Genomic DNA, 288,358 nt, shown 5'->3' with positions numbered 1-288,358 from the left:
CTTTCTTGCAGAAAATGGCCATAAAGTCTCCAAAAAGAAGTTACAGTTCTGCCAGCCACAAGTGACTTACCTAGGCCATCTCCTGTCCAAAGAAGGGAGGAAACTTACACCCGACCGAATCCAAACCATCCTAGACACCCCCATCCCAAAAACACAAAAGCAGGTCCGCTCTTTGGTTGGCCTAACCTCTTTTTGCAGACAGTGGTTGCCTAATTACAGCCTCATTGTGAAACCATTACTTGCCCTGCTGACCAAAGATGTCCCCTCCCCGCTTCCTTGGACCACTGAGTGTCAAGCCTCCTTTAAGGAATTACGGGATGCACTCTGCTCAGCGCCTGTCCTAGGAACCCCGGATTACTCCAAACCCTTCTCCCTCTTCACTCACGAAAGGGAGGGGTGTGCATTGTCTGTCCTAACTCAATCAATGGGTCCTAAGCAGCGCCCTTGTGCCTACTTCTCCGCCACTCTTGATCCTGTAGCCAGAGCCTTACCTGCCTGCCTTCGAGCGGTAGCTGCCGCTGCTGTCTCTATCCGCCAGAGCGAAGGAATTGTACTTTCAAACTCCCTCACTGTGCTAGTACCCCATGCAGTCGACACCCTCTTGAACCAGACAAAGACCCAACACCTGACTAGCGCACGACTGACAGGGTACGAGTTGACTCTGCTTGCACCCCACATCACACGACTGATGCACGACTTTGAATCCTGCCACATTGTTACCCCTGCCTGAAAATGACCCCGACATTCCTCCCATCCACGACTGTGTGACCCTCACGGACGAACAAACTAGGAGTAGGGTTGACCTCCGAGACACTGCTTTTACTGACCCCGATGGAGAGCTATGGGTAGACGGCTCATGCATCAAACTCCCAGATGGCACCACTTCAGCCGCCTATGCAGTAACGACAGCCCGAACAGTAGTTGAGACAGCCTGCATCACACAACGATCTGCCCAGGCAGCAGAGCTGATAGCCCTCACCCGAGCATGCATCATAGCCGCAGGGACCACCGCGAACGTATATACGGACAGCCAGTATGCCTTCGGAGTGGTCCACCATTTTGGGCTCCTGTGGAGGGAGAGGGGATTCCTGACGTCCCACGGCACCCCGATCCTCCACGGAGATCTAGTCTCCGCTCTGATTGAAGCAGTTCTCCTCCCCAAACGATTAGCGGTGATCAAATGTCAGGCACACAAAAGGGTGACAGACTTAGTCGGACAAGGGAATGCTTTGGCCGACATCACTGCACGAACCACAGCTGAGAATAGGACGGTGACACGCATGTACATGACCAGGTCACAAGCAGAAACATGGAGTGACACAAGGATAATGATCAGAGACATACAGTCGGCCAGCACCCCTCACGAGCTGACTAAGTGGGCAAGGGTGGGTTTGAAGGATGAGGAGGGCTGCTGGCGAACGAAGGATGCAAACAAATGGTTGCTGCCCGACTCATATCTGATCCCCATACTGACGATGGCACATTCCCCCGCACACATAGGATCTGCACCCATGATCGAACTCATTTCCAAAGTCTGGCACAACGACAAAATCCCTGACTCAGCCAGACGCCTAGTTCAGCAGTGCCTTATCTGTCTGCAACACAACCCCGGGAAAGGAACTGTAGTACCCCGGGGAGGGTTTGGGACCCCCAATCACCCCTTTGAGGTCCTTCAGATGGACTACATCCAACTAGAGAGATGCCAAAACCTGAAGTATGTACTAGTCATCGTATGTGCCTTCAGCAAATGGGTGGAGGCCTATCCAACCCGTGACAACACTGCCATGACTACTGCCAAAGTACTACTGAAGGAATTCTTCCCTCGCTATGGCCTTTGTCGAATTTTATGGAGCGACAATGGCCCCCACTTCATAGCTGAGGTTATCCAACTAATCCTAAAGGGGTTGGGGGTGAAGCAACGGTTTCATGCGGTCTTCCACCCCCAATCCGCCGGTCTAGTGGAACGCCATAATGCCACACTGAAGCTGAAACTGGCAAAAATAGTGGCCACCACTGGACTTAACTGTCCGGATGCCCTCCCACTGGCTTTGTTATCGATGCGCTCCACTCCCACCAAGCACCATTTGACCCCCTACGAGGTCGTGTTTGGGCGACCGATGAATCTCTGGACTGCTCCCAAACCGACCTCCATTCATGACGTCCCAGACGTCCTACTATCTGATTATTTGTGCAAGTTAACTAAAACGTTGTCTGTCATTCATCAACAGGTGCAGCAGGCCATCCCCGATGCTTCCAGGGGCCCCGGCCATGACATCCAACCGGGAGATTTCGTGTTGATACGAAATTTCCAGCGAACCAAGAGTCTGGAACCTCGGTGGACGGGCCCCTGGCAAGTGCTGATCACCACCCGAACGGCACTCCGAGTGGAGGGGAAGAAGCACTGGCTGCACGCGCATCATTGCCGGAAGGTCTCTGCAAACCTGGCCACGACAGAAAACGTCAGCGCCCAAGAAGAGCTCCTGAGCAAAGACCGACCGATATTGGACTGTTATCCCGATACTGAGGCACTCGAACTTGCAAAATTCTCTGATCCCACTGTGCCATCCAGAGAAGGGTATTTCCTGCGTCGAAAGGAGGGAGTTTCGGCTAAGTAGGCCACGGACTAAGTTAAATCTCAGAACGGTGACCTGAACACAATCAAGGGTTACCAGGAGAGAAGCTAAACGAAGTCTGTGGTTCTGCCCACTACCGAGCCCCTTGAAGGTGATGGAAGCGCCAGATAAGAAGATGATGGAAGCGCCAGATAAGAAGATGATGGAAGCAACAGGAAATACCCAGTATAGAAATCCAAAGACTGACAACCTGCACAAATCAAAGACAATCGCACTCTTCATTGTCTTCCTCTTCTGCCTCCTCCTCATGACCTCCTTCTGGATTCTGGAGGAAAGCACACCGGCTCATGAGGCATTGCTACCTACCGCACAGCCAACACCCCTGAAAGAGCATCACCTAATCTCTCTGTCGCCTCAGCTCCGAGAAAGGCGCAGGGAATTCTGGAACAATTCCTTCGTGCAACTGTTGCACCAACACAACCTTGCTGCAAATGCTACGAACTGCTGGATCTGCGGGTTGCTCCCGCATGCCACAGGACACTCCATCCCCTTCATCCCTTCTCCTTTCTCAGTTCACGGCTCCTGCCTCGCCTGGTTGATCCTCATGCAAGAGAGCCACAAGGACAACGCCACCTCCAGCCGGACAGTGTCACACTTCTACTCTGGGTTCTGGCTGAACAAAACCGGAAAGGCCCCTGCTGCCCTGTGTCCTGCGCTCACGCCTCGCAGGCGCCACCTTCCTCAAAGACATTCCAGCCAAAGAACGAGTCGAAGTACAGGTACTCCACAATCCAGCCAGAACCACCTTCTCTCATCTGCAAAAACAAACTACCGCCACCCTGACTGTGGCTCTGTCTGTTATCAATGTCACCGGTTTTGTGTGCCTAGAAGGCCAGGGAACGCAACTGGTGGGTCACAGCTCCTGCCGGATCACCAGAACATTGGACTCAGTTGACCCCCCTTCCTTTGTTGCTTCTCCGAACATGTACTTTGTGTGTGGCACCAAAGCTTACACCTGGCTCCCGAAAGGTTGGAAGGGTATCTGTTACATTGCCTTCGTTCTTCCACCCACATATGTAGCCCCTGCCAACCACCACCGGCAGAGGCGTGCAGACGACATTGGACAAGCCGACTCCACCGGAGCACAGTTCCTTGATGCAGCAAAGGGACTTGTTCCCCTGTGGGGCCCAATGGCAAACAGCCGTGCTATCCGACACCTGACCCAGGCAGTGGAAACAACGATCAAAATCACGGCTGGCATCCTCGCCAACAACACTGCGGAACTTCAGGCGGTCCGCCTTGTGACCCTTCAAAAATCGTCTTGTCCTAGACGTGGTCCTAGCCGACCGAGGAGGAGCATGCCGCATCATCGGATCCAGCTGCTGCACCTACGTGCCAGACAACTCGCCTTCAGTCTACAAAGCCATTGAGCACCTCCACAGACTTTCTTCGGAGGTTCACCAAGAACAAGAAGGATGGTCGCTCGGGAGCTGGTTTTGGGACACTTTGAAGAATTGGGGTTGGAAGTTGTTTTCCTTCGTGCTGATACCTGTTGTGATATTATGTGGGTGTTGCTAAGGTATCCAATGTCTGCCACCTTTGTGCGGCCTTGTTTCTAACTGTATGTGCCCAAAGACTTTGGACTTCCGAAATGAGCACATGAGCCCCCTCTATGAAGTAGAAATACGTGGCCTTATGGGGATAAATCCAAACTGACAAGTTGGCGAGACATGTTAAAAGGGAGGACTGTGGAATTTTAGTTTGCGATCTGAACATCATCTGCGCCAGCTTGTCACCTATGTACTACGTGCACGGCAGCCATTTTAGGTCACCTATGTACTGCGTGCACGGCAGCCATTTTAGATATCATGGTCTCCCTGTCCACGATCAATCGCCAGCGCGCCCCTCTGACCCAGCAAGCATCCCCCGCGCACCCTGGCTCCCCCTCCCTCCCCCTCATGAGCATGACCCTTCTGCATGACCCTGTCCTTGGGAGTCACGCCAGCGCCTGACCAACACCTCCTCTCCTCCCATGAATGCCCCTCTGTTGATAAACCTTCCCTCCGCACTGGTCTGTCCACACGGCATGAATACCACTCCTTTTATGACCCCTCACCCCGTGTCCAGCTGTCCACTCAGGTCCGAGGCCATTGCCTAAGCCGGGAGATATCATTTACTGCCCCTTATTGTATGAGGTCGCTCTCCTTCAAAGGACCCTCTATTGATCCAGGCCTCCCCACCCCCTGTGATATGATCAGGCGCACACATCCTAAGACTCGACGGAACACTTAGCTGCGTGATGACCCCCTCCTCTTATCAGCAGGTTGAGGACCTCTATTGTGAAGGTATATGGGGGTGGGATTGACACGAGGATTACGGGGATGTCTTTTCCTTAATGCCACAATGTTCTGATTGTAATAAAGAAAGGTCACATGCCATAAACCAGTGTATAAGAGGCCAGGCCTCCGAGAGGCTGTTAGAGCACCTCGAGACGATACCTTGTTGTCTGATCTGATGTGTTCTGCTCCGTCGGAATAAACTTCTGTTTTCCTGCCTTCTGGTCTCCGGCGCCTGCCTCATTGCTTGGTAATTTGAATGGTACAAGGGCGGTTAGCACCGGGCAAATCTTGAGAAAGGTCCTAGCCCTACCTTTTTCCACAGTTATTGACAGACTGCAGTGGAAACAAAAAGCTCAAAACACTGAAACTTCCCTGGACTTAACCCCTTTTCCTATTACATGTTTCCTGCCGGCTACCTGCAGTACCACATTACTGTAAAAAAGACGTCAAATCTATGTCAGGACGAAGGCTCCGATTATGCTTATCTCAATTTCTTTACTGAAACACAGCAGCCAATCAAAACTCAGTAAAGAAAAACAAAACTACATTACCCAAAAACCCTGGGTAACCATAGAGTACATAGATAGTATATAAACAGTCATAGAGGTCCCAACTTCCTCTTTCTTTGCTGCTCCGCAGCCAGTTAAGTGTTTTTCCTTACTATTGCATTATTGTGCCTTTCTACTTTGTTATATTTGAGCGCGCTTTGTTTATAACTGTTTGGGCTTTGTTTAGAACGGCTTGCGCTATTGTTATATGCTAATTGGAACACTCCGGTTCCTTTGCTCGCGCGGCTGCTTACCGGCTGTTTTTTTTAACGCCGCTTGGTTGTCGGGGGCGTGTGCTCACCCCCCGTTGCAGGCTTGCTATCTGCGCCTGTAGGTATTTTGGTGGAGCGGGAGCGGGGCTGAGAGACGCGCGTCCTTCTTGAGCGTCTCCCATTTTCGGCAAGGTACACTCCGCACATGCGCAGTTTCACCGGTTGTACTGCCTCAGAGGCTGGCGGTGGAACTGCGTGTTAGTCCTTGTGTTGCCAGATTCTGACAGGACTTTGCGAGCGCTTCGAGCATACTCCGTGTGGAGATAAGTGAATTTGGCTGTCAGCCTTGCCCTTTTGCCTGCCGTTAGACCCCTGATGCCCTGGTTTATTATAGAACTGGGGTTGTAATAATTTTGAATAAGGCTTTGCCTAGAGTGTTTTAGCAAGCCCTCCCTCCACACTTTAAGCAATTTGTCAGGTTAGTTCCTGCTACTTTTCGGCTTGCTTTGGGGTATACACTCCCCCTGAATTGCCCTTTGGGTGTCAATATATATTTACTTCTCCTCATTGGGCATATTTTCCTTTACAAAAGGTCATAATGGGTGACTATTATGAGGACGAGGAGGATTACTATTACGCTGAGCAAGAGCCGGCAGGCTCTGAGGGTGCTGAATATATGGATCAGGCCTTGTACCAAGCTATCGCCCCTCTGAAACGGCATTTGTCAGAGTGTGCCACTCAGCAGGGCTGGCTTCCTAAGTCAGGACGCTCAAAAAAATCACCTAAAAATCCTCACATGGCGGATTTTGTTAAATTGGCCAAGAATCTGTCTTCTTCAAAATCTTCCAAACAATCATCCACATATGTGAAGGCGCAACAGGTTTCTCCCATTCTTGATGATTCTTCTTCCACTGACACTTCTTCAGAACCTGTGGTTCCACCTCCTAAGAAGAAAGCTCGCAAAGAGCATTTCGTAGATGCTCCTTCCACTCCCCAAGTGTTGACATTTGATCCGGATGACATTATCCATCCCAATTCTTCTGCCTCGCTTCCCTCCCCTGAGGTAGCGGACTATGTACAATTACACATTCGTAGGCCTTTTGAAAAGGATGTTCGCGTACGCTTGCGCTCTGAGTGTCCCCGACTGGATCTAGCTGACAAGTTGGCGGATACTCCAGAAGTTGATCCGACTATGGTTACCTACATGTGCAAGTATTCCAAGGATCCGAAAAACGGTCTGGACAGATCTTGGAGGTTCTGCCAGGACAAATTATTGGATCTTTTGGGTCCCCTGACTAAGATTTTAGATTTGGCATATTGTGCAAAAAATTCCAACTCTATGATTGATCCTGAGAAATTAGTGGGATGGTCTCAGAGGGCCATCTGCATTCTGGGCAATGCAAATTGTGCCCTTTCCTGCGAGCGTCGCCGTTCCATTCTGATGAAGTTGGATCCTAAGTTGACGGATCTCGCCCCTTCCGAGTCAGGTTCAATGGCGCAAGGCTTTCTCTTTGGTCCTCCCTTTTTGAAAGAATTGACAAACTTTATGGCAATGTTCAGTGGCCTCGACAAGGCGCAAACCAATTTGCGTCGTGCCTTTCGTCCGGTTTTCGGACAGGCCGGACGAAGGGGACGTTCGTCCGGCCGGGGAGGTAACCAACCTAACCAACGAGGTGGTCAGTCCCACAGAGGAAACGGCCAAGACAATTATGGATCTGGCAAATCCAGATTCTACCCTTCACGCAAATGCAGAGGCAACTACAACAAAGGCGGCTATGGAGGAGCCCAAGGAGGACGTCAAGATTTCTCCAACTCAGGTGAGCTTGATTCTAGCTTCCGAGGTTGTTTTGGGGGGCAGAGTGAAATTTTTTCTCCACAATTGGCGGCTAATCTCCAGCGATGCCTGGGTGTTGGAGACGGTGCAAGGCTTCAAACTAGAGTTTTACGAACGCCCTCTCCAACACCGCCTTCCTTTTCCCCTTGTTTTTTCCCAACTAAATCAGGACTTCATCTCCGAAGAAGTCGACTCTCTTCTGGCGAAAGGGGCCATCGTTCATTCTTCCCGTCATCCCGACGGCTTTGTCAGCAACATTTTTCTAGTAGAGAAAAAAGGAGGTGGTTCCCGTCTGGTCCTCAACCTCAAAGATTTCAATGGCGGAGTTGTATACCGTCATTTCTAGATGGAGGGTATCCATCTTCCTCGAGAATTTCTTCAAGAAGGGGACTGGATGGCCCGCCTGGACCTGAAAGACACCTACCTGTCTGTGCCGATCTATGTTCCTCACCGTCGCTTCCTTCAGTTTCAGTGGCTGGGGAAATGGTTCGAATACACTGTCCTCCCTTTTGGTCTTTCTACCGCTCCATGGTGCTTTACGAAGCTCATGTGTCCAGTGATGGAATCTTTGCGAGCCCGTGGGTCCGTTTGATTGTCTATCTCGACGACATTGTTTTGATGGCTCATTGCCCTCTTCTTCTACAGCTTCATTTACAATGGTCCATAGAACTCTTACAATCTCTGGGTTTTCTGGTCAATCCTCTGCAGTCAGACTTTCAACCCTCGCAGAAGATGGACTTTCTCGGGTTCTGCATCGATTCGGTAGCCTGTCAGCTCCTTCTTCCTGGTCAGAAGATCAGAGCGATCAAACGGGAGTTGCGCATAGTCTTGTCCAAGCAGGTGGTCTCTTTGCGGTCCGTGGCTCGGATAGTGGGTCTGTTGTCCTCTTCAATCCAAGCCATTTTTCCGTGTCCCTTACACTATCGCGCTCTTCAGCGCCTCAAGATCAAACATCTTCAGAAGAGCCTTTGTTACTCCGATCTCATCCCTCTTTCGGAGGATGCTCGTTGGGAGATGTTGTGGTGGTTGGACCACATGGAGTCTTGGAACGGTCGTGCGCTGTTCAGGAAGACTCCACATGTGGTTATCGAGTCAGATGCGAGTCTTTGGGGATGGGGAGCCCGATGCGGTTCTCTGACAACGGGGGCCGTTGGTCCCAGGAGGAATTATCCCTCCACATCAATTGTCTAGAGCTTCTTGCGGGCTCGTTCGCGATCCGTTGTCTTTCCCCTCAGGCAAAGAATTGTTGCATTCGCCTCCGCATGGACAACATCTCAGCGGTGAGGTATGTCAACAAGCTCGGGGGCACGAAGTCCAAACTCCTGTCGGAGATCACGAAGGACTTTTGGCATCTATGCTTGCAGCACCAGATCACGATTATTGCCGAGTACCTTCCTGGTCGCGACAATCGTATTGCGGATTGGAACTCTCGCCATCTGCGGGATTACAGCGACTGGCGTCTTCACCCTCGGGTGTTTCGGACTTTGGCCCGGACTTGGGGACGATGCCACATGGATCTCTTTGCCTCTCGCCTGAACAGACAGCTTCCCCTGTTTTACAGCTGGCATCCAGATCCGGAGGCTCTCGCCACGGATGCCTGTCTTCAGTCTTGGCCGACTCTCCTGTGCTATGCGTTTCCTCCCTTCATGTTGATTCCCAGGGTTCTGGCCTGCACGAGGCGTTTTCTCTCGGAGATCATTCTCATCACTCCACTTTGGAGGGCTCAGGCGTGGTTTCCAGTTCTTCTGGAGATGAGTTGCTCCCCGCCGCTTCTTCTCCCCAACAGGTGGAACCTGTTGCTGGACCCTCTTCTGCAGCCCCGGCCCCTCATTCTTTCGGGACATCTCCGTCTTGTGGCGTGGTGGATTTTGGGGGACGCTGGCAAGTCTCAGGCCTTTCTAGATGCTGCCCGATTTATCGGTGAAGCTTGGGCCCCCAACACACACAAACGTTATGCGTCAGCTTGGAAACGGTGGTGTGATTGGTGTACACAACGGTCAGTGGATCCCTCTTCTGCAGATGTCACTTTAGTTCAGAATTTTCTTGCTTCTCTTGCTTCTCCTGGTTTGGCATACAGAACGGTAAATAACTTTCGTTCTGCTATTTCTGCTGGTCATATTCCTGTGGATAGTAAACCTATTGGGGAGCATCCTTTGGTTTCTAAATTACTCAGAGGCATTCGGATGGTAAAACCTCCTTGCCCTAAGTATGCCGCATTATGGGATGTCTCTGTGGTTTTGAATTTCTTGAATTCCTGGCCTGCTAATTCCTTGCTTTCTCGTAAGCAATTGTCGGCTAAATTGACTATGTTGCTATGCCGGTTATCTTGCAAGCGCGTGTCAGATGTTCGAGCTCTGGATCTTGTCGGACACATTTTTTCTCCGGAAGGTGTTTCATTTACCATTTCTCGCCGTTCTAAATGCAACACGTCTTCTGTGTCTTATCCTTCTTTTCCACACAGTCCGAAGCTGTGTGTGGTACAATGCATTAAGGATTACGAGGTGAGTACTACACCTTTTCGACATGATTTGCATGGTCAACTGCTTATAGCTTTGCAAAAGCCTTTTAAGCCTGTCTCTCCCGCTACCTTGGCACGTTGGGTGCGCTGGCTCATGTCAGAGGCGGGCATTGACGTTTCCGTCTTTGGGGCCCATTCTGCTCGGGGAGCCATGGCTTCTAAGGCTTTTTCCTTGGGGGTTGGCCTCCAAGATATCATGAACGCCGCGGATTGGTCTTCAGAGTCTGTATTTAAAACATTTTATTTCAAACCTATTGTTGATGTTGCTTCTGTTGTGGTGGCTAAGCTTTGAACAAGCATAATCGGAGCCCCCGTCCTGACATAGAATTTAAAATTTGCTAACATTCGTGCCAAGAATTTTCAATTCTATTAAGGACAGGAGGCGAGGATTATCCCACCCTTATTTACAGTCTTTGTATTGTACTGATATATGCTTTATTGCTATACCATTGTGTTACTTATTCTATGATTTTTCTCCCGCCCTGTTTGAACTTTGTACTTCTTCCTTTTGGAATGGCCTTTACGGCTCTGTTTTTTATTTCCTCCAGGCTCCAACCTTAAATGAGATGTGTTGCGAGTTTCTCCTTTTCGTTGGTCTACTGTTGTTCCTGTGGCTATGGGAGGTTCCTTCGTCCCTTCATCCGGATGATGACTTCTCCGTGGGACGTCCTTAATGGATTGCTGGACTTACCGTTGTTCTTCCTGTATGGTTCTGGACAAAGAAAGAGGAAGTTGGGACCTCTATGACTGTTTATATACTATTTATGTACTCTATGGTTACCCAGGTTTTTGGGTAATGTAGTTTTGTTTTTCTTTACTGAGTTTTGATTGGCTGCTGTGTGTCAGTAAAGAAATTGAGATAAGCATAATCCTTGCCTCCTGTCCTTAATAGAATTGAAAATTCTTGGCACGAATGTTAGCAAATATTACATTTATCCTTATAAGGAAAATGCGACCATTTCCAAACGTTTTTACACGGCCCGATTGAAACATGAACTGTAAACCGTTAGCATTCTCTTTAAAGCTGCGAATCATAACCTTTACGTTCTTTCCTGAGGTAAAGGAAATGTCCAGAAAATGTATTATAAGCATTTAAACAATTACCATGCAAATAATAGGCATTTTCGCTTAAGAGGTGCCCACCAACGACCGAGTTGTATCAGCTGTCCGAGTGAGGTCACATTTTTCATTCTTTTTTTGTGGTGATCCACGCAGTTTTGTGCCAGAAAAAAATAATTGTTTCTCTAGCGTAAATACAGAGACACAATGACAAGGTGAACATTGATATTTGGTGCCACAAAACCCCACTGAGCATCACAATAAATTAATTGAATGTAACAAAGACACTGTTTGAAATTAACACCATATTTTTAGGTATGGTACGCGTGTGCTTGTTTGCTAAATTTTATGGAGTGGTCAGCGCTGTTTTGCATCAGCAAAAGACAAGTCTCATACTTTAAATGCATAGGCAAAGCATGAAATGAATAAGAAAATTAAACAATGTTCATTTTTTGTTTACGGATACAAAAGGCTGACATTGATAATCCCGGCCGCAAAATAGTACTGACAGCTGGGGAAAAAAATGGAGCAAAATATTATTATGAATCCGTAATACATTATTAATATAGTGATAAGTCCCCTCTCTCAGAGTACGTAATAAAGTCACCGGGTCACGCATTTTAAAAGTTTTGCTTTATCTTTCCGATGATATTTCGCACTTAAAAATACCCTTTTTCGAAGCTGCGATAAGTTTTCCTGAAACAAGATGCAGATCTGTGAAACCTGCATGACAAAAGCTGGACGTTACCCAGACACTAATCCTGCGCGGTAAATCATTTATGAACATGAGGTTATCGGGTTCGGCATTCTGCTCAACAGGTAGTATTGCATACACAGCCGCCATTTTAGCCCCGGGTGAGACTTCAAAGGGATATAATAGCATACAATTGAAAGGGATAAAATTGGTTAAAAAAGCACACAGAATGTAGCATTGAGGCTTTTTTTCCTTTCAGGTAATCTGTAGCTTGAATATCGAAGAGGAAAAGCATGACACAGGGAGAGAGGCAGAGTTAAGGTTTGTATTGTACTTCATTTGTAACACTGTTGACTTTGTCCCATCACTTTAGTGTATTGTGCTGAAATGTCGCTTTTGAATTACTTTACTCCACCTTTTAGGGGATTGTGAAGAGGTCAATAAGAAATATGGAAATGAGGGCTCAAAAGTAGAGTGGTGAAATCCGTTTTCTGACAGATAATGCTTTCCAGTCATATATTACCTATAGTTATTAAAAAAGATCAATTTCCTATTAAATTCATTTTTAGGGTCAATGTAGCTGTCTACGATATTCATCCTTAGCAATTCTTTAAAATAATGAAGAATGGGCTTTGATTCATGCCAATATGAGTAACTCTCTCTCATCTCATGCTATTGGTTGGTCGGTGTATCATCCCACCACCTTCTGAGTGCCAGCATTGCATTGCAAAAGGGAGTATTATTGTACATCTCAAATCAACATTGCTGAATATAATAAAAAAAAATATTTAAGGACTTCAAACCAAAGTTCTTTTTTAAATCACATACAGCCAAAAAACTATGGGGCAGATTTACAAGCCCCTTGCGCCTCTTTTAAGCTGCCGTTGCGTCACTTGTGTGACGCCGCGGCGGCGCAAAGCCAGCGCCATGCTGCGGGGTATTCACAACGTGATGTATCTGGGAGATGCATCACGTTGTAAAGCCCTGCTCCACATGTAGGTGTTCCGGAGCAGGGGGAGGGGGGGCGTTCCGGCGCAGGAACGCTTCCTAAATGTGGCTGATTTCACTCAGTCACTTTTAAGGCCATGCTGCGTCAAAACCCTGCGCCTGCTTGAAGCAGGCATAAGGATTTACGCAGCGTGTTAGGGATATGGCACCCCTCAGCCTTGCTGGAGTGCATCGCGCTTGCAACGCAACTCCAGCAACGCGCCGCCTCTCCGACGGGGGATGCGACACGCATCTTTCCATCCATGCGCCACGGTGCGACGCATTGTAAATGCGGTGCATCAGTGGTGGCGCACAGGTGGGCAGATGCATCGCAACTCTGCTGGTGCATCCCTTCTGATTGGCCGAGATGCTCCAGAAGTAGTAAATCTGCCGCATGAGCTTTTTTTTAAGGTGATTTTGATTGAGTAACCTATGGTTGGAGAAAATAATATTTACTTGGAAATTGAGGGGTAATACTAATGTAATATTCAAAGCAGTGGACAAAGGGGAGGCTCAATATTCAAGGCTAAAAGTAAATGTGATCAAATATTAATTAAACGTTTATTAGGTGAAACCACTTATTGGAAGTTACCTGAAGACCACAAGAGAGAGTATATGGACATTATTTGATGAAAGATAACAGTAGTAATTACAACAAGCATCCGTAATGCAATAGGCTTGGCTTTTTGAAAGTTTGAGCTACTGCTGTTGCAAATAATAATGCAACCACAATAGCTCAACTTTCATTAATGCGAGACCTATTGCATTGTACTTGTATTGGTAATTCTTAATTCTAGAACATCTTTTGTCGAACATTGTTTGCGTTTGCATCTGACAAAGTGTAAAAAAAGACTTGTGATTAAGTATAAAGGTCCTCTTTCACTCAAAAGGCAACATATGTAAAAGACAGCACATGCAGTTACTGCATTTTTGTGCCCTCCTCTCCCGGCCCTGCCCCAGAAGGCCCTTTTAGGATCGGCTGCCAGCAGTGCACAGGCCTGCTGGGATACAGTGCCCACACCCTCCTCCATAGGACTCACAGGACCTCCAGTCCAACATCATTTACACATCTAACTCAGCATATGGACTGAGACAGTATTTACAGTAAGGTGGCACATTCCATCATACCTCCGAAGAACTTTTAAGAAACCTGCATTGCTGTCGCCCGCTAGCATTTATATAATAAAATAATAGCGTCGGGAAGAACCTAAATAATAGGATATATTGTAGCTGGCAAGGTGATCCTAGGACCACGCTTCTATTTCTTCTCCCAGGCACGCGACGTCCGACTAACTTAAAGCCCTGAAGAAGTCCCAGTTTGGGACGAAACGCGTTGGCTGTTTATGTTTGACTAAATGTTTTGAAAATAAAGGATTTGAAGAAGAACTCCAACATCTTCAAGATTGATCATTATTATTACAACTGTTACAATTTTTGTGGTGCACCTTTGCTGTTGTTTGAATTCTAAAAAATTCCTTAGGGAAAAGGCACAGTGATGATGGGTGCCACTCAGTGTGCACACAGTCCCCTTGTTTGAACTTAAGGGTTAAAATATTGCATGGGGGAAAGATACTCAGGTGCTTAGTCTAGAAAGGGTCCATCATCTTTGTAGTTTCTGCATTTTTGTGGGTGCTCTCCTTAGGAACAGAACAACCTGTGCAAGTGACTTTGGGCCCCATTTACGATCCGTTTCAGTGGTCGCAAATGGAGAAACAGGCTGTTTGCGACAGCTAAAGAGCCTTTTGACAAGTACTAATCCTATTTTGTGAGTCGGTAACCTATTACCGACTTGCAAAATAGGGTTTGCTAGTCGGTATTAGGAAAGGGCGTTTGAGGGCGTCCCTCAAGACACCCCTTCCTAATAATATCACAGGCCAAAGATCTATTGGAAAGAGAAGAACTACAAAATTACAAAGTCTAATAATGATTTTGTACAACTATGTTTATTAAAATGTACAAAGAATACATTGTTCTTGCTGAAACATTGGCAAATTTGTGATCAAAGTAAGTTTTTAATCCTATTAAAGTGGAACATAGGATGGCTAAATGATCACAATAAATAATAATAAAGAAATACACATGTATTTATTTATGAATCATGACAAGTGAAATTATGATGTAAAAAAGGTGCCATATATATATTCCATATACAGGCCAAAAATCAAATTGCGTAAATGGGGAACATGTAATGCAACACATTACTTATACTTTATCCATTGCCCATCCAGAATTTACTATGTTTTTATAGCATAAGCATGAAGGTAAACTTTGTTACACAGAAAATAGCAGTAATATCTTGACACAAAATAAGTAAACTTTAGAGTAAATATTTTCATGGCATTAGTCTAATATTATTTCAAATACTACATATTATCATTAATGAATCATAGTGAGGAGGCTACCCAAGGGTGCACTTCAAACAAAGCGAGACTAAATGGATTGAGTTATTGGACACATCACACCTTTCATGACTGTTTTGCATTACTTTCAGTTTAAGAGGCTTGCTCCTTTCAAATTAAGGCCAGGCGTTCATAATTGGTACTGCCATATTGTTGACTAGACACATTGTAAGTGGCATTCCAGGGCGTTCCCTGATGTCACCGCAGTTCTTTAACAGTTATATAAGATCATTGGTCAAGGTAATTTAAAAGCACCAACTTTTATTCCAAAGGTAAGCAGACCATTCTTGTCTCACATCTACCTGGAAGGAAAGGAGGAAAATTACTTTTCCAGAACCTGTGACCTGCACCAGACATCGGCAGGGGTCACTTAATTCACTTAACTATCTTGTAACCAAAGGAAATTAGCTCCTTTCACCTAGCTCTGAAACTGCTGTGTTGACTCCCAGTGTGAACGCAATCAACTCAATTGCTCATGAAGAATTTAGAGGCCATGCCACAATGCCTTTCAAATGTTTGCAAGTCACTTTACCAGTGTTTCCCAGTGTTTGCAGCCAATCACCCAGACCAGATTCAATAAGTAAAAGTCTGCAGGTAGAAGAACAAGCGTGCTTAGTATATAAATCTGGAAGTCGGGGCGTGGTTTGCGCGCCAAGGAGAGAGGACGGTGGCCCAGTGAGCTCCGTGAAGGACTAATCCCGCGGATGCCGTGAAAACCTCATTCCTCACCTATTTTCACGGACTTTCGATCTGCAGTTGCGGCGGAATGTGTCCAGATCAAAATGTGCTTGCTGCAGCATGATTTCCTGCCGAACTGCACCTTTTATGGATAGTGGTAATTTTCTCTACATATAGTCGCGGGCGGTCGCCATTTTGGGCCGCTGAGCCCGCGGCTCTGCTTTCTTCTACATTGCTTTATACCGCTCCGTTTTTTACCGCTTCCTTCCTCACATAGTTGCACTGTGATGCTGTTCACCCACTATGTGGCTTATTCTGCAATGTTTCCTCAAGGATGGCTGACTTTTTTTTCTTCAGTTTTCTGCCTCATTACCCTTACTAGCGCCATGAAACCGCTGGGTATGCGAGCGCTGTATAAATGTTTTTAAATTCAAATTCAAATTCTTGTGTGACGAATTTCGGCTGCCATTTTAGGGGTGCAATGCTTGCAGAGGAGGCTTGTTCTGCTTCTTTTTCACGTCTTTTTTCATCTCCAAGGTGAAGTGCAGCATGTTTTCTTTTTTTACCTGTAATTGCCCTGGTTCATGAAGGTGGCTCTTTCATTTCTGGATGGTTCTGGCTCCCTCTCACCTGAGTATTTCTACGTGTATTCAAGTTCTTTTAGTTCCTGTAACGTCTTGTGCCGACCGGTTTGAGACTGTGTAACACTAATACTGTATTATTTTGCTCTGAGTCCACGTAGGCTACGCCAGCATTGTAGTTTGCGTCAGCGGTGAAGTTAAACCAGCAGTGAAGGTTAAACTAGTAGTACAGGACTTTGGAGTTGGTTGTAATGCTAGCCTAGCAATACCTCCTATTATATTGCTTTTTCGCACATTTTCTCTTCGAAATTATGGCTAATGACTCACCTAATCCGAAACTGTCACATACTGGAGCCAAACCTAAAAGACCCAAAAATGACCCACCTTCTCCCATTCAGTCCTCCACAAATCCTGTACTTGACTCCATTTTGGAGGAAGTTCGTGGCCTCCAACCGTTTATGACTGCCACCAACGAAAAGCTTAAACAAATTGAGGAGCGCTGCATGGTTATGGAGGGCAAGATTTTGAACTTGGAACAACGGGTGAGTGATATTCAGGATGCCTCTGCTAAAATTCCCTTGCTGGAACAGGAGATACATAAATTGAAACTACACTCTGAGGACCTTGAAAACTGTAATCGTAGGAACAATCTACGCGTTTATGGTGTTCCGAAAAATGTGGAGGGCGCGGACATGGTGTCTTTCCTGCGGAAATTCCTACTCGACCTATTGGACCTTCAATCTGCGTCTAATCCTCTCAACATTCAGAGAGCCCATCGTCTGGGTCGTTTAAACTCCAATGCCACTAAGCCTCGTGGCATTATTATGCTGTTCCTTGAATTCACTGAGTTAATGACTGTCCTGAAGGCTGCACGGCTTAAACGACGTCTTCAATGGTCTGGTCACAATATCTTCATTTCCCATGATCTATCGACCGCCACTAATGCCCGACGCAAGGAATTCTTGAATCTTCGTCCACTGATGAGGCAGTTGAATATTCAATATGGTATTCTGCATCCTTGTTTCTGCAAGATCACGCATAATGGGCGTACTCGTTCATTTGATGACCCTCAAAAGCTTCAATTGTATTTACAGAGTGTCTCCTCCTCCGGCATGGACAGAAATAATTAATGTTTCTCTTCTTCTTTTCCTCCATTGCTGTATTTCCTGTCTTCATTTTGGTTTCTTTTGATTGTTTCTTCTACTCTTTGTTTCTGTCCTTGAGGTTTTCTCTTTTACTCCCTTGTTTAGATTTATGTTCTTTCTTTGGATGCTCGAGGGGTATTCTCCCCTCTTTGGTGTATCTACGCTCCTGCTCTATTGGTTGTTCTCCTCTTCTCAGGTCAGGCTCTTCGGCCTTGGTCTGTCTCTTCTTCTCTCTACCTTTTTCACTTGTTCCCTTTCTTCTTTCCCTCTCTCTTGCTCCTTCCTTATTTGGCTTTCATGCTTGTTTTCTCTGGTCCCATGTTACTCTGTCCCTGAATGGTCTCTCTTTCTTCATTCTTTTTTCATGTTTTTCCTCTGTGTGTATCTAGGTGCAGTTTGCATCAGTTTTATGAATTTGTTGGGTGTTTTCTCCACATGTAACTCACTTGTTTGTTGTATCCCTTTTTGTAGTTATCTCCTTGAAGTGTGTCCACTCCATTTGTTGCCCATCCATCCCTCCTTCCATCCTGTGTAATCTTGTCTCGTGGACTGTCCGAGGTCTTGGTCATCCTGTCAAGCGTCAAAAGGTATTGTCCCATTTATCTAAACTGAACTCACAAGTTGTTTTTCTTCAAGAAACGCACTGTTCTGATGTTGAATCTATTAAGTTGAAAATACAGTGGGTGGGCCAAGTAGTGTTTTCTCCTGCTGTCAATAAAAAAGGAGGGTTGCAATTTTATTTCATAAGGCATTAAATGTTCAAATTGTCTCTTCTCAGAATGACAATGAAGGGCGTTGGGCAATGGCTAAGGTTATAATCCAAGATAAGACATTGGTTTTGCTAAATATTTATGGCCCGGTAAGACCCGATCCCAACTCTTGGAAGGATATTAAAGTCCTTATTTCTTCCATTGACTGTCCTGATTTCGTTATAGCCCGCGATTTTAACCAATGGTTAGACCCTTTCTCTGATAGACTTTCCTCTAGTAAATTCCAACCAGACAAATCTAATAAGAGTTTCCAATCTGCCATTGCCTCGCGTTCCTTGTACGATTCTTGGAAAATATGTAATCCTGAGTTACTAGGGTATACTTTTTTCTCTAATGTTCACCATACCCGCTCGAGGATTGGTTACATTATGGTCAGTAAGTCATTACTCCCTTCTATCCAAAAGTCTGTTACTGGTTCCATATTTATCTCTGACCATGCCCCTGTGTACACTTCTCTCAACCTTTCCCTCATTTCCTCTAAATTTAGATGTTGGAAATTTAATACATTTCTCTTGTCCGATACTGTTTTCATGAAAGAAATCGTTGTTTTTTTTAATTAATTTTTTACATTTAACAAACCTTCAGATACCTCTATCCCTAATAATTGGGATGCTTTTAAAGCTGCCCTTCAGGCCTTTACTATATCCTATGTCTCTAAGAAAAAAGAAACTTAACAAACAGAAATATGAAGACCAACTCCAGAAAATTAAGCGGCTCGAACACTTTTATTTCACATCTAAATCCACCTCTGCCTTCAAGACTTAATCCTTGCAAAGACAGATCTTAATAAAATTATCACCAATGAAGCCTGTAACACCCTTCTTAAAATCAAATCCAAATTCCATGGAGGTCAAAATAAAGCAGGAAAAATGTTGGCAAATTATTTAAAAATCAAGTAAGAACGCAAAGCTGTGGGCCCTACATTTAATGACTCTATTAATAAGCTTGTCTCATCCGATGAAGATATTGCTGCAGTGTTTCATACTTATTACCAATCATTACACACGGATGATAGGCACCCATCTGATGATAATTTGTCCTCTTTCTTTGATGGCCTTCCCTCACCACCATCATTGCCTGATGAATTAGCTCAATTGGAAGAAGACATTACACTTCAGGAAGTTACCCGGGCTATTAACTCCCTCAAAAATTCGAAAGCGCCTGGTCCTGATGGATTGCCTGTTGAATTTTATTCGGCTTTTCATAACATTTTTGCACCAACTCCTTTATTGCTGATGCTAGGGCTTCTGGGTCCTTTTTGGATGCACTAATTATAATAATCCCTAAACCCGACGAGGATCATACACAATGTAAAAACCTCCGCCCTATTTCATTAATTAATTATATTTGCAAAATTTTTCAAAAATTCTGGCTTCCCGTCTTGATTCCGTTATCCCCCGTTTAATTACACGGATCAAGTGGGGTTTGTGAAGGGTAGACTTGCTGCTGACAATGTCCGATTGTTCTCTAATGTTATTGCTCACAGTAAGAATCTTAAGGCCCCGATGGCAGCTCTGTCATTAGATGCTGAAAAAGCGTTTGACCGCATCAATTGGCAGTTTATGTTTCGTACCCTCCAGTGGTTTGGTTTTTGTCCTTCTTTTATCTCCTTGGTTAAGCTCCTGTACTCCTCCCCCAGGGCCAGTATTTTTGTTAATAACCAATTTTCTAGATTATTTTCACTTTCAAGAGGTACACGTCAAGGTTGCCCTCTTTCCCCTTTATTATTTATTTTGTGTCTTGAGCCCTTTTTGGAACGGATCTGCTCTAACCCAGAGATTGCTGGTTTCAAACTATCTTCTACAGAAACTAAATTGTCTGCCTATGCAGATGATGTCCTAGTTTATATGGCTAACCCTACTTCTTCCCTTCCACATTTTATGGATGAGGTATGGTTATATTCATCTGTATCGGGCTACAAACTCAATTTATCCAAAACGGAAGTCCTACCCCTTAACTCAGTGTGTTACCAATATATGTTTAACAATACTGAATTTGCATGGTGCCCTTCCAAACTTAAATATCTAGGTATATGGTTCTCGTCATCCCTAAAGAATACTCTTAAATTTACTTTTGACTCCCTAATGAAGAAGCTCCAATCCCTTCTTCAACAATGGTCTCCCTTATTTCTATCCTCGTGGGGTAGACTAGACACGATTAAAATGATGATTACTCCACATGTTCTATATACTGTCTCTATGCTCCCTTTTCAAATGTCCAATTCTTATTTTTCCCGCATAAATTCTATTTGTACCAAGTTCCTGTGGAATGATAAACACCCTTGTATTGCATTACATAAACTGATTCGTCCTAAATATGAGGGGGGTGTTCGTTTCCCCAATTTTAAAACTTACCACTCATCTTTCTCAATCAAGCAATCCTTCTCATTAGCTTAAGATTTTTTGGATAATCCTGTGCCTAGTTGGGTTCTTCTTGAACGCTCCCTCTTAAAGGATTTCTCGTTTCAACATATTGGGCCTCATTAGGATGGAAAATTTTCCGCATCCTCCGGGCCGGCGGAAGCCACCGCCGGCCTGGAGGATGCGGAAAATCCTCTGCGGACCCACCAAGACCCACCGCCACATTAGGATGGCTGGTGGGTCCTGGTTTCCGTCCGCAGCTTTTCCTCTGCGGTTGGCTTACAACCGCGGCGGAAAAGCACTAATATGGTGACGGTGTCTCTCAGACACCGTCAGCCAGATTAGGATGTGCATGGAAACATGCTTTTCTGCGGCGGCTTTTCCGCCGAGGAAAAGCATGTGTAACTTCACTGCGGGGGCCCGTTGCAGGCTCCCTAGGTGAAGGGGGGTGAGGGGTGCACATGGGGGGTACCTATGGTACCCCCCTGCATTTGTATGCAGTAAGCGGCAGCACCGCGCGGTACCTGCCACTTTCTACATACAAATGCAATGCGTGTGTTTTTAACATTACTGCAGGTGCAGCTTGAAGCTCCACCCGCAGCAATGTTAAAAATAGAGGATGTGACCGCAACCCTTGCGGTCACATCCTAATTGCACAGGAGGGAACTCCGCATGCCATGCGGAGGTTCCCTCCTGCTCTGGGGTCGCGGACGGACGCAAGTCCGTCCGCGATCCTAATGACCCACATTGTTTTTATGTCAAATTGTTCTTTTTTGACCAAATACCCTATTTTAAAATATTCCCAAACACTGCTTCATACTGTTTTTACTTCTAATTTCTCTCCTCTCCAATGTTTTTTGTCTTCTGTTGTGTGGTATAACAAATTCCTTAAATATAAAGGCAAGCCGTTTTATTTTAAATATTGGAAAGAAAAGGATATTTTGTTTGTTCATCAGTTTTTTGAGGATACTTCTATTATTCCTTTTCCAATGTTACAAAGTAGATATCATTTGCCTTCCTCGTATCTTACCGGATACAACATTATAACGTCTGCCATTCAGTCACACTTATCCTCTTTTTCACTGCCTGATGTTTTCCCTTCCTTCTTTCCATCCACTAAACTTTACCCATTATTTTCTTCGCAACAACCTAAGGCTGCTCTTGTCTATTCAATTTTATTGTCAAGTGTTGGGGATCGTCCTAAATCAACTGTAGAGAATGCTTGGGAAACTGACCTTGCTATTTCCCTTTCTGTTTCTTTGTGGGATCGATTATGGTCCAAACTGTTTAAAGTATCCATTGCTGCACAAATTACTCAATCGTTGTTCTTTATATATCATAGAGTTATAATTACTCCTGTTAATGTTCATAAGTTTTCTCCGACAACTTCTCCATTATGTTGGTCTTGTTCCAAAGAAAATGGAACGCTTAAACATCAGTTATACGAATGCTCCTCTGTTTTATAATTTTGGAATGATGTTTGGAATATTTGCATGCCAATGTTTTGCTGTTCCACTCCGTTATCTCTCTTGAATGTTTTTCTAGGTTCGTTGTCAACTGATATTGATATTGTATCCTCCTCTGCTAGATTGTTGGACCTGTTCATTGCTCTTGCATTCAAAGTAATTTTGTCATGTTGGAAGGATAATTCTAAACTCTCTGTACATACATGGTGGAATTATATCTGTGAAGAGCACAGAATTGCTGTCACTACTTCATCCTCTGTTCCCCTAAAAATGAAATCCGATCTTCTTTGGCTTCCCTTCTCTACCTATCTTTCTTCCAAATCTCCTGGTTGATTGCTTTGCTTTTACACCCACGCATTTTCTTTCTTCCTATTTTCTCCTCTTCTTTTCTCTCTTCTATCCCCCTTTCTTTTTTATCTTCCCTGTTCTTTTATCTTTATCTCTTTCTTCCCCTCTTCCCCTCTTGTTTCCCTTTTACCTTCTCTTAACCATATTCTCTCCATATACATATGTTTTATCCTCCATATGATTTTGTAATTCATGCCAATATATATTACATATGTATTGTTTCCTTCTTTCAAAAAGATCAATAAAAAAATTTCTTAAACAAAAAAAAAAAATCTGGACTGTCAAGTAGCATTTCAGAAAGAATCAACTCAGTCTGGCAGCTTTTAAAATAGCTGTGGTGATGAGCTTCTTCAAAGAGATTTGTACTGTATTTCAAGACAAACATTGGAACAACCCCCATTCAAAAATGGATTGGGTTACTCTTACAGGTGTATGCAAACCACCCACTTAGGTAACTGCCCAAAGTTTGAAAATTAGTTCACCCAGTTAACATGCTGCACCTTTCACCCTTCATGATAAGAAACCCTTTGAAGAATTCAACTACTTACCAAATTCCATGACAATGATGTGAGTAAAAGCAGTTAGACAACACTACAGCAACAAAAAAAGAAAAATAGGACTGGTGCTTCACATTTATGTAAATTCTACTGTGTGCCTCTTTAGCAGTGCTTCATTTGTAAAATATTAAGTACAGGTGCTCATATTTTTTTATGAGGCCATACCCACTCCCCAGCCCCACCCACTCCCTCCACTTGCTCCGCCCACTTACTCTATTGGTTCCACCCACATCCGCAACTGGCACTGAAAGCCAGATGTAATACTCAATCTGAATTTCACCAAAACACGTTGTTATTAAAATCAAGGCAAACCTACAAAAGAGACTGGATGTCATAACTTTTGGAATCGCAGATAATGAACTTTTTCTGACCATGAAAGGCCTGACTCTAAAGTAATGCTGAAATTATTATCTACTTCTGTTGTGTTTTGTTTCTCCCCGGGCTTGATTTTCAAATAACACCCTAAACTGCCTGGAACATTTTATTAGTAGAAGATAGTACCACACCTTACACACTTCTCAATTCTTTTGCTCTAATAATTTGGAGAATTTGCATTTCACTGATACATGTACATCTTGTTACCAAAAATATACGGTATTATAGAGCTGAGAGGTACGAGTCCACTATGAAGGCATCTATTAAATGAAGAATATTGAACTCTGCTGGATGCACAGTATGCACCTCTCTGGCATATGCCCTGCCTGTAACTGATTCATGCACATCAATCAGTCCTGTAATATGCCCAATATGGACATCTAAAATCTCGTAATATATGCATATATCAGGTTTCTGAATTTTGCACATAGCAAATGCTTATGTAAAATGTAATATCACAGATATGCCTATAGTATTCAATGCAAACCCTTTGTATATGCACAGTATGTGATGCTGTAGTATGCTATCTGAAAATTACACTTTTCAGATGTGCAGTTGACTTAAGCTTTACAGTGCATATAGTGGAGGTCTCCAAATGTTACATACCCAAGTCAGAAATGTCCACTTGTGCAGACTTCTGTTTAATTGGTCTATTATATATGGTAAGTTGTGAAAGACTATGTACATCAAATGGCAGTTGATATTTGCCCACTACCACATGCCTCTGGCATATTCATATTAAATGGCCTGCTGATATTAGCCCAGTGCTTCAAACCTTTGTCAAATACATTTTTTGTGGACAATGAGTGCCCAGTGGTGCGGTCATCAGGTGTAGGCACGTTATGTGATCAAAGAAAATCGTCCACATTTTAAATGTGTTTATATCTAATATTCAGGGGATTATGAGTCTGTTTTCAGTATTTAACACAGCAGCAGCACACTAATATTGCTGCAAATAATCTCTGTTACGCCCTCCCATTTCTCATTTGAGAGGTGCTGTTTTAGTCTAAAAGAAACTTTTTTTATAGAAGTTACATAACACATAAAAACAGCATGTCTGTGCAAAATGTACACAATATACTCTCACATATAACCCACTTTAAAAAAGAAAACAGTATTTAATTTTTTTTTTAAATAGTCAAGATAATCAGGGCAAGTCTCTCTGCAGAACAGAGCTAGCTTTAACAGCCCCGCCCAAAAGGCTGGGGCCCAAGGCCAGGGCCCTCTTGGCCCATGCCTTAACACGTCTCCACTGCTGGGTAGGCCAAGGGTTTCTGACTCTGTAGGTGTAGTGCTGTTGAAAGATCCTCAACACCATGTGCACCAGAAAGCTTACCTGAGCGTACAACTAATGTAAGAGGATACACCGATGTGTACTGCAAACAAAAAAGCAAAACACCAAGCTAAATGGAGGGAGGCAAACTGAATCAAAGAGAGTCAGAAAGGGATGGAATGAAAAAAGGAGACAGAATGAGTGGATACCAATGAGATGGAAGCATAGAATGCGAATAGAGATAGAGAACAAGTGAGAGAGAGGAAGACATAGTCTGGAAGAGAGAGGCAAACATGAGGAAGAGAAATAAATCAAAATAATGAGATGGATGAAGAAAGAGCGAGTGCTATGAAGTAAGGAAGCAAAAGAGAGAGACAGAGACATATGGGAGATAGAGGAAGAGGATCTAAAAGGAGGGAAATGGAGTACATCTGTTGGAAAAATGAAAGTTTGGGGAAAGTTGAGCTGGCAAAGAAAGACATATAGACAAGAGTGGATGGACAGGCAAAGTAAAGAAGGGGCGGATACACAGGAACAGAGGTGGAAAGTTAGTTTGCCAATAACAACATTTTTTGTAAAGAATATTGATGCCCTTTTTGCTCCGGTGGAATTTTGGTTAAAAAAACACAATGATGCTTATGACGTGGTGCGCTCTGGTTTTGTATGGAGCAAAAGTTGATGTTCAGATCAATTGATGGTGTGTCTTAACCTCAGGAAAAAATCACCTATGGAAACCAAGATACCTTACTGGTGTAGCTAAAAATCCATCTAAAGGGACGCTGTTGTGCATTTACTTGATGGCTCTACGTCATTAGGGAAAGGCTAATCCTGTCATGTTCTTTTGTTTTCAGTAAACTATGTAATCTCATTTTAGTACAATGGGTATAATTAAAGAGTACAGATCCCAGAAAGCAATGGGATATCAAAGAAAATCCAAGGTGAGAGTCCTGTCTCACAAGTTACAAGGGCAACCAAATCCCCTATACATGGACCACGTTTTGAACTGTATGAATGAACACCTTAGCCATGCCCCTGAGCACCATACGTGGTGGGCATCGTGGAAAAAAGCTGGCTTATTCGATCAGATGTTCGTGATCAACCCAGCTGCCCACCTTTCCAAAATGTAGAACTGGTTAAAAAGCCACGAGAATAGTTTGGGGAACACTTTTAACATAGTTACCATTGTTGGGGAAACCACTTCCTTGGTAACTATACTACACCTGACACTGTGAAGCCAGAGTTTTTTTCATTCTGAAGCCAATGTCCTAGTCACAAAGTGGGCGTTATTGAGCATAAAATATATTACCTTTGCCTTGTAATGAGCTGCAATTTAATTTAACTGATTCCAAGACACATTTTGACATATCAATTGCACTCACGTCTACCAAATGTGTGTATTGTTTAATACATTATGATATAACTCTTTTATGGACATTGTTAGATCTGACATCATTGGCTTGAGTCTCTCCTCCATTTTTTCTGTTTGCCTCCACTGTTTTACGATGTTTTGCTGGTATATGCTTTGGGCGCTGTGCCACTGCTGATCAGAGCCATAGCGCAAGTGCTCCCTATGTTAAATTGATGTATCTATTGTATCCATGTTTGGCTTATTTGATTTACTGTCAGTCCCTAGTCTAGTGCCCCAGGAGTGCCGGGGCTTGTAAATACAAATGCCGCTCGTGGGCTTGCAGCACGTGTTGTGCCACCCACAGGAGCGGCCTCATAAAAGAATGTCTACGGGTCGGTCATTGCGAGACCCACGTGCAGCCTAGTGCTGTCACGCAGGCTGTGCAAGTATACCTACTTGCCAGCCCCTCAAACCTTCCCTTGACTTCATGTTAGTCACCCCTATGGTAGGCCCACGGGCAGGGTGCATTGTAAGTATAAGGTAGGACACGCCTGACCAAGTTGGCATGTCCTAATAGTGAATTACAGCCATCTTCGTTCTTCACTATTGCGAGGTAACCTGCTCTCCGTTAGTTAGAAGGGGCCGCCGGGATTATTAATGCTATGATCCTAGCTGGCTCGGGGAGCATGGTGCAATGTCGAGTTTGGTATCCCTGAACTCGGGGTTTAATTACGCATCCGTTGGTGTGGATGGTTTTTGGACTCTGGGTTTGAAAATAGCACTTTTAGAAGGTGTCTATTTTCTTGTCTAACCATTTCTGGTTTCTGCTGGTCTTGCGTGTGTGTGACAGGAGCTGGGTGGCTCCACAGGTCTGGATGAGTCAGTGTGGGATGAGTGGGACATTTGCGTTGAGAGTAGGGGGAGAGTAGTTGCTGATAGCCTGCCCTGCCTGATACAATGTTGGCTCCACCTCCTGCCAAGCGGCTGATGGCTCTGTGCCTGCCATGGACGATCCTAGCCCCACCTCCTGCCAGGAGGCAGATAGCTCTGCTCCTGGCCGTGACAATGCTGGCTCCACCTCCTGCTGGGCGTCTGAGGACCCAGCCCTGCTCAGTGAATAAGCCAGGTGCTTCTGCCTGGCTCCACCCACAACAGACCCAGGATGTTGGGAAATTCCCCTGCATGGACAAAGGGATCAAAGCCGAAAAGGGGTATAAGAGAAGGACCCCTGAACCAAGACTGTAGATCACTTCTGACAAGGAACCCTGTAACCAAGGACAAGAGGCCTGCTGATCTGAGGACTTGCCTACCTCTTCTGCCAGTGTGCTGTTTGCTGGGGGGAATCCTGCAGTGCTTCTTTATTTTTGCCAAGGAACCAGGAGAGAGGAACTGTGTGTGTACTCTCACGCTTGCTAAGAAAATCTCCAAGGACTGGAAGAGTGCCAGTCTCCTGCTGAAGTCACAGGGCTAAAGGACTTCATCTGCTTAAAGTGCTATTTGCTGGAACCTGTGAATCCAGCACCTCTGAAAGAACCAGCCATCTCGACGCCGACGGACGTCGCCGAATCCAGCTCGACACCGTGAGTGACGGCTCCAGTGTCCCGCTTCCCCGACGCCGGCTGCCGGGCCCGATCGACGCCAGCAGCAACGCCAGTGAGTAGTGAGTTCGGCTCCAGCTCCAAGGTACCTCGTGTCTGCACCGCTGCTGATCGCATCGACTGTGTGCCCTCTCGACGCCGTGAGAGCAGCTCACACTTTGCAACATCATCATCGACATCGACGACGACGGCGGCCTGATCGACACCGAAGACGCGACGCCGGATTGCTCGACGCCGCTGATCATCGTGTGCTTCATTTTCCATGGTACTGTTTTGTTGGGGGTCCGTGTGACTCCGGGCTCGACGTAGCGCTCCTCGCGGTCGGCGCCGAACCTTTGGATTAACTTTGCCTCGACGTCGTGTAGCTCCCGTGTGGGTTACCTTGTTGCCAAGCACTGTGTTTCCAGGAAGAAGATTTGCTTTGAAAGACTTTGTGCTAAAGAAGAAACTACCTTTGAACTATTATTTTTCCCTTCCACAAGTATTTATTAAGATTGTGTACATTTTTGTCGTTATTTGGTCTTGTGCTAAGCCTTATATAAAAATCCTTATTTTTATAATACTACTGTGTCGTGTCCATTTGTAGTGTATTCACTTTATTACTGTATGTGGTCATAAATGCTTAACACACAGCCTCTGAGATAAGTCTGTCTGCTCTGCCAAGCTACCAAGGGGGTGAGCAGGGGTTATCGAAGGGTGTGATCCCCTTGCCCTGACTAGAAAAGGTGTGTCCCTATTTGTCAGAAGTGTATACCTCTGCCAACTAGAGACAGCCGGTTCTAACATTGGATGCAGAGGTGAGGATTTGAACCTTGCATTTATGACCCATGTGCAGTAATTAGTGTACGCTACGTAGTGAAAGCAGACCATAGGGCAGTCACAATCTAATTTGGAAGGATCCTATTTTTGGTTCTCCGCTTTTCTGAAGCTTGATTTTTTGAACACTGCCAGTTTCGACCATGAGTGACAACGGAGTCACTACCCCTGTTGTTGTTGTTGTGGAGGAGTTTTATAGGAAAAAGATGAAGAAATACAGGAAGAAGCAGCTGCAACACTTTTGCGAGCAGTTTAAAGTTCCTACAACAGGCCTCGAAAGGAAAGAGGATTTTCGCAAAGCTTTGGAGGCCTGGTTGGATTCCCGAGATCCCTCTGATGCGGTGGTGGTACCGCCAGGGGAAGGGGATGAGGAGGCGCCAGTGAATGGGCCTGAGTCCTCTCCCGTAAGCAGTGTTTCCTCCAAAGGTCTTTCCCCTGAAGAACGAGAAGAAAGGGCGAAGGAGCGTGCATACAACATGGAAATGGCAAGGCTAAAGATAAGAGGTAGAAGAGAAGCTGATTTGGAGACCAAAAGGTTAGATTTTGAAAGAGAGAAGTTAGCTTTGGAGCGTGATACCAAGTTGAGGGAGTTGGACATCCAAGCTAAGAAATTAGAATTGAATCCCTCTGGTGGCAGCATCCCATCTGGGCCTGCAGAAAGTAAGTTTTACTTTCCCAAAGATGTGATAAAAGATTATCATAGGAACGAAGATATTGGTCAGTGGTTTAAAGCATATGAGTTAGCATTGTTGGCCCACCAGGTCCCTGAGAAGAATTGGGGAGCGGGGTTGTGGGGTCGCTTTGTGAATGAGGGGAGAGATACCCTGTTAGACATGCCTGTTGAGGATAGGATGTCGTATACTCATATGAAAGATGCTTTAATGTTGCGTTATGGCCTAACCCCCGAGAAGTACAGACAAGCTTTTAGAGAATGTAAGAAGTTACCTGGTACGACGTGGGTTGAGTATGTGTCTTATTTTTGCAGAGCCATGGATGGTTGGGTGAAGGGCAGCAAAGTGGAAAGTTACGAAGCTCTTTATGATTTGTTTGCTTGGGAGCATTTGTCTAATAACTGTTTTCCAGAGCTGCGCCAGCACCTGATTGATAGCAAGATATCTAACCCTAGAAAACTTGCTGAGGAGGCGGACCACTGGGTCAGTACCAGGGTCCACAAGGGTCCAGTGGGAGACTCAGCCAAAGGTGGGCAGGGTCCCCAGCAGAAGAGTGGGGGGGACAAGGGTAAACAGAAGGAGTCTCAGAAAGGGCCCCAAAGTAATCCCCAAGGGAACCAAGGGAAAGGTTCCCAGCCTCCCCCGGAGAAGAAGCCAGGGGCCCCGACGGGTAAACCTGTTCATAGGGGCCCCCTAACCAGCTACGGTTGTGGGCAGGTGGGACACCGGTTTTATGACCCCCAGTGTCCCAAGAAGGATTCGAATGCACCGCCGCGTGCACCCCCCCGTCAGTTGGCGAGTGTAGCCCTGGGAGGGGAGGAGATGGTTGTCCCTGGTGGGAGGAGTCCCGCAGAATGTCCCTGGTCTCGCTAGGAGACATGGAAATGGTCCCTCCACCCCCTCTGCCTAGTAACATTAGTAAATATAGGCAGTGGGTGACCATTAATGGCCATAGAGTGGAAGCTCTCAGAGACACCGGAGCGAGTGTGACAGCTGTCAAGTGTCACTTGGTGTCCAGAGAGCAGGTGGTTCCCCACGCATTCTACCCTGTGATAGCTGCTGACAACTCCCAGAAAGAGTGTGAGGTAGCTCAGGTTTCCTTTGAATGGGGGGGAGTTTCAGGTACTCTTCAAGTTGCTATGAGACCTGCCATACCTGTCGATTGTATCCTGGGCAATGATTTAGAAGACTCCCCTTGGGCTAAGGTGGAGAGGGAGACACATTTGAGAATGTTGGGCGTGCCAGAGTGGGTGTGTGCAACCACTCGATCGATGACAGCGAGTAAGGGTGTCGATGGGGTCCCGGAGCCTGAAAGTACGGCCCAGGACCCAGCTGTGAAGAGAAGAGGCAGGAGGCACGGGAAACCGGCCCCCGTAGTTCCCGTGGTCCAGGAGGAGGTAGACCCTGAGGGGGATGCCCTGGAGCCCACAGGGGAACAAATTGCCGAACTGGGAGACCTGCCCGAGCTGACCCATTGGCAGCAGGATGGTGGTCCCTCCAGGGAGGAATTCTGTGCCGAACAGAAGGTATGCCCTTCTCTTGTGGGCATGAGGCAGCAGGCCTCAGCCCAATCCTCAGGTGATCAGTCAGGGTCACATTTTGTGTACTGGGAGAACGACCTCCTGTATAGCGAGCCTAAGGATGCTGAGCCTGGGTCAGCCCGTGTGCTGGTGGTACCCCAGCTCTTTAGAGCCTTCCTACTGGGTTTGGCTCATGACGTTCCGTTAGCTGGACATCTGGGGCAAGACAAGACCTATGACAGGCTTGTCACCCATTTTTATTGGCCCCAGATGCGAAGGGATGTAGACATCCATTGTAAGACTTGTCACACTTGCCAGGCAAGTGGGAAAAGCGGAAGGAAGCAAAAGGCTCCCCTCCAACCTTTTCCAGTGGTCAGTACCCCCTTTGACCGGGTGGGGATTGACATTGTTGGGCCCCTGGACCCCAAGACAGCCCTGGGCAACAGGTTCATCCTGGTCTTGGTGGACCATGCTACACGGTACCCGGAAGCCATCCCTCTCAGAACAGTGACGGCCCCCGTGGTGGGACGGGCACTGATGGGTGTTTTCTCCCGGATGGGGTTCCCCAGAGAGGTGGTGTCAGACCGGGGCACCAACTTCATTTCGAACTATATGAAGTCTCTGTGGAAGGAGTGTGGGGTAACCTACAAGTTCACCACTCCTTACCACCCTCAAGGAAATGGGCTGGTTGAGAGATTCAACCGGACCCTTAAAGGCATGATCATGGGTCTTGAAGAACCAATGAGGCGGAAATGGGACGTCCTCTTGCCATGCCTGTTGTTTGCTTACCGAGAGGTGCCGCAAAAGTCTCTAGGGTTCAGCCCCTTTGAGCTTTTGTCCGGTCACCCGGTAAGAGGGCCTTTGAGTCTGGTCAAGGAAGGCTGGGAGCAATCTCCCAGGAAACCTCCCCAGGATGTATACAGCTACATGCTGGCCTTTCGGAACCAGACTCGGCGCTTCAGAGAACTTGCTCAGGCAAATCTGGAGGCCAGCCAGGAGGAGATGAAGCGTTGGTACGACCGGAATGCCACTCTGGTAGAGCTTCAGCCTGGTCAAGAAGTGTGGGTCATGTCCCCTGTGGAACCTTGTGCGCTCAAGGACAGGTGGACTGGACCGTTTAAGGTTGTGGAGAAGAAGAGCGATGTCACCTACTTGGTGGACTTGAAATCTCCCAGGAACCCCTTGCGGGTCCTGCATGTCAACCGTTTGAAGCCCCACTTAGAAAGGTCCGAAGTGGGCATGCTCCTAGCTACAGATGTTGGAATGGAGGAGGAGAGTGAGCCTCTTCTTGACCTCCTGTGTGCTAAAGAGCAAGACGGGTCAGTGGATGGTGTGGTCCTCTCTGACACATTGACCCTTGAGCAGAAACAGGATTGTCGCCACCTGTTGGGACAATTCCCGGATCTGTTTTCCTTGGTTCCGGGTGTCACTCATTGGTGTGTCCATGACGTTGACACCGGAGACAGCCCTCCTGTGAAGCACAAGGCTTACAGGGTGACTGACAAGGTTCGAGCATACATTAAGGAGGAGGTCTCCAAAATGTTTGCGTTAGGGGTGGTTGAGTCCTCTAGCAGTCCTTGGGCCAGCCCAGTGGTCTTGGTCCCGAAGGCTGCAGCGCCTGGGGCTTCACCGGAACTCCGGTTCTGTGTGGATTACCGAGGACTCAATTCGGTCACGAAGACTGAGGCGCACCCCATCCCCAGAGCTGATGAGCTCATCGATCGGTTGGGGGCTGCCCGGTACCTTAGTACGTTTGATCTGGGTACTGGCAGATCGCCTTGACTGATGGGGCAAAGGAGAGGTCCGCATTCTCCACACCAGATGGGCTATACCAGTTCCGGGTAATGCCCTTTGGGATGAAGAATGCCCCTGCCACCTTCCAGAGGTTGGTCAACCAGGTCTTGGCTGGACTGGAGGATTTAAGTGCCGCCTATCTGGACGACATCGCAGTGTTCAGCGCCAGCTGGGAGGAACACTTGCGCCAACTCCAGGAAGTGTTGTTGGCCCTGCGCGGAGCAGGCCTCACAATCAAAGCCAGTAAGTGCCAGATTGGGCAGGGTTCTGTGGTGTACTTTGGGCACCAAGTAGGGAGCGGCAAGGTTGCCCCCCTGCAACCCAAGATCGATACCATCCTGGCTTGGGCGCCGCCCAAAACCCAAACTCAGGTGAGAGCCTTCTTAGGACTCACGGGTTACTACAGGAGGATTATGGTAACATTGTGCACCCCTTGACTTCGCTGACTTCCAGGAAGCAGCCACGAAACGTGATCTGGACTGATGCCTGTCAAACGGCCTTCGACACCCTGAAAACTGCAATGTGCACTGTACCTATACTCCAGGCACCCGACTTCTCGAAAGAATTTATTGTCCAGACGGACGCTTCAGAGCATGGCGTGGGGGCTGTTCTAGCTCAGGTGAATGAAGAGGGCCGAGACTTGCCTGTAGCCTTCATCAGTAGGAGGTTACTTCCCAGGGAAACGAGGTGGAGTGCGATAGAGAGAGAAGCATTTGCTGTGGTCTGGGCGCTGAAGAAGCTGAGACCCTACCTGTTTGGGACTCACTTCCGGGTTCAGATAGACCGCAGGCCCCTCAGATGGTTGATGCAGATGAGGGGTGAGAATCCGAAACTGTTGAGGTGGTCCATTTCCCTACAGGGGATGGACTTTACGGTGGAACACCGCCCTGGTACAGATCACGCCAATGCTGATGGTCTGTCCAGATTTTTCCGCCTTAGTGAAGAGGACTCCCTAGGTCAAGGGTAGTTCTCCCCACATTTCAGCTGGAGGGGACACGTGTTAGACCTGACATCATTGGCTTGAGTCTCTCCTCCATTTTTTCTGTTTGCCTCCACTGTTTTACGATGTTTTGCTGGTATATGCTTTGGGCGCTGTGCCACTGCTGATCAGTGCCATAGCGCAAGTGCTCCCTATGTTAAATTGATGTATCTATTGTATTCATGTTTGGCTTATTTGATTTACTGTCAGTCCCTAGTCTAGTGCACCAGGAGTGCCGGGGCTTGTAAATACAAATGCCGCTTGTGGGCTTGCAGCACGTGTTGTGCCACCCACAGGAGCGGCCTCGTAAATGAATGTCTACGGGTCGGTCATTGCGAGACCCACGTGCAGCCTAGTGCTGTCACGCAGGCTGCGCAAGTATACCTACTTGCCAGCCCCTCAAACGTTCCCTTGACTTCATGTTAGTCACCCCTATGGTAGGCCCACGGGCAGGGTGCATTGTAAGTATAAGGTAGGACACGCCTGACCAAGTTGGCATGTCCTAATAGTGAATTACAGCCATCTTCGTTCTTCACTATTGCGAGGTAACCTGCTCTCCGTTAGTTAGAAGGGGCCACCGGGATTATTAATGCTATGATCCTAGCTGGCTCGGGGAGCATGGTGCAATGTCGAGTTTGGTATCCCTGAACTCGGGGTTTAATTACGCATCCGTTGGTGTGGATGGTTTTTGGACTCTGGGTTTGAAAATAGCACTTTTAGAAGGTGTCTATTTTCTTGTCTATCCATTTCTGGTTTCTGCTGGTCTTGCGTGTGTGTGACAGGAGCTGGGTGGCTCCACAGGTCTGGATGAGTCAGTGTGGGATGAGTGGGACATTTGCGTTGAGAGTAGGGGGAGAGTAGTTGCTGATAGCCTGCCCTGCCTGATACAATGTTGGCTCCACCTCCTGCCAAGCGGCTGATGGCTCTGTGCCTGCCATGGAAGATCCTAGCCCCACCTCCTGCCAGGAGGCAGATAGCTCTGCTCCTGGCCGTGACAATGCTGGCTCCACCTCCTGCTGGGCGTCTGAGGACCCAGCCCTGCTCAGTGAATAAGCCAGGTGCTTCTGCCTGGCTCCACCCACAACAGACCCAGGATGTTGGGAAATTCCCCTGCATGGACAAAGGGATCAAAGCCGAAAAAGGGTATAAGAGAAGGACCCCTGAACCAAGACTGTAGATCACTTCTGACAAGGAACCCTGTAACCAAGGACAAGAGGCCTGCTGATCTGAGGACTTGCCTACCCCTTCTGCCAGTGTGCTGTTTGCTGGGGGGAATCCTGCAGTGCTTCTTTATTTTTGCCAAGGAACCAGGAGAGAGGAACTGTGTGTGTACTCTCACGCTTGCTAAGAAAATCTCCAAGGACTGGAAGAGTGCCAGTCTCCTGCTGAAGTCACAGGGCTAAAGGACTTCATCTGCTTAAAGTGCTATTTGCTGGAACCTGTGAATCCAGCACCTCTGAAAGAACCAGCCATCTCGATGCCGACGGACGTCGCTGAATCCAGCTCGACACCGTGAGTGACGGCTTCAGTGTCCCACATCCTCGACGCCGGCCGTCGGGCCCGATCGACGCCAGCAGCAACGCCAGTGAGTAGTGAGTTCGGCTCCAGCTCCAAGGGACCTCGTGTCTGCACCGCTGCTGATCGCATCGACTGTGTGCCCTCTCGACGCCGTGAGCGCTGCTCACACTTTGCAACATCATCATCGACATCGACGACGACGGAGGCCTGATCGACACCGAAGACGCGACGCTGGATTGCTCGACGCCGCTGATCATTGTGTGCTTCATTTTCCAAGGTACTGTGTTGTTGGGGGTCCGTGTGACTCCGGGCTCGACGTAGCGCTCCTCGCGGTCAACGCCGAACCTTTGGATTACCTTTGCCTCGACGTCGTGTAGCTCCCGTGTGGGTTACCTTGTTGCCAAGAACTGTGTTTCCAGGAAGAAGATTTGCTTTGAAAGACTTTGTGCTAAAGAAGAAACTACCTTTGAACTATTATTTTTCCCTTCCACGAGTATTTATTAAGATTGTGTACATTTTTGGCGTTATTTGGTCTTGTGCTAAGCCTTATATAAAAATCCTTATTTTTATAATACTACTGTGTCGTGTCCATTTGTAGTGTATTCACTTTATTACTGTATGTGGTCATAAATGCTTAACACACAGCCTCTGAGATAAGTCTGTCTGCTCTGCCAAGCTACCAAGGGGGTGAGCAGGGGTTATCGAAGGGTGTGATCCCCTTGCCCTGACTAGAAAAGGTGTGCCCCTATTTGTCAGAAGTGTATACCTCTGCCAACTAGAAACAGCCGGTTCTAACAGACATAGTTAAAATCTTAACTGCAATTATGACGGGGTTTATGATTTAGTGCTATAAATGCTTGTGTCACAAACAATGCAATCTCCAGCATCCTTGTTTCAAGCAAACTCATCCTCCTCATTCCCTACTACCATACCATTGGTTTCACTTTCTCCTCATATTTATGACGCCCTAGTTCTTGGCTCAGGTTGCTTTTTTCAGATCTCTGCAAAATACAGTAAGAAAGAACACAACACTGTGCGAATCAAGAAATGAAAGAGGGAAGGCAGCTGGAAACCTGGTTGCTGTAGAAACAATACGCAGACACATTATTTATCATCACTTGGATAGCCCTGTAATCAGGATTGTACGGCAGGTCATCTGCAGTAGAATTTGCAAATGAATTTACGCTACTTTTAAAACAAGCGCAAAAAATGAGAGGTTACCCTTGTCTGGGCACTTACCTCAACCATTAAACAAGACATACTTGCACATGTTATGAAAATTAAATCATTACCTACTGCCTTTTGGTTTTAAAACTTTTAATGATAGGGCTTCTGCTGCATGACACTCTGCTTGCTTCTTCAGATGACAGACTAGTGCTGCAGCTGCGCGCTGGGGTGGGTGAGAAGCAGAGACACTAATTAGTCCTAATCGGGTGGAAACACTTGCCGATACTCCAAGGAGGGACGGGTCTGGGCTAATAATCCCTTTAAGCAGTCATTGGTAGAGCACTAGCACTATGATTGCTGTTAGTTAGGTTGAGGAAAGGACCTCACCCAGGCAGTTTCTGGAGGTTTGTGCCTCAATATAAGGCTAGTGGCAGTGTCATCCAAATTCAAATATTTTACACGCAACTCCATGCCAAATTAGCCCACACCTGAAATCCAGGTATGGATTTACAGAGGGATATCCGCTCGTCACCAGGAAGACCGCGTGAACGTAGTGAGCTGATGTCACGCGTAGACCCTGCCCTAAAAAATAAGTGCCTATGCTAAGCACCTGGAAGCACCGGCACAAATTAAGCACTGCTCTTTAGCTATTAGAAGTTAAGCTGTCAACTTGGTCTGACAAATCATTGTTATACTGCACACTCAGCACCACTGAAATGTTAAAGTATTAGTAGAAACTCATGCTGCAAGCTACAAATGTCAAATACAATGCATGTTTAACTCACAGCAAAAGAGGCTGGGATAACAGCACATTCAACCTCCCTATAAGATAAAGAAACCTATTGCATGTTTCTTTAAAGCCGCCTTCTCATTATTTCTTTGATTAACAGCTGGTCATCGTCAGGTTGCATTATGCTTTTTAGGTCTTGCCTAGCGTTGCTGCACAGATGCGCAGCAACGCTTAGCGAGATTTATTGCAGAAGAGTACTTTTGCAAAAGGTCTTCAAGTCCCTCCCCTCATTTCCATTGGCTGGCGTCACCGTTTATGCTAAACGGTGGGCAGCCATTGGAAAAGAGTAGTGTGTGTTGCCTCCCTTTGGCTTTTTGTGCCGTCCCTCTGGGACTGGCTTGCCTGCTTTCTTTCCTTTTGTCGTAAAAGATTTCTTATCTTTATGGGGCCATGTGTTGAAAAACATGGCCCCATAAAGACAAGAGATCTTCTTTCACTTTCGTGATCGCGCCACGCTTGTTATTCCATGGCGCGAGCTGTAACTGCTGAATCTGGTACCAATGGAGCTCAGGGTTTCCCTAGCGTACCTCTCACTTCAACGCTTACAATTCTGCGTGTTTATCTCTCTCTCTCTCTCGCAGTTTCTTTTTCATCTCTGTTTTGCCCACTTGTCACAGTTCTTCTCAACTCTATCTTTCTCCTAATCGTACTTTCTCTCTCTCTCGCCTGCATTGGGTCGAAATCTGATAATGAAAAACATTCCCCAGAACGAGTTTCGTGCCCACCACCCGCGCAGGTGAAGAACTGGCTTCGCTGTGGCTGAAACGCGCCCCTTTCCCTGTGTCCGGTTTCTTGGCAGTGACCCGAGGTGGAAACTACAGCGCTTTTCTCCAAATAAGAAAATTAAATATGTTCGTGCTGTGGTTTTGCATAAGACACAATGCCCCTGGACTCAGTGGTGCTGGGGCACTTCTGAGTGTGGATCGTGCTGACCATTGGTAACAGCTCCCTAAACACAGGGGTTTGAGAAATGTCTACTCTTTAGCGAGTGAATAGGCAGAGGAGCCACACTACTCCCCTGTCGCAGACTGTTTCCAAAAGATAGATTGATGAAAACCTGGGCGCCCAGTGTGCATTTTGAAGCCTATTATCCTAACGATATTGGTAAAACTGCACTTGGGGATGTTGTACAGTTGTGTCTGGTCATTTGTGCAAATCCCACTTTCTTAGTACAGCAGCTCATGTCTGAGATGCCCTTGCTAAAATAAAATGTTCACCGTAAAGCACCCTGCTTCTCCTTCGAATTAAGCGTGTGCAGTGTCAAATGCCCGAAATGAATAAAGCATAACCGGATATGCACTGTGAAAGAATGTGGGCATTTCCGCATGAGATGGAAGCATACATCTGACATAGGACTCAACAGTGGTTTGTTGCAAACTGTTCCAGCCTCTGACTGCCTTTAAAAGTATGTCACTTGCTGCAAAAAAAATCCACAATAAATGCTTGTTTATTTCTCATTCTCCTGCCAAACTCTCTGCGAATTAATTGAGGGTGCTGCTGCACCTACCACACTCCTACTTCCGGCACTAGTGTCTGGCTTACGAGAAATCAGGATTCAGCCTGCCAGGTTCTGGGCACAGAAGAGACACTCTAGGGTGTGCCACAGGTAGAGGCAGTTAATACCCCGAGGGTTTCCGATGTGTAATCTTCATGACCCCTATTCACCTTTTTCTTCTGCCGAGAGCGTGCATCCCTCCTTACATGCATCTCTAATCTACTCATATTTTGTTTAGAAACATGGCTATTTCGTCCATCTAATTCGGATCCCACATTTCTCTTCACCCTGTATCTTGCTCCATTGGGGTAGCCATGCCTTTTTTTCTAGTACCAAAATTGAAGATCCCTCGTGTGGTTGAACGCCTGCCCTGTACGAGTTTTCTGTAAGCACAACTATCTAATGCCATGAACCCTGACATTCCCCTATTACTCCCACTCATTGCTCTGGCCTACCTACCTGCATGCAATACACATGTTTTACTGGATTATCTGTCTCCTGGGCATAGGCCTGCCCACTATAATGCTTGGCAGTTAAAATGCCACCCATAACTTCAAGCAGAGGCAAAGACGTGAGGAAACTGCTGTCTTCGCTGGTTTTGGGTCCAAGCAGGTCACTGTAGAAGTTTCCAGTGCTGCGAGGCACAGAAAAGTAAAGCACTATTTTGGAAAAAGAGGCTGGGCCTGTTTGGCTGTTACACCCATATAACTGGTGAGAACTAGAGGCAACTGGTGCTCAGGGTCCTGCTGCAGAAGACTGGTTCTACCAGAGCCCCAGGCAGCTGTGGGCGAAGCACACTGTGGAAGAGGCAGGTCACGGAGCTGAGGGACGTCTCAGGGAAATCGAAAGCACCCTGTAGAAGGACCCCAACCGGTGCAGCACACATAGAAAGAGCAAAGCATCTTTCAAGATTGTTTATGTGCAAGAAGATGTCCCTTCCTGCACTTAAATAATCATCCCTGCAGCTCAGGCACCTTTGCAACATGGCGCAAGGGTCCCTGCGCTGGCGCTAGGCAGCTTTATTAGCGTCTGCACTAGGGGAAACACAGGGGTGTGCCCTATTTTTATAAATACATCACATCTCTGTATTTTAAAAATGTCGGAGCACAGCAGTACCAATTTTGGTGTAACACTGCGCTCTGACATTTTGTTGTAAATATCCCCCCCGTCTGTCTTCAGCTTCACCACCTCACTGTCAGGCAAAGGAGACTGGGGAGCTTTAAGTCATAAGACGCAAACAAACTTTCTTAAACAGGATGCATTGAGTTAACTAATCAAACGATCCCAACCAAATTTAGGAGTGTTCAGGGGTGTTCTGTCCTTGAGAAAACTTTGAAGAAGCCCAGGTCCAAATGGTGCTTTTTACAGTACAAGTTTCACATACATTAGGTAAAAATTAAGAAAGAGGGCTAATTAAGTATTGCAGTACTTTGTAGTGGATTAGATTACTTTCCTTCCATAGGTGTGTTGGAGCTCATCCTCTTCAAGAAACATTTGATGTATTGGAGGCAATATAACAGATTTTCCAATGTAATAGCCCATACATTTTGGCTGAAGAAATTATGCGTTAGAGATATTTAAGAAAATCTTGTTATGGTAATATGACATATAATGTTTCAAAACGTACTTCACATCTTTCTTTGCTTTATTTTACTACCAAATGCCTTCCAAATAAATTCTTAGTCATGTGTTATGGCTGAGGTTCTACAAGGAAGGGGCAAGGTGAAGGTTATACAAATCTTACAATCACATTCCCAGAACAGCAGAGCTAGCCTAATCATACAGGTTCAAATGGCAAGGCTACTGCCCAACTACATGTATATTGCAAAATCAGAAGGCAAACATATTACACAATTTTCACATGCTTATAGCTCAGACAGCATTAGTCATATTATCATAGAAGGTTTCTCTGTATAAATTGCTCCACAAAAAACATGAAGCAACAGCCATATCAGGAAGTGCCCTATGGAGCCAAGGAACACAAATCTGTAGTAAGTCACAAACTTGATTACTCAAAAGACAATTTTAAGTATATGTCAAAAGCTTCTGTGCGAGGAGTGGGCAGTGAGGATGATACTATGACAATCTTGCACATTGATATTTCACTAAGGGTGTTAAGCAGCATCTCAAGTGCTGCAGCATTGATGGTGGTTGATGCTGGAACAGCATGTGTGGAGATGCCCAGCGCTGAGCTCTAATACGCCCATTCTGACATCACCCCCTCCTATCACCCAGGGACTCTGGAAGATGAAATCAAAACACCAGGTAAAGGAGAATCAACTGCTGACTGTAGTGTGAAATGTGCAGCATGTCTTGCTGCAGAATTGAGACACCTTCTTGTGTTACACACATATGCGTTGTCCTTGAGACACCAGCATGCATGTTACATAGAAAAAGAACACGCTGATGATCAACTAAACACATTGTTGTAGCACAAGCAATGGGCAGCACGACACACAAACCTCAGAAGCAGGTATGGTATTCAATACCACTGCAGTACCAGAGTGCCTTCTGAGGCAGTTTATAAATTACAGGTGAATTGGTCTAGCTGTCTGGGGTCTTCCTCTAAGTTGCAATTCCAAATCTGGTAGTTGGGATACGCACTCCTGGATTAATTTGAGTGTGCTGAAAAGGTTCTTCTTAGGTGGGTGGTGCCCGTGGGGTTGAACCCTCTGTACTTGGGTTGAAGAAGATCTGTGACGCACTATTTCTCGCGAGAAAAGTGTCTCCCCAGAGCACTCGCTGACAAATGTTCAATAAAGATTCAAAAGCGTGTCACTACTTTCAAAAAATCTTCTTTACTTATTCATTTCGATTCCATTTCATGATTCGTCTCATGATTTATAGTCCAACTAAGATACGCTGAAATCATTCTACCCGATTTATTCAAAGACGAGTGCGGGGAACTACACGTCAATACAGAATTTCACAGGGCCCCCGAAGAAGGGCTTAGCCCGAAATGCATTGGGCCAATGAGTTGAACATGTATAAATCATGAGACGAATCATGTAATGGAATCGAAATGAATAAGTAAAGAAGATTTTTTGAAAGTATTGACACGCTTTTGAATCTTTATTGAACATTTGTCAGCGAGTGCTCTGGGGAGACACTTTTCTCGCGAGAAATAGTGCGTCACAGGTCTTCCTCTAAGTCACATTTAAAAGGCTACCTCAGGAACTTTCCTATCTTTAGGGCAACCAAATTGAGAGGTGTAAATATAAAAGCAAGTCAGTCTTTATCCTTATACTTCCAACTGCATGTGGGAGTCGGTGCACTCTGTCCTCCAACATAAAGGGGCACCCATGAACACTGGCAGACAGCAGAAAAGTGTTAAGCTGAGCCCACCTGTCCCTTCTTTAATGCTATCTCAGGGGCTCTGAGATACCTGATGGTTTTGGGGCATCTGCTGATGAAGCAACTGTGGGGAGCTAAGCCCATAGGTTAAAGACTGATGAGGTACAAGTCTTGCAGTAGGGTGATTGCTGAGGGAGAAATATTAGTGGCAGGAGCTAGGGAGTAATCGTGTGCTTTAGCTGTTCACCTTGTGCTCAAAAGAGAGTCTTGTCTACAGCAGCCATCCGTTTGACCCAAGCTACACCTCCATTCAGTCTAGGAAATCTGAGCCATGGATTGTCCAACTTGCACATTGGACTTCTGTAGTATCACCCTCCCCACCTCCAGTTACACTAGAAATGTAGGAGAATTCTGCCAATTTACAGCGTGGAACAATGGATTTGTCAATGCTTGGTTTTATGCAGCATAATGAGCAATCGTCTTGGACTGCGCTAACTTTCACCCATTTGTTCAACTACATGTTAGACCTGTATCAATATACAGCACCGCGCTTTATGTATTTTTTCTCATGGTATGCGAATTTGTACAACAAAAAAAAACATGCCATGGCTTGACTGATCTTTAAGCAAGAGCTCTGCTGCCTTGTGTGTGCCAATGTATGGCAAGTGATTTACAGTGTGGAAATGTTGCACAATAGAAACATACAGTGCATGCACTCACTGCGGTTTAGGGTAAGCTGTCACTCTTTAGAAAAGATTTGATGTATCACCAAGGCAAACAGTAAACAGTTTGCACAGCATGTGCTAGAGTCCACCTCCAAGTGTATTCAACTAACTGAACGTTTACCTTGAAGGAACAGTTGTTTGAAATAACATTGTTTAATATTCAATTTACTTGAAAAAAAATAGGATTAAGGCTTATAGGAGTAGGGTTGCGTTTTAGGATGCCATAATAACACTAGGAAATTGGAGCATACCGGGCTTGTGTCCATCTGTGCTATGAAAAACATATTTTATTCCTAATGCGAGTTTAATTAAAACGCAGAAATCTGCGCATAGTAAATTTATAGCACAATCTTTTCAAAGATTTACGAGAATCCCAAAGGCGCATGCATGATAAAAATTTGCTCTGGTGCCACCTGCTCGCTGGTAGATCACAGCACCTTCCCCTCACTGGAAATACATTTTTTTTTTTGCATTGTGAACTGTTTCTTGATTTTATTATTCGTAGCACCCATTTGACACATAACTGCCTTCTGCTCCAGGCAACGTAACACATCTCACACTGACGATTTAGCTGGATAGATATTAACTGATGATGTCAATTAATCCAGCACTTGCTAATATGTATATTTGCTGAGCTAACCTGTCAGCCAGAGGAGTGATGTGCTTTAATCATGTCTGTTTTGAGATGTCGGCCTGTAAGATAGCTGCCTAGTCGTGCCATGTCAAGTGTGACACATTAAGCCATCCCTGGCTTTTTCCCAAACAGGGTTATGTACGCTGGGTTTTCTTAGCCAATAATCATAACTATAAAAGCAAAACTAATCTCCCCACCTTGCCAAGTGCTGTTCGCTGAAACATCAGAAGTAGCTCAAGATGTCAGATTTAACATGGGTCACCTGGTGGCTAATAAAATTAAAATGCCACTGACAAAAATAAATAATTCCTGAGATTTTTTTTAATAGCAACTCTAAGCGTTTCGCTATTTTTCAGGTTCAGGTGACATTGAAATGTTGGTCCCACCACTAAAACCCTGAATCTCTTCTCTGAAGATCGGTGTATGGTAGAATCCAGGTTGCAGATCTAACAGCAGTAGTATAGCTCACTGGGTTATGGAACTAGTTGCTGAGACTTCTGGCTTGCTTAAGTTTGCTAGATCCATTTCCAGTTTGGAAACTCAGAGATTTGAATGCATGCTGCAAATGTAAACGACAGTTCACTCTGTCTCCCGTACACTGGGATTTCTTAAATTCTACGGGCCTCATTTATGAGGCCGTGCGTCACTTTCACACCGCTGGTACGTCACTTTTTGTGACGCACCAGCAGCGTAAAAAATGTGCCTTGTTGCACCAAATATACAAAGTAACGCATCTAGGTAGATGCGTCACTTTGTAAACCGCTGCGCTACATTATACCTGCGCCAGGTATAATGTATGCAGGGGGGTGTTCTGACGCAAGAAAATGTCATAGAAGTGACGCAGTGAAAACTATCAGATTTCACTTCGCCACTTCTAGGACGCAAAGGCATAAATTTCTTACGCCTGCCTCACAGCAGGCGTAAGATTGACGGTGGCCCTTTCACATGGGGCTTGCCCCATGTGAAAGGACACATTGCTGGAGTTGTGTCACTTTTGTGACACACTCCAGCAATGAGTCACTTTTGCGCCATGCAGATACGTCAGAAATACTGACGTATCTGTAACTCCTTGCGCAATGATGCATCATATCATATTGTAAATAATTTAGACAATTTATTAATAAACTGCATGATTACCTAAAATCTTTACAGTATAAGGAAAAAAAAACAAAAAAAAAACTTGATGAGCGTCCCGTTCCCCCCCATCACGTGTCCCATCCACTCATAAAAGTAAATATCACTTTAAGTTAAAATACTAACATATTAGTACTGTTTAGTTGACCAAAACAGAGTTCTTTTAAAAGGAGTAGAGTGTAGGTTGCACCAATGTTTCCCAACTGATTAGGGGAGGGACATGAAAGTTCGGTAAAATCAATTTGCGCACCAAGGGCGGTTGACGATAGATGAATTCCTCGTGGAGCTTAAAACCAGCCCAGGTTAAATGACTGGGGCCGAAGGATTCCAGTTACTTTGCAGACACTACCGTTAATTGGGAGTCGAGTGCCATTTTTACCTGGTGTATGAATTTCCCAACTCTGGCTATCAAGCAGGTCGTGGAGACTGAGAGGCACCAGTCCGAGGCCTCTCTACAAGTTCTATAGTCCGTGTTCCGTAAAATCGGAAGCAACAAACAATGGCGGTCATTGGCCAACTTTGTGCAACAACACAAGTGTAGCCAGGATTCTCTGCGGTAGTTGCATAGACAACAGGCTATGGTGCCATCCGTACGGGCCCATTTGGGGTTGAAGTCCACGATCCTGAGGGCCAAAAGGCGAAAACACAGAATTTTCTTTCTCGCATAAGTGGATACTGGGTCCTGCAGGTAAGGTTTACTCTCTTAATTACTCTCTTAATTACTCTCTTAATTTCTATGCAGGTAAGTACTTAATCAATAATAACTCAATCAGAAGGAAAGAAAACAGAGTCCGTGGTGTTAGAGTTTCTAAGGGTTTTATTCCTCATAAAGGAATCAGGATATCATGTTCTGACCACCACAGGGGTGTCAGAAGGGATAGAGCGCTGAAGTTTATTATCAATACATAGCTTATATACTTGATTTATACATAGGAATCAATGTAAGAGGCGTTACAGCTGAGAGAAGACAAGATAACAGTATACACGTGGTACTAGTACATCATCAAGAGGCGTAAACTAGGCGTGAACTAGAGGTGTGTGCTAGAAACGTCACTGATAGGTGACGCAAGTGGGTGGCACCAAGGGGTGGTGCTAACAGAATGTTGCAATGTCAGCAGAAAATCGGAAGCTTGGATGCGCGCGCAGCTGCATGACGTGTGATTGACGGGGTGCAGGGGACTTGACATTTACACTGACGGAAAGAGACAGAAGTCTGGCATGTCAGATCAACTTGTACTTCTATCATATCTGATATCTGATGTTTAGGAACTATACTATCTGGGCGGAAAGGTCTCTAGGGCAGAAGCTACTCTATGCTAACTGTGGATGCGTGTATGAGCGCCTAAGTGTCTACATGTGAAGCGTGGGGGCACGGGGCCTTCCATGGAAGCATGGCAACGGAGGCTATGAATTACTTGCATTAAGACAGGTCGGCCCTTTGGCTCTGCAGCTGGAGAGGATGTTTACAGGATCTAGTAGGCAGGAATGTATTCTCGGGGAGCGGAACAGATAACTCGAAGGTTATAGTCAGTCTTGGCAGAAAGCAGGCTTGAGCTGAGCGCGAGGGGCCGCGCTGAAAGTAGGACAGAGTTCACGAGTACAGAAGTAGCCTGGGCAGAGCCAGGAGCCACAAAAGAGGTTCAGATGGCAGGAATTCAGGGCCTACTCTGGCTAGAGCAGGAAAAATACGAAAAGTGTACTACAAAAAGACGGTGGCATAGCATACTTAGGAACGGACTATATAATCCATTCATGGTGGATCTGAAAGAGGACAAGTTGACGGTGGACGCAAATGTATTTGCGTCTTCATAGCTGGCACAGGAGGGAAGTTACATGCACTTTAAGCTGGTACATGGAGTCGGTGGGGTACGCGCTAGGGAACACATCATGACTAAAATTTAATTTTCCTCATTCCCTCCTTGTTCCCTACGGACCCTTCATGAAATATCGATCCTCATGAATCGATCAGTCTGTTCTTGTAACATCATTTGTTCTTCTTTCTTTCGGTTACGTTTTAAATGAAAACTGGAATGTTCAATACAAGAGGTGGCACACAGTCCACAAATCGCTGGCCCACACTGCAGGCACAGGCAGCAACTGAATACTAGGACTAGGCCAATGCCTAGGAAGGATAGGATCTTCCATCCCCAAGCTGTTAACGTTGTCCAGAACCAACCGGACCAAGTCCAGGTGCCTGGAGTCTGATGTATCTGATTTGCAATCTTATGGAGACGGGTGATAGCTTGATATACAGATGGTGCATTTTGTGGAATGAAAACACAGCAGCTTGACCCGATGACCTTACAGGCTCCACCTCTATCTGCCAAGATGACGTCAATTACAAGACGATTCTGAAGGACAACAACCCGCATAGCGGACTGCTCTTCTGTTAAGTTACCTAGGGCGGAGGTAGTTTCGTTTACTACGGCTTCAAGTGTTCTAGTTAATCTGCGTATTAATTTACTATTCTGGACAGGGCCTAAAAAGAAAAAGAATCCTTTATTAAAATCAGTGTACTGTTCCCATGCCGTTTCTGTGTAGTCGACAAGGGGGGCATCTCTTCTGGGTCTATTCTTTACTAGATTGCTATTTCTATGGTAATCAGAAGGAGCTAGAAAAACAGGTGGTAGGAGGAATGCAATATAACAGGTACCATCCCAATCTGGAGGTAGACGAATGTATGCGGTATGACCACACACAAAATAAGAATGACTGATAGCTTTGAAAGATGATTTTCCATCATCACAGAATTCGACCACAGTAGTGCATTTACTATGACCTAAGTGTACTGAACCTTTCTTCTTGATACATAATTCGCCAGTGACTGGCAGCACTGACATAATGGGTAGAACTGGTGTGGCTTCGGATTCGACTGTAAGAATCATAAGGCTAATTGTATAATTACCTAATCCATATACTTCATTTTCTAGATCAGTTCCTATTCTAATGGGAAGTCCCTCCTTATCCGGGTAACAGACATCGAGCAGGACCAAGTTCAGGTTTCCCCAAACCCAACCCCCATCGAAAACAGCGATGTCGGGATCTAAAGAATTAATTATCTTAAACCATGCTCCGCAGGAGCCATTGTGAGTGAACGGATACGGAAAGAGAGGCAGGGCTCCCTTGTAATTCTGGTAGGGAGGGAGTCGGCCACATATCCAGCAATTTGTAGCATTGTTAGTTTGATGAGAATGATGTAACATACTAATGAATGTATTGTTGCGCAGCGCGAGTCTGTAGGAAAGCTCATGAGGAGGTAACTCACTAAAAGTGTGTTCAGCAGAGACATTGTAAGCAGATTGTTCACGCTTGAAAATAGGATAGTAGATAGGTAACACGATGCTAGCAACAATGATTAAAATACTGAGAATAAACATAATTATTAGTGTCACTATGCAGTGACTACGAAGTGATTTGCAATATGTTCTTTTCTTTTCTTCTCTCTCTCTAACTCGATCTAGGGGATACATGTCAGAAACTATTTAACCGATTCACCTAGGGGAGGACTTAAACAATTAAACTGTCTGACTTGCTAGATCGTAATTTCATGCGGTATTGTTCTTGAGGAGTCTTTTCTCTTTTGACTTCGGTAAAGTCTTTGTTATCACAGTCTTTGGTGGGGGTGGGTGTGTCTTGTTCCGGTTTCAGTCCTGGGAATGTTTTGATATGGCTTAGGTGGACCCACCCCTTTCTGCCTTCCAACTTGGCTGCGGTCTTTGTAGTAAGAAGAACGGTCTTCGGAGACTTCCAGCGGGGCTCCAATGGACTTTTCCTGTCGAAGTTACGGACGAGGACAACGTCCCCGGGGCGGACGTCATGCGGCTTCACATCGGTGTTGTCAGGGAAGGCTGCGGCAACCTGTGAACGACATGATTGGAGTGCAGACATCAAGGAGGCAAGGTAATCTGTCAACATATTAGAATCAACATCGGTTATCTTTTTAGGAATGGGCGTCCCCCACATATTCGGTGGTCTGCCAAAGACCACTTCGTACGGAGATAGCCCTGATCTCGAATGGGCGACCATTCTCATATAGAATAGTGCCACTGGCAGGGCGACTATCCAGTCGACCCCTTTTTCCTGACATATTTTGGCAAGGCGGATCTTTAATGTCTGATTATGCCTTTCTACAAGGCCTGCTGCTTCTGGATGTCGGACACAATGGAACTTCCACTGGTATCCCAATAACAAGGAAACTTCTTTCATTAGGGCAGACGAGAATGGCTGACCGTTATCCGAGTACACGACACGAGGCAAGCCGTACCGTGGGAAAAATTCACGAACCAACTGTTTGGCAGTGGTCGGAGCAGTGTAATCTGGGACTGGGTATGCTTCGGTCCAGCGGGACAGAGCACAGACAATTACGAGAACATATTTAAATCCTCGACAACGGTCCATCTGGATATAATCCATCTGGAGGACTTCAAAAGGGTGATCGGGAGGATGGAATCCACCTTGCTCTACAGGGACGCTTTTACCTGGATTGAACTGACAACAGATCATGCAAGTACGCACTTTCTGTTTTGCTGCTGCTCGTAAGTGTTTATTGTACCAGAGATTTTGCAAACTGTCTAGCATTGCTTTCTCTCCTAGGTGGGCCGGACTATGTGCTGTATTTATCATGACTTGAACCATAGAGTCAGGGAGAAACCATATAGATTTTCCCTTCGTCATCCAACCTTGATCTGTCTGGATCCCTCCTAGTTCAATCCATTTCTTTATTTCTTCTGGAGTAGCATGTGTCTGAATGTCAATAACATCTAGTGTGGGATCTCTGACTGTCATGCAGTTTGTCGGATCTGTTGTCTTTATCGTATCAGTTGTCTGAGTGTGAGTCAGTGCTGTATGTTTTGCTGTCTGATCTGCCAGGTCGTTACCCTGGGAAACAGAATCTGTGACTTTAGTATGTGCTTTGCACTTCATGACGGATATGCCTGAAGGCAGATGTATTGCTTCTAACAGTGCTTGAATGAGTGGACCATGTTGTATCTTTGTACCATGAGAGGTCAGAAAACCTCGTTCCTGCCAGAGCATGCCGAAGTCGTGTACGACTCCGAACGCATAACGGGAATCAGTGTATATGTTAACATTTCTGTTCTTGGCTAGTATACAGGCTCGGGTCAGAGCGATGAGCTCTGCCGCTTGAGCAGACAGTATATCAATACGATGTGTTTCTTTAACTTCGGTTTCAGTGGTCACGGCATATGCGGCCACTAACTCTCCTGTACTTGTTCTCATGCATGAACCATCCACATAAAGTGTCAGGTCTGGATTTGTCAAGGGAACATCTGTTAAATCTCGTCTGGGCTTTGTTACTGCATTAATGATTTCTATACAATCATGTGGAGCTGGATCTGTCATAACTGTAGGTAACAATGTCGCTGGGTTCAAGATACTGCAGCGTCTGATTTCTATGTGTGGCTGGAATAATGTCAATTCGTAACCTGTAAGTCGTGCTATAGTCAAGTGTTGAGTCTGGGTTCTGTTTAACAGAACCTCTACAGAATGTGGAACTTGTACTGTTAACTGATGACCTAGAACAATTGAGTCGCTCTGTCTGATTGCTAGTGCTGTTGCTGCTACTGACTTTAAGCATGCAGGGAGTGCCTGGGCTACTGAATCCAATGTACTTGAAAAATAAGCACAAGGCTTATGTGAACCTGCTTGATCTTGAGTGAGGACAGACAACGCTGTACCGTCACGTTCTGTAACAAAAAGTGTAAACGGTTTGCTGTAACATGGTGTCGCTAAAACTGGTGCTTGGCATAAAGCTTTCTTTAATTCCTCAAAGGCTTGTGTGTGTTCCTGAGTCCAAGGGAGGACAGTCGAAGTCGCTGCCTCCTGTGTCGTTAACTGAATGAGTGGTTTAGCTAGAAAGGCATATTGAGGAATCCATTGTCTGCAGTACGAGGTGAGGCCTATGAAGGCCCGCACTTCCTTTTGTGTCTGGGGTTGTGGCATGTTTACAATTAATTGAATGCGATCGGGAGTGAGCTGTCTCCCCACTTTGGACAGCAAGTGACCCAGGTACACAACTTGCTGAACACAGAATTGGAGCTTTGAAGGGGACACCTTGTGTCCCTTGTCGGCCAGGAAATGCAAAACTGTTAGTGATGCTTGTTCACATTCGGGCTCACTTCGTGCGGTGATCAGTAGATCATCGACGTACTGTAGTAAGGCGGTATTAACTGGCATTTGAATACAATCTAGTTGTCTTTTCAGTGCTTGACTATAGATGCTGGGGCTTTCTGTAAATCCTTGAGGTGCGCGGGAAAATTTGAAACTTCGTCCATTTAAACTGAATCCGAAGAGATATTGGCTCTCCGGGTCAATAGGTACACTGAAGAAAGCGTTCTTGAGATCGATTACAGTAAAGAACGTTGCTTCTGAATCAATAGCCGTCAATAGGGAGGAGATATCAGGGACCACAGGGTACTGTGGTACAATACATTTGTTCAGTTCTCGAAGGTCAATCACCAGCCGATATACTGGCGGTGCATTGCGGTCTGTACGTTTAAGAATTGGAATGATGGGTGAATTACAGATATTGGAGTCGGTCTCTACGACCACTCCTTGGGCAATAAGCTCTTCAATTATTTTCAGTAAAGCCACTACAGCATCGGGTGGTAACTTGTATTGTCTGATTCTGGGTAGAACAACTCCTGTCTTGAGTGTAACACGATATGGAGTGATATGCATACAACCTACATCAGCTGGGCCTTTTGCCCATAAGTGATCTGGTACATTTTTCAATCTGACATCAAAGTCACGTAAAACGTAATGACCCTTGAAATCCCGTAGAAAGAGTCTGACTCCTTCCGGGGAACAGCATATGATAGCTCCTAGAGCCTTCAGTGTTTTAATTCCTAACAGATTTTCTGGACATGATTTCGTAAGTAACAAATCTGTAACTCGAGATAATGGACCCACAGCTAGTGGTACTGGTTCTGACACTTCATTTACAATAGGCTGTCCTGAAAAACCAAGGGAAACATTCTGTGAGCCTGAGAGGGGTGCCCCTGGAACTTCATTATGACTTATAGTAGTGCGACTTGCCCCTGTGTCAATTAAAAACTTTCTGTCTTTTCCTAATACGTGACTATGTACATAAGGACCTTCTTGATCTACAGGAATTTCAATAAGAGGCAAATCACCTTCCCTCTCTAGGCTGTTTCATGTATATCGCTGATAATCTGGATATGCCGACTGGGCATACTGGTACATCTGTTGTGAAACTTGCCGGGTTGCGGCAGCGGGCTGTGTCTGAGCATGCTGTGGCTGTGGTACCGCTACTGTCTGTACTGTATGGGACTGATCATGCATAGGCTGTGTATTCTGCATTGGCTGTTCGTTCTGTGAGGTCTGTTGATGACCCTGTTCATGTCTAGGCGGACGCGGTCTTTCTTTAGTTTTACCTGTCTCGATGTTATGTTTCAGGACTGGACATTCATGTACGTAGTGACCTGGCTGCTTGCAATAATTACATGTCCCTTTAACGGGAGCGGCAGAATGATTGGTCTGGGCCCCACCTTTTCTATGACCCTCGGCTGGAATTGTCTGAGCTACTAACATTTTCATTTTCGTGTCTTTCATACGTTTCTGTTCCTGATCTTGTTCTTCCCTAATTCTGTTCTGGTGATATTGTAACATTTGTAACATCTGTGATGGCGTATTTGCCTGCCAAGTACTTTCAACCTTGTACACTCTATTTTTAACTAGTGGTAGGGCGTTCTCTACTAATTTTGTTACAAAAAGGTGTGGATATGACTCGCTACTAGTTTTTAGACCACTATTTATGATGAAACATTTCTCGAATCGTGAATAAAAGTCACTAGTATCTTCATCTTGTTTCTGTTTACAGGACGAGATTGCGTCCCAATCTTCCTTTCTAGTTGTCAATAATCTTGGCAAAACCTGTACGATTAGACCTGGTAATGCTTTAGTCAGATCCCCAAGGCCTAACCCTGGGACTCGTTTGCTTTCTTCGTCTTCTATTTCCGCCCATGCTATCTTTGACTCTCCCACCTCCCAATCCTTTTCCTTTAATTTCTCGTAAATGCCCGTGGGCAACAGTACTTTCAACATTTTCGTAATATCATCATACGTGTAATCTCCCATTAGTAACATGTCTTTGAGCTCTCTGTGAAAACCTGCAGGGTCTTTATCATGGCACGGAACTAATTTCTTCATTTCTAACAGTTCTAACTTAGTCAGTGGTGTGTGAACATACACACGCTTCAAGCGTTGGTCCGTACCCATAACTGGGTGTACTTCTCGTAAGGGATTCTGACTTTCAATGCCACCACCGCATTGCATGTGGTACGTTTTTCTTTCTGGAGGCGGGGCGGGAACATATTCAGAGCTTAGGAAGTTGTAATACTTACGTCGTTGCTCTAGAATTATCTGTATTAATTTGGTACTAAAACCTCTCCATCTATCCATGAGTAGTGCTTCTAATGTCTCGTGTAAGGGACCTGGATCAGAATGATGATTTCTGAACTTGATGAGGAGGTGCTGAATCATATATACACCTGCTATTTTCTGCTCTTCCGGGGAAAGGTTCAAGAATGTCTGTACTAACGTGTCATCATTATACATGTCTGGATTTTCGGCCCATAATACAGCTGACCGAGCTAATTCCTGTTCGTCCATAGAGTTCAGTACATGGTACCCCATTCGGTCTCGAAGCCTTTTATCAGTTTCCTGGAACTGATGTTCAGAAGAATTCGGATTTGTTAACTCAGAGAGAAAGACTCTCTTGCTTTCTGGACGGACACCCTTCCTAAGGTAGGCTCCCCTACCTACATACGCTATAGTATCTGTAGATTTTTCTGATGCTTTTCCTGATGTTTCTTGTTCCTCTTCCTCCTCTGAGGAAGTTTTATCATTCTCTTCCTGGTGTGCTGTCAATACTGCCTTTCTTATTTTCTGGGACATACTGGCTATACAAGTCCCTTTATCATGCCTTGCGTCTGCTATATTTTGACCCCACTTGTTCAATGCGTCTAATTCACTTTGATCTGTCCCAGGCCTGTCTCGTTCTCTTATCACACAATTTATGAAAAATCGTAATATCTGTGCTTGAATGTCAACTTTCTGTTTATGCATGGCAGCTTTGACACTTTCGGGGTCTTTCCCTGTCAGTATGAACTTGTATAGTCTGTCGAGAATTTCCTGCATTCCTACATAGCATAGCAAGTTATTGGTGGCAGATCTTAATCGGAGTGATGCTAATACCATCAAATCGTCCTTTCCGGGTACCGGATCATATCTACAAACTGACATCCTATCTTTGAATGCGTCAAGCCGGGATGAGTAGGGAGACTGGAAAGGATTCTGCGTGTCCCTCAAATGCAATCTGTGTGTCGGTGGCGGGGTCTGTAGACCCGCTGTCGCACCTCCCGAGGCGGATGCTTGGGCATTATCTCTTCGCGGAGTCTGGATTTGGACTTGAATTTGTCGTTTAGTAAGATCAGGTAGGACTGGTTTCGGTAGGTCCGTTTTGAGTGGGGGGAGTGGCGGAGCTGGCGGAACAGGGGAGGTCTGTCGCGGTACCGGCGGAACATTATCTGGGGGCGCAGTGCCACCCCCATCCCTGTCAGTAGGCAGGGCACGAACAGGCAGATTGGTATAAGCTGGTACTACATCCTCTAGATATGAATTTAGGAATATGTCTTTAGTAGTTTTATGCATTACTTTAGTTGGGACTAATGGTGTCGGTAAGTTTTTTGGTATTTCTGATTCAGTTTCAGATGTGCCATCTGCGGCAAGATACATACCATTTACAAGATTATTTCGGGCACGGTCTATTTGTTCTGTTTTTACTCGGATCCCTTCAGTAACTAATTCGTTTTCTTGCTCTTTATCTGATTCTTTAAGTCTGTCTTCTCTACGGAGTGCTTTGTCAGCACGCTTACGTGATTCCTTACGCCAAAACTCTATGGCGTCCTTCTGAGATTGTCTGGCTTTCTTTTTCCATAATGCCTCTTCTACCCTCATGATGCACTCGGCATCCCACGTTCCAGTGACAGGCCATCTGTGTCTTTCGTCTAGGTGTTTGGTATAATCGGCCCATAAATCTAGATACAGTATGGCATCTATGCCGTGTTTTTGATACATAAAATTGCCTGGAGTGTCCCTAGGGGGGATAGGAATTTCTTCCTCCAGTAACCCTTTCCTAGTTCCTATCTGTTTTAACTTGTTAAAGAACGGCATCTTGCTTACTTATTACTGAACGCTAGATCTTTATTCCTTAATACTCTTAACAGCTAGATTATACGAGAAACACAATAATACACGTTTGAACAGTCACATTCATACCACAACATTAATCACATAACACATTGTAGACATAGATGACTACCCCCCTATACTAGATGTACTGCTCAACAGTACGGATACACTGCTGTAACAGTGCAGAAATTCGGAATACTTGATATACTGCTAAACAGTACAGATACACTGCCTAAAAACAGTGCAGACAGTGCAGACCGGACTTGCGTACCCAAACCCGTCTAGATACGACCCAGCAATGGTACTCACCGGGAAGCACGGAAACAGAAGGCCTCGGAAAACTCGACTGGACTCGACTCGGAACTTCGGAAAACTTCGGAAAACTTCGGAAACTTCGGAAAACTGGTGGGCCTCTTCACACCTCGGACCTTGCTTCTTTCGGCTGGGCTCTGGTCGGGATCCTCCGCACTCCTCACCGCCTCGTCTGGGCACTGATCGCAGTCTTCGTCACCTCCGTGGGTCAGAGGGGGATGCAGGAAATCCTGCCAGTACACGTGTAGTCCGTCTAACTGATGGCAGGGGACACAGTATGCAACGCACCAACCGGCGCGTGAGGTGGGGGAGGGGTCCCTGTTCGGGCGCCAAAATGACGTAAATAATTAATTTACTCTCTTAATTTCTATGCAGGTAAGTACTTAATCAATAATAACTCAATCAGAAGGAAAGAAAACAGAGTCCGTGGTGTTAGAGTTTCTAAGGGTTTTATTCCTCATAAAGGAATCAGGATATCATGTTCTGACCACCACAGGGGTGTCAGAAGGGATAGAGCGCTGAAGTTTATTATCAATACATAGCTTATATACTTGATTTATACATAGGAATCAATGTAAGAGGCGTAACAGCTGAGAGAAGACAAGATAACAGTATACACGTGGTACTAGTACATCATCAAGAGGCGTAAACTAGGCGTGAACTAGAGGTGTGTGCTAGAAACGTCACTGATAGGTGACGCAAGTGGGTGGCACCAAGGGGTGGTGCTAACAGAATGTTGCAATGTCAGCAGAAAATCGGAAGCTTGGATGCGCGCGCAGCTGCATGACGTGTGATTGACGGGGTGCAGGGGACTTGACATTTACACTGACGGAAAGAGACAGAAGTCTGGCATGTCAGATCAACTTGTACTTCTATCATATCTGATATCTGATGTTTAGGAACTATACTATCTGGGCGGAAAGGTCTCTAGGGCAGAAGCTACTCTATGCTAACTGTGGATGCGTGTATGAGCGCCTAAGTGTCTACATGTGAAGCGTGGGGGCACGGGGCCTTCCATGGAAGCATGGCAACGGAGGCTATGAATTACTTGCATTAAGACAGGTCGGCCCTTTGGCTCTGCAGCTGGAGAGGATGTTTACAGGATCTAGTAGGCAGGAATGTATTCTCGGGGAGCGGAACAGATAACTCGAAGGTTATAGTCAGTCTTGGCAGAAAGCAGGCTTGAGCTGAGCGCGAGGGGCCGCGCTGAAAGTAGGACAGAGTTCACGAGTACAGAAGTAGCCTGGGCAGAGCCAGGAGCCACAAAAGAGGTTCAGATGGCAGGAATTCAGGGCCTACTCTGGCTAGAGCAGGAAAAATACGAAAAGTGTACTACAAAAAGACGGTGGCATAGCATACTTAGGAACGGACTATATAATCCATTCATGGTGGATCTGAAAGAGGACAAGTTGACGGTGGACGCAAATGTATTTGCGTCTTCATAGCTGGCACAGGAGGGAAGTTACATGCACTTTAAGCTGGTACATGGAGTCGGTGGGGTACGCGCTAGGGAACACATCATGACTAAAATTTAATTTTCCTCAGGTTTACCTGGAATATATGATTTGTCCAGGGCCTGAGTTAGTGGATTTTGCAGCAGAGATGCAAGGTCAAGCCCAAAGAAAATGATCTTGACTTGGCGCTTAACAGCTTGAGCCCAGGCTGAAAATGGAATTTCGTGCAGGGGCAAACTCCTTCTCTCGATTTTCAATGCTTCAATAGCTTGTTCTAGCTTTGAGTGCCAGGGAGAGCCCACCTCATCAAAGATTGATTTTAGGGAGTGCTTTAGAATATGTTCTGGCACTTTCAATACTCTAATATAGAGTTTTAACAGGTCCCCCAGTAATGCCAGCTCTGGTTGCTTAAGGCCTATTTCTAGCCTTAATCTGTTGTTCCTTGCATATCTGGGGGCCTGTAACACCATCTTATAGGCTTTCGCCTGGGCCGCGTTGACCACTTTGTCAAATGCACCCGGGTGGGCTACATGCCCATACGAAATGGCAGGGATCAGTTTTGCCCTGAGCACTGTCAACATTGGTTCTGCTGAGGGACTGTCCAAGCAATGACTTAGGCGTCTTAACGACAGAATGGTTTTGTCAGTTTTAGGTTTAAGCTCCTTCAGGTATTTAACTGCAGTGGCACTCTCAGAGACCCAGGTGCCCAGATAGTTGTAGGATGGAGCAGTGAGAATACGGTGCTCACCCAGAGTCCATGAAGCTTCTTTTTTGTGGGGGTATTTGCCAAAAATGACGATTTTAGTCTTGCACACTTTGATCCGTAAGTCATTTGCCTTATTATATGAGGCCAAGCTACTTAAGGCTCTTTGGAGCTCCACCCTAGTATGGTCCATGATCACCGTATCATCCGCATACTGGGGCGTTCCCAAGACGAGCTTCCCCAATTTTGGGGGTGCTAAGTTGGCATCTTTCAGAGCTGTCCCCATGTCCGCTATATACAAGTTAAAAAGCATGGGGGCCAAGACGCACCCCTGCTTAAGGCCAGAATTGGTGTCAATTCTAGCACTTCTTATTGTAGGACTTAGCTTCACCTTGACCCAGGTACCCTCATAGAGCGCTTTTATGGCTTTTAGCAGAGCCTGTGGTAGCCCCCAGGAATCAAGTTTTGCCCAGAGCCGGCCTCTGTTCACTCGGTCAAAGGCTGTGGAGTAGTCTATGAAACAGCAGAACAGGGGCGGCTTGTTCCTTGTATTGGCCTTCTTTGCAAGGTAGGAAAGCGCTAAGATGTTGTCGAGGGTGGAGCTATGAGCCCTAAAGCCGGTCTGTGTGGGCAGAAGAATGTCGTTCTTGTCCACCCAGTCCTCCAGATCCCTGAGAAGAAGGCGGACATATATCTTTGCTTCTACGTCGAGGAGAGCTATAAGCCTGTAATTGGCCGGGTTCGTGTGGTCCCCCTTTTTATGGATGGGGAATAAAATAGAACCTTTCCAAGAGGATGGCAAAATTGCAGTGGCAAAAGAATGGTTGAATAAAGGGGTAAGTCTAGATGCAAAAAAGGCTGAGGCAGTTTTCAGATCCTGGGCCGGAATCCCATTTGGGCCTGTAGCGCCATCAGTTCTAATGGCCTTGATGCACTTTAGAACCTCCACTTCTGTGAACGTTCTGGGGCAGGTCGAATTTAGGCCTTCTGTCGTGGAACTTTCGGGTTCGATAATTTCCGCCGCCACCTTGGACCACGCAAGGCTTCCTATTGTAAATATGATGCATCACTGGTGTCGCAAGGAGGACCCAATGAAATGTGACGCATCGCTGTTTTGACGCAGCGATGCGTCACTTTTCATAAATGAGGCCTACATGATTAAAGTTTAGCGCAACATTTATCCTAAAAATCCTTTGAAGAGTATTTCTAAAATCCTTCTATAGTAGTGTTTATTTCCTACTAATGCTTGATCAGTATTACTTATAATTGCACCATCTTCAATGCATCCCCTAAAATTCATTAAGGTACAACCCCTAATTACCCTGTAGAGAGAAATCCAAGTTCTACTGAGGTTGATTATTAATTTTTCTAATGTGCTTTAAAGGTAGGAATGTGGTGCCTTTTTTAATTTTTTATACGCATACAATTGAGAAATTCCGGTTTATAGCTAATAGGTGTTTCCTAATTTACAATTATGTCATTCTTAGTTTAAAAGTTTGTCCTGCACCCTATTCTACTAGTTCCTCCAGATGTGCGTTGGCAAGATATGTTGGAGCAAGATAGGTCAGATGGGAAGGCAGCACTTTCTGGCTATCACCAGTATGTGGTACGATAGGAGAGACACACTTTACAGTGTGTGGAGGGGCTTTAAGTAGAGCAGGAAGCCCATATGAGCTGGCCAGGAAACACTCTGTGTGGATGTGCAGTCTAGCTGGGAACCTTTGTGTTGGGGGCGGGAATCACAGAGTAAGTAATGGTATGGACTGCTGCTAAGCGGCACCAATCGTATCTACCCTCCTTCCATGGCATTGTCCCAGGAGGCCTGTGGTGGCAGTCTTCTTTCACTGATTCTGTTTTTACCTTCTTCCTGCATCTAGCTTGCTGTATGTGGAGATTAACAAAAACGGATGGGAGGGGGGTAATTCAAAGGGAATGGGGTAAAACACGTACTCTTTCTAAGGCCCCATCATATCTTGTCAGAACTCCACAAATCATATTTTCTTTTTTCTCTCTCAATGGAAAATATTTTTCATGCAAGAACTCCTGTTCTACTGCATGTTAATTCATTTACTGCTGATTTTTGCAGGGATAGTTTAACAACCATTGAAAAGGGGAGAAATGATTTGCAAAATATCTGTAAATAGCACAAACCACGGGGAGGCAAGGTGGCGTCCGTGGATCGTGAGGAGTAGGTTGTGCTCTACCTAGCTCTGGCCCCTGTTGTGGATCGTAACGGATTACGGACTATAGCGGAGCAGGGCTACGAGAAGAAATAACCCAACTCACTAGTAGCAACCTGAGCAACACGAGCACATAGAGTCAACAGACGAATGTGCCGAATTGTTGTCTACCTGCCAAATAACATTGGGATCAGCGTTTTTACCCAGCGTCTTACCCACCAGAGTCGCAGGCATCACCAGGCTCATCGGGAAATCATCGAGGGAGTGGTCACTGGTGCCAGAGGTCGTTTGTGCCAGCCGGCTGGTCGGAGTCGACGTCTGCGGGGTCAGCATCATGTCAGGAACGGAGCTGTGTCGGAATCAAAAGTTCATAGAAGGACTCCGACGCTGCCCGTGGGCCGTGCTGGGGGAGAGTGGCCGAATGGCGGGCTCCAGACTCCCGACTCCCCGAACATTACCCCTTCTCCTCACACATCAGCTTCACCCAACGAGGGCGGAGCTCGGAGCCAAGCTCGGAGCTTTCGATCCAGCTACGGAAGGCGAGGAGGCTCAATCGGAGACAAACGCACGAACCGAGCTGATGCAGCCGAGCCAAGCTGATTGAGCCGGTGAAAGCAGTGACAGGTGAGAGGAGAGGAGAGAAGTGATCACCGGTCACCGGTCTAGAGGAGGCTCGAGGCTTTTTTTTGGAGGGGGCAAAAAAAAAGGATAAAATTAAAATATAATAATTACTAAACACAACAATACAATAATACTCCAATATTACCCCCAACAAACAATAGTGAGAGGTAAATTATAACCTCCAAAATTTCTAGCCCGGAGACTTAAACCGAGCCGAACTTTGTCAAGTTGTGTATTACTCCAAAATAATTTCTATCTGGTGGTTGGTCAGAGACAAAAGCAACAGCTGTGACAGAGGGTATCCAAAAGTGCCTGAAGTGCCTGAGGTGCCTGAAGTGGTAGGGGGTAGTGGCATTTGAACAGGACGGACAGGGTTGGAGCTGCTACATCGATACCTGATATCTGATACTGATTCTGATACTTGCTACTCGTCATTCGCTATTCACCACCTGAACTGCTGAAAGATATGTTCGGGGGAAAATAACATATAATAATTTGTTGGAGACTGTGTAACTGAAAACTACGAGAGATTGTTTGATACCGTGATACTGTGAGCAACTGTTAAAACTGTTAAAGACTACTAAAGACTGCCTAAACTTAATAGCTTACCGACCAGCTGTTCAATCTCTCAAGATCCTAATTCTACAATATAACACTGCACTGCACGACTGCGTGTCTAAATCCGAAAAGAAAAGACGGATGCAGGCGGCACCTTTGTCATTCATGTCTTGGGCAGCTTGGAAAATATCTTGAAGCCGCACTGGATTACTGTCCGCAATTGGGTGTGCCTTGAGCAGGGCACCTAATCTTCCTATTATCCCCAGGGGGTCTAGGGATTCAGCGGCTGCTGTAACAATTGCCTTCATTTTTCCGGTGCAACTTAAGCAACTCAAGCATAAGTACAATCAAAAAAAAAAGGAGAGGCAGGGGCTCAGTCGAGTGTTTAATATGGCAACCACTGGCACGCTACAAGGCGAAGGGTCGAATAGCGGAGCTGGTCCAAGCAAACAGAACCAACATCATGACTTTAATGCTAAAGACAAAAATACAACTAGTTTACAGCAGGATGTAAACACTCGGGAGATTCCGGAGGAGGCCGAAGTACAAGACCAGGGAAATATGGTACGGCGGATTGAAACCAGGGGGGCAAAAAGCAAAGAAGAAAAGGACAAAAACCGGGAAAAAATAAAGGAGAAAGAGAAGATAAAAGATCGACCGAAAGATAAAGAAAAGGAAAAAGAAAAAGAAAAAGAAAAAGCCAGTGAAAGAGGCAAAGAAAAAGAAAAAAGTAAACATAAGGATGACGAACAAGAAAATGGTCCGGAAATCCAACTGACGCAGGCCAAAATGGAACTACAGGTAAAAAAAGCAAAGCGATTTCAGGCAATTAGAAACCTAAAATCGGCTGCGAAGTCAAGTGGGTTGTCACAGGATTCCCAGCCGCGGATTTCAACAATCTTCTGTCCCGTTTCTAAAGAGCCCCCCTACCAAGAGAACCCGGTTGAAATAGAAACCAACGAAAGCAATATATCTAAAACCCAGAGGAATATAGACATTTCAAGTGAGCATCAGGGCACTTCAGAGGCGGGTATCAAGAATGGATCTCTGTGCACCCCAAATTGTACTACGAGCGTCAGACTCTCAGATTCTAAAGATAAAACAGAAATCTTTGAAGAGGGCAAACAAGTGGATGGAGAAGATGACTCGTCTGCCGATTATTGTGCCCCCGACGCATTATCATCGATGAATGCGAGCAGTATAGCGACAAATAGCTTAGCACATATAGAAGATCCAAGTGACTCAAACCTAAATTCTAAGCCAAACCCAAACTCAAACATCTCTAATATAAACAAGCCGGGAACGGACCCGGAATCTGAGCCTGAATCAATATCAGAGTCCGAAATCTATGAGACAGGGATGTCAACCTCAAGTGAACCCCCAGGATTACGATACGAAGAAATCCACACAGACTCTATTGATTTATCTAACTCCAAGTCTAGCTCCAAAAAACAGAACAACTCTCCTAAAGATAACAGTGCCATAAAAAAAAAACAAGAAAGAAAAAAAAGAAGACAAAGGAGACAAAACAAATTGTTGGACGAAGATACTACAGACCAAGGAAGTACCGTAGAACTAGTCTATCGGCTTGATCAAAAACACAGGAACACTTCCCCACACGCTACGACCAAGCCACATTCAAAAACAAAACCAAAATCAATAGGCGACGACATGGTGGCTAGTGAACCATCCCTGGTAGACGTATTCAATTCAATAAAGAAGTTTCAACTGGATGTTAAAGCTGACAACAAGAAACTCCAAGGGGCTATCAGTAAAGTAGGCCAAACATGTTTGGAAATTTCAGATAGAATGGCCTCGGTCGAACAACGCACTGAGAATCTTGAAACAGACGTCCTGGCTCTCCAGAAACAAGGTCAATCACAAGAAGGGATTATTCGTGATCTAATGATGAAGGTAGAAGATCATGAAAACCGGGCTCGCCGCAATAATCTACGCATTTTGGGGATCCCCGAGGGATTAGAGGGGAACGATCCAAGGAGTTATATGCTATCCCTGTTTAAAGACTCATTCCCCGAGCTTGCTTCATGGGATTGGGAGAAGGAGATCCAGCGAGTCCATCGCTTTCCTTTTACCATCAACAAAAAGTCACAAGGATCAGAGCAATATATCGGAGCAATGCTTGTCAATTTCGGTAACTTTCTTTTACGGTAAGCAATCTTTGACTTGGCAAGACCGACCAAAAAAAGACAATACAAAGGATATGCTTTCTTTAGCAGACCCGATTTTGCCCATGCAACGGTCTAGAGAAGATGGCGATTACGGCAACTCTTTTCCCCATTTGAAAAGATTGGCGCAACGGTCTTCTTACTCAATCCAGCTAGACTAAAAGTTATATTTAATGGCATAACGAGAAGCTTCTCCAGCGAGATTCAAGCACAATCCTATTTGGAAGAGATCTCCGACCAAAGTAAAGATAAAACAAATCTTTTGAAAGGGAAAAAACACAACAAATAGAGACCATACGCTTGCAGTCAATGGGCTGGAACATAGGTAGAGAGGGAGAGCCGAGATTCTCCTTGAAAAAGTGGGTTGACAGGTAAGATTATTGTGGAATAAGTAAACGCCTATAAATGATAGTCATTGAATAAAATTACTGATTAGGGTTATCAGCTCTTCAGAAGTTACAGGGGTCAGGGCCTAGAACCACCAACTTCCGAAGGACCTGCGAAATGCCCACTACCTGGGCCCACGGGCAACAGGTAGCCTCATCAGATGGAGGGAGAGTGGGTTTTAGTTGTTGTGGGGAAGACGGGGGAGGGAGAAGGGGGCAACGGTACAGGCAAATTGAAAGGGTGGAACTAATGATCAGGCTAAGATATAGGATAAGAAGAGCACAATGCCAAATGAATAAAAAAAGATTTAATTTTAGAAGTACACCAAATTTACAAAATAAATTGCTAAATTGAGAATACTAACTATGAATAGATGTGGGCTTAATGACATCAAAAAAAGGCAAAGATTAGCAATAGGTTTACATTCAATAGGAGCAGAAATATTATGTCTTCAAGAAACACATATAGAGGGGTCACAAAGACATCTGCTTAAAGATTTGGGATATACGAATCTTCATCCAAATCTTATCCCAAAAGGAAGTTGGCCAAGATAAGGAAAGATCACTCTCCCATTGCTCCTCTACTTTGCTTTTGAGTCTGGGAAGAGTGTGTGTATGAAGTTGTTTATAAAGGACAGAGGCTTTTGGAAGGGTTAGTAAAGTTGAATGAAGGTGAGTAATAGGATCAGGAGCAGAGGTAGAAGGGCGGGATTTGGGAAGTTTATTATAGGTTTCCATAACTGATGTTTTAAGGAGAAGATATTGGGGAATAGAGGATAGGGGTAAATTAAAGGTGAGGCGAAGAGTTGGGAACATAATGATCTCAGTGTTCGAATTCTTGACTTATTATTGGCGGTTGCATTTCAACAAATCACTGTCAACTGGAAATCTACATCCAGTATCACTTTCAAAGCTTGGTGGTATAATGTTTGTTACAACCACAGACTTGATAATGCTTTTGTTTTTCCTGCACAGTTGGCAACTAAACGTGCTGAGTTATGGCTTCCTATTACGTTATATCTAGATAATTGTACAACCCGTTCCTTCCGTCCTCCACCTGCTCAGCAGGAGGTTCCCAAACCCCCCTGATACCCTTTCCATTTCTTCATGTTAGGCTAAACTATTTTATTGCATAGCTATAATTGCATTTATTTCTACTGTATATTTAATGTACCCTTTATTTTTTTTATGCCTTGATACCCATGATTGATTTCTATATTTCGAATTGTTCATTTCAAATTGCATTGTTCTTCTTTCTTTTTCTTACTCAATCATCATATGTTTTCCTTTTACCCTCATCCCCTTATTGTGTTTTTTTTCCTCATAATGCTATGTTCCTATTTTGTACTCTTACCTTGTATTTCTTTTAATAAACTTATTTTTGAACTTAAAAGATTTGGGATATAGAGTTGTTGTCGCCACCACCCAACCAAACTCGTGGGGTAGCTATTTTAGCGCGAGGTGGGGGGTTGAGTTTTTTAAGATCAGCTTCAGATCCATCGGGTAGATGGGCCATTACAGAATGTCAATGTATAAGCGGGAAAAAATTTACTGTCTCTTCAATCTATGGCAACGTCACAGACGATCCAACATTGTTACAGTTCCTATCTAATGAATTAGCACACTGGCCTGTTCCTATGATCATGTGTGGGGATATCAATATCAATCTCCCACCAATTTGGCTTTCGGAACTAACATTTAAATATCAAGGCCGGAAACCTAGAACATACAAGGCCTTGGTGGAACTCTGTCATGTTCATGGGCTGGTAGATTGTTGGGAGATGAAAACACCGCAAAACCATGGATATACTTTTTTTCCCCACCCCCATCGCAAACTGGCTAGATTGGACTATATGTTCATTTCCAATGTAATTCTATCCAAATGCTCTATAAATAAGCTGCCGAGGGTTTTTTCAGACCATAATCCTCTGCTTTTGAGTTTTAATATCGACATTATTAAATCTGATCGCCGTAACTGGACCTTTGAAAGAGCTCTGCTAACCAATGACAAATATTGCACCCATATGGATCAATGGATCCCAGAATTTTTAAGTTTCAACATGGGTAGCGCCCCGCTAGAGGTGGTATGGGACTCATTAAAGGCAGGGATAAGGGGAGAAACCCTCGGATTTTCTATTCAAAATAACAAAAAAGCCAAACAAAACTTAAAAGATCTTGAGGAGAATTTGGCCAGGAAAGAAGATCTAATCAGAGTACTTCAAGAGGGGAGCAATATCGATGAGGCAATCAGAGATGTAGCGATAGCAAAAAACCTAATATCTGAAATATTCACTCGCAAAGCAATCCTTAAAGCTACAGCGAATAGGGAAAAAATTTATGAATGGAGCGAACAGGTAGGGCACCAATTAGCCATTAGTGTAAGAGAACAAAATTCTAAAAATACGATTAAAGCCATAAGAGACCCTTTTCTGGGCCTAACTCATGATACAAACGACATCAGAGATGCCTTTAGGAGATATTATGCAGAGCTTTATTCTGAAACAGATATTAAACAAGATAAAATTGATGAGTATCTAATTTCGGATATAAGGACCTGCCTATCCAAAGCAGATGAGGAAACTCTCGCTGAAACACCAGACTGGATAGAAATTTTACTATCCATATGCAGTCTTCCATCAGGCAAGGCATCAGGTCTGGACGGTATCCCCGTGGAATTTTATGTCAGATTTAGTAGCTCACTCAAAGATATCCTAACCCAGTTGTTTATCCAGGTCTTTATGAATGGAAATCCTCCGGCCTCTTGGGCATGTGCAAAAATTATAGTGTTCCCTAAAAAAAATAAAGATCCGACAGAATTAGGCTCATACCGTCCAATTACCCTAATTAACAATGACTCCAAAATATATTCCAAACTGCTAGCAAGTAGATTGGCACCTCTGATCCATAAAATTGTATCTGCTAGACAACACGGGTTTGTTCCTGGAAGATTAACCACAGACCACGTTCAGAGGGTGATAACCCTCTTTGACGTTGCCGAGGTAGCAGGAGACGCTATGGGGCTAATTTTATTAGATGCTGAAAAAGCATTCGACAGGGTCTCCTGGCAATATCTATGGTCGGTCATGGCAAAGAGTGGGATCGGGGAGCATTTTATTAAAGCAGTACAGAAAATGTATATTGCTCCCGAAGCAGTCGTTATGATTAATGGGGTCGCATCGGATACTATCAAAGTGACAAGAGGCACAAGACAAGGGTGCCCATGTTCTCCCCTACTCTTCGCCATTTACATCGACCCCTTTATCGCAAAGCTAGAAACGAATCCGACCATACTACCAATTAAGACATCGAATGATGAAACTAAAACTCTAGCCTTCGCAGACGATATTGCGATTGTGACATCTGATCCAATTACAACAGCAAGGATAATGGAGGAAGAAGCTAAAAAGTTCGGGGAGATTTCGGGATACAAATTAAATCAAACCAAAACCCAGATTGTAATAAATAATAATATCAGTGTGGATGATGCAAGAGTTACTGATAGTGCATTATATCTCGGCATTAATATCACATCCGATCTGAATAAACTAGTGGCCCTGAACCTAGACCCTTTAGTCAAACAGACAAATAAAACCTTATCGTGACTTCACAACCTGCATTTAACAATAGTCGGAAGATGCAATCTCATTAAAATGTTTTTTTTGCCCAAATTTTTGTACTTATTCCGGGCAATCAGTCTCAACTTTGACTTATCACTCTTTAATGAAATAGACAATATGCTATCTCGCTTTGTTTGGGGCTATGGAAAAACACGAAGAGCCTACAAACATATCACACACTCCAGGGACAGAGGTGGCCTAGCCCTCCCTAATTTCAAACTATATTGGTGGGCTACAACCATCAAATACAGTTGTTTACTGTTAATCCCCAAACAAGACTCAACGCCAATTTGCTTGACTCCAACTCCACAGGAATTAATTTTGGCTAATAATGCCAATAACCATCTCTGGAAACTACCCTATGAATGCCATCTAAAGAAAGAACGATTTAAAACTCTCAAGGGTATCTATACAGTTTGAAACATGGTTCGGAAACATTTGGCGATAGGCAGGTTTTCATTTTATACTCCGATAGAAAACAACACCAATCTGCCCGAAATTTTTTTGGATTCCTGCATGCCGCGATGGGTTAGTTTGGGAATTTCACAACTCGGCTCGTTTTACGATTCAAATATGGGCTGAATTTGCATGATTTTTGTACGTTTTTACAATCAAGAGATTTTATTCTCAAAAAGGGGGGACCCAATGGTTGCTTTAAGAAAATCCCCACAATTAACACTGTGGTTAGTTCGGCTAGGGTAAAAATTGGAGACATTTATAAAGAACTAATTGCTGCACTACCAGATGATATTGATAAACATGCAAATATCTGGCAAAATAGGATCAATATCACAGAGGATCTAGCCCACAAAGCACTCAAATTATCCAGCTCTATTCTAATGTCCACCAAGCTACAAGCTCAGTTCTACAAAACTTTTTTCGACCTCTATTATACACCTGAAAAAAATTCAAAATGGGGAGTGGGGAAGGGGACTCTCTGCCCCAGATGCAATAAACCTAAAGCCGATCTGATACATATGTTGGCTACATGTCATGCTTTAGATAATGTTAAACGAGAAGTCTCTGACTTCTTATCAGAAATATTCAAAGTTGATATAGAGATCAGCACACTCTGGGTGACAAATAGAAAAACAACAATTGCTGGACGGAATGTTGCACAATGGCAAAACATTCACCCCCAGTCACAGATCTGGGTTTAATCCATCGTTATTTTGCTCACCACACCACCCCAGTTTAGACATAGCCATATGCAAATCAGTATTGACCCTGTGCCTCATGGGAACAGTCCAGCCCCATTTGCATTTGTCACCCCGAGTGGGACGGGTATGCTCAGACGTGAGTCCCGTGCTCTCCACACCACTGGAGTCAAGCTATCCTGGCTGATGATGGCTGATAGCCTGAAACCGGTCCTAGGATGCTTGATTCCGGTCCAGGAAAGACATGGCTCTGCAGTTCGGGCTGGACTGTTCCCATGGGGCACAGGGTCAAGGCTGATTTGCATATGGCCATGTCTGAACTGGGGTGGTGTGGAGTGCAAAGAAACGATGGATTTAGGCCCAGATCTCTGTACTGGGGTGAATGTATGACATTGTTCTGCATTCTGTCCATCAACTGCTGTTTTTGCATTTTTCACCCCGAGTGGGACGGGTATGCTCCGACGTGAGTCCAGTGCTCTCCACACCACTGCACTGGAGTCAAGCTATCCTGGCTGATGACAGCTGATAGGCAGAAACCAGTCCTAGGATGCTTGATTCCGGTTAAGGGAAGACATGGCTTGGCAGTTTGGGCTGGACTGTTCCCATGAGGCACAGGGTCAAGGCTGATTTGCATATGGCCATGTCTGAACTAGGGTGGTGTGGAGTGCAATAAAACGATGGATTTAGGCCCAGATCTCTGTACTGGGGTGAACGTATGACATTGTTCTGCATTCTGTCCATCAACTGTTGTTTTTGCATTAGAGGCCTGAAAGGCATGCTGTAAGACCAGAACTGGTGCCTGCAGGTTAGCCTGTCACTCAGAGGTGAAATTACTTCACCTGAAGTCTGCACTTCTATTGGAGCCAAGGGTCTGCCTAGCACCTAGAAGCATGCCAGTCTGCTTATAGAGGCAAGGAAAGCACATAGCCCTGCAGGAGAACTGAGTGATAAGGAGATGAAGTCAGCATATTTCCAGCAGGAGAAACACCCAAATGAAGATGACTAGCCATGGGAAGAAAGTAAGGAGTAACCCATCTTCTGTGGAGTTTTCAGCTCTCCTTGCACCCGTTTGGAACCGCACTAATCTATACAAGTGAGATGCAACATCGTTTCATTTGGTGCCTTGCTGTGTACCCGAAAGACTGGCTCTGCCAATTCCTGACATGGGAACTGTCCCAAGTAGAACCACCATCATCACTGATGTAGGAGCCCTGTTCGACCAGGGAGGCTGCAACTGCCAAAATTATAATCCACTGTATTACCGGCCCTCGGCTCTAAATTAACTGATCGGGTCACTGTGTACAAATGGCTTGGGAGTCTGCAACTGAAGATGATCGATCACCAGCTGAAGAGCCCACTGGGAGGCTGCTACAGCTATGATCGAGTCACCATTTCCAATTGGACCGGATGGCCGCAAGTGCCAAAAGCAATCACTCTCTGAGAACAAGGACTGGATGGTGCAACAACTGTGACTAAGTTTCTATTCTGCAGAGGCCTCAGAGGTTTCAACTGTTGAAGACAAGCGTTTCTTTGTGGCCCTGCCATGCTACATCCTGTTAGTGGCTCATGACACAAGTGAGGCTGCAGCACCATGTCACAGCAGGTCCTGTGACAGGAACAGGTTTGCCCAGCACACTTGCCTGCACCATCAGAGATGCAGCTATACCAAGAAGATAAAGCATGGCATAAATACCAATACACTGAAAAACTGAGTGTACAGAAAAGTCTGCTATATGAGCAAGATACTTTTCTTCACCTCCATGAACTCTTTGTTAAAGTTCAACTGATCCATGTATTAGCCAGTGTGGAAATCCAGAATTAATTGCACCTGTGCTTGTTAATGCCTATGCTCATATGATATACCGGGAACTGTAGAGATTAAAGCTTCTAGAGAGGCCACAATGGCAGCAGACCTTACTCAGAATAGTAGCCCACAAGCCTGTAATTCTTCCTGAGTTTGGCGCCCTTTCCCCACACTACATCCGCGAAAAGCCTTTGCCATCTCGTCCTTGCTACCATGACAGGCAAGTGAGAAAACAATACACTTGACCCAGTTTATACAGGTAGTGTTGGTGAGGCTCGAGAACACTAGTAGCAAATGACCATGATTAGCACTGTGGTGGTCAAGTAGCCCCCGTCTGCCTTGTTGAGCGGGGTCTGACAGTATGCAAATTGTTTATAAGTAAGATCTACAGAGCTATAAGTGGGGGGCGTGGCTTGGCGCCCGAGAGGAATGGCGGCGCCTGAGTGAGGCTCCGCGGCTGCTCCAGGGAATATCCTCTTTACCCGCTGCCATTTCCTGCATGGAGACTGGTTCCTGCCATCGGAGCTCTACAGTTCTGCTCCGCAACACTTGACGACTTTCTTCATCACCCCCAGACGGAGCATTTGCCCACAGCGTCTCAGACGGCTTTGACTGTAACTGCGGCAGCCATTTTATATCAGCCGGTGCGCTGAGTTCCTTCGCTGTGGTGCGAGTGCTCAACTCTGTACCTTGCACTCAGAGGCTGACATGCTCCATGTCTTTCCTTTCAACGGCTGCATGGCGTCAGGAGCCCCTTTTCGCTTCTCAATAACCCAGCGTCTCAAACAGTGAGTCTGTGGAATTTTTTATTATTTCGGCGCGGACGCCATTTTGTGCAAGCTGCCGTGCCGCGCTCTCCCTGTCAGGATGGGACAATGTTGCTTCATAGCCATTTGCCTCAAGTTTAGCCTCAATTGTTCCTTTTGTGTACTTTTCCTTCACTGACATTACGTTAGCATTGCACTTGCTTTGCGTTTGCAGTAGATTACTTACTGCTCTCGTATTACTACGACCAACGCTTTGTCATGGTTAAATGCCTCTCCAATGCGTCACGGTGATAACCTGATGACCCCTTGCTGGACGGAGCCCGCACTTGAGGGGGCATTTGTTTGGATGCGCAGCTTTTCACCTATTGATAACCCTTGGCTTCCAGCGCGCTTTTCGGTGCATTGTTGCATTTCAATCTAAGCACAGCCTCTGCAGTGACCATCTACTGTCCTTCTAATATGTTCTTTGGCGCATTGACATCTTTTTTTCCTCATGATGCTTTTGGAATGACTCCATCCTGTTGTAAGTGATGCTGCTGATATCCTACGCAGTCCATGTTTTATATTTTTGGCAGCCTGTATGCTTTCTTCATTGCTAGCTTTTGCTGGGTCCTATTGATACTACTTCCAACTACATGGCCACTGGATAGTTACTTGTTTTCCTCAAACCTCACGGTTCACAGCCTGTATCTCTACACAGAGGTTGCTATCCTTCAGCGTTTTGCTGTTTTTTTTAATGTACTGTGCAGGTTTTCTTCTGACTATGCACTCACTGACGGACTTCTTCAATTAATGCAAGTGGTTAGGTTATAAACCTGTTTGGACGATTTTTCATTTCACAGAGCGTCCATTCACCCTTCTGTGTGGACAGAAAGTGCTACGCAATTTCCTCTTTTCATATCTGTTTATTTTTATGAGGCGATTTATATCTATGTCGCGCTCACCTTCCAAATCAACTACAAAGGTGGCCTTTGTGAAGAACTCCAAAGTATTTTCTGCTTTCTCTAAGCTGGAAGATTCTCTCACCTCTTCTGATTCTGATACTATCATGGATCTTCCTCCGCCACCATCAGGGAAATCCACCACCAAGAGACTAAAAAAAAGATCCTCCTTCACCACCCAAGCAGTCCGCGCCTGTTTCCATGGAACTTTTACTGGAGAAGATACGCTCATTCCGCCCCTTTCTGGAAGAGATTGGGACTTTGCGTCCTTTCATGGAGGAAACTAACGTCAAGCTTCAGGCTCTTAATGATAGCTGGTCACAAATCGAATCAAGAGTTTCTACAGTTGAACAGTCGGTTGCTTCCTTCCAAGAAACTACTACCAAAGTTCTTCGTTTAACTTCACATGTGGATACCCTCCAAAGGCAGGTGGAAGAGTTGGAAAATAGAAATAGACGTAACAACCTCCGTATTTACGGCCTAACAGAAGGTCTTGAGTGTGCGGACCCTATCACTTTTTTCAAATAATTTCTCCCTAAGCTGCTCCACTTGCCAGAAGGTACAATTCTCAATATTCAGCGTGCTCATCGTCTGGGTCGCCCTCCTACTTCCACCTCTTCATCACAACGTCCACATAGTGTTATCCTTTACATTTTGGAATGCACCGATCTCTTGTAGGTTCTTACAACTGCCAAGGCTTCTCCCAAATTGACATGGTCAGGTTCTTCCCTGTTCTTTGCCCAGGACTATGCTAAAGCAACCGCAAACCGCCGGAAGGCCTTCCTTGGTATGAGAGATGACCTTCGTTCCATGGGTGCTCGATATGGCCTGTATCATCCTTGTTTGTTCAAAGTCACCTACAACAACAGGACGACCACCTATGAGTATCCAGAGAGACTGCAGAGTTTCATCAATGCACACAAAATGACTGTCATGGATTCCTCTGGTCCTTCTTCATCCTGCCCTGGTTGAGATGTCACTTTGTTTGTCCTTGCACTGTTCATGTTTCCTCATGTTTCTGTTTTCTCTTTTACATGATTCTCTCTTGACTGTTACTCATATTTACTTATATAGTGGTTGATTGTTTGTTCTCTCTTGTTGAAGATTTGTAACCTTTTAGTCCATCTCCCTTCTTTGCCTCCACAGGATCCCCTCCTCATTTGATGATGTTTCCCTGGTTTCCCGCCCAGCCGTCCTCGGATGTGTTGCCTTACCTCTATGGCTCCCTTCCCCCCCCCCAATTCCTCCTCATCTTCTCCTCTTATGGGTATGTCCATCCACTGTTTTTTCCTCTTCCCTTGTTTTTTTATGATCCTTTGCTTTTTTTGTGTGCTTCAATTCCTTTGGCTGTGTTGTAACCACAACATCTTCCTTCCAGGTTGTATTTTTCTTTATTTCCTCTCTCTTCTTCTCCTTTTCTTCCTGCATTTCTCACTGCTTTCATTTCCCTCTTTCTTTAAGCACACTTTTTCATTCTCGTTCATCTGCACACTGGCAAAACATTCACCCCAGTCACAGATCTGGGTTTAATCCATCGTTATTTTGCTCACCACACCACCCCAGTTTAGACATAGCCTTATGCAAATCAGTCTTGACCCTGTGCCTCATGGGAACAGTCCAGCCCAAACTGCCAAGCCATGTCAGACTATCGCTTAGAGGTGTTCCAATCTCTATCCTTAATGTTTACGGTCCCACTACTGGTGAACCCCGTTTTTGGGCTGAGTTTTCTCCATGCATGGATGATAATTTCATTCTCGCAGGAGATTGTAATCAGCCTCTTGATCCGTTTATAGATAGGAAATCTGATGCCACTTTTATCCCTACTAAACCGCACAAACTTTTCACCCAGGCTATATCCCAACATAAACTTGTTGATTCTTGGTGACTTTGCAACCCAACTTTGCAGGAATTTACCTTCTACTCCCCATATCACCGTTCCCAATCGCGAATTGACTACATTTTTGTTTCCCATGATCTTGCTCAAACGCTTAGTGCAGCAGATATTGGTCCGATTTTGCTCTCGGATCATGCCCCTGTTGTAGTTAGCCTTGATGTGCTCCCAAAAATTGATGGGCCCGGGAGATGGCATTTTAATAATACCCTCCTCTTGGATCCCAAGTATTCTACTTCCTTCACTGCATTTTTTGATTAATTTTTTCTATTTAACGATGTTCCGCCTACTCCAAAACATACTGTCTGGGATGCTTTCAAGGCAGCCTCACGCGACTTTATTATTAATTATGTCGCAAAGAAACGCAGGACTGCGCGTCACTCCACTAAAACTCTCCTCAATGACATTAAGCGATTGGAACATGCCTATTTCACCTCACATTCCAAAGATAGTCTGACAGCTCTAGTTGCTGCTAAGCTCAAATACAATGAAAAATCTACTAAAGATGCTTCCTTGTATTTACTTAAATCAAGTGCTAAATTCTATGGTGGTAGGAACAAGGCTGGGAAAATCCTTGCCAATTTTCTGAAGGTTAAGTATAATAAGATGAATATTGAATCTGTTTATGATTCCAATACACATTTACATCACAAAGATGCTGACATCCTTGCCACATTCTCCCACTTCTACGAGACCTTATACACATCTGACACCAAACCATCTCCTCATTCTCTTACTCATTTCTTCTCAACTATTCAACCTCCTTCGCATTTCCCTCTTGATCTATCCTCCTTGGAGACTGACATCTCACAGAAAGAGTTACTCAGCGCACTCCATCATCTTAAACCTAACAAAGCTCCTGGCCCAGACGGCTTCACTGTCGAGTTTTACCTTCATTTCTCCAAATTATTGATCCCAAAATTGCACTCTCTTCTCCATTCCTTCGCTGACTTAGGTGCCTCCTCAGGATCCTTTTCAGATGCACACATCTGTTTAATACCTAAGCCTGGTAAAGATGTGCAATACTGCAAGAATTACAGACCTATCTCCCTTGTTAATATTGATTATAACATTTTCGCCAAGTCTTTAGCAATAAGACTAGACCACCTTTTACCTGATCTTTTGGGAGAAGAACAGTCTGGCTTTGTTAAAGGTCGTTACATCACGGATAATACCAGGCTTTTGTTTAATATCTTGTCAAAGTCATCTCATCTCCAAACCCCCCTTGCCGCGATAGCCCTGGACGCTGAGAAGGCATTTGACAGGGTTGAATGGCCTTATCTCTTCCACACTCTTGGTTGGTTCGGGTTTGGCCCTAAATTTACTTCCCTAGTCTCTTTACTATATTCTCACCCACGTGCTGCAGTCTATGCCAATGGTCAAATTTCTCCCTACTTTGACCTTGGCAGGGGAGTTCGTCAGGGATGCCCCCTTTCACCCTTTCTTTTTAATCTTGCTTTAGAACCTTTTTTATCCAGACTACGCCAGAATCCTGACATCCATGGCTTTCAGACCACGGAATCCTCCATTAAACTTGCTGCATACGCAGATGATATTCTACTCTTCATCTCTAATCCCACGTTCTCTATTCCTGCTTTCTTGGAAGAAGTATGACAATATTCCTCAATCTCTGGCTATAAGCTTAATAACGATAAATGTGAGATCCTCCCCCTGACAAAATTCACCTTCAAACCTGACTTTAGTTCCTCTCATTTTACCTGGAGCCCTTCTCACATCAAATATTTAGGATTGTATATTACTCCTTCCATCCATGACACTGTTTCCCTTTGCCTTACTAAATGCACTCAGAAAATCTCTGACCTCACAGCCCGGTGGCACCCTCTTTACCTGTCTTGGTGGGGTCGTTTGGATACCGTTAAAATTATGTTATCCCCCAATGTTTTATATACAATCTCCAATATCCCTGTCTCTATCCCAGCCACATTTTTTAAGAAAATCAATTCAGTTTTGTCCTCCTTTTTATGGCATAAAGCGAAACCCAGAATGTCCCTTGCTAGGCTCATTCGCCCCACCACTGAAGGAAGAGTTAATTTTTCTGACTTTCCGTCGTACCATAAGGCTTTTTTGTTGCGCCAAGCTTCCTTCTGGCTGCAGGACCCTGATTCCCCCTCTCCCCCATGGACCAAGGTTGAGCGCCTTTTCCTTTCCCCTTTTTCTTTTGCTGAATATATCTCTTTCTCATGTAAACCCTTTTCGATTCCCACTTCTATTCATAAATTCACTGTCAAACTCCTTTTATCCTCTAAACCTCCCCCCTTACAACTAATGCTGATTTCCTCTCGTCTACTATATGGCATAATAAATACCTTTTAATCCGAGGTAAACCCATTTATTGGAGTTCTTGGAGATCCAAGGGATTGATCTGTATATCGCAGCTCTTTTCACAATCCACTTTTCTGCCTTTCCAAGCATTGCGATCCACCTTTAAGTTACCGTCCTTCTTTGCTCCCAAATATCTTCTCCTTAAAGCAGCGGTCATGGAGGTTTATACAAAACTCTTGTTGGTACCCCCCTCTTCTTTTATTTCACCTGACCTTACCCTCCAACTTCACTCTATTCTATGACCCCTTCCCAAAGCTTCTGTTATTTACCAACACTTCCATGCAAATACACTCCCCAGATCCAAATCCACGGTTGAGGAGCATTGGGGAATTTACCTTTCTACATCATGGCCAATATCTTTATGGGACAAGATTTGGACAAAGGTTCATAAAACCTCTAGATCGGCATCCTTGACTCCACAAGCGATTCCCTATCACCCCTGATATATGTTGGTCTTGCTCCTCACCCAATGCCACTCTTTTTCATATGCTGTTCCTCTGCAAAAATGTACATGCCTTTTGGTTGCAGGTTTGGGCACAAATCAATGTTATTTTTCATACTTGTATTCCTTTTTCTCCCACTCATGTCTTTTTGGGGAGTCTTTCTCCTTGTTGGGATGAGACTGACCTGTATGTTTGTATTGTTGATTTATTACTGGCTGTTGCATTCCAACAAATAACTATTAATTGGAAGTCCTCCTCTCTATCACTTTCAAAGCATGGTGGTATAATGTATGTCATAACCATAGACTTGACACTGCTTTTGTTTTTCCTGCCCAGATGGCAGCTAAATGTGCAGACTTATGGCTTCCTGTTACGATAGTTGTAGTTGTACAACTTGTTCCTAGTGCCCACGACCTGCTCAACAGTAAGTTTCCAAACCCCCTTGATGCCCTTTTTTCATTCCCCTTTCTTTGTTAACATGATTACCTGCATAACCTCACTTGCATTTACTTTTATTGTATATTTACTGTACCCTTTCATTTACTTTTATTGCCCGTGATAAGTTTACTGTTGTAACTTCTATATTTGTAATGTATTCTGATTTTTCTTCCTAGGTTCTCCCTTCCCTCCCCCCTCCCCTTTTCCTTCCCTCACAATTTCTTTACTGTATTATGTATTCATACCTTTTATTATGTTCAATAAACCTTTCTTGAACTTACAGAGCTATAAGTGAAGCACCTGCGTATTAAACAGTTTGACATGAATAAAATATGCCTGACAAATTATGGCTGATAAAGTAATATTTAAAGGTAGTTGGCGAATGCAACTGCAGTGGGAGAGAATTCCATATGAGATGACCCAAAACAAAAGAATAGACTAGGGGAATAGCAAGATCTTCTAGAACCCTGTTGTAAAGTAAAGATTCGGGCAGTAGTGACCGGTGTCGGAGGAGAGGTGCATGGTGGGGGGTCGACGACGATTACAACACAAAAAAGGGAGACAGAGAACTTACCTGCCGCCTACAGCCTGCCGCATCGTCGGTCTTTTGCTCCTCTCGTGGCTCCACTGCAGGCAGATGCTCCCAGCCTCCTCTCTGGCCAATCCTGAAGCTGCTCACCATGCAGGATTTGCGCTCCCAGGGAGACAGGGAGCCTGTGATTTGTTGTCTCCGACCCAGCAACACAGCTATACAGTAGAGAACCGTCATGCACACTGATATTAGTGTCCACCACTCCTTTCAGTGCCTAGCATCCTCCTAGCTCCGCCCCAAGACTCGGCTTGGAATCAAAATAAAATTATAATAAACCAAGGTTTACTAAAGTTTTATCTTTCTTCTTTTTAATGCTGCTGGCGGTGGATGGGTGGGGCTGACGCTCCTCCACTATAGTGGAGGAGCCCCTGATGGATTCAGGCCTATATTTCTTCTGAAATTAACTGTTTGCTATATGAAATGAGCAAGCAGGTCATGGATCTAAAGTAATGAAGCTAGTTGTTGTTAACTTCTGCCTTGAGTCCTAGGTTCAACCTGTGCTTTCAGCAGAAGTAACACAAAAAAATCTTCATCAAGAGTTTTACATTTCAAATGTACAGCACACACAGTGGTGCATATTAGTGGTGTTATTGGATGCAAAACATGGGAGACTGATCATCAAGTAATCTGGTATCATTGGATGCAATACATGGAAGACTGTTCATCAAGTAATCTGGAGACCAAAGCATTCCATGGATTTCTCAAAACTGGCACCTTGTGTTACTGTAATAAGCCTCCACAGAGGATGAACATTTTGATGAAGCTGATGAGTTTACAAAAAAATTCCACCCACAATATTATATAAACGTGCTAAATATTAACATGAAAAATGTATAATAAGTTAAACGTTAGACAATGTGCATTTATTTGATGTGCAAATGTCAAAATGTTGTTGATTTTAAGCAGAAATGTTTGATTTCTATTGTTTTTTGTGTTTTTTTAAATTACATTTTTCCATTTTAGCAATACAAAAGGAACAAAGATGCAATAATGAAGCATAACATCACAATAAAAATAAGAAAGAAAAAGACAACTTAAGACAAAGTACATTCCCGGTGTGTCTTCAGAATATTGGGCAATTAAGGGAAATCAAACAAATATTGCATAAATGAATATCAAAATACAATCGTCAATGAGAGGAATAATGAGTACAATAATTTAGAGACACCAGTACTCTATAGTCGACACAGCCCTGTAGAGCGTTGTTCAGTAGTGACAGAGTCCGTCATGACTGCTGAGATCTCCCTGTGGAGGGGGATGTTTCAGTGCGCTCTCGAGCCCGAGCCTCAATGTAAGTAGTGTGCAAGCTCCAGAAGTTCTTGGGTCGGTTCCTAGGGGGAAGTAGCTTGCTAAATGCTTCTGTTTGTGTATTGCAGTACATCATGTCCTTAGACCATTAAGATAGCGAGGGGGGAGAACCCTGGGACCAATGCAATGCTATTACATGCTTAGCGACCAAGAGGGCCATATCTACAAAGCGTCTGATGGGTTTCTGCAAATTTTAAGAGTAGCCGAGGAGAGCTAGTAGCGGGTCAGGGCTGATTGCCACATGCGTAACTGATCGGAGTTCGGCAAAGACTTGCATCCAAAAATCCACTATAGTGGGGCAGAGCCATGCTAAATGCAAAATGTCGACCTCAACCTCACCACATTGCTCGCAATTGGTCGTGTCATGTAGCCAAATTTGCGCAGATGCACATGTGTATGGTAGATTCAGTTAAGAAATGTAAACTGTATAAGGCGATATCGGCCGTAAAGTGAGATACGTTTGGTTGCTTCGCAGGAAAATTTCCCCATGTTGTCATCTATGTCAATCCCTACATTAGTCTGCTATTTGAATCTAGGTTTTACATATTGATTACGGCTCAGTTCCTGCATCAAAGAGTATATATGCAAAACTAGTCTATTAGGGGAGTCTACGCGAAGTAGTGTGGAGAAGGAAAGTACCTCCGGAGGTTCCAGTAACTCATCACTGAGCAGGTCTCGCAGAGCGCTTCTAGCCCTAAAATAGTGAAATGCGGCTAGGGGAGGCGGTGGCGGGTCCATCTCTAACAGGTCAGTCCAGTCTCTGCCTGTTCCGTCACTAAAGAAGGCTCCAATTGTGTTGATTCCCAGGGAGTGTAGAGCCGCTATCATTTCTGGGGAAGTGACAGTCGGGAGCCACTCGCACCAGGCTATGGCTGTGAGCGGAGAGTACAATATGGAAAGCGCTTGTCTGTTAAGGAGGTTATGCCAGGCATGAGTGGTAGCACTAATCGAGTCGAGAACAGCAGTGGTCTTACGTGGTGCGTGGATTAAAGCAGTCGCCAAGTGAGCAGGGGTCTGCATAAGACGCTCTATGTGTAGGTGAGGAAGGGGTGTCATAAGAGATATTCTGCCCAGGAGGGAGAGGGGAGACGGATCCACATCGCAAAATCCTCCTCAAGTTTATTAATGGCGCTGCTAGAATTTTCTCTGAACACTGGCTCAGAATCTGTGTGTATTTGAATTCCCATATAGCGCGCTGGGTCAGTAGACCATTGCAGAGGGAAGTCTAATTCCTCGGGGAGCCTCTAAGGGGTAAGGGGGAATATTACTGATTTCCCCAGTTCATTTTTAATCCTGAAAGCTCTCCGTATCTTACTGTTTCATGTAGGACGGGGGACACATTTTGGGCTGGGTCACAAACATACAGAACAGTGTCATCTGCATAGGAGGAAACTACTAGATTGAAACAAGGGAATCGGATTCCTTTATTGCTATGGTATTCCAGCAGAGCGCAGGCCAGTGGCTCAGCCACCAGTTGAGTACCTCTAGAGATTTTCAGGGGGGTGGTGACTATGTATCCCACCCGCACCTGAGCATTGGGGCTCACATATAAAGTGTTGATGAGGTTCAAAAAGACACTACCCAACCCCATGTATTCCACTCCACCGAATTGAATGCTTTTTCAGCATCTCAAAAAATTGCAGCCGCTGTGTCTGGTTTAGTGTGCTGAATGGCTCCAAGCACTGTACCAGATTGTACGTAAGTGTGCATCCTGGGATAAAGACAGCCTGCTCCGGTCCCACAAGAGTTGGCATCAGGGGGGGCAAGTCTATTTGCTAGCACTTTGGCAAAAATTCTCGTGTCCAAGTTCAATAGTGAGAGTGGACAGTAAAAGGAGCAGTTTTGTGGAGGTTTCCAAGGTTTTAAAATGACAGCTAAAAGTGCTTCTCTCATTGTAGGGGGCACGGAGCCCTCCTCAGCCATCTCCTCAAAGAGTGTTAGTAGGTGCGGAACAAGTAGCTCTGTAAACTCTTTGTAGAACCCCACTGTAAGCCCATCCTGTCCCGGCGCACTACAAGGGCGCATTGTGGATAAGGCTGCCCGTATCTCCCACGCCTCAAGAGGGTGCATCAGGTATTCTCTGTGGGATCTAGTAACCGGGACAGGTATTCCAGAATGTCCGATTGTGCAGTGCAGGACTTGGCTTTGTAGAGGTCAGCATAGTATGACCGAAACCACTCCGTCACTTTATCAGCGTCAGCAATAGTGTCGGTTTCGTCTTTAGTTAGTTCTATGGGGTGAGATGTTGCTCGGTGCCCCTTCATAAGGTTTGCCAGGGCGGTGCCAGATCACTCCCCCTCTTCATACGTCCGTGCTACTGCATATTTACCCATTAGTTTGACCTCTCTATCTGCCTCAGAGTGATATTCTTCTAGCGTGGTCATTCTAATCTAGCACTTTTTGTTCTAGTCTAGCCAAGGTTTGTTCTAATAGTGCCTGCCTTCCCCCTAATTGATTTCAGCACCCTGAGTGTTTAGAAATAGCGATGCCTCGATCATATACATTGAAAGTCTCCCAGATCGTAGTGAAGTTATTTGTTTATTTATTTTATAGTTTTATAGAGCGCGAACCAGACCCGTGAGGGTATCAGAGCACTTTACAGAATTGAGGGGGAGGAATACAAAGTGTAAGGATGGGAGGGATCACATTGGGAAAGCTAGGGATACATTGTACAAGAGGAGCATGCAGTCTTAAGTCCAAGCTACATATGAAATATAATTGAAGCAGGAAGATAAAAAATACAAGGGGGCTGCATTATACAGGAGATGCACGCCGTCAAAGGTCCAAGCTTCATGTGGGATAAAAATTAAAGCAGTTAAAAATTAAAGCAGGTAGGTATAATATACACGCAGTCTCAGCTCTTGGGGGAAGCCCCGGAGTGCAGAAAAATGTATCATCCATGGAGGTTGTGGATAATGCCGAGGAGGAGGGTGGAACAAATCGATGAGATGATTGAAAAGTATTTATTAGATGAGGTATTTTCCCATTAGGAAAATTTTGGTCTCCTTCTTAAAGTGTGCCAAGGATGGAAGTCTTCTGATGGAGGGTGGAAGAGAGTTCCAGATTCTTGGTGTGGCCCCAGGGAAGGCCCATTTGAAGGTTTTTTTTTCCGGAAGCGTGCTGGTTGCAACATCAGGTCTTTTAGCAGAAGGGGAGTTTCTGGCTTCTCCGTATATCACAAGTTTTTGTGCGAGAAATGTAGGGGAATTCGAGTATAGAGCTTTAGGAGTAATGCAGGCTAGTTTAAATTGTATTCTGGCCTCTATGGGAAGCCAGTTCAGAGCTTTTAGGTGGGGAGAGATGTGGTCAAATATTTTTGAGCCTGTTAGGAGTCTGGAGGCGGTGTTGAGGCAGGCTTTCAATGGGTAGCCCAGCAAGAGTAGAGCATTCATATTCAAGTGTGGAAATGACTAGGGCCTGGGTTGCCGTTTTAAGGTCGGACGCATCAAGGGAGGGTTTTAGGTTTCCAAGGTAGCTCTGGTGGAATGTAGCCGTTTTGGCCATAGAGTTTATATGGCCTTGCATATTCAGGCTGCCGTCAAGGGTTATACCAAGGGACTTTGCCGAGTCAACAATGGTGGGAGGGTAGTTTAGTGCCGTGATGGTCTTGATCCGTTCCTGGATGTCTGGATTGGGTTTGGGAGGGAGATCAGAAGAAATTTGGTTTTATTTGCATTGAGTTTCAGCTGGTTGGCAGTGAACCAATGGACTGTCAGTTTCAGTGCCTCGTTTAGGGAGGGAATGTCCTCAGGGGAAGAGATTTTTATGTAGACCTGTGTATCGTCGGCGTACATAAGATAGATGTTAACGGCATGAAGCACCTCAGTGAGAGGTTCAAAGTAAAGGTTGAAGATGGTGGGGGAGAGGGTTGACCCTTGGGGAACTCCAACAGAAACCAGAGAGGGGGCGGATAGATCACTGTTGATGAGGACTCTCTGTGAGCGGTTTTGGAGCAAGGATCTAAACCATTCAAGGACGGTGCCATCCAATCCTATCCTGAGTTTGAAGCATTCTTGGAGAATTTTGTGGTTCACCGTATTAAAGGCGGAGGAGAGGTCTAGAAGGATTAGGAAACAGGTTTTGCCTTGGTCTAGGGCTTGGAGGGCGTCATCCACAATGTGGAGGAGGGTGGTTTCCGTGCTGTGCCCAAGTCTGAAACCAGATTGGAAGTCATCTAGCAGGTGAAAGTTGTTGATGAGTAGGCTTAGCTGCTGTTGCACACATTTTTCCAGGACTTTGGAAAGGAGTGGGATGTTGGATGTGGGTCTATAGTTCTCAGCGGAGGAAGGGTTCAGTGTGTTTTTTTTAGGATGGGGACAACTTGGCTAGTCTTGAGCGAACCAGGAATTGAGCCCTATAGGAGGGAGGCCTTGATTATTGAGGTCCAGGAAGGGATGCTAGCCTGAGAGGCGGTAGCTAGGCAGTTAGAAGGGAGAGGATCATTAAAGTGATTGTTCGGTTTTAAGGAGGCAAGAATTCTCGAGATAGCGTGATCGTCATAGATTTTAAAGTTGGACCAGTGCCCTAGGTTTTTGGGGGAGGTTAGGAAGGACAACGCGGAGGGAAGAGGTGGAGCTGGCTGATTTTGATTTTGGTGATGGGTTTCTCATTTAAGTTCATTTCCAAGGGCAGAGATTTTGTCACAGAAGAAAGAGGAGAATACCTTGCTTGATATTAGGGGTTTAGGTGTTTCTTTGGCGGTTTTCGCTAGTTTTTGGATTGGTGTTTGACCAAGTCGAACAGCTTGCGAGGTTCTGAAAAATCTTTTTTTGTATTAAGGATTGACTTATTGTAGGCATTTCTGGCCTGTCGAAGAAGTTTTAGATGTGCTGCAGATGGGTGTTGTTTCCAGATTCGTTCCGTCTGTCGGAGGGATCTCCTCTCCAGGGATTTCTGTCCTTGATCTGTGTTCTTTTTAATTTTAGAGGTGCCAGGTTATCGAGAATGTCAGATATGGTGGAGGAGAAATGGTCCACTAGGTTGGTGACCAATATGCACTGTGGGGGGGGGGGATCAGGTTCTTGGTGTCCCTAACCCATCGTTTGGGAATCACAGGTTGAGGTGTCCATGATTTGTGGGTGCTGGGCAGGAGGAAGGTGATGGCATGGTGATTAGACCAATCACAAGGATCAATGGAGATACGTTTGACCGCTGAATCCTTGTCAATGATGCAGTCTAGGGTGGTACCTTTCGAAGAGTAGGGAGGAAGCAGGCTTGGGTAAGGGCTTGATCATCCAAGAAGTCTCTGATGGCATTGACCTGAGGGTCCTTAGGAACGTTCCAATGCAAGTAAAAATCGCCCAGGAAAATGTCGTTAGAGTTTGGGGACACCTTGGCTGTGATGATTTCCATGAGGAGGTCCGTAAAGGTGTCATTCTTGCCAGAGGGGTGGTAAAAAATTTGAAGTTTGCACAGCTGTGAGGTGGTGAGGTGTTGTTGTAGATGGCGAGTTCGAGGTATTCGCAGGAGTCCGTGGGGTCTACCAGCAGTTCCGTAACAAGGAGGTTGGAGCAGTAGATACAGGAAATGCCACCCCATTTTTTCTTTGAGGGCCGGTCCATCCTTACGATGTTATAGTCAGGGGGGACCAAGAGGTCAAGGTATGGTGATGAGGAATCCTTGAACCAAGATTCAGTCAAGATCGCTAGGTACGATTTATAATTCAGGATGAGGTCTGCAACATCAGATTCATGCTTTACAGCTGACCAGCAGTTTATTAGGAGGCCGGCTAGGGAGGGGATAGGAGTGGTTGTCAAAGGAAGAAGCGGAGGTGGGAACTTTAGCTAGGTTGCTATTGACCACGCCTCTGTTGCGGAGGGTTGCAGATGTGTTAGGGTTGGTTGCAACTGTGCAAATAGAGTGTTCTCCCCTCAAATATTAGGGGCATGGGGTTGTCAGTGCCGAGTCGTAGCTACTGAGGAGGTCAGCCACTTCTTCCTCCGTGAGTTCTGAGGGATTAGACGTGCCAGTGGTAGGTTTGTAGGTGTGGAGGAGAGCAGAAATTTCCTCTTCCGAGAGGTGGCAGGGTTGCTTACGAGGGCACAAGTGTCTTAGGGATAGTGTTAGAGGGTGGAGGAGGGGCATTGTGATGGGGATGTGGGTCGCATTCTGTGATAGCCATAGATTAGAGAAGGAGAGTTCAGTGATGTGAAGGAGGTGCCCTAGATCCAGAATTGATTTGTGGATGCTCAGTGTTAACTCGGAGGATCTGCGGTGGTGAATATCAATCTCTTTAAAAGAGGTATGACATGTTGAGGTGGGTCCTAGGGGGAGTTTCGGAGTTCGACGGGGCGGGGATCTCTAAGAGGTCTAGGTTCTGTGGTAAGGGTACACAGTGGATGGGATGTGTGGGTGACAGGGTGACAGGGCCGGGTCGCCAAATGATGAGGCAACTGGGAGGAGTGGTTGGTGAGGGGCCAGGTACACTTGGAGGAGTGGGCGTGAGGAGGAGCGGCGGCAGGGTGAACTGAGATGGGTTGTGAAAATGTTTTTTAAGGAGGGTGAAGAGGTCTGCAAATTTGATGAGGTTTTTGGGAGGCCCTTGATTCAGTATAGTGCCACTATTGTATAAGGTGATGGTGAGGTCTGTAAGCAGATTTGCAGATGGAGTGATTGTGAGTTTTTGTTCCGTGAGGGACGTTCCTTGTTTCTTGTACTTTGAGGTAGCTCAATAAGGCATTACGCCAGCGAGACGTTTTCCTGGAATGGAAGATGAGGCCGTTGATGACAGTGCCCTGGTTTACGCAGAGCGAAGGTCAGATATCAGCATCTCCGGATGACCTTTCAGGATTGGGTGTTTAAGGGTTTTAGAGGCAGATTTGGAGAGATTTGGAGGGTAGATAATGGTGTAATAGTTGGCTCCTGTGGAGATCAAGCTGGGCTCAGCCATGCTGGGGAGAGTGATGATGTTGCAGCCCCAGTGGCCAGTTTGCGTGGCGAGATGAATCCGCAGGTCTGCACTACAATCAAGGTTTGCCTACGGAAAGGTGGTACGGCGATAAGATGGCCTGCATTAGATGAGTAGCCAGAAGCAAAGAGCAAGGACACGTGTGGTCTGTCCACTTCCACTAGCTAAGAATAGTGCACTTGGGTATTCAGGGCAATAAGTTGAAAAAGCTGTAGAAGAGGCTGTAAAACAAAAGCCCATGTCCAGATGACCACTGTAAAAATCCTTTTTCCATTGTTGTAGGGGCTTCTGGCATAGGTCTCTTTCCGTTGTTGTATGGGCATCTGGCTTAATCCTTTTTCCGTTGTTATAGGGGCTTCTGGCTAAGTCCTCTTTCTGTTGCTGTAGATGGCTTCTGGCTTAGTCCATTTTCTGTTGTTGTAGGTGGTGTCTGGCTTAGTCCTCTTTCTATTGCTGTGGAAAGGTTCTGGCTTAGTCCCCTTTCGGTTTCAGTGGAATCAACAAGAGTAGTCTTCTTTCAATTACTATGTGGCTTAGTCTTCTTTCTATTGTTGTGGGAGGGTTCTGGCTTAGTCCCCTTTCTGTTTCAGTGGAATCAACGGAGTAGTCCTCTTTCAATTTCAATGTGGATGAGGATCAGTCCCCTTTCACACGCTATGAATATGGCAATTTAGGATATATTCAATTATGAGATGCCAGCAGACTCACTATGAATGCAACAGTGCAAAAGCAGTTTAGATGACCATCACAAGTAACCTCCGACTTAGGGTGTCTACAAGTAGTGTTTTACAAGTGGTTGAGCCCACCCCTATAAAAACTAAAGAATATGGTGAGGCGTTCACCGCTTGCTAGAATCTGGCGTCAGCTGAGCTCACCGTTAGTAAGAGGCAGGCAGTCAGCTGTTGTCACAGACGCAGGCGAGCTGGTTATTCATCAGGGCCCCCTGAGGATATAACATCAAAAAGGTGGGTGGGGCGAGCTCAACCACCGGCAGCAGGCAGCTGGCTTAAACTCAGCTTCTCCTGTGGGTGGAGGACCGGCACACAGGTATCAAAGCAGGCAGAGATACAGCTCAGCACCAGCCTCAGAGTGCAAGAAGTGCAAGGACACGTGTGGTCTGTCCACTTCCACTAGCTAAGAATAGTGCACTTGGGTATTCAGGGCAATAAGTTGAAAAAGCTGTAGAACAGGCTGTAAAACAAAAGCCCATGTCCAGATGACCACTTTAAAAATCCTTTTTCCATTGTTGTAGGGGCTTCTGGCATAGGCCTCTTTCCGTTGTTGTATGGGCATCTGGCTTAATCCTTTTTCCGTTGTTATAGGGGCTTCTGGCTTAGTCCTCTTTCTGTTGCTGTAGATGGCTTCTGGCTTAGCCCAAACATAAAAGGTTTCCATTGCCGCCAACATTTCTTCTCTAAAGGCCTCATCAAGCCGCACATAGGGGGGAAAGCCTCAGGTGAATGGTGGGGGGGGGGGGCGTTTGTCAGGAGTGGTCAATATTAGTAGCACCGGGGAATGGTCAGAGTAGATACGGGGAAGTACTTCACACTCCTGAACAGTGCCTCTAAGTGATCCCATCAGGAACCAGTAATCAATCCTGGTATGGAGATTATGGGGCGCAGAGTAATGCATGTAGCCCCCTGCTGTCGGGGGGCGGAAGCACCAGACATCAATCATGTTTAGGTCCGTGAGGGCATCTAAAATTGCCTTGGCTGCCTGCGTGCAATGTTGTGGTGGGCCCCCAGAGCGCTCAAGGTCCAGGTTGAGTGTACAGCTGAAATCATCCTCCCATATTTCTGGTATATTAGGCAGTTGTCGAGCTAAGGTCAAAAGATCATGATAAAATTGCGTGCAGTCGTGATTAGGGCCTTACACATTAATTATTATATATTCCTCGCCTTTCCCCATGCATCTGGACACCACATATCTACCGTTAGCATAAGTGTGTAATTCTTCAAGGGCGAGTCTAGCTTTGGGATTAATCCAGGTGAGGACTCCCTGTGCGTGTGAAGTGAAGCCCGCAGCATGGAATGTGCCGCGGATCCTGCTTCTTATTTGCTACGGGGAGATGTGTTTCCTGCAAGAGCGCTACGTCAATATTGTGCCTAGTGAGATACGACATGACCCTCCTGGTCTTACGTTGGTCATTAAGGCCTCTGACATTCCAGGACAGGAACCTCAATCTAGCCTCCATGTCCTATTGTAATACAAAGAGCGAGGTGCTACGAGTGCTTCTCCGTTGGTCTCCCAAAAACGCGTCAGCCGTGGAGTAGTGTCTTTGTATACCCTCTGGTGTGTGTGTCTCATGCCATTGTATCAAAATAATCCAAAAAAACAAAATAAGAAAACATAAACATGCAACGTTCCCTCCTACCCACCTCCCACGCCATGCTATCCTAAACTGAGCACAGTCGAATCTCCCCCCCCCCCTTCCCCAGGTAGATATGACAACCAACCATGTAGTGAGTAACACGTAGGGGCGGATGTTACCTAAGCACTACGAGTAACCATCAGCTTAAGTCCACATAATAAGAAAAAAAGCATGGCAATCAAATTCTAGAAACATTCAACTGGATATCAAGCGTCAGTAAGGTACTGCACAACTATCTATAGTCAGAGAACTAAGGAATTCTCCCCCGGGGTTACCGCCAAGGGACTACAACAATTATAATAAACAAATATTAAGCCATAACTGGCCCCCAGAGTGCATCCAGGGCACAAATACTTGCGAATAGTTCAGACGATTGCCCCCTCGTGCGATCTGTCTGTTTGTCGTCAAGTATTCCAATAGAGGGCGGGAGCTCTACAGTACCAGCATTCTAGTCATTGTTTTCAAGAGAATTTGATGTAATCAATAAGAAGCTGGATCTTCCTTGTTGATTAAGCAAGTTACTTTATTGAATTAAGATGATAGATAATAAGTTATAATGTTAAGCCCATCAGGAGCAGCTGTCCTGCTGCTCAGCACTCACCCAACTGACATTCACAAAGCACAAGCATTCCACTCATCCAACATTCTACATCACAAGCATTCTAGCTGAGCAGCAGGGAGACTCAAGATACAACATATCTCCCTTTGTTATAGGAACAATTACGTTGTGAAATATAACAGATGAATTAATTAAGATAAAGGAAAAACAACATATCTCCTATCGTCATGGGAACAATTGCAAAATATAACAGATGAATTAATTAAGATTATGACCACATGAAAAGTACACATAGTCACAAACTCAAAACAATGCACATATAATAAATATGCAATATATGCAATACCATTCTACCAATGAACTTACAAAGAAGATACATCCTGAATCGCTATACCACGATTCACCCAACAACAAAAGAATACAACCCGAGACGCTATATAATGCCTCATCTCACACACCACAGTCTGAGCAGAACGTCACATATGATTCCTGAAATAATGCACTATCCTTCATCATACACCATCAAACTCAAATGCCACAAATCGTACCAGTTGGCCAGACCAGAACAACAAGCAGCACCCACAGGAACAAACCTTAACACCAAATATATCAGGAATTAACGTGTGAGCTACAGACAACCGAACCAACCCTCACATAACTCAATCATACACCAGAACGAGCACTTACATAAGTCATCCATACACCAGAACGAGCACTTACATAACTCATTCGTACACCAGAACAAGCCCTTACACAACTCATTCAGACACCAGAACGAGCACTTACATAACTCATTCATGCACCAGAATGAGCACTTACATAACTCATTTGAACACCAGAACGAGCACTTACATAACTCATCCATACAGCAGAACGAGCACTTACATAACTCATTCACACAACAGAACGAGCACTTACATAACTCATCCATACACCAGAACGAGCACAAACATAACTCATTCAAATAACACAACACACACACAACAATAGTTGTGGGACAGCTCTTCTTGAATTAAACAACTTCTCAAACCAAATCCAAAACACTGTTGTGGTAAAGTTCTGCGACAAATGTCCAAACGAAATGAATCCACATGGGCTCCACGATCTTCATAATCTCCGGGTCATTCGTCCAGTTACATCTTCCTCTTGCCACACAGAACTTCCATGAGAGGAACTCTTCCCAGCATCAAGAGTGCTCTGGTATGTCTGCTTTTTGTCTATTGACAACACCAAAAACTCTGACCAGTTAGGTCTTTACCCAAACAAACTAATTACAGGAACCAACTGCCAATATAACCTGGCAGTAATCCATACTTTCCTTCGTTTCGCTGCACTTCACAGAATAACTACACATCTGACTTCCATGAGTGAAAGTTAAAACAAAGAAAGTACCTGATGCGCTGACTACTGCAGAAACATTCACGGCACACCTCACAAAGTCCACAAGCGTCTCCATAAGGCGGCTTTTCCGATGTATACCTCACAACCTATTTCCCAAGATGGAGGCACGCACAACGACGTTGGCTCGGCTGGTTCACGGCAAAAACATGCACGAATAATGCTGCTTGCATCAGAAGGACATGGAGTGCAGATCCGTCACAGAGGCCACTAGTGAGGTAAATCATAAACAATTTAAACAGTCTAGTCTTGTGCCGTTTTTAAATGAATACTTCAACCGTTGAATACATCAAACCAGCGAAAATGAAAAGAAAAAAAACTTATTTTTTGGGTTCTTATTAGCCTGGCAAGCACCACGCTGCGGCCGATACAAATGTACCTGCCTCTCCGAGGCACGTTTTTCGCCTCCGAACACACCCAAACTACGCAGCGGCAGATGTCAACCATGTATTTCACCTTCCTCGACGCAGCGCACAACAGCTGATAAATCCTTCACAAACTGAGGCTCGATTTACCGCCCCGGAAATTCAAATAAACCACACCATTGGTGGTACTAGTGTATTACACTCTCCTTTACACGATTAAACATCAGCAAAACAAAGCGGTTAGTGATCATCTTTCACAGTTCACAGCGGCTCGATTTCCCCTTGCCAACGCTGATAGTCAGGCAGACCTTGATCAAAAGACAACCTACACTCAGCGAGGATCTCATGAGCAGGCCTTATTTAAAGAACATCAAACACATTGCTTCGAGGCTCTGATGAGCAGACCTTGTTTAAATAACATCCCATACATTGCTGCGAGGCTCGATTTACTGCCCCGGACCATATACAAATGACACAGCAGCTGTTAATGTGCCATTCCTTTGCACCGAGGCTCGATTTACTGCCCCCGAACACAAATAACTATACGCTGATGGATCTGGCAAACCTGGGTTTCAGGGCGACCGATGTTGGGTCACTGATGGGGTTTGGTTGCCAGACAGCGTTCCACAAACACTTTAGATGACAGTTAAGATTCATTTACCTTGAGATTTCCTTTCTTTCGGTTTTCTGTACTATTCATATTTCCTTTCCCTTCAAGCTTGAGCTTCTCTTCTTGATTTCATAACAGTACTGCTTAGCTTTTCATTTTCCTTTATGTTGCACGCGTAGATTCTCCAAAAAATGTCGCCAAACGATGTAATCAATAAGAAGCTGGATCTTCCTTGTTGATTAATCAAGTTACTTTATTGAATTAAGATGATAGATAATAAGTTATAATGTTAACCCCATTAGGAGCAGCTGTCCTGCTGCTCAGCCCTCACCCAACTGACATTCGCAAAGCACAAGCATTCCACTCATCCAACATTCTACATCACAAGCATTCTAGCTGAGCAGCAGGGAGACTCAAGATACAACAGAATTCCCCTGTGCTTGGTCCGCCACCGCAGTCGATATCTCCTGTTACAGGTTGTGGTTGGGCACCCGGGATGGGACTCGCACCAGTGTGGGGTGGGCTCTTTCGATCACAAACATGTCTGAGGAAGTTTTGCGGTCCAGCAAGGTGATAAGTAGCTTTTCTGTGAATTGTTCCACGTTGTCCATATGGGTGGTTTCCGTAAGGCCCTTTATGCGAATATTGCTGTGACGTGAGCGAGCTCCCAAGTCTTCTGCCTTATCCTGCAGTTTGGTGATGGTTTTAACCAATTGTCGCTGTACCAGGTCAGCCTCGGACTGGGCCTCTTCAACCTCCGTAATCCATATCGAAGCGTTCCGTTTGTTTGTCCAGGCGTTCTGATATCCTGTCCATACGGTACACCAAGGAGTCGATTTTCCCATCCATCATCATCAGACTTTTCTGTATTGTTGCGAACATTTGTTTCACCTCACTCCTCAGAGGTGTCTGCTCTGGTGTCCGCGGAGCGGGCCATCTCCATTTCTTTGTTTCTGGTGACTTTAGCATTGAACAGGAGTTTTGTTGGCGTCTTGTCCACCCTGTCCATGGTGTCATCCCCTCACCAGGCGTGTTTGAATTTGCCGTCCCTGTTTGTAAATTTAAAATGGGGCTATTTAGCGCTGGTTTGGTCCGTTGTCTTCAAGCATGCCAGCAGGACTGAAGAGAAGGGCCCTCCTATAGGCCAATGAGGGTGGGGTCAATTCCTGCTGTTGCGGTGGTTCCCAGAATAGCGAGGGGTAATAGGGGGTGTGTGATCAGAGCACTCCCGGAGGGAACCAGGAAATCTACCAATGTGGCGCTCCTCTACAAATTCTCCCACAGTCAATGGGCAAGTTAGGGGACCACTGCAGGAGCCGGTTGTAAAGGGGCGTCTAGTGCACAGAAAAGCCAGGGTTTTGCAGCCTCCCACTTCCCCAACTATGCACCTTGTGTGCGCGATCTGGGCGTCCTCAGCTGTATGGGGCGACAAATGGATTCTAGAGGGGGTAGCAGGAAGGTCTGCTTGGTGTGCAGATACAGTATCCCTCCTCACAGGTCTGGGGGCCTGTGAAATCCAGCTACAGTGCTGCAGATCAAAGCCGGGCACCTCCCTCCGGCAGTACAGGGCCGACCTCCAGTGGCACTCTGGAGTCGGAGTCAGCACTATCCAGCGTAGCCTAGCGGTCAAGGAGCCAACAATATCGGTAAGAGGCCCAGCCCCAGCCGACAACGTCCACTCGGGGAACTCATCCACTGTTTTCGCCTGCAGATCATGTGGGGATTGCCACGCGGGTGTAGGCATATCCGCACTTCATATTTTGCTCGGGAGAGAAAGGCAAGTCTATGCTCTGGGTTTATTGTCCTGCAGCGTTGCCTCACAGGAAGGTGGAAATTGGAGCCCGCAAGCCCTGTAGCAGTGCGGCGTACTGGTGCATCGTGCCTATGTCTCCGGGTTCCAGGGGATCACACTACTAGTGGGGGGCCGCAGTGTTGGTCAGAGGAAAGCGCTCAGTGCGCGCGCCGGCAGTGGTCAAGCAGCCCAGGGTGGTGAGAGCGTGAGTTTGCGGCTCGTCCCTACCTCCTACGCCGGCAGTGGAAGGCCACCGGGAGTGAGACCGTCTCCGCCTTCCGATCCCTAGATCAGGCCACATCGCCGATATCAGCCGTTTCAAAGCTCCCAGCCGTCCCGGGAGGGCAGCGATGGGCAGCTCTCTCCCAGGACAGTTATAATCCAGTAGGAACTAGCGATTTAGGATGGTGATTGCCAGGATAGGTACAGCGTGGAGCTGACGGCTCGTGGAGCTCTTTCTCTACGCAGCCATCTTGCACTGTGGCAAGCTCTGCCCCCCCATGTTTCATTTCTATTGTTCTCCAGTTACTAGGCTGCACTATTAATTTATTCTACTCTATCCCTTTAAGAAAATAAATGCTTTTCAATAAATAGTGATTTAACATTATAATTGAAATCTAGGGCTTTACTTTTTGTGAAATGCGTGGTTTCCTGAAAAATGTATTCTTTCTTTCCTCACAACATATGACTTCACTGTATTTAGATTGTTTTTTTTGCCACATATACATAATGAACAAGTGTATTAATGAAAGGAAAATGCTTGCAGCTAACATATTGTGATCTAACCAGAACACACCAGAATTTGAATGTTTAATGTCATAGAGTAGCTCTCTGTTATACAATGGGACACCAGACAGTGAAAAGAGTAGGCTTGCAAAAAGTTTTCATGAGAACCTTTGCAGATGCCACTTCTTTTAAAACATTGTAGCCATCTTCAACTGACTTCATGCTAACATGAAATATTACTGTGGGAATCGAGGACGAAGACAACTGACAATTGGAAGATCTCTTGCCATTGGATGCCGATGACACATTCACCCTGTTTGTGCAGCATGTTTAGCTGCTTTCTATAGAGTATGTTTCTAGCTAGAATGCTACCATTACTCATCTTGAGGCAATCCATACATCCCTACTCTACCATGCACCTTGGCATTTTGCTGTGCTAGACATACTTGCCATAAGCTACTGCTTATGGTGATTTCTTTGTTTTCCTTACGGTTTGTGAAGAGATTTTCTGCTTTAAAGCTGATCATAGGCACAGCTGTGATTTTCACCTCCTCACCTGCATAGACTGTTGCTACTTCAATTGTCCGGAGCACTCGACTAAGTTTTCAGAACTACTCTTTACGGGGAGTTTGATCTTTTCCTTATTTATCTGACTTTGCTCCAAAATCTACTTGCTCTTTTCCAGATGGAACTCTTTATGGATTCTTGTTAGGATAGGATAGGTCCTTTAGTTTAGCATAGGGACTATACTCTGAATGGAACACGCTGTTTTTATTTCTCTATGCTTGTTCTAACCAATCTTATTATTTTTTTTTTCTGTAATCGATTTGCCACTAATTTGAATAAAAAGAACAAAAATACCGACTAATCTACTGAAATGAGAAAATAAACTTCACCAACCCAATCTTTATTGACTGAACTTGAAATGTAATAATAATGTCATTGTTGTGTACTGCTATATCCTAAAACTGTCGCAAAGTTAATCGGCAGAGAAAAGCGCAGATCTTCCAGGTTCTCTAAGTAAGTTTTAAAGAGACATTGTTTGTGGAAATTTTATAAGAATTCTATGCTTGCAATTCCTAGTACAGGAAGGACACTTCTTGCCCAGGATTTATTTCTAACCTATTGTCTGCACAGTGCTTCTCCTTATTTCATTTTCTGCATAGTCCTCCTTCATACCTAATCCACTGTTCACGGTTTACACCACCCATTTTAACGCAATGTGTGCAGAATACTTTGAAAAGTGGGTAGGGCTCAGGAAGAACCAATCACCAGTCAGACCTGTGTGCCAGAAAGTCTTGTGAGGCTCTTGCATAATAAGTCATAAATCAGGTGTGTTCCTTGAAAGGTCTACCTACACACACTCTTTTCCTCAATTGGTTCATTGGGATTCGTCAGCGCTTTTCTTCATGAAATCATTCTCATATTTGCCACACAACTGGGACTGCTGTGTCACTGACTTGCTGCATATCAAAGGACTTAATGGACATGTGTTCTTCATCTTTATAAATTAAGGAGGCTGATGAATGAAGTTAGTACTGTTAGATGTTTGCACTGCTTTTAACAACTGCTGCACTCTTAAACATGTAATTTTCTCCAGCATCCTATTCACATACCTTACATCTACAAAAGCAATTTGAAGTGATTCAGTTCACATTAAACATTTAGTAAGAATATCCATCCCCTTGCTTATTCTTCATATCCTTACACCTCAGCACTACCACTCTCATGAATGTTAGTTGTCTATGGTTTTAAAACATACAAACGGATGCCAGATCCAAGCTACGACTCCAAACAACCAAGTAAAGCTTTGATAAGCAAACCACTATAAGAAAGCAATACAATGTTGACGACATATTTTCTTATTCGCATAAACCAGTAGTGGCGAACTACTAAAGTTTCAAACTTCACACACATCTACTTTACAAGTGAACTTACTGTGACTTCTTTAACTGCAGGAAATGAAATCATATGGGAAAACATTATTTCCTTATCTACCATGGGACAATGTGTAAGGGTAGGGAAGGTGAATATACAGATAAAAGCACAAATCTGAGAGGGGAGGGGAGGGACTTTCAGAAGCAATTTCAGCAGTTTCAAATTGCGGTTATGCACAAAATTCCAATTGAAATATAAATTCAGGTGCCTATGGAGCCTAGCACAGAAGTGAATGTGACTGAAAATACCTCTTGCTTATTACTGATTCACATATATTGGCTTCTGCTTAAACATGATCTTAAAATGTGAGTCATATTATCTCTGTTTCAAGAACTCCCATAAAATTCTTCTACAGGGAAACGCTGATATTTTGCCATAAAGGTAGATCAACACCAGTTTCAAGAAATGGTTAGCACTGTGGTCAGTTGCAGAAAAATCCAATTTGTGTGAACTCCTGAATTTGTTGCTTTTTTAGACCTGTATTTCTGGTGTTTCTGTTCTGTCATCAGAGAGAGGCTGGTAAACAGTACCCCACTGCATGTGCCATTGCCTAAACATTGGTAACCATTTGACTAAATTAATTCTCATATTTCACTCTTCTGTAAGTAAGCATAACAAATTAGGAAGATGTCATGCAACTCAATTACTCCATGAGTTCCACAAAGAGGCTTTGCTACCAAAATCTGGCATAAATACCATGCCCATAAACGAAACAGATTGTCATAGCAAGCCAGCTGTGGGTGTGGGTTTGTAAAGCATCAATATGTGTCTACAGAACTCTAAATCTGACATTAAGTAAGTGAACTGTTAGTGTGCCTTGTAACAGGAAGTTTATTTAAATCATGTAATTTGTGCACACTTGTATAACTATATTAGTAAATGATCATGTTGTATTTCAAGCTGAAACAGCTTCATACTTATACAGTGTTTAAAACTTATGTTTTCTACTTTTTGGCTTAAAAAATTAAGAACTATGTTCTCACAACATATAAGAGACAAAAATATATGTCACAAGAATTATTTTTTGAGTTTTATATACTCTGCATTTTAAAGAATTTGGTGGTTGGATTTGCTACATGGCTGGCTCTCATCAGCTAAGATTTAATTACTATCTCTTACTCTTCTTCATTCCAGGAAAATGTGTGAAGGGTTGTGACTGAGATGAATGTCTTAGGTCTTCACAGGGGAAAGGAATCTCTGGACTTCAGCACCTCCTGCCTGACAGCTATTTACTAAAGCAAAATGTCACAGATGAAAGGCTCGCTTAAACAAATTACAGGCATTGTTTGTTTGTCTTCTCTGTTGGGTAATCTGGTGACAGGAGATGTTTGACAGAGTAGCCCTTGCAAAGAAGATCATGCCTTTTATTACACAAATGAATTTCAGAGATGAGCAATACTAATTGATCTCTTTGAAGTCAGAAACATCTGTTGGATATCAGAAATATTGGTAGTGTTAGAGACTCACAATATGTGGTCTAAAGTATAAGATGGAATCAGCTAACATTAATTTTTAATATTCATTTCTTACCATCAGTGGCTGTACACAGAGCAGACGAACATGCAACAGTACAGAGGTAAGAACATATACTTCTAGTTCTTGATTCTATGGTTGGGTGGCAATAAACAGTCTGTTTGTTCACATTATGAAAATACTTGGATAAAATCTAAGCCAATTGCATCTTTAGTCATTGTGACTTAGGGTGGGTCATTTAGGTAATTGCTTATATATAGAATAAAACAAAACAATTTTTCTTGAAATTGTGCATCTCTAAATTAATCAAAACCAACACCCTATGTAAGGTGAATAATTATCAGGTAACATTGCATGCTCACAGGAGTAAGGAACGGGATACCATTAGGATTTCTAAACACTTGAAAGAATAGGGGTTCAGATTTGTAAACAAGCTCCCCTTAATATCCTAAATGAGTATTGATGAATACGTTCTGTTGTTTTCCAATGCTGCACAAATATTTGGCATTTTGCTGACAGAGTGTCTAGGTTGCTTATTTTTTAAGGAATCACTCATCTTTAATTTTGCTTTACAAATTACAGAACACACTCTGAACATCCAAGTAGAAAATGCAAATGCTCTCGTCTTCAAGTTGCAAAAAAAGAAAATATGTCCAACAAAATATTAGTAGTGTATTGCTCACCATGATATGATCAATGAGATAATACCTTTAAAGAGGCTCTCAGACAACCATTCGTAATTCAACTACGAGTGATACCTCAGCTCTAAATTTTGGATACATTTAAAGTTTGAATGTATTCTCCATCGGACCTCATACATAAATTATAGAAAAAAGTATTGATGCTCACAATATTAAATTGTTTCGTTCTCATAGCATCAATCTGAACAATGGTCTATTCATATATCTGTAGAATGGCAAATCAATCACTCTACCCGCCTACATATCACTAACTATCGTAGCAAAAGCTGATTGGAAAACGAACTGGACTTTGAAAATCTCTGTGCTGAAATGAATCTTTTGTCCTGCGAAACAAATGTGCTCAGTAATTTCAATGTCCTTATCTTTGGCATTTACAATGAAGTGATTGTTAAGGAAACACATTTTATGCAGACATCTGATGCAGGATTTCTTTATTTCAACCATAACACTTTTTAATCAATCAATCAATCAATCAATCAAGGAATTTATATAGCGCGCTACTCACCCGCTAGGGTCTCAAGGCGCTGGAGGGGGTGGGAGGGGGGGAAGAAACCGCTACAGCTCGAAGAGCCAGGTCTTGAGCTGTTTCCTGAAGGAGAGATGGTCCTGGGTCAGTCGTAGGTGGGTGGGGAGGGAGTTCTATGTCTTGGCTGCCAGGTAGGAGAAGGATCTTCCTCCGGCGGTGGTTCTGCGAATGCTTGGGGCGGTGGCGAGGGCGAGGCTGGCGGAGAGGACCTGGCGGGTTGGCGTGTAGAACTTGAGGCAGCTGTTGAGGTATATGGGTCCCATGTCGTGGAGAGCCTTGTGTGCGTGGGTGAGGAGTCTGAACATGATCCTCTTGCTGACGGGGAGCCAGTGCAGGTCTCTCAGCTGGGGCGAGATGTGGCTGAGGCGGGGGGTGTCCAGTACGAGTCGTGCAGAGGCGTTCTGTGTGCGCTGCAGTCTTTTCTGTAGTTTGGCTGTGGTTCTGGCGTAGAGGGTGTTTCCGTAGTCTAGTCGGCTGGTGACGAGGGCCTGGGTGACTGTTGGTGGGGATCCACCGGAAGATCTTTCAGAGCATGCGCAGGGTGTTGAAGCAGGGTGATGATACGGCGTTGACTTGCTTGGTCATTGTGAGGGAGGAGTCAAGGATGAAGCACAGGTTGCGTGCATGGTCCGTTGGCTTGGGGGCGGTGCCCAGGGCAGGGGGCCACCAGGAGTCGTCCCAGGCGGAGGGGGACGTTCCCAGGATGAGCACTTCCATCTTTTCTGAGTTCAGTTTCAGCCGGCTGAGCTTCATCCATTCTGCGACGTCTTTCATTCCTTCCTGGAGGCTGGCCCTGGCGGTGGCGGGGTCGTTGGTGAGGGAAAGGATCAGCTGGGTGTCATCAGCGCAGGAGATGACGTTAAGGTTGTGTTGGCGTGCGATGGCAGCAAGGGGGCTCATGTAGACGTTGAAGAGGGTGGGGCTGAGTGAGGAACCTTGAGGGATGCCGCAGATGATCTCAGTGGCCGAGGACCGGAACGGGGGAGGCAGACCTTCTGGGTTCTACCGGTGAGGAACGAGATGATCCATTCCAGGGCCATTCCTTGGATTCCGATGTTACTGAGGCGCTGTATCAGGGTGCAGTGGCAAACGGTGTCGAAGGCTGCTGAGAGGTTGAGGAGGATGAGAGCAGCTGTTTCCCCATTGTCGAGCAGGGACCTGATGTCATCAGTGGCTGCGATGAGGGCAGTCTCTGTGCTGTGGTTAGCTCAGAAGCCGGACTGCGAGTGGTCGAGGGATCCGTTAGTCTCGAGGAAGGCGAAGAGTTGTTTGTTGACGTCTTCTCGATGACTTTGGCCGGAAACGGGAGGAGCGAGATGGGGCGGAAGTTCTTGAGGTCCGTGGCGTCTGTGGTGGGTTTCTTCGGGAGTGCGGTGAGGTCGGCGTGTTTCCAGCTCTCCGGGAAGGTGGCAGATGCGAAGGAGCTGTTGATGAAGTCCCGGAGATGTGGTGGCGTTATGGAGCCAGCTTTGTTGAAGATGTGGTGGGGGCAGGGGTCGGTAGGGGAGCCAGAGTGGATGGTGTTCATTGTGCCGATGGTGTCTCCGGTGCTGACCGGGGTCCAGGTGCAGAGGGTGGTGGTAGGGGGCGTTGGATCAGAGGTAGGGTGCGTGGTCTGTGTGTCGAAGCTGTTGTGTATGTCGTTGATCTTGCGGTGAAAGAACGAGGCGAGTGAGTCGCAGAGGTCCTGTGAGAGTATGATGTTGTTGTTGCAGGCGCTGGGGTTGGAGAGCTCTTTAACGATGATGAAGAGTTCCTTGCTGTTGTGGGAGTTGTTGTCCAGTCGTTCTTTGAAAGTGGCCATTTTGGTGGTGCGGATCAGCTGGTGGTGTTCGCGGGTGGCATTCTTGATGGCTGTCAAGTTTTCTGTTGTCTGGTCGTGGCGCCAGGCTTTCTCGAGGGTGCGGCAGGATTTCTTGGAGGTTTTGAGGTCATTGGTGAACCATGAGGCTTTCTTGCTGCCGGGTCTGCTGGTAGGGTTTTTCAGTGGTACGCGGTCATCGGCGCAGTTGGTGAGCCACTGTGTGAGGTTGCAGGCTGCTTCGTTGGGGTCCGTGGTGTTGGTGGGAGGGTTCTTGCTGAGGGAGGTGGTGAGCTGGACGGTGGTGATCTTGCTCCAGCTCCTGCAGGGAACCTGTTGCGGATGGTGGTGGTGGGCCGTGGTTTTCCTGAAGCTGAAGTGGACGCAGCTGTGATCCGTCCAATGTAGTCCAGTGGAGTGGCTGAAGGAGATGTGCTTGCTGGAGGAGAAGACGGGGTCAAGCGTGTGGCCTGCGTATTGGGTGGAGGTGTTCACCAGCTGCTTGAGTCCGAGGTTGACGAGGTTGTCCAGCAGGGCGGCGGTGTTGCTATTGTTGTTGTTCTTGACGCCTTGATGCCCTTGGGCTAAGTCCGCGGATTATAAATAACCATTCATTCATTCATTCTACAAGTGGAAGTTGAGGTCTCCTAGGAGTATGTAGTCCACAGAGGTCAGGGTGTGCGAGCTGATGAAGTCTGCGATGGCTTCGCTGAATTGTGTGCATGGTCCTGGGGGTCTGTAGATGAGGGTGCCTCTGAGGGTAGCGACGGTGAGAGTGTCATCGGAGTTGGTCGAGATGTGGATGGTGTTTCTGTGGACGATGGCGATGCCTCCTCCGGTTTGGTTGATGCGGTCCCTCCGGGTGATCTTGTAGCCATCCGGAATGGCTATGGCAATGTCGGGGGCTGAGGAGGCGTTCATCCAGGTTTCTGTGAGGAAGGTGACGTCTGGAGATGTTGCTTCGAGGAGGTTCCAGAGTTCGATGGCGTGCCTGTGTACTGAGCGGGTGTTGAGCAGGATGCACTTGAGGTGGTTGTTGCTGGTGCCTGGCTTGACGGGTGCGATGTCGGTTCGGAGGCAGGTGAATTTGCAGGTTTGGCAGGTGAAGGGTCTGTGGGTGCGCCTGGGGGTGGCCTGGTAGCAGGTTGAGTTCCGGCCGACGTTGAGTGCGTGGAGGGTGGCGATGTTGTAGGTCCGTCGGGTGGGGTGGCAGCGATGGGGGCCAGGGGTTGTGGCGCTGGGCGCGGTCCAGGCGTGGACGGGCGTAGACGGGCTTGACTTCAGCGCGCCAGCGACGTGCCCGCTGCGCGGTCGCACAGCGTTCGACATGAGAGGGAAGGGGGGAGGAGGGGTCAGCTAGAAGGTGAGAGGGAGCAGGGGGGTGGGGCCGCACGGGAGGCAGCGGCGGGAAAGACGGGGCTGGGGAGCCTGCCGGGGATCGCGGCGATCCTAAGAGAGGCAGGGGCTAAGAAAGAAAAGAAGAACAGTCCAATCGCTCGGGTTACAGAAAGAGAAGGGGGGCGGGCAGGCACTCGGGGCACAGAAACCAGGAGTCAGGAGGGGAGAATAAGAACAGTCACTCAGTCATACGGGGTACAAAAGTAGAAGGGGGGCTGGCAGGCACACACGGGGCACAGAGCAAGGGCAGAGGCAGCCCAGGCGGCGAACGCGCAAGAAGGAGAGACTGCCGATCTGGAGGGAGGAGCAGGAGGCACAGCAGTCAAGGCAGGCGGAGCTGCAGCGGTGGGGAAGCGACCTACCTGAGAGTCAAGGGTCTATGTATATATATATATATATATACATATGTATATAGTTTAGTATTTACATAATTACTGAAGGCAAGCTGCTCTAAAAGTCATTAAAACTGAGTGGTCCAGATTTTTAACATCAGTGTCCGTAATACTACTTTGCACTCAAGTGATATATTGAGCACAATATTGTGCTGACAGAGATTATGATGGGTGCAGAGCAGTGCAGTTTAAAGGGGTATGTGTGTTCACTAACATGTTTGCCACAGCCTTAAAGCCAAAACCAACCGTCTTTTGAGAAAAATCACCTATCTTTTTTTCTGGCAAATTTTGGAATAATTGAGAAGAAAAAAGTAGCGTCAGAGGGAAAAAGTCGTAGGGCTCTGAGTGCCCCCTGCAACCGCCACAGTACAAACTGGTCCTTGAAGGAAGCAGTTTGAAAACAAGTATCCCCATCCCTGAGAATACATGTCAACTGGGGAAGAGGTCACCGATAGTGGTCAAAGAGAATCTAGTGAGGGTTCAAAGGACCAGAGCCTCTTGTATGATGAGCAGCCAAGGGTTGGTGGACAGGAGGAGGGCCAATGAATAGAATAAATGGCCTCCTGTCATCCGGATCAACCGTTTCCAGTCCTAGCTAGTTGTGGGCACAATCTGGATATCATGGGGTTCATGTGGCAATTCCGTCGGCAGCAATGCCTCCAGTGGCACCGGGTCAGCCATACCAACTTCCAGCTTAGTGTATGGTGTCTTGACATCTGAGTGGTACCAATAACGAGCGAAGCAGCACTGGGCCACCAGATAGTTCAGATGGAAATGAAGGACCCCGAAGCCTCCCAGCTTCTATGGTAGGGTCATAGTATATGGGCACCCCACTATGCCCATTTTCTCACCTACTCGTCAGCCCAGCTCCGATCCCTACAAGGCTCGTGGCTACTGGCAGGTTCCGCCATTGTCAACATTTCCAAACTCGGCCTCAAGCCGATTTCCCCCACTCCCTTTCTCACTCCCTGCACGTTACCCCCGCCCCCCTCCCCCCTATATTACTAGAACCGCCTCCCTCACCTTGTGAGGCCCCTGCAATCTCTGTCTTTCTGTTGAACACCAGATATGCGGTCAAGCATCATCATGAACTATTCGTGATGCTATTCGTGATGCTCGTCACGCACAAGCCTGACCTTCTGTTTCTTACAGAGACCTGGTTTTGCCCGGATTCCCTGCCAATCCTACTAGCCGCCCTCCCTTCCTCTTACTATGCCCTCCGTGCTGACCGACCGGCAGGGAAGGCTGGCGGTGGCGTTGCCTTGATTGTCCACTCTGGACTCCATTTTCAACTATTAACAGCCCCTCCGATCACAGCGATCGACTATTTAGTTGTTCGCTCTGCCTCCTTCCTAACACCTCTCATGTGTTTGCTCATGTATCGCCCCGCAACAAATCCTGCACTTCCTTCCCACGGTCCAGGACCGGCTGGCCACCCTGGCGGTGAATAACTCCTCTATTTTAGTGCTAGGTGATTTGAACTTCTGGCCCTCTAACCCCGCTGAGGACCTCTTATCCAAAGAGTTTTCGGATCGCTTTGTTCTCTTAACTTTCTGTCTCACGTTTACACCCCTACCCATATTCGTGGACACACCCTGGACCAGGTTTGGTCGCTCAACTGTCCTGTTTCTCCCCCTGTTGTCTCCCCATGTTCCTGGTCTGATCACTTTTTAATTTCTTTTTTCCTGCACCCCAGCCTTGCTAAGAAACTGGTTGCTCCAGTCCCTGGAACTCTTTGTTTAGGTCTTCCTCCTTGGGCCTTCCTCCTTCTCCCTCCTCCTCTGTCAAGACTTTAGGGATAAAATTAAACGCTCACCTCACCCTGCACTCCCAGATTAGTTCAGTTGTTTCATCTTGTTTCCTTACCCTCTGCACTATTCGAAAGATTTCCCGATTCTTTTCTTTTTCCGCCCTTAAACTTATTTTTTCAGCCATGGTCATCTCCCGCCTCGACTACGGCAATGTTTTGTACACTGGTGTCCCTGCTTACAATCTTCGGCGACTTCAGCTGGTTCAAATCCAGAACCGCCCGACTTGTCTACAACTTCCCCAAGTCTCACCACGTTACCCCCCTGCTCAAAGCATTGCATTGGTTGCCCATCCGGGAGCGCGCACTTTTTAAGATGGGCTGCATTACTTTCCAGGACCGGGCATGGACGGTCCCTACCTTCATTACTTCTGAAATTAAGGCCTACCTCCCCAGTAGAGACCTGCGCTCCTCTTCACAATCTCTCCTGTCTGTCCCTCGCTTTAGGAAGAAGAAGTCGGGAGGCGTGAAATTCTCTACTCTAGCCCCCGCTTTTTGGAACACCCTTCCCCTTCCCCTCATGTCCTCCTCTTACTATCTGGAGTTCCGAAAAGCATTGAAGACATTTCTCTTTACCCAAGCTTTCCCACATTAGCAGTCGACCCCCCCTCCTGCCCGCTGGCCCGCATCTTCAGCACCAAGAAACCGCCTGGTGGTCATGCGCTTTATAAATATTTTAATTTCAATTTCAATTTCAATTCTCTGCTATTTGCCCCCAAATAAGGCATGTGAGGGTTGTGAGAAGTGTTGCAAAGAACGTGTTAGTAAGCGGAATAGGGATGTTGTGAAACATATACCAGAACCGGGGCAGGACCACCATTTTAATAATGGCAATTTGGCTAGCCATGGATAATGGAAGTTCCAGGCACGGCTCCACTTGCATTGATAATTTATCCAGCGCCTGCCCATTGTTGGAGTGTATTATCTGCTCCTTATTTCTGTGGACATGGATCCCAAGGTACTTGATGAAATCTTCGCACTAAAACAGTGGGAACTCACTATCAATGCTGCTTGGCACTGCTGTAAGGAGAAATATCTCAGACTTACCTAAATTTATGTGTAACCCAGACAGAGCCCAGTATCCAATTATTTCCCTTAGCATTGGCGCCAGGTTGTCACCCGGGTGCCTTACAAAGAGGATGATGTTGTCTACATAGAATGTGATCAGGAGTGGGTTGGTTTTAGAATGAATCCCCTTGTGAGATTAGGGGTGGGCGGACATTTCCGTTCCGCCCACGGAATGGGCGGAAATTCGCCCCTTCCACCTTCCGCAAAGAATGCGAAAAAACAGGGCAAATTTCCTTACACTCGGGGGCGGAACGGAAGTTGCCAGCCCGCCGCCCGCCCGCCCGCCAGCCCACTCGCCTCCCGCCCGCCTCTCGCCCACAATATTTAACAGACTAAAGCCTAAAATAAGATTTAAAACAATTACCTTATCGCAGGGTCATCTTTTCCTGGTCTATCGCGCCTTCTTCTTGAAACTGCGCATGCGCGGGAGCCAGCGCATGCGCATTTCTTGCCAGGAAGAGATGACCCCGCGATAAGGTAAGTGTTTTAAATCTTATTTTAGGCTTTAATCTGTTTAATATTGCGGGCGGGAGGCGGGCGGGCGGCGGGCGGGTGTCACGTAACAGAAATTTGCGGAGAGGCACGGAAATTGGGTAAATTTCCATGCCTCTCCGCGAAAGTCCCTTACGCTTCTTCCGCCCACCCCTAGTGGAGATGCCGCTCCTGCAGGTGGCATATCAGGGGATCTAATAATATAATGAATAATAGAGGTAAAAGCGGTCAACCTTGCCTTCTTCCCCGTGTCAGGGAGAAGGGGGCATCAGCGTCCCATTCAGGTGAATGTGCACTGTGGTCCGACTGTACAGCAGCGCGATGAGTGCCGTGAATTCTAGAGGGAAGCCCACTTTGTGCAATGTGGCTTGTAGGAATGTCCACTCCAGCAAGTCAAATGCTTTCTCAGCATCCAACAGCGCAGCTGCTACAGACACAATGGGGGAGATTCTACATAGAACCGCAAAGAGCTTGCGTAGATTCAAAGCTGTGGATCTGTGCGGGATGAACCCTGAGTGAGTCAGGGATATTATTTGGTCGAGCAGGAGGGATAGTCACTGGTCATAATTAACAATACCTTTGTCTTCAACAATATCACTCATGAAAGCCGCAACACATTCTACTTCACCAGAACTGGTATTAGATACATCATTAACAGACATCCTAGATCGACAGTCAGCTCTGAAATTCTTGCCACCAAGTATGTATTTGACCATGGAGTGAAACTCCTGCAACCGTGAAAGCAGTCTTACCAGTCTAGCAGAAGCTTTATCAGTACCAATGCCATTAAATAGATGTAACAGTAGTTCTCGCCACAACAAGTTCGGAAGGAAGTCCAGTCCCCAAATGACGCACTGACCAGACGCAGCCATCCTCCTCGCAGAGAATCAAGCTCCAGTGTTTCTGACTCCCCTTGCGGGGTGTTAGAGATCGAGACCTGGGAAAGAGATTCCAACCCCTCTCATTCTAAGGTATGGAGCAGACTAGAACCTAGAGGGACTCTTGGCAACTATAGCTGAACTAAAAACTATAGCTGAACTAAACTATCACTAAACAGCACCTACTTCTTCCCTCGTACTACACTTAGGTTAGGTTCACTGGGGTAGGATTATTTTAGAAGCACCAGATGAGTATTTTAGCCTGTGTTATTTATGTATGGATTTTTATGAATAAATGTCATAGCTACAAACCATGCTATTACAGTATTATTTTATCTTACTGCGAACGCTGTACGTATTATACTTCGCATTCTGTCTTACGATTGAAGCAGTTCATATCTCTTGCATGAGACCCTTTTATTGAAACACCCGTCTATCTATTTCTGTGCAACTCTGTAGAAAAGAAGCATGCACGACTGACTGAGTGAAACGGTTATCTATTGTCTCCATGATTCTGAGATTGTTCTGAATCTAAGGGAAACAAAGTTGCCATGCTTATGCTGTTGTCAGAAACGAATCCCTTCTTGTTCATTCGAGAAGTTTCTAGTGACCTCTGAGTTAGCTGGCACACACAAGTGATTACATTTAATGTACTCGATAGAGACATACTGACCTCAGTCCTATGTCAAAACTATAGTGTATATTATTCCAATAGCGCAGAGCCTATCAGGGCTATAGAAACTACACTACCCCTCATTCTTAAGACCTTTATCCTCCCCATATAGTCCCTGTCACCTTCTCAGATCATCTTAAGCACATCGGCTGAATATCCCCAAGATTTTCAGGTATCGATCGGGAGGCCACTTAATGGCCTACATGGCCCCCAAACTCTCGAATACCTTACCATTAGAGCTACACCCATTGGACCACGAACTCCCCTTCCATAAGGCCTTGAAAACCTGGCTGCTTATTAACTAGTTCCTGTTGTGGTCTGGTGAATGTGGTGTCAGTTTTAGCGCTGGGAGGCCTTCGGGTAACCATGCGCTATACAAGAACTACTGGATAGAATAGAACATGGTCTGTCCTAACATACTTTTCCACCTTTTTGAATAGATTGTACAGAGGCTATACAATAAAAGCACAACCTTGCACACATTGTGAATAATATTCATCGAGACTAAAAAAGGAGCAAAGAATTTCCTTATCCCTGGGCGCATCTGTATCCTGAATAGTTTTGACAAAAGAAAATTTTGGTCATATTTTTCACTATTTGTGTGACTTAGGTAGTCCCTTTCTTGTGCTACAATTTACATTTGTCATGTAATAAAATGATATCGTATTGCTTGAAAACAGGAAGTACTTCAACAAGTGTAGTGGTATGCTCTTATATGCCCATTTGCAAAAATCAGTACATCATCCTGAAAGGTGTGTACTTCTGTTATGTTCAATAAAAGAGTGTCCATTAGTTTCTGAAAAACACTGGTGCCTGATGCTAAGACAAAAGGTAATCTAGAGTATTTGTAGGCATCGAGTGGTGTGATAAATGTGGTAAGTTCTTGAGACTCTGCAGCTAAAGGAATTTTGTTGTAAGCAGATCTCAGGTCTTGTGCGTATGAAGAATTTGACTCGTCCTAAGCTGGCTAGGAGCTCATGTACTTTGGCTAGTGGGTGCAACCAATTAGAATATTTTTGTTGGGTGTGTGGAGATCAGCACAGAGGGGAATCTTGCCTGATTTCTTGCACACAGATAACAACTGGACTGACCCATTCTGCTGGGTTGGTGGGTTGGATGATAGCATCAGTAACCTGATGACCAATCAATTGCTTGATTTCTTCCCTAGCACTCAATGGAACCAGTCTAACCTTATTTACCACAGGAATTACTTTTTTCTTTAACCTGATTTTGTGGATGCATTTTCTGTTTAACCCCAATTTTCTCTTTGAAGATGTCAGAAAATCTGTTAAGTATGTGTGTAACAGAATCAGAAATGATGTGATCAGCAAGTAAAATAGAAGCATCCACGAAATGACTGGTGGGTCAGCACCAGGTATAAGCATGAGACCTAACTGCATGAGATCCTGCAAGCCAACTTTGTGTCTACCCTTGTGATGGTGCGACAAATTCACATTAGCCTATCTGTAAAATAGCCATGCATATCAATGTCCTGCTCCTAATATGTCCTGGGGTGAACACCAGGAGTTGTGAGGGAGTAGTCTGCCCTCCACTGTTGAAATAATAAGGGCCCAGATGTAGGTAAATCTGATTTACCGACTCTAGAATACCGAATTTTACCGATTCGGTATTCTAGATTCGGTAAATCAGATGTAGGTAAAAATTCGGTAATTTTTACCGAATCTGTATGATTCGGTAATTACCGAATCGGTATTTACCGATTCGGTAATTGCCATTGATTCCTATGGGCCTACAGGCCCATAGGAATCAATGTCAATTACCGAATGGGTAAATACCGATTCGGTTAAATTACCAATTTTGCAAGTGTGACAGGGTGTCACTTTGACACCCTGTTGCACCCCTGATTTTGCCTTGTGTGCCATGTGACACACATACATGCCCTTAGGGCATGTCTGTGTGCCACATGGCACAGGTGTACATGCACAGATGTGCATGTACACTGGAATTCGTTATTTACCATGTAATAGTATTACATGGTAAATAACGAATCGGTAATGGCCTGTGGCGCTGTTTTCAGTGCCACCTACATCTATATTTACCGATTTGGTAAATTTACCGATTCGGTATTTTACAGAATCGGTAAATTTACAGAATCGGTAAAGATACCGATTCTGTAAATTAAGCCTACCTACATGTCAGATCCCAAATACCGGTCGGTAACGGCTGAAATCGTCCGTTACCGACCGGTAATTGGCGACCTACATCGGGCCCAAAGTGTCTGAAATGATGGTAATGGGAGCACCAAAATCAGGTTGCATGATTAGAGTGAGTGTAAAGTCAAGGGAGACTTCACATAAAGTATTTTTAACTTTGCTGATATCAGTGACGATCTAAGAGGAGCACTAAATCAGACAAATCAACAGAGCAATCCTATAAAATAGCATCCAAACTGCTTACCTTCATAGATGCTTTGGAACTCCGGAAGACACAGTGAAAATGACCGATTTCTTTGCACATAACACATGCTTTGCCATGAGCTGGGCACTTAGGATTATTACCAATGTGATTCCTAGAACACCTAAAACATTTAGGGCCCAATTCATAAGACAAAAAGTCTAAATTTATGACTTTTGGCATTCACAGAGTTCATTTACGAGTCGCACTCTACGTCCGCAGTTGGGCCGCGATCTCCTGCTTGGGCTGTACTCTCCAGCTTGGGCAGTACTCTCCGTCTCTAGCCAGATAAATGTAATCAATGGTCCAGAATGCAAGTTTCACAAGAAGGAACATTAGGAACATGTGATCATGAAAATCAGTTAGGGGCAGTGAAAAGGGTTGTTGTAAATGAATCTTGGACCCTAGTATAAATTTCCAGATTCATGCCCTTATATAGGTATACTTTATCATTTCCTTATATAGGCATAGAAATCATTACCATTTTTGGCCTAAACCATACAGACCAAATACGGCATGGATACTTCCACTAAGCTCCAAGAATTACCAACATTTTCTTGGAAAACCCAGCCTTCAGCAGCCCTGGACTTCCCTCTGCTTGAATATTAAGTTCTCCTAGAACTCCCGGCGTTTTCCAAGAAATGAGCCTTTGAGTGACGTTATTAATTCCAAACATGCGTCAAACTCAGCACCTTCAAAGTATAAATATTCCTTGATTTGCCTAAACAAACACACATTGGTTTGGAGCAGATCGACTATCTACTTGCCCGACGCCCTGCAACAGCAAGTGCCGAGGAAGCCGACCCTCCAGCAGATGCACTGCAAGACTCTGTCATTTCTCCTGCCGAGAAATCCAGCTCCAGTGTTTCCAGGCTACCCTTGCGGGTATCTGGGAAATCGAGTCCCGAGAACGAGATACAAGACCTCCTTCATTCTAGAGCCAAAGGTACGGAGCTGATTAGACCTCTTAGAGAATTATTGGAATCAGAATCCTGGCAGAGAACTCCTAAAACTTAAGCTACTCCTCTTATACTTCCTCCCTCGTACTAGACCTAGGTCAGGTACACCGGGGTAGGCGTATTAGGAAGCTCCTGTTTAGTATTTTAGTCATCCTTTTATCATTATATGTATTTTATACATTTTATGCACTTTATGGCTTAGAAACCATATCATGCTTTTACAGTACTACCTTATAATACTGTTCGTATTATATGCATTGTACTTCATAGTATGCTTTACTATTGTAGCAATTCATTTTCAATGCTTGAGAAAGAAGACTGTTCAATAAATACCTTTTTATTGAAAATGCCCGTCTCTCTATTCCTCTTGCACCTCTGGTGAAACTAAGCATGCACGATTGACTGAGTGTAATAGTTATCGATTGTTTCCGCGACTCTAGAGATTTGATTTCTTATTCTTGGGAAACAAAGTTGTCATGGTTTAGGTGGTTGTCAGAAACGAATCCGTTTTTGTTTATTCAAGAAAGTTTCTAGTGACCTCTGAGCTAGCTGGCACTCACAATTAAGTCTAATATAACCGGTAGAGACCTAGTAGACCTCAGTCCTACGTCTAAGCTACAGTATATAATATTCCAATGCGCAGAGCCTTTTGGGAATATAGGAACTACGCTACATGGCGCCCAATGTTTGGTAAGGTGATAATTTAACGCTAGATACTAGAGTATCTCAGTCGTGCTTTTCACAAAGACCCCTCTTTCATGTAAAAACTCCAATAGACGTTTGGAGTGGGTGAAAGGGCATAATATCCGCCAAAACTTAGTAGGACAAGAATCCTATGTATTAGTTTTTGGTTTATTCAACGTTGAAGGATACAGTGCACCTAATCTTTGTTTCCTTGAAACTTGTTCTGCAAGCTTTCATTAAACAATGTCGGAAAACGGCGACATCAACGCAACCGGTGGAGCTGCAGTAAATGCGCACCCACCAGGTATAGACGTTACAGGGTTTAATGAAAATAGCCCGGATGCTAAAACATACCGGCAAATGTAAGGAGAACCATAACTATAAAACTTATAGAAAATGGAGTATCATCGAGAGGTGTTAAAGTTTTATTTGTGATAGTGGCACATGAATATCGGCAGACAGAGGTATTCTATTCATGGATTACTTTTCCACAAGCAAATCCAATAACACGTGAGTTCCACTACTACAAAGCAGAGGAACCTCCAGCGGAATACGTTCCTTTCGAGGACGTTGAAATTCCACTAACTTACCAAGAGCATCAGCTCTGGTTTAATGGCGCCCTAAAACATCAAAATCACATTACCGGGCTTGGTCCACTAGATAGACCAGGAGCTACATGGCCGGTTCTAGCCAGCTATACACCACATCCTGACATTGAAGAAAGGTCAGATAGAGAACTTTTAGCTCAACTAAAACAAATAATAAAAATACATAGACAATTGTCATGAGGACTTTAAACAGTCCAACCAGCAATAAAAATTCCGTGACACACCCTATACCAGGGGAACACAAAAAAAATTACACCACAGTCTATACAGTCAGTCATTGGCAAGTAACCAGCCAAAAGGGAAAAAAATCTGTTTTGGCTAGCACAAACAATTACTCAAATAGAGGCAGTATTTCCAGATAGTACACCTCATGAAAAACACAGAATTCTGACAATCTGTTTACCAATGGTGATTGCACCGCATGTGGAGGACTGTGACACTTGGGGTACAGTCTTTGCTTCAATCTACACAAAAACACATGGTGTACCGTCAATGGTGGTAATACCAGACGTTCTGAGACAAATTCAAAATGAATATGGCCACGAACCAGCCTCAAATTTAGGTATGAAATTACTGAAAGATTACAAACAGGTCTCAGCTATATTATTAGCAACATTAGAGGTGAAGCAGCATCTGTGGCAATCCGCCAGAAGTTAAAAGAAACAGATATAGTAGACCAACCATATGAACTTGCTAGAATTATTGAAAAATAATATGAAGAATTAGGTAGAGATAGTTTGGGTGGGAAACCATTAAAGCCCCAACTAACTGAAAATCATGAAAAAACATTCATTAAGAATAATCTCACTACTCCAAAGAAGAAGTGGGAAAGTAATAAACAAACTCTTCCTAGAGAAAAATATTCTCAACCCAGAGGAAGGTCTCCCCAACAGAGAGACAAGTTTCCCCAAAGGGAGCCCTCTGAAAAGTGGTATAATCTTAGGAATAGGGATAATTTGAAAAAACCTGATAGATATCAAGATAATGATTCAGGTCCCTCTCGATCTTTTCAGACTTCCTCGCAGAAATTGGAAAGAAGAGGACGGTCAGAACACAAGGAAGAACGCGTCAAGTCCAAAGACAAGGAACCCGTTCACCAAAGTAAAAAAGCTCAGTTTTCCAAAAAGAAGGTAGCAAGTATAAAAGTCAGAGAAATGTGCGCTGCTCCAACCTCCAAAGATGCGGAAAAACTTACAGTCAATTCTAGGTTTCTTGAATTTTGGAAGAACTTATTATTATTATTATTATTATTGTTATTATTATTATATTCTTATATAGTGCCAGAATCAACCCCCGAAGGGGTATCTCCGCGCTTGCCTTGGGAACCCATTCTGGTTTTTCCCTGTGAGATAGCCCCTACAGGGCATCCCCAAGGTGAAAGCCAGGCATCCCGCCGCAGGGGGCCGTTGTGGAGATTAAGCAAGCTTAATGCCCAGAGTTGCAGAGTGTGAACCCATGATTAGGTCAGGCACCAAAGCGAGAATTATCGAGTCCATGGACATTTGAGCTCAAGACCCTGCCGCGTCGGAAATTGAACCCTGGTCCCGGGTCTGACCTCTGCTTCAGGGTCTGCCTGCTCTAACCAGTGAGCCACACTTCTCCACTTACGTTCTGAATTACGCAGAGAGGGTTAAACCTCTCTACGGATTAATCAAACCTGATTTTAAACCAACACATTTGACGTAAACACACACAGAAATGTTGCGTTTTGTCCAAACAGACATGTTAGCACAAACGAAACTAGACACACTCGAAAACGTGCGCAACCTTGTAATCCGAATCATCCCAGGAAGATGCGGATTCACGTACCTGACCTTTAATGAAGGAGAAACGGTACCAACAGCTTACAAATCACACCTGTACACACAAGCAGAAATGAAGTTCACTTCTACAGAGAAAATTCTGACAGCGGTTCAAACTGCTGTAGCAAAGGAGAGAGCTCTCGCGCAGGGTAAACGCATAATGATAGGTACACCTGTACCTGCCTTAGAGGCAGTGACAAGAGCAAGCATTCCTAATTCGAAAGCTCTACATACGAGATGGATACAATGGGTTAAATCTCTTGCTGCAACAGACGTTCAATACTTTTTTGACCCTAGTCTTAAGACACAAGAATTTCTCCAATATGAACACGAATGTCCTCTGCCGATCGAAATTCTTCCTCTTGAACATTATGGCTGTATAATATGTACAGATTGATCAGCACAGCCCGCAATTGGGGATAAACAAGCCTATAGTGCTGCGTGCCCGATTGTTAAAGGTCACTGGCGCGAAGGCTAATTTAGACCTATGGTCACAAAAACTCAATTACTCGCAGACTGTACAGCTCAGCGAGCTGAACTACAGGCTTTCAAGATGGCGCTTGAAAATACTGATTGCGAATTCCCCACACTTATAGTGTGCGATTCGTATTACTGCGTCCAATCTTACAATGAGTATCTGCAGAACTGGGTTCAAAACGGAATCAAAGATTCTAAAGGTGGCACAATCAAGCATAAGTTGCTTTGGGAACAAGTAGTTCTTTTACAGAAAGAACTACAAAAGACTCACGTGATACATACACTGAGTCATCAGCGTGATGGCGTTCACGTTGCAGCGAATTTATTGGCAGATGAAGCCGCGAAGGCAGCTGTGCAAACGGCTTCCGTAGCTGCTATCAGCCGGTCAAAAACAAAAATAGACAGCAAAATAAGGCAAGCTGCCCCCGCTTCAATCAAAGACAGTGGTAAGACACTCCCGAAAGGCTTTCCAGTAAAGTACTCATATATAACTGATGCAAACAATGTTCCTTTTGCTCGAATCCCTGGAGTGGGGGATAGGGCAATACCAAACATGGAACACAGGTTAGGACTAATCGTTGCAGCACATGAAGGGCTTGCTTCTGCACACGGTGGTGTTTCCGCTACAGTATCATTATTAAAACAGAGATACTGTTGGCCTGCATGAGGAAACAAACTAGAGACTATGTACTGGAATGTGAAATCTGCCAGAAAATGAAAGTTTCTACAGTGAAACGTCCTGCACAAACGCCCCTTCTGATTTCAGATAAACCACTAGCGTGTGTTTATCTGGACCACTGTGGTCCCTTAACACGGGATGGCAACTATAAATATATAATGGTCACAGTGGATTCCTGCACGAGATTTATTTGGTTATGGCCCCAGCGCTCGGCTGATGCCAGAACTGTTATAAAGGATTTGCGAGTCTTTATCGGCACATACACAATAGGCATACTACATTCTGATCATTTAGCTCTCGAGCTAACAAGGAGGCCATGGCTAGTTTGGGCGTTGCATTGTGGTTTTCTAGTCCCTTCCATCCTGAGGTTAATGTGGTAGTGGAAAGAAAAAAACTTAACATAAAGCAATCCATAACAGCAAAGGTATTAGGTTCGGTGATGGGTGGGTCAAACATCTAATAAGTGTCCAACATAGTCTTAACAATCTGCCAAGAAATTCTCTGGAGGGAATCACTCCTTATGAGCTACTATTTGGTACTAGAATGGTGATCGAGGATCTCGATTGTCAGACTTCAGTGGTAAAACAGAAACCCTTTTGATATCAAAGATCGTTTGGCTGTCTTACAGGACTTAAATGAAACAAGAAGAAGTCTGAGTAACACAACACAAAAGCCAACAGCCACTGAAGATAAACCACCTGTCCCAGCTAGACCTGTGTGGATTCCAAAAATTGGGGATCTAGTCAGGGAAAGGATAGCGGTGAAGAAGGAATTTGGGCCTTCTTACAGAAAATCAGTACCTTTCTTAGCAATCCAAGGAATGAGATCAGTAGTACTACCGCAACTTGCAGGTAAAAAGGAGAACAGCGTCGTGTCCATCGACCTGGTAAAACCACAACATGTGGCCAATAATAAGTAGTAGGTCAAGTGGACTCCCAAGATGTAGCAGACAGCCAAATCTTGCTACAATCCAAGAGGTTCAAACTGAAAGACTTATCACTTTTGATAAACCTGCAGTAAGAAAAGAAGGACTATGCAATAAAGCAATGGAACTCGTGCCTCTTGAGACCCAAATATCTGTTCGACCAGAAGCACCAGTCTACACTGATGTAGCACCTGAATACACTAACATGACAAAGGAGAAATCAGTTCCAGCGATTTCAACAAACCCCAATGCCATTCAACCAATTGACAGAACTGCATCTGGATATTTCATCAACTTTGATAACTTTTCTGAGGATCCAAGTGAACCTGAAGATACAACAACAAAGAAAACTCTCAAAGAAAAAACGACAGAACTTTTTCATTAACTTGAAAAAATATATCTGGTTTCACCATGGACTGAATTGTGGATTGGTTTAGGTGCATTTTTCCTCCTGCTCTGGATAATATTGGTTTTAAGCCTGGGACAAATGATAGATAGAAAATACAGTACAAAGGACACAGCAGTCAGAAAATCAACTTGGTCCTAAAACCGCACAAATCATTTTGATATCTATGGCCCGGTAGAGATGCTGAAGATTCCACTCAGTTCAAGGTTTCTTTGAATGACTTTGTAACACCCAGCACATTCTCTGATGATTGGGACTTTAAGACAATTAATAATATGATGTCAGATTTAGAAATGTCTACGAAATATACTGAACATGACTATTTAGTAGGGTCATCAGACTATGAACAAATGTATTGTTTTAACCATTTTGGTCATCACTATTTGCACAAATCTGCAAGCCCTAGAAATGTTTTTATGTATAATCAATGGGAACATTGTACAACACCACAAGAAGGCAGCTCTAAAACATTTTATGAAAAGTTTCCTTACTTCTCAGGGTTTAATGTTACAGATCCAGAAACGTTTTATTTCAAAAATGTAAATAAGACAGGATTGAAAACAATGTTGACCAATACCAAACAAATTTATTCTGCAAACTTTTATGCTAAATTGTCCACATTGGGTTTCGACTTCTGGAAAGACAACATCGAGACAAAAACTGGGGCACAAAAGAATGGCAGGTGCAAGGTTTGGAAGCTTTATTCAGAGCTTGCATTATACCTGAACAAATAATGTTTTTAAATGACACTGTGCAACAAACCTATTGTCTTGGCATAGCAAAAATAAAAGATTTGAATAAACCGTCTATACCAAAGCCCATATCTGAAAATAATAAAACGACAGAAGGGGAGATAGACGTACAATATGTTTTCAAATTGAACAGAACTTGTCCTGATTGGAAAAAATTGTTTATCTGGCCCACAGACACCAATAACTGTCAAGATAGATTCCTGAACAAAACACAGGATTTAATTCTTAACAGGCCAGATCCAAGATACTCCGAGAGACAACATCAAGGGATAGTAACAACATATAGTGTAGGGAAACTATGCCTTGAATGGCTGAAAACCTCTACACTTCCAGAAATTAAACAGCACTTGACTTTACTTAAAGAAAGCAATGATTTGCGAGATTTCTTATTGGGACCTCGCAAACCACGGCAAATACGTTTCATATACACCTGTATATATGCTGCGTACAACGAGGCTTGGAAAATAACACAATTAGAAACTGCAGAAAGAATACGATAAATTGATCGTATTAACTTGGAGAAAGCTCTCTCTGTAGTGGACAATGGGTTAACTACACTGTCCTCCAGATATTCATTGGACAGCATTGTATCCTCTGCAATTGACATAATGGAACAAGACTTGCTAATTTTACAACATGGCCAGTCTCAAGTATGCTCTATAATGCAGCTAGGCTGGACATTACAAAATCTGCGTTCAGGCTACGTGCCATGGAGGCTTATCAACACAACGTCATTGTTTACTGGGTTTAACCTTATTGCTAAACAAATCTCTTTGGCACAAAGAGGAGCAGACTATACGGTGCTGAGCATTGAAAAACTGGAAAGATTACCATTGACAATTTCTGAGAAACCTGTAATAGAATGGATAATTCAAGGCACCATCATGATTCCAGTGACGATTTTCCAATTTCAGTATTGTCTACAGCATAAACCAGAAAGCCTATATGTAAGGTTGGGTAAAGAATACATTAAGTCAACATGGACTTTAACATATAAACACAAATGTTGGAATAAGGGGAAAGAAGTATTCCTTAGTGGGAAAAATTGTAAAAATTCTCTAAGTGGTACACTTCTGTGCCAGGGTATTATTTACACGGAGCCTGCGATGGTTCTGCAAATAACCTTTCATGCCACCTGCACTGTACTACCTCCACACTGATAGAACCCGTTTTCAGGCAGCTATCCAATGGCAGTTATGTTATGTTGAATGATCACAGCTGCTGTGGAATGGTGCCAGGAAAAGTTTATCTGGCTAGTGCGTCGTCCATGGTCACTTGTTGTATGCAAGTATTGTATCCAACTCGCAAGTCAGACAGTAAGACGGCAATATGGCCTTCACTGAATATCTCTTCTATACAAATTGATACTTTAAGCAGACTAAAGTCTATTCTTTTGCAAAAATTTGTGTCACTGACATCATCAAAAGAAACGTATGATCTGCAAGTTGCAAGGACATTTGCAGAGATACATGCATTATTATCAACAAACTGCCCTGTACATTTCGCAGAAATGTTACGTCAAATCTTAAACATGTCTGATACCAGTGGCATCGCACATGTATTTAAGACGATTTTTTCGGGACTGTTAGCACCATTTGAAGCAGTCCTCGGCATTTTTCCAAATTATGTGCACTCTGTGTTCGGCGGCCTGCCTCTCATCTTGGGACTCGTAGCAGGAATACTATATTAAATTTCTTCTGCTCCGATATGGCAAGTCCAGTGACCGGCGATACCCAGAATCTCATGGAACAAACGGTCCGTGCCCAGAGGTATCGTGAGAGAATAACACAGATTCTCGGCTTGGCTCGTTTAAGAGATCTGAATACGACATGGCTTCTCTCGGTCAGACAAATCAGAGCAAGATTGCATCTTACCTGTTCTACAATGCCTGCTATGAGGAGAGGAATGCGTGTTAGAGATTTGTATTACACTTCCATCAGTCCTGCCATCGGATGTCGACGCATTGCTAGGTCCTGTAACGGCTCATGCATTGTGTTGCCCCCAACGGCTATAGATCCTGATGACGGGATTCATTGAGATCTCACCAGTAAGTCTAACTGAGGGTTAGGTACGAGAAACATCAGGCAAACAGGTACCATCTGATATGACCATTGCTAACGTGGCAACAAGCGCTGACGGCAATGCTTCTCATCTATGCACATTTGATCTGCTAGATCAAGTGGTTCCACTTTCACCTACTGTGACAATTTCTTTGCCAGCCTAGACAACTTGATGTTTTCTCCTGACACCGAGAATAACTTTTGAGTCATACACACAGTGTTCTCTGAACTCCGAAATTCGGCCTTCAATTTTCAAAACAATGACTTATAACATTTGGAACTCTATTTTCACAACAAATTTAATTTTTTCTCTCTTTCCAAAACATTGAACTTTTTGGCACAGACTAATCTGCTTAAAGTAGAACTATTCCTAGAGAACAAGTCATTTTTTGAAGACTGACTAAAAGAACTATTTTGCCTCGTCCCTATTAATAGTAAGATTGCTATGACATGTTATGTTATGAGATGATCTCGACTCTTCTTCTGTATTTAAGAGACGCTATCATTAATGTAATCTCTTGATTCTTTTCAAATTGCATAAATTAGACTAAAGACTGTATGCTTAGAAATGTTTCCCTTAAGTATTTTGGGCTAGATGTAGGTAGGAACGATTTACCGATTTTAAATTACCGAATTTTACCGATTTGGTAATTTAAAATCGGTAAATCAATGGGTCCGACATGTAGGTATTCCAGATGTGCTGGAATACCAAATCGAATGAATTCGGTATTTACCGATTCGGTAAATACCGAATCGGTAATGCCCATTCATTCCAATGGGCTTTGAAGCCCATAGGAATGAATGGGCATTACCGATTCGGTATTTACCGAATCGGTAAATACCGAATTTCACAAGGGTGCAGGGGGTGTCACTTTGACACCCTCTGGCACCCCCAAAACAGGCACCGGTGCCATGTGGCAGGCAGACCTGCCCTAAGGGCAGGTCTGCCTGTCACATGGCAGAGGTGTGCATGCACATGTGCATGCACACCGGAATCAGTATTTTACCATCAAATTGGATTTGATGGTAAAATACTGATTCGTTAAGGCTCCTGGGACTCTGAAGAGTCCCACCTACATATGGGTGGCTCCGAATCAGTAAATTTACCGATTTATTATTTTACCGAATCGGTAAAATTACCGAATCAGTAATTTTACCGATTCGGTGAAATAATGCCCCCTACATGCCATTCACCTGTTTACCGATCGGTAACGGCCGAAAATACCGATTTTCGGCCGTTACCGACCGACCTACATCGGGCCACTTGTGTACTGTAGAAAATGCTAAAAAAAAAAATTCTGCATACCCAGTTCATATGCATTCTTTGTATTGGGGTGGGATTGTAAACACTAGCTTTAGATATGTTCAGTGCTTGCTAGGTTAGCTTTATTGAACTTAATATCCGTGGAGTGGGTGTTGTAAATGAATCTCGGACCCTAGTATAAATTTCCCGATTCATGCCCTTATATAGGTATACTTTATCATTTCCTTATATAGGCATAGAAATCATTACCATTTTTGGTCTAAACCTTACAGCCCAAATACGGCATGGATACTTCCACTAAGCTCCAAGAATTAACAACGTTTTCTTTGAAAAACCCACCTTCAGCAGCCCTGGACTTCCCCCTGCTTGAATATTAAGTTCTCCTAGAACTCCCGGCGTTTTCCAAGAAATGAGCCTTTGAGTGACGTTATTAAGTCCAAAAATGCGTCAAACTCAGCACCTTCAAAGTATAAATATGCCTTGATTTGCCTAAACAAACACACTGTAGTTTGGAGCAGATCGACTATCTACTTGCCTGATGCCCTGCAGCAGCAAGTGCCGAGGAAGCCGACCCTCCAGCAGATGCACTGCAAGACTCTGTCATTTCTCCTGCCGAGAAATCCAGCTCCAGTGTTTCCAGGCTACCCTTGCAGGTATCTGGGAAATCGAGTCCTGAGAACGAGATACAAGACCTCCTTCATTCTAGAGCCAAAGGTACGGAGCTGATTAGACCTCTTAGAGAATTATTGGAATCAGATTCCTGGCAGAGAACTCCTAAAACCTAATCTACTCCTCTTATACTTCCTCCCTCGTACTAGACCTGAAGCACCAGTTGAGTATTTTAATCATCCTTTCATCATTGTATGTATTTTATGTATTTTGTACATTTTATGCACTTTATGGCTAAGAGACCATATCATGCTTTTACAGTACTACTTTATAAAACTGTTTGTATTATATGCATTGTACTTCATAGTAAGCTTTACTATTGTAGCAGTTCATTTTCAATGCTTGAGAAAGAAGACTGTTTAATAAATACCTTTTTATTGAAAACGCCCGTCTCTCTATTCCTCTTGCACCTCTGGTGAAACTAAGCATGCACGATTGACTGAGTGAAATAGTTATCTATTGTTTCCGCGACTCTAGAGATTTGATTTCTTATTCTTGGGAAACAAAGTTGTCATGTTTTAGGTGGTTGTCAGAAACTAATCCATTCTTGTTTATTCAAGAAAATTTCTAGTGACCTATGAGCTAGCTGGCACTCACAATTAAGTCTAATATAACTGTAGAGACCTAGTAGTCCTCAGTCCTACGTCTAAGCTACAGGCTATATTATTCCAATGCTCAGAGCCTATTGGGAATATAGTAACTACACTACAGGGTGTGGCCGGACACTACATCATATACCAAAAAAGTTTGCTCCTTTGCTTCATGGTACATGCAGTCCACAGTTTGCGCTCCCCTTAGTGTTGAATGTAGTGGTAACACTACAGTCAACACTAAGGTGAGCCCAATGCTCTGTGTGTCACAGAAATGGCATCAATAGTATCAACAGCATTTACCACTGTTGCAGAAGACATTCCATTGCGTTCTTGTTTGATGAACCTACTGGAAATAATGGAAAGTTCTTTGCAATGTCAATGGCTTCTGTAAAAGTGGGATCTCTACAAGATGGGAGTATCCCTTTAATTGTTTGTGAAAAACAATTATAGACAAATTGATCTCTAATGTCCACATCAATAAAAGTTCCAAAATTGCATTTAGAGGCTAACTGCTTAAGTACTACTCTACAATTTCCTGTGGGCTCAGCTTACTTTTGAATAACTTGAAACATATTGCAAAAGTACTTTGAGTTCTTCAGAAAATTTCCTTTGAAGCCTGGAAATAGCTTTGCCATACTCGTCTCAATCGCCAAATAATCCAAATGGGGCACGCATAATGGGGAGATTGTCAAAATGTGTTGCCTCTCGGCCAAGGTAGAGGGGTATAAGTGCCTTCAAGGGGATTTGTTTAAACAACAATTGATAATTCAAATTCAACTAAGAAGGATAAAGGTGGCTGAAAAGTAATGCTGCTTTTTTTTAAGGTGCCGTGCAAAATCTTTACCATATATGGCCAGCAGACCATTTTCGAAGGTACATATCCATGACTTCTACTTTATGGGTGGCTTCCCAGGATAATGTGATCTGGACTAAGTGATGAGCGGAAGCCATCTTTAAAGGTGAGTAATAGCAATAATAAAGGATGAACCAATAAACAAAGCTGGCAGAGCAAAAGCTGTAAATGTACACAGGTACTTATAGACATCCAAAGCAATAATAGTTGGGATAAGCAGCCCAATCCAACATGAGCATCAATGAAGATAGCTTATGTTTTGAAAGTTAGTCCAGTCCAAGATGGGTGACATTTTGATAGCGTGATGACGTTTACTACCTTGAACTGAGCCCAAACTAAGATGGCTGACTGTAAACCAGCATGCAGGTGGCCCAAATAGTAGCGTGGCCCAAGCAGCCCAAACCTGCCCAAACAGTGATTGGTTAATCCAAATGTGGATTGGGCATAGTCTGAATGTGCCAAAATAGTAAACAATGTATCCAGGCACCAGAGCAACACAGGGCTGTGCACTATGAGAATGACTAGGTTGAACTTGCCTGGCAATGTGCCACAGAGACAGTACACAGCCTGTATGCGGCTGGATCATCAGCTTCAGGAAGTGCAATGCCACATGAAAAAGTTAAAGGTGTTTATGGACTCCTGCGTATCCACTTAGACCGGCAGGTAAAATTCTCTGAATATTTATTCTAGAAATGAGGAGCCCACAACCAGCTTGAGGTCTTGTTCATAATTGTCCAGAGTCCACTCCTGTAGCGGTCAACAAGGATTCCATTAAGACAACTCTGCTGGAGTGTGGAATGGAGATTAAAAAATAACAAGTAAGAAACAAGCAATAACAAAGGCGAAATAAATAAACCAAGGCATATTAGCACAGGGAGGCTGGAGTGTGATCTATAACATATACTATAGTTCTGTCTATGACTTTAGGTCTACAGTGTGCAGAACTTTACAAACTACTAGTCTACACCCATTCATGAAAAATGCCAAGTTGGCTCTGTTGCATGACACGCTAGCCAAAGAGGATGCTCCCTTTCATTGGAAAAGATGGATGTCCACAGACTCTTGTTGAAAATATGTACCCTGAGACACTAGTGATCCCGAATACACTGACAGATTCTGAATGGATGATTGAACTATTTCTAGAGGTGTATATACCCACAGCAGTATCAATTTCCCAGGTTCATCATGATAAGGGGACCTCCTTGCATCATAACATTAAACCGGCTGGAGCACATCCACTCCCTTCGACCCTCTGTCCTCCTGTGACGATATCAGACATGCTGTCATCTTTAAGGTGTGACAGTCGAGATTAGGATACAAGTGCACCACCAGTCTGTATTCAAAGGACCATCAAAGAAAGTGGGTGCCTGTTGGCTGCAGGAGGTGGGGAGTGATGAAGAACTAATGTGGTTGTGTAAACATACATATGGAAATCCTGGTGTGGGCAGTAAAAGTCACTGCTTTGTGATAAGGCTCTAGTGAAGGTAGGGAAGTAACCTATTTCTGGTTCATCGAACAAGCAATGGCATTGTGTATGGGGCACACACTGCATTTTACAATAGTGAACTATGCCATGCCACCATATGAAATACTGTATTATGTTACACAAATCTATTATGTCTTGGTATACTTATTATTTCCTGCTTAGCCCCATTCTAACTTAGACTTTCTGTTCCAGCATGCAAAATAATAATCATATTCATTCTTGTGACATTGCTACATAGCTTAGAATTACTGCATTTTGTTACATGCGGTTAACATGACAGGAGATTGCCTAGCTGATGACTCTAACAGTATGGCAGATTCCACACAAATAAATATGCTGTACCGAAGATGTAAATTCTTAACAGAACAAAAAGACAGCTTACATTACAACTCTGTAATCATTGGCTGTTGCCCACTGTTTTGAAAAGTTAAATTGAGAAATGAACCACAGACAGAAGGCATGTAATTTTATGGGTTCCTTTTATTGAAGATAACACTTAGACTAACTGACTTTTTTTAAAATAGACATTGTATTGCTATTTGAAATAGTAACACATAAAGTGGACAAACATTGATGATGGTGAAGGTCCGATCATGTAGATGGGAAACTACAACATTAATCTTTACAATGTCTCGAAAACCACCAGGGTACAAGAAGAAAACCAAAAAAGTAACATACATGTTGAATTCCTAGGAAGTATCTTCTGAATCAGAATGTGTCCTCAATTTACCATACATTTCTCTCCAGCTTTTCAAGCATCTTTCCAGTTTTGGATCAGTTTTATTGGTAAACATAAGTATCTCAACAGTCAATAGCCATTCTAGTATTTCTTTTTACCATATGTCAAAATCCATTCTATTTTTGTTGCCAATGTATCACAATGTGTCTTTATGTTATTACTTGACTAAGAGTCTCCATCCATGCTTGAATTTATGATATGGGTTTAAAACCAGCACACAATGCATTCTACCCAACATTTCAATTGCCCTGTTAGCTTATGAATAATCTCTAGCACTCTGCCCCAAACACTGCACTGCTGAACATGTCCACACAATTTAGAGCACATCAATATTAAAAGGAATATTTTCTGTAAGACAACAGATATGATACTTCTTGTCAAGAGACTTAGGGCCTGGTTTTACGAGGTAAACTTACACTTTAAATAAAATTCATAAACTGCATGCAGAGTTTTACAACTCTGCATGTGCTATCTTTTTATGTGCAGACATCTCCGTCCCGACTGTGGAGTCTCCCCACATGTAAGTATATGGAGACGTGTTAGCTGGAGTTCCGTAGAGACTTACAAATGTACTTAGAGTATCTAACACCTTGGGTTCTTACACTTTGGGGTCTTATGTAAAGGTATTTCTAATAAAACATTAGGGTATCATCCACTTATTGGGATGCGATAGGCATAGTGGCACCTATTTGAATTTCTCTCCTTTGCAAGTGAATTCAACGCAATTAAGCTAAACTGTACAGTAACAATGACAAGGGGCATCTCTGACCCGTGCTGCACACTAATATCCACCTATAATGTAATAGGTGTCCTCTTTTAACATTTGCTAATGATTTAGTATGCATATAATTCATCCATCCTATGATATAATAATTATTGTTCAAGGGCCTGGGGCATAAAATACCATCCCACTTTGTCAAAGACCTTCTCCATACCTCTTGAAGCCATTTCATATTTCTCTTTCTTCATATTCAAAACATACTGTACATTCGCTGAATAGCGTTAATTGCATATTATGTTGCTATGTATGAAGCCAAATTGACTGGGGTGTACTAGGTCTGTGATTACATTAAAAAACTGACCCTTTTAAATTTTATTGTCTGATTTTTAAAATCATTACAATTAGAAAATACTTTGTATATGTAAAAAACATTTAAAAAGAGCCAAGCCATTAATACAAAAGTTAAAAAAGACTTTTCTAAATTTCATTAAGGCGTAGTGTCCCAGTTATTTAAAATACACAATTTCCCAGCGGCGTAGTTTATCTGATGGAAGGTGTGAGCCAGCAGGGACTAAAACTTAATTGTTAAATTGAGGGAGCAGTCTAAGTATGGACAAGGGAAAATGAAAGGGAGAAGAAAAGGGGAGGCTAACTTGGGACTTATCTCTGAAGGTTTGAAAGATCTGAGTGGGCTCGGGTTTCGTCAAGGATGTACAAACTGGAGCGGAGGAACTTGCGATCCTGCAGTGCTGAGATTTCTGCCTGCTTTTGAAATGATTATGTTGAGCTGGATGTTAAGCATCGTGTTTTTTGGAATCATGGCTGCTATTATGGTATGTAGGCACGTGGCTTGTCGGCACGATCGGACACCAAGTTTGTTCTGTTCACCCTGCAGCAGAATCCATCTATCATTGAGTAGGATGGGAAAGACGCATACCACATGCTCAATCGATTCCGAGTGGCACCCACAACCCCTGTACTCGATGTTGGCACTTGAACAATGCCAGTCTGGAAGGTGCTGCGAAAAAGGCCATTCACCCATCCTCAGTGCCAGAAACCATTTTTTTCAATAGAACCTAGTAAGATCTTGATAGAAAGGGTACCCCCGGCAGGACTGTCCAGGCATTTTTTCTTATGATCAATAGTGCCCTAATTGAATGAAAAGGCCAGAGTCTGACTCTTATTTTGATGGATATTTTAGAGCCTGCTGTGGTGGATTACTTCCTCAGTTTTCATTTACTATAAGCAGATGCAGAGAGTGTTCTAAGTAGCATTAATGGTTTGTCCTACTTGGATGGCCAATATTTCTTGCCACAGCCTAGCCTCCAGACTTCTTTCTCCCGAATTACACAGTCTGTTGCACAGCTTGATGAAGGCACTGGCCCCAGCCCTTTGATGATCTAATAAGCCAAACTCAAGTCTTATTTGTGCTGGGAATGAAGATTTTGGCAGGAGCAGTACTCGCTTAAAAATGTGTGTTATTATTATGTTACCCATTTTGAAATTGCTCCCCAGCATTATCTCTTGGTCTTATAATAAGTAATTTATGATCTTAGCTTTCATAACTGTTAAGAGCGAGGTTAGGGTTTGTCCAAGTAGCTGCCTCGCAAGCTTTGTTAAGGCTACTTCGATTGACAGGGCTTTTGCCTCAACCACTTCTTTCTGTTTTGAGAAAGTTCCCTTTGGGTCCATGTAAACCCCCAAATATTTATAGGACATTGTAGTTTCTATGGTTTTGCCAATAAAAAACCATCATCCACTCGGCTGCTTCCATTTCCCAAAAGAAATTGTCTTTATTTTCGATACATTTAATTCCAGGTCATTGCTTGTTTTATAGGGAAGCAAAGGTCGAGAAGCCTCTGTAGATCGACCCTTGTATGGCTAAATAAAACAAGGTTGTCTGCAAATAACAGATTACTTATGCAGGTTCCGCCTAGTTGAGGAAAGTGGGAATTAACATTGTCCAATAACTGTGATAAGTCGTAATAAAATAGTTAAAAAGGAGGGGTGCCAGCACACATCCTTGTTTCAACACACAGGAGGTTTGTATTTTTCTTGAAACATGAGATCCCTCTCCCAACTTTATGCGAATCAAAGTGTTTGAATGGAGTTGGATTTATTGCCTTTAAAAGGGCAAGAGTAATTCCCCATTTCTGCAGTTTATGCCATAGCAGGCCCCTGGGAAAGCCGCTTTAAAGTCAACGAAGCAGCAATGAAGTGGCATTCATAGAAATGATGTTTTCTCCGTCAATACAGATAAAGCAAGCAGATTACTAGTGGTTCCTGATTTAGCCACAAATGCGGTCTGGTTAAAAGGTCGACTATGGTTTATGTGTGCCCAAGATGACAGCTCTTCAAGCAGCAGGCTAGCATTATATTTAGATTTGATGTCCAGAAAAGCTATCATCCTGTCATTTTCAGGGTCGGCTCTCTTACATCCTTTAAAAATAGGATGGATAATGGCTTCTTTCCACGACTCTGATATGTGGTGACTGAGACAGCAATCGGAGAATAAAGAAGCTAGATGTTTAGACCACAGCTTAGAATTTGCTTTAAACATGGCTTGGGGAAGACCATTGGGAGCAGGAGCCCCATCCGACTGCGCGTTATTTATGATGCGTGCAGTTTTTTGTCTCAAAGCTTCAGGAGCCTTTGAAGACATGGACTGGAGCTCTTCTTCCTGGTTCGCAAGATTGGTAGTGTCAGTGACTTCGCCTGAGCAGCTGGTTCGTTTTGCAGGGTTTGCTCTCTGGCGCTCATTATTTCTGATAGGGGATGCAAAAATGCAGATGACGTGAACTTGTTCCTCTCTGTTTTTGGATTCCTGAAAATGGTCCATTAAAAAGAATACCCATTCGTCTTTGCTTATGTTTGCACTGTCTTGCTCTCTAGGACCCTGTGTCCTCTTGTTCACAAGCGACCAAAATAACTTTGTATTGAGATTTTTGCTAGCATGTACTAATATCAGCTGAAACTGGTCGTTAGATCTTTGTTAGGCTCGATAGATGGTTGCTTAAGAGCTTTTCGTGCTTGCTTGTAGATTTTAAACAGCTGAGCGTCTCCCGGACTGTTCCTGGCATAACGTAGGGTTGAATTGTGTTGGGTTTTTAGTTTCTACTGAAATAAGTAGTTGGTTACTAGTTGACGGTTTTCGCAAAATGGAGGACATTTGCTAAGTAGTTGATTTGAGAGGAACTTCCATGGTACAGTTAGTGCAGTATCAACTTCTCTCTTTAATCCTAAAAGAACTCTGCATTTATTCATGATTGCGGGGATTGAATGATCGGCCCTTTTTAACCTTTTAAGATTCTCTGTGTGAATTCCAATTGTTGTATGACTGGTTGCCGCATGATGGGAAACACTGAGGGATATGCTGATTATTTGAGGACAGTGGTCGCTCTCGCCCTGTGAAGCGAAGAAATAATTCTCTATCAGGAGAAGCATTTTGTTATTACTTAACAGGAATTCCAAAAAGGAATGAGAGTGACCGTATGTTCTTGTCCAGGATGGTGGGGTGTCTGAGGGGAAGCGGCCATTCAGTATTGTATAACCCATGCTGTTGAATTGTAAGACTGTATATTCTCCCAATTTACTCACCCTGTTACCGGCTGGTTTCGATTGGGTCGCAAGGTGTAATGGGACCGCTGATTGTATATCATTGTTTAGATCTATAACTTTTGAAAGAGATTTGTGTTAAAATCACCTGAGATTAAACAGGGTTTGCATTCGTGCTCACTTATTAGATTACACACAATCTAGGCCAGCCAAACCAGTTTAGCCTTTTTCTCACTGGCATATGGAGTAATATATACACTGAGCAAGAGCAGTAGTTTAATCGGATTTTGGCTTCTGACACGGATGAAGATGATCCAATCTTCTTCAAATTCCAGCATGCTGATGTTGAAATTTAGTTTACAGGCTGCGTAGATTGAAAGCCCACCCCCAACATCTGCCATAATTGTGCATTCTTGAGGCGGGAGACCTGAATTCCAGATAGCCTTCTATTGGGATGCTGGCAACTGACCAAGTTTCTGGAGAAATATGATGTTGTGTATTTTTATTCCTTCTAGCCTATGTGTTTTAGCGGAGAAGCTGTTGATGTTCCAGGAACAGATTGTTGGACTAGGATGGATACTGTTTAAATTTTTTCGAATCCCTTGGCAGGGCTGCTGCCAACTAGGACCAGTCGGCCCTTGTGGTGGCTTGACGCTGTGTTACTGGATCTTCATTTCCATCTAAAGCGCGGTTTCTAGACGATTTTAGTATGGAAAAAGGTGAATTTCCTGAGTGACTTGAAAGGGCAGGGGCGTTTGCAAGTATTGACGGGTATTGTAGGTCTCTAGGAGTTATTCATTTAATGCCCCAACTGTTAAATTGATTTACCTTTAATTGAAAGAGCTCCTTTATTGCCTGTGATGCTAATGTGATAAGTGTTATTTCAGTTGTGTGATTGTTATTGCTGGGTTTGAATTCAATTGAAATTATATCATTGGATTCCAGGTTGCGTAGTTCTGGAATTGATTTAAAAAGTATGAGGATGTTCCCTCGATTTAGGATGTTGTGAGGACCTCGAGAGATATACTCCGTAATTAGCAACAGTTTGGTATAGAAGCTGACTGTGGCCAAATTATACTCTGTGACTGTGATGGGGGGACTCAATCTTTTTTATTCCATTTTTCCAATTCTCTGTTGAGTGGCAGGTTGTTGTTGCTGAGGGCCTACAGTTTCGCTATGTGGATTTAAGATCGCCTTATTGAGTACTGTTTTACACAAGGTCGCTGAAACGGGATTCTTAGTGTTATCAGAAGTCTTTCTGCATCACCATTATTTGACTTGCCTGTGAGATGTTCCGCAGCCAACTTTCTCCGTTTATGTCTGGTGTTAGTTACTGATGTTGAGGAGGGTGTTCCAATGTCTGGGCTTGCTACTGAAGAGTTTGTGGCGGGAGCTCGCTCCTGAACTGTTTCGGGCTCCACATTGGACTGAGGTTGAGAGTACTTTAATGATGCTAGCTGGTTGAGCTTTGATGGTTGACTTGGCTCAGTCTGGGAAGGTGCTGCTGATGATAATTTGCTTGTTGGGACACGTTTTATGGTTGGGAATGAATGATGGACCAGAGACAAACTGCTGATGATGCTGGAAGTACTTATCGAACCCAGTGATATGTTAATTTTGTGTTTTGAAAAGTAGTTATTAATTGTATTTTGGTTTTCTATTGTCTGTCTATTGCGATTTTTTAAAGTGTTTTTTTTTCTCGTTTACTCAGCCTGTGTGGTTGAGGTGGATTATTAGTTGTGCTGTTATCTAATGTAGTATGTACTATGGTCCCGGTGTCTGATGGAAAGGTTGGCTTTTGCACGGTCAGTTGGTCTAGCCCTAGTACCTTCAAGTCCACTTCAGCTATTTTATCTCGAGGGTTGAGACTGCTCTACGTAGTAACACTTCAATTGTCGAATCTGAATTTGGCTACTGGAGAGGCAGTTTGCATGCCTGATGTTAAAGCGACAGGAGGCATGTTACCGTTAGTGAAACCTTCCTTCATGTTGTTGTCCATCTGAATGACCGGCACTTTTGCATCTATTGAACAGGGATCCTGTGGCAGACTGCAGGTCTGCTTTGATGAGGCTAATTTCCTGTCTTAGGTTAATACTGTTGACAGAAATTGAGCAAGCGAGGACAGGCTATCTATCATTGGAGAACAGCAGCATACTGCTTGTGCTAATTGAGTGTTGGATTGTGCCTTTATGATCAGCATGTTGAGAGCTTCTAATTTTTGATCTAGCATGGCAGTGTACACAGCTAGCGTGTTTAGTAGGTCAAACAGTAAGTCTAGTTTGTCTGAATGGTAATTTAGTACTAGTACTGTGGATTGGAAAGTTTGTAAAAGTTGTGACCAAAATGCATTTGGTTCAGCCGAGTGGTGTCCTTCCAGAGGGTCCGGGGGCTTATTGATGTCGGTCACAATGGATCTTGTCTATTGTGTGGCTAGAGGGCTAGGTTCTATTTTACTCCTGGCTGGGTTGTCTGTGTTAATTTGTGGGTTTAGTGAGAGGCACAAGGATGAGTTCAGGTTAGATTTGGACTGGGTATCGTCACTTGATATAGAGATTGGAGGGGAGCCATGCACAGTTTGTGGGTGTAAAGTTAACAGGTCATAGGGAATTCCTTGAATCCCTACGGGGATGAATTTGGCTTAGTGACTTTTAATAAGGAGTGTTTTTCTTTTCTGGGGAGCCATATAAAGTTGGACCATGACCTTGCCTGCTGGGTACACCATGGACCATGGCCTGTATCCGTGTTTGAGCTAAACCCAATTACGAACATTGTTTGATTTTTGTGGCTGTTCAATCACACACAATTTTAGTGTATCATTGTTTCTGAAGTAGTCCCTCAGAGTCACATTTTATGTAGTGGCAGCAGCTGAGAGTACCCTAACTCAGTGATTTTGATTGTGGGAGTTAGGACTGACTGATGTTGTTAATACTCCCTTGGTTATTTGAACAGTAAATGAACCACTGGGGGTCGTGGGATGGTCAGAAGTCCATTGCCCACGTCTCAGTGATGCACTAGGTTGTGTTGAGTCACGCTGTTACAAGGCCCCCACAGTGTGTGTGGTTTCAATAGTGAACTCCATCCTGGATTTTTGTGATTTTTAACTGGTTGCTCTCTGACTCTCTTTGACCTCATTCTGGGTTAAGGGGCTTATACTGATGATTTGTATAACTGGCTACTGGATGCGCCTTCGATAATATGAGCTGTTGGCAATGTGGGTTGTTAGACTGTGGGCTTGCTCTGGGCTCCCGCTGGGTCACTATAGTTAGCGCCCCTGCTCCTATTTGAGGATTGAGTAATGACATTTTCTGGGAGGGGGTCCAGCGATGGTCCCAGGCTGCCCTCACCACTCCTCACTGCAACCCCTCACCACCACCACTGTCCTGTGCACCCGGCTCAGTGCTACAATAAGTTTGTCTTGAGGCGTGAACATCGGCCAGTTGCCGCTGGGGGCTATACTGCTCCTGCAGTCCCAAAATTCGGTCCCAGGCTGCTCCTGATGATTAGGGGGGGCGCTTTCGGTGCTTGATGTACACACCTAGCTCCTCTGGGGCAAGTAGGGGCCACCAGTGAGCCCTAGGTCTGACTGGGCCGTCTCTGCAGCACCCGGGCCCCGCACTTTGCGGCTGCCGGCTACGGCTGCCACACTCGCTCCCACTGGTCGGTCTCACTGATTGGTTCTGGCTGGCTGAAGTTGGAGGGCCGCTGGTGCTGGGAGACACGCCACACCAATTCATATGCCGAGCACCGAGTGCCAGTCTCCGACGTCCGAGCTCCCCGGCTGCTGCTGTGTGCACCGGGCTCCTCACCCCCCTCGATCTCTGATTTCCTGGCTCTGGGCTCCAAGCTCCAGCCTACGGCTCGCAGCCTACTCTGCATCTCTGTATCTCTATGTCTCTACATCACTGTGTCCACAGAACTCAGGCACCTCAGTCAAGAATAGACGCCTAATGTGAACAGTCCAGCCCGGACTGCCATGCCAGGTCTTCCCTGGACTGGAAAGAGGCATCCAGGGTAAGCCTAGAAGTATGTCCCTTGCTCACTGTGCCACTAGATTCAAGCTAACCTAGCTGATAAGGGGTGTTACCGCAAAACACGTCCCAGGATGTTTGCTTCTGGTTCAGGGAATACATGAATTGGCAGTTTGGGTTGGACTGTTCCCATGAGTAACAAGGTCAAGACTGATTTGCTTATGTTTGGGTCTGAACTGAGGTGGTAAAGTGAGCTAAAGAACGGTGATGGATGAACTCAAATCTAATAGTGACAGGGGGTGAGTGTCTGGAAAGTTTCAGCGCTCTGTTCATCATCTCCTTGTGCTTGCTTTGCTTGCTCTAATTTGACAGGGTATACCAAACGTGGGTCCCTTGCTCACTTTGCCACTGGTTTCAAGCTAGCCTGGGGGTGATTCCCTGAAACCGGTCCCAAGATGCTTGTTTCCAGTTCAGGGAAGACCTGGCTTTGCAGTTCGGGATGTGCTGTTCCCATGAGGAACAGGGTCAAGACTGGTTTGCATATGGTTGAGTCTGACTGAGGTGGTGAAGTGACCTAAAGAACAGTGATGGATTCAACCCAGATCTAATAGTAACTGTGAGTGAGTGTCTGAAAGGTTTAAGCTCTCAGTTCATTATCTCCTTGTGCCTGCATTGTTTACCCTAATTTGGCAGGGCCCCATGCTCATTTTGCCACTGGTTTCAAGCTAGCCTTGCTGATGAGTGGTGTTACCCCGAAACCGGTCCCAGGATGTTTGTTTATGGTCAAGGGAAGACCTGACTTGGCAGTTCGGGCTGGACTATTCTCATGAGGAACAGGGTCAAGACTGATTTGCATATGGTTGGGTCTGAACTGAGGTGGTGAAGTGAGCTAAAGAACGACGATGGATTCAACTTAGATCTATATAGTGGCAGGAGGTGAATGTCTGCAAAGTGTTAGTGCTCCATCTAACATCTCCTTGTGTTTGCATAGAATGTCACAGAAAACGTTTTCCAAGCCTAGGCAAAAATGTCAAAGGTGCATGGGTCTGTGGCAATCTTTTGTGGGTTATAATTATTGGTTGTGTCTTTTATGATTGTTAGTAGTTCATCGTTTGTGGAGGTTTGTGTGTTGGGCATTCATTTATTATTCTTTTAATTGTTATAGAGTATGATGTTTTGGTTTGTACGAGAGGCGTTTAAATGGCAAGGAAGTTCTATTTTCTGAAAGGTTGTTTAGGTTACAAATTGTTAGTAACTTTCCTATTGCTTCTTTAAGAATACCTGGTGTTATATTTTTGGAATATTGTTCCTGTTGGGGCAGGGGACGTTATGCATGCTACCGTTGTGTGTTGCACAATTTGCACTTCTGTTATCTTGGGAGGGTGGATGCATTACTTAACTTTTTCCACTATGTCATTGCCAGTTTTTCTCTGCCAAATTGTAAGAAAGTTGCCTTTTATTTGGTCACCTGCACATTTTTTTCCGAATGCAGATGGTTCTGACTCTGAAAGTGCACTAGAGTCTGCTAACCAGTGGCAGTTTTCTCTACTTAAATATGATGCGTATAAACTGGTGACCCTTAATTGGCAAGGACCTTAGCCCCCTTATGAGTCCCTGGTAAGTGGACCTGTGGTACCCAGGGCGTGGAAGTTAAAGGGGTCAGCACGGCCTGAAGCTCTGCTTGTGCCGCCCTGAGAAACCCAAGTAACCAGATGACGAGAGGTCTGCCATTGCAGACAGCATGAGCAGTGCAAACTGCTAAAACTCAACTTAGCCCTCACCGTGAGTTGCAAGGTCACTACACTATTTTTAATACATATCAGTCATCCCTAAGGTAGGCCTCCTGAGCCCAGGTGGCAGGGTGCATTATATTACAGGTGTGGACATATAAGTGCAAGCTTATATGTCCCTATCGTAGCCCCCTTCCATTAGGCGCTACTAAAAGTGATCATGGGGTCATAGTATAACAAGAGCTGGCACCTGGGCACACCCGAGTTGCCAGCTCCATTGTGGACCCACTAAAGGGTGTCATATTTAGTATCAAACAACCTGTCTCATCCAACCTGACCTTTTCTCAAGGTCAGATTTGATGTGACATGTACCCATGTGGCTACCTTAGAGATTGCCCATCTTGTTCCCCTAGCCTTTCCTCTACCCTGGCTGACAGCCTTCAGCTTCTGCCACCAAAAAAGGAATCTGAACCCCTACCAGGAGGTGTAAACAATACCAGGAGTCAGATACAAAGGTCTGCCTAGCAGGAAAGTGTAACTTCCCCCCTGACAGGACGGCTAGTGAAGTGGCACATCAAGACAGTGAGCTTCAAAGCCTTTCACCGCCTCTGATATGCAAGTGGGCTTCATCCCAGAGAAGGAAAAGCCAACCACCTGTCCCAGGCGCATTTGCAACCCCAGCAGAAAGGGAAATTAGATAGTAAGAAGGTGCACACCCCCAGAAGATTAGCCACACCCCTAGGATGGGATGCCTTGTCTGTACTGCCATGGAAGGTTTCTGACAATTTTTAAAAGTGGCAGAATAGAGGCTTCTGGGGAGAAAAGGAGCCACATACCACAGAGGGTGGTGACCTCAGGGGGTGATTAGCAGCTTGGGATAGTAGCCTATTGGATACCAGCACCCACACCCCTAATGCCCTATAAGCAAGGATTTAAGGGGATCCCCTGGTGCCAGCACCTGAGCTCTGAATCAATGTATAACCAAGGAAAAAGAAGAGACCCAAGTCTGCGATTCCTGAACATTTTGACACCATCTCAGCCAAGGTAACATGGTGCAGGTGCATTAGCGAAGACATCCTCTGAAGTACAAGCAGTTACAGTCAAATAATGGAATGCACATTGTTATTTGCAGGGAGACCAACTTTGCACCTTTGCACCCAAACCTTAAGTCAGGTTATTATAGACACTGGCTCCAGTCCTGAATGTTTCATATTCAAATGATTAGTTTCAGGTGTATTAGTCTAATTAGCTCAAAGGAAGTAAAACATGACCCGAATGCAATAGGCTGTTATTCAAAATTCCAGGACTGGAAACTGTCTGCATACCCTAACCATGCATTATTTGGTACATAAAGAGCTGCATAAACATCTGTGGCCCCTCCTACAATGCCAAAGGTTTCTAAAATAGGAGCACATACCATTAGGGTACACCAGGTGAATAAGAGCCTACTCACCTTTATTGATAATCCAATCTAAAAAACAGATTTATATAAGTATGACATGTAGCTGTGACTGGGTGGTCCTCTCCACAGAAACTACACTGGGACTCAGCAAAAAAAAAATCAAAAATATTACATAACTGGAAGATGAAATAGCAAAAAAATCAAGTGATTTTCATTGTGAAGAAATTATTGAAAAATATATTTTTTAAAATACTTGAAAGAGACAAAGCCACCTCTAAAATAAAGAGGTTTCCCCCTACATCAACAGCGAATTCTACACCAGACAAGAAAGTCAGTCAACTATTAAAAGGTATTGAAGACACTAAAGAAAAAGATTCATCACCTTTTCAGAAACTTCAGCTGTGGATGGCAGTGAAGAAAGACCTGAAGATAGAGACTCCACTTGGAACAGTAGAGAAGGGACCTATTCAATGACAATTTATGGGGAAATGATCCAGATGTTTCAGATGGAAGACAAATGAGAATTATGACCAAGACAAAATCCAAACAAGATCTCTCCTTAGTTCCCCTCGAGCTCCAATGATTTTGTCAAAATGGACTCACCTGAATTCTTTCAAATATTAAGACTCAGGGTGTTTTTAATGCACAATGAAAGACAATGCCAAGAAGATAAAACAGGACTCCATAACAGACAACGTTTGTTCCATCCCTTCATCCCTTCACATAACCCCTCTCTAACTAATCACCTTTGAAACATCAATACTATACGGCATTTATTCAATGCACTGAAACAAAAAGAGACACCATAAACATGGCTCGCATTGAACTAAAAAATAATCAAAATGGGTTCATCAAGCCAGCAGATGAAGGTGACTGATTTGTGTTAATAGATCAGGACATGCACATTAAAGAAGAAATTAAACAAACTTCCAAAACTGAACTTTACAGGAGAGTTCACAGCAATCCAATGGAAGAACTCGAAGAAAACATTAAGATATTACTTAGAAAGGCGTGGGAGTATAATGGTTTATGCACACCAGCATTTTAGCTACTCCTGAATGTGCAATAGAACATTACTTCGAGAATAGAACTAGACCTCATAGAGTACCCCCTAAATTCACAGTAGATCATGCAACACAACAGCTCCCTAAAATAACTTTTTTGCATTCAACAGGGAATTCCATCTGGATACCAAAGGAGTAGGGATGAGTTGTTCAGTTGCCTTAGAATTAGAAATATTATGCATAGCAGAGTATGTGGAATGTTGAATCTGTCATAACAATATCATATAAACACATGGCAGGGATGATGTGTTCCACATCCAGTACGGATATAACTCTTCACACGTTATTATAATTATGTAACCACAGATACCCAGATTTGAAATTCATAATACAAGAACACAATCACCAGTGACCTTTCTACATCTATGGATTAAGAAAGAGAAAGAAATCATCACCACCACCTTACATACAAAGCCAGCAAATCAAAAGAAAAGTGAGCTCCATTATGGACGTTTTCATGCAATAAGCCTCCTTTTGGAAAAAAGTTAGGCATATGATGAAAGTGAATTAAGAAGGAAAATTACCCGTTCGCAATCAACAACATGAGGGATCAGCTGCAGAACTGAGCTGTTCCTGCTGTTTCTAGGAAACTTGCATGATCCTGATGGCTGGGGCCCGTGCAGGTGGCAAAAAAGCATCAGAAAATGGCCAGAATAGGCCAGGAGGGGTGCTTCAGTCTAGGAATATAAAACACAGCAGAGCAGGTAACACCTAGTAGTATGGTCTTGTGACACAGGAAGATCTGGGGTACAGTGTGGCGCACTGGAGCCAAATAGAGGGAAGCGGGCGACAGCTGTGGCATGAGAAGTGGCGAAGTTTGGCAGAAAGCTACTGGTAAGCAAGTATGCCATTGGTGGTAAGTGGGATCACAGGCAAATTTCCTTCCTCCCTGGCAAACTGCACCTGCAAGTCTCAGGATGAGGAGGAGAGGTTGGTGGCTGCGAGTGCCCATGTATCAGACTGACAAAACTCACATTGTTGATGGGTCAACACGCCATGGACGTGTCTCCGTTTCACACCACTTGTTTGTCCCGGCATTTGCTCCTTCTGGAATTTGCGGTTATTTCCTGCAACTTACTGAAGACCTGCTTAAGCAGAGGCAGCACTCCATCCCTACAAGGGTTCACAATTGGATTATTTCGCAATATGCCACAATGTATCGATACGTTAGTGTACCACCCAATTAGGTAGTTTACTCATTTTTTATATGACATTCCTGAACAGGCACTAATTGGGTAAGGCCTGTTGCTTGTTAAATTACAGATTGTTGTTAAAATCAGGTACTTCGAGTAATATACCAATTGGTATCATGCCAGGCAACTGAACCTCAGTCCTGATGATGATCTCATATTCTCTCAGGATCAAAACACTGTTGACACACACTCTGACCCGTTACACTTCGTTTTGTATTGCTTCTGTTTTGGGTGCAGCAGTGGTTTTAAAAATTTTTTTTTTATAAGTGACCTAAGGGGGACACACTAATGTTGGTCACTGTCTTCTTGCCTGTATATGTTCATACGTCTTGTGTAGTCAGTTTTTAACACCTGATTGTTTTGCTCTTTTGTTTCTGAAATTACTCAGGCGGGGGTAATTCCTATTTTTTTGTTCAAATGTATTTGTTGTAATAAAAATTCAAATTTTCTGATCCTTGAATCTATTTATGGAACTGATTTCTGTATCCATAATGTCTGTTTTCATTACTTTGTGAAGGGGTCATTGTTCCTAGAATTACTCAAACACCCTTGGTGCCTTGGGATCCTAGGGTCTTCCTTGTACATACATACCAAGTATCAGATTGAGGCAACAAAGCAGGAGACAGCAGAGACCAGCTAAGAGTAGTCAGCAATGAAATAAAGATCTCCTGCTGGGCCAGAGGTGGACTTTTTTCACTTCCCAGTAGCTCTCAAGAAAGGAGGGGTTGGATATTTACAGCCGCATACCTAATGAATGTTTTTAAAAACATGTATGTAAAATAAAGATGGCAGAAATTTGGAACCTGGGGCTGCGGTCCTGGAACCTGACATATTCCTGGTAGGTACTCCATACAGCCACTGTAGAATATTTTCATTATCTCGAGTTGCACAACTTACACTTCATGCTACATCTGACGTTGTATCTGATCACTGCCTGTTGCTCACATATTTGGAGTGGGGTAAGCAGACTGCCCATGTCCCTACGTTGAGATTACAAGGAGAATCCCTTTTGGATTTGGCATTTCGGGCCACAGTTAGGGAGCACAACACATTACACTTCAGTGTGACACCAATGAGGGCCCTATTGGGAATACACTAACAGAATGGGAGAACTTTAACATCTATGTTAGAGGTATATGCATTTACACAGTCACTGTCACTAGATCAACACTGAACTGTTGTTAGATAGGAACCGTCAAGAAGCCAGTGGTTTTGTGGGTAGAAGCATTAAAGAGGCTAACATCAATAAGAAAGTTTTGTAAGGAATGGATGGAATGTCAGTTATACAGAATATATAGCCAGATAACATGTAGAAAGAGATAAATCAGGGTGCCCGCTGGCATGAGTGTCCTACATGAAAGAATGAATACACCCATAACAGCACTTCACACTGCTGAGGTAGTTATATTAACAAGCAGGAGAAGATAAGTGAGATAATGCCTCACTATTATAAAACCTGTATGTGAACACCATAGGGAGCTCATCAGACAGATTGTGAGAATACATAAGAAAAGTAGGACTGCCAAACCTAACTGCTCCACAGACAGAAAGAAACTAGCTGCCCCAGTTGCACCATAAGAAATTATGACGGCATTAAAAGGCTAACACATAGATTCATCAAAGTGCCATTCTGCGAATTTCTAATTGCGAAAAATAGCGATTTGCAATTGGAAAATCGTAGAATGGCATTCATGAAGAAATGCGATTGAAAAATGCGAATCGCAATCGGCTGCAATTTCCGATTGCGATTTTGCCACAATTGCTTAAATTTTGCAGAATCGCCCGTTTTCCATGTTGAAATTGCGATCTCGCAATTTGCGATCTAGGTAACTGCAAGATCGCAAAAACAGGAAGTCGCATTTCGAGCTCATTGATGACATCACAACCAGGAAGTAGGCTTTTCCCTCCCACAAACAGATCACTGTTTGTGGGAGGCGGGCAGATGTGGATGTGGGTACAGTCAATGCATCCTATTACATGTGGGAATTGCGCGATGTTGTAGAAATAGCCAGCTGCTGGTAGCTCAGCAGGACATGACCCGCCGCCGCCACCGCCAACTACTGGCCCGCCTGTTGGCCTACACCAGGTCCAACCATATAGTAGGCAATGCTACATCGCAACTGTCACGCAGATCACTTGCCATGCAGGGTCAAATGGTACAGTGTTGCCAAGATGTGGCCAGGTCACTCGAACTGCTGACAGCAGCCGTGCTCAGCATTCGGCCCACTGCCCATGGTGAACCAGGGGGGGTGACGATGTCAGCAAAGTTGCGTCGACCAACAGCAGCCTGTCCTTGCCACCGGTGCCTGCATGCCCCCGCAGCAGCAGGCCCACAGCAGGATCACGGGCCAACACCGTCCCTCAGGACCCTGAGAGACGACTCGGTGCGTCTGGACGTAGGCGCCAGTGACAACTTTGACACTGTCTGTAGGGTCATGCTGGACACCTAAGCAAGCACTCTACCCCTGCATGGGGAGGTATGAAGCAATACTGTCCTCATGTGACACAAAGGAAATCAAAGGCCACAATATTATGAATTAACAATAAAATGTTATGGTCTTACTTAACTCCAACTCATGTCATTATTACATTTGTCATGCATGAGTGCAGTGTTGTGTGAGGGGAATGGGTGCACTAGAAACAGTTAATAGTGATGTGGTTGCGGTGCCTGTGTCCTTCTGCAGGATTTCCCCCGCGTGCATGACGCACATGTGGAGGTAGGCGGTTGTCCCCTTCCGACTCACTGCCAGATCTCTCCACTGGTATCCTGCGCTTGGTAACAATGTTGTGGAGTATTGCACACACGGCCACGATGCGGCAGCAGACCTCAGGCGTGTATTTGATGGCCCCACCAGTCTTGTGAAGTATGCGGAAACGGCTCTTCAAAAGCCCAAATGTCCTCTCAATGCTATTTCTTGTGCGTATGTGTGCTGCATTGTAACGCCGTTGCTGTGGTGTGGCAGGGTTGAAGTATGGGGTGAGGAGGTGCTCACGGAGACCGTAGGCGCTGTCACCTGAAGGGAAGAAGCACAGGGTGAGTGCCTGTTCTGTGCAGATACATGATCATAGTGTACTATTTGGGGGCATGTGTACTTACCTAGTAGGTGTCCTTCGCCAAAGTCTCCCCTGGCCAGTCGTGTGTGCATGCCGCTGTGCCCAAATATGAAGGAGTCATGTGTGCTCCCCGGATATTGTGCCACTATGTCCGTGATGATAGTCTTGGCGTTGCACACCATCTGGATATTGAGGGAGTGGTAGGACTTGCGGTTGCGGTACTTGTATTCCGTTTGTGCTGGCGGGCAGTTGTGGATGTGGATACAGTCAATGCATCCTATTACATGTGGGAATTGCGCGATGTTGTAGAAATGCAGCTTGGTGTCATTCAAGTCCTGTTGGGTGGTCGGGAATGAGATGTAGTGGTGTAGCCGGGTCAGCATTGCCTCCAGGAAACTCCTTAGGCAGCGGGACATGGTGGGCTGGGATATCCCCCCTGCATCAGCGACTATCCCCTGGAAGCTTCCGGAGGCCAGTAGGTGCAGGCTGCACAAGACCTGGACATGTGTGGGCACGGCATTGGTCCTCCTTGTTGGGTGCTGCATCAGGGGGTCTAGGTCCCGGATCAGCTTGATGATCATTGCCCCATTCAGGTGTTACTTAGAGTACATTTGCTCATCAGTTTGGCCCAGAAGGGTGATCCGCTGGCGGAATATTCGCTTATGGATCCTGCGTCTGTTCCGTGGTGCTCGCTGTAGCCTTCGCCGCCTGACCACCATGTAGAGTCCTGGCATTGTGAGAGTCCTCATGCTCCAGCTGCATGTCCTTAAGTGTGTTTAGTCAGGCCTGCACCTGTTGGTAGTTTGTTAAAGTTTTTTGTTTTTTTTTCCTTACTGGTTACCACCTGGTGTGGGTTCTCCTTAAATTGCGCATCGCAAATAGCGATTTTTGGGTTTTTCGCATTTTGCGATTTTACTTGAATAGTGATTGAGATTATTTTGCGAGAGTTTTCACTTTCATGTATTCCTTTTCTTCAAATTGCGATCGCAATTGCTAATTCGCAGCTATTGCGATCGCAATTTGGCTTCATGAATCTATCTGTTAGACTCTAGAAAAAAATTGATTTCTGGCATAGTAATGAGCAAAATTAAAGACATTTCTCTTACTGAAACATCAGCGGATTGATACAGAGGAGTACCAGTAGGGAAGACTACCGACAAACACCAGAGAAGCCATTACAGTGATTATGCTCAAGCATCATAGTGATCCTCTATATATACCTTGCTACCAACACCTCTCTATGCTAAATTTGGATAGCAAAATATTAGCCAAACAGTAGGCAAGCAGCTCTCCTGTTAGTTGAGTGGATCAACTCAGATCAGTCTGGTTTTGTACCAACAGAAAATATGGCAATGAGTCTCAGGCACTTCTTTCATGTCATGAATAGATGCTCACCAGACGAACATCTGCTGACTGTAGCATAAATAGACATGGAGAAGGCATTCAATACTTTATATTGGGATTTTCTATTCAACACCTTCGAGGAGATAGGCTTGGAGAGGCAGTGGTGTGTTGGATCTGTCTATTACACCTCCATATTATCACCAGAGTGAGAAGTGGGGAACACACTCTGACACTTGTAGCATTCACCTGACACACAGTAGGGATCCATCCCCACTGCCCCTTCTCCGGTTCGCCATTGCAGCAGAACCATTGGCAACAACAGTTCGAAAGGAGAGAGCAAGATGGGGTATAAGAGTCAGGAACCAAGTACATATGATTTCCCTCAAGGGAGACAACCCCTATTATGCCCGAGGTGATGGGGTTGGTCAAAGAAATAAGAAAAAACAAAGAAAACAAATGTAAACTTAACTTACTGGTGGCCACCTCTCCTCTGCCATCTTCCACAAATCAGGAACAGGAAGCACCCAGGCTCCCAGACTCCTCTAGTCAACCATAACACTGCAATGCAGCATTGTGACTGGTCTGAGCACCATGTATCGGCACTCAGATGGAGACTGCAGGATTGTGCATGTTTCTCACCAGGCTGTGTATTACAGTCTGGTGGGAAACATGCACTGATCGCATGAATTTTTGATAGAAATGGCTGTCCAGACTGTCATGTGCACTTGGGGACTGCTTACCACTCCTCCCCTGCTCTTTGGGCAGCCCAGTCCCTTAGCGGAGGAGCTGCCACTCATGAGAGATAAGTGAAAGCACTCAAAATACTCAGGAATTACAGAGCAGTATTAGGGTTACAAATGAACATCGATAAGTCAATTACTATGGTTGGTTCTATGGCGTATGGGGCCGGACAACATACAACTACTGTACCTGTGGGGATTTACTGGTAAAAGTCGAGAATGACAAAGTTGATGTCTAACTTTGCTAAGCACACTGTATTCCTGGAAATGCAAAGCGCCTGCAGTTGGTGGAGTTGAACACTACCAAGAACTAAAACTAAAAGTGCACATGCACTAGATTTACCACTATGGATTACACCAGGCTTTGAAAATTTGGCTGAATGGACAGGCACTAACGTGTGGGTAGGAGTAGACATTTGCATGCTCAAAGGCTTGATGAATTGAGATCAGTTACATACATTTCAATCATTAAAATTAAAAAAGGGCATGCCAGCAGGTCAATTTTGAGTGTTCGGTGTGATACTTGAGCATTTATAAAGAAACTAGGGACAAGAAGGGACAATACCCTGCAAGCACACTCTCGTGAATTAATAGGCTTCATAGCCATCCCTGTAGTCAGTACTTGTCAGGATGGAACCCTGGGTCCAAATCTGAAAGCAAATGCTCTTGAATTAAGAAACACCAGGAGTGCATGACATCAGGTATATGGACACCGCAGCTGAAACTAGAAGATGCAAACATCTGGGTATTTAACATGCAGCACAATACTCCTTATATCTGCTTGGGAGCTCTTAAGTGACATTCCCTTCCAGATGAGCTCCAGCAGCTGGCGTAGATGCACTGGGTGCGTCCATTCCAACGGGGGCAGAAACAACAGCTTCTTTTACAGTGGGGGTGCCCTGGATAAACCCATCAAAAAGGGAGCTAGACGTAGGAGAAAAGAGCACAGCTATTAAAATTACCTTCAGCTGGGAACAAGGTTTCAAATAGACCACAAGAGTTACAGGTAGCCATTTCTGACATTAAGGCAACAACAGACTCCCTCTGAGACATTTTTTGTGAAAAACATTTTTCTGAATAAACACTTTAGATATAAATGCTTCAGGGTTAGCAGACGGATTACCCACTGTTAGTGATTTTTTGGTTCTCAAATCAGCTGGGTTGCCACCACTGTGTGCATCTGGCAAGGATGAGTAGATAGGAGACACGGCTGCAAATATCAAACAAACCTCACACACAAAGCCAACTGTTCAAAAGGCCACCAACAACTGTACAGATAAAGGGGAAGGCAAGGAAATTATGCTAATGGGAGATATCCCCAAGACTATTATCCCTTTCTGATTGCTTGGGTATTCATTGTGAATGGGGCTGACTCTGATATTGACCCTGCAACAGGTTGGAGGAGCAGAACTGAGTGAATGGGGGGAAATCACTCCAATTAAAAAAGAGATTGATATTTGAGGTAGATGAGGACACAGAACAACTTAGATGGGATTTATCAGCTCATGGTCACTGCAGTTTTACAACCAACAATCCCATTCTCAACTACAAGACATTAAGGAGGGCAAAAGAAAAAAATCTTACTTTGACCTCTGTTTACAATCATTTAATTTTGTATAATGAGGAATATAAAAAAGCGGCCTTCAAAATGTCTCATCTTAAGACCCAGTGCATCCTTCAGAAAATATCTAAACAAACTTTGACCACAGTTTACAAGGTCACCGAAGTTGAACAAAATGCTTTAATGTTAAAAGATACTACACTAGCTCTATGCTGTCAGGTCAAAGATAATGACAACACGATCAAAGATTTATTATGTAGAAGATCTTGCTAACCAGATGTGATGTAACAGTTTGGCAGGTCTTGGGTATCCCTGAGGGGTGGAAGGAAATTATTCTCAATAATATGTTGAGCATTTACTTTAACAAGCATTCCCTGGCCTTATTGTAATGAATGTTAATTGTCAAATACATAGATTTCATCATAGTCAATCCTCTAAACCCAAAAAAGGGAAACCTACAATGCGACCCAAAAACATTGCTTGTCAAATACATAGTGTTCATTGTTTTACATTCTCGAAACCCAAAGAAGCAAAACCAAAACCATGACCAAGAGCTATTCTAATCTATATTGGTAATTTCATTTACAGGCAAACAATGCAAACTCCAATAATCCAGGCAAGGTTGAGCTATAACTTTCTTTGCTCAATCAAACTTCTGCCAAGCTACAATTGATGACATTGATAACTGCGACACATGATAATCCAGTGGAGGAAATTGGTGCACAGGTATTTTTGATGGAACACTCCAAGCTGAAAGGTATCTTTTGAAATTGCACATATTTGTGCACCTCTGGTTTTCATGCCAGAGGACTATTAGCTCAATGGTCTAAATCCACGCTATGTGATAATGATTACTAAGGACTTATTATGATTATTCTAGACACACATCTTGCTTATGTTTTTCAGGAAGGTTGGTGGGCAGGCAGCTGGACAGGACAGACTAAAAAAGTCTAGGATTAGGGCTTTTTTCATGTAAGGGTTGTTTGTAGAGCCACTATCTGGACAGTGGATGGAGAAAAGCCACTAGTGCATAATCAGGATGGGAACATGGAGGGTTAGAGAAGGACTGTGGAGGCTGGTCAGCGCCATGGGCCAAATGGCAGTTGAAATAAAGCATTTGGAGCAGGGGATTTTGCTGATGTAGATCAGGTTGATAAGGGAGGAGAGAGTGGTGAGAGGTTCTCTTTTCCCCCCTATGTTTAAGGAAAACATAGGAAAACATGATTATGATTTTGGCGGACCTTCGTACCACTGAACCTGTGGTAGAGGTGCGGTGGCAGTCAGGGACCACTGTGCCAGTGGTCCGACTGCTGTATTACATGTATGGTGGTCGGACTGTTATGGGACTGCCACTAACACCCGTGAACTCTATTCCCTGATGTTGGCGCAGTGGTCTGGGGCAGCAATATGTTTGGCAGCATTTTCATGGCAATGAGCTCTCCATGAAAAGACTGCTGGTGGGAAAACAAAGGAGGCCCTACAGGGAATCCTATTGCCCCAGTACACTGGGAGGCATGCAGGGGGAACATGTTGTGCATGCATGCCCAGTTCCTGCATGACATGGACTAAACAGTCCATGATGTGTAGAAACTTGCTTTGGCGTTCCCATTGCGATGCCTTTTTGAAAGGCACTGCCGTGGGAATGCAAAAGGACTGCCCGCCAGACCAGGAGAAAACTCCTAATGTGGCGGGCGGCCAGTGGTCGACTTTGGGAGTGTGGTGGCGTGCCGCCCCGCTCCAGCACTACCAAAGTCATAATCAGCCCCATAGTCTGACCTATAGTAACTCTATTAGATGAGTAGCCTCACCTGGAGTAAACAGTGGCTATGTTCTAAGAGTGGTACAAAAGGGGATGGTGATGGACGGAGCATCTGAATCAATTAAACACTCACACCCAGTCAAAAGATCTGGGTTTAATCCATCACCGTTCTTTAGCCCACTCTGCCACCCCAGTTCAGACATGGCTATATGCAAATCAGTCTGACCCTGTGCCTCATGGGAACAGTCCAGCCCGAACTGCCAAGCCATGTCTTCCCTGGACTGGAAACAAGCTTCCGAAGAGCGGTTTCTGGCATTCCGTAGCCCGGCTTGCTTGAATCCAGTGACAAAGTGAGCAAGGGACTCACGTCTGAGCATACCCTGCCACACTTATGGCAGCCAAAAGCGGTACAAAAGGGGGTGGTGATGGACGGAGCATCTGAATCAATCAAACACTCACACCCAGTCAAAAGATCTGGGTTTAATCCATCACCGTTCTTTAGCCCACTCTGCCACCCCAGTTCAGACATGGCTATATGCAAATCAGTCTGACCCTTTGCCTCATGGGAACAGTCCAGCCTGAGTGAGTGTTTGATTGATTCAGATGCTCCATCCATCACCACCCCCTTATGTACCGCTTATGTTCTGAGAGTGGCTTTGATAATAAGGGGCACTGGGCAATTGCTGCTGGTGGAGTCTTTACAATATGCTCAATATATGGCTCAAATCAATAAAATCCTTCTGTATTCAAAAAAGAAAATCCTTGGAAAATACCTGCTGGGAGGTTCCCAGCATTACTTGTGAAGATTTTATTTTTACTCCAGACTTAATGTAAGAAATGTGGGTATTAGTTAAGGGAGTAATGTCCCACCTTAAGCAATATTAACAATCCTTGTCAAGATGAACCATTAAGATCGCTAAATTCACCTGAGCTCAATCTCCTGGTCGCTATGGCACAGAGTAGACTAGCTTAACTTGGAGGCAACGTATAAAGTCTTTATGCAGTACCAAAACAGTAATAAAGTAAAAATACAGCACAGGAATAATCTCAAACTAATGTACGAAAATACAGTATAATATTGTAGAAAATATAGTGAATTTTAACATACAAAATGGCACCAAAACAACAAAAGTTCAATATGCGGAACTAGAGATATGAATATTCCAATTTTTAAATAAAAATACTGATAAAAAGCTTAAAGCACCAACTGCAGTCAACTGGTTGCAGAATACTGGGGCAAGGTATAATTTGAGGCCAACCGTGATGGAGCGCGGATCCAATACAGCATTAATTAAGGGCTGATTTTGTGTGTGCAGTACAGGCTGTTGTTTCTTCCTCATGGAGTACTCCATCCACCAGGCTGACGGTATACCACCCTCAATGTTTAGAACTTGGCCTTAGTATTCGTCAACCCTCATGACAGAGTGGTTTCTGCCAGGTAAGCCCAATTACTCCTTTGTCTGTTAATACTCTATTGATACTGGTATAGTGGATATTCTTTCATCTTACTTAGACCTGCACATCATCAGAATGGGATAGACAGACCAGCGTAGCAGAGTACGTTATGGTCTGATGTGTGTTTATTCAGCATATGCGTCTGCCAAAATGGCAGACATGTTCTTCGAGTTTTCCTATGTGAGCATCAAGATGATGGACACCAGCATACTTTAAAACCCACATTTGTATCTCATCATAGAGATAGAGAAATGCTGTTTACACTCACATGAACTGTAATTTAAACACTTCTTTAATGGTAAACACAGATTGTAATTCACAATTCTAGAAAGTTGGCATTTTCTTGTCCCTACCATTTATTCCTTCTGCCAGTGTCCTGGGTCACATACCTGTGACTGGTTTTGCTGTCTGGGTTTGTGTATTTCTTTTAGACAGGGACACAAAGGGGACGTAGATGTGGACAGGATGGGTCATCCTGAAAGGATGACAGCAGTGGGGCTGTACCTAGCCCCACTTACCTTAAAAGGGTTTTGACTCCTACACACACAAAGGGATCTGATACTAGACCTGTGCTGCTTTTTGTCATCCACAGTTTTGAGTCTTGACAGGGATAGGGGATTAATTTTTTGTGGGTTTAATGCAGGGATTCCCCCCACACAAATGCTGGCACCAGGTATAAATTAGACCTTTAAAGATACTCATCAGAGCACTCGGGCAACTGTGGAAGTTACAGAAGCATACTGCCCTGCTGCTTGAAGGACTGTTGCTGTCTGTTAAAAAAGACTGGAACTGCTTGCCTTCAGCCCAGGCTACCTAGAGGGACTCCAAGGGTCTGTTGTCTGACCTAGTGCGTTAGCTACAGTGACACAACAGGCTTGAGACACCTCACTGCAAATGCCCAGCTGGCCTGCAGTAACTGAGCCTGCCTCGTACTGCAACCGGACCTGCCTGAGCCTGCAGGCCTCTGCTGGAATGAATCCCCGATACCAAAGAGGTACCTCCTCAGGCCCTGGACCCTTGACTTGCATCAGTCTACTCCTCCCGAAGAAATTAAAAAATCCTGAAGTTTTGGATTATCGCAACTACGAATGGGCCCTTTTGCACCAAAACTCTCCAACCCACGACAGCTGCCAGTGCTTTTTTTTAACTCTTTTTATTGCAGTGAATAAGCATAATATAGTGTTGACAACACCCCTCGGCATACAAAATAGTGAGATACATAATATCAGTGCATGAGTCCCATACATTTTATATACATTTCAATTTGCCATACCTCTTCCGCCATGTCACAGCAGCAGGTTCCTTCATGCATCAGCATTCAATCCAGTTCCATCGGATCAACGCTAACAAGTGTGCACATCATTCCCCTGATTTTTTTCCACCTCTCCCAGATCTTCGTCCATTTATGTGGACATCCCCTGCCCTCATAGACCACCCTTTCCATCTGCATAAACCAATCCATATCTGCCTTCCATTCCCTTAACATTAAGGCAGACACAGCCCTCCACACCCTAGCTATATTGTGTTTGGCCACTTTAAAGCCTAGCATAACCCAGAGCCGAAACATGGTAGTTGAGTTCAATAGGCACCAAATTTCTGAGACCGTCATAATCCCTTTACACAGTGTCATGATACAGGATATCACTTCAGCCCAGTAAGCCTGGAGTACCGGGCAGTCCCGCAACATGTGGGAAATTTGCCGGCCACCAATGTTAAGCTCCTGTGATACCTGCTCTTTGTGCCAACGACAATCTTGCCACAGTAACAACAGCTCATGATGACCACCCAAGCAAAGCTACAGCAACGACTGTCTCTGAAGTTCACTTGCTCTTTCTACTGAAGTGACGACCACCCACAACACCCAACCTGCTCTTCCCGCTAAAGCAACAACTGCGTGCAACTCTCATCCTGATCCTCACTGCCTCCTGAATCCCAAACTAAACACCTTGCACCAGATTCAGAAGATATATTTTCTGCGAGACAAACCTGGTCCTTGTATCCAAGCCGCACCCCATAGCAGCTGCCCTGCACTTGCGACTCTCCCTCAATCTAGCATGCCCTGATGACCGTGAGTGATGCTTTGTGCTACTATTTTCACTACAAAAATTAAAATCCAATATCTCAGGTTCTACTGATTGGATTTTTTTCATTCTAGTATAATTTTATTTATTTAGTTGGAGTTTTGTGCGTCTATGCACTTTTCACTTGAATCTTTAACATTATATATCATGGGTTCTACTGATTGTATTTTTGTTGAAAATTAATTTATTACATTTTAATCTATTTTTGTTAATTGGTTTGGGATTTTTAATTAGGTTAATGTATTACTTTTCTGTGGTTCAACCTGGCAAAGATTGTGATTTTTGCCTGAGTGACTTCCACTCCGTTCAATCAATATCCCAATTCCTACAGAATTTTTAAATCATTGAAATAAACATTTAACATTTATTGTTAAAACTAGCTAGAACAAACCAGTCTATAGGTAAACTCACCAACAAGCCGGGTCATCAGTACTGGCAGGTCAGTGTGCTACGGTTTTTTATGGTTGCATTGCACAAGCAAGTCAAGGGTAGAACCTGGAAATAGGCACACATTCCTATTACTTAGCAAATAAACTGAGGGAGTCCTGAAATCATTTTTCTAGCTGAGCCCATGCTTAAATTAGCATTTAGTGCAAACCAGTGCTAACCTATGGGCGAGTCAGCCTGCCACTATGAAAAAATACTTTGAAGGTTCTTCATTGCTAGAACATGTAAAACATAAAATATACATGTTCTACTTTTTAACTACCATGCACTCTGCCCTAAAGGCTTTTAAGGCCTACCTTATGTGTGACTTATAAGTGTTAAAAACAAAGGTCTATTCCAGGTAAAAGGTTTATTTTGCCATGTTGAAATGGCTGTTTACAGGTGCACTCCCAGAGTGCAGTAGGAGGCCTGTAGGCATGTTTTGCAATCAGTACTGCAGCCCATTAGTATCACCTAATTTGCAAGCCATGGTTACAGGTGGTATCATATGTTAGGTATTATAAACAAATTAAATGTGCAAATCACGTACCAATTTTGCCATTTTGAAAAGAAGACCACAACCACCTTATAACTTGGTGGGGGCAAAGTGCACAGTCATACAGCCAACACAACTGAGTTAAAAAAAAAGGTTAAACATCTGAGGAAACCCTACAGGAAAGGCAAAGTTCCAATAATTTCTATAATATCAGTCAATTTTCCTTTTGTTTTCCATTCTGCCTCTTCTATTTCACCTACTCCAACCACCCCATCCAAGTTAGGTCAACCAATTTCTAATAGAATCCTCATGGCCATCCACAGAAGATAGTACTACTCAATCCACTAAGATAATTGAATTAAATTTCACCATTGCCTCTGATTGTTTAATTATCATAAAACATTGTCTGGTCTCTTCTATTTGTCTGAAGATATGAATGGGTCATCTGTAATTAATCTTTACATCTTTACATAGTACCAGGGAGATCAGGACTAATAGTTGCCTGAAGTCATGCAGTAAAAGTCTCACTTTCCTCCTGCCGTTTGGCTTCATCAAAGGTTAGATCTGCAAATATGGCAAAGGTAATATCTAACGGAATTTCAAATGTTTTTCCCCAAGCGGTAGCCAGTGTTCTTTCTTTAAACAAAAGGACTCCAAGGTACTTCAGCGAAGCCTTGTGGGTGGCCTACATCAAGTGTGTTACCTCCAGAAAGAGCACATTAACTTATCAGTGTGGACAAACATTTAACTGCTTTATTCCCTTCAAGAACATTCCTTCCAAATTCAGTGCTGCTACAAAGTGAATTTTGGATCTTTGTTAGCGTATCTTGAAGTCTTGTTTATGTTCATGATTTTGCATTTGCCTTCATGCTCACGATTGCCTTGCTTTTTCTGCCCATCTTGTAATTTACAGAAAAAACAAATACATTGAGGAATGTGGAGCTTAAGGAGCCACCTGATACTACCTCCCTATCAATAGGTGCTCAAAACAAACCAGGGAACACACATTAAGTATGCGATTTGAGAAGAGGATCTTTTTATAGTTATTCCCACTTAGTTTTTTGTTTAGTCCCCTTGTTTGTGTGGATAGTCGTAACAAGACCAATCTTTGTTCTTTTTGAAGTTGTCTCTGATTGTTTTCCTTCATGTCTGCAATGTTCTCCAACTCAGTTCAACTGAACTCACATTGCTATGACCTGTTTGTTCATAATAGGCAATCAGTTTGGTTGTCAGTCAACCTGTGAGGATATGGCTATGATGTTCTTTAATTCACATGCAATTATTTCTGGTTGTCATTCCCACATACCTAAGTCCACAAGGACATGTGATCAAATAGACCACATAATGATTATTGGAATTGTTGTGGTATATTTTTCTGCAGGGAAGGTTTTTGTAACCCTAGTTGTAGTTAATTTGTTGCCTTAGTGAATCTACACTTCCCACACATGCCACACAGGTGATGGTACATTTCTTGTGAATGGCACCATAGTGTACTTTGTGCTTTAGCAGTATCTAGAACGTAGTAAGTGCCTGATTTAGATCTTGGTGGACAGGTTACTCTGTCACAACAGGACTGGATATCAGTCATTGTTGTGATGGAGTAACCCATTTGCCAAAATCTAAATCAGGCACTAAGTTTCCCCTGAGGAGTTCTTTCTGTCTTGAAAACAAAGAGTGAGTAAAATTGGCAATTCCTATGTTTTGAATGTGAAAATATGTTTATATGATATTCTTCAATCTATTAAACATTGGGTGTAAGTAGTTGCACATGTAATATTGCTGTCTTTTTCTTTAGGGTTTGTATCTCATAGGGCATCCCTATTTTTGTTTTGGACCTTCATATGGAATGACAGGCAAGGACTTTGTTAGGGTTTGAATTTGTTGATCGTATCTTTGTAAGTCTTTACAGTGCCTCCTGACTAAGGAACTGTACAAACCAAAGAATTTTGTCCAGACCCTTCAGTGATGTCTATCGTACAAGTAAAACAACTCTGGGTTACGCGCCAGGAGGCGCTCAAAACCGGGACCAGGGCTCCCGCAGCGCGGGACACGCATGGGCGTGCCCGAGCAAAGCCCAGGCAAAGGGGAGGCCCGTCCGCACCCGTCAGAGGCCGTCAGAGGCCGGGCAGGGCCACGTCACTGACATTCTTGTCACAGACAGTAAGCTTGTGTTTATTGTTGATTTCCTGACTTTCGAAGGCTGCTGGGGTTGGTTTTTGTGCGAACTTCAAAAGAAATATTATCAGGAGTAAAAGGAAGGTTGGGGACAGGGTGGTGGGCACTTTGGACACCTTTTTAAATAGAGCTGAATCTGTTCTAATACATGAGATCCAGCCAACAGAGCACAGGCTCTCGCTTGAACCCATACCATCTAGGGGAGTCTCCTTGCCTAGTGCTCAGGTACCCCATCTACAGCCTAACATTGAAGTAGAATCCGCAAGGGATATAACACCACCTAGGTTATCATGTGTGTTGCCTATGACCACCGTTCAGGGCTCCCCGCAACCCCAGTGCAGTACAAAGAGCCCTGCTATGGTGAAGACCAGAGGGAAGAAGGCCTTGGGAGGGATAGGTGTGGAACCACCTACAAAGAAAAGGAAAGGTCGTGGTGTAAATAAACAAAATCCAATGCTTGGTACTAGCGAATCAAGTGGGGTCTTTGTCTTTGGTAATTCGAGTGTTAACACCTCTGATTCTATTCCTGTTGCTTGTCCTAATCCCCAGTTTAACTAAGGTGATTTGTGCTCCCTATTAAGAGAACAACTAGCTGCCTTTATTGACCCTATTATGAAAAGATTAGACTCCGTTGATGCTAGACTTAATAAAATCGAAGAATCCCTAGCATGTTCATTTCAAAGGAATTTGAGACAACCTACTACTCAGGCAAATGGGGGGGACCAATGTATCAATTTGGGGGACACACACAAGGAACAGCGGGGAAATACGGTGAATGCCCAAACAACTGTGGATCGGGTACAACCAGTGGGGAGTGTAGTGTACCCTCCCCCTTCCAGTGTTATTAACGCTAGCTCCGCCCCACAGTTACAGCAAGTTAGGGTGGAAGGGAATAGGAGGTTGGATGCGCCTGGTATAGAAAGGGGTTTAGTCTTGCCATCGAGTCTACACCTTCCCCCGGAAGCTACACCTTATACCATCATCCTTGCAAATGTGCCCCCTCTCTCTTCGGGAACACAAGAGCATTGGTCTACACTTAAAAAATAAGACTCTCCACTTTTTGAGTAAGAAGACAGGCCTTGGTTATGAATTTTTCGACGAATTCAAAATGGTCCAACGAATTAAATGGGTAGGCCATTCATTTAAATCCATGCCTGGTGATTGCGTGGTATTGAGTTTTAAGTCACCCCCACCGGTCCGTTATATTCTTGAGATGGCTGGGCATCTTCCCCCTACTGGAGAAGGAATTAGATTACTCCCCCTTGTTTTTTTTTTTTACAATCGGCGCATGCCGCCTAGAAATAGGGACTTAAGGGTACCCCACAAGACATATAATTGGTCAGACTTTCCCATTCAAATTAACAATAGCTTCGAGGTACTGTCATCACTCGAGGACATTGACTGACAGAGGGAGTGGTAATGTACAGAGGGGACTAGGTAGTGGGGATAAGATGATGGGTGCGAAGAATTCCTTAATTGGTATTGGTAGTAATTTGGATAGGAGGTGTGCCGTACTTAGGGATACCATAACAACTGATTCAGGGAATGGTTGTATGGGAAGTGAAGGGAGTGATACTCATGCTGTTTTGGAGGTACAAATTCCCCCTAGAACCCCCATCCCAGGTTACTTAGCACCAACGGAACCTAGTACAAACGAGGTTTGGATTAGAATGCTTAGTCTTACTTATGACAAAAATTGTGGTACACTTGAAGCCTTCTTGATTGAATCAAACTGATAAAACTCAAAACATTTAATTTAGAAAAGAACAAAATGAGGAGTTTCATTTTTTCATAAAAGTTATGGTTAGTGCTATAGAAAGAAAAATTAGGACATGTTTTAAGTAAGTTCTCAAATATCTTCCTCTTTTTTTTCATTAAAACATTCTATCATGTAGATTGAAAAAAGCACTTTCAACACCAGCAGCAGACTGCCAGTTTACTCCCTGGTAATCAGCAGTTTACTACAGTGTTCTAATGACCAACTAGAGTGATAACATTTGGATTTTATGGCAAAAGTGTGAAACATCTGAACACCTTCTTGATGGAATCGAAGTGGAAAACTAAAAGCATTTTCTACTGAGGATACTGCAGTAAATGAGGGGATTAGGGAGCTACATTACAAATAAGTCTCCCCAGATGGCAACTGGAGAGAAAAGAGCCCAACGCAAGCTCAAATATCACCCTCAAGTAGCCCAAGTATAGTCCAATGACAGAAGTGTGTAAAACACATATCACCCTCAAGTAGCCCAAGTATGGTCCAATGACAGAAGTGTGTAAAACACATATTTTCTTTGTTTTTGTGCAGTTTTATATAGCTCAGACTTGACCTGAAGGTATTGGAGTGCTTTACACGAGCATCAATTATATCATAAAGTGGAATATTCTTTTTTGGCTTCAGGCATGGGGAGATTAAGGGATTTACCCCGAATCCAAGGATGACGAGCTAAATCTGAAACTTGAACCTGATTCCCCAGTTGCAAAGGCAGCAGCTCTAGCCGTAACGCCACATTATTTTTCCCTAAGTGCAACATATAATAAAATGACGATAGCAAATTACTTAAAGTGCTATGCCGCTATTTGTGGACTCAGAAAATATGTCCTCATTTTAGGTTTTTAGAGCACTAACCATCATTTAATGGGAATATGATGCTTTCATTTTTATAATTTCTAAAGGAAATGCTTTAGGTATTACTGTTTTGATTACATCAAGATAACGTCAGATGTGCCATATGTTTGTCATTAATATAGAATGTTAGCAATCTGATTGTTTATTAGAATACTGTGGGGAAGCAGATGTCAGGGGCATGGACTCGGATAATAGAGGTAAGGGAGGAGTGGCAGCGGCAACAGGTTGATCATCCTGGGCAGGCGGGAGGGGCAGTGGCAGCACAACGGGCCGTGGAGACAGGGGAAGGGGGCAGGGGCAACAAACCAACCATGCAGGACAGACAGGAGAGGCTGTGACAATATAACAGACCATTGAGGGCAGAAGGAAGAGGCAGTGGCAGTACAACCATTTATGCCAACAGACAATTCAGGCAGGCGACTCCAGATGTTTTAAAGCACAAAATACATTTATTTTATCTATCTCCTGCCCCAAATCTCCTCTTTTTGGTTGTAAGTCAATGGAGAAAATCAGTTTTATTTTCAAACCACCAGCGGTAGGTCTCTGCCACAATTCTTGTCTAATGCTACTGAAACTGCTGCGCTATTATTGTTATTTAAAAACGTTCCTGCTACCTCTAGAGATCTGTTAGCCACATAGATGTTGTTTATGACTAGCGATTTCCTCCCCCTGCACATGACACTTTATCTAGAGCTCCTGTGCACTAATATTACATATTTTTAACTCGCTTTTTAATATATGTTTTTTAAATTAAACTGAAGCTTTTCTACTAATTAGAAGTTGAAAAAGATACTCACTCAGCAAATACCGGGCTCTAATTATTCACCCCTGCCCCGTTCCACTGCGGGTGGTGCCGTTTGTTGTGGAGGGCGAGGGGACCGTATACATTCGGATTGACTTCCAGGTCAGGAAACAGCTGGTGCGTATGCGGGATTCCGACTCACAGCTAAAAATTCAATATGCCGGAGCGGACGCGCAGCGGGCACACCGCTGGTGCGCCACTGGCGCGCCAAAGGCAATTTCTGTCTGCGCCGGTCTGCGCCCGTCCGAGCGTGGGCCGGGCCTAGGGCCACAACCCCTGTTTGTTTTCCCCCTTTTCTGGGACCTAGATTGATCTATAGTAAAGATACCCTTATGAGCCTCAACAGACCTAAGAAAGATATGTGCCAACAGTCAAATCCATTGAAGGAGACAAAGTTCTGCCCACATTGCAATATAGATTTCTTTTTTTACTAAATTCAAAGGTTGTTCAAGCTCAGAACAGGATCCACACCTGCAAACTATGTCTCAGAAGTCATTTCTAGGACTGCTTCTGAACACATGCTCTCTAATAAAACACAATATTACATTTGGAAAGCTGCTCACAGCACACAATATAGACATGGCCTTTGTGACTGAAACATAGGCAGACAGCACTTCTGACCCTGAGTTATCCTTAGCCATCCCTCAAGGCTATATACTAATCAGAAATGACAGACTGGGTAAACGGGCAGCGGAATAGCAATTGTTATTAAGGACGATATACTGATAAAGAGCTCCCCAACAGGAAGCTGTCCAGACTGTGAAGTGCTTTCATTCAGAATCACACTAAGTGACAACTATACCTTTAATGGTTCATTACTGTACAGACCTCCGGGGGCAATAAATACATTTGAAGAAATAATAAGTCATATCATTGAATCTAGTGTTGATTCACAGGATTTCTCCATCTTGGGGGACTTCAATTATCATCTTGAAAATGAAAATGACCAATACACTGTCTCTTTTTTAGAGTTGATGGCCAGTGCATCAATGCAAGAGTTGGTTAAGAACCCTACGCATGAGGACGGTCACACTCTAGGTGGAATCTTCACGTCCAATTCCCAACTAGAAGTACTGGAAGTTCTGCCAATTCATGGTCAGATCATCAGGCCATTTTATACGCACTTACCTCTTCCCACCACGCACCATGCCCTCGCTCCACACACAGGACATTTAAAGAGAGAAATTGGAAAAACATTTGCCCTCAGCCTCCTCTAAACCGAATTTAAAGTCGGAAGTAAACACTGCAACTTATAGCTTTACGAATTGGGTAAAAGCAGCAGTAAACACTTTAGCTCCAGAAAAAACTATTATTAGTAAACGCATGTAAAAGTCAGAACCCTGGTTTTGTGACACGCTATGCAACCAGAAGCAACTCTGCAGAAAAGCAGAGAGCTGCTGGAGAAAAAACAATGAGGCAGAAAAAAAATTATATACACAATCTCTTACCACATACAAAAAAATGATCTTAGACAGGAAAAGCCTATACTTTACGGAGAAAATCAAGCAGACTTGTAACTCCAGTAAAATACTTTTACCAACCCAAAAGGAATTAGTTACGCTACCTGCTTCGTTAATAGAGGATACCAGTGTAGCGTTCAGCAACTCACTTGCAGGTTTCTTTAGGGAAAAAGTACAGGCCATTTTCGAATTCATTTTCAGAAAAAAGTATTGACCCTTTAGTGGATCCCCCCACTATCTCTACCATACGTCCTCGTCATGGTCTGGACTCCTTTTTGTCATCCAATGCAGAACAGATTTCTCTCATAGTTAGAACAGTTAAATCCTGAGCACCATCAGATCCATCCCTCCCAAAAGTATACCAACTGGCATCTGATGATATTCGTGAGCATCTTAGCCTACTGTTAAAAGACATCATCAGTGCTGGTATTTTTCCAGAGCCATGGAAAAAGGTCTCGATCATTCCTCTATTAAAACAACTAATTTGGATCCTATTGACCATAACAGTTATAGACCTGTTGTGATGATTCCTTTTCAAGCTAAGGTTCTGGAGAGGATCATAAATTCCCAACTCACCACATATATGTCCTCCGAAGACCTTCTGGATCCTACACATATGGTTTCCGTCAAGGACATGGTACGGAGACTGCCCTGGTAATGGCAGCAGAGGAACTTCGTAACACGCTGGATTCAGGTGCAAGGGCAGCCTTGATCCTATTGGATCTATTGGCGGCCTTTGACACCGTGAACCACAATATTCTTATCAAAAGGCTACAAAAAGTGGGAGTCAAGAATTCAGCCTTAAACCTGATTAAATCCTTTTTAGATAACAGGCTCCAATCTGTTCAAATTGGAGACTCTTGCTCAGAACAGTTTATAGTTCCATGTGGGGTGCCTCAGGTCCCTTCGTTGAGTCCTACTTTGTTCAATCTATATGTGACCCCCTTAGCTGATATCATCGTGCATTTTGGCTTTTCATTGGCCTCCTACACAGATGATACCCAGATTGTGGTGTCCATCTCAAGTAATCTGGAGGATACTGCTGCTCGCTTTAATCAATGTATGTCCCACGTAGACCACTGGATCAGCTCAAACTGCCTAAAGCTCAATGGAAGTGAAACAGAGGTTCTGCTGATGGGATACAATATTTCTTTCTGGTCACAGAACCGGTGGCTTCTGGATATGGGAACTCTTCCTACTCCAGTGCACAAGGTTAAGAACCTGGACATCATCTTTGACGACAGACTTACCTTTCATCACCAAATTAATAAAGTTGCCTCTCAGGTTCATTTAACACTGAAATTAATCCGGAAAGTGAGACCATTTATTCCCCCAGATGCAGTAAAAATACTAGTGACAAGCTCAGCAATGTCCCTACTGGACTATGAAAATGCCCTTTATTTGGGCATTCAGAAACAGCACTTGATGAAACTTCAGCAGGCACAAAATGCTGCCGAACATTCCCAAGTATCAGTCTGTTTCTCAAGGCTTAAAAGAACGGAGTTTAAATCTCTATGCTTGGCATGTAAAGCTGTTCATGGAACAGGACTTGTGTACCTGAAATAGCATTTTTCATGGTACCATCCTTGTAGAACACTACGCTCAGTGCACAGTAAACTTCTTCAGATACCCAAATTTAGGAAAGCTCGCTGGGGAGGAAGCAGTTTTATCTTGAACATTGCAAAACTGTGGAACTTGCTCCCTCTAGCCATTAAAAACTGACCAACTCTGCTTCCCTTCAGAAAAGCACTGAAAACTTGGCTTTTCTCAAACTAAATACTTTTCTTCATTAATTATTGGCAGATTCCTCTGTTGCAGCGCCTAGACGCTCTTCGGCATTCGAGCGCTATATAAATATCATAATCAATCAATCTATATAAATCTCAAAATCAAAATATCCCTCTTATTAAGTTCAAAATGTTGGCAACTACAGTACACAGGATCTCTGAGGGCAGGTGGAATAGGGTAGCGACATGGACTTGGATAACAGAGGACAGGGGGAGATGGGCAGGGGCGCCAAACTGACCTTACAAGGCTGGCGTCAGGGACTGCAGCAGCACAATACACCAAAAGGGGCATGCGGGTTGACAGTGCAGGACAAAAGACCATGGAAAGCAATAGGGAGGAGACAGGGCCATTCACATGGACAACAGAGAGTAGAGGGGAAAGAGGCAAGGGCAGCAAGCTGAACATATCTGACAAACAGGAGGGACAGTTACATCATAACTGACCATGAAGGGCAATGAGGGAGGGGGCAGAGGCATGACAATGGACCAGACAAGGCAGGAGGGGAGGGGCATGTACATTGTAATCAGAGGGTAGTGGGGCAAGGGGTCAGGGCTGGAGCAGAACGCTGACCAAAGAGGGCAGACAGGATAGACACAGCTTACCATGGAAGGCAACAGTGAGACTATAATGGCATATTCACAGACAACGGAGGGAAGGTAGGAGGGTGGGGGGTTAGGTGCAGCAAGCTGAATAAACAGGGCAGGTTAGAGGGGCTATGGCAGCACAGATGGCCATACAAAGCAAGCAGGAGGGTTAGTGGAAGCACAACAGACATGCAGTGGCGGCTCACAGAGGGAGTGCTGCAGGGTGGTGGGCGGGGCAAGGGTTTAGGGGCAGAATGGGTGGTTAGTTGAGTCGGACATATGACGGCCAGGAGTAAAGTAAGTAAGTAAATAAATAAAACTCTTTACCTTTCGCTCGCTGCATAGCCAACTCGGCAGTATGCAAATAATTATGTGAAAAATGATGTGAATTACTTCATAAAACAATTAATGGTATTAACGACATGCTCAGTTTATTTCGGGAGCTGCTGGTTCGGGCTGCCTCTTAATACTCACAAGAGTCATAAATAACAATATGCAAAGAATTATGTGAAAATTGTGTGAATTACTGGGTGAAATTAAAAAAAAAATAATTACATGACTGCATCAGTAGAACCTGAGTATTTCATCAGTACACGTGTGTGCCTCAGTATTTCAATGACTGCATGGGTTATAAGTGGGTCTTTAGATGGCTGCATAGGTTCTGCGCAAATGTTATAATGATTGCATAGTTACAGCCTTGTTATTTGTTAACTCAATAGATAGTACTTGGGTGATTAGATGGATGTATATGTAGTGTCTGCATACTTCAATGACTACATAATTTCTGCCTGCCTTATTGCAAGAGTGCATGTATAGTTTCTAGATAATTGAAGAACTACATGGATACTGACTCACTGATTTGATGACTGCCTGCGTAGTCGCTGGGTGATTTCATGAGTGCCTGAATACTGCCTGACTCACTGAGCACCTTCATTGCTGGTAGATACATAACAGTTGTCACTATATCACTAAATCATTGGTTATCTCTTTCTGTCAGTATCAAACTACCTGTTTTACTGTATACATGTTTTTCTTTAGAGCTATGTGTGAGTTAAATCTAGGTATCACACTTGATATATAATTACATACATGGCCCTCTATAAACATACATTGCTTTGTTATTGAGCGTGCACAGGCATCAGTAAGTTTCCAAAATAGAAAACAACATATTCACATATTTCAAAGCACAAAACATTTTGCAAATTGCATACTTACATAATTTCTCTAACATATATTCAGCATATCTCAAACAAAAGTTACATTCTAAATGAAGCTAGCACAAGAACTCTCGAGGCATTCTGCACTATTAATCCTTCTCAATTTTAAACTAACTATGTTTAAAGAAAAACACTACCCTCACCATATACATGACATTTTCATCAGCCATGACTGAACATAGATCACCATGTAAACATATATGCAATTTCTTAATATACGTACACCTTCAGGCTATCTTTCTCAACATATACACCTCTCTGTATCTTTAAGCTAGCAAAAAAGCCCCACCGTATATAGCTCTGTGCAAGCACAAAAACTATATCTCACCATTTAGGCATATGCAGAGTGGTCATATATATGTTAAAAACCACATTGACAAACACTTCCCAATATATACCTAACAGGTATCCTTTCTAATTCATGTACACACAGACAACATGTTCTCAACTTTTATTTCTCACTATACTATTCCTGTTGAATAATGTATAAAATATTACATAATAAAGTACTACAACTCCCCAAATGCAAAACTATACTGTTATGTTTCAATAAAATACACAATGTAATAAACAGATGCTAAATCATTTTTCTCTCACTTCCCAAAACATTCACCACTAACCTCTTAAATGCATGCCCTCCAATAGATACAATACATCTCATATATTTTTTCTCATCACTGTGATACTCCTTTTAATCAAACTCCCATATACATCTTCATTTCTAATGAACATTTTTAAAATAGTTACAAAGATATGTACTAACCACTGAATTCAGTTTGTAGATTTTAGATCTTTCTGCATAGTTTGGACACTGTTAACATTTGTAAAAACTAAGCAAAGGAATGGTACACTACTCTCACAGAAAGCAAGTCTAAAATGGCAACCTCTTTAATTTTCTACTCTATCATGAGAAAGGCAGCGAATGAAATCATGTCTTTAATTTTAGACTACTGCATCTCCATTTGTGAATGGTTAGCATCTGCTAACCCTTTCCCTTTCTTTCAAAATGAGGTTCCTGTTGCTGCGTTTTTATGTTGTTTCTGCGATCAAACCTGGAGTTCAAACTGATTGCTAGCTTAATTTTTCTGAAATGTAAATACTACACAACAGTTTATTACTTGTCCTCAACTGGAAATTAAAACTTGCCATTACTTACACTGTGTCATCTCCTTAAAAAAAAATTCTGTCTCTTTAGGACCCTTCCTCCCAATGCTGTCTTAGCTCAGTGTACCTCTCAACCCAGGGGAACCTGTAGGTCTCAAGTTCACAGCAGATTCTAGAAGGAACATGCTTCCAAATAAGATACAGCAGGTGTGCTTGCTCCGCAGATTCAACAACATATCAAATGTCTGTATTACATTTCTTTCCTTAAACAACAACCAGTAATACGACTTCTTGCTAAGGTATCCAACACACTACTTAATTTTATTCATTTTCATGCTGACAGCCTCCAATGAAATATATATATTTTTTAAACGCCTCCATTTTTACTGCTTTTTATTTTATTTGGAAAACTACCTTTTTCAGCTCCATGCTTCTCCTGACTGCTATTGCTCCTTTACTTCAAAATGCTTAGAGTATGAATTGTGGGCCCCAGCTATATCTATTAGACTAAACAGGCTGCAAAAAAGAGAGGTATTGACAGGGACTTGAGTTTGCCAAATGTGCAGATTACTTGGTTTGGCCGGAGAGGGTTAAAGTTTCATCAGCAGCTGGCTTTGGTTAAATCCATTGTGAATTCCGTAACTCCTCACCTCATGATTGTGCACTGTGGTGACAATGACCTAGGCACATTGACTGGGGTAGGGCTGGAATTCCTAATGAAAGAAACCTTTGCAGAACTGATGTCGCTTTTCCCTCCCACTGTTATGATGTACTCTAATATATGACAAAGACAGAAATGAAAGTGGTCAAATCAATTATGTCCACAGATTGACAAATCCAGAAAACTTATTAAGAAAACTGTTTCTGCATACCTCAGAGACAATTGTATGGGCTATGTCTATAACAGCAATCTGCATTTTGACATGCAAGGAATTCATAGAAATGATGGAGTGAACCTTATAGATGAGGGCAACAGGGTGTTTCAAAGTAACCTGCATCCAGTCTTATGTGTAGCAGTCATATACACACAACCAACACAAGAGCTCTTGTCAGAGTCACCCTAGTAGCTGAAATATTGTGAAGTGTTTTTCTAACGTTTTTTTCCTTTCGTTTTGTGGATCTTTTTAATGACCACAACTACATTAAAAAAAATCCATTCTGAACATTGCACTACACCCATTACTATATACATACTTCTTTCAAAGCAGATTTAAACTCATATTTGTGTACTAATTTTCTTTAGAACCCATTTTTCAGACCTATTTCCCATTTTCCCAGTTGTTCTGGACGTCGCAACTATGCTGTTAACTGCGACAATCACACCTTTCCCAAAAAGTGAAAACACATACATAAACACACATTACTGTTTTCTACACAATAGAGGTTTATTACTGTGCACTTCAAACTCATATGTTTCTTGTGTATTTCTAGATCAACCAGCTCTTCAACCTATTTAACATTTTTGAGGTGACTCCAGAGATTGCGATAACATTGCTCACTCATCGCGGTCCCTGCTGTTACGTCGCAAGAGCAGGATTTCAATGGCCACCACCACATTAAACTATTATATCTACATAATTAATTCTAACCATCACAGTAAATAACTCACTATATAAATAACTCTATAAAACATTTATCAGAATCTCAATATCTCTATAAGAATGTGCATTAATGATTCACCAATGTTCACAGCGACGTTGCTAACCGCGACGCTCCACAACTGTACATGCGGGCCGTGCTGGCAGTATTGGTGTTCTTGCGAATATTGTGCGCAGTTAAAAAAAAACAATTTTGGACACATAACTTGTGTCACTAACACCCCCATTTTTCAACCATGGTGTCAGAGTATCTCCTCCCTGACCCCTTATGTGGGCTTTCACACAGATTTTCAGCCTCAGGAACCGTTTCCGATTGAAAAAATGGCGGTCGTAACTTTCTAGTTAGGTTGCGACCTGCCAATCAGAGCATTCCCCTTGGTACGTGCATTCGTGATTCATCGCGAAACCTTCGCGAAATCGCCGGAGCCAGAGATATCACTGTAATTTTAAACTAACAGTTCCCAAAAACTACTGATTGGATTTGCACCAAATAAGCTAAAGGCGCTTCCTTGAACTAACATCTACCTCCCTACTAAGGGCTTGATTAGGATCGCGGTTTTCCCGCATCCTCCAGGCCGGCGGAAGCCACCGCCGGCCCGGAGGATGCGAGAAAACCGCTGCGGAGGCACAGAAGACCCACCGCCAAATTAGGATGGCGGTGGGTCTCAAAATCCATCCGCTGCTTTTCCACCGTAGTCGCCTTCCGACCGCAGCGGAAAAGCCCTAACATGGCTGGCGGTGTCTGTCAGACACCGCCAGCCATATTATGATAGCGGAAAACATATGCTTTTCCACAGCGGCTTTTCCGCCGTGGAAAAGCATACGGAGATTGCCTTCGGGGGCCCGTTGCGGGCCCCCTTGGTGACAGGGGGGTGGGGGGTGCACATGGGGGGTACCTATGGTACCCCCCTGCATTTGCGTGGACAAAGCGGCGGGCACCGCGCGGTGCCAGCTGCTTTGTGCACGCAAATGCCGTGCATGCTTTTTTAACATTGCGGCGGTGCAGCTTGAAGCTGCACCTGCCGCAATGTTAAAGATTGAGGATGTGACCGCCACCCTGGCGGTCACATCCTAATCTGCACGGAGGGACCTCCGCAGCACCTGCGGACGCTCCCTCCTACTCTATGGTGGTGGACGGACTCTGGTCCGTCCGCCATCATAATCAGCCCCTATATTTGGTGTAAGTCTCTTTAGCAGCTGAGGCTGGAGAGGTGGCTAAAGGTTCCTACGGGAATTGACAATACAAACGCAACCTTATTTCATGCCCCAAATTCTTGATCCCCACTCCACGGATCAATCCTAAACTTTCCCAATCAATAGTACCCACTATGACACTTTTTCAGGCAAAATGTCATGCAGATTACTCAAATGACGCCAAAGTTATAGCCAAGTCAAAAAATGCTTATCCTATTGAAACTAGGTAGTCATGGTAGTCGACCTCAAAATAGTAATAATGAACTGAGAAAATTCTATTTACTTCAGCAATATATGTATCTTACCTACTGGCGGTCACCAGTAGGTAGTTATAGTGAGGGCCAAAGTTTCCATAAGAAAAGCACTTTTTGTTTTGCCAATAACTTTGGCACCACTTGATTAATCTTCACGAAATTTACATAAAATGCCCCCTTTTTGGTTCCACTGCCGTATTGAAATTTTGGGGTGATCCATCAAGCGGGGGCGATAAAAAAGGGAAGTCTCAAAATAAATTTTCCCCACGTTAAGTCTATGGGGATTTTTACATTGTTTTTAACACAACTACATTCTGAACTCATGAACAGAATTATCAAATTTGGCAGAAAGCTAGACGTTGGTCAAAAAAGCATGCTTTTTGTGATTTGGTGTAAATCCGTTCAGTAGTTTCAGAAATAGTTGAGTTTTAACATTTTAAATATCTGGGAGCCCAACTGCCTACTGAGACCTTACTGAAATTTGATCGGTTGCCAACACTTCAACCAGGAAGTGTTGGCGGCCATTTTGGGACTTGGGAAAAATTAAGGGAAGGGGCAGGTGAGAAACACTGTGACCATATAGGCCTCCACGGGGGTCCCACTGGAACTCCCCATACCAATAAAAGCATTTTATAAAAATAATTTCAGCAGGATCCACGGATCCCCCCCCCCCCCAAAAAAGCATCCGCCCCTGGGTGGGCCCGGTCCTGAGGTCATTTTTTTAAATAATGGAGGGGGGAACACGGGCCCCCCTCCTGGGGCTCACTATTGTCCCAGGCACCACCACCTCCCTGGGGCTTATAGTTTTATAAATGGGGGGACATTTGAACCACCTCAAGCCCCGGGAGCTGCCACCTCCCTGGGTCTTCATCTATAAACAAAGTCAGGGGCCCACATGGACCCTCCCGCAGCCCCAGGGCTGCCACCTCCCAGGGATTTCATTTTTTCTATTAATTTTTTTTTTCATCATCATCATCAAAAATTATATTTCATAAAACATTTGAGAATACCATTGTTACGCAAAATATATATAATAGATCAATGAATCCAGAGAAAAGCATGAAAAAAAATGTCCCTCTAGGAAAGATGACCAAATATGCGGACGAGCATAATACAAGGTACAGAATAGCCTAAAAAGAGGCAAACGGATTATACCTAATATCTAGAGGGATTTCTTATTGAGACAAAAAATACACCATTTCCATTATACTCCCTTTTTTAACATTTTTTTTAATTAGCTTTCTTCGAGCCTTTGTTTCCATTCTGCAAATGGGGCCCAGATCCTTTTCCCCAATTGCTTTGTCTTCCATCCCTTTTTATCATATAATGCTTTCTCTAGTGTATATTTAGCTAGCAATCGTGGCATCCACTGCTGAAATGTTGGTGGATTTGATTCCTTCCATAGCGTTGCGATACATAGCCGGCTTAGAGTCATTGCTAGGTATATAAATTCATAGTGAGAAATTTCAATACCTTCTCTGGTTATCCCTAAAACCATAACTTCATTTGTTAGAGAGATAGAAATCCCCAATGATTTGTTAAATAATTGCTCTAGTGATCGTTTAAATGAATCTAGAACGGGGCATGAAGCAAACATATGTACCGTATCTGCTTGTGTTGATTGACATCTCGGGCAGGTTATCCCACTTCTTCCACCCCATCGTGCAATTCTATGTGGTGTATAATAGAGCTCGAAGATGGTCTTATATTGCTGTGTCTGGAGATTAGCTACTCTTAGCACTGAGTTTGATAATTTAAGCGATTTTTCAGCCTCATTCCCAGATAGACTTAGTTTGGTGTTCCATTTTTCAAACATCCTCCCACAATCATCTTCCTTATACTGACTCATTTCACTATATAATTGGGATATAGAGCAACCCTCCTCATCTCTCAAGTACTCCATGACTTCTACTCTATTGAACTTGGTATCGCCTCCCTGTGTTTTTAACAAGACTAACCTGGCCTGCAGATATTTAAAAAAATCTCTTCGCTCTAAGTTATATAGCTGTTGTGCTTGATCAAATGTTATAAGACCTGTTGAACCGATAAGGTCCCCAATAGTTTTAACCCCTAAAGTATCCCATCTCTTCATTACTTGATCATGGAATACCCCAGGTAGCGACGGGTTTCTAAATAAAGGGGTATAATAATTCATCCTTCCTAAAACTTTTTTCTTCCAAATCACAGACCAAACGGACATTGCAGCCCCTAAGGTCTTAAACCTTACTTTTTTGTAATAGCTCTTTTGTTAAACGAGAGCAGCCACTTATTACGGAGGAGTGTGGCTCAATGGTTAGAGCGGCAGACCTTGATGCAGAGTTCTGGCCAGGGACCAGGGTTCGATTCCTGCCTCGGCAGGTCTCGGGCTCATAAATTCCTCTGACCGGATATTCTCGCCTCAGTGCCTATTCTAATCATGGGTCCCACGCTGCAACTCTGGGCAATAGCTTGCTTAATCTCAACAATGGCCCCAACAACGCGAGGGATGCCTGGTTTCACCATGGAGGTGCCTGTGAGTGGACACTTCATGAGGAAAGCCAGGAAGGGTTCCTGAGTGGTATGAGTACAAGTGCTGGGAGACCCCGGTCCGGGGTAGCTGTGCGCTATAAAAGTACAACACATTTACATTTACATTAGATTCTTTGATTAATAATTCATTTCCCAGGGATTTCAATTTAAATAATATGGGGGGGGCACACAGACCCCTCCACAGCCCGAGATACTGACACATCTCCGGGCTTTAGCCAAGAGTAATGCAGGGAGCTGTGCGGGCCCCATGCTACCCTGGGAACACCATCTCCCTGGGGCAATTTAAAACAAAAATGGGAGGCTGCACAGCCCACTCCAGGAGCTAATAATGGTCCTGGGGACAGCCACCCCCAGGGGCGGCTCCTGCAATGTCCCGGGATGCCCACCCCCAGGGCACTGCTGTTTGCTATGGCTTGATGGCTTGATGGGTGCACCCATTTTAAAAATGCCTGGTCCCAGGGGATTGGAACCCCAGGGCCAAATACAGCCCACGGAAGGGAGAGGCCTTTCTTTATAATTAAAAATAAATAATTAAATGCTACCACAAGATGACAAAGGACAACCCCTTTCTGTACCACTCTGCAATCGAGTCTCATGGCACGCTGCTGGTTGGGGGATGTAGTCCAACAAGACCAACAGTTACGTCTAGTTATTCCCACACAAATATTAAAATATAAAAAATAATTAATCAGTTTGCACAATTACTATAATAATGAGAAATCAATTAATAAATCATTGTAATTCAATTATTATTTATTTAACTTTCCAACATATACCCCTACAAACCTTGCACCCTGCAACTAAAATATAATTAAAACGAATACATATTTAATAATTTAAATATGTAAAATGTAATTAAGTAATTAATTAAAAACATGAATAATTAATTCCCAACCTATGCCCCTACAAACCTAGCAACCCACAACTAAAATATCAGTTGAATAAATCAGTATCCCTTATTTTACAAAATTAAAAAATAATCAAATAATGAATTAGAAAAGATTAAGTTATTAATTTTAACCTAATTAACTTCCCACCCTGGACCCCTACAAATAACCTGCAACTAAAATATAAGTACAATAAATAAGTATTCTAAAATTTACAGAATTAAAATCAGGTAAATAATTAAGAAATTAATTGTTAATTAATACTTAATTAACTTTCCACCTATTCCCCTGCAAACCTAACAGCCCACAAATAACTTATAATGAAAAAAATATATATTACATAATTTGCATAATAAAAGTCAGTCATATTAATAAATAAAATGTTTTGGATGTTTCATAATTATTATTAAATAATTACCTTTCCCACCGTATCCGCCATAAACCCAACAACTCACAACAACACTACAAATTACTATAAAAAATGAAAGAAAAATTCAGAATCAGTTAAAATTGCAAGCTATATTTAAAAAATAAATAACTTTTATATAAACAATATTTACATATAAAACTAATATATCAACTTAAACGCATTCAAACAATTTAAAAACAATTTTTTAACGACTATATTATTGGAAATGATAATAAGAACATCAATAATATTTAAAACTATACTACTATTCGTGTATTAAGATATTTCATTTCCTAAATTCCTGCCCCCAATATTTTTAAATCAATATTTTTTCCAAACCCAGTTTGGCCTCTGCCCAATGTACATGTTGTCATGGTTGGTCCCTGTTTCCATTGACCCTATTGATTTCTCTTTCGGTGTTTGGTTTTTCCTTTACCTCTTTCTTGGCCTCATAGCTTTCCCATAGTTTTAGTCACTGGGAGGATAGGGTTTTTGCCAAATATTTATCTGATCAAATGGCCACTTGATGGAACTGAACTGAATGCCTATTTCTTCAGCATTGGACGCTATTATTTAAATCAAAATATTTGTTACTTAGGCTGTGGTTAAGAATAATATTCATCTTTTAAGTATTGTATGTGGTGTTGTGTGCACGATTTTCTAGCTTTTTTTATTGGTTTTGCTATTTTACCATTAGTAATAAATTCCTTGAATTGAGTCACTTCGGTATTAATCTCAACAAGATGGTTCTTATAGATACATAGGGAAACCTTGCTTTTAATGGATTACTTTTTTGTAGTGATCTCAATGAGAATTTTGTCGGAAAAGTGCTTTGCAGCAGTTCCTGGTGCACTTTCATGCTATCAGAGACCACAATTCTAAATATCTCATCAACTGGTACCGCTTTTGCTCTCTGATATTCAGTCATGATTGCTCCATGGAAAAACATTTTCATTTGATTTATTTTCGAGCGATTGAGGGGTTTTCACTCTACAGCATTACTCTGTATGTGTGAGTTTATATCGCCCAAGAAACAGGGAACTGCTATGATATCCACCACCATTTTATCAGTGTAGGCAAGGCAGATCTAATCTATCATGGTTTAAGTGTAAAATCTTGAACACTATGGATCCGGGTGGGAAAATCACAAACTTCGGAGGATTTAGCAAAAGGAGTTTGTGAATTATTTAAGCTGGGAGTTTCCTGATTATAGGTATGCTAGCATAGTCGCAAAGAGGAAATCCCGTGTCTGTTCCGTCACCCAAAGTCAATCAACAAAACAAGGAGGAATGACAGAAGCTGAAGGTAATCACCTGATACTACTTCCCTATATGAACAGATAACAAAAAAGTATTAGGGAACGCAAATTACTGCGTGATATATCCGAACATGTAGGACTACACTTAAAAAGAATGATAATCCACGTCCCTGCCTAAAGACATTTCTTTAAATAGGACCCTCACCCACATCCAGTGAAATGATTCATCATCGAGTACATATTCACTGCTATACAGGAACATTTGGTGAGAAGCACCAACAGAAGAACAAAAATTATTATATCACAAAAAAAAGAACTCAAAACACAAGATCTCAACAATGAAATGTAGCAGTTTAGCAGGCAGTGGGCATTACACCACAGAGGATCTTCGGGAACAGCAACAATGAGCATCACACAGAATCCCACAGCAAACATCCTTTTGTTATATCTAGACCCGAAATTTACCTTCAGCATTGTACATTCAGAAATGGGTAAGCACAATACTCCAAACCCCCTGCTGTTTCTAATTGATCTCTAACAGCAAAGATAAGAAGAGGGACATACCACCATATCACTCCTACATCAGTGTGTTCCAGATTGACTGAGTTCCACACAGGCTCTCTTGTCTAACATGGCTCTGCTGTCAACACCCCTGATATCATCTTCTCACATCCTCAGCCCCCTCAGCCCCTTGTTCCCCCTTAGTAAGCACCCTTCCTATCTTCACAACTACACCTTGGAGGATACTAAGCAAATACTTTGTGGTGTGGTACATATTTTGGCCACCAATGCCACAACACAACTCCAGCAAGGCAACTCTTCTTTAAACCAGCACACTACTGTCTGAGTTTACAGGAAGCAGACTCTGGGGATATGAAGTTGGGAGGCTATGGGTGCCTATTATAAAAGATACTACAACAAAGAGAAAAGTAGGTGGAGGGTCCGAGGAAATGCTTTAAGACCTGAGCACAGTTATAAACCCCCTTTCAAGCTACTGAAAACACAAAGAATAACTGTGGGTCTAGAACAAAAAGAAAAAAGGAGAAAGCTATGTGTGTGCAGAGATGACTGTGTGTATGCTTCCAGATTTAAGCAAATTCCTGGACATTTATCCTCTGTGAAAAAATGTCCATCAGTTACTCGTCCTGTACCGCCCAGTTCATCATTTGGTCTACTTCACAGTAGGTAGTCCGTATTTAGCCAACTCCAGAGGTGTTACTGGGAGATGGTTACATTTGATGATGTTGTTATACGGTGGATGTTGTTTATTAGTAACCGAAAGCAGTGCATATGTGATTTGTGAAAAATAAAGAAAAGTGCTTCTGATAAAATTGGATAGTGTACGCAATATATTTTATTCTGGAGCCGTGCACTTCCAACAATAAAAACAATAGAGTGCAAAAAGGTTAGATGGTTCAAACAAATAACTTCTGACTGGGTTATCTGGTCGACATGTTTCTGCGGACAGTTAAAGGCCCGACATGGTACTTGCCGCTTCTTCAGGACCCATAAACTTAATTGCTACTGCTCTTACGTGATGAAATAAAAAACAATTGTAAACAACAATGATAAATGTCACCTGTTCACTTCTGGTATTCCTCCTGGTTGTGTGGAAGAAGTCCAGATGTCAAATCAACAAAGAGCACACACATAGACAGACATAGAAACAAAGATAGGATAACAAGCCATCATTAGTATGGGTTATCGCTGACGGATCACTGACAAAATATCGACCTACAAAATATCAACCTACAGGAATATCGAGTAAAAAATATCGAGGGCAAGAATATCGACATCCTATCTACAACATGGTAAACACAAAAATATCGAAAAAATAATATAGATGTTAAAAATATCGATGTTAAACATATCGTTTTTTTCTTATAAAATATGAATGTAAAATAAAGTAAATAACACTAATAAATAAAATCTACACAGTTAAAAGTATCTAATAATGTTTAAAATTAATAAATAATACATATATAATAATAATACATTAATTAAAAATATATAATATATATGTACTGAAAAATAAGTTGTAATAATTATTTTACTAATTTATAAATTAATAAGTTATATTCTAAATTACAAATACATTTACAAACATAAAACAATAACATTAATAAAATGTAAAAAATATAAAAAATTAAATATACTTGTAATGTTTTTAAAATTAATTATATAAAATGTTGGATAGCGTAAGGGTAAAAATTACTATTCCCACTCCAGAGAGTGCAACAGTAGGGAAAGCGTTGGATAGTGTAGGAGTATAAATTACTATTCCCACTCCAGAGAGTGCAACAGTAGGGAAAGCGTTGGATAGCGTAAGAGTAAAAATTACTATTCCCACTCCACAGAGTGCAACAGTAGGGAAAGCGTTGGATAGCGTAGGGGTAAAAATTACTATTCCCACTCCAGAGAGAGCAACAGTAGGGAAAGCGTTGGATAGCGTAGGGGTAAAAATCACTATTCCCACTCCAGAGAGAGCAACAGTAGGGAAAGCGTTGGATAGCCTAGGAGTGAAAATTACTATTCCCACTCCAGAGAGTGCAACAGTAGGGAAAGCATTGGATAGCGTAAGATTAAAAATTACTATTTCCACTCCAGAGAGTGCAACAGTAGGGAAAGCTTTGGATAGCGAAGGGGTAAAAATTACTATTCCCACTCCAGGAAGTGCAACAGTAGGGAAATCATTGGATAGCGTAGGGGTAAAAATTACTATTCCCACTCCAGAGAGTGCAACTGTAGGGAAAGCGTTGGATAGTGTAGGGGTAAAAATTACTATTCCCACTCCAGAGAGTGCAACAGTAGGGAAAGCTTTGGATAGCGTAGGGGTAAAAATGACTATTCCGACTCCTGAGAGTGCAACAGTAGGGAAAGCGTTGGATAGCGTAGGAGTAAAAATTACTATTCCCACTCCAGAGAGTGCAACAGTAGGGAAAGCGTTGGATAGCGTAGGAGTAAAAATTACTATTCCCACTCCAGAGAGTGCAACAGTAGGGAAATCATTGGATAGCGTAGGGGTAAAAATTACTATTCCCACTCCAGAGAGTGCAACTGTAGGGAAAGCGTTGGATAGTGTAGGGGTAAAAATTACTATTCCCACTCCAGAGAGTGCAACAGTAGGGAAAGCTTTGGATAGCGTAGGGGTAAAAATGACTATTCCCACTCCTGAGAGTGCAACAGTAGGGAAAGCGTTGGATAGCGTAGGATTAAAAATTACTATTCCCACTCCAGAGAGTGCAACAGTAGGGAAAGCATTGGATAGCGTAGGGATACCAATTACTATTCCCACTCCAGAGACTGCAACAGTAGGGAAAGCGTTGGATAGCGTAGTGGTAAAAATGACTATTCCCACTCCAGAGAGTGCAACAGTAGGGAAAGTGTTGGATAGTGTAGGAGTATAAATTACTATTCCCACTCCAGAGAGTGCAACAGTAGGGAAAGCGTTGGATAGCATAGGAGTAAAAATTACTATTCCCACTCCAGAGAGTGCAACAGTAGGGAAAACGTTGGATAGCGTAGGGGTAAAAATTTACTATTCCCACTCCAGAGAGTGCAACAGTAGGGAAAGCGTTGGATAGCGTAGGGTTAAAAATTACTATTCCCACTCCAGAGAGTGCTACAGTAGGAAAAGCGTTGGATATCGTAGGAGTAAAATTTACTATTCCCACTCCAGAGAGTGCAACAGTAGGGAAAGCGTTGGATAGCGTAAGAGTAAAAGTTACTATTCCCACTCCACAGAGTGCAACAGTAGGGAAAGCGTTGGATAGCGTTAGGGTAAAAATTACTATTCCCACTCCAGAGAGAGCAACAGTAGGGAAAGCGTTGGATAGCCTAGGAGTAAAAATTACTATTCCCACTCCAGAGAGTGCAACAGTAGGGAAAGCATTGGATAGCCTAAGAGTAAAAATTACTATTCCCACTCCAGAGAGTGCAACAGTAGGGAAAGCATTGAATAGCGTAGGGGTAAAAATTACTATTCCCACTCCAGAGAGTGCAACAGTAGGGAAATCATTGGATAGCGTAGGGGTAAAAATTACTATTCCCACTCCAGAGAGTGCAACTGTAGGGAAAGCGTGGGATAGCGTAGGGGTAAAAATGACTATTCCCACTCCTGAGATTGCAACAGTAGGGAAAGCGTTGGATAGCTTAGAAGTCAAAATTACTATTCCCACTCCTGAGAGTGCAACAGTAGGGAAAGCGTTGGATAGCGTAGGAGTAAAAATTAGTATTCCCACTCCAGAGAGTGCAACAGTAGGGAAAGCGTTGGATAGCGTAGGGGTAAAATTACTATTCCCACTCCAGAGAGTGCAACAGTAGGGAAATCATTGGATAGCGTAGGGGTAAAAATTACTATTCCCACTCCAGAGAGTGCAACAGTAGGGAAAGCGTTGGATAGCGTAGGGGTAAAAATGACTATTCCCACTCCTGAGAGTGCAACAGTAGGGAAAGCGTTGGATAGCTTAGGAGTAAAAATTACTATTCCCACTCCAGAGAGTGCAACAGTAGGGAAAGCGTTGGATAGCGTAGGAGTAAAAATTACTATTCCCACTCCAGAGAGTGCAACAGTAGGGAAAACGTTGGATAGCGTAGGGGTAAAAATTACTATTCCCACTCCAGAGAGTGCAACAGTAGGGAAAGCGTTGGATAGCATAGGGTTAAAAATTACTATTTCCACTCCAGAGAGTGCAACAGTAGGGCAAGCGTTGGATAGCGTAGGGGTAAAATTTACTATTCCCACTCCAAAGAGTGCAACATTAGGGAAAGCGTTGGATAGCGTAGGGGTAACAATTACTATTCAAACTCCAGAGAGTGCAACAGTAGGGAAAGTGTTGGAAAGCGTAGGAGTAAAAATTACTATTCCCACTCCAGAGAGTGCAACAGTAGGGAAAGCGTTGTATAGCGTAGGGATAACAATTACTATTCCCACTCCAGAGAGTGCAACAGTAGGGAAAGCGTTGGATAGCGTACGGGTAAAAATGACTATTCCCACTCCAGAGAGTGCAACAGTAGGGAAAGCATTGGATAGCGTAGGAGTAAAAATTACTATTCCCACTCCAGAGAGTGCAACAGTAGGGAAAGCGTTGGATAGCGTAGGAGTAAAAATTACTATTCCCACTCCAGAGAGGGCAACAGTAGGGAAAACGTTGGATAGCGTAGGTGTAAAAATTACTATTCCCACTTTGAGAGTGCAACAGTAGGGAAAGGGTTGGATAGTGTATGGTTAAAAATTACTATTCCCACTCCAGAGAGTGCAACAGTAGGGAAAGCGTTGGATATCGTAGGAGTAAAATGTACTATTCCCACTCCAGAGAGTGCAACAGTAGGGAAAGCGTTGGATAGCGTAGGGGTAACAATTACTATTCCCACTCCAGAGAGTGCAACAGTAGGGCAAGCATTGGATAGCGTAGGGGTAACAATTACTATTCCAACACCAGAGAGTGCAACAGTAGGGAAAGTGTTGGATAGCGTAGGAGTAAAAATTACTATTCCCACTCCAGAGAGTGCAACAGTAGGGAAAGCGTTGGATAAAGTAGGGATTACAATTACTATTCCCACTCCAGAGAGTGCAACAGTAGGGAAAGCGTTGGATAGCGTAGGGGTAAAAATTACTATTCGAACTCCAGAGAGTGCAACAGTAGGGAAAGCGTTGGATAGCATAGGTTAAAAATTATTATTCCCACTCCAGAGAGTACAACAGTAGGAAAGTGTTGGATAGCGTAGGGGTTAAAATAACATACTTATAAATAAAAACTTTTTTTTAATAATAATAATAATATAAACTATTAATTACATATAAACCATATACAATACCTATACATAATTATAAAAAAAAGATTAGCTAAATAGATTTAACAAATAATAAATATTAAAACATACTATTTTATAATATTTAATTACCAATTGATAATTAATTAACAATTATATTATTAACAAAACAATTATTTTAAAAACATTATTACTTAATGAAATTTAAATTACTTCCGACCATATTCCCCTATAGACCCACTACCCGCAACAGAACACATTTATCCATTTATGAATTAATTAAAATTAATTACCAATTATTAAAATTAATTACCAATTAATTAAAAATAATTACCAATTAATTTAAATTAATTTATAATTCCTACTAATTAATAATTAATTAAACATAATTAAATTACTTCCCACTCTATTCCCCTATAAACCCACAACCCGCTACAGAACATATATATCAATTAATCAATTAATTAAAATGAAATACCAATTAATTAAATTTATTTACCAATTATTTAAAATTATTTAATAATAACTACTAATTAATAATTAATTTAACATAATTAAATTACTTCCCACCCTATTCCCCTATAAACCCACAACCCGCTACAGAACATATTTATCAATTAATCAAATAATTAAAATGAATTACCAATTAATTAAATGTAATTACCAATTATTTAACACTAATTAATAATAACTACTAATTATTAATTAATTTAACTTAATTATATTACTTCCCACCCTATTTCCCTATAAACCCATAACCCATTACAGAACATATTTATCAATTAATCAATTAATTAAAATTAATTTCCAGTTATTTAAAAATATTTACAATTAATTTACAATTTATTAATAAATTCTACTAATTAATAATCAATTTACCATAATTAAATTACTTCCCACCCTATTCCCCTATAAACCCACAACCCGCTCCGGTACTAAAACATATAATTTGCTTATAAATAAATGTATTAATATATAAAATTAATACACATATAATATTAATTATTTTAAATACTTAAGTTAAACATATAACACATACATAATAAAAAACATAAAATAATACAAATATCGATATTAGTGTCATCGAAATTAGTGATATCGATATATATGCTATGGATATTACTTACATCGATATAAAGAATTTCGATATTACTTACCTTAGGGTCGATATTCTGTCCAACGATATTCCTGACATCGATATTCTGCACCTTCGAAATTTCATACACAATATTTTGGTAGGTCGATATTTAATACTCGATATTTTGACTGTGTACCATCGCTGACATTACTAGTATTGTCATAATGGGCCATTTTGACCCGCATTAATGTATCATAGGCTCACCTTAGATTCAAGGGGAACGTGCCTCTCCTCACCTGGCAAGCAGCTCAGGACAATGGAGCACCGCTCTGAAGTATGGAAAATGTAAAAAGCTGTGTTGAAATGTGTGACCGCTCAGCAGTTATAGACTCATAGGATTAGAACAATTGCAGACCAGTTTCGATTTGTAAATGATGAAATCTCTCTCATTAAATGTATTTATTCTGAGGAATAAGGATCTCTCCCCTGTTTGAACTGAGGTGGTCATTGTTGCCTTTAATAGTGCCTATTTTGCCAAGTTAGCCAGCTCGAACACCTCTTAACTGTAAAGTTTAATAAACTCAAACACCGTTTCACTCGGAGAGTGTGGCGTTGTCATCTAAACTTTATGGGGGATTGAATCGTGTATGTTACATGACCGGGTGCTGTGTCAACAATACCAGAAGTGAACAGGTGACATTTATCATTGTTGTTCACGATTGTTTTTTATTTCATCACGTAAGAGCAGTAGCAATTAAGTTTATGGGTCCTGAAGAAGCGGCAGGTACCATGTCGGGGCTTTAACTGTCCGCAGAAACATGTTGACCAGATAACCCAGTCAGAAGTTATTTGTTTGAACCATCTGACTTTTTTGCACTCTATTGTTTTTATTGTTGGACGTGCACGGCTCCAGAATAAAATATATTGCGTACACTATCCAATTTTATCATAAACACTTTTCTTTATTTTTCATAAATCACATATGCACTGCTTTCAGTTACTAATAAACAACATCCACCGTATAACAACAGCATCAAAACTAACCATCTCCCAGTAACGCCTCTGGAGTTGGCTAAGTACGGACTACCTACAGTGAAGTAGACCAAATGATGAACTGGGCGGTACAGGACGAGTAACTGATGGACATTTTTTCACAGAGGATAAATGTCCAGGAATTTGCTTAAATCTGGAAGCATTTACACAGTCATCTCTGCACGCACATAGCTTTCTCCTTTTTTCTTTTTGTTCTAGACCCACAGTATTCTTTGTGTTTTCAGTATTGTAAAAGATAACCAAATACAATAGACTTGTAAACACAATACTCTGCCCTTCCTCTGCAACTCACAACCTAAAGACCACTGTCATATTCTCTGCATAATCTCTCTCTTTTTTGATCTCTCCATTTCTCTTCAGAACTCCTCACGCTTATCCTCCTCAAAAGTATGATTCAAATGACATACACATCCTTCTTCTCACTTACCAATCCGTCAAGTTTTGCAAATCAATTTAACTCTGGGAACAGGTACAGTCTTTCTACTTTAATGCCACTAAATTTAACACCAGTACATCAGTGTTATCACAGCACAGAATACTAGTTCATTGCTTTATTTAAGGATAATTACTTGTAACCAAATGCTGAGGTATTTAACTTTAGATTGATCAAAAATAATAAAGGTGTTACTCATTTAATGCATTTTTATTTGCCTTATTAAAATAAATTAAGAATTATTGTAAATTAATTAATTACATTTGAGTTACTTTAAAATAATTAAGCATTAGGATAAGAACTCTTTGTTTAATTTAAAGATATTTCATATATACCTTGGGGTAAGAGATACTCACTTAATTGTATTTATTTTATTTACATTATATGAGTTTTAAAATTAGAGTTACATATTTGTTAAAAAAAAGTAATTTTAAATAATTAATAGGCAAGGTTAAAATGTGCAGTCTATTAAAATATAAATGAATTAAATTAAATGTAGGTTAATTTAAAAATCTCAATGTAGTTGCAGCATAATTGTGATGGTGTATCTCTAAAATATAATTAAAAACATAACCTACTGATATTTTTGCTCTCCAGGTAGTGGACTTCAAAATAGTAACATTGAACTGAGAAAATTCTATTTACTGTAGCAATTCAGGTAGAAGGGAGGGGCATGCAGACATTAAGCCAATCCATATGTCTTCAAGCACAACAACAGTTGACCTCGCTCCCTTTCACTCTCACTTAGTTCTACATAAGACAAACAGACAGTCTTGTCAGGCAACCAGAGACTAGCAGATCGTGCTTAAGTACTCCACAGGCGAATTGTGAGCATTACAGTCACGTTCCTTTTATACGCAGACGACATGTCCTGTCCCACAAGGAAACAATGAAAACAAGCTTTGGCAAATCAATAGTTCTAGTGCTGACAGCCAATCTTTTGGCTTTGTTATTGCATGTTTTGTTTGTCATAGTCTTTGCTAAACGTTATTGTTGGGGAGACTGCTGGGTCCCCGCCAATCTAAAAAGAAAGCATTGGCTAAAAGTAAAAAAAAAAATCTCAAAAAGCATATATTGGCATAGTACTTTATTGCACCAAGGGGAACTACTTTGTGTGTGAATTTGCACCTTGTGTAAGGCAAGGTTGTTGTCAGATTAAGTAGGCCGGCCCACTGGCCCAGTCTGTAGTGAGCCAATGGTTGAAGAGGGCTGGCTGAAAGTCCTTATAAGTATGTATATCATACCTATAATTTTAGTACTAACAAAAGATCTGTAATCAGATTTCTGGACTTGCCACCATTGCACTGGCTGCACAAAGTACAGTGATGTTGGTCATGGGAACTAGTTTGAGGAAGTGACGTAGCAAGTGTGCCATGCTTGCAAGCATGGAATAGGGGACCTCCGGCCTTCCGGTTAGGAGCAAAAGACAGCCATACTTAGGGTGCAGCTGACACCTCAAATCGGTGGGCCCGGGCCTAATTCTGCCATTGAAATGATGATGAAAAGTCCTTCAGTTTGGAGATTTAACATTTGCAGCTGAAGAATCAGGTTTTCTCGGAACATGGGAAGGCGCCGGTTTATTTCGGGTCCAATCACAAATGTTTCCGTGATCTACAGATTCAAATTAATAATTGCCAGTGATCGCTGCAGTAGTTTGGCAGCCAGCCCTTTCACAAACACTTGAAAACGTGTTTTTCAATTCATCGGACTGGGTCATTTTCGCATGGAGTTTTCTCATTGCTGCTTCCAAGCTGAGAGCGAAATTAACTCCTCATCTGAGATGCTAACTATAGCTTGGATCAAATCTTGGATGAAGCTGGGTTCTTACTTCTCGCCGTGCACTGCAGTGGCCTACGACAATATTTTTTATCAAAATATTTCACGCTTTGTTGGTGGTTCATTTGAAGACCTTCTGTTTCTTTTCTCTCTTAAATAGCAAGCAGACGTTTTACCGTTTTCAGTTAAACAAGGCAAACACTTGCCTTAAGAGAAAAGGCGAGGAATCGGCGTGTTACAAGTCTAGTTACTCTAAGTAGCTATTTTTTTTTCGGTCATATGCATTTAATACGCACTCTCATTGTTTTGTTTAGTGTCGCAGGGGCATATTATCAAGCCTGTGCGCTAAAATTATCGCCGCTTCACATCTAACATGTGCTTCGCTTGGAATTCCATAGAGCATATTATCAAGCCCATTATCGACGCTTTATCGGCCGTTTTCGGCCGATAAAGCGACGATAATTTTAGCGCACAGGCTTGATAATATGCCCCTAGATTCCCTCAGCCATATTTTTGCCAAGCTAAATCGTTTTCACTTGCTCTCCCGGTCATTACTACCTTAAACCTTCCTCATCCTAGTTCTTACTACTTGAGATGTAACAGCACACTACCCCACCAGCTGTAGGCACCAAGGGCCTTATTTATGAGGCTGTGCGTCACTTTTACGCCGCTGGTGCGTCACTTTTTGTGACGCACCAGCAGCGTAAAAAATGTGCCTTTTTGCACCATATTTACAAAGTGACGCATCTAGGTAGATGCGTCACTTTGTAAACCCCTGCGCTACATTATACCTATGCCAGGCATAATGTAAGCAGAGGGCGTTCTGATGCAAGAAAGGGTTATAGAAGTGACGCAGTGAAATCTATAAGATTTCACTGCGCCACTTCTAGAACACAAATGCGTTAATTTCTTACGCCTGCCTCACAGCAGACGTAAGACTGACGCAGGCCTTTTCTCATGGGGCTTGCCCTATGTGAAAGGACACGTTGCTGGAGTTGCGTCACTTTTGTGACACACTCCAGCAATGCGTCACTTTTGCGCCATACAGCAACGTCAGAAATACTGAAGTATCTGTAACTCCTTGCACCATGATACGTCATACTGTAAATATGACGCATCATTGGATAGGCAAAGAGGTCGCAGTGAAAAGTGACGCATCGCTGTTTTCACGCAGCAATGCGTTACTTTTCATAAATGAGGCCCCTAGTGTCCTGGTGTCCCCCTATCCTCTTCCTCTGTCCATCCTTCCTGCCCCTCCTCAAGGAACATAAAATGGACAGCTATTTGATCTGATTTGTGAAGAGCCTCTGTACAATAGTGCCTTTCTCCTTAACTGTAACAACTCACTTGTTTTGTTCCACCTTCAAGTCTCATCTACACAAAAACATACCAGTAAATACTAACACCGCTGTGTCGTTGTAGAACAAATGTGTATCTAGGGTGGTCAGAGCTAAGAACATGCTAGACCAGAGTGCTAACAGATTATCAGAGGTCTCATGGGATAAACTAATCCCCTTGTGTAATCCGTCAAATGTGAAAAACATATTTTTATGTTTTCTTCCCCTTTGCTTTTGGAAATTGGGCAAAGTGTAGATCTTTTCTTGGAGTGTTTTGGACTGAGAAAGCTTTCTGCACAGTATTTTCCATAGCTTATGATTCTGTACAGTAGGAAGGTGGGTACATTAGCAAATTGGTGTCTGTGTTGTTCAGCTTGCTATGTTTTTTAACGCTCAACAGATCTTCAGGTAAGGCTAAAACAGCTTATTTAAGAGCACATCGATAACCAACATTCTAGCCTTTTTGTTTACTCTGACAGATTTGTTGCAGTTCCCGTTCTCTGGTTAGCTCTTACTAGCTCTAATCAATGCACTCTGCTCAAGCTTCGAGATATAAATGAGGTATGTTTACCACATCAGAAAAAATCTAATTGCACTTAGAATAGAACGCAATCGTATGTTTTTACTATGCCCCGTAAATATTTTAGAATGTATTTGTTGTCGTAAATATTAGATATCACTATATATATTGCACCTGGTAAATACCTATTGGGATATTTAACCGCATCGCTGCTGCGGCGATTTTTGCGCTGTGCGGCTGTTTTCCCTTTTCCGCGATACATGACGAGCTCAGTTCGTCATCAGCACACGGCACCCGTGGGTGATGACGAGCTGAGCTCGTCATCAGCATCGAAAGGGTTAACATTATCAATCAATAGATGATTTTAGCAGTCCCGGACTTCGCCACAAGGGTGTCCTGGACAACTTGGAACCAAGTGCAGGCATTTTTGGCATCCTGAAAACCCTGCTGCTTATATTACAAAACGCTTGAAGGTGCACAAGGACTACCATTTTGGGATTACGTTAGTAGGCTGACATCTCCATAGCAAACGAAGAACAGTAGGCGGCTCCAACACTCATTATGGACCTCAGCAAGGTGAGAAAGCCCACGTTTAATGAGTCAGAGCTGAGTGTACTGATTGATGAGGTTATCAAACATAATGGCTGATTCACGGCGGGTAAGATATTTGTGATCAAGTGCGCACAGTGACACTAAGGACTATGGGCCATATGTATCAACCCTAATTGTGATTGCAATTAGGCTTAATGGTATGTATGAAAGCAAAACTGCCTCGCAAAATAAGGAATCGCAAAATTTGCGATTCCTTATTTTGCGATTGCATTTAAGGAATTGCAAATTAAATGCAATGTAAGAAGCACAGAAAAATTGCAATTTGGCTTTAAGGAATCGCAAATTACCACCAACTTCAAGCTGGTGGTAATTTGCGATTTCTTTGAAAAATGCACTCTTTTGCATTTTTCAAAGTGCCTCGTGGCGCACATACATGCCCTTAGGTCATGTATGTGTGCCTAATGTGCACACATGCACATTTCAGGGGTTCAACAGGGTGTCGTTTTGACACCCTGGCACCCTTGAAATTGCATTCTCAATTTACGATTCTCTAATTGAGAATCGCAAATTGAGAATGTCTTCCCATTCATTCCTATGGGCCTCTTGGCCCATAGGAATAGATGGGGAGGTATTCCTTAATTGCGAATTGGAATTTGTGATTCGCAATTAAGGAATATGAAGGATTCGCAAAATTATTTGCAAATCCTACATACATAGCATTTTGCAATTCTCAAATAGCGATTCTCTAAAAATCGCTATTTGAGAATTGCAAAACCTAAGTTTCATACATATGGCTCCAAATGCATTACCTGGTTTGCATTTGTCTTGTAATTATCAATGTGGTGCAAGAGCGACGCAAATCTAAAGACAGATTTTTGAAGGCAAGCAATGTTATTTTGTGTGGCTTGAAAAATCGGGATTAATGCAACGCAGTGCAAATCACTGTGTTGCATTACTGTGCCCTGGATACGCATTCCTTGGGCATTGCTTGGGTGTTCATGTGTAACTCCCATGTTTTCTGACTCATTCCCATATTTACAAGACTTTGTAAACCTGGGAATGCACCAAAAGGTAATGAGGAGAAATTACTTTATTTCTCCTCTTTTTTCCTCTTTCTATGTATGCTGTATGCTGCAGCACACATAGGTAGAGGAAACAGCCTCTCAGGGTTGTTTTTGTGCAGGATGGGGACCCTTCTTACACAAAACAATTCTTGCCTACAATGCTGGCACCCTTGCACCATGGAGCAAGGGTGCCTGTGTTGGCACTAGGCTGCCAAAATAGTGCTTGCCCACAGAAAAGGACAGGAATGCGCTGTATTGAATAACTACAGTGCATTTCTGCCCATTCCCTGTGGCACAGGGCAGAGCAGCAAGGTGACTTGCTTTGCTGCCCTGCGCCACGCTAGTCATAAATATGCCCCTAAGTAAAACACAGTGCCTACTTGAGATTTGATCAGACTGGTGTCTTCAGTAGCTGATGCTCTGGAGTAGCACTGTTTTTCCACCTTAGACAGTGACTAGCAGCCCGCCCCAGCGTTGCCTGGGGCAGAACGGGGTTGGGGGCAGCATTTGAGGCTTGCGTGCAGCCCGCCCCGGCCCCCGCCTGATACAACATTGTCTGTGAGCCTGCGCCTAACCTCCTGCCCCCTCCCCCTCGCCCTCCCCCTCCCGCCCCGGCCTGGCCCCCTCCCAGCCCGGCCCGGCCCCCTCCTGCCCGTGTCCCGGAGAGCCTCATCCTTACCTCAGCCGCCGGTCCCGATCCAGGCGCCCCGCCCGCACAGGCCGCCACTTCGCCCAGCAGCAAGCAGGGCCGCAGCAGTCCTCCCAGCAGGTCGGGATTTTCGCCGCCATTTCAGGAAGTGTTCGGGAAGTGTTGGGAGCGCAAATGATATCATCACGCAGACGTCGCGGCCGGCGCTACTTGCAAGGGAGTACTTTATTTTTAGTTCTAAATTTTTTTAACAACGTATATTTTTTATTTTTAATAGCCTATGTTCTTCTGCTTGCCCTGAGGTTTTCAAAGATGTCTTGGGTGTTTTGATTGGTGGTATACTTTTCGAGTTTACCTGGCTCAAAGGACACAGTTCTCTCTTTATAATAGTAGTATAGATAAATAGTTGCTTGTAACAGGGACGTTCAAAATATGCTGCTTTTGGCTGGACATGTAGAAGCATGTGTTGATTGTGGTGTGAAGCTAATGGTATCAGATAATAGAAAAAACTGATGCCAGATTTCATAGGTTTCATCTGTTTATTTTGAAACACTATGAAAATGCCAGTAGGCCTGACTTACTTTTTGTGAAAAGTCTGAGTTAAAGGCAATAGCAAAAATAATTAAACTATAAAATGACAGCTGTCATTTTATAGATCCTTGTAAATGTGTTACAGAATACCTGATATTTGCCTTGTGGGGAATCTTATCCACCACACAGTAGGCCTGAGTTGTTATGGTGAAAAGTCAATGATAAAAGTTGTAGACCTAAACAAACTTCTCGATGGCTTTCTTCTGAACTTCCTTTCTATCCCCCCATCTGGTTACTTATGGAATCCTCCTTTATCTCTCCCTTTACCTTCCGTGAATTTCTGTCCTTCATGTCTTATCCGGTGCGTCATTATACTCCTATTGTCTCCCATTGTCGTACTCTTCTTCACCCTTTCTTAACCTCGTCATATCCTTCCCTCCTTTCCCTCCACAAACAACCTATCTGGTTTAATTCGCTTCTTAAAATTCATAACCGCACTATTTATTGGAAAGTTTGGCATTCTCGAGGTCTATGTTGGATCTCTCAATTGCTCTCACACGGTGTTCCTCTCCCTTTCTCGGATCTCAAATCCTCATACTCATTACCTGCTAAGGCTGGCTCTAAATACGACCTGCTCTGTCCTGTTCTCGCACTCTTCCTTCAGTCTTTGCCACCCTCCATTGATATTCCTTTAGATCGCAGACCCACGTCTTCACTACTGGAATCTACTCCCTCTGCATCTTCCCTTTATAACTCTTTCCGCTACACAGTTGACAGAACGAAGTCCAAAATTGAAGTTGCATGGGAATCTGATCTCTCTCAAGATTGGTCGGTTCCTCTCTGAGATAGAGTCTGGTCCAAACTTCATAGAACCTCTAGAGCTACTCAGAACACGCAAACTTTATACTTTATTTATAATAGAATTTTATTTACCCCTCTTGCCCTTTCACACTTTTCGTCAGAGACCGCTTCTTCATGTTGGTCTTGCCCCTGTCCCTCTGCGGACCTCAAACATATGTTGTTTGCATGTCCACCTATATCCACGTTTTGGAATTTAGTTTGGTCCCAAATGCAAAAGATTTTCCAATTTCAAATCCCCTTCTCCCCTGCACTCATCTTTCTAGGTTCTCTCTCCCGAAACCTCCCTCAATCCCCATGCCATTACTAACTCCTTGATCTTTTGATAGCTGTCGTTTTCCATATTATCACTTCTAATTGGAAGCAAGCTAAGGATGTTTCCTATTGCTCATGGTGGAATGCAGTCTGTTTTCATCACTGTCTTGACACCAATTATGTATCCCCTGTCTCCCTGGCAATTAAACGGGACCTTCTTTGGATTCCTTTGGTAACTTATCTCTCCTCCTGTACTCCAGTGCGTCCCTCTTTATTCCTTGATGCAGCCGAAGTACGCAAGCCTCCATGAATATCCTATTGCCCCTTTCTTCAAATTTTTATTCCATAAGGTTATATTGCAATACATTTACCTCATGCTTATTTACTTTGTTAATGCTATTTTCATGCTCGTTATACTTGCTTTTCATGATAAATTAATGAATTGTTTATTTTCTCTTATGTATTTTACATTTGCTCATGTTTATTCCTTAAGTTGTATCTTATTGTCATATACATTTTCCTGTTTCTTCATTTTTATCCCCTGCCCCCCTTTTCCTATCTTCAATAAAATCAAACTTAAAAAAAATAAAGTTGAAGACCTGATTGCTTTTTATGAAACATTATGATAAAAGTAGTAAGCCTGATGTATTTATTGTGAAAAGCATTTGTTAAAGTCAACAGGCATTCAAATTTGCATTGTTATTATTTTGTACGAAAGTCTAGAGAGCGACATTTTTTGACATGAAATCTCATATGGTATAGTAGACAAGGGTTTTGGTGCTGGTTACCCCGTCTGCCAAGCTGTGTGGACAGAAGATTTGTATCATGAGTGTCCCTGTTAGACACTCTTAGGAGAGATAGTATTTTTGCCAACTGCAGTTTTGTTCACATTTATTTATTTTGTTAGTATATCCATAATGGTTGCCTTGTGGGAAAACCTACCCTCAGTAAGTAGCCTTCAGTTGGTTATTGCAACATGCAATAATAACAGTTATAGGGGATTAGGAGCACTGGGAAAAGCCATACGAGATGCCATAGAGCTGGTTGTTTACTGCAAAAATGCAGAAGGACTGGCTTATCTAGTGTGAAAACCATTTAAAAAAGCCAGTGGGCCTCTAAGATTGAATTCTTATCATGCTTTGTTACATGCTGCAGACAGGTATGTTGTTACATGTAATCTCACAGATTAACATATTAGGCAAGGGTTTCGGTGTTGGTCACCCACTCTGACAAACCTTGGAAGTAGACGTTTTTCACTATGGTGGTTGTTGTTAGGCCCTATTGAGAGGGGTTGTACATTGGTTTCCCAACTGTAATTTTGTAGAATACTGTAACAGCAGAAGTGCGTGCATGATGCTTGCTAGTTTATGTGCAATTTAGTAGGCCTATGTTGGATGTAGTGTCAAGCCACAGATAAAGGTTATAGGTCTGATTGGGTGTAATGACAAGTTGCCTTAAAGTCAGGAGGTGAAAAAATATTGATTATGAAATCATATGTTAAAGTCAATAAGCATTTATGGGTGGACTGCTTTTAATAGGACTATTTTGTGACATGGAATCTCATAGATTACCTAAGAATGCAAGGATATTGGTGTTGGCTACTCACCTCTCACTAACTATGGATCTAGAGAATTTGTACTGTGAGAATCTTTATTAGGAATTCTTAGGAGGGATAGTATTTTTCTTTGCCAACTGTAATTTTGTATACTTTTGCAGTTTTATGACTACATGCCTGATCCTTTCCTTATGTGAAAACTTAAACTTAATTCTGTAGCCCCGAGTTCGTTATGGTGACAAGCATCTGATAGCAGTTTTAGGCCTGATTGGTAGACTAGGAAAAGGTTTTTCACATGCAAGAGATCCGATCTGTTTGTTATGAAAAGTTGCGACAGTCAATAGACCTGGATATTTACTATTTATGACATATATTAGGGTCAATAGGCCTTTTAGTGTGGAATGTGTTTTTGCACAATGTTCAAGTCTGCAGTCAGGTATTTTTTTTACATTAAATCTCACAGATTACTTTTGTACAGAAGGTGTTAGGTGTTGTTTAACCCCTTTGACAAACCTTAGGGGTAGTAGAAATGCACTGTAAGAAATCTCTGTGGGACGCCTGGAAGAATTAGCTGCCAGGATCTTGCAATGAAAACAAAATTGTTAAATAATACAAATATAATAATACAGATACAAATTAGGCTTTGGCTAAGCCCTCTTTTGCCATTGGTATGGTTGGGTGTTTTTTACCCTCCGCTTAATTTTCCTCTTGTATCTTTCCCCTTTCATTTCTTTGCTTCTCCTCTTTTTATTGTAATTTTTTTTACAATTCTACAGCTCCCCAGGCAGTGCTAACAGGCAGCTTGCCTACTGCTTATGTCATCTTCAGTGCAATGCATGCCGCCTGGCCATTTCCTCTTACCAGATGATCATAGACTGTGTACAAAACCAATGCCAGACAGACACTTGCTGCTATGTTTAGTTTTGTTATAACAAGTACTTTCCCGCCGTGTTTAGATGCCAGCATGTTTTCATTTTTCTACTTGTATTTTTTTAATTTATCTTGCAGATGTTGTTGATTTTGTGGGGGCTTTATTGTGGTTGTTTCATAGGAGAATCCAAGAATGAGTCAGTAGATGGATAAATGAATACATGAGTTGCAACAATGAGTTTCAGAGTGCATGTATGATGGCTTATTGAATTCATAAACTACTCAACAACACTAAAGATACATTTTAATTCATTGACCAGATATATTGTCATTGTCAATACTTATCTGGTTAGTTATGAATAAAATAGTTCAACATGTAGGATCTTGTGCAATTTTCTTCTGCTCTTTGTAACTATAGTGTGCTTTTATTATAGTGTAATTGATTATTTTAGTCCTGTTGACAACCTGATGTTTGGGTTGTTATGGATAAAATAGTTCACCATGCAGATTCTTGTGCAATGTACTTTTGTGCGTGCATACCTAAAGTATGTTTTCATTGTAGAGTTTTCTAAAAGTAACTGATGATGATTTTGGCCTTGTTGCCAACCTGTTTATGTCTCAGATGTTCCTCCTATGGCTCATCCTCACCATTACTGTCTCCACCATATTTACTGTCCTCAGGTATGGATATGCACCCTTTCAAAGCTATATGGTGGAGCTGAGAATTAACAACAATTCAACAAACCTTTTCAGAAGTGTCCTCTACAGCTCCAACATTGTGAGGCAGATATCAGAAGGTCCTTCTTAGAATTCTGATGAGACAGTCAAAGGTGTTATTTGTGCATGATAGTACAAATTGCTCATCTACTCTTGCAGATACTAACAATTACTTAATCAGTAATGGCTTAAGAGGATATCCCCATCACCTAAAATGTACGGATAAATGTGAGTTTTACTTGTGAAGACAAGTTAAAAAATATACAGAATTCTGAAATATTGTATTTGATTTAATTTTATCATGGTGCTTAAGTAGCAGCGAGTCGTGCATTTCTTACTACAAGTTCAAGTTGGTAAGTGTTCACCTGGACATTGGTAGTGAGCATTATTTGAAGGCCTGCCATTGTGTAATTCAATGGATCCCTACTGGTAAATGTGGTAGCACCACAATGAGAACACTCATAATGCATTGTTTTGCAAATCACTTAAAGTAAGCAGCGGTTTCTTAGTTGGGGCTTGGGTGTATTGCTTCCTATTTGTATTGGTGCCCGTGCCCCCAGTTTACTTTAATGATATAAATTCATTTTCATTATTTTTATTTAGCCGCACATGGGTGGAATGGCTCTGGCAAAGTTGTCTTGGTTTATTACAGCATGCTGCAGCGGGCGAACATTAGGGGAGGCATGACTGGAAGCTTGAGGATTGACAGGCTCCTTGAGGTGAAGTGCACATGTCGGGTTGAACAGGTGCCTTGCTCTGTCAATCCCGACATGCGCACTTTAACCCTCCCTGCCAGTGTTCAATGTATGGGCTCTGGGATTGCTGCCACAGCCCCCAAGTATCCTAAGAAGAGTTTGCAGTGTCTGACCCAGTTAATCATTGCTCTGCTTTGCATCAACTCGATTGGCTCAGGCTAGGCGCTGTGGGGGTGGGACAGAAGGCGAGCTGCCATTGCACATTTTCAATCAGCATGTTTGTAGTACACTATGACACAAAGAAGTCACCATTCTACTGCATCGCCAACATCCTGCGTCCATGGCACAAGTTGCAGGCAGGCGGAGAAGTGACCGAGGGCCTGCAGCCGGCCCCTTCGAACTTGCAGGCCTCCTCTGATATACGGCCCACCCCTGTAGTATCCTGCGAGACACATTCTAGTGTCCCGCAGGAAGTTGTATACCAGCCACTCCCCCGAGGGCTGGGCACACTGCACCCCTTCACCCATCCATCACGGGTGCCACGCGTGACATGGCCCCGTCAATAAAAGGGCCCGGGTGCACGTGCTCGAGGCCAGTTGTCTAACTATCTTGCCCGGTGTCTGTGTCATACTTTCGCGTAATGTGGGCCCAGGGCCCAACACTACAACGCCCATGGACCCCTTTGTCATAATCTGCACCTTAATTTCTTTTCTTTTTTTTAAATACTGCCACTGAAGTTTTAGAAGTTGCAGCCCATGTTCTTTCTACTAGCCTTGAGCACAACGGAAATCGTGAGAATCTGCTGAAGCCTAATTCATGAAAGTTATTGTACAGGTCTGTGCGTGACCCAGACGGCATTCTTTGTCCTTTTCAATGTATATCCTGCTAGTAACTGAAAGTTGTTTCTCTTTTTCTTTTCACAGCATATTGTTTTATTTCTGACACAGCCTAGCCTGCGTGCTGCTGCCCCATTCAACCTCAGCTTGCTTTGTGGTTTATCCTATCCAGTTTCGTTTCTTAAATCTACAAACATCTTAAGTTCTCGACTAGTGCCCCCGCTCTCCACCTACAACCAGCACCTGTCCCTATGGGGACACACCTATCTTAAAAAAAAACGTTGGACTGCATTTGTAATTAGGTTCGCAAATATTCCCAGCTCACACGTTTTTTCAAGGTGAAGTAATATTTCTACAGGGAAGCATGTTCATTGAAGTGTCTCGTGAAGATTGTCCGTCACGTCGACAATATTCAACAGGAATTTAATAGAAAATCAGGAAAGTGCGTGGGTGCCTGTAATCTGTTTAGATTCCTATGCAAAGGTCGGGGGTGGTTGTGATTCTCAAAAAACTTGGAAATCTGCATAGATTGGTTGGGTATCTTTTATTGGATGTTTCTCACCTTCTTTTAATTGTGTGAAAAGTTTGGGACGATGATAACAAATCAGTGCAGAGATGCAGTCTGTGCTTCGAGGTTTTTTTGCTTTGATAGAGTAGGCGGCAAACACTTATTAGCACAACTGCCCTCACAAGGCAATCTGACCATTTCCTCATTTGGTTGGACAATAGAAATGAAGGAATCCTTACGAGTCTGTGACACAATATAGATGCAGTCACATGAGCAAGGAAGCCCTTTAGGGATGCTCTAACAATGCACTATCAGTATTTGTATTCTCTTATCAGTAAACAACTTGTCATCACACTCCTACTGTGAGCTCATTTGCTGGTGGTGGGGAGAAGGTATGTAAATTATTATGTGATTTCCATCTAATAGGAAGCAAAGTTGAGGCCAACAACAGATTGCTTCAGAAATTAAGTTTGTTGACAACCATTGTGTTATTGAGCATGATGGCTTTGTGGAATGGTAAAGTGAGTGCCTCTAGCACACATTGAGAAGCTAAGGAGTGCTGTGTCGGTGACAAAGCTGGTACAAGTGTGAAATCTGTAAAATGAAACATAATGTGCTGCTAAAGCTTGATACCCCCCTCTTCAGCAGAAGTTCAAGATTAAAATACTGGGCACCTTTGAATTTCCATTGAATGGATTGATCTCGCTGGGTGTATGTTTAGTAGAGGCAGTAAAAATGAAAAGCCAACAGTAATTGAATTTCAATCACTGCTGGCTTTTCATTTTTCATTTGTGTCATAGTGCAAACACATTATGTATATTCTTTACTACATAATTTTGCTCTTATCAAGCACACAATACATATTCCCACCCTTAACAGAGCGCATTGTCTATTCGCTGCATGTTTGATTGTCTGTGTCACATACTCATGGTTCTCATTATTTCGGGTATTTCTGTAGAGCAGTCCTTGCTTTCTCATATATGCTTGGAAATGCACTATTTACCCTCTCTTTTTTCAAAATATTCTCCCCCTGAATCCCCTTCATGGGAGGCGGACATTCATCCAGATTAGAATGTTTACGCCTCACCACTTTCAAATGTCACCAGCCGCCATTGGTTGAAGTAGAACTGTGCAAAGTATTCATGGTACATCTGTTGACCCTCTGCTTCTACTACACAACAGTTTGAACCTCTCACATATAGCACATGTTTACACATGTTTACAAAAGAGATACCATTTACAGCATGTTCACAAAATAGATGCCATTTTCCAGGAGGAATATTTTGGGGATCTCAGATACTTACCAAATAGCCATGACCACTCTGAATGATGAATTACAGTGGAGTTGGAATGCAGCTTCTTCTCCTTATCATGGATGTCTGCATGGCATCTGGGAATTTGGGACAGTCGTGTGGATTTTGCCGTTTTGATAGAGTAGCACATTTAGAAATCCAAAAATGGCATCCAATTTGATTTTGGAGATATGCAGTGAGGAGATCATTATGGAGCACAAAGCCCTGAGCACTAACATTCATCGAGGCATCTGATAACCTAAAGAAAGCTGTTTATTGCATTCTATGTACCATGGCAATTGCAAGCTGAGCGCAGGCACTTACAAAAAAATTAAAGAATCTCATAGATATAAATCTTTTATGTGTTGGTATTGGCACTACTGCTTTATATTTATTTTTGTAATTCTTTGTTTAGTTACCAGTTCATGTGACTCCTATGGAGCTAGGTGCCAGCACCAGAAGTTGCTGTGCTCTGCAAGACTTTTCTTTGTACTCCCACTTTTCCTTAGATCTTGAAAAGCTTGGAGCATTGCCTAGTCACCTTTGGTCATATCCCACACAACCATATACCAGCTGGCAATTTTAAGACCCGGTTTACGTGAGCAAATTCTGAACTGGAAGAGGTAATCGCAGTAATCTTAATAGGGACAGATAGTTTCCCCCTGAATTCTACTTTATTTGTACCTAGCATGGTACCTGGCTCACACGCTTGCTGCTGTTTTTAATGTATCAACATATTATTATTGCCACTATTCTGCTATGTTTATTATCTATACTACTATTATAAAGAGAGAACTTGCACCTTTTGGCCAGGTAAACTCGGGAACCACAGTGCCAATCTACACACTCGATACATCTATGAAAATGTCAGGGTGTGTAGATGGACATAGGCTATATAAATTTAAAAAAAACAAGTAAATTAAAAAAATTAAGTTTGTAAACAAAGTAGTCCCCTGAAAGTAGCGCCGGCTGGGACCTAGCACTGACCTAGTGATGACCGCGACTTGACGTGCGTGATGATGACGAAGGAGGAGCAGCGGTGCAGTGACGAGCGGCTGTGCAGTGAGGAAAGAGAAAGTTCAGTGCGAGACTGTGTGATGCAGGGGGAGGCAAGAAGGAGGCAGCAGTAAAGGAAAATGTCGGAGCGCAAGTGAGTCGGGACGGGAGGGGGGCGCGAGTGAGTGAGTCGGGGCGGGAGGGGGGCGCGAGTGAGTCGGGCGGGAGGGGGGCGAGAGTGAGTCGGGGCGGGAGGGGGGCAGGAGTGAGTCGGGCGGGAGGGGGGCGGGAGTGAGTCGGGCGGGAGGGAGTCGGTGCGGGAGGGGGTCGGGCGGGAGCGGGTGTACAGCCCCCAGCCCCTTTCTGCCCCAGGCAACGCTGGGGCGGGCTGCTAGTTTATTATGTAGGGCTAATGCACAGGGAGGTAGATGATGATACCAGGAGTTTCTGGGCTCCAGCTGCTTTTTTTTGTCTCCAGCTTTGCTTTTGCTCTTGAAATGCTCAGAGCGTGGCCTGTTGACCCTTAGCCATAACATTCTGATATCTTAAAAAAGTTGTAACTCTGCATAGATTTTTGGGGAATTTTACATTGGACATTTCTCACCTTCTTTGTGGCCCACATCATCGGGTTTCCCGCATCAGGTGCCTCTCAGACACGCCAAAGAAATGCCAAATGTAAGCCTGTCAGTGCCCATCTGTGCCCTGACCTCATTCAGCATCAGTCGTGCTGCTGGATTCGCCTCAGATCATCTGTTTATCTTGCTAGATATTCCATAAACTTTCCTGTTCTTGAGGAAAGTACTTCTCTCCCTCAAACCAACCACCTGTCAGAAATTCTGTGACATTTTCCCTTGTAGCTGTGGATTTCGCTACAGGAGGTACTGTTTCCTTCACTGCACCATTGATATTGGTGTTTCTTCACCTAATTAGCGCAAAGCTCCATCAGCCTGTCTCTCGCACTGCATTATTAATCAATCTCAGGGACCATCACTGCGCAGCTCCAGCAATGCCCGCCTGTGACGTTGGCCATCTCTTGGCGCTTCGCTGACCCCGCTCCTCATGGCCCTCTTCAATGTGAACAGGACTCTTAGCACAAACTTGAGAAGGTAAGTTTTGGGGTCCCAACCTGTGAGTCAGACCTGCGCCCCATTGCGGTCAGCATGAACATGTGACTTTGATCTGGTCCAGCTCAACCAGATATCCTGAGTTAGTTCTTTGTGCTGTTTGGTGCTATTTTCACTAAATTCTTTGAAAATCCATAACTCTGGTTCTACTGATTGGATTGTTTGTTAATTTGGTCTTGTTTATTTATACATTTTTGCTCTATTTCCTAACTAAGTGTGTGGTGTTTTCACTATTGTACTGTTTGAAGTGTTGCACAAATTCTTCAAACATTACCTCTAAGGTAAGCCGGACTGCTCTGTACCAGGCTACCAGAGGGTTGAGCACAGGTTAATTTAGGGATGGCTTGTGCCTCACTCTGAGAAGGATGGTGCTTGCTGCTTGACCAGAGCTCACACCCAGTCATTCAACAACCCAGTTTCTCACAGATTCAATCATAACAGCCTGCAAGATGAATTATGCATTCATTAATGCAATTATATTTACGGAAGTCATAAATCCTCTGTGCCATGCCATAATGAATATTTGAGATCTGCTAATTGCTTGCACAAAAAAAAACTGAATTTAAGAGAGGACTGACTACTCTCAATTAGCTAAAACCTCGTTTAACTACTGCTTTCATAAATATAAATATCTAGGCAGAAATGCTGCCTTTGTAAATATAAATATCGAGACAGAAATACCATAGCAAACTATTAACTATAAAAGATTTTAACAGGATCTGGCGAGCCCCGTTGCAATGGGCCAATGCTTCGCCACTTAATATGCTACTCTTAACTCTGCACAGCTTCCCACCCTCTCTCCACCGGAACTCCTCCATCACAAACAGTTTTCCCTCCCGTGACTCAGTGAGTCTGAAATGGAGGCGCTAGACCTCCATCTCACGTCAGAGGAGATCTACGATGCCATATTGCGTATGGCTGCAGGTAAGGCACCAGGGCCGGACGGACTCCACAGGAGTTAAATGCTTCATACAGAGATACACTGATTCCCCACCTTCTAGAGGTGTATCAAGAGGCGTCTGACTGAGGGTCCATTGTCCCGAGACGGATATGGCTACTATAGTTGTGATTCACAAGTCCCAGCCCCCCTCAAAGCAATGCCCTGATTACCGTCCCATCTCCCTCATTAACTCAGAGCTCAAAATATTAACCTCTGTCCTAGCCAATTGCATACGACCCTACCTGGCGAACCTGTTCCATCCCGACCAGTGAGGATGTATGCCCTCTGGGGGAACCCGGCACTGCCTCAGGCATCTCCACATCGCTTTAGCAAACCGACAGCAGCTGACCCCCTACTTATCACTCCTTCTCATAGATTTTGAGAAAGCATTGGACTTGGTAGATTGGCGATACCTGTAGGAGGTATTGCTGAAAATGGGTTTTGGAGCACCTTTCTGCGGCCTGGTTAAGGTGCTTTACTGCAAGCCAGGTGCCCAGGTACTAATCAACGGAGCCCTGTGACACCCCTTTCCCATCAGAAGAGGTACAAGGCAGGGATGCCCCCTCTCGCCCCTCCTATTCGCGTTGGTGATGGAGCCCTGTCTTGTCCACTCTGACCAGCTCCTGACGGGATGGAGGTGGCCCGGATTGGAGGAGGACAAGATCGCTCTCTACCCTGATGACGTTCTGCTATTTTTAACAGATCCGGCTCGATCAGGACACCAATGCCTCTGGGCCTTGAGTCTTTGCAAACAAAAACCTCAGGCCTTCGATTGAACTCACTTTGTGGGTGAATTGTATGTGGTCCTGTGTGATTTTATAACCTACACGCATCCTGACCTAAGGATTTATGTTATTGGACAAATTCCTGGGAATATTAATGATAAGTAGTCCCTACCTTGTTGGTCTTCTATGTGGATGCGGTCAAATGTAGGTGAGGCTCCAATTGTTTGAATACTGTGTGAGTGGGGGGCCGCCTTACCTATTCCCTTCCCCCTCTACCCCTAGAGATTGCTCTCTCTTCGATTGAACTCCGCCAAATCCATTCTGGTCCCCCTTCACCTTTCGAGGGAGTGCTTTGATTGGCAGTCGTCGATACATCTTCGGCAACAGTCGTTCAAGTATGTAGGAATTTGAGTTGTCCTCCTTCCCGACCTCGCATGGGCCCTGAATGTAACCCCACTAATGAAAAAGGTTCAGGCTGACCTCTTCAAGTGGCACACCTGCCCCTTAACCCCATGGGCAGAATTGCCCTATTTAAAATGATGATCCTCCCCAGATTCCTCTACATGCTTCAGAACACACACCTTTCTTTTTCAAGGTTGTGGTTCCGGGAGCTGGATAGCATGGCCAAAAAGTTTCTGTGGGGAGGTAGGCAGCCTAGGCTGGCCCTCGCCCTATGCCGGATCCCACCCTTTGATGGCTGCCTGGGGATGACAAATCTCTACCTTTACTATTTAGGGACTCGGCTCCTCACCGCGCATGAGTGGTTTAACGGTGGCTGGTCTGACCCGGCATACAGCTTGGAGTTACACACCCTGGGCTTGTCTAACATTCAAGGGATGCTCTATTGGTGAGCCATTTCCCAATCTCTACCGGAGGTCACACGTGTGGTGCTCTTGGCATGGCGGGATTCATTGTGCCACACCTGCTGGTCGGATAAATTGACCCAGTATACCCCATTATGGTGTGGCACACGGCTCAGGGAAGTCACCAATCTCTCTGGTTTCAGAACATGGGATCTCATTGGCATTTGGCTACTTGGGGATATCTGGGGTGGAAGCCACATACGCACTTTCCAAGAATTACAGAGCCGTATTCCCTCCACGCGTCCCAATTTTACTGATACTTGCAGATACGCCAAGCTTTCCACTCTCACATCTCAGAAGGCCCATCCCTGCCCGAATATAGCCCGCTCGAGGCATAGACCATGACCGGTAACCTAGGGAGGGTTGAGATCTTCCGTATCTATTGCTCCTTTACTGATAATACTCTCAACAAGCTATCACAACTCATGGACAGATGGGAGGGTTGGTTCGGGTCCCTGGATGACGCAGATTTGAGGGAGGCATTGATGGCTCCCAAAACAGTCACAGCTTCAGCAAAGCTTTGCCTAGTTCAAATATACTATCTCCACGCTGCCTATCATACGCCACTGCGTCTCCACCCCGCTGGCCTCCGACCTGATGCAACCTGTCCCCGCTGTAGCCACCCGCAATCTGACTTTTATCACACGGTATGGTTTTGCTCTAAAATCACACTTTACTGGGAGTTAGTAACTGGGGAACTCACTGAGGTCCTGGGCTGGGAGGTTCCCCTTAACCCAATGAATGTCCTTCTGGGTGTCACCGAGGGGTTGGATGGTTCCAGAGCTGAAAAACTCTTTCTAAACATGGCACTGATGGTGGCCAAAAGGGACATTGCAGCCAATTGGTTGGGCTTGGCTTCCCCCACCATGACCTGCTGGCGCAGAGGGTTGGACTGGTGCACCACACAGGAGAGGCCCCTATACGAGGCCAGAGATGGCTCGAAGAAATTCTGTAGGATGTGGGGCAAGTGGGTCAGGTGGTGGAGGACTAATGCTCTTAATGAGTATCTGGCTGGCATGGGTGCAGGACTGTTCTTACCTTATCTTGCCGTTTGTCTATGCTGGTGTGATATTCTCTTATATTTGCCTTGCACAGCTTAATGTACAAACAGCTGGTATTAGCATCTCTTGTTCGTCTTTCACAAAATCAATAAAATTGGTTATAAAAAAGAAGATTCTAACAGCAAACAAGTCAGGCTGAAAATTGTTCAAAATGTATAATTTCTTTTGCTTCCTGGATAGTATCTCCACTGAACCTGAACCTCCTCAGGTTCTGTTTGATGAATCATCTCTATTTTCCAGGATGAAATCATATTAATTTATGATTCTTTCAAGGACAAAGTGGAACTCTTCATCACCAACTTGTGACTACGCAACTGTTTCCACCATCTTTCCTTCCTCTACTTAGCAATGAGATCTCCTCAAGAGTGACCTTTAACCTCCTACAGTGTTTTAGAGTAGTCCCCAGGTAGTAAACGCTGCCCGGCTGAATCTTTGCAACAAGGCAATTAGACCCGCAACAGTATGAGTGATATGGAAAAAAGACTTGGTAATTCTGTTACTCAAACATCTTGATGAGTAATTATTGCCCAATATCTCTCCTCTCCTATCCTACCAGTATACATGAGAAACCACTGAATCTTCATAGATGACAATCTACATATTGCTCAATCTGACTTCCATTACCCCCAGGGAACAGTACAAAGACCAAATTGGTTTTGGTATTAGATGACTTGAGAATGTTTATGATGTGGACTTGGCCCTCTCTGCAGGGTCACCCCCAAACATTTTGCCTTCTCCCCTCCTGTTTTGCTGAATTTATTTTTGATGGCATTATGACTCTGTGCACTTTACCACTGCTAACCAGTACTAAAATGCTTGTAGTCACTCCCTAAAGTATGGTAAAATGTGCCCTACACCAGATTGACAGATTTAATTTATTTGTAATACCTAGTAAAGTGGTACTACATATACCCAGGGTCTGTAAATTAAATGCTACTAGGGGTCTTGCAGCACATATTGTGCCCCCCACTTAAGTATACCCTTAAACATGCCCAGGCCTGCACGTGCAGCCTGTGTACAGTCTTAAACTGCCAATTTGACCTGGGAAAATGAACTACTTACCAGGCCTAAAACTGCAATGCATATGTCACCCCCAAGATAGGCCCCACGCAGTCCAAAGGGTAGGATGCATTGCATTTGAAGTTGGACATGTATGTTCAAGTTTTGCATGTCTTGTAAGTAAACTACTCACACATTTGTTTTTCACTACTGTGAGGCCAACCTGGGTACATTTAATAAGAGATAACATTTGTTTGGAAGCAGGAGGAAAGGTCATATTTGTTGTCTAAGGAATTGTAGTTTAACATTCCCCTTAATGGTAAGTTTGGATTTTAAGTCACAATTGTGAAAATGCTACTTTCAGAAAGTTTGCAGTTTGTGCCTGCAGCTTGTTTCCTGGATCACATGACTAGGAGTAGTTGGCAGTTGGCCTTTGTGTATTTCTCCCAGACAACCATAACCATCCAGGCAGGATTGGGGTCAGAGTTATGAACAGCCCAACTTACACTTCAAAGCAGCTGCCTTAGCACACCCACAAAGGACTTCACACTAGCCTTTTGTGACCCCCGAACCAGTGGAGCCTGGGCATGAAGGCAGGAAATCCCAACACCATCTGTGGGGGGCAAGCCTTAAAGGTTTCTTCCACTTCATAGCTGATACCTGGTATAATGAGGCCCATTTCAGAAATACATAGGTTACACTGATACCTATTTTTAACTCTACGTATTTTACCATATGAATTGGTCTATACTCAGTAAACAATGAAAATCAATTGTACAGTGCAGCTCAGTCGTTGGCTCTTTGTATCTCAGGTTCTTGGAGAACCAACAAACCCTATATATCTCCACAACTGAAATCGTCTAGCAAACGTAATGGTACATTGCTTTTGTAAATAGGCCATCGTGACAAAAAGTTACAGATGAAAACAATGTCACAAATTATTGTTTTTTTTCCTACTCGTTTTCAATATTTCTTCCTTTCAACAGTTATTACCTTTGGGAAAGCCTACAGGGATCGACACGTATGACTATCTGCTGAATTTGAAATTTTGTCTACTTTTCAGAAATATATAGCTTTCCTGTATCACCCATGTGTTTCACACTGGTTTGCCCCACAAAATGGAAGTACGTAGAAAGCACAAAAAGTAGGAAACATTTGCTATCATTTTGAAAAATGCCAACACTGTGAAAAACATGTTTTTGATTTAGCTCTGCATGTTCATGTGGAAAAGTGTGGCTCAATGATTAGAGCGGCAGACCCTGATGCAGAGGTCTAGCCTGGGACCAGGGTTCAATTCCCCACCTCGGCTTGTCTTGGACTCAAAAAATTCCACAGACCTGATCATTCTTGCCTCGGTGCCTATTCCAATCAGGGAGTCCCACTCTGCAACTCTGGGCAAAGCTTGCTTAATCTCCACAACGGCCCCCACAACGCTAAGGATGCCTGGCCTCCACCTTGGGAAAGCTAGGATGGGTTCCACAGCGGTATTCATACAAGCGCCTTGAGACCCTTGCGGCTGAGTAGTGTGCTATACAAGTATCAATTTACATTTTACATTTTCAGGAGGAAGGTTATGTCAGTAAATTATGCTCCTACAGGAAACTAATACATACCCAATTGACTCCAGCATGTTCAAGGGCCGCACCTGTGGGGGCGGGTCAGTGGGGGAGGGGGCGGGGCTAGAGCAACAACAAAAAACTGTGACCATGAGGTTGAACACAGGTCCCTGCACGGACCCCTTATTCCACTGAGCCACCAGACCTGGCATACATCTCTCTTTCTTCTTCTCTCTCTCTCTCTCTCTCTCTCACTCTCTCTGTCTCCCTACCTCTCTCTATCTCTCTCTCTCCTTCTCCCTCCCTCTCTACCTGCCTCCCTCTGCCTCACTCACTCTGACTGTCTCACTCCCTCTCACTCCCTCTAACTCCCTTTCCCTCTCTCTCCCTCTCTCGCCCTCTCTCTCTCCCTATCTCCCTCTCTCTCCTTCCGTCTCCCTCTCTCTGTCTCCCTCACTCTGTCTCCCTCACTCGGTCTCCCTCTGTCTGTCTCCCTCTCCCTCCCTCTGTCTTCCTTCCTCTGTCTCCCTCCTCCTTCTGTCTGCCCCCTCCCTCTGTCTCACCCTGCCTGTGTGTGCCCGGGCTGAGATAGCTTCCTGGGAACACACACACACAGCCGCTCGAGCACCTCACAGATCTTTAAAAGACCATTTGAATGTTAATGAGGCTTTGATGTATTTCACCTCTTCTTAGGCCCCTGCATCTCCACTCTGACTATGGCTGCGATCACCGGGCCCCCACAGAGCAGCAGATTCTTTCGGAGTCACGGTGCTGAAACCGGCAGTGTTTGCAGACTCTTACATTTTTTTTTTAAACACGGGTATGATGTCTGCAATTTTCATACGTAATATTTATTTCATACATTAATTATTGCTATAGGGAACTTTATCAGGCAATACCTAGCACTTTATTTAGGGCACACTCTGCTGGACCGGCTATGAAATGCAATATTTACTGATATGTGCATGGGATTACCACACACTTGTGATCATAATCAGCCTCCCACCTCATTAATATTTCAGTTGAAATATCCAGACAACATAAAAAAAGAAACTTTCGAGTTTTAAATTCGCATGTGTCTGCTTTATAAAGACACTGGTATCATACTGTACATTGGTTAAATCTGATCCTCTCTTTTAAACCTGGGGCCTTTATTGGTAATTGCAAAACCTTGCTGGCTTTGAATGGTCATTCATCTGGGTGGTGGATTGTCGTAAAGGGGCCAAGGTAGATTGGAATCTGAACCTACAACAGAAAACACAGAAATATCACATTATGAAAAACATGACACTTAAAATACCAAGCCGCATAGGTGGTTCCAATAAAATGCAATACACGTTTCGCCAGAGGTTTGCTTTAAACGGCAGTCTTATGTTTTGAAACTGTGGCTCTATTCATCCCATTGTTTTGTCTATTTACAATAGAAACATAAACTTCCTCAACAATATAAAAGGTTGAACTGTCGTTTTTGTTAAAAAGAAATTTCCCGGGGGCAAGCGGCTCAGGTTAAATCAGAACCTGTTCTCTTGTTGTTTTACATGGCTTGAATTAAAATGAAACTGTAAGAAAAGCATGCTTTTTCCAAGGAAACGCGTTAAACGAACAAAGAAATGATAATTTGATTTGTATTGTCATAATATTTTGACCTCACCAAATGCTATGATGCAGTCCTAGAAATGTTAAGATAATATCCTTCCTCCTGGCCAGTTCGGCATAAGAAGAAGCTCTACAAATAAAGTCTGCTGGGAGTTAAATCACCTTGGACCAGAAGTAGGAAGCCAATTTGCGATCACTGTTTGCGATCGCAAATGAGCAGTGTGCAATGTAGCACACAAAAACCCCCTTGCAAAATAAGGAATTGCAAAGTTTGGGATTCCCTATTTTGTGATTGCATTTAAGGAATGGCAAATTGCGAATCCTTAAATGCAATGTAAGAAGCACAAAAGAAAGTGCGATTTGGCCTTAAGGAATCGCAAATTACCACCAACTTCAAGATTGTGGTAATTTGCGAATTCCTTTGAAAAAGCACTTTTTTTCTTTTTCTAAAGTGCCATGTGGCACACATTCATGACCCTAGGGCATGTATGTGTGCTACATGTGCACACATGCACATTTCAGTGGTGCAACAGGGTGTCCCTCTTTAACCCTTGCACCCTTGAAATTGCGCACGCAATTTGCGAGTACCTATTGGGTACTCGCAAATTGTGTGCGCAAGTCCCATTCATTCCTATGGGCCTCTAGGCCCTTAGGAATTAATGGGAAGGTATTACTTGATTGTGAATCGCAATTTGATATTTGCAATTAAGGAATAATCACTTGTTTATCCCGGCCCAAATTCCGCCACAGTGCGGGCGTTCTATTCAGTGGGCAGGGCTGCGTCGGCCAACGGTCGTGCACAGCACCAGAGAGGTAGCGCTCGCGTCCGGCGTTGGCCGATGCAAGCATGGAACGTGTTAAGGAATCGCAAAAAATATTGCGATTCCTACCTATATGCCATTTTACGAGTCCTTAATAGCGATTCCCTAAAAATCGCTATTAAGGATTTGCAAAACTGCTTTTACCTACATCTGGCGTCATGTGTGTAAACCCTTCAACCATTTCCCCTTCCTGTTTGGCTGGAATTATTTACCCAAAATTGCAGGTTATTTTATCCTGACCTGCTTTGCTCCCCAGTTTTCCCTATATATGTATGTTTTTTCATTTTGTATATTTTTTGTGGATAAATCAGGTTCGTTTTTATGATTAAAGAAGGACCAGAGAGTAGGTGTGTTTTTTTTTGTGTCACTGTGAACTTTAGAATCATTCACCGGCCTGCTGATGACCGTGAATCTGTGAATACCAATAAGTCAGGAAGAGCACTAACAGGTGAGAGGCCATTTTATGCTCTGTCATTCCCGAAATAGTAATCGGTTGAGCTTTTGGCCAGTTCGAAAAGGCAGAACGATTTTTCTTTATATTAAGGATTCATTTAATTGACTCTAAAATAAGACTAACATAACCAAACTATTTTCACAGATTCTTAAACATGAATCCGTAATTGCTCATTTTGGGGCAATCTGACAATGCAAATTGATCACTAGTTGTTTATGATGTTTCTTATTAACTAATGTATAAGAAATGTTTAACATTAGTGTGGCCAACTCTTTAGTTATGGTCACAGACGGTTGAGAATGGCAGAAGGGAGAGGACACTGAGGTTTACTTTCATTTGAGTACCCCATCTAATTTTTATTTACTTTTCAAATTATTCCAAAATTGACTGTGCTCTGATTCTCTGCATTTTTTTGGCATTCTTATTTCAATATTTATTTCTTCAGCTGTTTTCTATTTCATTTGTATACTGCCATTTAGCAGCTTTGTGGCACCATGGCAAGCATGTCAAGTAAACGTGTTTGGTACAGTTGGCGTTTCCATTTGTTGCTGTGCAAGGTTGGTCTGGTTGGGTAAACATCGTTTACCACGAAGTTTTTACAACGCGGTACCTTTACCACGCGGCCCTGACAACGCAAGTCGTAACCACGACTTGCGCTGGATGGCGCTAAAGGATTAAAAATAGTTAATTTACTATCCCAACAGCTTCCCCAGGGTCCACGGGGACTGGTGTTAGAATAGTAAATTATACTATTCGAAATCCGCGCCCCCAACGCGTTGTCACGGCCGCGTGGTAAAGGTATGCGTTGTGACGGTACACGTTGTACCGTCATACATCCATCTGGTTGTGATCTTTAAGCGCTCTAATCTTTGATAGTCGAAAAGTTCATAAAGGGGAAGTTTGATATTAGGCGTACATAGTACTTTTTATAAACTGCAAAATGCTGAAGTTGACTGCTCTGATTTCACTCAGGTGTTGTATGTTAAATGTATACAGCTTTGATGGGGAATGTCGAATTAAAGTAACTGGTCATAATAAGATCATTTACATCCAAATACAACTCTCATAACATTAATGCCACAATTCCTAGAATTCTTCCAAATCATTCAAATACACATTGCATCTGTGCAAGTCAGTCTATGAGACTGAAATATGTATCTGAGAGGAGTCTCTTGTTGATATGTTCTGAATCACCCATATTTGGTGTCTGTTTTTGGAATTGCTCAGTCACACAAACTTCACTGTTTATAACTCTCTTGAAGACACACAAACACAGCATGTAAACTGTGAGCATGAAACAAAGAATGACAACTCTATAAAGCATTGTGGTTATTGAATGGAGATTCTCTGCTATACGACAATGCGGACATGTCTGATATTTTCTATGAGAATATTGATGAGATGTCTTCAACAGACATAGATTGGGTTGAGAACTTTTAACCGTCTACCAAATGTAATATACTGCAATTAATCATTGACATATATCAAAGCTGGATTAGATACAGTTAAATTCAATGTGTAAGTGATGGGGAAAATTAATTATAGTTGTAAAAATTGTATCACTTGAATAGTGACTACAAGACATATATAAATGGCTACAAGAAATCAATCACAAGTATTTAGTTGCACTTTTCAGACACTTTGTAACCTAAAAAAGTGAGAAGGTACTGAGTTATAAATCTGGTGCCAGCTAGTCTACAAAACGTTTTATTTGAATGATTCTAAATGGATAATCAGGGCTATCTGAAGGTGTATAGGCAACTTAACAGAGGACAACACCCTATTTTGGTATCAGTGTTTCTACATTCCTGTTCAATGGATTGAGGAGACCACCTTTAAAGCTTTCTCCTATACGCAGCCCGAAAATGTATTACCAGATTTTAATATCTTTGCTTTAAGTCATGATTAAAGCATGTCATTATCTCAAGTCTTTTACTGCTGAAATTGGGCTCATGTGTTTGACAGAATTGCTGGTAGTTATAATCAATCCGTCTTAGGTGTGAGCCGGATTTATTTAACTACCTTTGTTTTTTAGCAAAGAAATATTAGTAAAGAAATGTTGACTGTAGGAGAGGCTCTAGTACAAAAGAATCGTGATGCAAAAATATTTTTGCAAAAATACCGCCTAATATTGAGTTGTATAACACCACCACATAAACATCAAAAATATCGACAACAAAAATCTTGCCAATAAAAATAACATGAAAAATATCACCATTTAATAAATAGATACCTAAAAATAATGCACATCTATCATATTAGTTAAAGCATGAAAAATAGGAATTCCTAGCAAAAAATTTAACCAATCAAACTTAAAAGCGAAACAGTTAACAAATTGGGCCAAGCCCTAATTGAAAAAGAGAACAAATAAAGAATAGTATAACAAACCCCATTGTTGCACTTCTCAGCAAAATGTCACTCTACCAGGGGAAAAAAAAGTCACCGGGGACTACTTCAGCAAAGGAAAGCAGCAAATCACTTAATATTTTACAAAAGAAAGTACATAAATCACCTTTAAATTAACTAAACCTAAAACAGCAATAATAAAAAATATGTTAAATAAATCTATATATTTCCCTAAATAATGCCAAAAAACTTAGAAAGTAAAAAACAAACATGAAATAAATCAGAAATCTGTAGTCAGCATAAATGAAAATCAGTGAAAATGACATGCGAATAAAGTAAGTATTAAATTGTAGATGTAAAAAAAATACTTAAAACTGTTAATGATAAAAAATGCAAAAATGTAAAAAATAAAAACATCGCTTGTGATCTGAACACCTCACTCCAAGTATTTACAAACAATGATTCCAGTCCTTGACTAATGAATAATTGCCTAATATATTCTGGGTGTTGTAGTCATATTTTATTGCATTAAACACATTAAATTACACCCTGAACATGCTTTTGAGTTGCCAGTTGAATAAACTTTTCTCATCGCAAGACACGTTGATCTTAGTGAATTTGTACTGTTCTTGGATATGGATTTATTTGCAGGGGTTCTCCACCAGTTTGGGTAGTTATAGTTAAGAACGTGTTTCAATAGGAACTGCCTTTTTTGTGTTGCTAATAACTTTGGGAGTCCTTTTTAGGAATCAAAACTTTTCAAAAAGTGCTTCTATTTGACTAGTTTGTGCACAGAAAGTTTTGGGGTGATCTGTCGGGGGGAGGGCAGAGAAAAAGGAGGGGGCCCAAAACCCATTTTCCTCATTCATTTTTCCATAGGAACTTTAGACACAGCTTCAGCCCAAACTACAAAAAGGATTTACAACACATTTGGCCGAAAGGATGGTCTTGGTACAGAAAAAGTGCTTTATGTGATTTGGTGTCAATCTGTTTAGTAGTTTTTGAGCAATTATTCCTCAAACACTTTGTATATCTAGGGATGCGGCGCCTCAACGGATCTGCAGAGATCTGATTTACTGACACCACATCAACCAGGAAGTGGTGGCAGCGATCATAGGACTTGGGACTTTGTCTTGAGGATAAGGAAAAAAGACAAAGGGAAGGGTAGGACTAGCCTGTTCCCCTGGGTCTGATGGTGGGGTCTTAGAGGGACCCAGCTGAGGCCAAGAACATTTTTATTACTGCAAATTCGAATCCACAGCAAAATAAAAAGAAAGTGTGGGCTGCTGCATGTCTTTAAAAAAATCAGGTTCTGGCCAATTCCTGGGTACAACATTAACTTTAAAATGTTGGGGTGGGGGTCATGTGGCCCCCTCCCTGAGACTCTGAGAGACCCCAGGGACTCTATTACCTGGGGCCACAGTAAAAAAAAGAAGGGAGAGGTGCACAGGCCCTCTCCCAGAGTGTAATTAGGCCCGAGAGCCCCATCCACCAGGGCCAAAGTTATTAATAGAAGGGGAGGGGGCATGCCTCCTCCCCTAACGTAAAGGGCCCCAGGGAGTCCATCCCCTGGGGCCAAGAAATTAAATAAAGTGAGTGAGGGACCTCCCTTCCCCCTTTTATAAGAACATGCAGAGCTCTGGAATTTTCCTCTGATTACAGCTAATAAAGTGGTTGAATTAATTATGCATTTCAAATCAGGTGCCCCTTCAGAGCCTGTGCCACCGGGGGTCATGCATAAAAAGGTCCATAAAGTAGCTCCAGCACTCACAATGTTATTTAATAACATTATACAGTAGGGTTGCATTCTTGTGGAGTGGAATAAAATCTTCGGTCTTACCTCTTCTGAAAAAACCTTCTCTTGACTCTATGACGGAAAGCAATTACCAACCCATGTCCCTATTACCTTTTCCTGCTAAGGTATTGAGAAGCAACTCAACAGAACCCTGTCAGAATAGTTGATGAGCAGAGTTTGGCTTCAGATGAGGCCAAAGCACTGAGACTGCCTTAGTTGCAGTCTCACAAGAGATTAGACTCATATGAACAATGGTGGAATGGCTGCAGGGGCCCTTTTGGACCTTTCCGCAGCCTTCGATACAGTGAGCTATACAGTTCTTGTGAAGCCGTTAGCAGCAATTGGGATTACAGGATCTGCTCTTGACATTATGCCTCCATTTGCAGGAGATGGTGAGCAAAGGGTGGCTCTTGAGGAGTTTAATTCAAGATCTTTTACCCTGCGATGCAGAGTTCCCCAGGGGTCGTCTCTCAGCAGCACGCAATTAGTATCTATGTGGCTCCTTTAGCCAAACATATCCATTCTTCTGGCTTTGCCACTGTAGCATACGCTAATGACACCCAGGTTGTGATGTTGACCCTAAGCAATGTCGAAGAAGTTGCATATCGGTTTAACAACTGTATGCAGGCTATTACACATTGCACGAGAAGCAATTGCTTAAAATTAAACACCCAAAAAACAGATGTTCTCCTTTTTAGGAAGGATTTTACCTTTTGGAACAGAACTTGGTGGCCCCAATTTCATGGTCTTCCTCCCCTGACAGTTTCAAAAGTAAAACATCTAGGGTGATATTCAACACTGAGCTGTCATTTGGGGAACAAACTAACAAATTGGCATCATTATGTTTTTTCATAATAAGAATGTTGAGGAAGGTGCTGCCGTTAATTCCACTGGATCTACAAAAGTCAGTGGTCACTTCTCTAGTTATATTTAGGCTTCATTATTATAATGCCCTCTATTTGGGCATTCAACAGAGATCACTAACTAGGCTTCAGATGTTGCAGAACACAACTTGTTATTTGCTTAGGAAAATTCCTAAGTGTAAGTCCGTAACTGCTGCATTGGTGGAGCTTCACTGGTTCCCTGCCAGCAAAAGGATCACCTTTAAGGGGCACGCCTGGCACACAAAGTGCTACACAAATCTGGACCACAGTTTCATAAAAGTAAATTACCATGGTACTTTCCAAAAGAACGCTGCGAACCACCACATCTAGATCTGTGATCACTACCCAAATCGAGAAAATGGCATGAGGCGGTCACAGTTTTGTTTATTCCACCTGTAATCTTTGGAATGCCCTGCCCTTTTCTCCCAAAAGTCAGGTTAATTTTCTTTGCTTTCATGAGCAGCTAAAAACATGGTTGTTTTCAGAATCCATACAGTTTCGACTATCTCTGTGCTATAAACAGGCTGGTCGTAGGTTGTAGGATGTAGAATTAAGTCAGTGCCAAGACACTTGTGGGCCATCATGTGCCTTATAAACTTCAAATCAATTCAGACCCAGGGGATAGGGTCAGGGGATGAGACCCTCTGGTCCTTTGAAGGCTCAGGAGTGGGGCTGTGTAGCCCCCTCCCTTTCTATAAACAGTTTGTCCTCAGGGGATGGAGTGCCTGGGGCCTCCTTTGGCTTGGGGAGGCGGTGCCACATGGCCTCTCCCTTTATTTAATTACTTGGCCCTGGGGCATAAGGTAATCAGGAACTTTTTAGGTTCGGGATAGGGGCCACATGGCCCTAGTGTATGAGGCCCCTGGAGCCTACTAAGGCTTGGGAAGGGGGCTGCATGCCCCCCTCCCTTTAGTATATATGTTTTGGGCCCAGGGTCCGAAGGTCAACCCTATGCCGCATCATCAAAGACTGTGCGTGGCACGGGGTTAGCAGTCTGCGAAGGGGAGTAGCTGCACGCCCTGTGGCCAACATCCTGCTGTGCAGTTGAAGGCTGTACTCAGCAGCTCTGCCGACCGAGCACTTTGATCTGGCATTATCCTGCGGTGAGTCATGACTCCGCGCTCACAAAAAAACAGTTCTGTACACCGGAACACCTGGGGAGCTATTTGGCTGGCCGCGGGTGCCCGAGGACTCTGATGGTTCAGAGATCTGGCATCTACAAGCAGCGATCACGGCAGCCCCTCCTCAAAAAGGCGGCCAACAGGGGGTGCCGGGCGCTAGCGGCAATACGCTGCAGCTGGACCTCTGATCGCGTACGCGACTGAGAGGCCCTTCGAACTTGCCGAGCATTTTGAGTACAGGTTGATATCTATGGAGTGAGCGGCGAGCGGAACCAGCAGGCAACAGAGCACGCCTGTCTGGCCCCAGGGCACCCAATCAGATAAGTGATGCACGCTAGTTTGAAGGAGGGTTGAGGCGGTGGCAGCAGCAGGGCAAGGAACGGTGCAGAGGCTGTCGCAGAGGAGATAGCTGCATTGGCCTGAGGGTCTGGGCCGGGCGGGAAAGACCACCAGGATTCACTCGATTGTGCCTGACCCTAAAATGGTGGTCCCAGGCCACCCGACCAGATGAGTGCTGCGAGCCAGATCGTAAGAGCGCATCAGCGGCGCCAGAAAAAAGAACTGTTCAGCGGGGCCCATGGAGGAGTTATATGCACTAGCCTGAGGGTCTATTCCAGGCGGAAGCCTTAACCCTAAAATAGCGTTTTAGGGTTAAGGTTAGATGTCCTTCACATGTAATATGGGCTTCAATTGGAATTCCATAGAGCATATTATCAAGCCCATTATCGCCGTTTTAGCGGCAGTTTTCAGCTGCTAAAGCGGCAATAATTTTATCGCCTGTCTTGATAATATGCCCCTTTGTTCGGTACCATTCCCAATCTTAGGTGCTATACTGTCCAACAGAGAGACATAATTTAAGATTAATTCTAGCAAAGTGCTACTGCATTTTAGCAAGCAGGGAAAAATCTGATTCCTGTAAATATAGATTTTTTTATACAATAAAAAACTACAGAAATAAAAAAAAAAGATGCACAAGCCAATAAATGTATGTGGATAAAGATTACGTGTCCATACTATTTAAGTAACTATGCTCTCATGAAACAGTAAACATTTCAAATCCTTTTTCAATAGCCCGTTCTGAAAAGTAGAAAAACACACAGTTCCACTGCATTTAAAAGTTCAATTTGACTCATAAATGTATATTTAAGCTCTCAAATCCTACCACAGGATAAATAGTTGAAAAAACAAAACTTTTATATTTTCGTGTCCTATTTTTACATGCATAGCGGTCCAGAGAACTTAAGTACCCTTGTTAAAGTAAGGCATTATTCACCAACAAGAACTTGAATACTTGTCATTTTTGATGACTATGTCATTATTTTGAATTAAAGATTCAAATATGATTAAAATAAAACATATTTATATGTATTTTATTTTCTGATTCTACTTCGCAGCACTAAAAAAAGAATCACGCTGCAAACGTTTTGAAAGAGAAGGTAAGCCGAAATCTAACAGCCGTTGACAGCAAACCCCAGCTGACAGCCAGTTCGAAAATAACGCCTATGATTGGATTCTTCGTATCTTCGTTCCTCTCTCGCTAAGTTTATCCCTTTTGAAGTAACATTTCTTGGAACGAATCAACCTCCATTGTTTAGAGACAGTGCTTGTTTACCAAAGCTGGGTCTCATCCACGCCATGTTAAGACAAGCCTATGAAATTGTCGAACAAATGTATTATTACCACGGTATTAATTTAATTTTATGATGCAACATAATTGAGGTCTGGCACACGCGAGGATTTTGTATTTGTTCTTTTCCTTGCCAGCTTCTGTGCAGCTGGCGGTGAAGAAACCATTGGGAAACTATTCTGCTTAAAACAAAACTTGTATTGTTCTAAAACGACTGCTACTCGTTTTAAATCATCATTCTATGGAAGATTGTAGCACTGTATATTTATACATTCTTGTTTGTTTGCGTTTGTTGGTTTGCGTTTCTCTTACACACCACATAAGTGGTTGCTGGAGTGGAAAGAAGCCAAGTAAATATACAAGTATTTTGCTGGCACAGGTGACGTGTCATTTTGCTAAGAGTCGTGCCTAATAACGTGTTGCGTTTAGAAGCAATGTGGGGGCAGCATTCACGCAACTGGAAAGTTGCGGCTCTGTGTTGAGTGAATTGTAGAGAGTAGAAAAGCTCTATATCTACTTAGATATGGTGCTCTTCAGCTCTCCCCCAGCTCTGGCGCAGTTGAGGTTGCTTAGCAATGCAGGCATCTTTGCGCTCTGGCAGGATGATTTATGAGTAAGAAGGGATACTTTACTGCAAAAAAAATAATAATCATTCGAGGTGTAATTCTCTTAGTATGTGTGCTGCAGAATGGAGCACATGTGGATAGAGGAAACAATGAGATATTTCTCCTTATTACACTTCACTTGGGAAGGCGTAGCATTCGGACGCATTCCCAAATTCACTAGCTTTAGTAAAATCTGGCAATGTGCCAAAATCCATGGGTGATGCATGGGAATGCCTGTGCCCCACCCATGGAACGCCTTCCCAGTGCAAGGTAATGCACAGCAGTGCTATGAGGTGCGTTTAGTTATTTTGTATTTACTAAACCAGGCAATGTGGCTTTGCCTGGCTTAGTAAATACTAAATATGATTTTGCGTTCAGAGCTGAGCCACAAATGTGATGAAACCCGACACAAATTATAGTAAATCTGCCCCCTGGTGTCACACCAGATATGCCATCCAGGCCAACCTGGTCAAAGAATTGGCCTTGCTCATACCAGGATTGGGCTACACTTGGTCCCTCTGCATAGTCTAAGTAGGCAGTGCCGGACTGGGAACAACAACCGGCCCTGGCAAAGTGCTCTGTCGGCCCCCCCCTCTCCACTCGGGGGGTTGGATGTGCCGCCGAGCTCTTTGCCGGGGACGGTTTTATTTTGCAAAAACGGCCCTGTAACAAAATCGGTCACCAGGAGCTCAAAACCGGACCCCACCAGTGCGGCGCACCGGGGGATTGCCCGGTGCCCGCTATGGCCAATCCGGCCCTGTAAGTAGGCACCACAGATCATGGGCATGGTTTTATTTTCCCTGGAGCATGACAGGTACTGTCACTTTCTAATAAATTTGGGAATACTTTCTGGGGGTGTTTTCTACAATCCATTGTGGATATATTGAAAAACTTCTCTAGGCTAAAGTTGAGCTAAAGGGTAGTGGAAGAAGGATGCCATATGACTTCATGGGCTTTTCTCATGCTTGGCTATCAGGCCACACACATCCCAGTTGTTGCGGCTTTTCTGTCCCATTGGTTTACCCAGTAGAAATGGCCAAAGGAAAGAGTCCTGTAGAAGAGGAAGTGCTGGCCTGAGATTGCATAAGGTAAAGGGTGCGTCACTTTGGTCAGCCCCACTGCACTCCTTTAACATGGTGCACTGGAAACAGATTGATTAGCTTATGGCTGGGTTGAAATTGGAATGGCGTGGTGAGCAAAAAAACTATGGATCAGGCCTAGATCTCATTACTGGGTGTGAATGTCTGACAATGTTCAGCATTCTGTCCCTCATTCTTTTGTGTTGTAAAGGCAGTACCAACGCGACTACTAACCTTCACACTCCTACAGGTGTGGCAATTTTGACTAATCCAGGCCCTCAAAGCTATAAGAAAAGGCATGACAACAGGACAAAAGTGACATTTTGATGCATGGTACCTTCCGCAAGCTTTCATTTTAAACAATGGAGCAAGTCAAGCATGCAGTTCCTAAAGCCAATACTGCTGATTCAACAGCTCAGGACAAGAGGAAGCATACACTCTTCTTACAGCAAGGGCGCCAGCATATTTCTTTGATTTCCTTCTTCACCCCTGCAATTTTATTATATTACACTACCTAAGAGAGGAACACTTATGGCACATCTCAAATTCAGCTTTCTTTATTGGGTATGCTCACCTAGTGTCAAGTTTCCTTCCATGCAGTAGCCATTTTCTCCACTGCTATAATTCTGCAGAATGTTAGATCCCAAGGTAAAGCAATCACGAGCTGCCTGTGGAAGGTTGAGTTGTCAAAGCAGTCAGTGCTTAATTTATAAAGAAATAAACGACACAAGGCCACTGCAGCTTCCACCACACATTGCCCCTCCAAGTGCTGCTAATGATTGTAACAACACAATTAGTAATCATCTCACTCCTACAAACTTGACAACTCAGACCATATCAGTCCCCAAAGCTATAAGAATAGCTTGGGTGGCACGTAATAGGCATTTTTAATGTAGATTCAATTATTAGTTGACTGTTGTTGTGGTCATCTCTAAATTAACCAGACAGCACCACCTTGTGGGAGACTGTAAAGCGCTGGTGTTGACAATTAAGTGCCGGTGCAGAGTACTGGAAACCACGGCTCAAATTAAGTACTGAAAGCAGTCCTCATAAAAGAGGATATTGGTTTTCTCTATCTGGACTCAATTTCCAAATGTTGTGAAGACCCACTTTCTTTTTTATATAATTTCGGCTGCGGCCCAGGCACTACATTATTTAAGGTACACCAGGCGTGCAAGAGTTCCTCCGTCCATAGTGCGCTTTTCCTGTTTTATTGTCTCCTTTTGATACCCCCTCCTTATATCATTCTCTGTATTTATTATGTTTTCGTGTGTGACTCACACTCCATTTCTCTTCAATTTTCATTGAGGCCTACTCTGTTATGTAGCTCTTAACCTTTTCTTTCCCATTCATATGTGTACTCACGGTCTCTCATTTTCATGATTTTTTATGGTTAGTATAGATGTTTATGGTGGCTAGGTAAAGGTTTAAAAATAACTTCAAAGGGCAGTTCAATAGGTGTTTGTGAAATGCACACTGTAAGAATGCACACTCTTACTTGTGAACTTTGATTTAGTGAGAATATCAGTCATGCTAGAAGAGAGTAATTCTGAGAAGATCCTCACCAGACAGCAGTTAATCACAGCAAATGAATCAGCAGTTGACAGTGAAATTAGGACTTACCAGAAAACAAGGAAAACATGTTATGCAACAATTGTAACTGAAGAAGAACTGAAACCTAAATGTATTGCTTCTGCTACTTAAAGGGAAAGTGAATTCAGCAAACACTATATTGACTCTAAGGTAGGTCTCAACCCCCAAAAAATTATTCAACACATTTTTTTACTTTCGGCTTGTGTGTGTTGCATAATAAAGTAAACCATGGTAAAACGCTGAGGATATAAAATGTCTAGGTGAAGCAACCAGCATACTAATTACCTAATTATTCATATGGACACCAGAGTAACGAGAACAACAATACTTGCTTTCGAATTACAGTGTATTGCAAACAAACACTATTTATAAATAGTACAGAAACAACATGGTGGCACAGAGTGTGACCGCGCAGGACTTGAGGTGCTCACAACATGAATCAAATGTTGGATAATAAATTCCACAAAACTACGTGTAATACTTAACAAGGTAGGTTTCGCTGTATTGATACTATTATCAGAAAATGAAAAATAGAAGTCTTTCTAATTAGAAACAGTGTTTATCTGGTTATGGTAATTCAAAATGTTAAAGTTCAAATTGTCAAGAACATTGCGCCACCGGAACGTCACTTTTCCCCGACGTTCCGGTGGCGCAATGCACGGCTCCAGATTTACAAAGCGGCATTAAGCCACTTTGCGTGGCTTAACACCACTTTGTAAACATCGCCCACTTTCACGCATGTATCTGCGTGAAAGGAGTAAACAATGGCTGTTGTTGTGAGCGTTCCACTGCAACACCCATTGCTTTTGGACCCTGCCCCAGATTTACAAAATCTGTACAACTCCATTGAATAGCAGGCATTAGATTGGCGCAGCGAGAAGAAATACTTTAATTTCTTGTTGGTATTACTCTTTCTATGTGTGCTGCATTTTGATAGAGCAAATCGCCTTTAAAGATTGTTGCATGTAAGAAGGTGTCCCTTTCTGCACATAAACAATTATCCCTGCAACACAGACACCTTTGCACCATGGTACAATGGTGCCTACGTTGCAGGGAATAATCCCATGCATGCACTCTTGCACTATGGTGTCTATGTTGGCGTTAGGCAGCTTTTTTCTTAGCACCAGCGCAAGGGAAAACACAGGGGTGTGCCGTATTCTTGTAAATACTTTGTATCCCTGAGTTTTTTTAATGACACAGCGAAGCACTGCTAAACTGTGTGCAGCACCGCACAGCACAATTTTGTTGTAAATACCCCCTGTGTGTCTAGATGTTTCAATCCCCAGTACAATTGATGCAAGAAGCCCTCATCAAGTGGGGAGCAGGAGTGATTCAGGTAGCACCCTGGAGAAAAAATAAAAAATATGTACAGATTGCTCTATAGTCAGGATGATATGAAGCGGTTCTGATTTTTGTTTTCCATATATTCACTTAGTCAAAGCAGGAATAATTTTGGGAAGATATCATTATGCAACAGATAAGTTTGCACAGTAAAGACAATGAGCAAGTAGGAGAGTTCCTAAAAATATGTAATGCATACTCAAAAGTGGGCAGTGGCATGCGTACCAATGCATGAGTGGTTTAATACTCACTGTAGGGTGAATATAGTGATAGTCAAGGATAATCATGAGTGAAATAATGATTGCCAAGTCAGCCAAAAGTGAACAAAAACTATAATAATAACAGAATAACGAAAAAGCTAGCGAAGGCACGCGCTATACATTAAGTGGATTCAAAGACAATGTTAAGTGTAGTCTGATAAGAAGTAAAACTGGCAAACAGAGACTGTAAGAAATTACAAACAATGGTGATGCTTGTGAGAACAGATAAAGAGGGAAGGATTCCATTGAAGTACGGATTTATTCCCTCTTTAACATGGGGGAGTTTTAATAAATTAATTGATCGTCACATTTTAGCCCTCCATTAACTTTAACTAATCAAAAACCAAGATGGGGGGAGAATGGACCACTTGTAACTACGTCTCCAGGGAATTTATTCCATTAATAAAAAACCCTCATACACGCACGTAGTTGGTAGGCGGTATATCTTGGTTCTCCGCCAGTTACGCTGTGTTAGTGCATCCTCATAGGGTCTTTTTTTGTTGTATGTTAACCTCCATCCGGAGGTAACCACTGGATACGTAGTAGTGTCCAGAGACAGTGTCTTTAGGTGCTCAGAAAAATGTGAATTAAAATTCTCTGGGTCATCGCAAATAAATGGTTTTATTACAAAAAAGAGATGATTCAGGAAAAATAAAAAGAACTGGTGTGTAGTTATGGATCAAGTTACTAGATCCTCTATACTGTTGGTTAAAATCAGGCCGACATGTTCCAGCCCCACTGTGCCCAGCCGGGTCTTTGGGGATTTCTTCAGGACCAATGTAAAAGGTAAGTACTTACACAACTTGTGCAGTTACTATCAGTGGTTCTCTGTTCCACTTTGTTAACAATGAGGCCAATCGTGCCTCACACTCATATTGTTCTTTGCTTCCTCCGGCGGCTCGAGAGAGAGTTTCTCTGTGTCGGCTTAGAAGGATTTCCTTTCTTGTGCTGACTCTCAAGAAAGGAAATCCCTCTAAGCCGACATGGGGAAGCTCTCTTGAGCTGCCCGATGAAGCACAGAACAATAATAGTGTGAGGCACGATTGGCCTCATTGTTAACAAAGTTGAACAGAGAACCACTGACAGTAACTGCACAAGTCGTGTAAGTACTTACCTTTTACATTGGTCCTGAAGAAAGCCCCAAAGACCCGGCTGGGCACATTGGGACTGAAACATGTCAACCGATTTTAACCAACAGTATAGAGGATCTAGTAACTTGATCCATAACTACAAACCAGTTCTTTTTATTTTTCCTGAATCATCTCCTATTTGAGATAAAACCATTTATTTGAGATGACCCAGAGAATTTTAATTCACATTTTCTGATCACCTAAAGACACTGTCTCTGGACACTACTATGTATCCAGTGGTTACCTCCGAATGGAGGTTAGCATACAACAAAAAAAGACCCTATGATGATGCACTAATGCAGCGTTACTGGTGGAGGACCAAGATATGCCGCCTACCAACTACGTGTGTGTATGAGGGTTTTTTAACAATGGAATAAAATCCCTGGAGACGTAGTTACAAGTGGTCCATTCTCCCCCCATCTTGATTTTTGATACTAAGCTAGGAAGCTAAATGGACCTGACCTTCCTTCTCCCCCCTTTGGTGATACTGAACAATAACTTTAACTAATGCCATATTCTCCTGAGAGTGACTATTAAGCCACAATTGTACAGGTAATTGTTACATTTTCTCAGAGCGATACAGGGACTCATTCTTGACCTGCAAAGTGCCAGGACATGTTGTTAAACCTGATAATATTGTGACATCAGGGGCCAGGAATTGCTGGTGTGCTTGCTCTGATTAAACTTTTTAATGAGATGTTTTAGGCTACCTCTGGACTGTTAACATTAAGTATCCGGCCTAGTGGGCCTTCATCAGCAACATTATGCTCCCTTGGTCTGCTTAAGGATTTTCAGCTCCAAAAAAGTGACAAAGACCTTATTTAGGCTTTGGTGGAGTGGGAGCTCCAACCATAAATTTCCAGAGCACCTGTCCCACCAAACATTCTGTTTTCCTGCCTCATTTATACTGCTAGGTTTCTGATGGCGAAGTCTGAGAAGGCTTTGCTGGCAGAAACTACCTGCTTGCTGATTTGCAGGGGTAACCCCACCTACTTTAGTGCTGGGTGACTGTCGGAGCAATTCCCCACCTCGGTCTGCCATGCACGGTATGACAGACGGGGGCAGGGAAAGCAAGCAGTTTCCATGGAATGTAAGGAGACTACTCAAGTCAGCCACAAACATCCCAACATGTAGGCAGGCACTCATCTGCCATGGGATCAGAAACTAGAACTTTTGTTGACCTTACAAGCTGGTGGGTCACTTACCAAATGATAAATTGCCATTTCAGCCTGAATATTAATGGCTCCAGAGGGATCCCAAAAAATGAATATCTGACTTTGTGAAGAACTTACCCGCTCCAGCATTCCACCTTTGCTGGCTGGATAACTTGGATCATAAAAAGGAAAAGTCAGAAAGTAAGTGCTAATCTTTATTGTGGTGGGCCTAAAATTGTGCCCAGGCCCTGGTAAACCACAACCATAGATGCTTGACAGACAGTATCCCCTGCTAAGGGGCTGTGGTGGTGGTGCGGGCTGAGAATGGGGGTCGGGGGTTTTAAAAAAAGAAAATTGGACTTACCTGGCACACGCCGCCTCTCCTCCGCTCTTCTCACTTCGACGAGGCAGAAACTGGAAGGAAGCCTCCAGGCCTCCTAGCCAATCACAACCATGCTGATCGCATTCGCATATGACACCATTTGTTCTTACAGTACAGCAAAGGGGACAATTTTTGTAGCGTAAATTATTCACAGCGACATCTGCTTTCCCAGTGACCTACCTCAGTGACCCCCAAAAATGCATAACATTCATTAGTTCTTCATCTCCTTCCTTGTCCCATTTCTTGCATGATGAGGAGAGGTTCATACATTACCCATACAAAGCTCTATTTTGCATAATACTCCATTAAAAAGGGAGTTTCATCACCCTCCCTTAGCGTGCCGTGGGCGGCCGTTGAAAATGGATCACTTCCTCTCTTTTTTTGTGCCTATCCTTCAATGTATTCGCCATCCTCCTGCGGAGTCAGAATTTTTTTATTCTAATTTTTTTCTTTTTTTTAAAAATGAAATATATTGGTGCTTGGGCCAAAGGTAATTATTGTAGAAGCGGGGCATGGATCTGTTTCAGTGCACCTTAATGACGTTTTAGCAAGGGTCAGCACTACCTTACACCTTAATTCAGTGAACCCTCTGAAGCAGGATGAAGGTTCCGTTATTTCACAGGCAAGTTTTGGTATCTGAGCAGGGGCTTCGTCGATTTTTAGAAAACGGTGCTGGCAGGCCATGTTGTTTTGTTCATACCGGTGGTCCTTGGGCCCATGATATTCCGTGGGAGCAGTGTGTGTGCACCTTCAACCCGCCTTAATAAGTTTCCAGCATGTGAGAGAGGCAGAGATCTGCTCTCATTACGAGCAGTGCGAGGGCCTTCTTGGTTGAGGGCATTTGTGGTGAGAATATAAGAAGGCCCGCCTATTATTATCAGAGCATAGGGGTGGCACATTTCTTATAAGAAAAAATACCGGTCATCTCTTCACGTTTTAACATTCGACAAAGGCGGGGCACTAGGTGGCGCTTGACCGTAATGGCCGTGCTTTGGTGAGGCTCCCGCCGATCCGGGCGGTAATCTGTACATAATCCTCATCCTTTTGACCATAACTGCCCATAAAAAGTGCCACAGGACAGCGGACAGTGTTCTTGCTCTGGAGACTCATCTTTGCCGGCGAGAGGCTGCCGTGGAGCTGTGTGACGGGCGGCGTACCCGAGTGCAGCGCAGTACGAGTGCGGCCTGGAGGACTTCGGCGGCTGGGGTGGCTGGGCAAGGCCGAGGCTGCGTAGACTCCGCCGCGCTGCTGACCACGTTACTGAGAGGCTGGAGGTGACTGCGGGACACGGCGGAGCCGCTTGAACACTTGGTGAGCATTGGAGAGGCCCTGAAGTGACCGGGTGCATCTGCCGGGGCGGCGGCTCTGGTGGGCCGCAGCGAGTGAGGTCGGAGGCCCGCACGCGGTGGAGGGGGTCTGGCAAAGAGGCCTGCGGCCCAACTTCCAGCGATGTGAGGAGCAGAAGAGCCTGGGGGCAACGGAGGCACTCTCATTGACATTAAGGCCCTGAGGCCGGGATAGGTCACACGCGAGGGAGCACAGCGGCAATTTGGGAAGACGCGCCCGGCAGAGGAGACAACTGCGGCACGGTGTAGGCCCGAGCCGCTATTTTGTGCGGTGCTCGCAGGGGCATTGGCTACTGGCCCCCTGCGAGTCGTCAGTAGCTTGGAGGGCGCTTCCCTTGTCAACTTGATGGCCACAAGTCCCTTATCACCCCCATTTGCTGGATTCTGAATGCTTTGGGTCATACACTCACTGCTGAAACCCCCCTGGGCTCCCCGGCATCCATTTTATGACTGCGCAAACTGGCTGGCTGACCCATATTGTGCTTTGTTACTGGCTGGAGGTGTAGGAAGAGGCCATGAGCTGTGGCGGAGAGACAGTGCATTAGCGCAACTTGCAAAGTGGGACACATATATCAGCTCTGGGCGCAGTGCGCCCGTGACACGCGGCCGGACATCATGGGAAGATCAGAGGTCAAACAAGCGAAGCTATCCTTCGACGCACAGAAGACGCCCAGCTCGAGCTCCAAAGAGCGTACAGACCCAAATCCACCAGAGTCAAGAGATGGAGACTGGAAGGCGCTGCTGGTGGGGATGCAACAGAGTCTTACTTCCATAGACTCCAAGATAGACGCAATGAATAGTAGACTTGAGGCGGTGGTTGCCAAGATTGACCAGCATGATGAGCAGCTCAAGGAGGCAGAACAAAGAGTGTCGGGATTGGAGGATGGGGCAACGGCCAACAAACAGCACATGCTCCAGATGGATAAGCTGCTGAAGGTCATAGCGGACAAAAATGAGGAGTTAGAGGCCCGCTCTCGGAGAAACAACGTGTGGATATTGGGCCTGGCGGAGTCGACAAACACCGGGAGGATGGAGGATTTTATGGAAAGGCTGCTGGTGGAGCTATTTGGAAAAGACTCCTTCTCTGCTCACATGACCATTGAGCGAGCCCATAGATTACTGGCGGCGCGTCCAACGCTGGGAGCTCCACCGCTCCCGGTAATAGTGTGCTTTTTGAACTATCGCGATAGGGACACTGTACTATGCCTGGCTTGTGAGAAGGGCGAAGTCCTATATGAGAACACCACCTTGGCCTTCTACTCTGACTCCACCCATGCCGTACAGGAAGCCCGCCGAAAGTTCGCAGCCGTGAAGAAGAAGCTGCAAGTACAAGACATTTTATATGCCATGCTTTACCCTGCCAGATTAAAGATCCATCACCGGGGAAAACAACACCTCTTCAATTCTCCTCAGCAGGTGGAGGAGTACCTCAAGCACGACCGCAGAGCAGCATCCCAGGAAGGAGCTTCACGCTGGCGTTCCCGGTCCCAGTCGCCACTGTCGGATCCGGACTGATTCTGTGTCCCCGCGATGCGCGGCCCACCGCAGAGTCAAGGCAAAGAGACTCCTGAGAACTGTACCGAGAGGGTGATGTATCACTGATGTTTACTGGTTGTTATGACACTTTTACCGTCCGGACACTCGCTTCCATCCCGTTATTGCAGCCCGCTTAGTTAAGTGGGTTAGCGGACGGGTGAAATAGGGAGGTTGAGTGGGCACAGCAAGAACCCCTGGTGGTCCTCATTTGAGGGCATTCCCCTTATTACGTATATTGTTTAATATTAGGGGGTAAGAATGCAGTTCTTTGGAAATAAGGCCGGGAGGGGGAGAGTGGCCTTACCCGGCGTGTTGGGGAGGCCGGTGTGGGTGGGGATTTGGATTGTACTAGTGATTTTCCAGAGGTTAGACTTGAACTGAATGCTTATGGAGTCGGGGAGGGAGAGGGTGGATATATTCGTCAAGTTGGGGGAGCTGGAGTGGGAGGGGTGACGGGGTTTGGGGGGGATGGTTACACCTTATGTTTAAACGAGACAAGCAAGACCAAAGCAGAAGTCCGATTGGAATAGTTAGATGCCATGACTGACGACACGGGTAATAGGAATGATCTTCACATAATTTCTTGGAATGTGAGAGGATTGAATAATCTGAGGAAACGGAGGCAAGTGTTAGGATATCTAGATCGCCACCATGTCCACGTGGCTCTATTACAAGAGACCCATTTTCGGCAAGGAAGCACACCCCAATTTGCGACAAAATGGGCTTCCCATAGATGCTTTGCATCATATTCGGGCTACTCCAGGGGGGTGCCTTTTCTTATTAAACGGGGAGTCAGGTTTGTGCTAAGGGGATGGAGGCAGACCCTAATGGAAATTATTGCCTACTTAGGGGGAAATTGAACTCACATGATGTCGCTATTGCGACCTACTATGGCCCCAATACAGATGACGTGCACCCTCTACTCATGCTGAGAGGCAAGCTCCACATGCTTGGATCCACGTATGTTCTCTGGGGAGGGGACTTTAACACTGTGGTAGACCCCAAACACGGTCGCTCTCATGCCATGGCAGCACACTACACCACTGTCCAAAGCACCCTGCATGACATACTAGAATCTGATCATTTATTGAACACATGGCATCACATGCATCCATCATGGAAGGAAGGGACACATTATTCGGCTGTGCATAACACGTGGGCCAGATTGGATTATGTACTAGTGACGGTGGGTGTGACGCATTGGGTTGGTAGGGCGACACATCTGGCCCGTACGTACTCGGATCACTTCCCGGTACTTGTGACAATTCAGACCCCGATAGATCAGTCTCCCTATCTTCACTGGCGGCTGAACCCCCTACATTTGCCGGATGTCGTGTTTAGAATGGAGATGGAACAGTATATTCAGGATTTCTTCGCTAGGAATATTGACTCGGTGGCGAGTTTAACAAAGGTTTGGGAGGCGTTCAAAAAGACAGCGCGAGGCTGGTGCATCTCCAGGGGAGTGATTTTCTAAGGGACCTCCGCAAAGAACTACACAAATTAGAAGGTGAGCTGAAAACACTAGAACAGGAAATAAGAGGAGGCGGCGAGACCGGAACGCTGCGGGCTAACCTGAGAGGGAAAATGACAGAATATGAGGAGGCGGGAGGTAGAGAGTGTAAGTTTCGGGGGCAGTACTGCATGGCAAGGGTGTACGGTGAAGGAGACAGGCCGGGCAGGGCGTTGGCCAATGCGGTGCGACCACCTAAATTTCATAACTATGTAACTAAACTGCAGGATGAGCAGGGGCAACGCACAGAAATCTCCCAGCACCAATGACTACTTTAGTAGTGTATTATACCAAGCTTTACACCTCGCATAGAGTTCCTCCATTAGATCTTCGGAGGTACTTTGAAGACACCGCACTGGCATGGCTGAGGGATACACAACGTACATTTTTGACTCTAGACTTGGAGGTAGATTAGATAACGGAGGCAATTATGTCTATGTCATCGGGGAAGACTCCGGGGTCTGATGGACTTCGAATAGACTTCTATAACACATATGTGTCCATATTAGCACCTATATTGAAAGCAGTATTCTACGAGGCGTTGGAAGAAGGTAGACTACCTACAACAATGAGGGAAGCTCAGATAATGTCACTATTAAAACCCGACAAGCCCCCAGTCCACTGCGAATCATATCGGCCTCTTTCGCTCCTCAATAGTGATAAAATAATCTTGGCGAAAGTATTAGCGACGAGGCTCAATCTTCTCCTAGACCGGTTGGTTTTGCTCGATCAAACAGGCTTTGAGCCGAACCGAGCCACAGCCCATAATCTTCGGACTCTCCTGGCTGTTTTGCAGGATATTGACCCGAATAGCGCTGCGGTGGCGGTCTTTTTGGGCGCCACTAAAGCGTTGAACTCCGTAGAATGGGACTATGTGATGGGAAAACTCAGCTATTTGGGTATGCCGGACTCCTTTGTAAATTGGATTAAACTGCTATATACACAACCGTGTGCCAGGGTTCTCCTTAATGGCTCACGCTCTGAGGCCATTCCGGTTACCAGAGGGACGAGGCAGGGGTGCCCGCTCTCCCCAGTGCTATTTTCCTTAGCAACGGAACCTCTAGCTGCAAAACTGAGACAGCACCATAACCACAGAGCCCTCCTATACCCATCCAGGCAGTTACTAGTGTCCCTATACGCAGACGACATCACGCTGTGCATCCATAAATCGCAAGCCAACCTCAACCCAGTCTTATGGGAGATCACGAAGTTCGGGGGCATAGCTGGGGTGCAAATAAATTGGAATAAATCCGCAGTTTTCTCCTTGACGGACAAAACAGTGCCACATCAACTGGACTATCCCTTAACATGGGAGAAAGGAGATTTTAAATACCTGGGCATTCATATCACTAAAGATGGAGACACGCTATTGCGAACTAATTATGGGCTGGCCATGGACAGGGTGACCGATAACGTTTCCAAATGGATTAAATTGCCCCTCTCGATGGCAGGACAGATATCTTTAATTAAGATGAATATACTGCCGAAATTTTTATATTTATTCATAAATATCCGTTACCACCCGGGCGTTTTTTTTTTAATACTCTCAAAACGCAGCTAGTGCGACTCATATGGGGGGTAAGCAAGCACGTTTGAGGTTGGCCACACTCATGTTACCGTATCATTTTGGAGGCTTTGATGTCCCTAATTTCGAGCAGTATTATTATAGCGCACAAGCACACTTCGCGGTGTATTGGTTTCATCCACCCCCGTTCATGCCCCATCTTGCGGTGGAGGATGGGTATATGGCCTCTGTTCCTCCAAAGGGATATGTGTTTACACCAACCAAAGAGAGGGAAAGGGATCCATCCACTGTTGACTGTACAGTGAAGGCGTGGAACTGGTTGGCGTGGGATGAGGGGGTGCAACTGATGTTCTCCCCTAGGGTGTTGTTGCGTCACTGCCCATTGCTGCCAGTTACGAATGAAAAGATATATCAAAACCTGCTTGATAAACTGTGGTATAGGACCTGGGGGGATCTGTATATCGGGGGAATTTCGCACAAAGGACCAGTTCTTTGGGGAGAGCGAGCACTCGTTCATGGATGTGTTTCTTTACACCAGACTTAGACAGAGTGTTGGAGCTAAAACCCTGGAATACCCGAAAGAGCCGGAGACGTTCATGTCGCTTCATTTAATGTTACAAGCGGATGCTCCCAAACATGTTATCTCACTGTTATATAAGAGGGTCCGAAGCGCACCACTCCTTTACCCAGTAAGGGCCAGATGGGATTGGGATGAGGATCTTGATAGCCCCCTAACGGATGACCAGTGGGAGGCGGCCTGCCTCCAAACAGACGCTGTCTCCAGCAGCAGCAGGCTGCGCTTACTACACTATAAGTTTCTACACCGGCTTTACCATACAACGGCGAGGTTGCACAAGCTCCACCTTAGGGAAGATGACAAATGCCTGTGCTGCGGTCAGAGAGGAGCAGACTTCATGCATTTGGCATGGAGGTGTCCTCTGGTGGCTACTTATTGGGAGGAGGTATTCATGGGCCTGACTCGCATGTTAGGTACTCAGGTCGAGCCCACCCCCCTTAAAGCACTGTTGGGGCTGACTGGAGACATTAAAACACCACACCGAAAATTCCTAGCACTGGGAGTGCTTTTGGCACGAAGGCAGTTGGCCTGTAGGTGGGGTAGGGGCAGGGCACCTAAGTTTAAAGCTTGGATCCATGACTTATCCACTTCACAGGAATACCTCCACGCATATGCGGAACAATTGCCATTGAAATCTCGCCCCAGGGACATCTGGGGCCCCTGACGACTTATCTCCTGAGTCAGCAGGCGGAGGATGAGAGTGCTGAGGTAGTTTTGGTGGACTTGGAGGGGATGTGATGTGTGCATGGGATGGTGCAAAGAACGTTGATATATAACACGATATTGTGGGAACGGGATGCACGGGGGTCGCTGCTGGACTGGCAAAATTAACGACGGAAGCTGAACACCTGCTACTTTGCAAGAGACATTGACTTGCCTTTCGTGTTTTGAAACTCTATATATGGCTTTCTTTGTTAAGCTTGGCTTTTTAGGTTGAAGTCGATGGGGAGTTTGGGGGGTCTGAAGGGCGGGTAGTTGAGGGGGCGGGGGGGAATGGGATAGGGCAGAATGGCAAAGTACACCATTGTTATTGTATGTATGGCGATAGCTCGACCTGAAGTTTGACAATATGTGCTGTATTGTATAACATGCTATTATGTACAATAAAGGGTTTTGAAACTTAAAAAAAAAAAAACATTCGGCAAAGGCCCGGAATTTTTTTTTTTTGTAGACCTTTATATGAAATCATCTGTATTGTGTTCTTAACTTGGCATTTCTGTTTTTGTTTTCTTTAATGATCAATCACGGGTCCTTATGGCAGCTGTAGAAAACGTTAAAATGTTTTCTTAAATTTACTGCTTAAAGTAGTTACTAATAAGGCAAAATATTCTGGCTTTAGGAGATTTTTCTTTGTAGGTTCCAGTCAGGACATTAAAATGAAAAACAGGCCATGCCTAAAACCGGTCAGGTGTCAACTGTTTCAGAGTAAGGGATTGCTGGACTTTTGGAAAGTGGTGTAAGTAGCCTGCATTGTTTGTCTTTATTAGCGCGATGCAGTGGTTCGTGCATTCAGAGCAACTGATGATACACCATGGAGGAGAGAATAACTTTTGACTAGGTTCTTAAGGTTACCCTGCTGAGTAGTGGGTCAAACACCAGTGTCTCTCCACTGTGACAAGACTAATTGAAGTCCTGGTTCATTCACGGATTCCTAGAATCTCTTAGGAACCATAATAAAAAAGTGGTGACCGCCACAAACAAAGGGTGTTGGGAGCATGGGGGGAGCGTGGGAGGGGGTGTTATTACAGCCGCAGTGAGAGTACCTGCCGGGCGGTGACGTGGGGAGGGGGAGGGGCAGGATGGGGGATAGTAATCTATGGATTTCGGAGCTTTACAGGTAAGTAAACATATAAATAAATAAAACAAATTTTGTTGCACTCACTGCATCGCATTTGGGGATGCAGTGCACGTAACAAAATGTGTTTTATTGATTTATATGTTTACTTGCCTGTAAAGCGCCGTACTCCATAGATTACTACCCCCCACCCTGCCCCTCCCCACGTCCCCGCCCGGCAGATACTCCCAATACCGACCGCGGCTGGGTGTTAATAATAATAATGCTCTCCCTGCTCGCAGCCAACACTGGGACAGACTCCCTGTGCAATCCCTGCACTGCTGACATGCTATAAGAGCAGTGCATGAATTTTCCTGAATGGCCTGAAAAGACGCTCCACTCAGGACAGGGAGTCTGTGCAGTTTCTCCAGCCTGGCTGTACAATACAGCCAAGTTGGAGAAACCTAATTGCTCATGTGTGTTTGGCCGGCATAACGAAGCCGGCCAAAAACACATGTCCACTTAGAAGTGCAGATAGCACACCTTCTCCTCTCTCCCATGCCCCAGCTCTGCCCCTCCCTGCGTACGCTGGTTCAGAGCAGGCAAATGAAAAATAAAACAATGACAGAACATCGTTTCTTTTTTTACCTGCAGGCTCTTAGCCAGTGGTGTGACGCTCCTCCACTTTTGCAGAGGAGTCTTCCCTGAATAAACGGTGGTGCAGTCGAAAAGACCTGCTGTATATTTGTATGTGTAATATTCCCTCGTATGCTGGTAAGTGGTATATGCTAGTACCTTCAAGAAGAGACCATTTGTGGCTGGGCCCACCTTGGATTAGTATTGCCACACTTCCTATATGTAGGCTCCTTGAAAGGGGAGTTTATTTATTTAATTTTCCCTTTAAATGTCTTCTTTGTGTTCCTTTTCACGATCTAAAGCAGCTTGAGATCAGAGTTGTGTGATGATTAAGAGTTCAGATGCCATTGTCTATTCAGTGAGGAAAAGCCTTCTAAGATCATGTGTCTGCCTACATTTTTACCCATCGCCGGTGCTTAATTTGAGCTGGTGGTTGCCGGTGGAGGCAACCAAGCTTATTTTTCAGCATCAGACGTTAACCAAGAACAAGATAGGGAAACACACAAAAAGCAGAAAGACGCAGGAGGAGAAAGATGGAAAACCTGTTGCACAGGGGGAACGCTGGAACCTACAAGAGTGATTTAAAAAGGGAGGGAGTGTCTAATAGTGGATTAGAGAGGCATTGTGCAGTTTTCACATTATGTAGCCTTGGTATTCTGCGTGCTGACATTTAATTGCATTGACCGTAGACTTTGAACAGAGCTTCCGGCCCCTGCACTCATTCTCTTACAAATTAAGCACTGTCCATCTCATGATGTCATCAGGAATTTCTCATATAATTGGAATGGGACGTGAGCTATTTCAAATAGACTGATTTCTTTTCTCAAATGCAGAATGAAGTGGTTAAAACATTTGATAATAATGAAACGCAAGATACAACAAGGAACTGTCACAATCCTTTATCTACTGGGAATAGCATTGTTAATAGACTATTGAATGAAGGGTGGCCTTTTTGCAAGAGCTGCCATCCTCTGAACATGGAGCCCTGAGTTTACATCCCAGTTTTGGCTCTGCTCCCTGTAACAGTGAGGTAGCTAACCCTAGACCTGAATGTTAGGGGTTTGAGCCTGTTGTCTCCATGTTATAGTCTGCTTGAAATCATCTTGGGTGTCAACCAGTGCAAAGGGTTTTTTCAACAGTTGAAAAATAAGTCAATAACATCAGGTTGACATGTGGTGGGTAATTCATTTCATGGTATCTCTTGTACAGTCTCCCTAGTTCATACTTTTGGATTTTTATACAGACTTAGATAGAGTGTTTGTTGTAGTTGATATGTGTTCTCTCTTCCTATTGGTTAACAAAGTTATTATTTCGACAGTCTTTACTAAAGAGGTTTTTATCAGACTATTAAAGCAGTGTAGAGGTCTGAAGTCTCTCCTGGTCCATATGTTTTTGTTGCAATGCGCTATTGCCAGTGGCCTAGATTCTTCCCTGAGGTCACTAAGAAGCCTGCAAGACATGTGTTTGAATCCTACCATGGCGGTAAAAATATCCTTTTCTTTATTTGAGAGTCTAGACTTTGGCACAAGATGGCTGTTCTAGTTTTCAGTGGTTAAGAGGACATTTAACTAGCGTTGTGTCATGCCACCACTAATGCCTTGTCTCTGATGTATACCTTTTATTGACATTAGCCTCATTGATGGGACCTTTGGGAAAATATTTTATAAATCCTTTAACATCCAGAGATATGGCCTGGATACTAACAATGGTTGATGTTGATGTGGAGTAATATGGCTTATGATGGTATTATCTATGGTAATTCAATCTTTCAGGTTCAGAAAGGGGCCTTTTTCTTCAGGAGTATCTCTAGTTTGTATGTCAGGTGCAGTGTGTTCTGTGATGATTGGTGAGGGATATGCTTGCAACCTTTGATGTTCTACTGTATTTCTAGGAGAAGCCTTCGATCCTCTAACACCTGACAGGTAGCAGTCTCCATTATCAAAAAGACGGGAAGCGGGGAAAGATCCTTTGGCTGCAAAGTAGCCAAACTATGGAACTCCCTCTCTCGCACCTTGCAGACAACTGCCAATAAATTAACCTTCTGAAAACTTCTAAAAAGCTGTGTTTTTGAAATCAACCCCTTTTAGAGCAAGTGGTCCAGTCTATGTTGCACTAACCGCGCTGGGATGCCTATGGGTATCTACACGCTCTGCAAATGCTGCAGATTAGATTAGAATATGCCACCCAATTTTCGAGGTTTTTAAGACCCAAAAGGTTGAGCAAGTCAATGGTTACCTTTGAGAAGAATCAGGGAGTTTAGTTCAGATTGCAGCACAGATTCTTGTTCCTCTGCGAAGGTTAAGTATATAGATATTTGTAACAGGGACATCTTTTACCAGCAGGGAAGAGGATATTGAAATATTTTCATTTTTCTTATTCATTTGGAATGTAGTTTCATCCATGTGAGTGGAAGAGATAAGAGTATATTTACACACAAGCAATATCAAGTTTCATAGGCTTTGAATGTGGGATCCCTGTGATAATGCTTGGACCATTGTAAGGTATTCAGCTGCAGGGTGTTCACAGGGATCTTCAAGCAATACATTCATGCCCTGCTGGGCACAGGCGTATTTAGGGCGATTGGGTTCAGACAAAGTTCCATTGTAGCCTTCCTCTCTACATACTAGATTCGTGGCTCTTCTTCCTCTTGTAACTGATTTATGACTCAGTCAACTGTGGACTTGTGTAGTGGTGCATGGTAATTTTTGTTTAAGGTACCTTGTTTTTCCAATGGAACTTATTTCTATATGTATCCTGTGTGTAACAGGGTTTAGGATCAGTCTGCATTTAGGCCCTCTGTCATTCACCAGATCATATCAAATGGATGAAGATGATGGTTCTTTCACTTTTGATGGTTCTAATTTAGGTTGTCCTAAGGATTTCTGCAATCGATGCAGCTTTCTGTGGGATTGAGTTTTTGCCGGAGACATTTAACCTCAGAATCTGAGGTTTCTACATTTCTTTCTCTCAAGTAGATGTAAGGTTGGACACCATTGTCCAGAGATCTGCCTTGCCTCATTTTCTTCTTCCCAAATAACAAAAGTGGGTTGGGGCAGATGCTTTATCCTCAGATAATTCAGGCTTTAGATGAACCTTCCATGAGTCAAGTATATGATCACCCTGGAATTTCCTTTGCTGCCAAAAGGGAGTGTAAATTGGAGTAGTACTCAAATTCTTGAAGAGTGTTTTCTATGTTAGTCTATATGCTATTCATCATGTATGGAATGGGACGAGGAAAGAGAAGAGGAGGTAATGTTTAGATTACTTACCAGTAATCTTCATTACTACAATTCTTTCTTCCTCATCCCAGTACTCCGGGGTGAGGATGTGTTGGCAATGTCGATTTTATGCTTGCTTAAACAGGAAGTGCCTTGTGGACCAACCTCTTTTCAAGGACTGCACAAGGCACGGTAAATGACAGTGAGGAAACTCCCATTTCAATGAAGTATTGTAAAAAAGAGAGCTCTGCATGAGGTTCTAGTCTGGAAGAGGTGGGCTTCTCACCATTTAAGTACTGGTGTGAGGAAGGAAGGGTCAGAGTAATGAAGATTACTTGCAAGTAATTTGAACATTGTTCACTTTTTTCTGGATGGAAGATACAGTTGCAATCTTAAAATTAGTGAGCACTCTAAGGGCCGGAAACGACTGGGGGGGATGAGTATGATTTATTTACCGCGCTGCGGTTAGGGTGTTTACCAAGTGTGGTAAATATTTCATATACCTAGTTTTCAATTGTAAATGGGGAAGGATTATAAGGAACTTGGGGGCATATTCACAAGGACCGGCGATACCTATCGCCAACGCCAGTCAGCTGCACTTTTGTTATCGCCGCCTAACCCTGAAAACTATAACAATGTTAGCGGTGTATTGACAAGCCGTCGCTACATAGCATTAGTATCAGGGAAAGGTGGTGAAAACTGCTGCTAACATCAGTGCAATGGCGATAGGAAATCCGGCGTTAGCAGGCGATACCTAGAGATAGGCCCATTTTCGACAGAAAGGTGCTGCTAACGCAGTGATAACTACTTGTGAATACGCCCCTTGATGTCTGACACCACTTGACGTCTGATATCTGCTCTCTGGTGAGAAGTGCAGGATATCGTTTTCTGAACCCACCTGTGGTCTGCTAAGTGAGGGGACACCCTTGAGGTTCGGTGAATATCGCAGGCACTCACTCTCTGAGATTGCACGGTCTCTCAGGCCAAGTGCATGAACTACGTGACTGGCGACATCTGTAGTCAGATGAGGAGTGCGGGAACTTTGCTTGTGGTCTGGTGAATACAGCAGGCATTCACAATCTAACAGTGTCTGTTCTCTGGAGAGACGTGCAGGAACCTGATGTCTGACATCACCTGTAGTCTAACGAGGAGTGCAGGAACACACTGACAGCGCTTGAGGTTCAGAAATAGTGCAGCCACTCACTCTGACGATGCATGGTCTCTGGTAACAAGTGGGGGAACTACGCATCTGGCACCATCTGTAGTTCGATGAGAAGCGCTGGAACATATCTGTCTGGTGAACAGTGCAGGCACTCACGATCTGACAGTGTCTGTTCTCTGGAGAGACGTGCAGTAACTGGGGTGCTCGTTCTCTGGTGAGAACTGCGGATCTCTCTGACAAGGTTTGTAGCTTGGTGAAAATTGCAAGGACTCACTGTCGAACACCACATATAATCTGAGGGTAAGTGATGATTCCTAGTGACAGTGCCTGTAGTGTGATGAGAAGCCACCCGTAGTCTGATGAGAAATGCTGCTACACATTGACAGTGCATGTGGTGTGGTGAGAACTGCTGTATGTGGTTTGTTGAGACATGCAGTTACTCGCTATCTGGCAGTGCCAGCATTCATGTAGATAATGTTAATACACTGCCTGACAGCACCTGTAGGATTTCTATAGGTGCTATTTGCCTGCGCCTAAAACTACAGAATTCAACTGATGCACAATTCATACAGGCTGTAGAACCCTGCAGGTACTCAAGCTCTGAGAGTGACAGCAGTGTGCTCCCCACTGACAGCTTGTGTAGTCATCACTGACAGCGCCTCGTGAGAAATTCTGTCACTGGCAGCCCCTCACTGTACTGCATACACTTGACTAACTGAACAGATAACCGGCACCTGGGAGTGCTGGTGCTGACTGTCAAAAAGTGCATGCAGTCTGAAGAGAAATGCAGGTATTGACTGTACAAAACTGTCTGACTCTGATGAAGAAGTACAGGCTCCCTGGGACCCCCACCACGGCTGCCTATCCAGTCTACTATGTGCCCAAGCATGAACTACACACCTAGGTTCACGTGCTCCTCCCACTTCACCTTCCCCCGAGGCCCACAGAGAGGCATCAAGCGCAGTGCACCCTCCCAGGCTGCACGATGCCCCCTCATGGGATACCTACCCAGGTTGATCTGTGCCCCTTGAGGACTGCACACGGAAGCTCTGCAGTGCCCTTCTTGGAGGTTCTTTTCCCTAACAGGCTAGGGCTGACCTCGAAGTCTGCACCTCCCAGGTGCTCCTCTCTTGGGACGGCCACTTAGGCTTCATAGTGTGCCCCTCGGACCCTCGTGGGCTTCAGGATGCCTAGTTCTAGCCTTTTGTGATGTACTTGCTGCACCCAGGTGCCACGCATAAAGGCTGTCCTCCAGGGTGCCCTCTCATGGACAAACCTCCCAGCTTTCTAGGTGCTTTGTGAAGGACTGCCCTCCTCGCGGCACCAGAGTTCTAGGTGCTCGGTGAAGAGCTGCCAGTGCTCTCCTCATGGACGCCAGGTTTGCAGGTGCTCCGTGAAGGGCTGCCTTCCCTGGATGCCTAGTGCCTGCCTCATGGGCTGACCTCCCAGAATGACCTCGTCAAGGGCTGCCTTTCCAGGTTTCCGGGTGCCTTGTTAAGGGCCGGCCTTGCAGGATGACCGGTGGTCTCTTGTGAGCTCACCACCCAGGTGCTCAGATGGGCTGACCTCCAGGGTTTCCTGGAACCCTTGCAGGTTGCCCGGTGCTCTCTCACAGACCTCCTTTCCAGAGTGCTCTATGCCCCTCAAGGATAACACTGCAAGGAACCTGTTTCCCTCCCCACCAACGATCGCCCCTACATCCCAGAAGGACCACCCTGCCTAGGCTCCCAGATGGACCTTATGAGCTCCCTTCCCTGGATGCCTGGTGTTGCTTCCACCCCCCTTCTAAGGGTTTCCTTCCAGGCTGCATTGTGCACATGCTCTTACTGCCTGCCACTGTCTCAATTTACAATTTACTGCCTGCCACTGTACTCTTCGGGACAGGATTTCCCCTCTCATGCTGGCTGATGCTTCCTCATAATGGCACTCTATGCTCCTCCAGTTCAAGGTTGCCTGACATCAAGCCATTCTCCCAGGCCACTCCCCCACCTTCCCTATCAAAGCTTTCGGTCTCTACCCTTCATGGTTAGCCCTGAAGGACAGCCCAGTAGCACACACCCTTCATGGATGGGCGACCCAACACTGGAGGACACTCGCCGGCACCTCTCCCCCATCACCCAGACTAACCTCAGAGTTACCTGATGTCCTACCACTTGGCTGCCCTCACAGCTGTCTAGCCCCCCCAGCACTTCTCAATGACAGATGCTGTGCACCCATGCACAGCGGGCCTACCACTCGTTTGCCAAAGGCAAATGCGTAGTTGCAACGCATGCCATAACATTGCATTCCATTCCAATTCATACTAATACTAGGCACATTGCAACAGTAGAGTAGGTGTTGCATAGCGGAGACATAAATATCACTATTCCCACTTCAGTAAGTGCACCCAAAACTAACCTTCGCACCCCAAACCCGACCGTGAACCCTTGAATTCCTTTTAGAGACCGAAAAACACACCCAAAAATCAATTTCTACCCTAAAAAACACCCCAATATTCATATTTTACTCCAAATCACACCCAAATTTAATGGTCAGACATCCGAAACCCATACCCACCCAAATAAAATTTAATTACCCCCTTACTGACCTCACAATGCATTGCAATCAAATGTGATGTAAAGGCACCTGCGTTGTTGGAGTTGCTTTGTTGACGATGTACTGCCTGCGTTGTAATGGTTGTCTCCCATGCCAAGGGCAAACAATAGGCTACGCCATATGCGTCCGTCTGCCCCTGGACCACGCTCAACACCCAGGAGCCTTCTTTTTGGACACTCCACTGCTACGACACCAGCACCCTCCTCGCCATCAACCCCAGACAACACCTCACCTGCCAGGACCAATCTCTGCTCCGGACTGGACATCGTCATCGCCATCAATGGCGGCTGCAGTATCACCTACAAGGAGCACCCCGACAGTCAAGGAGGAGGCATTGCCATCACCTGCAGAAGCACACTTCGACTGACCACGCAATCTAATGACCCAAGGGTGACGATTGACTACTTCAACTACCAGATCCGGACCACGCACATTCTCTGCAGCAACCTGATGTGCAGGCTCCTCGGGCCATGGCCGCCCATTCTCCAATACTATTGTAGACCTCATTGCACCCCAGGATCTCCCATCCACCAACAACATCCTACTCGGTGGACTCAAGTTCCACCTGGACAACCCCAGTGACCAGGACACCATCCCCTCCTGGGTAAGATCTCCTACATCAGACGCATGCAGCAAATCATCTCAACAAGCCACATAGCAAGTCACACGGTCGAGCACGTCACCTCCGCCAGCGGGCACCTCAACTACAGCCGCAACACCAGACTCTCCTGGACCGGCCATCACTGGTAACATCACGTCTTCACCTTGCCCACCGAATGCCACCCCCATCATCGCACCGCCTCGCAGCTGGATCAAGGCCACCAAAGAACATCTTGTAAACTCTCTCCACACCAACACTCCACCAATGCTTCAAAATGATGACAGTGCAGCGCGCAACCACCACCGATGAATCTCCAACAGCACCGATATTCAGGCACCCCTCATGAATGGCACTGTGTCAGTACCTTCCACCTGCCTGATGGCAGGGGTGAGGGTGGCGCAATGCCACCGGGATAGGCTGGCCCCATGCATTGTTGGAGTTGCGTCATGGTTGTGACACGACTGCAGCATTGCGTGGCTTTAGTGCAGGCAGATACGTCAGGATTCCTGACTTATCTGTCATTCTTTGCGTCATGGAGCACTGTCCAGTGAATACTGTGCATCCATGCTGCTGTAAAAAGGCCATCGTGAGAAGTGTTGCAACGCTGTCTTGTCGCAGAGCTGCAACACTTTTCATGACTGGGGCCCAAGAATGCGCACTATCTTAATGATGGTGCGCATTCCTGCACTGTCGTTTTGTTGCAGGGCAGTGCTGCAATATTGCTTGCAGCGCTGTCCAGCAGCAAAAACTGCTGAGGTGTGGCCCCCAGTGTGATCCCCATTTTTAAGACCAGCTATTTTCTGGTCTTAAGTACCTGGCACTAACTGCAGTTAGAGACAGTTTTTTGGGTCTTCAGAAGTTCAAGGATCTCCTTGTGAATATGGAGTAGTAATGATTGCGGCCGTTTTTGCACAGGAACGCCCCTCCTGCATATAATTATCGCTAACAAAAGTGGCAATCTTTCCAACGGATGCTTTTCGCCTAAAAACTGTTGCTAACAGCTGTTAGCGACACCTTGGTAATAGAGCGATAAAATTATCGCTCCATTAGCGGCATAAAGGTGCCACTAACACAGCAATAAATCCTTGCGAATATGCCCCTTGGTGTTACAAACAGAATTCCACACGTATCAGTGTTTCCCAGGCGTCTACCCAGGTAAATATGTGGAGTCTCGCCTGCTGAAACCTACCTGGGGAAAATAACAGATGTATGATAATGACTGCAATACTCTGAAATTCCGAAATGTGCAGTAACAGTATTCATCGGATTTGTACCAACATAGTGTCAGGGCCACTCGAATTAGGAAATGTTGTGCCCATGGCATTTTCTGCCTAAATATGGTTTTGCTGCATTTGCTGCACAATCCATAATTTGCAGATTTTAACAAAAACTTTTCTAGCTCAACTGGATCGAAAATTACTAAAAACGCAACAACACTTGTTGCTGCACCGTGAAAAGGTCTTCGCCAAGGCTGCCTATTCACTTTTGAGTTGCTTAATGCTGTGCTTGGCTGTTAATCTGATAACAATGAGGTGAAACTTTGGCCCACACTATGTTAAGGTGCAAAAATAAGCAATACTGTCACAAACTTTGCCACATTGCTCCACATAATTAGCATTTTTTTTGGCTACATATTATTGTCAACCCTGCAGCGTGATTTGTCCCCCCCCCCTCCCATCTATTAATTACAGTGGTCCTGATCATTGCAAAAGGGTCCATTTACAGTGCTGGACATTGTGAATTTCACCCCAGAGGCTCCTTTGTACTCAGGAAGCACATTCTGCCTTCTGAACAAGACTGCAGCATTTCCCTTTCTCAGCAGTTTTAATGTAAGCAGACTTCTCCCCGGTGTCTATGTCAGCCCTCGGGTCAACGTGTGTAATGACAGTGATCCGCCCTCACTAGTCACTGGAGTCTGGAGACTTCATCACGCCACAACACTTTATCATCCTCAAGCGAGGAGTTGTTTGGACACAGTCGGATGTTCGCAGCAGGTGTCAAAAACACTTTAAAGATGCGTCAGAAAACAAAAAATGGGAGAACCCCTTCTGCACGCTGCTTCCCTGAGCCAAGAGGTGATCTTATTTCAAGTACCGCATGGCTCCTCACAGCTCTTGCTGACCATCCTGGTGGGTGGTCTGAGATACTGATTTGGAAAATGATGCTGGAATAGCCACCCAGAGTTCCTGGAGTCAAATATCCAGATGTGTCAATAATCATTGCAGATTAGAAGCAGATGCAAATCCCCATTGAACAGTAAGTGAAATGAAATGACTTGCTCTGCGGCGCGCTCAAGAACATGCAGTGGGCGCTGGATGCTTTCCCTTTCCTTCTTTCATGGTTTTTATCTCCAGCTGTTCGCCAACTGATCCCTGCTGTCTTTGGACACATGGTTCTCATAAATGGGCTGCAACTTAAGCGTTAGGATGAAATATTTCAAGTGTTCTTAGTCTCAATTGCGCACTCACTGCCTCATTTGCTCTCACTCACTCACTCATTCACTCACTCGTTCACACACTCACTCATTCACTCACTCAATTACTCTCACTCAATTACACTCACTCACTCACTCACTCACTCGTTCACACACTCACTCATTCACTCACTCAATCACTCTCACTTACTCACTCACTCACTCACTCACTCACTCACTCACTCACTCACTCACTCACTCACTCACTCACTCACTCACGTTAACTGTATTGTTCATCATGGGCCTTATTCTCAAAGCTATAGGCACTTATTCATTTAGCTAACACAAGGAAATAACCTTTTCACAGGTGGGGAAAATCACTTTTTGCAATCCTGAAAACATGGTTTCACATTTGTGAAATGATTTACTCACACGAAAAGTTTTACGCGAGTAAATCTTTTGGGGACAGAGAATGGGCATTCACGACTCGAAAGCACTGTAATTTTTGAGCACCGACAACATTCATTTTTTGGGGTGTTCATATTTCTTTTGTGACTCATTCCCACCCTGGAAATGGCAGACACTTCACGCTTGTAAATAAATGGTGGATGTAAATTCATTTTCATGGTGGTAACGGGAAAGGCACACTGTCAAAATTGGATCGATTATTGGAAAAGATGTTACTGTGGGTAAAAAAGCGTCTTTCCTGAGTTAAAAATAAAAGAACATAGAAAGTGCATTTGCATAAATGGGAAAAACTTCCCAATGTGCACTTGCACACTATTCACAATTATGCATTGTGACATGCCTTCACATGCCTATAATGGAATACATTCCCCCCCAGGAATACACCCGCGAATCTGTGACTGGAGCAGCTTTTGAGGCCTGGTCTATGAATCCTCCGCAAAATTAAAAACCAATCAGAAAAATGCACGTGAGATCAGGTGCAGAATTCAATTGTTTTTAATTAATTGAACTTTATGAATTTGCCAAGTATTACAGCAGACCTAATTATTGTATAAATATACTGATGGCACAATATGGAAATAATTTCCAGGGCCACTTTTAGTTGAATGCTCAACTATGAAGAAGTCACACATAGACCATGTGTATCACTTTACTTGGTGTGCATCTATTCTTTCGGTGCCAAACAGATGTTCAGCTACTTCATGAACAGAGGATCGTCAATGAACAGCTCATTAACTTGACATATATACTCGAGAGAAGTAGTGTTCCCTAATAGGGAAGAACCTGCACATCAAGATGAACAATTAATGTGTACACAAAGTAAATGGCGTGAGACAAATCAATGGACTGTTGTTGTGAGTACTGCAGGGTGCTTGGCTAGCTACAAGCACTCACTACCCAAGAGTGCTAGTTTAGCACATTGCCAAACAACCTGCCAATTTAAATACCAAAAAAACACAGGCTGATATAGCACACCCTTGGTCTATGTTAATGGGTCCACCAAAGAACAATATCACGGACCAGGATACATGCAAATTCAAGAGAAACAATTGCACAACTCCTAAAGTCTTTTATGGCAGTCCAATCTCAAAGAAAATATGATGAACAGTCCACGAGGCTTCAGTAGAAAATGTTCATTTTTATTCTCAGTTTTCAGATCAAATTCCCAATGTGCAAGAACATCACATTTTTCCACTGAAAACGGATCCGTTTTTTTGCAATGTGCCTAGCTGTGGATTTTGGGCCCTAGCTCAGCCGGCACCTAGGGATACCTAGCAAACCTGTACATTTTTTAAAACAAGACACCTTCAGGTATCTAATGTGGGCTGACTTGTGTGGCTTTCACCATATTTTTTACCCAGATTCCTTGCAAACCTCAAACTTTGACTGAAAAACACATTTTCCTCACATTTCTGTGATGGAAATTTCTGGAATCCGTGAAGAGCCACAAACATTCATCACCGGCATTCCCCTAAGTCTCTCGATGAAAAAGGTACCTCATTTGTGTGGATAGGCCTTGTGACTGCAACAGAGTTAGGCGGCATAATTACTGGGTTTTGCACCTAGGTACTTGCTTCCCTAGGTGACTGCGGCCTCCACTCAGGGGAAAACACTGGTGGTATCAATCTGGTAGTGTCTAAAATTTCTTCTTGTATTTTAAAGACTTGCCCGCTCTCCCACTGTCATCATCCGCCCCTCGACGACCTCCCTTTTGCACCATCTTGCCCTTCTGCACCATCTTCTGGGCACTAATTGCAGCAACACTGCACTGCGGCGCTAATCGCCCCAACATTGCAACAAGTTATCTCATCCTCAACCGGCACTTCTAAGGCAGCATTGTCTCTTCCATGAAAGGATCTTAGACCCCCAAGCATGACTTGGTATTCCAATGTATACTTGACATGGTGTTTAATAATATATTGTCGGGGGAGGAGCCAAGCTCGGCATCGAGATGGCGGCACATTAGCTCGGCTCCGCCGGCCTACCTGCCTAAATTCGAATATCCTGTCACCCATCCCGCCCCAAAAGGATAACAACTTATATGCAAAGCTTTGCAGTCACATACCATCCATCCTGGTGGATCCGGCGCTCAGTGGGTCCGCAGCGGCGTCCTCCCGGAAAGTGAGGCCTCTTCGGGGCTGAGACCGGGGCCTCGCCCTTAGCGAGTTGCTGGCGAGACGGTGTCGGCGGCGGCCTCGGGCGGAGGACGGGGCCGGCCGGAAGATGCCGATGTGCGAAGAGCCCGGAGGCAAATGAACGCACCTGGGACTACTGTCCGGTGCTCCAGAGGTGGTGTGCGGCAAGCTGTTTGTGGGGGACGCCGTGTTGGTGGCTCCCCCCTTTGTTGCCGTCCGGCCGTGCCGGACTCCATCGCTCGGTGACAGAGAGTGCTTCCAGCGGAGCGGTGTCGCCGGCGGGTCCCCCTCTATTGGTGGTCAACATTTCAGCGCCAAGGGTGCGGTTTGTGCGCTTGAGGGGGATCCCGCGGGGGCCCTACATGTGAGCCCACCCCTGGAGATGATTTCGAAGAGACGGCGCAATCGTCACAAAATGGCGGCTGAGGCCATGTCCTGTGTAACTTCCCGGAGTGCCGAATCCTTGCCCTTGTGTTCCGCTTGGACCTGCACTGGTGAGCACGAGCCCACGATTGGCGACGTCCTGCAAGCGCTGAAGATTTGGAAATTGACCATGGCCCAGGTCTCCTGTGTACAGGACGATGTAACGGCCGCCATTGCTCCCGGGTCTTCTCTTGAGGACGCGGATGGGCCCAAGGTGATTGTTGACTGTTCCCCGCTTTCTGGTTGGGGTAGCGATGATCCGATACGTGAGCGGGTTGAACCGCTGGTGATCATTGACACTGTTAAACACGACTACCGTGAACAGCTCCTGCATTGCTATCGGCAGGGGAGGTCCCATGGGTTGCTTCCATTGATCGTCCATCGAATTTTCCACGGCCTTTTCTCTTCGCCATGTCTCCTGCCCACTGCATCGACGTACATTGTGGTGTTAGCTAAGAAAGGACTAGGGTGAGCCGGGTTTTTACTTCGGAGGACTACTAATCGGCGCACGGATTTATGGACTGCCCCAAATGGTGATACTTTGTTGATTCCTTCATAATTGTGGATAACTGAACACTTGCCAGTCTCGTTTTGGGCCATGCTCATGGTTTGTTTGGGCGGGGGCGGGGGCCGCGTATTCTGCTACATGGTTCCTCTCTCCAGGTTTTTCTTTTTTCTCTTTCTCTTTCCTTTTCTCTATATCTTCTCCTTCTATATTTCGGGTTCATAATTAGGGCGACAGGCACGCTGCTGGGGGGGTAGGCCATAGCCTTCTGCAGGGGTGCAGGGTGGGGCGGGTGAACTAGGGTCTATTAGATAGTTCTTTGTTTCTATGGCTCTTTTGTGTCCTTTTCTTGGATCTCCACGACGGTGCGTATTCCCGCAGGGTGAGTTATTGGGGGGGAGGAAAAGGTATTATATGTAATATGGTACCCACGGCTCTGCTTATCCTGAATTAGTTGCCCCGCCCCTAAGCACGTTCGCTATTTGTATTATTGATCGCCATTACCATCGTGGGGCGGGTACAGTAACGTGGAGTCCCTCTACTCCCTCTTTTTTTAGTATTTTTTTTTTGTTTTCTTATTTCTTGGGTTGGGTTGTATACTGATTGCAATTTATCTGTCTCCCTGATGGTTTCTACTATTACGGAAACGCTGTTCAGTTTGTCTCTGGGTACATGAGGTCGCGAGTGGACACTACCATTGAGGAATTGTAAGTGAACCTATGTTTCGCATGATCCGGACCTTTCTGATTATTGCTTTGTGACTTTATTGCTATGATGTAGCTGGTTTTGTTCCCCGCCACGTACACCAGGTTGCTATCTATACAACTTATCCTTTATTCTTTTAATATATAAAATTAACCTCCTTTGATCCTATGTCGAGTGGTTCCATTTAGTTAGTATCATGGACTTGCAGTGTTGGGTAATATCGTCTAACCACTCCATGCCTTTAATTGATAATGGTGCTTTCCAGTTTTGTTCCGTGGCCGGCCCCCGGGTTGTAGGCCCGTATTTGTATGCATCCATTTTTTTCAAATAAAGGTTTTCCAAAAATTTTTTTTAAAAAAAATAATATATTGTCACATGATATTGTTTGCGCTCCTTGTACTCAAAATCAGCTCTTGTTGACTGCTTTTTTGTAACCACTGAGAGTTGCTGAGATCTTTCACGATCTCTGAAAATATCAGCGGTCATCTTGGGTTTGGCTACAGTTTAAACCACAGCCAAGGAACCGAGAAATGCTTTACCTCGAGGACTCAAACCAGGATGCAATACCTCACCTGCCATGGACTTACCTGGAATCACCAGTTTCTAGGCCGCACCCGCCATCCTTGCTAACACCAGCAGAGACTCAGTGGACCCGCAGCATAGTGACCTAAAGGAAACTAAAGAAACCAGCAAGAACCAACAGGACAGAAAGGTAATTCACGGACCACGCACATAACCTTGCTTGCAAGTATGTAGGAACATTTGCAGAAAACTAAAACTATTATATACAACCTCAAAGGTATTCAGTTTGGAATGTATACCTTTGTATGCTAGTGCAGGCTAATAATAGAGAAGAGAGCCAATGTAACATTTGTGTGTATTTCTTAGAAGCAAAGAATTTCCTGTATGACCACGCAACACAGAAGTAAACCTGCCACAGACTGTGTATAACAAGTCTATGAGAGTGAGAACTTGTTAATTACATTGGTACCAAGAGCAAGGTAGCTGAGGCGCAGGTAGTTAGGGGAAACAAGAGTGGGGAGATGCTCAACTGCAAGAAAGTAAAGTTTACAGGAGTGTGACCCATATACCAAATCGGGACTGGGTAAGGAAGATGCACAAAAAGAACAATATCCCAACAGGTAATAGTGTATAGTCAATTAATTATGCATGCACACAGGATTGCTGACAAGGAAAGAAGGAGAACACTCTTTGAATTGAATAAAGATAGTTAATAATCTTATATTGTAATACAAGTTCATGGTCGGGTATATACAGTTTCAAGCAACACTGCATAAAACAAATTTGTGACAACCATAATGTACTTGGTGCTCAAAAACGTGTCTGTGTTGAAAGTGGCGATGCAAGTGAAGGAGTGAACAGCATGAATTGCGCACTGAGAACAAGGTGCAAGTTATGTACAGTGAGTGGCTCAAGTAGTGTGACAAGGTGATATCACAGATTACAAATTTCTTTCAATTGGTGTTGAGCCACATTTGAGAAGTTTGCCTGTTAATAAGCTGTTAAGTTGACGGCGTTTCGATCCACATTAGTTCGGATCGTCATCAGGACTTGGTTGTCTGAGTAGGGGCGTGCTGCAAGGTAAAGGAAAGATTTCAGGGGGGTGGGGGAAGGGGGGGCAGGGGGAGGAAGGGGGGGCATAGACAGGGCAGGTGGGCATTTACTTGGAGTTTAGTTCGTAAGCTCAGAGAGAGGATCATCTGGGAATATGTCTGGAGCCTGCATGGGGGCACTGTAATTAAAAGGAGGACAATGAGTAACATTATTGGTCGAGAGACTGGAATTATTGGGCCACAGCCAAACGCGGGAAAGTACTAACAGGCAAGGATGCGTTGGGCGGCCGTCTGTGATCCGCCGATGGCCGGGCACGGGTCCAGTAGAAAGGGAGACAGGCACGAGGCGATCAAAATTGGCCACAGAAGGTATTGAGAGAATCAGAGTCATGCTGTATGTCCCGGAGGAGGGCTAGTGTTAGACATACCTTACAGAATCAGCGTGCCGGGGCAGGAATGAATCCGGAGGTCTGGTAACCGCGGTGGATCGCGGGGTAGTGATATTCACTTCCACATGTGGGCGGGATCTGGGCGGGTGTGAAAGGGGCGTGTACCGAGCGTGAACCAGGTGACGTGAACGCCAGAAGGAGGGCAGAAGGGTGACAAGTTAAACCAAAGCTCATTGTACAGTTAATAAAACAAGGTACAGTGACATATAGGTAATGTTACACACGCATGTCAATTACATGGAGAGGGCAGGGGCTTAAGGGAGATGAATCGAAGAAACAAGGTATCAATTGTAGTCATGTGTCATGGCTAATTACTCACATTGGTTACTAAGAACAGTTCAGGAGACATAGTAGAACATATAAATAATTGTTTACCAAGAAAAGGTATTTAACAATTAATGTATAGTTTATATGACCAGTCCCATAGGTGATTGTCTGAAACAAGGCGTTATATCCAATTAAGGAACAAAGTAGAGGGCAATATATCATGTGTGGTGTGGGTACGCCAACATTTGGAAACAGCCAGAGTTTCAGGAGTGGGTTGGGACCAAGGAGGGGGACGAGTGCTTACAGGAGAGTCACAGATGGGAGAAAGGAAAGTCAATCACTTCACGTCGTTACAGTACTGTTCCATTCGTCAGTTGTGTTGAGGCCATGGTTGACCGAGTCGCAGGTGGTCATCCATTTACATTCAGCTTTGTTGAGGAGGAATTTGATGTCACCCCCACGGGTGGGCAATGTGGGTTTTTCAATCACTTGCCAAAGAATGTCTGTATCCAGATGTTCCAGTTCCAGATAGTGTGCCACCAGGGGTGCTCTCAATGTTTTGCAGTTGATTCTGCTTTTATGCTGGATGATTCGTTGTTTAATCATCTGAGTCTTCTGGCCAATGTAGATGAGATCGCATGGGCATTTGATTGCATAAATGACATTTTGTGATCTGCAATTAGTATGATTTTTCAGTTTGTGAGACCGGCCATTGAATGTAAATTCTTTCATGTTGACGGTCAGGTTACAAACACTACAGTTTTGGCATCTGTAGCGTCCTACGATCGGGTGAAGTCCCCAGGCTGCTGTTATGGTATTTCTTTCGTGGGTGGGTTGTGGCCACGTGACAGCATGTACTTGATGACTGGCCAGATTATTGCCGCGTTGGTACGAAAATAGCGGGGCTTCGTGGAATTGTTCATGTAAGCGAAGTAAGGGCCAGTTCTTTTTGATAAATTTGTTGATCTTGTTGCTGTATCAGGGTATGCTCAGACGTGAGTCCCTTGCTCACTTTGCCACTGGAGTCAAGCAAGCCCAGCTGAGACGGCTGTATTGCCAGAAACCGGTCCTGGGAAGCTTGATTCCGGTCCAGGGAAGACATGGCTTGGCAGTTCGGCTGGACTGTTCCCATGAGTCACAGAGTCAGACTGATTTGCATATGGCCATGTCTGAACTGGGGTGGCGGAGTGAGCTAAAGAACGGTGATGGATTAAACCCAGATCATTTGACTGGGGGTGAGTGTTTGTATTGTCAACGCTCCGTCCATCACCACCTTTGGTTTTTCTTTGTTCGCCCTAAGTTGGCAGGGTATGCTCAGACGTGAGTCCCTCGCTCACTTTGCCACTGGAGTCAAGCAAGCCCGGCTGAAGACGGCTGTAATGCCAGAAACGGGTCCTGGGAAGCTTGATTCGGTCCAGGGAAGACATGGCTTGGCAGTTCGGGCTGGACTGTTCCCATGAGGCACAGGGTCAGACTGATTTGCATATGGCCATGTCTAAACTGGGGTGGCAGAGTGAGCTAAATAACAGTGATGGATTAAACCTAGATCAGTTGACTGGGGGTGAGTGTTTGTATTGTCAACGCTCCGTCCATCACCACCTTTGGTTTTTCTTTGTATGGGGGACCCCATTACCTCTCAGCTCAGCAAGAGTAAATCACATCAGGATCAGCAAAAGCTCTCTGCATCCCTCGAAACAGAAAATCTACCGAGTGTGTAAAATCATGGCACCTGTGCAATAATAAAGGCGCCAGAATCTCAGTGGCTCACAGCTGCCATTTGTAGTGTCTAAAAAATGTTAGCCGGGGGCGTGGCCAAGATGGCGGGCTGAGAGGTCGCACTCGCCGAGAGCTCCCGGACCCCTGAAATCCTGCGCCGCTCGTCACTGCTGATTCCCCCCCGGATCACGCGGTGACTGAGCCTGGAGCCCCCGGTGGAGGTGTGGACCGATTGTTGAGTCTTGTTTGCCCCGTTGGGGGTGAGATCCTGTCCGGAATAGCCTTGGTCGGAGCCCGCTGAGCGGCCTGTGTGTGAGCCGGGAGCCGCGAGACCTCCGAGCTTCGGAACCTGACGGAGCGCTCTGCCGCCTATGAGAGGCCCGCTGCAGTGCCTGTGCTGTCGAAGTGGGAGCTGACGGCGACTTCGCGAGCGAAGCGGAGCCGGCCAGCGGCGGATGCAGGGAGCGGAGTTGAGCGGAGGAGATAGGCGGAGGCGGAGCCGGCATCGAACTGCTACGCTGGTCCGTGGTTCGAGGAGGCTCGTCCTGAGAGATCGCTCCGGCCGGTCGTTGGTGGTGGAGTAGTGGCATTGTGCTCCTGAAGTGGATCTTTCCCCGGGATTGCTGATACCGGCGACCATCGCCTCGTGAGCCTGCCTACCGGCTGGATTTCTCGCTACCGGACCCGAGCAGAGGATAGGCCTTCCATCTTGGGCGTTGGCCTATTGATATTACAGGGCGGCCATTTTGTGAACTCCGGCCTGGCGGCTCGGCCTTCCTAGTGCTCTTTGTGTGGCGCTGCCCCCGTCTGGTGTACAGCTGCGACGGCGCGGCTGCCCTCTTTGCCGGACGGAAAACCTCGACGTCCCCTACACAGCTGAAATGTCGAACGCTAGAGGACAGAGAAGGGGTGACCGGACCTTGCCGGACATGCTGGGGCGCGGCGCCTTGCGTAGTGGAGGAACTCAGCCCACCACGACCTCCCCGGCCCCGGCCAGGGGTGCAGATGGTGGAGAACCCCCGGTGACGAGATCATTTCTCGAGTCGCTCTTCAGTTCCCTGCGGGAGGACTTTCAAACGCTGAAGCGTGAAGTGGCCGGGGAGGTCCGTGAAGTACGGAGAGAGATGGACTCCCTGGGGGAGCGTGTCAACACCGTGGAGGAAGCAGGCCACTCTAGAGACAAAAAGATCACCCATTTGCAGCAGGAGGTCCTGCGGCTGCGGGAACAACAGATTGAATTGCAAGCCCACGCCGAGGACCTCGAAAACCGATCCAGGCGGAATAACATCAGGGTCCGTGGCGTGCCGTCCGGTGAGGAGGGTGAAGACGTGACTGCATACCTGGTGGCCCTCTTTCGTGCAATTCTGGGGGAGTCGGAAGACTTTCGGATCCGTATAGATCGGGCACATCGGGTGGGTCGCCCCCGCAGAGCCACGGCACCCGCCCCGGACATTTTGGCCTTCCTCCCGGACTTCCCCCTCAAGGAGCGGATCCTCCGAGAAGCGCGTGGCCAGCAGCCTTTCCGCTTCCGAGACCACCCGGTGGCCCTGTATCAGGACCTGTCTACGGTCACGCTGCAAAAGAGGAAATCGTTCAAGATCGCTACCGACTTCCTCCGGGAGCAAGGGACACAGTACTCTTGGGGGCATCCTTTCCGATTGATTTTTCGATGGAACGGTACTTTGCACCAGCTCCGGTCCCTCTAGGATGTCTGCGCGGTGTTGGGCCTCACAGCATCTGATACGGACACCCCGGCACCGCGTCGTAGACGAAGCACTCGTGACGGATGGCAGCATGTGGGAGAAGGGAGCTCTCCGCCGTCGGAGCGACCGGGCTCCCCCACGATCCGGGCGGACATGGCGGCCGCCATCCAGGAGGCCTCCAGAGTGGCGGCGAATGGTGAAGTGGCCCTGACGGCCTGAACTTACTCCGGGGGGAGTCTGCTCTAGCTTTTTCTTCTTGCAGGTGCGGGGATTCGGGGGGAGGGCGGGGAGGAATAGCGAGTGCTGGAGGTGGTGGCTGGACGTCCACTAGACTGATTTACCACGGCCTTGTCCGATAAGGACCGGACTGGGACAATGTCTTTTTTGCAAAGTTTAAGAAGTGGGGTACGGGAATAGGACCGGCGGGGGGATGTTTTGCATTTGGGGACTAGCGGGGGGGTTTGTTGTTGGGAGTGGTATGGATCTGGACGTGTGGGGTCCCGGGGGGAGGGGGGGGCTTTTCCAGTTGCGGGGTGTTGGGGTTCGGGGACTGTACTGTGCCATGGGGATGTTCGTGGATGCTCTGTGCTGAGGCCTCGTGTGGCGCCTTCCATGTTTGCCCGCTGGGCTTTGCTTCTTGATGTGTGCTCCAGTGATCCCCCTCCTTGATGGCTCTTAAAGTGATTACTTTAAATGTGAAAGGGCTGAATAACCAGGTTAAAAGGCGGGCTGTGTTATCTTTGTTAGAGAACTCCCAGGCGGATGTCTGCCTGTTGCAGGAGACCCATTTGCTGGCTAAGGACTGCTCTAGGATGCGTACCCCCAAGTTCCCCACGCAGCTGTTCTCCTCTAGCGCTTCTAAAACGGCAGGGGTGGCGATCCTGTTCTCTAGGGGGTTCAGGGGTGAGGTATTGCACAAAATAGCGGAACAGAAAGGGAGACTTCTGGCATATAGGATCAAGGTGGGGGGTTTAGTACTGACTGTTGGCACTCTCTACAGCCCCAATGACCACCAGGACCAATTCTTGCACAGGGTACTAGATGACGTGGCGTCCACCTCTGATAGGCACATAGTATTGGGGGGTGATTTGAACCTAGTTTACGACGCGACGATGGACAGGTCTGTGCAGCGGCGCCACCAGTTGGGTGAGCTTTCGAGCTCGATTCGCACTCGACTTGAGGAGCTGGACTTGCATGACATGTGGCGCCACCTTCACCCCACCACCCGCGCATACTCCTACTTTTCACATGCTCACAGGTCCTATGCGCGACTGGACCATCTACTCGTGTCGGGTCCAACGCTCCTTTTGGCTTCGAGCGCAGATATGGGGGTCCTCTCTCTTTCCGACCACGCACCGGTGGAGGGTGCTTTCACTCTGCCGCCGATGGTTCGGCCGAGAGGGGTCTGGCGGCTCCGAGACACGCTTTTGCATAGGCGGTCGACAGTGGACCAGATCCGCGCGGCCATTTTGAATTTCCAGAGTGTGAACGATAACGAGGACACCTCTCGCGCGACACAGTGGGCAGCCCTGAAGGCCGTGCTCCGGGGCGAATTTATAGCTATCTCCTCGGCTGAGAATAAGGATCGACAGCTCAAAAGGGACGAGCTTACCCGGCAGGTGAAGGAGCTGGAACAGGTTCATCATAGGACAGGGGCCCCCAGGGTTTGGAGGCAGTTGAAGGCAGCCAGAAAACTTTTGGCAGCCCTGGACATGGACCGGGCGGAGTATGCGATGCTTCGACTGAAGCACAAATACTACACGGGGGGGGATCGGTGCGGGCGGCTCTTGGCCAACAAACTCAGGGTGCAGCACCAACAGCACCGAGTGAAGGAATTGGTTGACTCGGCCGGAGGTTTGGTCACAGCTGATGAGCAAACAGCAGACGTCTTTCGTAGCTTTTACGCTGACCTCTACACTGGAGAGGCCCCCTCTGCCCAGGCTGAGGTGGACTATCTGGACTCGGTGCCGCTCCCGTTGTTAACGTCAGATCAGGCTCAGTATCTGGAACGTGACATTCGTGTCGAGGAGGTGGTCACGGCGATATCCCGGCTCAAACCGGGCAAGGCCCCAGGACCGGATGGCTTTATCCCTCTGTTTTACAAGACCTTCTGTCAGGAGTTGGCACCTCTGCTGACCCGCCTTTTCAACACCTTTGCGGAACCGGGTGCCATCCCCTCCGAATTTCTTCAGGCCACGGTCTCCGTGATCCCGAAACTGGGCAAGGACAGGACCGCCTGTGGGTCCTACCGCCCGATCTCGCTGCTGAACACGGATTTGAAAGTGTTCACCAGCATATTAGCGGCACGCCTGGCACTGCATCTCCCGGGCATGGTTGATTCGGATCAAGCGGGCTTTGTGCCTGGCAGGCAAACTGTAGACAATACAAAGAGGGTGACCCACATTCTCGAGAAGGCCTCCAGGATCCCAGGGGAGAGGATGCTCTTGTCTATAGACGCGGAGAAGGCTTTCGACAGGGTACACTGGCCCTACCTAGAGAAGGTCCTAGGCAAGTTCGGGATAGGTGAGAAGTTCCGTCATCTGATCTTCAATTGTTACTGGTTCCCGTCTGCAGTGGTCCGAGTGAACGGAGGCAGCTCTCGGCCCTTTCCCATTGAACGGGGTACGAGACAGGGGTGCCCACTGTCCCCTTTGCTCTTTGCCCTATACATGGAGCCATTTGCTCAAAGGGTTCGGCAGAACCCCGACATTGTCGGAGTCAAGATGGGTGAATTCCATTATGCGATTGGCCTGTACGCAGATGACGTCATTCTGACATTAGACGACCCGCGGAGGTCGCTACCGGCTTGCATTGCGGAATTGGACCTATTCGCCGAGGTGGCGGGCTTCAAGGTGAACTTAGGGAAGTCAGCCGTGCTTGACATTTCGCTTGCTAGCGCTACCAGAGCGGAGCTACAGAGGCTTTACCCTCTGAGCTGGTCCAGGGACCGGATTCCATATTTGGGGATCCTGTTGGCGCCTTCCCTCCCGGCGATGGTCACGGTCAATTATGCGGCTTTGAGTACGAAAATCAGAGAGGAACTTGGCCGGTGGGACAAGGGCACGTTGTCGCTGCTGGGCAGGGTGGCTGCGGTGAAGATGACCCTCCTGCCTCAGGTGCTTTACCTCTTCAGGGCGTTGCCGCTCCAGCCCCCCACGGGGTGGCTCGCGGAGACCCAGTCGGCCATCGCACGGTTTGTATGGCAGGGCTGTAGGCCGCGGATTAAGAGGAGCATCGCTACGATGGCGCCCGACTCTGGAGGGCTGGGGATACCGGACTTGCGGAAATATTTCCAGGCCGCCCAACTCCGCTATCTGGTGGAATGGAGCCGGTGGGAGTCTGATAAGCACTGGCTGTTCCAGGACCAGGCGGTGGCGGGTAGGACGCTACAGGAAGTACCATTCTTGAGGCGGGCCCATCGACCCCCCAACCTCTACGCGTCTTTGGTGACGCGGGTCCCGCTTCGGACGTGGGACTCGGTGGCCGTTAGGCATGAGCTTACTACCTTCCCCTCTCCCTTTACGCCGCTCATTGGCAACCCGGACTTCGGCCCCGGGATGGAGAGCGGTGCTTATGAGCGCTGGCGGGCGGCCCGCTGCTGCGCCTTGTATCATTTGTACAGCCCTGAGGGAGTTGTCCCCTTCCAGGATTTGCGGCGGGACTACGGCCTCCCAGAGACGGAGCGCATGCGATACATGCAGGCGCGTCACTGGGCACTTCAACCCCAGGTGCGCGACTCGGCGAACCGGGGGATCACGGTATATGAGCGCTGGTTAATCACTCGCACGTCGGACGCTAAACTGATCTCAGATCTGTATAAAATGCTGCAGCCCCCCTCCTTCCATATTCACAACCCCGGCCGGGAACGATGGGAGCGGGAGCTCGGGCGAGTGTTGAGCCACAAGGAATGGGAACACATCTCCTTCCGCGCACGCCACTCGGCCTATCACACGGGTCTTACGGAGACCTTCACCAAAATCTCGACCTATTGGTACCGCACCCCGGAGAAACTGCACAAGATGGACAGGGCAATACCAGGGACGTGCTGGCGCAACTGTGGCAATACTGGTACACTTACACACATACTGTGGGAATGCCCCCTTCTGGCTCCTTATTGGGAGGAGGTCCTGGGTGAGGTGGACAAATGTTTTGAGATAGAGTTGCCGAGGTTCCCTGCCTATGTTCTACTGGGATTGCCAAATGGGTTGATGTATCCCCTCAGGTCCAGGAGGGGCAGACAGATTGCGATTGCTCTGGGGTCAGCGGTGCAAAATATTCTCATACATTGGCGCTCTACCACACTTCCCTCTGTAGTTGGCTGGCTGCATAGATTATGGCATGTCCTTGGAATGGAGAAGATGTCCTTAGTGGCCCTGGGAGACACTGATACTTTTGAGGAACTGTGGGCGCCCTTTCATAGCTTGTTGTGCTCTGAGTTTTGGGAGATTACCTGTCCCAGATATCTCAGGTTGATACGGCTGACGCCGCCACCAGACCCGCCTGTCTGATCGGACGGGGCTGGCATTGTATAGCGGGGATTACTGGAGGGTCGATATGACGTGAGAACTAATGGTAATGGCACAGTACAGGGGGTGGGTTGGGGTATGGTAGTTGGGGGGATTCTGTATGGTTAAGTAGGTTTTTGGAGCGGGGATGCTTCTCTACCCTTTCCCCCTTTCCCCCCCCCTTATTTTCTTTTTCTTTGCCCCCCCCATTTTTCTCTTCCTTCCCCCTCCCCCATCCTTCCTTCCCCCCCCCCTTGTTATCCTTATGTGACCACAGGCGCAGAAGCTGTGTTCCTGAGTCGAATGAAGCCTATTGAAAAGATGTAACTGTTTTGCTGTATTTGCTGTATCACACGCACCGATTGTGCGGATCCTGTGGTTTCTCCTTTTTTCTTACCCTGTTGTTTCCTACCCCTCCCTGCTTCAATAAAATACTTTAAACATAAAAAATGTTAGCCGATCATTTCGAACAACAGCTACCATGTTATGAGAACCTTGACGGCTTCAGCACTCACTTTGCAGACTAGGGGCACGATGTAAGTCTAGGGATGTCAAAAACAAGCCTTTTCTCATGTGCAGACATTCACGAAGCCTAACTAACAAAAACAGTTATATGCACTGTTGTGTACAAAAGCAGTAAAAGGTAAAATGGTGTTTAAACTTCTAATAAAGCATGCTAACATAACATGTGTGCAAACCAGGCTTAGGCCACACTACACCCTCCCTTGATCGGAGAACGCACAATAAAAGGGGGCAATATTTATAGAACGCCCAATTCAAGTTCAAATGAGACAAAACCAAGTTCAGAAATTTTGCCAAACATGATAATAGGGAGTAAAAATTCGAATTAAAAAGTATCCAATTTATTAAAACATTCATGGGTGGCCATGATGTGAATAAGATATCAAACCTCTCCTTTACAACTGCTACAGTTCCGATTTTTTGGAAGCAAGTCAAACTATTGCCGCTCTTAAAGAAACCAGGTCTGGACCCATCAGTTCCGTCTAAGTATCGACCTATTTCCCTGCTACCGGTGCCAGCCTAGGTTTGTGAAAAAATGGCGTTTCACCAGTTAGACGCTTTTGTGGAGGCCTCCAATGTTTTGCGGCAGAGCGGCATTGGTTTTCTTAGACCTATCTGCCGCCTTCAACACAGTGCCCCATCAGCTTCTTCTCGCCAGGCTGTCTGCTATCGACATCACTGGTTTTGCCTTACAGTGGCTGACATCATTCCTGAACAATCGGACCCAACAGGTGTGGATGCCTCAGGGGTCTACTCTTAACCCCATGTTGTTTAATATTTACTTGACCCCTTTGATTTTCCTGGCAGAGCAATTAGGTGCAAATATAATTGCCTATGCTGATGACACCCAGTTTTTGTTTACTTGGCCAGGTGATAATCTTCACACCTCCGGTGTCCAGCTTTGTCTCTCATCGGTTTTTCGTTGGCTTGCATTTGCCCAACTGAAATGCAATGAGAAAAATCTGAAGTCCTCCTCTATGGTGATTTTCCTACTAACTTTAGAGAACTGCTGTGGCCACCGGACGCGCCTTGCCCTAACTCCATGGGTAGCCCGGCAAAAAAATTGGGAGTGTGGTTTAGTGAAAACCTTAAATTTGAGGACCACATAAAATAATTAACAGGTGTCTGCTTTGGCACTCTCAAAACCTTATGCAGATTCTTTCCCTTGCTCCCAAGGGAAGCAAAAGAGTCAGTGTCACGTGCCCTTATCCTTTCTCAGCTAGACTACGCGAACGCTCTGTTCATTGGCATTCCAGCTTACCTGATCAAGCGTCTTCAGATCATCCAGAATGCGGTGATTAGACTTCTTTTTAACATCTCGAGGAGGTCCAGCGTACGGCAATATTTGCGTAGTCTTCACTGGCTGCCTGTGGCTCAACGGTTCTATTTAAATCTCTGGTTCTTTCTTTCAGAGCCACGCATGGCCAAGGTCCTCATTACCTGAGAAAGCGTTTTTCCATGTATGTTCCCAACCGCTGCCCTAGGTCGGCCAACCAGTGTCGGATGGCCCTTCCACGATTCGAGCGCGCTTGGCTAGGCAGTCAATCTATCTCTGTAAAAGCAGCTAGAGCTTGAAACGCACTTCCACTGCAACTTCGTGCCATCCAAGATATTTTTGTCTTCAAAAAAGCACTGAAAACACATCTCTTTACCATAGCATTCTAATTTTCATTTCCACCCATTCTGCCTCTCTGCACGAGCTGGCGCCAGGATACTCTAGAGTAATTGAGCACTCTATAAAACTTTTTTATAACATAACATAACAAAAGAAGTATAAAAATTAAGACATCATTGAAAGAATCACGAGTCCCACAGTATGTTGAAACCGCCTCCAACAGGAAGTCGTTGTTATCATCCGTGAATATTTCAGCCATCCAATTCAGTAATGGAAATGAACATACATGTTCTTCAAAAGCCGGAGCCTCTAGCACCATCAGTGGACAACTCTGGCTTTCTTCGAGATAACTGCGTGCAAGAAAGTCATGGGCCGCAGACCATATGTTCCAATTGCCCAGGACCCCATGAGCCGCTGCCCAGGCTATAATCCAGAAACCAGAACAATCTAGTTCATGAGCAACTAAAGGACTCATTAGTAGATTAAAATCCTTGTCAGGAGACACCGTGTTGCAGAGACACAAATCCAGGGCCCATTCAAATCCACAATCCAGGCAATGGAAAACAGGCTCCATGCAAGTAAAGTAAGAGAACCGGAAAGATAAACCATACCCCACACTCAGAATCGCCAGAGGTAGCAATCCATAGTATTCAAGCATCCGGTTACAAAGCTGAAGCAGCCGGGGCAGACCATCGTGGGCACAGAATGTGCTTCCATTTTGAAGTAAGCAAATTAACAGCAGTACACCTGTTCCCAAAGCGAGAATTAACAGGAAACCGCCAAAGACACTCGAAAAAATCGAATGAAAAAATGCTGGTATCACACCAAATATAGCTTGGAATGAGGTCACAAGGCCAGAACTCACTACTTTAAAAAAGTGTGCCAGGCCTGTGGTAGAAGAGGCATTAAAGATTCTGTGAATCAAAGCTCTAAAATGCAGGGGCAGATCTGTATTTACAAAGGCACATACCTCAGTACGAGTGTTAGCAACGTGAGGGACGAATGTTTCACGCTCAGATGTGAGGGTGACTTCCTTCTGTGACAAAAGAGCCCTTATTCGACTCATCTTGTTGAACTCTGCTTTCAAGGTCGGAATAGAAGGCGAGATGAAAACATCAAGCCTCCCATGTGGAGGAGGAAAATATTTACAGCAAACTACATGTTGGGAAACAGTAACAATGTACAGAATTCTCCCAAGCATACAACAGCAATCTTCATTATTTAATAACAAATAACTACAGTTTGCAAGAAACATGAAAGTTGGAGTAATAGCCGGGGTGAGGGTGCCCTTCAAAACACATGCAAGATTCGGTGTCATTACATTATATGAACCATGCAATTGCAAATTTCTACAGACTAATGAGTGATCTGGTGTGGAAGTGCATTCTTCACATTTAAATAAACTTATTTTCCTTCCCTCAAGCACCTATATGCAAATAGGAGATTCCACAGTTCATGGAGAAAAGCGCTGCCTAAAGGCTCAAATCTGCCTATGGCATAGTGTTGCATGCATGCTTCAAATTTAAACAGAGGAAAAGGGAGAGTTATTAACCCATGGATAAGCCAAACTGCCGAATTCGTTTCGGCCACAGAAAATGGTAATGGTTCTAACTTTTCAATATGTAACAGGGAAAACATGGCATCCTTCAATGACATAAATTGTTGTTTAACAGTCAAAATAAAAGGCAGAAATAGTGCAGTTGTGTTCATGTAATCCCAAGGCACCTTCCCAGATTGTAACGTTTGAAGAGTCCATGCAAACTGCATGATAGAACGCAATTGATTTTTTCCATGGTACAGAGCTGCAACATCTTCTTATACAATATCAACAACAGATGAAACATTATTATCTAACGTGTAAATACAGGAAGAAAGGGTGTTAATGCTATTATCTACAAAGGCAATAACTTTTTCTAAATTGGCCTGATCAAAAGCCCTAAGCCTAGAAGCAGCTTCAATCTGGGACAATTCCCAAACCTCGTTGTAAACAGCATATATCCATTTTTCGATCTGTTTGCTGCAGGACCTTTTACACAATCATTCAAATCAACAGTGTCAGTCAGTTTAGACAACTGCAACTTAACTGATGCTAAGGTAGAGTGTTTGACCCAACTCTGACACAACTTGTCTACAGAATAGGTGGTGACTGAATGCTGACTCTGAAATCGGGGATCTACTCTAACCTCTGTATAGCCAGGGGTCAGACACAGAAAAAGATGCTGGCAGGAATCTGCACTTTTTTGCCACAGCAACCAGCCTTCGAATTCATGCTGGAAATACTAAAAGTGAAATTTCTCAACAGGGTTTGTAAATCACTAAGGGAAGTACTGGTGTAATTATTCCAATGGGGATATTCACCCTGTTAGACCTGACATCATTGGCTTGAGTCTCTCCTCCATTTTTTCTGTTTGCCTCCACTGTTTTTCGATGTTTTGCTGGTATATGCTTTGGGCGCTGCGCCACTGCTGATCAGTGCCACAGCGCAAGTGCTCCCTATGTTAAATTGATGTATCTATTGTATCCATGTTTGGCTTATTTGGTTTACTGTCAGTCCCTAGTCTAGTGCACCAGGAGTGCCGGGGCTTGTAAATACAAATGCCGCTCGTGGGCTTGCAGCACATGTTGTGCCACCCACAGGAGCGGCCTCGTAAAAGAATGTCTACGGGTCGGTCATTGCGAGACCCACATGCAGCCTAGTGCTGTCACGCAGGCTGCGCAAGTATACCTACTTGCCAGCCCCTCAAACCTTCCCTTGACTTCATGTTAGTCACCCCTATGGTAGGCCCACGGGCAGGGTGCATTGTAAGTATAAGGTAGGACACGCCTGACCAAGTTGGCATGTCCTGGGCAAATTTTGCGAATCTCGCGTTCGCAAATTTTGCGGATTTGCGAACTCGCAATCCGCAAAATCCGCGAATTCTCGCAAATTTGCGGATTTTTTTTTTTTGTGTTCGCGCGGGTTTCTGCCAGTTCGCGAGGGTTTTGTACAATTTCGCAAAATGCGAACTTACCTGTCGGGTCGCAAGTTTCGCGAACTTGTTGTTTCTACGTGTTCAGCCTGTTTGGGACACTCTTCTTCATCACTGCCACTCTCTGTCACCACTGCCACTCTCTGACTACTCATGCCACCCTCTGGCCCACCCATGCCACCCTCTGTTTCATCACAGCACCCTCTGGTTGTCCAGTCAGTGTACATTATTGTGGCAAAGCAAGCACACCTTCCCTGCCTCAAGTGACCTGAATTAATTTGGGGCTGATTAATGTGTCACAGAATATTTTTTTAGCTGGCACCTGCTTCCTTAGTGCTTCCTGATTAGTGATCTTTTGCACTTGCTAAGTGCTTTCATTGTTGCAAAATTAGTTACAACACCTGCCCTGCCCCAACTGACAATAATGAATTAGGGGCTGATTAATGGATTTGAACTTCCAGCCTGGCTCCTGCTTGTCTCCCTTAGCTGTAATTCAGGACCTTTGTGGCATATGTGTAACTATTCTGAGGTTCAGAGCAGGGTCACATAATAGTTGCAACTGGCAACTGAACTCTGGAGGGGCCCCTCAGGAAGCACTACAGGAAATGGCTACTAATGATGAGCCTGAACTTTTGAACCTGGTAAGTAGTTTCAGTTTTGCTAAGATCGTATTTCTGCAATTTTGCGTTTATTCGCGGGGCGCGAAGTTGTACTGGGAAGCCGCGAACTCACGCGAACAGTGCGAGCAAGCCATAAAATCCGCTGCTCGCGGATTTGCGGATTTTGCGGGAGATTCGCGAATCTCGCGGATTGCGAATTTACCGAAAATCCGCAAAATCCGCGAGCGAAACGGATTTTCCGCCCATGCTTAATTACAACCATCTTCGTTCTTCACTATTGCGAGGTAGCCTGCTCTCCATTAGTTAGAATGGGCCGTCGGGATTATTACTGCGATGATCCTAGTTGGCTCGGGGAGCATGGTGCAATGTCGAGTTTGGTATCCCTGAACTCGGGGTTTAATTACGCATCCGTTGGTGTGGTGGTTTTTGGACTCTGGGTTTGAAAATAGCACTTTTAGAAAGTGTCTATTTTCTTGTCTAACCATTTCTGGTTTCTGCTGGTCTTGCGTGTGTGTGACAGGAGCTGGGTGGCTCCACAGGTCTGGATGAGTCAGTGTGGGATGAGTGGGACATTTGCGTTGAGAGTAGGGGGAGAGTAGTTGTTGATAGCCTGCCCTGCCTGGTACAATGCTGGCTCCACCTCCTGCCAAGCGGCGATAGCTCTGCTCCTGCCAGTGTCAATGCTGGCTCCACCTCCTGCTGGGCGTCTGAGGACCCAGCCCTGCTCAGTGAATAAGCCAGGTGCTTCTGCCTGGCTCCCCCCACCACAGACCCAGGATGTTGGGAAAACCCCCGGCATGGACAAAGGGATCAAAGCCGAAAAGGGGTATAAGAGAAGGACCCCTGAACCAAGAATTCAGATCACTTCTGACAAGGAACCCTGTAACCAAGGACAAGAGGCCTGCTGATCTGAGGACTTGCCTACCCCTTCTGCCAGTGTGCTGTTTGCTGGGGGGAATCCTGCAGTGCTTCTTTATTTTTGCCAAGGAACCAGGAGAGAGGAACTGTGTGTGTACTCTCACGCTTGCTAAGAAAATCTCCAAGGACTGGAAGAGTGTCAGTCTCCTGCTGAAGTCACAGGGCTAAAGGACTTCATCTGCTAAAGTGCTATTTGCTGGAACCTGTGAATCCAGCACCTCTGAAAGAGCCGGCAGCCTCGACGCCGACGGACGTCGCCGAATCCAGCTCGACGTAGTGGGTAACGGCCCCAGTGTCCCGCTTCCTCGACGACCGGCCGCCGGGCCCGACCGACGCCAGCAGCAACGCCAGTGAGTGGGAGTACGGCTCCAGCTCCAAGGGACCTCGTGTCTGCACCGCTGCTGATCACATCGCCCTCGTGCCCTCTCGACGCCGTGAGCGCTGCTCACTCTGTGCAACCGCATCATCGACAAAGACGCCTGCTGAGGCCTGAGCGACACCGAAGACGCGACGCCGGATTGCTCGACACCGCTGATCATCGTGTGCTTCATTTTCCAAAGGTACTGTGTTGTTGGGGGTCCGTGTGACTCCAGGCTCGACGTAGCGCCCCTCGCGGTCGACGCCGAACCTTTGGATTAACTTTGCCTCGACGTCATGTAGCCCCCGTGTGGGTTACCCTGTTGCTAAGAACTGTATTGCCAAGAAGAAGATTTGCTTTGATACTAAAGACTTTTGTGCTAAAGAAGAAACCACCTTTGAACTATCCCTTTTCCCTTCCCAGAGTATTTATTAAGATTGTGTAAATTTTTGTCGTTATTTGGTCTTGTGCTAAGCCTTATATAAAAATACTTATTTTTATAATACTACCGTGTCGTGTCCATTTGTAGTGTATTCACTTTATTACTGTATATGGTCATAAATGCTTAACACACAGCCTCTGAGATAAGCCTGTCTGCTCTGCCAAGCTACCAAGGGGGTGAGCAGGGGTTATCGAAGGGTGTGATCCCCTTGCCCTGACTAGAAAAGGTGTGTCCCTATTTGTCAGAAGTGTATACCTCTGCCAACTAGAGACAGCCGGTTCTAACACACCCAAATCAGGAAATGAAGTAGCATTCAATTTTTAAAAGTGGCCAATCCAAAGCAGGTGGTTTGTGAAATAGAAGCATTCAGAAACCATATATGGTTCGGGATGAGGCATGCGCGATGTAAAGCCTTGTTGCCTTGCACTTGCCAACTTTTAGAACGCCAAACAGATTTAAGATCAATGGTATCCTTCCACTGCTCATAGGCCCCAACAGCCAACTGGTCAATAAAGGACTTAGGGCCCGATGTAGGTCGGTCGGTAACGGCCGAAAATCTGTATTTTCGTCCGTTACCGATCGGTAAACAGGTGAATGGCATGTAGGGGGCATTATTTTACCGAATCGGTAAAATTACCGATTCGGTAATTTTACCGAATCAGTAAAATAAAAAATCGGTAAATTTACCGATTCGGAGCCACCCATATGTAGGTGGGACTCTTCAGAGTCCCAGGAGCCTTAACGAACCAGTATTTTACCATCAAATCCAATTTGATGGTAAAATACCGATTCCGGTGTGCATGCACATGTGTGCATGCACACCTATGCCATGTGACAGGCAGACCTGCCCTTCGGGCAGGTATGCCTGCCACATGGCACCCGTGCCTGTTGTGGGGATGCCAGAGGGTGTCAAAGTGACACCCCCTGCACCCTTGTGAAATTCGGTATTTACCGATTCGGTAAATACCGAATCGGTAATGCCCATTCATTCCTATGGGCTTCAAAGCCGATAGGAATGAATGGGCATTACCGATTCGGTATTTACCGAATCGGTAAATACCGAATTCATCCTATTCGGTATTCCAACACATCTAGAATACCTACATGTCGGACCCATTGATTTACCGATTTTAAATTACCGAATCGGTAAAATTAGGTAATTTAAAATCGGTAAATCGTTCCTACCTACATCTAGCCCTTAGAGTACAGTAATTTTGTGTGGATAAGTCTAACCTTGGAAGAGTACTTCTCAGTCATCTTAAAATAAAATACATCAAAGTAAGAAATCTTTTTAAAAAGAGTTTTAGAGCTGCATTCAACAGGTGCGGGACAATGTTCCCACTGTGTGTAATTTACCACATTTCTAAACGTGTTTGCTTTATGCAGAAAGTGACTTCCATAGTGCTGATAACAGAACAAATCGCCATAATTAGCTGAATCTAGATACAAATCTTCAGCATCAAAGGCAGCATAATATTTCAAATCAGAAAATAGGGCCTCTACGGCCTGTATGTCCCAATCATCAGAGCGAATATTTTGTTTAACCACATCTCCCATAGAGACACGAAGTACATTAGGGACAATAATAACCTCTGTGGGACCATGAATCTGGAACTTTACAGCATCCCATACTATCCCATCTAAAACGGGCCAAGCAGTTATGTTCACCAATGTCTGGTCCCTTTTCATGAAGTGTGATGAGGAATGTGGAGCCAAAGTCCCATCCATTAGTCTAATTGTAGCTCTTTCTTGAACGTAGTGTCCATTCACAAAACGAAAAATATACACCACAAATCCAATGGACATGAACAAGAAAATCGAAAAAAGCACCAGCCAAATGTAAGTCCAAGGGGGGAATCAAAAAATGTTTCTTAAACCAAGCAGCAAAAATCGAAATTTTTGAAGGGAACTTTGATGTGGTAGAGCCAGTGTCAAATGAAAAAGATGATTGATTAGCCACACAGGTCTCCAATTCTGGCATAGACAAGTCAGTAGGGTAAGTATATTCAGTATCATTAAGAGGATCACCAGCAGGTCGATTCAATAAAGGATTCGCAATTGTATTCATTTCAATGGCAAAATCAGGCCCGATGGCAGGGGCCAAAACAGAGTTTTGCATCATTTCTGGACACGAGACTGCAGGTGTCATACTAAGAATCGGCTACTCTGTGTAGTTTGACATTGTCAATGGAGATGTACCTGTTCCCCTTTCGTCTAGGAAGAGGAGGTAAAATGACCGTTCTTGTACCCAGCACGCCAAGCACTGGAACTGGAGCTCGATAGGAGGGGCCAAATTCCTTCTTGTTCTCGACCTTCTCACGGACCAGTTCACCAACTTGGGGTAGCCAGCCGACTACCGGAATCTGCAACGCAGCATCAGATGTGGAGGGCAAAGGTTCCTATGCAAGACTGTCCGCGTCTTTTGTAGGTTCTGTAAAACATTAGAATGTTCATCTACGTCAAAGGATGCGGCAGATGCCCCATGTCTAGATCCACAAGGACCAGAACAAAAATTTTGATGCCAAAGAGCATTCCGTTTGGGGTCCGCCCACCCAGAGACCTTCCAGATTATTTAGAGCACGCTGTTCGCTATTGAGGTGGGTTAGCCAGTCTCGTCCCGTACCTAATAACTTAGCTTTCAAGGTTTGCTTTAAGTCACCGTTCATCCGCTCCACAACACTATTGCCCTCAGGTCGATATGGAGACAAAAATTTGACCTGGACCCCCAAAGAACTCATGGCATCCTTGTATGCCTTAGAGGCAAACTCTGGACCCTGGTCCGAATGGAAGGTACCACACACAAAAATTCCCACAAAGACACGCAAATCCCTTACAACAGTTCTGGAATTAGCACTGCGTTGCGGCCACACCCAGACAAAGCGCATGCAAGAATAAACTGCTACTAAGATGTACTTATACGCAGTATCAGAAGAGAAAGGACAGCAGTGATCTAGATAAACACATGCAAGTGGTTTATTAGATATGTACAACTGTGGTTGGGGTGGGCGTGTAGCAGTAAAAGGTTTAATCTGCTGACAAATGTCACATTGAAGGACATAACCACGCGTCTGTTTGTACAAACCCCACCACCAGTAACGTTGTTGTAGAAGAGAGACAGTAGCTGATACGCCGGCAGGCGATGAGGCCATCCCAGCGTGGGCTGCTGTAATCAAAGACTGCCTGCGGACCGCGCAGTGGATTAACCTGTCACCAACGTCGTTAATTCTCACATAAGGAACTTTATCAGGGCTTAAATTATAAGAGTATTTAGAAGGGAAACCTCTGGGGTAATTACTTCCCTTCTCTGTTGCGGCAATAGCTGCCAAGATGTCATCATCAATCTTACTTTTGGAACGTGTAACTGCTGCTACTGAGTATGTTGTGACTGCTTAAACCCAGATCTTTTGACTGGGTGTGAGTGTTTGATTGATTCAGGTGCTCCATCCATCACCACCCCCTTTTGTACCCCTTTTGGCCACCATAAGTGTGGCAGGGTATGCTCAGACGTGAGTCCCTTGCTCACTTTGCCACTGGATTCAAGCAAGCCGGGCTGAAGACAGCTGGAATGCCAGAAACCGGTCCTCGGAAGCTTGTTTCCGGTCCAGGGAAGACATGGCTTGGCAGTTCGGGCTGGACTATTCCCATGAGGCACAGGGTCAGACTGATTTGCATATAGCCATGTCTGAACTGGGGTGGCAGAGTAGGCTAAAGAACGGTGATGGATTAAACCCAGATCTTTTGACTGGGTATGAGTGTTTGATTGATTCAGGTGCTCCGTCCATCACCACCCCCTTTTGTACCGCTTTTGGCCGCCATAAGTGTGGCAGGGTATGCTCAGACGTGAGTCCCTTGCTCACTTTGCCACTGGATTCAAGCAAGCCGGGCTGAAGACGGCTGGATGCCAGAAACCAGTCCTCAGAAGCTTGTTTCCGGTCCACGGAAGACATGGCTTGGCAGTTCGGGCTGGACTGTTCCGATGAGGCACAGGGTCAGACTGATTTGCATATAGCCATGTCTGAACTGGGGTGGCAGAGTGGGGTAAAGAACGTTGATGTATTAAACCCAGATCTTTTGACTGGGTGTGAGTGTTTGATTGATTCAGGTGCTCCGTCCATCACCACCCCCTTTTGTGACTGCTGTCCTAGCAGCTTCATCCGCAAGACAATTGCCAACAGGGTGAACCCCGACATGCTGGTGACCCAGAGTATGAATTATAAAGACGAGTGGCAGCCGTTCTTTAATCTCAGCCACTCAAACCCAGATCAGTTTATGTTTTATTATGCGACCTTTGGAGTCACGATAATCATTTTGAGTCCAAAAGGGTAGATTGTCATTGTATGATTGATCACAGTAGTAAGAGTCACTTACGATAAGAGTAGTCACACTGGGATCTGCATACTCCAGTGCAATCATCAGACCACGAAGCTCTGCCATCGGACTTGAATTTACCATCCACCATAGTACCAACCACTATTGCGCAGGTTGAAACATATGCGTGCTTTGAACCGGTAGCAGCTTGCGCACTACCGTCAGTGTAAATGATACAATGACAATCCTCATGTGGGCGTGCAAAAACTCCTGAGTCTGCAGAGAGGAATCAAAAATGAACGTGCATCCAGAGATGTCAAGGACGTTGCCCATGGTATCCATCGCGGGTGCAAAGCCTTTGAATTTGGTACACTGGCTTTCGCCACTTCCTCTAAGGTAGGATACAGAGTAACAACCAAAATGCACTTTCCCTGCGACAGTGCACTTTCCTTAAGAATCGCCATTTGCACTGCTGTCAAAACTTTTTCCACAGTGGAAAACTGCAACTCAGCCAAAGTGTGCAAATGTAACTTGTAAGCGACAGGGACTGTGTCACCCTCATTAAAAGTGAGGTACGTGAAACCCACCGCCCCTGGTACGATTCTTATCACCAGGTTGGTGTGGTTATCACGAGTCAACAAGAATTTAGATTCTAAAAGATCAGCCAGCAAAGATTGCAAGATGGCTGAATTTTCAGGCAGCCAGCATGATTTGGAGAAAGTTTGTTGTATCAAGGCATAAAGAGGCTTGATACGCTGGGCATAATCAGGAATATAAGTACTCCCCAAAATTAAAAAAGCCCAGCAAAGATTGTAGCTTTTTCACTGTTGTAGGAGCACGCAGCAGTGCACATTTCTCCAAGAAGTGAGGAGCGAAACCTTGACCTTCATTGTTGAGCTCGTAGCCCGGGAACAACACTGTATACTCTGCAATGCGAGATTTCGCAAAGTTGAATTTATAGCCAAAATACGCAAAACGGCAAATAATGCGGTCTGCACGACACAGATGCGGCCACAATTAGTCGTCTGTGAGATAAATATCATCCACATACGAACATGCATCTGGGTCGAGTCCCTCTAAAAGAGAGACTATGCAGGTGGCAAAGACGCCTGTACTGTTTTATAGTCCATAGCCAAACAACAGAATTGGCGTTGTTTGCCACCACTGGTAAAAGCTGTCCATTGACTACTAATAGGGGACAGATTATGGCCAAAAAAACATTGGATATGTCAAGTGTGGTTTTGAACTGTTTGCGCACAAGACTATCCACAAGAGTGGAACTATGAATATTTTGTACTGCACACGTACGACAGTGTGAGTTTAAGTGGCGGTAATCCAGCATCCAAACAGTACGAGCCATCAGGCTTAGTCACAGTAAAAAGTGGGTTATTCATCAGAGACGCACACGTTCAATTACACCTTGATATTCCAATTGTTCAAGGATCTGTGCAACAGGAGCTTTTGCTTCATGCCTCATGGGGTATTGGGGTTGAGGCTGTGACATAGACCGTAAGGGAATCTCATGTCTGAGGGAAAATGTGTCCCACCCACAATGAGTATGGTATAAAGCCAGTGCAAGCGCTTTAGCCCAATGTTGTACAAAACGCATGGCCTGCTTCTTTGCCACTGTGTGTGCGAAACTAGGGAGGATTACCTCCTCCCCTTGCAAAGGCAACTAAGACAAACGGTGGGGGCCAGCCGACCTCCGCCAACAAAATGTCATAGGTAGTAGTCAGATTATCCCAGAATACCCCTTTCATTGTACGTTGTATGTCACCTTCAATTAAAAGGACAATTTCAAAAAGTCTTTCAGGGGGAGCCACTCTGGCGTCAGCTGTCTCAACTACAACACATTTATCAGTCGCTGTCACCTTCAGTAGTGGATACAGGACCTCTCGCACTATGGTAATCTCCGCCGCACTGTTCAACAGTGTCAGTGCCCATGTCAGATTCCGAAGCTGCGTTCTCACTATCGGTGGCATATCTCGCTGTTACAGCAGCAACTTTCATCTTTTGAAACTGGAGCCTTTGACGCGGTGACTCGTCCTGCTTGCCCTTTCCGTCAGCCCTGTGAGGGTGCTCACAGCTCTGTTGGGTACCCTGTCCTCTACCGCCGCCTCCTACACCGGTGGATGAGACCAATGTTTCCTGCAAAGAGCGAGGAGAACGTTGTTCAGGAACCTGAAATCTATCAGGTGACTTAATCGTAGTGCGGTTGCGCAACTCATGTGTACGCTAAGTAGAGGCAGGTGTAGGTGAAGCAGGACGGGTCCCCTGTTTCTGTTGCTGTTTCCCCTGTTTTTTATTCTTACTCCAGTTTTGTTTTGGAACCTTCTGGTGATCATATTTATGAGAAGACGTCGACTAAGTTTGCTGCTGCACTTGTTTTTTAGCAAAAAGCTTAACGCCCAAACTTTTACCTCCAATAGTCTTATAAGCCTCTGTAAAATTTTTCAGTAACTGACGGGGTTTCTTGGCTTTGGGAACATTGGGCAAATCATTAGACAAGGATTGTGAACCATGTCAAACGCACCCACGAGTCTCATTCCCAACTCTACAGCTGCCTCCGATCCATGTTCATCCTGAACATGTTTAATGACGAAGGGCAGGACAGCCATTGACGGGGTGCCGAAGCACCTAGTATAGACTGCCGCAAACATCACACCCCATGTGGTACAGTCATTTACGTCCGGCACTAAATCTTTCTGCAAATATATAGTAAGGATCCTGTGTTTCTCCACAGGAGTGGTGTTAGGAAAAACTGTCAAATTTCTCGACAAGCCAGAAAGGCATCTCATTCTTATCCTTGGGATGTTTACTCATAACCCCATTAACCATAACCAGACTAAGCTTCAGCCCGTTCGGTCCAACTGGATGCGCTGCACCACCAGGGGCCCCGCAAGGGAGGTTGCGTGAAATATAATGAACCAGACCCCTTATTACTGACACAGCAGAGACATAAAGGGGCCTTAATACAGCAGCTGTACAATTCCCCGCATTAGGGTGCGGGGTATAACCAGCTCAAACAGGCCAAGAAGTGCCTGCAATCGACAACGGTACCCTTCAGACTGCCATCAAACTGTGGGGGGGGGGGGGGGGGAACCAATAAACCAAACGTTATGCTGCCAAGCTGAAATAGGAACTTCCTGTGTCCTATATGGAGCATAATCTGCAGGCATGACAGTCAAAGTGTAAGTATGAAACACATTAGTATTAGCATCAACCGCAGGAAACGTGACCCATGAGTAAAACAGCTCAAACGGGTGCGCTGCGTCAGCAGATACAACAAAAACCACTGCCATGCCTTCCAAATAGACATTGAAATCCTGCAAATGATTGTGCACAGCCATTTGCAACTTGATTTTTCTTTAAACTCTGCAGATGCTGCGATTGAATTTCAGAACACTATGACCCACATCCAAAGATGAATGAATCTGAACCACCTCAAACTAAACCCGGGCAAGACAGAACTTATCTTGCCCGGGAAGAGTGAAATCAGTTGGGACACTCATTTTTGGCCACCTAACATGGGGGTTCCACCCACTAAATCGCCCATGGTTAAGAGTTTAGGGGTGACTCTTAGTTAAGATCTGTCACTCAAAGGTCAGATAGGGGCGGTAGTATCATCTAGCTTCTTTCAGCTTAGAAAGATAAAGAAAATAGCCCATTTTTTAACTCACTCTGCCCTGATCCAGGTAACTATTGCCCTAGGACTGTCTTGACTTGACTTCTCGAATAGTCTGTACTTAGGACTCCCAGCAGGTCAGCTAAAGAGATGGCAATTTGTTCAGAATCAGGCAGCCAGACTCATTTGTAAGCAACCTAAATGGCAGTCCATCAGACCCGGTCTAGAAAAACTACACTGGTTACCAGTGGCTCAAAGGGTTGCATTTAAGGCTGGCTGCATCATTTTAAAGCCCTGCAGAGTAAGGGTCCTAAATTCATAAGGAATTTGGTACTTAAGTATGCCCACTCACGTAACCTTCGCTCTGCTCACAAGGACTTGTTAGTTGTCCCTTTGTTTAAGAAGAAACGTCAGGGAGGCAGTTGCTTTCATTTTCTTGCTGCCTCCCTATGGAATTCTTTACCACTGCCTCTAAGACAGTGTGATTATCTTCTTACCTTTAGACACGCTCTTAAGACGTGGCTTTTTGGACACGCCTACCCTTAGAGTAGTGTGGAGTGTGCCCTCTAAAGTGCTATGTTGTGTTCCTTAAATTCCGATAGCGCCATGAAGCCCGTGGGCGTACGTGCGCTGAATAAATACATATCAACATAACATAACAGCCAAACAACTGTGAACTGGGATATCAACGGCAGCCATAATGACACAGAAAGAGCTAAGTACAATGCAATGAAATGAAGCACAACTGGGTAGTAATTCAATAGAAACCGTTTAAAAAATATCAAGCTAGAACTATGTAACTATAGGTAGGTTTATCCATCATCACTGTCAACTGGAAACAATAGTGAGGGGGTCGTGGACTGATATAAGCACTACTCGAGAGTCTCACAATAAGAGCCCCACGTGGGCGCCATGTTGCAAGGATCCTGCTCCTACACAGAACTGTGCACAGAGACTCAAAACATCAGTGAATTGTGGTGTACCAGAAACTCACTTCAGTACCTAGAGAACCCCAACCAGCTAGCATCAGTGTCACATTAGCTCTTCGTCCTATAGCAAAGTAACCAATGATTAGACAACCCAGAACATGCAACTTAGGACCAACTCAGGAATGGTGGGAAGGGAGAACACTCTTTCGTTATACTCTCATAGCAGTCCACAACAAGAGTAAATAAGAGACACAGGCAAGGTTAAAATATTTATTTTAACGACGTGCTCTCAGGTGCAGTATCTTTGTCAACATAAGCAGACATATGATTAAAAATAATATGATCAGCATTGTTACAATTCCATAAAATACAAAGGGAGAAATCATTTTACAATGATGGTGAAAACAGGTCATATAGCGCCTAGTTAAAACACCCTACCTATGTAGGAACTATGTTTATAAGCTATAGAACGTCTCTTAGGCTTGTATGGGGGACCCCATTACCCTCAGCTCAGCAAGAGTAAATCACATCAGGATCGGAAAAAGCTCTCTGCATCCCTGGAAACGCAAAATCTTCCAAGTGTGTGAAATCATGGCAACTGTGCAATAATAAAGGCGCCAGAATCTCAGTTGGCTCACAACTGAAATTTGTTGTGTCTAAAAAACTACCCGATCATTTCAAACAACAGCTACCATGTTATGATAACCTTGACGGCTTCAGCACTCACTGTGCAGACTAGAGGCACGATGTAAGTCTAGGGATGTCGAAAACAAGCTTTTTCTCATGTGCAGACATTCACGAAGCCTAACTTACAAAAACAGCTATATGCAGTGTCGTGTGCAAAAGGGGCAAAAGGTAAAATGGCGTTTAAACTTCTAATAAGCCATGCTAACATAACATGTGTTCAAACCAGGCTTAGGCCACACTACAACATATCTGCTGTGAACCACAAGGTGAGTGAGTTTATGCTATCTGCTTTCCTGCCCGTTTCCCAGCTCTTGTGCACCTTTCTGCCCTGCCCTTTGTATTTTGCCACTTCCCAAACAAACTTAATGGCAGGGGCACGGCTCAGTGGACTCATGCAGCATGCATGCTACTGATGCGTCAGTGGTGGGCCAAGGAAGCCCCCAAACATGCCCGTCGACATCTGGACCATGTCCAGCACCAGGAATGCAGGCAATCCCCTGACACATCTAATCTGCTCACTCTGCCCTGTAGAGGGAGCTTACTCAATCACCTACTGCAAATTCTCATGCACTCTGCCCGCATTTCCAACCAACACTCAGTACCCAACTCACCCACACTCACACAAGCCAACCACCCTCCCATGCTCACACAGACTACCCACTACCTGCACAGCATGCTACTGTTGTATGCATGCACCTCCTCACCTGATCACTCACCAAACACACCACACAAATATGGAACTTGTTGCACGGACATGCTCTGGACCTGCTCCTCCTCACAGAAACATGGTTCAACCCATCCTCTGCATTGTAAATTACTATAGCCTTTGCCACATGCTACAAGATTGCCAAAAAAGACCATCAGAACAAGGTCAGAGGTGGACTCACTATTATTTTCAAGAACACCATTAGCTGTACCACTCTTACCAGATAAATGGAGCACTTCACATTAAAGTTACGTAGCTCTGCAAACTACTAGGAGGAACCCTGATATACAACCAAGAGCACACAATATTTTCACCATGACTTCACAGATGTCATTGCAACCCACATTTTACACCACCACACCTTCTTCCTCCTCTTGGACCTAAACTTTCACCTAGAAGACTGCACCGACCCTAACTGGACGCTGCTTCTGGAAAACCTCAGAAACCTCTGCCTCACTCAACCAGACCCACCCATGCTGTTGGAGACCGCCTCAACCCGATTTTCTCCTCCATTAACAACATAACAGTTAACAAGCCAACCCAGATGAACTGGACAGACCACGTTGTCATCAGCTTAAACATATCCATCCCACCTCAGCAACCACCAACTCCTCAGCATCACTCAGTCCAGATTCAAGCCCAACCACAGTACATCATAGCCACAAATGACATCCACAGGATCTTTAACAGAGGTGATATGGCAGCCCTCATTATCGTAGACCTCTCAGCAGCACTCAACACGATTGCACACCTGATGCTCATCAGGTGCTTACATGAAATCAACAATCAAGGACTCGCTCTTCTCTGGATCTGCTACTGCTTAATTGAATGCAAGCTGTCAGCATGAGACCCCACTCCTTGGAAAGCTCCCAAACTCATCTGTGAGGTGCCTCGACGTAGATCCCTCAGCCCAATCCTCTTCAGCACATCTATGATCCCTCTGGCCAATGTCATCTACACCTACAACATTAACATACTCTCCTAGGCTGATGACATGCAATTCATACTCTCCCTCAAATTTGTTAACTGGATGAAAGCCAATTGTCTCAAAATCAACATCCTTAAGACAGAAGTAGTGATCTTCGGCAAAAAACATTTCACCATGGGACTCCCACCGGTGAAAAGCTGAACTTGGACCCACACTCAGACCAGGAACCTCAGAATCATCACTCTCAGCAAATTGGACATGGCTTCACAAGTTAACACTGTCACTGCTTCCTGCTTCCACACCCTGAAGATGATAAGGAAGATCCCCAAATGGCTCTGAGGCAACACCAGAAAAACATTCACCTACAACCTTTTCACCAAAAAACTAGACTATTGAACAGCCCTCTATGCTGTTATCACCAATCAACACACCAAAAAAACAACAAACTTTCCAGAATGCAGCAGCAACACATATGCCCAACCTCCCACTCAGAACTCACATCACACCAGACTTTAGAGAGTTCCACTGGCTCCCGATACATGAACGCACTATTTTAAACTATTCACACACATTCAAGGCATTATACATCTTAGCACCCACCTGCCTGGACAACCACATCCCCTACCACCAACCACCCAGGCACCCACCTCCCACAGGACTTTGACTAGCACAGATTCCACACATACACAGAACCAGAACCAGAGGATGGGCGTTCTCTTATATTTCTCTTAAAGAAGGGAACAACCTCCTACTTCACGTCAGAGCCTCCTTCCCTCTTGAAAAAAGCTGAAGACCTGGTTCTTCAAATAAACTATGCACACTAGGTTAGGCTAGACAAACTCTTACTCAGTGCCGGGATACCCTCAGGGATGAGAGTGTGTTTCACAAATACAGATAACACAACATAACAGGGAAGGGTTGATTGTGCTTATCCAGTGCCCCCTCTCGGACATGAAAAATACCTAAAGACAGAACAGTTATACAGTGGGCCTCCTGAGAACACCAGTGGGAATTGTTCCGTGAATCTCTTCTCGTAGAGCTTACCGTCACCAGGCACAGAAACATAAAAGCTGAAGGGTAGTACCAGACACACATATGCCTTTGATGGTAGGTATTAACTGTGTGAATGCATCAAGACACAACTAAAGCCTACTATAAGGTGAGGGAGTTATTGACACTGGGGAAAGCAGATATTTACAGTAGGATTCTGCCCAAAGTCTTTGGTAGAAGTAGTAGAAATATCTTTACTCGACGTTATAAAAATCATAAAAGCTCATCAAATCATACAGACATGAACAATAATATCAAATCACCCATTCGACAAATGAAATTGGTAATGCTTTTGTACATAAATTATTCCTCATACAATTTGATTGGAAATTCCCTTATTACCTAAACAAAGTGTAGATACTAGGCAGCTTCCTGAGTCTAAACTGTAATTAATGGCAACATTAATATCATTTACACTAGAAGAATACCAAGTCAAGTGTTATGTGCAACAATTTCCTCAAACACATTACTAAAAACAATTCCATTACAAAATTAAGTTTAAGCGTCTAATCAAATATATCCTTATACAAATCATCCTATCATTTAAAACTGTTATAATCTATTAAAAACTATTATATATTGATAAGCAAAATATAAAAACAAAGACATTTCAGTACATCTAATAATCATTTCAGTGTCTATTGGGTAGTTTCAACATCTTAGTTCTTAGTGTCCATATGTGTAACAGGTATCTGGACACAGTAAACATAAACCACTCAGTGCAATCACTTTTTTAAATCCTGATAATATCTTTTAAGCGGTTTGCAGCTAAAATTCTGTATATTGGGATTAATCAAACTCTTCTAATCTGAGTGTACTTTGGACAGAAGAACAAAAAATGTTCTTTAGTATCATGTTCGACCGTGCATGAGGGGCAGATGGACAAGATATTGGCACTCTTCCATTTGATGCAGAATTCATTGACTGGCAAAATGCCATACCAAAACTTCAGAAATAATTATTTTGCTCACAGATGTTCTATGCAGTTAGGATATTCCTCTGAATGCTTGTTGTCTTTGAAATCCAAAAACCTCCTTGAGAATTCCCCTGTACTTCCTTTGTTTAGCCGCATTTCATTAACATAAAGCCAGTATCTCTTTTTAAGGCTGAACAAGGTTTTTTTCTGTATGCTACTGGGGTTAGTCCAAAACTCACTTATACCCAATCTGTACAACGAACTGTTTATGTAGTTGAGCAATGGAATACTACCTCTAGTATCTAATGTCAACACATCACGTAGTGATTCCCTCATGGGGAGGGGTGAATTATTTGACCAGCCTCGAATCCAATATGCACGGGCCTAAAAGCAATCACATGTGCTAAATTTTTTAAGCCCTAAGTCCGAGCCCTAAAGGGTCAGGGGGCATTTTGAGGTAGTTCCAGGACTGATCTCATAAAGAATTTTCAGTTTTTTCAATAGTCCCTTCATTATTCTGGCCCTGCAAGTCCGCACAATACACTGCAGCTCCAATTCCCTTTGCTGGATACACTCGAATTATTGGACCAACTCGTCTATAAATTAAAATTTTCCATTTTTTAATTAAAGTAGAGGTTACATGTTGGAGCGAAAGCTGCCTTTTTTTGCAATCTGTGGGGCTCACTATAAGGAATTTGTTAGCCTAACCCCCAAATAGTCAAATTGCTTTACCTGCTCTAACAAAGTGGAACCCAGATTTATCACGGCCGTAAAAGACTTATGTGGGTTGAATACAATGAATTTTGTTTTTGTGGTATTAGTTTTTAACCCAAATTCCCTACAAGCTGCTGCAAACCAGCCTCTAGATTTTGAAGCCCCATCGGGGTCCAAGAAATAAATAGGGTATCATCGGCAAAAAGCAGTGGTGCCACTGCTTGACCAGCAGGCTTGGGGGATCACCTTTGCAATCAGTTAGAGATTCAATCAACCCATTAACGGTCTTTGGTTCACTGCCATTAATATATGTCTTTGCACTTATCACCTATTGATCACTCGGAAAGTCAGTCAATCAATCAGTGGTGCTTAGAGCATGTTTACTCATCCGTGAGGGTCTAAATGTGCGGGGGTGGCTGCTGACACGTTCAGGTGTGGAGCTTCAGTTGAAGAGCAGGTCTTGAGGTCCTTCTTGAACTGTATCAACAATGCAGATTATCTGAGGTGGAGGGCAGGGTGTTCCAGGTCTTGATGGTTAGGTAGGAGAAGGATCTTCCTCCAGTTCTGGTTTTATGGTTCCATTGGATGGAGGCCAGAGTGAGTTTGGCAGAGCGGAGTTGTCTGGCGGGTGTGTGGAAGGCGAGGCGTGGTTCAGATATTCTAGTCCTGCATTGTGGAGAGCTTTGTAGGCATTGATGAGGAGCTTGAAGGGGATACTCCTGTTGATAGATAGCCAGTGGATTTTTCGGAAGTGTTGTTTCACGTGGTTGCGGCAGAGGATGTCGAGGACCAGTCTGGCAGCAGCATTTTGGACGATCTGTAGTTTCCTGAGCTGTTTCTGGGTGTTGCCGGTGTAGAGTGCGTTGCCATAGTCCAGTTGACTGGTGATGAGTGCGTGGATGACTGTCTTTCTGGATTCTGTGGGGAGCCATTTGAAAGTTTTTTGAAGTAGGGGAAGTGTATGGAAACAGGATGAGGATACTTCGGCGATTTGTCGGTTCATTGAGAGCGAGGAGTCCAGTATGATGCTACGGTTGCGTGCGGGGTCCATATGGATGAAGGGGTTTCCTAGTGTAGTGGGCAACCAGGAGTCATTCCAGGCTGAGGGGTGGGTCCCAGGTTGAGTACTTTGGTTTTGTCGGAGTTGACCTTGATGCAGCTGTCTCTCATCCAGGTAGCAACTGCCTTCATTCCATTGTGAAAGTTGGTTCTGGTGGTTGTAGGTTCGTTGGTGATAGAGATGATCATCTGGGTGTCGTCAGCGAAGGAGACAATGTTGAATCTGTGGCTTCTGACGATGATAGTGAGGGGGTCCATGTAGATGTTGAAGAGGGTGGGGCTCAGGGCAGAGCCCTGGGGCACACTGCTGATGATCTCTGTAGGTTCTGAGAGGAACGGGGATAGTCTTACTTGCTGTGTTGGGCTGGTCAGGAAGGAGTGGATCCTGTCTAGTGCCTTGTCATGGATGCTGGGGTCATGGAGTCTTGTAATTAGGGTGTAGTAGGAGACAGTGATGAATGCGGCTGAGAGGTCCAGTAGGATGAGGGCTGTGGTTTCTCCCCAGTCGAGGAGGGAGTGGAAGTCATCACTGGCAGCGAGGAGTGCGGTCTTGGTGCAGTGGTTGCTTCAGAAACCTGATTGGGAAGTGTCCAGGACGTGGTTCCCTTCAATGAACTCAGAGAGTAGTGTGTTGATGGCCTTCTCGATGACCTCTGCTGGGAAGGAGGCAGATGGGTCTGAAATTCTTGAGGTCTGTCTGGTCGGCGGACAGTCCATAACATATGTCATTTAAGTGGACCCCAGGGGAAATTAGTGGGTACTATCCCCGCACTTCCTCCCAAGTTGTGCTTTATTGGAGATAAGGCAAGCCCCTGACTGAGATGGCGTGTTATGAAAGATGTTACCTCATTAGTGTTTGTGAGCTACCTGACCTCACATATTGCAGGACAAAACAAGTAGATGTGTATTGCAAGTACATAATTGTATCAGGCGTTAGGAAGAGCTACTGCCATATTGTTTGCATCTTGCTCTGCTGTGCCTGGATGAATACTGGGCTAAATAGGCCGTTTATTCCGCTGGGCATTTCAGTGGTGGGCTAGAGCCTACAGAGTCGTATTTTAGGACAGAATGCTGCTCCTGGTGCTTACATCGGCTCCCTGAGGTAACCTTTTTATTTGTGTTTCTATTTTACATAGCATGAACATGACCTGAGGGTGTTAGAGCACTTTACATGAGCACCAATTACATTAGATAAGGACACATTCATTTTGGTAGGTACGGGGAGATTAAATTATTTGCCCAGAGTCACAGAATGTTAAACCTACACCAAGACTTGAACCTGGTTTCCCAGTTCCAAAGTCAACAGCTCTGGCCCTTATTCTAAATCCTCCTACACAGGCAGGCACTGGGATGTTTCAAATAAGAGAGAAAGAGGGGGGGAGGTAGAGAGATCAGAAAGGGGGAAAAAAGAGAGAAGGACAGATAGAATGGATGGATAGATAGAAACAGAGAATTTGTGAATCGGAGATGAAGAGATATGACAATTTTGGGCATTTTTGCAGGACTGCTTTGGTTCCCCAGATGGTCCTGTCTGAATATGATACCAGACCATCTCTTTAGTTTTTTTTTGCTAGATGCACGTTGGGGGATTTGCTGGTATTGACGCTAGAACAGAGGCACTTAGATTTATACAGGCTATTACATCTCCACAGACTATACTAAGCAAATAGACTTAGGGCCTAACTATGACTACGGCAGTCAATTGGACTGCTGTAGTCATGGTGGCGGTCCGTGTACTGCCAGACTGGCGGTCCACCTGCCATATTCTGACTATGGCTGTCAGACTGCAACAGAACGACTGCTGCCATCAGGGATCCACGATCCCTGGCCGTCTTGCAGCGGTGTGAAGCTGGTATTATGCTTGGCGGTCGGCTGCAGCATATTACTAGTTTCATAACCTCCACCGTTTTGATGACGATGAACCAACCATGAAAAGTGTGGTGGTGAGGGAGCAAAGGGGCCCTTACAGAGCCCCCTGTTGCTGCTGTGTCATGGGGTGCAGGCAGAAGGGCACATCTTGTGCCTCCTTGTATGCATGCGCCCCAGCTCCTGTAGGGCATGGACTTGACAGTCCATGCTCTGCAGGAACTGCCTTTAATGCTTTCATTGCGGTGCCTATTTCAAAGGCACCGCCATGGGACCGCCAAAGAACTGCCCTCCAGAGACTTCAAAAGTTATACTTTAGAAAGCAGTCTATTTTGGCTTTGACTGCCCCGGAGCGGGTGGTAGAGTGGAGGCCCCGCTCATAGACTGCCAAAATCAAAATAAGTCCCCGAGAAATATACCCACTTCTGTCCCCTATACCCACCAACCAGACCTATAAAGAACATTGCCACCCAAGGGGTGATTCACAGCGCTGGTAGGGATCAAGGAGTTAAATGCTCTGGGAGGGAATTAGGGGTGGAATGTAGAAGGCTGCAAGCTGGATGATATGCTATGCAGTGATGTCCAAGAAATTGTACACTACAACCAGACATTGTTTAAGCAACAATTGCACTGACGGACTAGAGCAAAATGATATTTTCAAAGATTGACAATTACATTTGACACTGGTCTGTTGGTGCACATTTGCGTGAAAATGAGCTCAGCAACTGGTGCAAAATAGCTTGGCCATCAAGGACATGTATTTAATTTGGTCTATCACAATTTACAGGATTTTCTGGGGCCAATTAGCTCTTAACATAGTCCCCAATTCCAGGAATACTACAAGACTAAGCCAGATTTGTTCATAATATATTATTTTTTAAGTCAGGCCCAAATGTTTTTATGTCTCCTGCGTCTCTCTGCCCACCCCCTCCATTTGTAACCAAAGGCTTCATATACTCTAATCAGCGGTTTAAGTCTACATTTAAACTAAGGCCAATAGCATCCTTTTTAGTGTGTGAGAAATAAGCGTAGGAGTAAATTGTGTGTGTGTTCCTTTTCATCTAGCATGATATCAATAGTTCTTCGCTGCCAGGAAAACCAGCTATTGACATTTTTAACATGCATTGTGCTGGCCAAAAGAATAATGTGCTTTTAATGAACATAAGCTGCTCTCGGTTGCTAAATGCCTAACCAATTTAAGTGTGAAGCACATATCCCTACCTGCCTCTATGGAGTCTGTTGACCAACGTTTAGTTTATCTCCGCCTCGGGGACTGGATTTCAACCACTCACCCAACACAGAATCAACAGATACTATTAACTAAACAGAGCTCAGCTGCAATATTTGTTCTCCCTCGGTCCAGCGAGTTTACTTTTCAAACAGTACAATGGTAGTTGACTGTCGTTCCCTAGGTTAAGAGAAACGAAAACCGAGCTCATTCTCAGCTTTTTGCTGATAATGCTATCTTGGTTCCCAACAGTTCGCGATGTTTTCCCTGGGGAATGTACAGTAAGTATACTGATCGTCCATGTGTGTGAATGCGCTGACTTTTTGATTATTACAAGTGGACATAGGTTTGCAATGAAAACGGGTTTTCCTCATATGGAGTTTGAAGAAAAAGCGCCTTATAGTATACCTGAAATTAATGACTTGTAGATATAAGGTATTTTTTTTTCTTTTGTAAAAGTCATTTTTGAAAGAAACATTTTATCCCAGAATGAGTGAAAGAAATTGTAAAATGTGCATTATAGAAAAGATAGGTCTTAAGTTAAATGATATTGATACTTAACCAGTAGATTAAAACCCTGCTTTCCCTAATATGGCAACGGAACTTCGAAGTCAATTGATTTGTTATTTTTTTATGCACAGTTGCCAAAAGGTATTCCTCACAATACACAGTGACACTCACTCAAAACACTGACAATAATTAAGTTTTTCTCCCTCTGATGCAAGGACCATGTATGATGGAAACTAAAACACTGAAATGGAATTTGAAATTGGCTGAAAACATGTTTAAAGCTTTTTAATATATACCATTCACTGAACTTCAACAACACTAAATAAACAGAATGTTCTAAATGTCTCCTCTCCTTATCAACAAAACACTGTGCGGGAACGAAATGTCAGATAAAAGAATCTGAAATTAGACATCACATAAATTAAGCATTTCTGTGGAATTTGATTGCAGTGTATTCTGCTTTTTATTACACTCTGCGAGGCCTGGGTGCTGACATGTTTGTGTTCACGTGGCGATGGGGAGGAAAGCCAGGAACAGTTAATACATTTTCTACACCCTGCAGGCTGCAACACCTGATGGGTACGAAGGACAAACATATGAGTGAAGGAAACCTGCCTGGCTTGCTATTTCCTTTACAGCATCCATGTTATTGAAAGCATATATTAAGTATATGGAAATCCCTGCATGGCATAAGTCCCAAATTCATTAAAAGCCTGATATTCAGGCACACTCACGTAACCTACGCTCTGCTCACCTCTCACTCCTCACCACCCCTGCTTTCAAGCGGTACGTCAGGGAGGCCGAAGATTTGCTACCCTTGCCCCCAAACTCTGGAACTCCCTCCCGTTGGAAATCCGGTCCTGCACTGACCTTCTGCAATTCAGGAAGTCCCTTAAAAGATGGCTATTTGCACAAGCCTACAATTAATGTCGCTGCAGGCAGCGTACAGAGCCTTCACAGCGCCATGAAACCACCTGGTGTACGTGTGCTTTATAAGACATTTTTAACATCAAAATTAACATTAGACAAAATTCAACTGTAATAAATTACTACAGTAGAGTAGTAGTGCTATTTCAGTATTACAGATGTGTGGTAACAATTAATTGGGTACAGGAAAATTATATAAAAGTTTCCATATATGTAAAGGAGGTTTCCTAGTGTTGAATAAGCATATCAGTGCCACCTTGATAAAATCCCTTCCAGTCCCTGCTGCAAACCAAGACAAATTATAGCTCGCACCCTGTTTACAGCGAGATGAACTTAAAATAGAGTACTTTCACCAACCTGCCTAAAAAAATCTTTAATAGTCCTTTGGCACATGGTGATATTTATCTTTATTGTTAATTAACACTTATATAGCACAGTCTTCCCTGTTGCGCTACATCAGATAAACCTGGAGACATCAGTCACACCCAAACCTCCTTCTTACTCCAGCTCTCCCCACTCCCTTCACATCAACACTCTACCTAAGGTAATGTTGTTGTGCTATCATTACAATATATTGCCACTCGTCTCTGAACAGACTGTGAGATTCAGGAGGTTAATGTCCTGCATAAACTACGCATCGCATATAGGGCCACTGGCATTATGCAGCAGTGGATGACCAAACAGTGGGTTAGGATTGACTAAACTATGTGGCAAAAAAGAATTGCGGCCGCATTGTGCTTCACAGATATGTCAGTGTTATCTGCAATTTGGTATTTTGACCTACATTGATACAAAAACGGATACCAATGTTATGCAACATACAAAGGATCCTTAAGAGAGATAAAAATTGACATTAACCAGATTCTATTGACAATGGAATTCAGTGGCTGTCAGAAAGTGGATTACTGAGACAGGGGGTCCTTATCTATTTAATAAATACACTTTTGTTATTTTGCAACCTGAATCTCAGAGAATTTCAGCTCAACTTCAGGTAGCAAAGACAGAAGCATTAGGCAATTCTTCAAAGAAATATGTGGTAAGTTCAGTCAAGCAGGCCCAACAATTTCAAAGCACATAGAAAAAGTAAAGTGCTATTGAAAAACAACAGTTCACATTTGACGAAACCTAGGTGCAATTTCAGACCGACCATAATGGAGTAGAGGTAAGGTATACCAAGCGAGTCATCCTAACTGAAGCTTTTACCTTAGGACTTCATGTCTGATCAAAACTATTCAGGGGGTCAAGGTCGAATGTGAAGGGCAATGATGGTGCTTTGAATTTGGATACTTCGTCAATGAGTTCCCTTTGAAGCGGTTGGGTTTGGCTCCAGAATCTCAGAGTGAGAGAAAGCTGGATTTCATAGCTGCTGAGTTTGCTTCCTCACTGTGTAGATGTTCTGCTTTGTTCAGGCCTATTGTTTTACATTCAGATTTAAGATTTGATTTAGAGTTTGGGGTTGTGATGCGAGTCACAAACATTTATGATATCCCGACGGTCATATTACAAGTGCCATACCATATGATGCACTTGAAATATTGTAGATGGAATGTTTGTCGCTTTTGTGACAGAGTATCCCATCAAAGAAACACTAAATAAAGCCCTTAGTCACATTTTCAGTTCTAGAAAATCCTCCAGGGTTGCAAGGCTGGAAATTGTAACCTGGCAGACCTCCATGAGGCTGGACACTTTTTCCATGCGGGCCAGGTGAACATATTTTCTGTGTGTAGAAAAAAGCTTACAGAAGGATGAGCCTGTTTTTCTTGTATGCCTTGGGCAAAATCTCACTGGGCAAGCCTCAGCAACTAGTCCCATTTCCCTGGACAGTAAAAAATCCCGCCTTTGTACTCTTCTTTGCTCGGGGGAGCTTCTTGTTGGCCCATAACCACTCCCTCACGTAGACAGCAAAGACATTGCGTGAGGCAAACTGGACCAAAGCTGTATTCAACACGAACCAAACCAACTCGAGCACTTTTCGGATCTTATAACCTGAACAAGCCAACTAAAATCTTGCATAGCTCCAGTGTACAAGAAGAGAACTGAACAGACTTTATGGTAAAAAGATTTGAAGGGAAAATGCTTTCAGAATTATCTGGACCACAGCCATTGGAACATCAATTAAATAACGATTACAAGATAGGTAAGATGGCCTCAGCAACAGCAGAACAGCCAAAAAGTAAAGACTCTGCTCAAAAATTCTCAATTGATGGCACTGTTGACACAATAAAAAGAGGAAGAAGCATTGGGGCACCAGGTCCCAATGGCCTTCCCCCTGCAATATTCAAAGGAGAAATACAATTCTGGGGTACACAAGTTTTAATGTTGTTAAATGAAACAGAATTATTGGGCAGTATCCCTCCAAGCTGGCATGGCTCCCTATTAAATCCAATTTACAAGGGGGGTGACCGAACAAACCCAGTAAACTACCGACTCATTGCACTACTTGACGTTGAAGCAAAATATTAAACTCCCATGATTCTGGCAGACCTAACTGAGTGGTCAGAGAAGCAGACCTGATCCCAGCCAATCAAACTGGATTCAAGGAGCCAGAACTACCATATATATACTAGCAGTATCTCAGATTGCTGAAAAATGTAGAAAGGGAAAGGAAAAGATCACACATCTGCTTTATCGACCTATCGACCTAAAGACATCCTTCAACTGCTTGGACCAACACAGGCTGTGGAAAAAGATAAAAGACTGGAATATCCCAGGAAAAATATCATGAGGAATAATTCAACTATATACCAACACCTGGGTTAGAGTCAAAGTAGGCGATGGGACAAAGGTCTTAATAAGATCCTAACAAATACGGGATTGAGACAAGGATGTGTACTGGTCCCCCACCTATTTAATCTGTTCATGAGCGGCTTAGCTGAAAGGTTGTATCAAACTAGCACTCACCCCCCATGACTAGGGTCCCTAACATTGTCACATCTCGCTTATGCTGATGACGTTGTACTAATGAGCCTCATCCAGGTAAGCCTCCAGAGGGTGCTGACAGAAATGCAGAAGTACCTAGCAATAAATACATTGGAAATCAACATAAACAAGATGAAAACCATGCTGATCTAAATCAGATGTTATAATAATAATAATAAAGGGGCTTGTAAAGCGCATGGTGACGCCATCCCGGCGTGTCCCCGCGCTGTGGAGAAAAGTCAGGGCCAGGAGAAGGGCTTACAGGGAAAACAGATGGGTTTTTAGATTTTTCCTGAAGGTGGACTCTGAGTCCGCTAGCCTGATGCACATGGGGAGAGAGTTCCATTCCCTGGCGGCCATTACACGGAAGGAGCGACCACCCATTCTGGCTTTTTTGAAACGGGGAATTTTAAGCAGTCCAGTTCCCCCAGAGCGAAGAGTTCTGTTAGGCTCATAGGATATAGCCAGATCAGTCATGTAGGGGGGAGCTTTTTTTGAGATGATCCTGTAGCACATTAAAAGTGCTTTAAATAGGACTCTCTTATTTATGGGAAGCCAGTGCAGAGTGGCTAGAGCTGGTTTAGATGGTGCTCTCTTAGGAAGTCTGAGGACTAGGCGTGCTGCTGTATTTTGGAGTACTTGGAGTCTCCTGATGTTTTTTTGCGTTGTTCCAAGCAGAAGCACATTGCCATAATCTATCCTCGAGGTCACTAGAGCTTGGGTCATAGTGCGCCTGGCTTCAAGAGGGAGGAGGTCTAGGGTACGGTTTAGGGTCTTCATGACCCCAAAGCATTTCCCTACCACTTTGTGCACATGGCTATCATAGGAGAGTCTGGGATCAACCCAGATCCCCAGGTTCTTGGCTGCTTTGCAAGGGGTGGGTAACGGCCCCAGACATGATGGCCACCACTCCTTGGTCCAGCTCGTGTCCCTGCCTCCAATTACCAGCACCTCCGTTTTTGAGCCATTGAGCTTCAGGCAGTGCTGGGTCATCCATCCTGCCAGAGCCTGCATGCAGGTTTTAAAGTTGTTTGCAGAAATGGAGGGGGCTTGGGATAGGGAGATGAGAAGTTGGGTATCGTCGGCATATGAAACTAATTCAATGCCGAACGATTGGACCACTTCAGCCAAGGGGGCCATGTACAGATTGAACAGGGTAGGGCTCAGGGCAGTATGTTATGTTAAAAATTCTTATACCGCGCACGTTCACCGAAACGGTTTCTTGGCGCTCATAACAGATGCGGAGGACAAGGGCAGAAGTTTTACTCAAATGCAGCTGTGAAGAGGAACGTCTTCAATGTCCTGCGAAAACATTCATAAGAGGGACAGTGGCGGAAGGAAGAAGGGAGGGAGTTCCAAAATGTGGGGGCTAAAAAAGAAAAACGGAGACCACCATGTTTCTTACGATGGATTTGGGGGATGCACAAGAGATTATCAGCAGAGGAGCGTAAATTACGTGTTGGTATGTACCGCTTTAAATTGGAGGAAATGAAGGCAGGTGCAAGATTGTAAAGGGCTTTGAAAATAGTGCATCCAAGTTTAAAGGTGCAACGTTTGGCCACAGGAAGCCAGTGAAGGCTCCGTAATAGCGGCGAAACGTGCTGGTGCTTAAGCTGGTGGAATACTAAGCGGGCGGCCTGGTTTTGTATCAGTTGTAGCCTCTGGAGCTGGTAGGCGGGGATCCCCACGTATAGGATGTTGGCAAAGTCAACCCTGGAGATAACAAGAGCCAAGATGACTAAGATGAGTGCATCTCTGGTGAGAAATCTACAGATTTTACGAATCCTGCGCAGGTGGAAAAAGCAGGACGATGTAACCGCAGAGATCTGAGACTTCATAGATAGATCTCCAGAGATGACTACACCAAGGCTTTTCACAGAGTTGACAGGTTGGGGGGGAACCCCAAGTGAGTGGGGCCAAAAACTGTAGTTCCAAGGGTTGGCCGGCCCGCCCACCAGCACAAGTTCGGTCTTTGTGGGAGTTAGCTTGAGCTGGCTGTGAGCCATCCAATCAGAGATGTCTAACATGGTAGTTTGAAAGTCTGTGTGGGAGGAGGGAGAGGTATCAATAGGGAAGATCAACTGCAGATCATCTGCATAATTGAAAATTGTTGCTGAGGATTTGCGGAGGGAAACCATAAGGGGTTGCATATACAAATTAAAAAGGAGAGGGGATAGTGCTGAGCCCTGAGGGACTCCGCAGGAAAGAGAGGAAAAAGGAGCAGAGAAGGGAAAGATGTACGGCTTGGGAGCGCTTGTCCAGGAAAGATCGGACCCAATCAAGGGCCACGCCCTGGATGCCGGCGTTAGTGACACGGTCGATCAATATAAAGTGATCGACCGTGTCAAAAGCCGCCGACAGGTCTAGCAGGACGAGGGCTTGAGAGATGTTGTTGTCAGCCCCAGTTCTTAGAGTGTCCATGACGGCAGCAATGACTGCCTCAATAGAGTGAAGGGGGCGGAAACCGGCCTGCTGGATTAAACTGTAAACTCAAGATCAGGTTGAACGGCTAGATGCTGCAGGATGTTTCAAACTGCAAATATTTAGGAGTCTACTCAGACAACAGATTCAACCAACAAGCATAAAGAAACTTTAACACTCTAGCAAAAAAACTGGAATGTCCGTTGTTTAAGCCACTACCAGCAGTGATTGCACCAAGGCTCCTGCCAACATTATCTTATAGCATCATTGCTCAACACGGAAAATATTCTGCACTACTAAACAAACTGCAAGTTACCACCTATAAACGAACCTTCCAGCTGCCAAAAAGTGTATCACCAGCTCAGGTGCGTCGAAATTTAGACTAATAAAAAAATCCCTAGGATGGATGTATTTGACTGTAAAAGCTGGTACAAAATAAAACTTAACCAAGAACAATGTAATATCAGCCAAGCACTTTGGATGGAAGTTGAGCAAGATAAATATCAATGTCCTCCAAAACACCAAGACAGAAGACCTGTGGAACAAAAGTCTGTCCTTCTCAGTATTCCGCCAACAAAAGGGCTTCAATCTTTAGTAGAAGACAAACCCACATTCAGCAGGCAAACACATGCATGGATGGTAATCAATAACTACAACTCTTTAAAACAAGCACCTTACTTAAGCACCACATTTTCTGTCTTCTTCCATAAGAAGCGATTGATGGCTCACCGGTTTGGTGAACTACCAACAACAGCAGATCAACCAAGCTGGAAATATAATGGCCCTATAACATGTAAATTTTGTTGTCAAACAAAAGAGGATTTTATTCTCTTGATCTGCACCTGCACATACTTTCATGCGGCACAAGTCACTTTACTGCAGCCTGACTTTAAAAAGAGGAAAATTACTCAGTTCCTTAATCCATCTTACACTCAATTAAACTGTAAGTTGATAAAGTATTTAAAGTATCATGAATTAGCCTTAAAATATATCCTAGTTCAGTCAACGTCATAAACAAAATTATTTTGTACTACTCTGAGCTGTGATTTTAATTCTTTTTTAAGGAAGTTATATTTGCCTAATGATTTTAACACACACAAAGAAATGTCTATATGCAACATTGTCAAGGTTTTGATTAACCAAACAATAAAGTTTCTTCTTCTTCATCTTCTTCACTCCCTCAGTTAGATTAGCTAAACTACCCTCTACCAGGGGCAGAACCATCTCACTCTATGCTGGGGTTGATTCAAAGTGTCTATCAGGGCTCTAGGAATGACTGGTAGACCCATTTAGGATAAGCAAAGTAGAGCAGGAAGTGTTCTGGCTGTCCATTGTTCTGTCAGGTGTCCTTGCCTCATCAATTGTAAAGCTGTTTCTCCAGTCTCATGATTCCATGTTCCTCCCCCTTTACACCCTCACTATCTGTTTATCATACTATCTGTATCTCAGAACACTATTGCTCAGCTTTACCATTTTTAACTGTTTCCCTTAACTTGACACAACACTCCTTCTCTCTTTTCCTTTTGCGCTTTTCTTCTCTCAATCTATTTACCCCGTTATCCTCCAACCTTCCCTATTGCTGTCCTCTCTTTCTCATGTCTTCTTCCTCTTCCCTAGATTTACAACACCTACGTTATTATGAAATGTTGGTACTTTCCTCATTATGTAAAACATACTACTGGCTGGAGTATGTTGTTGCGACAAAACTCAACTTTGGACAGGCCAATCGATACTATGGGTAATTTGCCTTATTTTATATTTGCCTATTTTGGCACATGTTGATGAATGATAAAAAAATAAAGAAAACATTTCCAGTTTACAGTAGAAATTGTTTCATAACCTTTTTCTTTTTTAAAGTTCCTGAAAAAGAAGGTTGTAAAATCTATATACTGAGTTAATATGAAAGTTTTTCAGGCAATTGTTGTGCAGGCCATTTTAAAAGTATGAGTCAATGAAACACTAATGTTTTGAAAAATGAATTTTTCAGAATGTTGTGCTTTTAACATTTCCTAATTTTTTGTAGTTTGAATGTAGTGCTTTTTTGCCTCTCGTGGCTTTATTTTTTGTTTTTCTCAAAATAGCTTCTCTCTGACATAAACTAGGTGATACTTTTGAATAGGTATCTGAAGGAAAAGTAGTATGTTTTAAGAGGCAACAGATTCATTTTAAAACATGTCCAGCTATATCACATTATTTAATTCAAATTTAAATGTAAGGTACTTATTTTGCTTTTTTTCAATCGCAAGTACAGGAAATCATTTGATAAAAAAAAGTACATTGCGAAGAAAAGCTGCACTTGCACTGAGTACCGGAGTATCAATGTCGAGATTTCAGAGGGCCCATGTAGCCAAATTTTGAAATGAAGTCCAGCCCATAAATATGCATGAATATGCATGAAATGTGCAAAGATTATACAGTTTCAGGGTAAAAAATAATTGTCTACAGTCAGAAGGAAGAGGAAGAAAAAAACAAGATCATACAACCACCCCCACTCTCCAAACAATTCAGTGATAACAAGGATTGGCAAAGCCAATAGGTCTCGGCCATCCGAGAGCTATTGGTGTTGTGAATGACAATGTCTTTTAGCTATGTGTTATGGAGTGAAGTGGATGTTTGTGGTGTGGAGTGGAATAATGTGGTTTGGATTGGAATTGTTTGTTGTGGAAATGTGTGGTGTGGAATTGTGTTGTGTTTGGTGTGAATGTGTGTTGCAGAATTATATGGCATGATGTGCAGTGATATTATGTGGATAGTATTTATGGGGTTATCAAGTGTACTAGAATTGATTAAGCCCGGGGCTAAGGATGACGCTGTAATGCTCAGAAACTAATCTTGCATAATTTACTACAACTTTTCTGTCAAAGCAAGCTTGATGGCCTTACAACTATAGCCCTGAGCATTTGTCCATCGGAAGCAATTCAACGAGCTGAACATTTTGTCTGGGCATTGCAAACACTGGTGCAATTCCACATTGCACTCCTTGTAAGAGGCTTGGCAGCAGCATCAGTAGGGGGACCGTTGAGATGATAAGGGCTCCAAGTTAAATAGTGGCAGTGCTGCTATATTCACATATAACATGTTGGTTGAGAGAAGCAACCAGGAGATTTAAAAGAATAGAGGGGTGGAGAGGAAGGAAAGAAGAAAAGAACTTGAAATCACATGTACTCTTAAGGAGGGTCTAACTATAAAGAACCAGATGATTTCTAGCCTAGGCTTAAAAAGTGGACTCTTCATCTCGCACCGCAGACTTGTATGCGAGGCGGGTCCCCATGGTGAGAGGAAATCTACCGTAGTATTTTAAAATGACACCGCGTGCAGTCAACCATGCGCATGTGACTCAAATGGGCCTCCGGTGGGTATGTTTATGACATTGTTATGAATTCCTCCCTAGTTGGACTGGAAAGCAGTATAGGCGTTGTTTAGCATTTAAACGTGTTTGCTGGAGTGAAGAAAATCAGGACCAATCATGTGAATGGCTTTTCAACAAAGAAGAAAGTAGTTAGTAAACCATGCCAAAATGGGGACCTACGGATGGTACTTAGTCCCTGCTCTCGGGGATGGCTAAAATAAGGAAGAGGGATGACAATGCATGCCATGGCAAATTGGGAGAACTGATAGGAGTGTGACGATGGAGCCAGAAAATGAGAAGCAATGGGTGTCCTGTAATCCCACAAAGTATGTACAATATGTCTCAAGAGACAGCACATGCAATGTCTAGCCGAGACCTACAAATACCCCCATCTGTGAATGCTAGCTCTGCCTTTGCAAACTGCCATTTTAAAGAGACAAGGGAACCCAGGAAATCAAAAAGGGGGCTCAATCAATCAATACATTTATAGAGCACGCTACTGACCCGCGAGGGTCTAAAGGCGCTGAAGGGAGAGGGGGGGGGGGGCGCTTCTGCTCAAATAACCAGGTCTTGAGGTGTTTCCTAAAGGTGAGATGGTCCTGGGTCAGTCGTAGGTGTGCGGGGAGGGAGCTCCATGTCTTGGTGGCCAGGTAGGAGAACAACCTTCCTCCGGTGGTGGCTCTGCGGATCCGTGGGATGGTAGCGAGGGCGAGGCTGGCAGAGCGGAGCTGCTAGGTAGGAGAGTAGAACGAGAGGCGGTTGTTGAGGTATTCGGGGCCCATGTCGGGGAGTGCTTTGTGTGCGTGGGTGAGG

The sequence above is a fragment of the Lissotriton vulgaris genome, chromosome 8 (genome assembly GCF_964263255.1).
Source record: "Lissotriton vulgaris chromosome 8, aLisVul1.2, whole genome shotgun sequence".
Taxonomy (NCBI): Eukaryota; Metazoa; Chordata; class Amphibia; order Caudata; family Salamandridae; genus Lissotriton; species Lissotriton vulgaris.
The sequence above is the reverse complement of the archived record's forward strand: the minus strand, read 5'-3'. Positions refer to the sequence as shown.